The 288,358-nt window shown below is 38.8% G+C and overlaps 5 protein-coding genes across 9 annotated transcripts; 4 read left to right on the forward strand and 1 right to left on the reverse strand.

The window, feature by feature from the left end:
* Positions 1-23,460: 23,460 nt before the first annotated feature.
* Positions 23,461-112,932, forward strand: LOC121957934 (CMP-N-acetylneuraminate-beta-galactosamide-alpha-2,3-sialyltransferase 1-like). Of its 2 annotated transcripts, XM_042506752.1 has the most exons (7): positions 23,461-23,491; positions 75,960-76,535; positions 81,921-82,114; positions 107,469-107,648; positions 111,260-111,305; positions 112,124-112,243; positions 112,471-112,932. In XM_042506752.1, the coding sequence occupies exons 2-7, from the start codon at positions 76,140-76,142 to the stop codon at positions 112,642-112,644; spliced, it is 1,110 nt and encodes a 369-aa protein (XP_042362686.1). In that variant the 5' UTR covers positions 23,461-23,491; positions 75,960-76,139; the 3' UTR covers positions 112,645-112,932. The 2 variants fall into 2 exon arrangements, with proteins under 2 accessions (XP_042362686.1, XP_042362687.1); XM_042506753.1 differs by lacking the exon at positions 111,260-111,305 and having other exon boundaries at positions 112,138-112,243.
* Positions 112,933-119,329: 6,397 nt separating this feature from the next.
* On the forward strand, positions 119,330-137,458 carry parp10 (poly(ADP-ribose) polymerase family member 10). Its single transcript, XM_042506442.1, is given in 12 exon segments — positions 119,330-119,411; positions 121,931-122,106; positions 122,612-122,854; positions 122,936-123,090; positions 123,092-123,167; positions 124,654-125,687; positions 128,418-128,630; positions 130,931-131,057; positions 131,665-132,669; positions 134,185-134,318; positions 134,392-134,566; positions 135,326-137,458. Coding segments are annotated over 11 exon segments (3,636 nt in total). The 5' UTR covers positions 119,330-119,411; position 121,931; the 3' UTR covers positions 135,625-137,458.
* Positions 137,459-139,207: 1,749 nt separating this feature from the next.
* cpsf1 (cleavage and polyadenylation specific factor 1) lies at positions 139,208-163,136 on the forward strand. Its single transcript, XM_042506394.1, has 38 exons — positions 139,208-139,364; positions 140,689-140,854; positions 140,959-140,986; positions 141,092-141,225; positions 141,319-141,399; positions 141,505-141,656; positions 142,299-142,445; positions 144,183-144,322; positions 145,224-145,334; positions 145,452-145,545; positions 145,633-145,720; positions 146,900-147,049; positions 147,223-147,274; positions 147,419-147,492; positions 147,593-147,667; positions 147,787-147,867; positions 148,177-148,272; positions 148,387-148,566; positions 148,737-148,878; positions 149,030-149,208; positions 149,431-149,573; positions 152,454-152,628; positions 152,735-152,941; positions 153,032-153,121; positions 153,209-153,355; positions 155,092-155,244; positions 155,619-155,735; positions 156,021-156,111; positions 157,126-157,210; positions 157,832-157,973; positions 159,113-159,265; positions 160,328-160,504; positions 160,926-160,992; positions 161,074-161,121; positions 161,203-161,358; positions 161,749-161,878; positions 162,703-162,841; positions 162,925-163,136. Exons 2-38 carry the CDS (start codon positions 140,711-140,713, stop codon positions 162,970-162,972), a joined length of 4,416 nt encoding a protein of 1,471 aa, XP_042362328.1. The 5' UTR covers positions 139,208-139,364; positions 140,689-140,710; the 3' UTR covers positions 162,973-163,136.
* A 2,190-nt stretch (positions 163,137-165,326) lies between these two features.
* adck5 (aarF domain containing kinase 5) lies at positions 165,327-177,961 on the reverse strand. Of its 4 annotated transcripts, none has more exons than XM_042506457.1 (15): positions 177,835-177,961; positions 173,236-173,327; positions 173,000-173,149; positions 172,649-172,724; positions 171,081-171,281; positions 170,851-170,991; positions 169,867-169,980; positions 169,645-169,776; positions 169,471-169,554; positions 169,291-169,372; positions 167,600-167,678; positions 167,438-167,529; positions 167,096-167,348; positions 166,122-166,238; positions 165,327-166,033 (listed from the first exon to the last, which is right to left on the reverse strand). In XM_042506457.1, exons 1-15 carry the CDS (start codon positions 177,856-177,858, stop codon positions 165,931-165,933), a joined length of 1,740 nt encoding a protein of 579 aa, XP_042362391.1. In that variant the 5' UTR covers positions 177,859-177,961; the 3' UTR covers positions 165,327-165,930. The 4 variants fall into 4 exon arrangements, with proteins under 4 accessions (XP_042362391.1, XP_042362389.1, XP_042362390.1 ...); XM_042506459.1 differs by having other exon boundaries at positions 165,945-166,033; positions 166,122-166,258; XM_042506455.1 differs by lacking the exons at positions 173,236-173,327; positions 177,835-177,961 and having other exon boundaries at positions 172,900-173,072.
* Positions 177,962-180,720: 2,759 nt separating this feature from the next.
* Positions 180,721-267,044, forward strand: ctdp1 (CTD (carboxy-terminal domain, RNA polymerase II, polypeptide A) phosphatase, subunit 1). Its single transcript, XM_042506262.1, has 13 exons — positions 180,721-181,202; positions 183,080-183,163; positions 184,299-184,392; positions 184,992-185,120; positions 185,767-185,917; positions 188,044-188,134; positions 189,504-189,670; positions 195,614-196,666; positions 201,308-201,449; positions 202,785-203,015; positions 206,123-206,276; positions 228,114-228,334; positions 266,241-267,044. Exons 1-13 carry the CDS (start codon positions 180,910-180,912, stop codon positions 266,410-266,412), a joined length of 2,982 nt encoding a protein of 993 aa, XP_042362196.1. The 5' UTR covers positions 180,721-180,909; the 3' UTR covers positions 266,413-267,044.
* Positions 267,045-288,358: the final 21,314 nt, after the last annotated feature.

The raw sequence follows: 288,358 nt of genomic DNA on the forward strand, positions 1-288,358 counted from the left end.
TAAAACCACAGCAACTTTACTAACCTAGCCTCTATAACTTAAAGTTGTTAAATTGTGTAACTTTACTCAAAGAACACACAGTATCATACAAATTGTTACGAATGCATTTCGGTAGGACATCAAATCAAACTTTGTGTTAGGATGTATTAAATTTTAGAAATATTTCAAAGATATACAAAAAATCACAGGGGGTAAAAAAGTATAATATCATGCACAGATATAATAGCAGCAAAAGGCAATCAACTGGGAAGAGGACTAAAAACTGATTATCAAAATGGAACTGGGATTAAGGGAATCATCAGAATATTACCAAATGTATTACACAATTTTTAATTACAGTATGAAAAAAGCTAGAGAAAACAATCTACTGTGGTGAAGGAAAAACTGTGAACAAAAATGTTAGGTAACCCTTTATTTTTTATAGGTGCTAAAAAAAAACAATGCAAACGTCAACAAAACACTTCATTTTACTGGCTGTGGAAAGATAATTATGGTTACACTGATATTATGTGGTACCGACCTTGTTTTTATTCAGTATTAAGTAAATACTATGCTTATTTGATACAACTGAGTAACATGGTAAGATACAGTTTACAGGTAAGTAATTACAGGTTATGAAGTGGATGTTATTATTTTTTTTACCGTGCCCTCATTTCTGCTGAAACTACCCAAATCTCAATTAAACAATACACACTACATTTTACATGCAGTGGAAAGGTAATTATGAATACTACATGAATAACAACCGTGATATTTCCAGCTGTTGGCATATCTACTATTCATTTTGCTGCAACCCTTTGTGGCTTATCAAAAGGTTATAATGTAATAATAGTAAGTGAATTGCCATATAATTACCAACCCAGCATCTTAATTCTGGCATTATTTTTGCTGAGCAATTGCCCAATACTTTACAGTAATTCCACTGAAAGATCAATTAATTTCTATGAAATTAATGTTAATGGTTAATTAAGTGACTCTATTGTAATGACTTGTCACTATTCTTATTTTACTTTTTAAATTACTGTTATTTCTCAGTAATTTCTTTCCATTACTACATAATTAACAGCCTGCAAAATAAAGCATTACAAAATGTTACTATCAGCCTTACCCATTAAATGGAATAGTAGTAGTCTGTCTGAGTAATAAAGTTCTTGTTGGAGGAGATGTTTTTTTTTTTGTTTTCCATCTGGGAAATTCCATTTATAAAATTGCTACATTTCAAGCCTCCTGGTACAATTTTATGTTACATTTTCCACAACAGAGACGTGTAAAATGAGACCAGACATCACTGCTGTCAGCTGTGAACTGACTACCAAGCACACATGTTTTAGCTGCAGTCACAGCACACACAAAAAAATGAATGGGGGGGGGTCCTGCCACCATGTGCTGCATTCATCGGTGCGAGAGAATCCATTAAAAACAGGCTCGTGTTATGCTGCTGCATGCTTTCTGCTCCCTCCGCCTTTGTCTCTCCTCTATTTGCCGAGCGCCCAAACCCAAACTGACTGTGGACAATATTATGAGGTATATTTCCCAGAGAATCAGCATGAAATGATACGAAATGACCTGTGTCCATTGTCTGACTCCAAAATTGCTCAAGTAATTGGTTTTGTCTTCAAAAGGCACTTTCCTTACTTCATCTTTATGTATTACCTGCAGCTGGCGGCTGATGCGCCCTGCCACTCAGCTGTATTCTCAGATGAGCGAGTGAGTTACTAAATCTGGTAAACACGTCCCATCTCCACCCAGATAACGGGGGGTGGATTTTAAAAATGATGGCTAACAAAGGAGATTAAAAATAAACAAACCTTGATGGGGAAGAATATAAGATTTAAGAGGAGGGGGGACTGAGTGCCTAAGAATGTTTGTTTCATTTATGGAAATCGTTCAAGGCCTATTTGGTTCCACTGGAATGAAAAAGCCTCTCTGTTCATTTCCTGCTGAACAAGTGCTGATTATGCAATATCTTTGAATATCAGTGAATTCCAGGCGGTGATTTCTCGACGTGGATTACAGATACAGCACAGTGTCAGTCACAGAATTCGCCGTTACAGGTAGGACATTGGTTGCCTAACAGTGCAGTTGGAAAAAAAAACAAAGAACAGCATGGCATTGACTGCTTTGATCACGATGGCTGGGAAATAAATTATGCACATGCTACACATCAATTATTCCTCTTGTCCCTCCAACCTGTTGTGCCAAAGGATTTTCAAGCACTGTGAAAAAAATAAAAATCTCTCTGTAAACAATCTCGAGATGCAGGATTTCACCAGCCAGGGCCTTGCATGTCAGCTGTAACACAGTGGCAAGGACAGACACCCATCTGCCACAACCATCACAGCCCAACACTGCAAACTTCTTTCACTTGTCAATTGAAACTATTTTTCACTCCTGACATCTGTGTTGGCTTTCCATCTTGTCCGTAAATTGAATCTCAGATCCTCCTCCCTCCCTGCTTTTCTCTCTGTAAAAATGAAAGACACACGTTGAATCCACAAACAAGACAGAACCCACAGCACCCAAGGATGAATTTCTTGTCCTGTGGTGCAGCAAATTGTATTTTTTTTTCCTCCCCTTCCTAGCCTGAGGATGTATTGCTTATAATTAATAAACATGAAGCAGAGCGATTTCATCTGGAGACATTTTGGAAAAGGGTTTCTTCATTATGATTTCTTATTATAGATATGTGGCTAAATATTGGCCATTCATGCTCATGTTTTTGCATATACCTAGAAAAAGTAATGCACCACAATTTGTAATTAACCTAGGGAATCTGGAGAGCTGCGATCATGCAACAAGTGCACGACATAAGTTAAGAAGTAGTATAAAGAGCAAAAGTCTGCATAAATAGGTTGGGGTGGTAGAGGGGTCAAACAAACACAGGACTTGCCCCTAGGAGACTGCTGTTTGTTTCCAGTATGAAACTAAGTCAACTTTGATTTATTTTAATGTTTTTATTTACATAACTTTGCCTTAAGTACATGACTTTATGTCACATATGTAACATGATGATGCGCAACCATGTTTCTTTCCCAAACTAAACCTACATAACTTAAACTGCCAAAACCTAACCTACCTAACCTCACATTTAATAAGTACATTTCTTTTGCAAAACCTAACCTACGTAACTTTGCTTTTCTAAACCAGTTCAGTTTTAATTTTATTATTTGTAAAAAAAAAAAAAACAAAACATGGGAAAAACACAAACAATATGATAAAGAAACATACAACAACCACTGATTAGTCTGTGCAAAGGGTGACTTGGATCTATGCACATTCAAGTTCACCAGGAGCAGGTTAACTCCATAGGGCCTGTGATAATTTGGTGAGCCTTAATTATGACAACATCTCCTAATAACAACAATTTCCACTGTTGTTTACAGCACCATCAACTGGTCTTGACAGTCACAGTAATGCAGCATCAAACCCGCCACCAGGAATGACAATGCTGCAATATAGCACATAAGTACAATATTTCCTATTATCATCACTCTAACTTAACTTGCCTGAACATGACCTATGCACCTCTACTTACGTAAACCTAACTTATGTAACTTTACTTAAATAAACCAAACTGACATTTTTTTACTTGCCTAAACCCAATTTAACATTTACTACATAAATCTACGTTCAGTAAGTATGTTTTGCATACAAAACCTAACCGATAACTTTACTTAACTTAACCTATGTGACTTTACTTGCCTAAACCTAACCTACGTAATTTAACATAAAGTATGTACCTTTTCCCTAAAGCTAATCTGCAACTTTACTTGCCTAAAAATAACTTATGTAACTTTAAACGTTAAAAAATGTAAGTTTACGTCAAGTCAGTATGCACCTTTTTTTTTAACATAACTTATGGAACTTGCCTGAACCTAACCTCTGCAACAATATGTTAATTACATAATATGACAGCCCCATTCATGATCCGCTTATTTGTATTTGTTAGATATAATACAAAGTGATGTGTGTGCATGTGCATAAGACATAGAAACCATTGCATGAGGATACGACCCGCAGAGAGAAAAATGAATGGGCTGTGAGTCTTATATCAGACAGAGAGAACCAATACCTGCATGCAGGCAGTCTGCCCATCTTAATATAAATTATAAATTTCACTCCCACCCACAAACACTACATATCAAATTGAATATGCTGACAGATCTCGTTGTCTGGTTCACCTGTGCCTCCGGTCATACATTTATTCCAGCGCTGACACTGAATCACAGCCGAGTTAAAAGTCAGAGACAGTCGGTGATGCACCTTGGCGTTCTCCATCTGTGAAACCCATTTCAGGAGCAAATAGAAAAACACAGCCAGAGCTACGCGTCAGATCGGACAGGATTAATAAGTCTCACATTGTTTATCGAGCGTTTTGATAGCTAATGAGATCTGGTTTGGCGGGTTCAGGGACGGGTGAGGAGACAGGCCACAGTAGCCGAATGTCAACTCTGGGTGTGGAATTAGCGCCTTGACAGAGTGGAAGTGGGGCCGGGGACAGCTGTGGCGCCTGAGGATGGAGCTGGGACTGATGGGAGGCGCTGAGGCAGTTCACTGCTGCAACAGAAAGAGAGAGAGAGAAAAATGGACGTCCCTCTTCAGTGCTGCGTAAACCAGGGCGATGCAAATGACTTTATATCTCCTGGGAATGTAATTCATACAATCAGTTGACTGGTGAACCGATGAAGACGCTATTTATAATAAGTGAGAATGACATTACAGAGTTGGATTGAGTTCTCTCTGCTTTCACTGAGGTGCAGCACGTGGCCCTGGGCAGGAGTTTACACTGTCATATTATTTAAAAACTCACTTTTGTTTGCATGCTTGGAGATGGAAAAGTGCATAAAAGCTGATTTCTGTTCACCCTTGAATGAATAATGCGTCCTGGGCTTTCATTGTGACTCACAAGGTTTTACATCGCTATGCAAAAAAGGAGCTCAGAGAAGAAATACCACCCACTTTCACATCTCTTTGAGACTGTCATCCTGAACCAAAGACTATTTTCTTGCTGCCAGTCATGCAGGGATAGCACTTCAAGGTCTGCCAAGGTTGAAAGAGAGAGATGTAGCCGATGCAAGACGTCTCGCCCCGCACTTCTTTGTCCCTCTTGACAATGCGTATAACCTTGCAATCTCCTTTAATTTCACTATTACAAATGGGCATATCAGCACCGCGTGGAGAAATCATGCAGCACTGAATTTGTCACACGCTGCACACTTTGTGAAAAGGTCGCCGGAGCAGTCGGTGATGTGCACAGACCTGGATCTTTAATATAAGTGACTATGACATCATGCTAAGTAATGAAATGGATGGAAGAGGCAGAGGGGGAGGTACAGCCACGGCTGTTGATGTCAGGGTTGAGTAAAACAGTGGTTCCCTACTGGTCCAGCCACTGGGTCTAGATTTCTCTTTACTTATTAGTTCAAGGTCCACACATAGGAGAAATTACCATATATTCTATTTTAATCTAAAAACTGTAAATAATACATGGTCTTACAGCAGAATGAAATCAAATATATCACAAGAATAAAGTGCAATTTGTTAAAACCATAGGTGTTTCTTTGTTGACAAAAAACAAACAAAAAAGAAAACCAACCAAATTTTTAAAATGCCCTCCAAAACTGAGGGCCCCCAGCTTTGGAAGGCATAATTTTTTCTTTTAAGATGTTTGGCATTTTTTTTCCCATAAAATGTTTGTTTTTATAAGTTTTGGTGATTTTCTTTTTTTTTTTTACTTTTAAATTTTGGGCACTTATTTTACTTTATATTATTGTTGTTAATTCTAAAAAATGTTGGCAATTTTTTTTTCTCTAAAAATGTTTTGGTTTTGTTGAAGAAGATGTTATTTCCAAACCCGCAGGCCAGCGAAATTAAAAATAATCTAAAATGACATTATTTATCACAGCCAGAAACTGTAAAAATAAAAATTATAAATGAATTTTTAAAATTCTGATGAACACATCATGTGGGACGGACTCTTCATGCATTTTCCCAAGTCACTCAGGGAGGCTCAGGAAAAAAAGATTTTTTTGGGGAAGGGTAAAAAAAAAAAACACCCAGCCACCACTTCCTATGATAAATAAAGAACAGTCCCTTAGACCTATTCTTATTTAAAAAGATAAAAATAAACAAATAAATAAAGACCAAATTATATCAAAAAAAAGCAATGAAATACTCACTCTTCTAAAAAAAAAAAAAAAAAAATACAGTCAGAATAGACTTACAACCCACTTTTGGACTAAGACCCACCAGTTGGGAACCACTGGTGTAAAAGGACTGTTACGTTTAAGTTGTGTAGGGATTTTTTTTCAACACGCCCTGAAGCATAGTCTTCCCTTCTAGCAATCCTACTGCTGCTGCGGTCCCTCAACACATCACACTGAGGATTGATTTTAATGTAAGAACAGACTTTGGAGCATAATTATTCTCGCAAGCTTCAAACAGAAAGAAACAATCACGAGACAAATGTAGGTCGCACATGACAATCTTGGAAATGCAAATCATTAATTCATTATTGTGATGTAGAGGCTGCTTTTGCAGTTGTGTCCAAATGCATAATTAATCAGCAGCATTGAAGCACTGGAGGAAAGTTTGACTAATGAGAGTCAAAGAATGTGTAAACAGCACTGGAATCAAACAGTGAGAAAAGTGAGGAGGAAAGGCAGAAAGGTGAACACTGCGCCTGCGGAGTGTGTAAACGTATTTTTCAGGGACGCTGGTAGCCACAATTTATTTGCACGCCAAGGTCTTGCTTCATAGTGTTCTTCCAGTGAAGAGGGAAGTCAAGCAGCGTGACAGCATTACACGCTTCGAGGGGATTGCTTTTCACACTTGTGGACCTGAAGCTGAAATATGCAGGTAGCTTATACAAAAACACTCAACACACAGCAAAGAAGAAGAAAACACATTTTGTATCACATCAACTGTGGCACTAAAATAAATATGTGACAGAAAGAAAATAGATTTTTTTTTGAGATATGCTAAAGCTAAAGCTATTTTTAGCCCATCACGATCAATGCAAAACTGAAAAAAAATCAATGTGTTTGGATTGCATTCTCTCACAATTCACGTTATTGACGTGCCGCCTCATGTCTGAGATACAAAAATTGGACTCTCTGGTCAGATCCATGGGAGATCATGTCTGATAGTATCTGTGTTCAAAGGGATCAGATAGTCATATTAAGCCTTTGAAACCTGAACAAATTGGCTTAATTTCTTTCTACAACAAAAAAAAGGGAGCAACTGACCAAAAAAAGACCCACAAATTAGCAAAAAAAAAAAAAAAAGGTAAAAGTTACCCCAAAAATTACCTAAAAATGTGCATAAATAAATATATGAATAATTAAATAAATAAATATACAATTAAATTAAAAAAAACAAGAAAATTGCCCCAAAAAAAGGCAAAAAAGGCCCCTTTATAAATATATATATATATATATATATATATATATATATATATAGCCACATATTTTTAGTAAAATCATAAAAAATGTTTCCGGACATTTTTCCCTTTCACTATGTACACACAAATATCAGTGAATTCCAGGTGATGATAGTGTTTCTTTCTTGCAATTTTCTCATTGCCTTCTCCCATGTTTTGGAGGAGAATGAAACCTTTTCGCTCAGGTTTCAAAGGTTTAAATACTTGTGACAGGCATCTTAATGAAAAACTGATGTCCATCCAGGTTACAGAGGGTTAAAACACGACATTATCCCTGTTTTGCTACATATAATAGCAGATGGATGAACCCTGATTTTCCTCCTCCTCTTGGTGTTATTTTCACATGTTCACTGCCAGTTCCCGGGAGACTGACGGGTAGGGATGAGACCCCCCTGTGGGAAAACTCCCATAAACCCCGGTTGAGATCCCGTGTTTCTCCTTCATCCAATCTACACTCCCCCAACTACAGATGTGGGGAATTAAGAGATAAACAGAGTAGAAATAATCCAATTACCTCTAATGGGCATGGCCACGATGGAAGGAGCAAGAAGTGCCTTGAATCCTCCCAAAGCCTGCTGTAATTACTGTAGCGGAGTATAGCGGTGTTTACAAAAAGACACTTCCAAGGTAAGTTACAGAGTGAAACATGCAGAATTTTATGGAGCAAAAAAGCAGCTCTTAAGCAGCAGCTCAGCTGTGATAAGAAATTAAAGTGTTTAAGTGGATTTTTTTTTTTTCATCGCCTGTATCTTAGCAACGTCTTTGTGTTGACTGTTTCAATCAATGACTGCGCCGTGGCCATGACATCTCTCTACCCACTTAATCTTCCATTTATAACAAACTGGGGAAAAAAAACATTTTATGTATTGAAAGATTAACCTTGAGCTTTCCTGAAGTGGCTCAGATTGATTTTCTAATTTGTAATAGAAAATTGGAATATGGTACATAGCAACAGTGACAAGTTGAGGTATTAGCAAGCAACTTTAAAAGGCTAAGACACAGTTTTGCTTTGAGCTAAATTCCAATGACAATGCTAACATGCTGACAGGTAACAGGTATAATGTTTGCCATGTTAAGCATCTTAGTTTAGCATAACTTAGAATATCAGTTATACAGATCCAAAGTGATTCAATAAATTTTGACCTGCCGCTGGCGTTAGATGAAGTTAGGGGATCATCAAAGTTACTACAATTCATTCTCATGGGGGGATATAAATATCGTTTTTCATGACAATCCTTCCATGAAAATAACCTGAAAATTAGTAAATTAATATTTTTATTTTATGTACATATGTAATTATGATATGTTTGATATAGTTTTTCCTAGCTTTTTAAAGATACATTTCTAATTTTCTTTGCAATTCGTGGAACATTTCTTACCAATTCGATTACTGCCTAATTGCTTTTTACCGAGTTCTTGAAGGAAATCACACCAATTTGCTCAGGTATCAAAGTATTAAATATTTGTAACAGGTGTCAAAAAGCAGCACAAGAAAAGTTATGTCACTGTAGGTTTCAAGGGGTTAAAAAATTTAGTTTTAAACAAATATAACTCAAACATGAGTAAATGGGTTAAATATAGTTCTTCAGAACTACTTTCAGCAGTGGATTAATACATATTTGGTGCACTATAGAGAGTACTTAGTGCAGCAGGACAGTGTATATGGGACTGACTCAAAATAAACTACAGTGATGTTCACTGTGATGAAGGACAATGCCAGTGATGTGTTTTTAATCGCTTCATTTTTGGACAACAATGGAGCTCAATAGCACACAGTAATAACAATTTATAAACAGGATCAATGCAGTGTTATTTTTGTCTTTTCATGGGACATGAAAGAATAACTGTGAGTATTGCTCTAGCTTTATCCTTTAAATTATTGTCATGCAAACCTCAGACCGTTAAATGGAAATGTTTCCATGGTGTTAGTTCTGGGTGATGGACTTTGTGCATCCCCCCTGATGGTTTTTTAGATCTTGTTAAGTGGGGGGTGGTCACGTTGACACACTGGTCCAAGCCCATTATGATCAGCAGCCATCAGGTAGCCCAATCCCCTCTGTAATGCTATTAGGACAGCATGAGACACCCGGGGTGATGCACACATCATTAGCCTCTATGCAAATCTCATCCTGCAGGAAAAGTAAGCACAGAGCACGCTGGCCCTCCTCACTGACTGCTGCACTTATTTCAAGGCATTTCCTTGCAAGGACATCTCAGTCTCTCAGATGGCAAACATTCAGTATATCTCAAAAGGGATCTTCAAACGCTTCAACAAGTTTCAACAACATAAGTGTGAATCTATGAATAAAATAAATACCAAAACCGGATTGTTTTAGCATTTTTCTCACGTTCGCCTGAAGGAGTTCAATCATGTAAAAGCACAATAATGTTTGACATTGCTTCATTGCCAAACAAAGTGATGGCCATTGTCTGCTGATACCTGCAGTAATCCCACTATTAAATGCTTTGCTCAAAGACTCCGTCTTATTATGTTTTTAGTGTAGGGGGATGAAAAGAGGATCATGCAAAATAGTTTATTGACTATTTCTCTTGGGGTGTTTGTTCTCCAGAGTCAGGTGTTCAACATTGGAAATAATGAGTAGTGCATATGGCAGAAAAAAAGCTCAGACAAGAGCGCACTCCTACCAGGGACATGCTCAGATAACACATTCTAAACCGCCTGTGTGACTTCACATTTATGTAACACTGACGCTCATCCTCAATGTCTAATCATCAAATAATTGTTTTTATTTGCATTGATTGTCTGCATAATGGGTGTCAACAGGCACGCTCAAAAATTTAACAATTCTTAGGCAACTAAAACAGGTTAGTAAAGGTCAGCCTGTTGTTATTTCTAAAGTCAACAAATACCACTGCTTGGTCAGTGATTTCCACGACAGACACTGATGCCAAAAAGCCACCTTTGCGGCAGTATGAAACGCCGGCAGACATCATCACTTTATAACATGGCTGGATGAACCTTTAATGGCAATATATTATGCTGCCTGACAGCACCTGCCAGACAAGTAGGTTATCATACCTTGGTGGGTAGCATCAGTTTTTAATGCTGCTGGATAGAATCTGTTGCAGTGTAAGATGCGCCTTAACATTCTCATCCCGAGTCGTCACATGTTGCCACTTTGCAGTGGACTTCTGCATCTGAAGATTACACTCCAGGTATCCTTTTGCCTCTGCTGTTGACACGCCAGGATGCCGCTAGCGTGATGTCACGGCATGTGGTTATGTTTAGGAAACAATAGCACATGGCAACCAATGCCAGGATGTCAACAAGCAAAAAAAAAGCTTGCATGGATGGTTTGAGAACGGAAAGGACGCACATGGTAGAGAAGAACTACATGACACTACATTCACAACCCCAACCTCACATTGTACTCGCTACACAAAGGATACAATATTTCCTACACTGGCACAGAATGGTTGTGAACATTGGACTCCACATGAAAGTCCGGAGTTTGATGGATTCATCCACCACCCCGCCTGCAACTTATATCACATCATTGCCCGCAGCATTTCAACCTGACGCCACGCTGCTGCGGCAGGTGTCATTCAGCTGTAAACCGGGACATCAACATACACACATGATGGCGTGGATGGTTAGGAGGGGAATGATCAATGGTCAGTGGTAAAGTGTAGGTATCAAGTAAGGTGTAGAAAAAAACCCATCACATTCAAATGGGAATCCAACAATAAAAATTCCTGCATGAAAGTCTGTTGTTTCTTGGACCCATGCAAAACCCCTCCCCCCAGCCCTAAAGGTGCCCTAGCATTCCTTATGTTCTGCCATTACTGGCAGTGTTTCAACCTGGTGCCAACTTGTTTTGTCTGGCCGTGTTCTATCCGCATATCCACATATCATGTGCACACAACCAGTCCTGTGTTCTCACCTGACACCATCCAGTGGTGTTTTATGTGCATGCAAAAGGTGCATCACAAACTATTTTAGAATTGAGAACAGAACAGGTTTTGCATAAAGGTCAGATGAACTACACGACCATGTACCACCCCAACCTCACAATTTACTCACATGTTTGAAGGAGGACACAGTACTTCCTGCAATGGCACACAATCTGAATCAACCGCTACAATGAGCACAAAAAAAAAAAATAGCCAACAAGATGAACATTCCCTCTGGAAAAAAAAAAATCACAGCTAAAATTAAACTTACCAATCAAAACACAAACTTAAACTTTTAATTGGATTATTACTTTTTAATTCAGTAGTATTGATCAGGGCAAACTTTGTGTTTGACAAAAGTTAAATTTTTTCATAACCACAATCTGACGACAAGCCTGACTGCTTTGGTTTAATGGCATAAATACGCACTTTTTTCCTCACAGACTCATCCTCAGGCTCAATTATGAGATGAAAAATTCAAAACAGTCTATTTCTCCATCTTTTTCCCCTTGTCTTTGGCATACATTTCGTGTGAAACAAGACCGAGATTAGGGAAAAAAAGAAGATTTCTTGATTTATTTTTACTCAAGTTAATATCCCCATGTTTGGTGAATTCATTACTCATTCATGCTTTCTCTCATTTTCTCTGCACTTTTCGTATTTGAAAGCACGCTTGAGCTTTGTCTTAAATTGAGAGTTGTGACTAGTCAGTGTGGGGGGCTGCGTAGATAAAAAGACAAGCCAGAAAAAACCCTGGCGTATCATGATGAAATGAAACGATCTCAAGTGTGCTGAGAGGATTGAAAGCTTTCTCTATGCAGACTTGTCATGTTCTGCGGAAGGAGTGAATTAAATACTGAAAAGGCATCCCCGCTTTAAACATTCCCTCTCTCAGTGCCTTCCCCTAAAAGAAAAGGCACTTCAAATTAAAAAGGACAGACGCAAACATGGCAGCTGCGACAAAGAGGTGCCTCCAGTGTGTCAAATGTCAAATGAAATGCCAGAAAGAGTTCCTTAATTGATATGTAGGCCATGCAACCTTTGTCTCCGCACTCCTCGTCAGTCTGACACTGCGGTATAAGCTACAGTATATTACTGGAGCTGCTGTGACAGTGATGACACATATTTAATTCAAAGGAGCCATGTAAGAGTCAGCAAAGTGCGAGCTCCTTTGAATGTTAATAGTGTAGATACACACGGTGCTTTTAAGAGCCGTCCTCAGGTCTCAGCGTGAGACACATTCGCTCCCAGTGCGGGGCCTCCCAAGTGTACATGTCAAACACACTTTGAAGTTCTTAGCAATCTGGCAAAAGAGCCTGTTAGTACCTCGGCAACACCGCTGCACTCCGACTAAGAAGTTGGGAGTTTGAAAGGAAAACAGGCTGGGAAAAAAAGGAAAGAAAAGACAAAAAAAAGGAAGAGGGGAAAAAGAGAATCGGGGTGGAGGGGGTGGGAGGTTGTGAGGGTACCAGGTCCCTGAATCCCCACAAAGTTGTTTTTGATCCTCAGGTAGGTGGGTGTTTGTGTGTGGATGTGTCCCAGTGGTTTTGTTTTGTTCTATCACTGCAAGCGTCTTGCATTCTATATTCTGTCTGCTGTCAAAATAACAGTGGAGTGAACTTCCAGGAGGCAGCAGTGTTAATATGACGATGTTTGTCTACAATCAGAAAAGGAACACAACATGACGTCAGGCCTAAAAATGTGTATGACGCACAAATTTTCCATCTTTTCTATCTCTTTTCCTACAGACTTGTAACAAGTTGACAGAATTTCTTTTACTTTCCATTTCATTTCTGTGGTAAAACTGTACTTTACGCAATTGACTGACACTGACTTAAGTGATATCATTTGAGGCAATTTGATTAATATTTATACAGCTCCATCTCAACGTCCTAAAGACTTTATCCAACTTTTTACCAAGGGCAAACCTCTAAGGCTGAAAAAAATTAAACCAATACTGAAGTGCCAAAAATTGCAGTTCCTCAAATGGCCACTTGAGGCTGGTTCCACGAGAGAATCAGTCCCTATAGACCTCCATGTTAGAATGCCCAATTTTTAAGCAAAAACTAAATATATTTTTACGTACGTTACGATACGTTTTTGGTCTCTATAGCTAATTTCCCCATCCATGACAACTGTACAAGGTAAAGTAATATAACTTTACAAAAGGTACAGTAAGGCGGCGTAAAGCAAGGCAGCGCAAGGCAGCGCAACACAGTGCAGCCCAACACACTGCAGCGCAACACATCGTAAAGCAACGTAAAGCAACATAAAACAATGCAACATAGCCTAACATAAGGCAATGTCACATAATGCCACATAACCCCACATAACGTACCGTATTGCAACGCAACACATTGCAACACAATGCAATGTAATGCAAAGCAATGCAACGTAAAATAAAAAAATGCAAGGAAACGCAGTGTATCACAATGTAACATAAATGTCATATGAAAATGTCACTGTGTGATAACTATAAAATGTGTAAAGTTATGTCAAACCATTGGACATTCGATGTCACACAAGACACAAGCTGGTCTCCTGAATTTAAAGTCTGTTTTTGCATAACTCAAAAAACCATCCCTCCTGCCCTACAAGGAGTTCTCACTCTTTACACTACAACAGTTGCTCTCAGCATCAAGTATTTTTGCAAAATGGTTTTATAGTGGAGTTAGCTGAAAGCCAGGTGTGTCTCATTAATTGGCTAAAGAGTGCTTTTGGTGTAAATATCACTTTAAGAGGCATGATAAAATGACAGTATTTGATGCCCTGGGAATAAGAATGGGCTGGACTTTTGTCTAGTACCATCATTGAGTCACTTTGGATTGTGAAAAAATTACTGCAGAACTAAAAACGCCTTCGCTGCACTTTGATTTTAGTGCTAATTCACAAATGTTAATATATGCTAACACACTTATCTAAGATTTTAAACATGGAAAGTATCATTCATGCTTAATGTCACCATGTTTTTGTCACTGTGGGCATGTTTGCATGTTGACGGTAACATTTAGCTCACAGTCTAACATGGTTTATATTTCTTCAGGCGCTCCCCTGAAGATAGACCCTTTCTTATATCTAAAGTCCATTAACTTTCTTCAAGCTCCAGCATCAGTCCAAAATGCCCCTGTTTCCCACTCAGCAGATAACCAAAGAGTTCTCTGAGCACATTCATGCTCCCAAGGGGATAAACGCCTTTGATTTTAATGAGGCCATGGTCTTTACTTTAGCTCCATCCTGAAGGACAAACATCATCACATTCTTATCCTCACTTCCACTAACGCCTTGCAGCCTCTGCACACTATTAGCAGGGTTTTTAGACTTTTAATCCCGTTTCATTTCAGCCGTGCGTTCAAATAAGTCTCTGCAAAGTTTCCATGAACTTTGCTCTCCGCTATAATAAAGCACAGTGCGCGATCAATTTGGACTCTGAGAGGCTAAGACGTGGCAAGTGTCACAGCATGCCAATAACCCATCTGACGCCCACGCTGTGATCCAGTGCCGAGGCACTTTCACAGATCGACAACAGTGGACAGAGGGAACAAAAACTACTAAGAGATCAAAAGCGAGGGCATCGCAGAATCAATTTTCACAAGATGTCACAAAAGACACGACGGCTGTTTTAGATGGACTCTACAAGCTACGTTTTTGTCTTCACCCCCAGTGCTCTTAATGCTTTTGATTATGATTTTCCATCAACGAGACAGATTCTGACACCCTCCTCAGAGAGCCTGCTTCTCGTCTCTCCTCAGAAGCCATGCTGCTCTCCAACTATTTTTTACTGACTGCAAACACTTACTACTTTTGATTATATCCCCAGTACTCAGTGCCCTCCTCTTACGCCGGCCCAATCAACCTACATGTCTTGCATGTGCGCACACAAACACACACACAGACTAGCCCTAAAAGCATAATATAATTGGACAAAGATTTGAAATAACGGCATCTCCCAGTGGAGAGATAGTTTTTCTCCTGGCAGCAGTGAATTGATAATCCGCTCTGTAAAATACTCCTGGGGTCTCTGCTCTCATGCGGAGCTGCTGCTCAATTGGTAGAGGCAGAATTAAGGTCCGCAACACTCAATTCTCCATATCTCGCACTGTCTAATCCTAATTGCCCACGGCTGCAGAGCTACAAAACAGCAACATGCCAATAACGCAATTAATTATATGACACAAACTTTAATTTATTTCTCACAGTATCCACAAATCTTGAGTAGTTTGCCGCTGTGAGGCTAACTGGGAAAGTTTTGCTTGATAATCAGAGGTTTTTTTTTCCCTGGATCACTGATGTAATGCTGAACTGTCATGACAACAAAGCTTTCTTGCCTTCACAGTAATCTGTGAAAAAGGTTGCGAAGTGGATTTCTCTCCTTAGAGACCATTTTTATCATCCCAGCTCCAAGACTGATCACTTTATTCGACTGGAAGAAAAACTTTAGCACAGTGACACACAACTTATGGCTTGTGGGCAAAATCTGGTCCCCAATATGGTGGTCTCCAAACTAGTTTCTAACTCACAAAAATAAATAAATAAATAAATAAATAAAGTGATTTGTTTATACTTTAGTTATACATAAGGTGCCAGACTGCATAAAACTGCATCAAAATAGAGCGTTTCTCAAAAAAAGTGCCAGTAAGGTATCCACTGCACCCCTTGACAGAGGTCCTAAGCCCCAAATATCCTTAAATCCTAGGTGTCCTAAAATCTTTGAAATGTCCTAAAATCCTAGAAATGTCCTGAAATCCTAGATATGTCCTGAAATCCCAGATATGTCCTAAAATCCTATAAATGTGCTAACTCGAAATGTCCTTAAATTCCTGAAATGTCCTAAAATCCTAGAAATATCCCAAAGTCCTAAAAAATGCTGTAAAATCCTAAAAATATCTTAAAATTCTAGAAACTAGAAAGAAAGAAAAGAAGAAAGAAAAAATCCTAGATTTGGCCTAAAATCCTATTCACTTTAAAAAATATATATTTTATTAGTGAATGCAGAAGGCCAGTACAAGGTAAAAAGAAAAAAAAAATCCTAGTAACCTGCCAAAATCCTAGAAATGTTCTGAAATCGTAGCAACATCCCAAAGTCCTTGAAATGTCCTGAAATCCCAGAAACATCCCAAAATCCTTCAAATGTCCTGAAATCGTAGAAACATCCTAAAATCCTTCAAATGTCCTGAGATCATAGAAAAATCCCAAAAGCCTTCAAATGTCCTGAAATCCTAGACATATCCTGAAGTCCTAGAAATGGAGTAAAATCCTAAAAAATTCTTAAAATTCTTGAAATATTGTAAAATCCTTGTAAAGTTGCAAAAGTGACCCCTCAAGCAAAGCAAGCTGAGTATACCTGCTTTGGTATAAACCACTAAGAGGAAGCAATAAATATCAATTCAATGTCCCACGGCTGAAAATGCACTGTTGGAGAAGTGAAGGAGAAAAAGGAGTAGGAGGAGGTAAAAGACTCATCTTTGGAAAGAAGCCAAAAAGCCTGGTCCATTTTTCCACAGGTGTAATCAGGTGTGTGAAAACAGTAAGAATGAGAGAAACACTGATACACTCTGAATAAGGAAGTGCACACAACCTCGCAGTCGACAGCCCTTCGTGATGGAGGGTCTGTTGAAGACGAGCGATAGTGCGTAAGCTTCCCCACCGGAGAGCTGCCCAACAAACTGGTAATCCTTTTGCATTGTGAGATGAGATACTGTAGTTAGCCAAGTGACCTTGGCTCTATGTGAGAAGGATATTGCCAGAGGGCTGTACGCCTCATGCTGGGAGATATTGCTATTTGGCGCACAGATCCTGCAGCTGAAGCCCAGCATGCATCTCACTCTTCATGTAACAAAAACACATTCTTGGGAGAGTGTTTTATTGTGGGGCTCCACATTCAATACCGTATACAACATGTTTTTATAGCTTATCTTATTTTAGTGTTATTTCCATCTGTTATCTCATAGTGAAAACACACCAGATGTCTGCACTGTGAGGATGTTCAAAATGAGCCAAATTCCAGCCCCAGATATTGAAATTAATTACCTTGATTCATCTAACGTGCCAATCACTGCACCAGCTTCAGATACGGAAAAATTGCTAGCGCTTTAAAGTCAATTTCATACCTTGAACCCCTTTTCCTGCAAGTGTTCTCAGTATATATCCAGCTTTTTTAAGGATTGGGCACACAGGGATCCAGAACACTGAACTCATTGCAACACCAATACACTGCAGATTTGATATATTCCTGTGCCACGGGACACTTTGGTCCACATTAGTGACTTGAGACAAGAGTAAAAATATTGTCTTTGCTTCTAATCTGTGGTATCTAATGATAAAATGAAATGACGAAAGTGCTGACTGTAAGCTATACTGTTTCTCCGGCAAACACACTCCCTAATTCACAGCTGATAGACGTAATAAAAAACAAAAAACTCATTTGAAGGTACAAATCCAGACGAAGTTTGAGACCACAAAATCTATCTTCCCATTCATTGTTAATTGAACATCTCCAGGCTAGCATTTGGAGAGAATTGTTAATGTTCACAGTATTGATTGGTCTGTACCGGGCCTTCAGAGTAACATTGGCAGTGCTGCACAAAGTGCACAAATCCAATCTTGCCCCTTTTTTTTGTAATTACGAGCTGACATTATCCCCTACATTAAAATTTCATGACCTGGGGACAAAGGCATGCCACTGAAAAATAAATCAGCCGAGGCTGTCAATTGAAGAATGGACCAGTTAATCTATATTCCAAAAACTTTCGGAAAGTTACATCCAAGCAACTTTTCCATATACATAAAGTCTTCACTGACAGGTCATTATAGCCCTTCCTTGAACAGGTATTGTCCAGTTATAGCTTTGCAACTCTAAGCATGGCAGACCTGTCAAAATCTGAGAGTAAAAGTTTGGAGAGTGGTTTTAACCAACAGTGCAGAGGAAACAGTGATAGCTGGACATGCTAACGTTTGCTCTTAGCTGCAAACATAAGCATGTTTGGCTGATGAACTTACAGCCTGTAGTATAACTTAACAGTATCTCCAAGTCCCAGAGGCAAGTCATTAACTAGCCTCATAACAAAGCCTGCATTTTGTTGGCTTTGTCAGGCTTCAAGGAATGTCACTTATCCTTGTGTCCAGTTTTCTCAGTGGCCACTCCTAGTACTGCAGCAAAAAAAATCCCCTGCGGCCCCAAAAAGCATTTTCCCAAAAGACCAACACTGTAAATGAGACATCTTTAAAACTGTTGACATGAAACCTGAAACTGAAACCAAGGTCAACTATTGATTTTTCTAATATGATTATTTGGTCCATGGAGGATTCATACTACTGTTTAAAAAAAATAATGATAATTTCTGACCCGAGAAAAGTGAATATGTGAAAAATCTGTTATGTCTGTATAAGTATAAGTTTATACTTCTGCCTACACCTTTTTTAACATGTAAGATGCAATTTCTTGTTGTTTATTTGAATCTCTTCATTGAATATATGTTATCATCCATTTTTATTATTACTATTTTGTTTGTTGTTTGTTTTTGAAATATTTCTGCTTGTTTTACATGTTCAAAATATCTATCCAGCTATCTATTGTGAACCCATATAGGCCAAGCTAGGAAAAAAGACCTAGATACATTGTTGGAGGCACAGCCCTGTCCATGAAACCAGCCCAGCCCAGCGCTACATAAGGCCAAATGAAGTTTGACTGTCCGGTTAAAATATAACCTGGATCTTCTGCCAATGCGTCCATAGAGTACTAGTTCCTGAAATGGAAACACACCTTATGTCAAACTGATTTCAAAATCAAGCACTGTTCCTGGGGGGTTGCTATGCGCCATCTGAGTAATACTCATTGGACTGAATAAGGTAGGCACAGTCTTTGGGTCTGGTATCCACATTTTATGATACCTCCATGGTTACATCTTTTTAAAAAAGAGAATGCACAACTGGAACATCTACAGTATTTTTACAGCAGGCATTTTGGCATGTGGAATGGCCGTATAAAAACACCTGTTTTAAAGTTGAGCCAGTTCTAGGGTCCTGGTATTGTGTATGGCCTATTGGAACACTTCATGGATTTAAGCCAAGGGTCAGCAACCTTTTAGGTTAAAGTGCTAGTTAATCAGAACGCCATATCAATATGATATCAATCCCTCTCTCCTCAAAATGCTCTGCAAAAACTTGGGCTATGCCCTAACCTTTTGTTTTTTGAAGCATTGGTTTTAAGAAGCACAGCTCCCCACAAGCATGATATGTCATTCACATCCATGCTTGCATCAAGTGCAATGCTGAAGTGCATACTTTTTGTGTGTATGCCCACCCCTCAGTCTCATTCTGTGTCCCCTGTGAGGATTTTTAGGGTTCATGAACGCAACATCACACTCTTCATGAGTTCCTTTTTGTCCTCAGCAACAGTTTGTAGAATTGAGTCACAGGATGGATAATTGATCACTCGAACCAATTAGAGCTGATCAGATTGCTAGGTGTAAGGAGCAGCTGTTTGTGACTGAAAGTAAACTTTTAGATCCAGCAAACAGAACAGCTGTTTCACTTTCAGTGTACCTAACATTCAGCTACTCCATCCATGCCTGTAGTACATATTAAATGAATAATCGAACTGTTGACTAGATATATTCCAAAAGAGCTCCTAACGCTCCAAAACATAACATCAATGTTGCAGAAAATATTATTACGGCAGGCTGCCACAAATAAATGAATGCGTGGAAAACCCTGCGTTTATATAGATTTTTTTTTAAACTCTCTTGCATTCTTATTGCTAGTGTGCCATAAGTTAATCTGCAGCGTGCCAAAGATGGCAAGCATGCCCGAAGTTGCTGACCCCTGAACGAAGCCATCCTAAACAAAATTTGTTTCACCTGTGCTTCTTGTACTATGACATGTCAGGATGTGAAAAAGGTCCATTTTAGCACTGTGTGGAAGCTGGTCTTGGATGCTAAATCACTTTGGGCTACCATTAGCTGTTCTTTTGGATTTGGCATTGTTTAGTAAGCTATGAGATTGTCTCGAGTAACATTAACAGGGAAAAAAAAAAATTACGAAAAAAGTTTACAAACATACAGACAAGAATGCAAGCAAAACAGCCAAACAGGGTTAGCTTAATGTTAGAATGAAGTCTAATTTTATCTTTTTTCCTTCCTTGTACAACTATCTCCACACTGTAATACAAGAACAATGCTTTTCTACATGGATCATCAACTGGCAGAGATGCTAACCATTTACCTGGGTGATTCAGTCTTAGCATCATGTCTACATGTAGCCATCAAGAAAATATTCAAGGTGCTTTTTATAGAGTTCTTATTTTAGAAAAAGTCAGCTGGAAACAAAAATTTCATGTATCAAATTTCACTCAGACTGTAACCTGCATGCATGCCATTAGATGCACAATGAAAGAAAAGGGCTTAACAATTTGCAAATTAATTTCATACAATCAAGCTTTAAATTATAGCCAAATTAGCTCTGTCATGTCCAACAACTCCAGATAGCAGGCATTCTTGTTTCCACTGTTTATTTCAATTTCATCATTAGGCAGAGGAAATATCCCACTGGGATCCATAATGAGTGCATTTAAAATTTCAAATGTAATATTATGAACGAGAGGCTAAATTTGGTGCAAAACACCATGGCAACGAATGCCACCATATCCACCACTATCACCACATGTTGCCAAAAGCGAGAGGGAAGAAGATTTTACGGTGCATCACTTGAAATCGAGCTCTATTTCCATTGCCCTACTCCCAGTTTAACCATGATGTCTGTACCTTTCTACACACACATTCCCATCAGCCCCCTTTACACACACAGACACACTGCCAGCAGCCATCATTCCACCCTGTATGTTCAGCTGGCCCATCCAGTCCCCATCCAGCCAAGTGCCCACCCATCTGTTGAACCTAATATGGCATGCAAATCTCAACCAGAGAGGAAATGTTCTATCAAACGATGAACTTATCTGCATGCATACAGTGGCTCTCAGGGGCCTCTGGGGTCCGGGGCCCGAGGGGTTGCCACAAAAGTGCATGTATATATGCATAGCCCTGCAACGCATAGTAACACTGATGCAAGATACAGTCTTGCCCTTGGTTAAGCAAACCACCCTTTCAACTTAAAGCTATTTTCATCTCAGTATAGCCTACAGTGGGCTTTTTATGGTAATTGATTTACTAACAGGGGTTAATCTACTTTATTCCTGTGTGCAGTCAAAAAATATCTCTAGCTGCAGGTTTGTTTGTTTTTTGAAGGAACTGTATCTCATGTATTTTAGAAAATTGCCTAGTCAACTTCAATCACATAGACTCAAGCTTTGTAAGGACAATGGAATAATGTTGTTTTTTTTAAAACTCAGAACTGACAGTGCTGGCAACAAAACGGTTTCCAAACCTTCAGGGTATCCACAGGCCAAGGAATACTATTTAGTCAACTTTTTAGACGGATAAAGGCTGACAGAAATGATTAGTTACTAGCTCTTTGAATTAAACTGTGGCTAAGGATTTAGTGTAAATGCCACTTTCCATAAAGCAGACACGTCCTATACAAAGCACAAAATGCTATTGTTATTGGCCTCGGGGAGGGAAAGGTAAGCAGTCACCTAGGAGAGAGGGCATAAATCTGACCAACAGGTTTCTGCAAGCCTCGGGCTATTATGGCTGAGTGAACTTTAGCTTGGGTGAGTTCACTGTGTTTAGACTCGCTGCAGTTAAGCCACCAGTCACCTCTATCATCCTATTAGTGTGCTGCACTTAAGGAAAGGAGCTGGAGTGATCCTGTAAGCAAATGTAGAAGAGAGCGTCAAATATAGAAGAGAAGAGTAAATGTAGAAGAGAAGTCTATAAATAAAGACACTTTATTTCCATTGGTTTTTGAATTTTTGCAGAAAATATGCTCTGTGCTAAATTATTCTTTGTGAGGCTCTGAGGTTCTGTCCAGCAAAATAATTTTCACAAATGAAAACCACTTTTAGGATTTTTGAAGCCTAAATACAATCGCTAGAGGTAAAAAGCTAATATTAAAGCTATAAACAAACTATACTAAGTTTGCATGATTTAAAGTTGCCACCACAACAAGGTTGTATTGTCGAGTTTGGTGCCCTGCAGTCTCTTTAAGCCACTTAGCAACCATCTTTTTAAAAACACATAAAAGCCTCAATTTTTTTTGAATGAGGTGTTGTTGTTTTTTTGTTTTGTTTTCTTTTGTTTTGATTTTTTGTCATGGAACAAAACGTGAATGTCACTTAAGCCTGTGTTAGCCACAGACCTTATTTCAGGATTCTAACCAAAAACCCACTGAAAAACTCAACTGACTTTGAGTCAACAGAACAGGGAGTGCTGAAATCCTAATTCATTTCCTGGTTTCAGCACTCTTCACTGGGGTACTTAAGAGTGTGAAAAAAGGCAAACGCAACTGGAATGCAAAAAATTATTTTAAAAAAGGGACAAAATTTGGTAATTTGCTTATTTTATTATGTGTTAGCTAAGTTTTACCCTCAGGGATATTATCATAGGAGTCATATAGAATATTAGAGCCATCTATTAGTCCCTTATTTGTGTTGAATAACCCAAGATAATTGCAATTCCAGTAAAAGAAGCAGGTGAGATGTGACATTGTCCCATGAACAGAGATGAATTCTTTATCAGTTTATGGGAGCTTATTGTTCATTCCTGCAGCAATAAGCTGGAGGCAAACAGCGGGACCTGGCCACGCATGCCAAAAAAAAAATAAAAAAAAATCCTGATGTGAGTGTGTGAGTGGGGATGCTGAGGGGCGTAGCAGTGTTGTGCCCCTCATGGTCAGCGCTCAGGAATTAAAATGCATGCCTCTCATTGCCTGCGAGCGACTAACGGTATACAGCGCGAAACTGTTCCTATCCTCCGCCTTCGCAGGAAAAAAACGCACGGATGTGCATGTTCCACGAGGGGAGTAAAAGAAGAAAAAGAAAAAACACACCTCCTCCCGGTGTTTTCTTATTCAAAAAGGCAACGGTGCGAGGGTTGCCAGTTTGGGAGCTTGTTTTCTCCTTAAATTGGAACCCTTCAAGCTGTGACTGGGCTGATTTGCTCGCTTTTTCGGTCCTCCGCGGAGCTGCCGCCACACCGCACGGAAATAACGGGACTCAGCTCAGCAGCCCGGGCTTCACTTAAAGTGAGTATGGAGACATGCATTTAACCCCATACCGTTAGACTGACACCGGTACCACCTTATAGTCTAATTATAGCTTTTAATCTGAGTAAACGGAGCAGCGCACATGCAGGCTTAAAGTCTTAAAGTGTTGCTGACCAGGTGTTGCACTGGAACTTTGTTCTGCAAAAATCTGAAGACTCGGGCGTGTTACAGAAAAGAAACAGCATGAATTTGTTGTCTTTGTAATTGTTTTTGATGTTTAGAGCACCACTGCATATTTAAGAGAATAGTTATCAGTGCATATAATTGATTCCGTAATTCACAACCATGTATTTCAGCTCTTAATCTGAGCATTTTTTTTTGTGCATTTTTCTCTTGTTTTTATGTTTTCCATCAGCCCCATATGTTGAGAAAAAAGCAACTTCATTTTGAGGTCTGGTTTTGATTCTTTAGATTCCTTGGTGGGGGCTGCTGGCTAACTCAGCCTGCTCAGCTTTCTGACTTCAAAAAGACTCCATACCATGCACCATGTTCCTCTGTAGACTGAAGCAACTGTTGAATGCACAGCAGATGTGCAGAAGAGAGCTGTCTGTGCTGAATGTATTATTGGGTGTTAGGGATGCACGATAATATCGACATGTCATCTGTATCAGCAGATATTGGCTTTAAAAATTTCAAATATCAGAACATGCTTATTTCTGCCAATATGCTAATTTTTTTATTGACAAAGTGAACATGGGCAGAACATTAACCCTAAGTTGAAGTGTTTTTCTCATTTTGCTTGATGGATGAATGTTACTGAAAAGCATTGTATTTTATGTCCCCATCTGCTTGTGACCCCTCACAATAAGAGTTGGCATTGTATTATGTAAATTACATTACATAATACGCTTGATGATCACTAAAATTAGGTTGTTCTTATATCAGCATCTCGAATATGGGCAAAAAATCCAATATCATGCATGGGAGGTGTGTTCCTGGAAGCAGTCTCATTAAGTAAAACAACACTTTTGTGTGACAGAAATCCTTTTTAATTTGTTGTAAACATTAATCACTCTGTGTTTTGCTGTCAGTGTGAGTAAACTGCAGGTTTACGGGGTTGTGAGTTTTGAAATGATCCCCTCTGTTGTGTATTTTGCATGAGATGTCACCTCATTTACTAATGAAGGTGTCTGCAGCGGCGCCGGTTAATTTTCCACTGAAACCTCTCCTCGCCATTATAAATAATAAGCAAGTGGAATACATTAGCTCAGCCGGTTCCTCATCACGTCCCCAATCAGATTGGATGGCGTGACCTTGGGGGAACCGCGCCGCAGCATTTAGAGAAGGAGGGTGGCAGAGATGGAGATGGGGCACTCTGGTGGCATCCATTATCAAGGAAGCCAATTACATGTGGAAATTGTAGTTGCCATAAGCAATTGCCATTTGTTACACTATAAAAGGCGAGAGGATCTATTTTGAGAGAAATGTGTATCGTCCCTAATAATATGCACTCCAGTCAGTCTTCAGTGTTTTCTCATCTGGATATGCATTGTAACTGAAAAAAAATCTGAGAGGAAGACCTTTGTGGGCTCCTTTTTAACAACAGAGCATGGAAGAAGCATGAGTCACCATGAATCATGGCAACTCTCACCAGCTGCCAGCCACATGAAGACATGCTGCAAGGAAAAGTATGATGAAACTGCAGTCTCTGCTGCTGTTTCCACTTCAAAGCACGCCACGGCGAACAGAAACCTATAGCGCTCCACGAGGGCGCCCAACATCTCATTCAAAGTTTCTGCAAGTTTCTCTAACGATGCAACTTTGGGTTTTAAGATCTGTCCTGCGAGGTATTTTCTCTAGTCTTTAGCTGCCGCCGTGTCAGGCACGAGTTAAGTCAGCACGGGCTTTACTGTAATCAGTTATTCAGCTCCGGCATTCAGGCTCCCAGCTCCAGACAGAGGAATCCCCGTGGCTCACCACAGACCCAATCAGACCCCTTTAAGTACACAGCTTTGCAACAAGGTCTGGGACCAAGAGTGCAGCGGTGATGGCAGAAATGTTTCCAGTCCCTCGGGTGGTGGTCTGCATGTGTCTGCCGCATGTACAAGTATATTTCACTAATAGTTAGTGTCTTTCGTTGAGGCCTCTCAGCTCGGTCACACACTGTCTTTTTCCTTCGCAGTATTCCCCTTGGACTTCTCCCTGGCTTTTTGATTTGCCCTCTGTTTCCACTTAACAGTGCTGGCTATTTTCCAAGAAACACCTCAGCACCAGTCTTTTTTTTTTTCTTTTTTTCCTCTCTCAAGCATGAGCAGACTTCTTATACCTTGGGCACACGTGGAAATTACATGACTTTTTACTTTATGTGAGCATTTACAAAATCGTATCTGGGCTGCGTTTTACCCACTCGTTATCAGAGATGATTACAAAACGACAATGTAAACAAGAGTGCCTCGGCGACAAAGAAAGCCGTCCTGTGATTGCCGTCGCCCCCCTCCCCGGTGCAATCAGTGACTTTCAAGATATCACTCCTGCAATTAGGCTTGTCAAATTACGGCGTGGCTTTTATCCGAGACTTGCTCACTTGATAATGCTTATTGGCAGGTGTCTTTGGAAGAGCAGAGGAAGGGAATCCACAGCTGGTGCTTTTCAAGAGATGCATTATGTAAAAGCATACTGTACTGTGCAGCAGATGTTGCTTCCGTCTGATGGCTAGCTCTACTGCATAACTATACATCTCCATATCACAGCATTCTCGGGAGTTTCGCTCCTTTTGTTTCCCCTTTTTGATGGACGCACACGCGCCGTCCTTGACTTTCATCATTTTGTTGTCAAACCGAGCCGTTCTCCGCAAATTGTCCCCTCGCTGTCCTAATCGTTTTCTGGTACAATCAGTTAGGCTGAGTGTGCGCATCACTCCCTCAGTCGTGGTCGATGTAAGGCGTCTTCTGTATCTTTTAGTCTCCTCATAATCATGTTGACAGGCCCGCTTCGTCCACGACCTTGTCAGGATTAATTTTCATCATTCTATATAGTGACTCACCTATGCAGCATATAGTATATACGCTCTCACTCTACAAAGCTTTGCTCAGGGTTTGTGTTACTTCCTGCCAGTGGTGCCCCCAGGATGTCACCGTAGGGGCCAGGTGGGGCTACTTAAAAAATGTAGGGGTGGCCCACCCAGTGTTTCCCACAGAATTATGATCTATATGTGGTAGAAGGTGATGGCAGGAGGGTGTAAGCAAAATTTCCACTTTGGTCTTTCACATATGTGGCCCCTTGTATCATTCTGTGTCCCCTCTCCAAAGTTGGAAGTTTATGTGGGTCTGGGTTTAATGTGCAGGGTAGATAAATGTTTAGTCGATTTGATCATGGATGATCAGATCACATAAATAGATAAGAACAGCTGCTGCAGCAAAGCAAAGAAAACTTTTCAACCAAGTGCAATGAATGGATAAGGTTCACTTTCACTGTCTGGTGTTAAGCTGCTCCATCTGTGCCCAGAGTACACTGTGCACTCCCAGACTGTGATGCAATAAATAACCAAAAGTACACATATTCTTATATTCTTAAATGCTCCTTATAACAGTTCAATTCCACAAACAGAAAACCAAAACATGGCTGCAGATTTTTTAACCATTTTTTGTCTTTGCTAATTTGTTTAGTTCTTGCTTGCTGATTATAGCACAATTATTTTACTGTCCTCCTTCACTGTTTTGTGTGTTTGTGTGTCATTTTGCCTGTATTGGTCTCTTTTTTGCACAATAAAGTTTAGGGAAGAAAATGATTGTGGGAGGAAACCTTAATTTCAGGAATTTGCTTATGCTGTTGAAGTATATGAGCTAGTTGAAAACTGTGTCATTATGGAGAGTTAACGACTCATATACCAATAATACTTTGGTTCCTTATTTTTACAGTAAAAATATCATAGTTAAAATTTAGCCTTGGAGTGTTGTTTAGCCTCCTTCCTGTCAACATTGGCAGCATCCAGCATTGGTTGGTATAGGGTTGCAATATAATGAGATTTCTACAGTGCAATAATGATCACAACCATGGCTCTGTCATCAACGTTTGTTGCTCTCTAGCCACTGTGGCTAGTTTCTGGCCATTCAGCATTTTCACTAGCCACAATTTTTTTGTTGGAAAATTACATTTTATATAATTAAAGTTAAGTATTGGCGTGCTAAAATGAACTAGATTTTCATCCTTTTAAATATAAATGACCACTGTAAACACCTAAATCAAGACTGCATAGAATGTATAACACTACAGGTCATTATCAAATATTTAGCCAGTTGGTTCTCTCAACACGACCAAATTTATTTGCATTTACTGTCGATGTGAATGAGTTACCACCATAGTACATCAAGTTTAAAATGCCAATTGCTGATCAAACACACAGCTGATGCATACCACTGGCAGAACACACTGGATAGTTTGCAGCAGACCTGCACTTTCTGCAGCTAGCCAGACAGCGGGACACCGAACATAAAGTGTGCACACTGACCACTGATAGTGCATGCAGCGTGACTGCAGAGGCCAGGCAGCTCCCGTTCATGTATGTGCCCTCGTCGAGTTATTCAGTTTATTTTTTTTAGCATGCAGAACCTTTGAGGTTATTCTAGAGAGTAACTGTCATTGTTCTGGATTGTTGCTATAATAATATATGTACATTTGCATAAAGCAACCATATTTGTCCATTCCCATATTGATAAGAGTACAAAAAAACTTGAAAAATAATAATTTAAGGTACATTTAGAACAAATAAAAAAATGTGATTAATTTGCGTTTAATCAAGAGTTAACTTTGGATAATCATGCGATTAAATATTTTAATCAATTGGCAGCCCTAGCTAAAACATAAAACAGTAGCTTCTTATTGCACATAATAAAAGTGGTGCAGGTGTGTAGGAGGTTATTCAAAAAGATTGAAACTTAATGTAACAAACTAGCAAGAGAAAACACTTTGTTTAAATAATAGATAAACAAATACCGTAAAAAAAAGTAAATCTATGCACTACAAACAAAGAGCAAAAAAGAACAAATTCTTTTTTGCCGAATCAATTCAAATTCATACAGCTCCAAAAAAAAACTTGACTTTACATTTCATGTGTGTATGCGTGAAATTTTAATTATTTTAAAAATGAAGGAGAGAGGTGGATTAAATTTCCGCATTTCTATCACAGGGGGCCACAGCCCTTTCTTGGATGCACCACTGTTTTCCTGTATATTTTTTTAGTTGCTGCTTGTCTTCAGTATGGTATTATTTGCCAAGTGAAAAGGAAAAAATGATTTCTTCAGTGGGTTTGACATGTGGGTTTATTTGAAGGAAAGGCTAATTGTTATGCCTCGGAGGTCCATTGTTAATTAGAAGTTATCTTGGGCAGCTCTCACATGGTCACCGCTCTAATTGGCAGTCAAAGCTGTGTACCACCTGGCCTATCCTTTAACTCACCAGGTGCTCCCAGCAAAACCGTCGGCCTTGGCATTATGTGGCAGTGGCCTCTTAAAAAGAAGACAGACAGGGAGAGTAAGGGGGAGGTTGGAGAAGAGGAGAAAAGACAAGTGCAGCAGCTAACTTTGCTAAAATGGCAGAGCTGCAAAAAACAGTTAAAGGTTATTTCACGCTACAGAGACAAGAAAGCTTTTTTAAGCCGGCTTAAAAAAAAAAAAGGTGTGGAGAAATTAGTGTAATCTTTTGATACACACGTCAGCGTACATCACACCTCTTTGTTTCACATTTCTAATACCACAGGGGTTGTGAGGTGGCAGAACATCAACGCTCGGTGCAGCCTGTGCAGGAGTGTTTACCTGTGCAGGATTGTTTACCTGTGCGGAGAAATAACCGAATGTGAAGAGTATCAGAAAGGCTTTTAGTGTTTGTTTCAGCATCTGTCTGTGCTGGGTAATTTAAGGATGATGGGACAATCATGTCTATTTTGCAAATTACACAGAGATGAATTTTAAAAAAAAATCGAGTCGAGCTGAAACAGAATCCACGCTGACTCTTTTATTCAGTTGTAACAGTGAGCTGGAGAAAAGGCAGTGATTTCATCAGGAGATAGTGCAGCCGCTTTTCACAATGAGGTGAAAAAAACTCGCAACCTGAACAGTGTGGGATTCCTCCGCATGTGTATGATTGAGGCTCGCATTGTGTCTCCGCAGTGGGCAAAAAAATCACCCATGACCCTCATAAATTTTGACTAACTGGTGCCACACCAGGGGAATCACTATGTTTTGTCCTTTCCAAATGTCAAACAGGTGTGCCCTGCGCCTGGCACAAAAAAACCTCTTTTTAAAAAAAAAACAAAAAAAAAAACACTGTGCTCCAAAGGACAAAAGACCTTTGTCTCCTCACATCACAAAGTCAGTAGGGTTGTTTTGTGCTGCCGCTCCAGCATCTAAAGTTCACACTAATTCCCAAATGTGTCGTCCCTTTGTTCTCCGATCACAATGGGAATTTGAAATGTAAACTAGACAATGCACTGTATCTTGATGGATCGAGCAGATGCTCAGAAACGCTTTGTAACTGTGGTGTGTTCAGCAGCCGTGGGCAGAGTGTGTTCATGTTGTACAGCAGCACAGTGGATGATCTTGATCTGTGTGATTTGCTGTTGTTGCTGTTGATATTTTTCGAGATCTGTTTAGGCCCACAGTTTTTGTAGCGTGTGTTGTCTGATTTTAGATGACATGTACAGTACAAACCAGGAGTACTCAACTTGCTTCGCTTTGGGGACCACTTTTTCAAAATGACAGGATGATAGGCACCAGAGGCAGCAGACACATACATGTTTCTAGGATTTTAGGATATTTCTAAAATTATAGGATGTCTCTAGGATTTAAGGACATTTCTAGGGTTTTAGGACATTTCTTGGATTTAAGGAAAATTATAGGATTTTGGGATAATTTTCACATTTGAGGACATTTCAAGGATTTTAGGAGGGGGTGCACCAGGCACCCTATCTAGGACCCGTGGACTGTAATTTGACTATCACTGATGTAGTGTATCTTGATGGATCGAACGGATGCCTCAGGCACAATGAGTTCACGTTGTACAGCAGCGCGGTGGATGATGTGAATCTGTGTGATTTGCTGTTGTTGCTGTTTGTATTCTCCAGGAACTGTTTCGGCCCAGAGCTTTGACAGCATGTGTTGTCTGATTCCAACCTACAGATACAGTATGTACTATATGCAACACATTACCCAGGAGAACATGAGTCATATCATATCATATCATATCATATCATATCAGCATTTACAGCTCATGCCAATCACCTATCCAGCAGCAGCATTAAGTAATCACTAAACCACAATTAAGAAATATGAAGAATAATAGACAGGCCGCAAAGACTAACAAAAATGACTGCCTTAAACAGACTAATCATAATAAACAGGCCTATCACTGCTATAATTACTGACAGTAGAATCATTACTTTAATGCTCCACTGCTACCATCATTAATAACAGTTCATTAATTAAACATACTATGGAAAACAGCAGCTTGGCTCTGTGAGGAGGACTTCTCCTTGACTGGACCCTCGGAGTTACAGAGTGTAGCTTAATTTTGCTCTGGAGGTCACTCCAGGAATAATGAGCGGGAGAAATGTAAATACTCCTCTTTAGTTAACTGTCGGGGCTCTTTGAATACCTGAGACAAGCTAAACTCAAGATCCAGCCTCATAATGAGCTGCTTATTTCCACCCAAGCAGGAGTGGAGGAGAAAAGAGGCTGTTATTGCTTTGTCTGGGGAAGAAAATGTTTCTTCATGAACAAAGCGGTGGTAAATGTCGCTTTTAACTGAGCTGGTTTTTTTTCTGTAGTTTTTGGGGGAGAATGCAATAAAGTTTAGATGTCTAAATCCACTTGCGAGTTAGAGCTATAATTTCTAACATTTTCTGAACTGCTTATTTGATTTGAGTGAGATGAGAAGATTGATATTGATGGTGTCTGAACATTAGGTACAAAACTGGAGTCAGGCACTGTATGCTCAGGGAACTGTTTGTATGATATTCTTAAAAAATGCATTAAAAATATGACATCCTACAAATCTTAATGGTGTTACATCCTTAGCATTAACATATCTAATTACTGTAAAATTACAGAGGTTAGGTTTAGGAAAAGAAACTTGGTGAGAACATACCTTAACATGACTTAAAGTTTACTTAAACTTCACACGGTTAAGATCAGGGGTCTCTGTGGGAAAGTCTGTGTTTTTGTGTTCCAGCAGTATTTTAAACATTTAAATGGCGTTTTGTCATGATGCCACTATGTTTCATATAAAAAATATATATATTTTCAGTATATTACATGCAAAGACTTTTTTTTCCTGTCACAGCTTATGTCAATGATTAGCAGCAATATTGATTCTGGCACAATATTATTTTATTTTAGATCATTTTATTTATTTATTTAATTTAATTAATCCATTTTTTTATTTATTTATTCATTTATTTATTTATTTTTGCAGTGTCAAATATTCAAACTCATACCGCTCTGCACATAAAGTGCACTTTTCAATATCAGGCCATAAGCAATATTACACATTAAAAGGATTTTCTATTTTTTTTAAACCAACATCAGTCCTAATCATAAATGTCCCATATTCATTAGGTTTTAGAATTTTAACCCATTAAATACCATTTTTTATAAATGTTGCCACAATTTCTTTTTTTTTTTTTTTCTGTATTAAGATTTATTTTTAATATACTACATGCAAAGTAGATTTATTTATTGACTTACGGCCAAAATTGAGATTAAGTCAAGACTGAGTCCAGGGCTAATTGAGTTCTTTTGAGACCTTAATAGCCTTTATTTTATAAATACTCCTTTTCAGTCCAGGGGTTTATCGATAGAATTGGTTCCATTTCATTAGAAATAATTGCTTATTTAAAAAATATATTATTTTTTTACAAAGAATACATTTAGAACAGGATTAAAATTTGACTCGTGAAGGTTTCATTGCACTTACAGTAATGAGCGTAGTTGGAGGAGCTCAGCCCAGACACAGAGAGCAGGCGAGATGCCGCAGTGTGATAATAACAACAGCTCGACTGACCCCAAATCAGCAGCGAGGAACAAATTGACCAGTCCTCAATAGCCGAGACCAAGAGAAGTGCAAGACTTCATAAAGGGGTCTCAAGGCCAGAACAAGCACTACAACTGTGTTTTAGAACTTTTGTTAGAGCTGCATGCAGCAACACTGGTGACTGTTAAAACTGTAAAGTTGTGGCCATAAAGCCAAAACACTGAACTGCAAAATGCTAAAACATTCAGTTGAGCTGAGGAGAACTGCCGTCATGGGATAATACTTTGTGGGTTATCATTAATGACCCCGTTTCATGTACATGTAGTCATGTGATCTGTTGTTAATACGTAAATATACTTATAATAGCCATAAGCGTTGGGTGCTCAACACAGAGCACATGACTCCCCATCCACTCATATTTCTATTCTGCCTTTTATATGTATATAAATAAATATATATATATATAAATATAATATATATATATATATATATATATATAATATATATATATATATATATATTTTATTGGTGTTATGTATTGTGTCCTCTTTAAACTTTTCTGCAGTCTTTTTATGTAGCTGCACTTACATAATTAAACCAACTTAATGAGGTGGCTGCAAAAAAAACAATAAACAACTCTTCATAGCATAATATAACTGCCATCCAGCCAGACGTCACTCGCAGCAGTTCCAGTGAATTGAAGTGGAAGCTGCTAAATTTCCTCTCAGGTGAAGCTAAACTGGACATACATACATATGCATGAAAAAAACAAAACAGGGCTGGACAGGTTAGAAGGCCACATACGCATGTCTCTGTACGCGCTACAAACAGCTCTGTCCATGGTGCTGAAATTTTAGCGACTCTATTTGTAACACCTCTCCTGGCCTTACACAAAGAAAATCTTTAATCAGATCATCATTTGTGATACAAACCAACAAAAAGTTGACTGAAAGGTGTTCTTGAGATATCACATTCACAAGCATGAGGTCACAGTAACCTTCACCTTTGACCTTTGACCACCAAAATATAATTAATTCATCCATGAGTCCAAATGAAAATTTGTGCCATATTTAAAGAAATACCCGAAAGGTGTTCATGTGATAATGCGTTTACATGAATGAGACGGATGCAAGGTCACTGTGACCTTGAGCTTTGACCACCAAAATCTAATCAGTTCACTCTTTGGACTAAGTGAACATTTGTGCCAAAATTAAAACAAAAAACCTCCTAAAGGTTTTCTTGAGATATTGCATTCACAATAATGAGACAGATGAGGTCACAGGGACCTTAACCTTAGACCTATGACCACCAAATTCTAATCAGGTCCTCCTTGAGTCCACATGGATTTTTATGCCAAATAAAGAAACTCCCACAGGTGTTTATGAGGTAAAACATTTACAACAATGAGGCGAATGCAAGGTCACCGTGACCTTGTGCTATGACTACTAAAATCTAATAATTTCACCCTTAAGTCCAAGTAAATGTTAAGTTCACTCTTAAGACTAAGTGAACATTTGTGCCAAAATTAAAACAAAAAATCTCCTAAAGGTTTTCTTGAGATATTGTATTAAGGTTTTCTTGAGATATTGTGTTCACAAGAATGAGTCAGACAAGGTCACAGGGACCTCAACCTTTGACCTATGACCACCAAAATCTAAGTCGTTAATCCTTCAGTTCACTTGGATGTTTGTGCCAAATCTGAGTCATTCCCTGAAGGTGCTCATGAGATTATGTGTTCACAAGAATGAGACGGACATAAGGTCACCATAAGCTTTGACCAGCGACCACCAAAATCGAATCAGTTCATCCTTGTGTCCAAGTGGATGTTTCTGCTAAATTTGCAGAAATTTCTTCGAGGTATTCTTATGATATCGCATTCACAAGAATGACCAGAGGGACAGACAACCCTTAAACATAATGCCTCTGGCCACAGCTATGGCAGCCGTGGAGACATAAAAAAAGAACACATGAACACAAATCAAAGGCCAAAATCACAAATCAGCACAGACACCCTTGTCACTTTAAGACACTGCTGCTATAATACACTCAGAAAGAGGGTTTTTTTTCTCTTTCTCTTTTGTTGATATTCTTTTAACTACTGTTTCTGTGGTATTTTACATGTTTGATGTAATGACATCAATCAACATAACAGTGTAGGCTACAACAGGTCCGACTGTTAACAAACCAAACAAGTTAAACGCGCACAGCAACCATACACACAGAAAAATAAAAAAGAAAAAAAAACAATTAAGCATCAACACATAGACCCACACAGCCATTATATAAAGAGGATTTGTTGTTCACTCACCACAGCTGGAGGGGCCCTGAATTGAAGTCACAGTGGTGAAAAATAGCAACATTACTCACTGTTTTGTTTTTTTATTGCAAATTTGTCCATTTTGTCGTCCAGTAGATCCAAAACCTCAAGTCAAGGTCAAGTCATTTTTTTCTCCCAAAGGTGCTCAGGTCCCACCTACACATTGGTAGTTCATCTAACACTGCTTTCAGTTGGTCCCGACTGGTGCGTGTGGGTGCTCAGGCCCCAAAGCACCCACAGAATCAGCGCTTAGTGGTTGTAGCTGCTTTAATGCACAAATGTAACAGTTAAGGAACTGCAGGTTTGGGCCCAAACCCAGAATGAACGGATGAGGCAGAAGGATGATTTGACTCCTCGTGAAGCACAGGACTGATGATGAACTGACAAAAGTGCAGACACAGGTATATATACACTGAAAGCTAATCACAGGAACAACACACAGCTGGAGGAGGTGGGTACAGGCAAAAGGAGGGAAACAGAGATTGGCTGACAACAAGGGTGTGGGCGGGAACACTAGAGTGGAGCAAACAAGACTAAAAGGACAGGTGTGACAAAAACAGGCTGGGAAACACACAAAGGCAGGAAGCAACAGACACATGAGATAGCCTACAAAATAAAACAGGAAAGAGGCTAATCATGAGTAAATACTTGAAACAAGGAAAAACACAGACAGAAAACCCCAAAACAAACTCCATATTATAACAAACTAAACAAAAACCCAGCATCGGGACTACAGACATGAGATTTATTTTTTATTTTTTTCTTCTTTCTCATTTCACTCTCAGAAATAAAACAAAACATGGGCAATGTCCAAACTGTTAACAGTCCCTTTCAATTGTGCTGCTTTCAGATGCCTTTCACAAGCATTTACATCTTAATGATCTCAATGATTTTTTAAGCAAATTTTCCACGTAATTACTGTGGGGTTTTTTTGTCATTTTACTTTGTTTTTTGATAATTTATTTTTTTCGTAAAATTAATTTCAGATAGTTTTTAGGTCAGTCCTTCTTTCATTGCCTTCTTCCCATGTTTTTAAAAGAAATCAAGCCAATTTGGTAGGTTTCAAAGGGTTAAATTGCTCCAAAAGCTCTATTGCTACATACTGTATATTATATACACCATCAGGGTGATTATTTCTAATAGTACTGAGAATTAATCATTGCCCTTTGAATCCTCTGAACACTGTTTCTGTGTGTCTCTGCCAAAAACTTCCAAAGAAAGTCCTCAAGCTCATCAGACTGGGCGTACGTCTTCATCAGAGCACCACACACGTGCTGGTTGGCTTCCATAATGGTTATGAATAATTACTGTCTTCAGTAATTCTGTAATCTGCATTGGAAGTACATCAGGCTGCCTGGTGCGCGTGGATACACCATGGATATCACAAGTCTACAGGCTCTGTTTAATTTTCTACTTTTTATTGCCTTGAAGGCTGACATGAAAACCTATTAAATCAAACGAGATTTTTTTTTTTCCATTTTCATTTGGATATGCTGAAGTAACGAGCTAAAGGTAAAAAAGAAATGAGAAGCAGCTAATTTCTGACAATGTATTAAAAATTGGAAAATGAGAACTCCCTTGCACTTCTTGCTTAATAACAACCGTGACCTTTTCCGATAAGTTTCTACCATCCAAGTCCATCTGAATCCTGGATTTGTCCTCCACTCCTCCCCTCAGACTGAGAGGGGATTCTCTCTGAACACTTTTATTTGGATCAGCTCACAGTGTGCGCAAAATGTAAAAGTCCAAGATAAAGCTGGTGGTTGATTTCTGTTTGCTGTCATGTTGAAAGATGGAATTCTTCTTTGACTCGAGTGTTGTGTTTTTGGCAGAAAATTTCACCCCCAAAATATCTTGGTATTTAGAGCCATTTATCTTCCCCTCCACCCTGACCGGGGCCCCTGTCCAGCCTTGTAGCATGATACAGCACCAGAGCACTTAAAGAAAGCCAGTGTCAGTAACGGATCCATCACTGGTGAACTTACTTACTTTTTTATGAGCAGTTCTGTATGTAATCATTTATTTGATGCCCATTCAGTCACTTGTTCATGTCCGTGTCCTTTGGGGTCATTAGGAGACATTGAAATGTCCACAGATGACACAGTGAACCAGGGTCCTTCACTTGGCTCTTTGCAGCACTGCTGAACTGTGCAGAGTGATTGGTGTCTGTGGCATTGTAAGTCCTTGTTTAACATTTTTTTAACTTTTCACAGTGTTTAAGATGTGGGGTCAAACTTACAAGTCATGGAGCTGACGATTGTATTTATATCAAAATCTGGATTTGAAAGAGTGACATTTTCAGCCCTTTGGGCCCCCTCATATCTGCACATAAAATGCGCTTTTCAGAATCAAGCTTTTAAATAAATTATATAATAATATTATTTTCTATGTCCATTGAGATCATTTTAACCAATACTAGTCCTAATCATAAATATCAAATATTCATTAATATTCAGAATTTTAAAACGCAAAAAAATGAATTATTTTCAATACTACATGCAAAGTAGATTGTATTTCTTTTAAATATATAGATTTTGATTTTCTGCCCACACAACTTTTGTACACTTTTTTTTTGAGTAAACTTAACATTGCAAGTAAGATGAAATATTCCTGAAAAAAAAATAAGTTGGCTACATTAATAAGTTGTTGGTTGAGCCAACTTTTTATTTTCTTGTTTGTACATGTTAAGTTAAGCTTGTTCCTTTTTATTGTGTAAACCAGAAAAACAGCCCTGGAGTGCAAATAGTAGTGTAATATAGTAGAAAAAAAGAAAATTGCAGCATTGGTTCCTTATCAAATCCTCCCGAATTAAGACCAAAAAGTTCACCCTCAGAGGCCTCTCTGCGTCATTTGGAGACATCCACTGCACCTTCTTGCATAATTAAGATGAACAGGCTTTTAGTTTTAGGGGAAAGTGGTGTCTGTCTTGCCACCTGACCGCACAGCCCAAAAACCTTGCAAACATGCAATATCCACGAAGCAGGAAAGCCTCCAGCACACAGTGTGTGTGCTGCAGTTGTTATTATTGCTTCTGGCCTCCTCGCTTCCCCCAGATGAGCTTCTCTCTGCACACTCATTCATCTCAGAAGAACCTCCTGATCTTGGCCAGATCCTGCTGCTGTATCACCTCCAGTCTGTGATTACAGCTCTCATTGTGTCTCAGGCTGCATTAACAGAGCTGGAAATCTCTTTATTTCCTTCTTTTAATCTCAGCCTTTTAAATAATAGCATATTTAACATGTGTAAAGCCCTGGTTTAATTAAAGTATTGAGGGCCAGTGGTTTATATCAAGAGCCACAAATTACAGTGTCATTTTGGTGTACTTAAGAGATGTGCCATAAAAGACTACTGAGCACCAGTTAAACCGTGTCTGTAAAAGCAAAAGGAGACTATGAAGGACACAGACGTAAATGACACAGTCAGTATGGAATATTATGGGGTGCCTGGATGAATGTCTCAAACCTGTAAAAAACATTTCTCATTGCCAGATAGCTACTGTTTAATCACAATAAATATTGAATTTTTTGAAAACTGAGCAAATTGGCACAATATAGAAAGAACTGCACGAGAATTACCTGAAATGTAGCAAAAATAAGAGAGCAAAAGAAATAGAACTAAATAAAAATTAAGTAAATAAATATTGATGAAATATTTAATAATACTGGTGATGATAATAATAATAATAATAACAATATTATTATTCATCCATTTCACAGACATACAATTAATAATTCTCTGGACATTCTCTTTTTTTTAGAAATAATATTAACTTTTATAATATCTTGTCACTTTTTTGGGATTTCTTGCAATTTCTTGAACATCCTTTGCAAAGTGGCTCTTTTTGGAACATTTTCACAAGAAATCAAAGCAATTTGCTCAGGTTTCCAAAGGTTTAAATGCATGTCAAAGACATGATTGAATGCAGCATAAGAAAACTGATGTTGTTCTCGGTTTTAAAGGATTACAGAATTTGTTACAATAATATAGCCATTGTGGTAAAATGCTTCAGAAATAATGCAATTTAAAAATTTAAAATAAATTTTTTTTAAATGTGCAAAATAATCTATTTTCTTTTTAAATATAGGGTCATGACTAAATGACTGGGATAATGAGTAACAAAGTTCATAGAAGTGTTTCCCAAACATTCAGTCATTTGTGGCATCCTACCGCCGTTAAAACATCTGCTACCATGGAATAATTTTCTATTTTTGGAGCAGGACTGTTCTTTTGCAGCACTTTTGGAATATACGTATATAGCATTTGTCTATTCATTGCACTTCTCAGAGCACACAGTGTACTCTGGGCACAGACGGAGCAGCAGAATGTCAGCCGCGATGAAAAACTAAAACTTAACTGTTCATTCTGCTGGGTCTTAAAACTTGCTTTCACTCACAATGAGCTTCTCCTTTCATCCATTGATCTGAATGGATCTACAGATCAATTATCCACCCCGCATGTCACAAACTGCTGCTGAAGAAAATAAGAACTCACAAAGAGCTCTGTCTGTGCCACATTCCTCAGAATTTAGAGAGGCGACACGATATGATACACAGGGACACACACAGATATAAAATGAGAAATAAAACAAAGATTGCTGTTATGTCATGCAGTCTCTTTAAATAATTTTAAATAATCTACAAAAAAGTGGGATACAAAAATCTTTACTTTGCAGTCGATGATTGGGAAGTACTGTATATTCTAAAATACTGCCTGCCATTTATTTACCTCACCTAACCAGAGAGATTGATTGTAAACATGCTTATATCAACTATATCTTATCTCATTGTATTGAGAGGCCTGTTCCCCTGTTCTCTGAAATGCTCCTCTTTTAATTTCCTGTTGTTTTCCTGTTGCCATTAACAAAAAAAACCCAACACTTTCTCCATGTTTACCAATAAAGTCAACATAATATTTCCAACAAATGCCATAACTGAAGTCAAAGCAACAAGGAATAAATAGTGAAGGAGAAACAGTGTCTAATTAAAGGGGAACGTCAGAGCAGCAGAGTGGTGAATACATGGCCGGATCAACCTGTCACACAACATCTGCACAGCCTGCATAGTGAAAACAGCGCGTTAGTAAGACAGCAGCGGCTTCAGAGGTCTTTCTACGTCCACACAGGATGCCAAAAATCTGCTGCTTGGCTCTTATTGTCCCCTCCACCTGAAACACGTTTCTATTCATAACTCTATTATTATATCACCATGGCACTGGTAGTATGTTTAGTAGTTTTACAAAATGGTATAGATACCTCATTAGTAGTACATTGTCACAAATTGTTTAAAAACTTAGTATGGTATAATGCAGTATAATGCAGCCTGCATTATACTGTCAAATTATATGGCTTTTTAGATTAGATTTTGACACAGGATCAAAACATTAGGTAATTGTATGGGACTAAAGTAGCTGATATTGTACTTTAGTGGTTAAAATTATTAAACACATTTGCAATTAGTTAAAACACCAAAAATACTTGACATGACTAGCTTTATCTGTTCACACACAGATACACAAATAAAGGCAGCCCTGACATACCTAAATCAGCTGCAGAACAATAATACTGCACCTGCTGCAGTACTATTAAGTTGATATTATATTGGACAAATTACTGCCCCACAAATGACGTCACGTACTTACAATAAAGTTACGTAACATAGATTTAGACAAGTTAAGTTAGCGTTAGGAAAGGAAACATGGTTAAGATGTATCTTAAATGCCTCAAAGTTCACTCCATGGTTCCGAACAAAGGTCTCCTAGGGGGAAAAGTCCTGTGTTGCTTGACCCATCCACCACTCCAACCCGCCTCGAGAATTTCGGTCTTTATACTAATTCTTTCTGCAATCTCATCGAGGGGTCAACCAATATTGGATTTTTTTTCAGGGCAGTACACAGTAGTTAATGAGACCGATAACCAATATTTAGAACAATACGCATTTGCAATAAAAATGTCTATGAATATTCAGGATTTGGAATATAACAAACTCCAAAACAAAACTTTGTTTAAATGTCCTTAGCAAATGTTAATAAAGTAAAAGTGCATCCTATGCTGACACTTTCTTTCATTTTATCGACTATCATTAAGATAAAAGGCAGATATAGATAATCAGCAAAATGCCAAATATCAACCCAAATAATCGGCCAGGTCTGTTGACCCCTACTCACGTCAGCAAATTCCTGGTTCATGATTATGCTAAATACGAAATTTGTTGCGATATACTTTTCATAGATATACATACAAACGTTGCATGAGAACAGCCTGCTTTTTTAGATCTCTGCCAAATCCAGCTTTAAGCACTTTTACTTACGCTTTTTAAATTCCCATGTTAATGCTGGTGGTATAGAGGCACAAAGTGTGGACAATACTGTTAGTCCACTTTTCACCATAAAAAAACTGCATCGAGTGTGCAAGGAGTCGAATTTGCAGCTTGTGGTGTTCCTCCACCTTTGACTCACTGTTGTGCTTGAACTTGCCCGCTGAGCTTCACAGCGTGACCGACTTCATCTCATTTCTTACAAATAGAAGCACAAACCAGCGCCCGGTGTGGCTTTCAAACTGTGTAGTTTTTCATTTTCATTGATCAAACAGCTAAATATGTCTGTGAAGCTCGTGCCACAGATGTTGCCATCAAAGGCGTGTTGCGGAAAAAGAACGGCAAGCGAGGGGGAATGAAATGGACAGATCCTTACCTCCAGCTAATCAAATGACCCCGAGCTCTCACAGAAGAAAAACGTCTCTCCGTTGGTTGCAGTAAAGATGTGAATCACACCTATAACTTTCACATCATCCAAGTAAACACGAGCAATCTCTTTGTCAGATTAGGCCTCGCCATCTCATGGGGGGCTAGTAATCAGCTTAAAGGATAATACCACTATTATTGAGTTTTTTCCTTATCTCCAGTGGCTGCTGATCTCCTGTATCCATCCTGACGATTTCACTTTGCTATCTACACATTTGAATGAACTTATTTTATTGCTCCCACTGCCTCAGGAGTGCATCAAAAAGGGCTCTGTGGAAAATGTGATGAAAGTAAGCAAAATGAAAATCACCAGTCAGTCGCGCCTCTCCTGACTGCTCAGCGCAGATATTCTCACCTCCCCCTCATGAAAAGATAGTCTCCCACTGAAACCTGACCTGGGGTGAGTTTCTGTTTCATGATATATAATAATAACTGTTACAATTAATACTTTGACCTTGATGGAATCAGTCCAGCATCGACATGCAGAGGACGTATAGGTCTAACTGAATGAAAAGATTTCTGTTTTTTTTTTTTTTTTTGCAGTATAAATAGAGTAGATCTGTGAAACGTTCTTGCCTCCCATACTGAATAAATAAAAGCCACACATGTGCTTATCTGTCAGCACCTTCTGCTCCCATCAGGTTTCCTTTTCTTTAAATCCTCACATTTTATTAATCCCTTTTTTCCGTGACTGGCTCTGAAGTTACTGATTTTAATCTTTAAAGGTCCAGAGTGTTGGAATTAGGGAGACATATTGGCAGAAATTGAAAATAATATAATAAGTATGTTTTCAATGATGTATAATCAGCTTAAAATAAAAAGAATTGTGTTTTCACTACCTTAGAATGACCCATTTATATCTACAAAGGGAGCAAATCCTTGTCAACAGAGATCGCCATGTTCCACAATCATTTTTCTACCATGGATTCATTACCCTAAGGGCACAAAATGCACTTTTTAAAATCAATCTCTTAAAACATTATTTTTATATTTATTATTTTCTTTCATTGAGTTATTTTTTAGCCACCATCAGTCCTTATCATATATATCAAATATTTATTAACGTTCAGAATTTCAACACTTTAAATGCCAGGTTTTTGTTATGATGCCACTATGTTTTTATATGAGAAAAACACACACAAAAATGAATTATTTTCAATATACTACATGCAAAGTGTAATTTTTTTGACTATTTTTTTTTATTTTTATGTATTTTTATTTTTTTATCATCTGTCAGTGATTAGCAGCAACATTAATTGTGACAGTGCACCTAGTGGAAAAAGCATGTATTTTCTTCATATGCCATATATGGTAAAAATGACATCATCAGGTGGAAAATAGTAAAAATAATAAATAAATAAATACATTTCAAGGCAAAAACCCAGAATGACACCTAGAAATAATACAACACGTTTTCATGTTTTGATGGCTGCCTTCATTCCTATGAGAGCTGCTCAGTGGCACATGAAGCAAAACGCACCCCATTTCCCTGGTGCGAAAGCACCCTGATCTTACACCTTACTACGCCTATAGAGCATGTGCACAAAAAACTTTCACCGGCAGAACGTCTGACTTTCAGTTTAACACTCTGCTAGCTTGCAATTTAATCTTGGCGCTCTCTGAGAGGATTTAATCTTGATACTTAAACAAAAAGGTTTAAACGCTCACAAAAATGTATTCACTGATTTACAGACGTCTCTTTCCCAATGTAAGTCAATGGGGAAAAAGTATTTCTGTAATTCCACTTTTGGCCACTATGTGAAATTTGCTTCAAAGTGTGGCAAACTTCCTGGGTCCTTGGTTTCAACAGTAACCCTAATGGGCAAACAAAACACTTGCTCAGGATAGGCTCATTCTCATTTTTGCATCAGCCATCAGAATTGGCAACCCTTCGCAGCAAGAGCATAATGAAACACATTTTTTTATTTATTTGACATCAAACTGTTTTATTTTGTGTTTCTACACTCATGTTCAATCATTAATCAATCATAAAACTAAACTGCAGGCATGAGTAGTTGTTGATGCATTATAGACTGATGTTTGTGCAGGTTGGATTGTACATTGGTTGAGTTGTGATGGTGCTTGGGGGAGTGGGGAAGGGCTTTGAAAATGCTATAGCCCCGGGCCTATAGTACTATAATGGGGCCTTGCTGTTGGGCATGCAATTTTCTGAAAGACATGGAGGTCAGTCAGAGAAGCATAGCCATCATGGCCAGCAGTGAAATTCCTGCCCCAGGATTAGATTTCCCACCTGCTCACTGTCATAACATTGTTATCTTTTTTTTCTTTAATTGATGCCACGCTCTTCGCTTAATTGCCTTAATAACCCCTAAATTCCTTAACCTTAACCATGCAAGGATGCACAGGTGTAACTCAAAAAATTATAATATTGTGAAAAAGTTCAAGAATTTCCATCAGTTATTTAAGAAAGTGAAATTTTAATATATTCTACGCTTATTACATTAACCAAATTGTTCAAGTATTTTTCTATTTTAGTTGTAATAATATGGCCTTCAGATAGAAAAATGTAATGTTGGCTTACATGTCTCGCAAGTTCTGGGTTGTTTTGTTGGTGTGTCACAGACAGGCAGGAGAACAGGTAAACAGCAGACAACAGCAGGTCTTTGAAAACTTCAGTGGCTTCCTCTCTTAATATATTTCTTACTTATTAAGTCTCTCCTTCAAACTTGGTGCAGCTGTATTTGGATTAGTGTTTTAGTGCTGTTTAGGAGGAGACAGAGGGTAATTAGTAATGGCATGTCAGTTCATCTCGCTGGTTAAGAATCTGAAATGACCGCATTTACCCGGGTGTTGTGTTCCCATCAATGCTGACTGGAGCTGGAGGTGGTAAAAACCCATAACTACTGCAGAGTCATTTGACCCAGGTGTGAGTGCCAATAGTGAGCATCCTTATTACATTAAAAAGCCACGTGATGGCAGATGTTAACAGGGTTTTTTGTGCAGTGGGAATGATTATTCTGTCTCCCCTTCCACAATCCGACATTTTATTCACAATGGCGAGGTGACATAACGGCAAGGTGGCAGAACGGCGTGGTATTACTGCCTTGAACAGGCAGGGTAAAAGAGGGTATAGTTTTAACACAGAGGGTCACTGACCAAGCTACCGTATTTGACATGTTGGGAGTGAGAACATTTTTGTGTTTAATGAGCAGCCTTCTATATTTAAAAAATATATTACAATTAAAAGCATTCATATGAAGTGCTGCTAATCAGTCTCATCAACCGAAAGGTTTTGATTTTGAACCAAGAAACATTCATCAAGATTCAGCCTCTTCATCTTTAAATCCAGAGAGAGAGAAGCTAAAATCTAATTGATTAATTAACTCAGCCAAAAAATAAATTGCTTCTCCATTTTCTCATTAATACAGACTGTGTAACTAATGAGCAGTCAGTGTTTACATCCATCAGAATCACTCAAATATTCCTGTCGCCGGCGGTCACGAAGCAAGCGGTAACGGTACACAGAGGCATGCTGCTGTTTTTGATCCTTTATTTTTTCACACATGAGGCATGATCACAAATGTTGTACTGTGATCAAAGCCTTTCAAAAGGCAGTCTTTTTGCTCATGACTGCTTATTGATCAGTGGTATGAAATAGCTGCACACTGGAGTGGTTTGAAGTGCTGCATACTGGTGGCAGGGCTGAGCGGTGTTTCATCTGCAGAAGCAAGTTTACTCACCTTTAAGGCTGATTCATAATGTAAAAACCCAGAAAACATCATTGTGGTTAATTTTTCAGGAGGACATAATTCCTGACAAAGGCCTAAAACAGAGAGCAGGTACAAATTTTATGCCATACACCAGCATGCATCAGTGTGAAGCCGAGGAACCGCACAAACAAAGAGTTGACTTTACATTCAAAAAGTATTTCCGGTGCCTTTTGGAGCTGTATTAAAAGTTAATGCGAATGGAAAGGTAAGCTGAGAGGCAAACTATTCTTCAAAAACTGGAGAGCAGCCTCAGAGGGTTCCTGTTGGAACCTTCAGAGCCTGGCAAAAAAACCTCTGAAGCACCCTAAAAGCACCCTACTTATTTAGAGCACACTGAGGGATAAGTTGACTCATAATATATGAGCTCCAGGAAGGTATGGCATGCCAAACAGAGATTGCTGACAGAAAAATGGAAAATACATTTCCTGCTAAATATTAAAACTGTCTCCTCCGGAGGATAAGACCTGCACTCGGAGCTGATATTTTGTCGCTGAAAGAAATCCCCAGAAATTCTCCTTTTCAGCTCAAAGGTAGATTATGTAAGATTTATGTAAAATAGCACCCCCTGCAGGCACAGCAGCAAGTGACGAATCAAAATCAAAACAAAGACGGCCTCCCACTCGGTGCTCTACATTTATCTAGAGGACACGATGCAGGAGGCAAAATAAATACACCCCGAACCCAAGTCTTCAGCTGAAAATCTCTGAATAAGTTAGTCTGCTGAACATAGATGCAGTTAGAGGAAATACAAACTTTGCTGGTTCAAAGAATTGATTTATTGACAGAAGTAGTCTATGTCTAACTCCACCACAGCAGGTAGCAATATGCTCATTTTTAGCTAGTTGCTATAAATCTATATTATTAATATAATGTATGATACAGAGTGAATTACGATCATAACTGTTTATTTACAATAACTTTGGGGTAGAAAACTGTCACGTCATGTACATATAATCAAACTGAGTAAACTGCCTTCATTAATCAGTTAAAAAAATCAATATCAGTTAAAGTGCAGCCTACATTTAGAAGATTTTCACCACTTTAGCTTGCCGTAGTATAGCACTCACCGACGGGGATTTGAAAGACTTTAACACAACATATGCATCATTCAAATCCCAATTCATTCATTTTCTAACATGCTGGATGTTTCGTAGGCCATTTTAATGCTAATGTTGATGCTACTGCTAAATTACAGCTGATCCAAGGTGTTTGATGTGAACAGTATGTCCACAGAGTTTGGTGCACAAGAAGGTAATTATCCAGAGGGATTAGGAGCAGAGCTAATACTCTGGAAATGAGCTTATTTGTCCATTTGATAAGACGCAGACATGGAAAAATTAGTATATAGTTATAATACGTAACAGACAGGTGATTTTTGTGTGTTTGATTGTTTGTTGGCCTTTATATGGGTTCTCATGATTGGATAGCAGACAGTTCACTTCTTATTTATTATCAACACAGTTTGAATATTTATGTGATTTATAATATTTCACAGTTGTTTACCTCTGTGTTGTCAGCTTTAATCAGCATACAAGACAGCACAGCCTGACAGCTGGACAGGGGATTTAAATGCAAACATTGACAAAGTGCTAAAACTATTTGGGAATTTTCTCTGTGTAAAAAACACACAGTGTATCATAAAGCTTTTCTACTTTCACTTAGCACTTTGGAAATTTAAAAGACGAGAAAAAAGAAACCAGGGCATTTAAATATTACTTAGTCAAAACCAAGGAACATGGACATATTCTGGTCATCATGAATAATTTTGCTCGCCAAAGTAATGGGACATTTGTTAAATAAGAGAAAGGAGTGCGTAAGAAATGTTTAAAAAAAAAGTGCACTGGTCTTAAACGCATGAAACATTCAAATGTCTGCCTTTTTTAGGTATTGGCTCTGTCCTCGTCCCGCATTTTATGAGAGATGTGTCTGCCAAAAAAAAGGAGCTCTGGAGAAATCAAATGGGTGAAAATGTGCCCTCCGCTTACAGTCCCATAGCTCAGCCATAAAAGTGGTCTGTTTGCACATTTCCTTGTGCTACGGAATGAAATACATTTATTTGACTTTTGGTTTGACATTTATGCAAAGTAGTCCATCTGAGCTGACTGTGGGTTTCAGGAAATTTAGGAGAAAAGTGGAGGCGGAAATATTCATCCACTTCACATGGGCTAAAGTGGCTCGCTGGCAAATCACTTTGTGGCACTTGCTGGTTATTCTTCGTCTGTAGTTAATGATAAGATGTCGTTAGTATCGGACTGTTCAGACCTTCGTAATGATATGAAGTGTCACACCAGCCGCTTTTAGATTTGAGGATTCTGAGTGTTGCATTTTTATTGAAATTATGAAAAGGCTTCCATTAACAGGGTTGAGGTAGCACTTTATCAAATGTGAATCCACTTAAATTCGTTTTTCAACGTGTGTGTCATGGCTGTCCTTGTGATGACAATACATCAGCGTGACTAATCATAAACAAGCTGCAACCTCCAAAAAAGCCTTGGAAGCGCATCTGGAAACACAGCTGGGAGCACCTGTGGAGAAAGGCTGCATGCACGTGGTCAAAAGTGGCATTAACAAGCGGTGCAACTCAGTGCCGTAAGCTTAAAACTTAAAGTTATTTCAACTTTTATGTGTGCCCAAAACCCGCCAGATAACTGCATTGTGCAGCAGCATGAGAGAAGCACCCTACAGGGTGCACTGTACCACAGTAAAACTCTGGTTGGAGGTTGGAGAGCGGACTCTGGGCACAGAGTAAGCAGCAGAACGCCAAATGCAGTCAAAGTGAAACTTAACCATTAACTGTACTGGTTCAAAAAGTTTGCGCTTCCTCACCTCTGCAGTAGCCGCTCAGACTGTCATCCATCAATCTGTTCTGATCAGCTGTGATTGGATCAACCAATCAGTTATCCGTGACTTATGCTCTACAAACTGCTGCTGAGGAAAAAGGGGTCTTGTGAAGAATTCTGCCTGTGCTGTGTGCCTGCAAATGCAAAACGTCAGAACTTAGAGAGGGGACACAGAATGATACAAAGAAGACACACAAGTGAAAAAAAAAGAAATAATGTAATCATATTAACAATCTAGTGCAAACTGTTTTGGTCTCTACAGCCAATGTTCCTGTTTATGACAACAGAACAGGGTCTGAGATTTCCATAACTCATCTGTTTAAATGTTAAATTATGCATAATTAGCAATGAAGTTAGTGTAACTCCAGAATTACAGAGTTTAGGTGTAGCTGTGTCTGTTGCCATGTGTTTTCAAATAATGAAAGTTATTTGTAACATTTGTGACAATTTTTTCCAGTTAGTACAGGTTGGTTTTAAGCCTGTTTTTCATTTGCAAAAATAAGCATTAGCATTATTACAGTTAACTATAGCTGTAAATGCACTGCGCTTACTGGACAAACAGCTAGCATAAGGGTTATCTCCACTCTTCTATCTAAATATGCTCACTTCTGGCTCCAAAAAACTAAGATGGCAACGGCAAAAATGCCAACCTTGCGGCTTTAAAACAGTAGTCCTCAAAACAATGATGTACTGTGGCAATGTCCATTATTTTACATAGTCCAAGGCCATGGATGGACAGTCATGCAGGCAATCAATAAACATACCTGCAGCTTGCTTTCACCCAGTGCTATAAATAAGGTGAAGGGACTCATCTTCAAAAGCATAACTATAGCAACAAACCAAGCACAAAAGAAAATGACCACATATTAAATGACATTATAGTTCCTGTAGTGAAAAACGGCTGTAATTGTTTTCCATTGGAAATCCATACTAAAAGAAAACTAAAGGCATGCCATATCATTGTGTTGGAACACAAGAGAATAGGCAGGAAAGGTAATGGTTGTGACCTTTTCGACTCAAACAGACTGCTCTGCAAACACAGATATCGAACATCTTCAGTGTGCCAGCTCGCTGTATGGAGTCCTTCTGTAGATTTATACAAACACAGCATTGGATTAGTGAGGAATCAGTTTGATCAATGGGATTTCTAATCCATTGACTTGGTTCTCTAATGGGCTCGTGTAATTGATGTAAAGGTCTGAAAGGACGGACCAGATAAAAGACTCCTTTCCCAGGACTTTCTCTGCTTTGTTCTTTCAAAACTGCTGCTGCTCCACAATGAGATGCACATTTCTTTTATGATTTGTATCTGATGCGTGTGTTGTAATTGTGTGTAATGTCACACTGTATTTTTGATGTTGTGAACTGTATTTTGAAAAACTATATGTTACATAAAAACAAATCATTTGCATTAATGCCCTTACATATTCAAAAAGGAGTGGAATCTAGTTTTGATTATAATGGCATGCATATTCTAATCAAACTAATCAGCTAAAGAAATCTAAATGGTAATATTGCAGTCTTTCCTTTATCAGGTTAACATTGATTATTTGAGTGTGTGTATATCTGCTCATTGAGTTTAGAATAGTGGTGCATTTCTGCTGGGCCATCCCAGAACCCTCCTGAGACTCTCTCTGGACCTCCTTCAGTTTGCCTTCCAGGCTCTTCCACTGCTGGACGATGCCATCATCCAGCTGTTCCACACTTCTTCCTCACATTTAAATGACTGTGATAGTACAGTGAGCATCTTTTTCTCCCTATGCCTCTACCAGCATACTGCTGCTGTGCTGGGGGATAAGCTGAGGGCGCTGCAGGTGGAGGCCCCTGCAGTGTCTGGGATTACACACTAACTTGTCAGCAGGCCACTGTTGATATGATTCCAGGGGCTACCTCAAGGCGCCATCCAGTTATCTCTCATTTGTCGTCTGATCTCTGATTTGAACTTCACCTCATCCTGTTTTAAAGTGATAGTTTGGATCTATTGAAGTGGGGTTGTATGAGGTACTTATCCATAGTCAGTGCTACAGTAGATGTCAGAAGTAGTTTGGAGAAGCAGACAGGAATACCAACACAGAAGCTAAGCAATGTACAGCTGTGGATGAGGGTAGAAAGAAAACATATTTAAGGCCACTGTAAGATGAGAACAGTCCTACTAAACACGAAAAAGTCTTTCCTTTGCATTTTTAAAAAAAAAATTGTGTTCATATTATCGCATTGTGAGAACAATCCTCGTATGCACAGATCTGGAAAAAACAACTGAAAAAGCTGTAGTATGCTAACAGACCAGTAGTTGGTGGTGTAACTTTGTAATGACACACCATGGAAGAACTACAGGCACAGGTGCCAAGTGCGACCATGACATCACCATTCTCACAGGATCTGCGCATTGCCAATTTATACAGTGACAGAAGGGGTTGCGTTTCCAATAGATTACAATCTGGAACTTGTTTTCAAAAGTTTGCATTTTCAGGCCCCCAAAATGCCATTGTTGTGTGAACGAATGGTTTCATACTAGAACCGTTGCTGTGTATCGGCCCCTTAGCCCCTTACTGCAACGCATTGTCACTCCCAACTCATTAAATATCACTGCACATTCAGTAGACCTTTGACGTTTAGGTATCTTAGGTGTGTTTGATGTAATGGGACGTATCAATTTACACCCGTTACATGCATTGTGTCTTTTCAAAATACAATTCTGTTTTCACAGAAAATGTACAGTTTTAAAACAGAAAACTTTCAAAATAAAAGTTCAATTTTTGTACTTACATTTATTTTCATTTGCAACAAACACAGGTGGTTAGGTCTAGGCAACTTAAGCAGTTGGTTAAGTTTGGACAACAAATACGAGTGGTTAGGTTTCAGAAAAAAAAAACATCATGGTTTGGCTTTACATTCATACAGGAAGTGAACAGCAGCCTCCTGAGTACAAGTCCAGGTCTGTTGGACCCATCCACCAGAAAATCACTGATCGAGCGGAGGTATTTGTCAACTTTGGAATAAGACCTGGTTGACTGCTTTTTCAGTCTGTTTGTTGGGTTATTTTGACCTTGGCGAGTCCATACAAACACTTTTAAACACCAAAGTCACTCAATATCAGAAACAAACTGATCGAGGCAGCGGTACAGCAGCTCCTGTGTTCAGAGATGTTAAATTATTATTTTTTCTACGTGAAATCTGGCATTGAAGAAAGCAATAAAATAGTTTCAGTTCAGTGACGAGGTTTAAGTGGTGAAAATACTTTGAATATAATGTACACAAATTGTGCAATTTTTTCTTGGTTGGCTAAAATTCGTTTGTCACTGTCCCCTTCACTGCAGCACTTTCAAAGCTTGTGGCCGTAATCTTGCCTCCTTTTCTACACTGACCAACATCCCTTATCCTCACACTGACTGTGGATAAGTACCTCATACAACCCCACTTCAAAAGATCCAAACCATCCCTTTAGAGACAGACTCAGATAAATCCTCAGTAACAGGATTTAACATTGATGAGAACAAGGATGGCTTTCGGAAATGTCTGTGTTGATTCATATTAGTCATCCAGGTAGCAAGATGTCAAACACAGTTCAAACCAATCCAGCGGGCCAGTAATTATGTGGTTGAATGGCTCCTTAAAGTCCACTGTCAGGTGGGATTCCTCTGCATTTGTCTCTGTGGGGGCACCACGCCTCCTGATAAATGAGGACATGTTTGAGGAAGGAGTCACTTTATAGAGAGATAGAAGTGACTTCCTTCTCAAATATTTGAGTCAGCGTATAGATAACCATCTCAATGGTGATGTTACAGTGGCAGACAGGCGATATATTGCAGCTCCACCTTAATGCACATACATAGGGGAATATTTACCAAGGTTTTGCAGATGTTTTAGAGTCATATATCTGTATTTACATAAGGACCACAAAGAGGTTTTGCACAAGTGAAATGAAAGAGGAGCAGCACTTGTTTAGGCTCGTGCAACATGGATTTTATGCCGTACTTGTTCAGAGGTACATGGTATGAAAGGAGGTGTCGGAAATGTATAGCAAAGGCACAGCACCTTTTCCACCAGAGTGAACACTGTGTTGGAAATTTTATAGATGTGAAAAAGTAGGTGTAAAATCTGTAGCACTGTTTTATCGGATACACATGAAGTAGATAAGAGGTTGAAATAGTGAGAGTCTCATTTAAAGAGACGAAAAACTGATAATATATGAGTGGTTCGACCCACAAAAAAAAATATTTTAGTTACAGCAGTATTGAACATTGCACCAAATTAAAAAGATGTACCATGAAGTATATATGCATTTTAAGGCTCTTATTTTTCACATGATTTGGCCATTCTATTTCCATCTGTGATCTAGTGCTTGAGTATTTTTTTCCAGTGCTTCAAGTGGGCAGGTGCTCACCGGTCTGCAGCACCAGCACTTCTACATTTGACTCTGTGGTGTATTGGATTTTGTTCTTGCGCACATAAGGGGAACGCAAACAGAGTCACAAGAGCTTGTTCTAACAATGATGGATTATGAGACAATGGACACCTGAGCACAGACGAGTAAAAAGCCAACCCAAAGTGGGTCTCTTTGTGGTCATGTTGTGTCTTTTTATGGGTGTTTTCGTTCTCTATGTAGATTTTTGCATCTTTTTGTAGTTGTGTTGTGTTTATTTGTGTGGTTTTTATTGTCTCTCTGTTTTTTTATCATCTCTTTGTGGTCATTCGATGTCTCTTTGTACTTGTTTTGCATCTTTTTTGTTGTTTTGTGTGTCTTTGTAGTTGTTTCATGTGGTTTTCTTCTCTCTCCTAGTTGTCGTTAAGTATCTTTTTGTGGTCATTTAATGTCTATTTTTTTTTGCATATTTTTGTTGTTTTGTGTTTCTTTGTTGACTTTTTGTGTCTGTTAAGTTGTTTTGTGTGTCTCTTTTAGGTTGTTTTGCATCTTTTTGTAGTTTTTTTATGTTTCTTTGAGGACATTTTGTGTCTCTGTTGTTTTGTGTCTGTAGTTGTTTAATGTGGTTGTTTTGATAACTTTGTCAATGTTTTGCATCCTTTTGTAGTTCTTTTGTGTCTGTTGCCATTTAGCATCTTTTTGTGGTCATTTAATGTCAAGTTGTTTTGGCTCTTATTGTAGATGTTTTCTGTCTCTTTATTGTCATTTTGTGTTTCATTGCAATTGCTTTGTGTCACGTTTGTACTTGTTTTGTTTTCCTTTGTGGTTTTTTGGTTGTCTTTGTAGTGTTTTTGTGATTTTTTTTTTGCATGTCTCAGTGGTTATTTTGCATCTCTTTAGGGACCTTTTACATGTCTTTGTCAGAGCCAGTTCATAATTTCTGTGTTTGTGTGGTTGTGACATTAATGTTGTTATCCGCCTATGTCCACGAGGATCCGCATGGACCATATGCAAAATCCATGTGTACGACACAGTCACACTTCGAACTTGTCACATGGTGTTGCTCGGTCAGTGACCTTCCACATGAACCTACGACATTGTAGTTATCCTTGCAGCGTCAGCCTATGATTTCAACAAATGCATGTGGTGACATGACGCAGCCTGTCAGCCTTGATGTCAGCATATGTCAACAGCACATGTAGGATGATGTAACACGGTCCCCATGTTCACACAATGTGGACTGTCATGTTGGTTAGGAGTAGACACCAAAGTCACAGACAGGTTTAGGCACATGGTAGGGTGTGGAAAACACACACACACACACACGCACGCACACACGCACACGCACACACACACACACACAGGAACACACACAGGACGCAAATTCCAGACTCCCACACAAAAGTTTGTTGATTATGGGAGCAATCCACCTCCCCACCCACCTGCCATATGAGCGCACCCACGCTTCTTATATTAGATGGTTCCCCAACCCGTTCTCACTCCAAACTCAGAACATCATAGGTTGACATGCCAAGGTTACCTTCAGCATCATAGGTTAACATGGCCGTCACCATGAGACGACTTTGGATTTAGACTGGGGTAGTGTGCAGCAAATTTTTTGCGCAGACGGCCATACGACCATAGGCGCAGACGGCATGGCCTCCCATGTCTCATTCCACACTCCAGTCCAAAACACTGCTGTGTAGCCACCTGCAGCCATTTCACCACAGTAAAGTTAGTTTTAAGTTGGATATTTGACGGGCATTCACTCCAGACCCAGCAGCATTGTTAAATTTCACTTTCATCTGATGTCGGCAGTAGGTACACTTACCTCCTAGCTTTCACATTTACTGCTGGGGGCTGACACAGGTCCTCAATTGTAATATGACGAGAGCCGAGTGCACATACGCATATGCATAACCACAGCTGTGAGCATTGAATGTGGAAAGTATGTCCAAGCCTTTATCTTGTATGGTCTTTTAACCAAGCTCTGTGACTTTCCAACAAGAATTGTTAACATTCAGCCCCCCCACCCCACCATGGCCCCTCAGGCCCCTTAGCCTGTGCCCAATATGCATATTCAGAAATTGGTGTCTTCAACACATATTACAAGTTCAGCAGCAGTCTTTTTCATGCTCCATTACTTTCCAGGCATAAGCAACAAGTGTTTAAAACAGCCCGGCATCAGGTCTTATTTAAAGGCACTTTATTGAAATCCAGATGAACTGCGACTGGGTTCATTTACATCTTTAATCTAAGTACATACTGACTAAACTGAAAAATTGCAGTGGCGCAAATTTTTGTGCCCCTTACAGTAATTTGTGGCAGGTTTCAGTAAACATCCCCCACGGTGTTGTTAAAAGATGCTTCTGCAGCTCAATTTCAACATGTACCCAACCGGCACAAACCCACCGAGACCCCTCATCATGCTCATTATCGGCCTTAATCTTTTGATTGTGCACTTTTTTCCAATACCAGCACTAATTAAAGCACTAATTACGCAAGTTTCAATAGGTGTTTCCCTATATGAATGTTCTACTTACACTGTAACTTTGTGTATGTTCAGAGAGCCCAGAATACTTCAGGCAGAATCACTTTTTATTGTGTCCACAGAGGCCATTTTTGATGTGTCAGGAGTTTGATACCAAATACCTGGAGAGGCTTTATACATTTTTCTATGTGTAAGCACAAAATGGTTTTAGGCTGTACTGAAGAGGTGTGAGCTTGTGTAGGTTGGAGAAACCAGATCGTATTTTGCATTTTGCATCAGTAAGGGCTAATCCAGTACATCCTGCATGTGGAAATGCGTTTGTCATGTCTTTTATTAGTAATTGTGCAGGAAGTTATTCATGATTCATGATTAGTGAAATTATGAAAGGATAATGATATTGGCATTTAGATTCAAATGTCCATAGCATTAGCCACTGTTGATATATCCTTCTTACCATTTGATGCTCAGTTTATTCCTAAGCTTCTTACTCTGAGAACTTAGACATTTTTCTAGGAAACATGTACACCTCCGTAACACAAAATTACCCTAACATATTTATGGTGGGTTGTAAAATTTATTGATTAACACCAGCTGGTTGTTTTTCAGATGTCTGTGTCGGCCAGTTCACCAGCTGATTTATGTGTTGTCCTCACAGAATGAACAGCTTTTCACCGACACTGAAAGCAGAGAGGTTTGGGTAAGAACCCTCTGACAGATATGTGAATGCAGATGTTTTTCTGACATAAAACAGCAGTGTGAAATTAGTTATGACACAGACCTTGGGGGAAAATAGGGTATGAATGTGGCAGTGCTGTGGAGATATTCTAGGAATTAATCAAAATTACTTGCCACCTTAGAATTATAATAATTGAGAAGAAAATAATGTGCAATTCAGGATTTCTTGTATTTTTTTAGAATGAAAAAAGAATCTATGACACACAGTACTTGAAGAGTAACTTCAGTATTTTCCAACCTGGATCTTTATTTTGTGTCAAGGTGAGTTCACCTGGTATTAATGGTGTGACTACTGCAGCCTGTGGTGACAAAAAAAGCTGCAGTGTAATCACTGTGGGCAATTCCGCACCTTAGATTCAGACGCAACGTATCCGCACAAAACACTTTGTATGGCATCCTATGAAAATGCCCACACAACAGTTTATATGATATCCTATGAATCAGCACCACACAAATGATGTTATGTCAAGTTAAGTTACATCGTTAATGTAAAGTCACAGAGGTTTGGTTTTAGGCAAGATAAGTTACTGTTGTTACGTTAACGGCTTGATTTCTTTCAAAAATATGGGAGGAAGGCAGTGAGCAACTTAACAAGAAATGTAAAAAGTTCAAGGAAAATTACCTTAAAATTAGCAACAAAATAAAGAAGACTAAAAAATTTAAAAGAGATATGTGCAGGGCTCCAGTTATCACTTATTTAGTAATATGTCTTTACGTGTTTTTACATTTAACTCATGTTGGATTCAGAACTATATATATAAATATGTATATACATAGATATATATATATATATAGAGAGAGAGAGAGAGAGAGAGAGAGAGAGAGACCTGGACTTGATTTCTTTTAAAAAAACCTTGGGAAGAAGCAATGAAATGAGCAATGAAAGAAGAAATTACCCCAAAATTTGGAAAGGAAATTGTGAAAAAAGTAAAAGAGTAAAGGAAAAAGACCTGGCTAAAGTGCCTAAAAAATCATAATTTTGTAACATAATTTAAATGTGTAATTATGATAATTAGAAATATTTTCCCCTAGCTTTTTTCCTTTTTCCTTAGACAATTTTTCTTTAAAAACACAATTTTCTAAATCTATTAATTTGTGGAACATTTCTCATCAGAGATACCAGAACAGCTGCCTTTTAATTTAATTTCTATTTTTTTAATTTAAAAAATTTGCTTAGGGTTCAGTGATTAAAAATATCTGAAAAAAGTGAGAGCAGTACAAGAAAAGTAATATTGCTACGGGTCTCAAAGGGTTAACCCAGAAAAGTCTGTAAAGGGGAATTAGATCTTATAGTGTTGCTGTTAATTTAACTGGTCGATAAAACTGTCATAATGGATATTAATTTATTGTTCATTAGACCCTGACTCACAGAGTGCAATACTTACTGACACAGACACATCCTGCCACTTACTGACCCCCAGCACTGCCACCATGCTGGGACTGAAACAAAGTTGCTGTCGGTGCATTTCTGACACAGCCAGAAGGCTCTTAGTCCATCCAAAAGTCCACATGGCGGTCCGGTACCGACTGCTTGGGGGGGTTTCACATTATTAACAACCTGCAGTGGTCTGATAACACTGTGGCAATAGATTAGAGGGGGCAGAGCTGGCTGTTCTTACTGAGGAGGTTCAGGTTATTTAATGCAGCCTGTCTTAATCCCACACACTGTAAGTGAAAAGTCTGCCAAATAGTCCATCTGTTCCGTGCACACTGGCTTCCTCAATGTATAAAGTTCTGAAACTTTCTGAATAGTTTTTGAGGTCCTTTGATGATGTGATTTTAAAGGCAGTGTAAAGAGAAAGCATTTTTAAATAACTCTCTGTGGGTCTTTTGAGATTAATGCCACAATGAAGTGACAATCATTTGAACGCAATCTATCAAGATTTATATTCATATGTCCATTAACTTTTATCAGTTTCTCCAAGGAGACCAGTACAATTTGTAACAACGCTGATAGAAAATATCTCCTCCTACACAAGCCTCATCTACACTGTCTCCCCACTATCCCTCGCTATCCCTCGCTCCTCTGTTACTGGCACACATGTCACATTTTCATAACAGAGATGAGGAAGCTAGTTAACAGCAGAGACCCGACTGAAAGTTCTAGCGAACAGCATGCAAAGCACTGCTTACTGGGTTGGCATTTGCATTTTTGGCTCAAGACAGTGGCGGATCCAGAATGTGGATAATGGATGGGCCAGGAAAAATCTGGGTTTTGTAAAGATTGGATATGTATAAAAATCATACGGGCTGAAAACACTGGCAGACCAGAAATGAATTTTAGTTTGCCTTGTACTCATGTCAGAATACCACAGCCATATCAGTGAGTCAGTGGCTTTTTTTTTTTCATCGACATTAAACTCACATGACTGTAGAGCTGTCGTCAACCAAAGAAAATCTTGTCAGAATGAAATCCAGCCAATTCTCATTCTGAAGTCATCCAAATTTTGGCGTAAAATATGGAAGCCCAAAGCTACTTTTCCATGGGTTTCCCACGTCTGCATGATATGCCGCTGGACGGCATCTGCTGAGAACTCAGTCAGACAGAACCATGCATATGCCAATGGGTGGCTGGATAGCACCTGCAGCAACAGCATGATTCGTGGATAGATGCCGTCAGATAAGAACGTGTCTGAACGGAACCTGTTGTGTCTGCATGATACACTGCTGGATGACATCAGGTTAAAACGCTGCCTGTAATTATGTAATATAAGGAGCACAAAGGTCCCTATAGAGTGGGTGGAAGGAGGAGTGAACAAATCAAACAAACCCTGGACTTTCACGCGGGAGTCCAGTGTTCGCTTCCCGTCTGAATGTGATGTTTTTTATCTACGCCTTACCGTGAGCCTCTTTTGCCTAAACAAGCATTGCAAGCCATGTGCTTTTGTTGCCTACACATACACACCACATACAGCATAATCCCACCATGTGTTGCATAATCCCAGCATGTGTTTTTGTTGACATCCTGCCGATGGTAGCGGCAACCCAGAATGTCAACAGCAGACACAGAAGGATACCTAGAGCGAAATGTGTAGCCGTAGAAGTCCACTGCAAAGCAGCAACATGTGACAACTTGGGATGAAAATGTGCTGGATGTCCTGTAGGTTCCCTATTAAAAAAAAAAAAAAAAGTAAAAAACAAGATTTGATGCATATAGTAAGAGCTAAAGCCCTTGCACAGCTTCATTCAGTGGCATTTATGTAACTGCAACAATTTGACTGAAGTGTATTAATAACATTTTCCTTCAGCTGAGGATCTGTATTGCTCATATACTTAGACACTTATTATAGAGCGAGGCTGCAGCTTTTTAGCTGATTTCAAACCGAAACTCAGAACATAACTTGCTCACGACCAGCAGAATTTACCATGGCAATCTAAGCAGGTAAAAAGAGACCCTCCTTTAAAGGACAGGAAAACCTGGCTTTAGACTCAATATAACTCGCTAACCCATTAATCTCAATTAATGTTACAGCACCCAAATCCCCTGAAAGTGTTGCAACTACACATTAATACATCATGGCAAAATTGAATTGCTTAGAGTTCGTAAATCACTGAAATAGAAAAATATATGTCGTAGTAAAGCAAATTTAAGTTAAGTCATTAATTTCCTAGGTTTTATATAAGGCCAGCCTGTATTCACCAAAACACATAATATTCAGTATTTTAGTCTGGATCAAGGTTATGGACCAAACAATTGATAGGCCAACATTACCCTGAGCAACACCTGTAGCATGGCTCGAAATTTGCAAATCAAATCAAAGAGCTAAACATGGCTGAAAGCTACACAGATTGAACTGGGCCATTGGGTTTAGTCGTATAAGCAACCTTGTCACATTACATGATTCAATATCAATAAAAAAGATTTTAGCTTTAACCATTACAGCTTGGATGTGTTGCTCACTAATGGCACCTTCCTCCACTATGTAGCTGTGTATATGTTGGGAGAGAAGATTGGGATCATTGGGGTCAAGGAGTCTTTGTTCCAGAACAGAGCACAAGCTAGAAAGTAAGCTGTGAAAGGCAGAAATGTCAGCACTCAGACACATCAGGTCATTGGTATTGATCAACAACGATATCAATACCCTGCAGATATACAGTATTATGGTCACTGCGCTGATTGACTCTGTAGCCGTCAGATGGAGGTTTAGAGTCAGCTTTCGGATAAGTTCTTATATCTGAAAAACAGACTTTTCAATCCATGAGCTTTTTCCTGATCCGACATCCCTTTGGGTCAGTTTAAAGGGATATTTTGCTGATTTCCAACCAGCTTTGTATCATAACAATTTGGACAGTATGTGAATGCATACATCTTGCCAGTGCCCAGATCTCCCTGCTCATTTGCCAGCAAAAATCTGGATTTTTGCCGGCTCTTGGGCTTTTGTTCAAACTGCAGTGTGTGCTTCCTCATTTTTTTTTTGTTTTACCGCTGCCTCTATGGATGCAAAAAGTATAGAATTAGTTCTAAACAAAAAGCTTACCCCTTTTCTCTCTCACTCTACCTCTCAAACTCGGGCCAAGGTTAGATCAGCACTGATCAAATATAAACCATGATTCTCTAACTGTGTTTGCTATTTCACATCCAAAGTGTCTTCAGAAACATGTTTTAGTGCACTGTTAAGCTTTATTATGAAAGTATGAAACAGTAAGTAATATGAGAGTTTGCGAACGGGAAATGGGTGCCGTACTGTTTCATGTATTGTAAAAACAGACGCTGAAAATACTGAGATAATTAGGTAAAACTAAGCAGTGCTGATTAAATACAAACCAGGTACCTGTAACATGAGATAATTTGTTGCTCTCAGCCACAATATTGTTTTAACTGAGCCAACACCCCACAACTCACATCACGTCACCCACCAGTAGGAGCATTTATTAATCTAATGCAGTGCAGTGCATTCTGGTAGTTGTAGGTTTTAAACTTCCTGAGCAAAAGTAAATGCAACTGCCTCTTTTGTCTGTTTCCTGTGGTCACATAGCACCAATTTCAACAGTTTTTGTGTCTGTCTACTGCGGTGACAGCACAGTTTTGTGAAAATACCATCTTTCCAGCAGGGAAATACTTATTAAAGCAATCAAAACTTCTAAGGCAAAATTGTGGTCATGGTTCAAGGACAACACTATTGAGTACTGGTAGAAGACGTGATGCGAATCACAGTCTTCTAAGTCTAAGTCAAAGACTTTGTACCAGACGCACTTAATTTTCGTTCCACTATAGGACATCACACCACTTCCTGCCATGCCACGGTACTGAACGTAAACATAGGTTCTTTAAAGTTTGAATAAACAAGCAATGCTGTCGATCTCTGGAGGGGGACAGTGTGCTTTTCATGTTCTTCTTGACAGAAGAGGATTTTTTTTCCAAAAAGCAGAAGTGGATCTGGAACAAGATCACAGGCTGAACTCCTTCGTGGATCTGACTGACACTGGTAGAGAAATCATGCAGTACAGCAAAAAAAAAAAAAAAAAATCTGCCTTGTTGATGTACTGCAGCGACAGATCTGCCATGATGTCTGAATGAAAATTGTCAGAAATTTAACAGAGAGAGCGTCCTTATGCCACGCAGCTGAATGGGACCGCTCTCACTAGGTTCTGTCTCCTAGTTGTGTGCCAAATCTCCGAAATCCTCTGAGGATTCTTCCACACTGTAAGCTGTTTTGTTGCCATGTGTCGTCAGCCTGCAGTAAACACGCTGCCTTGCCCTCTGATCTCCTTTTGTGGCTTGTATTTTTCACATCTATAAAGAAGAAAATGTATCGCTGTGGGGGGAAAAACTGCTGTAAAAAAACTCTTCTGCGATCAAAAGCAGTGAACATAAAGAATCATCAGCATCGCGGCAGACATATTTATGTTGACAAAATGCAAATGGACTGGTTTATTTCATTCGAAGCTTTCCACACCTTCCCCAGCGCGCATGATTAATGGGACAGACATTGCCTTTTGGATGGAGAACTTCCCTGACAAAACACATTAATACTGAGGCCTGTTTTACATTCTCTTCCTGGCTACATCTAGCTATCAGTGGAAGTGCAGGGAAAACATTTGTCTGCATGCAAAATGGCCTCATCAAAAAAATAGAGATAAAAACATAGGAAACTGGGAGGGGGAAAAAAATCACCAGCATCACAGGAACACATATTCAGTGTTGACAAATGTGCAAATGGACTACCCATTTCATTCCATCGGAGCCATCCCACGTCTTCCGCTTTGTTAATGATTAATGGGACAGACGTCTCATTTTGGACAGAGAACGTGCCTGACAACACACATCAATAATCAGAGCTGCTTTACATTCCGGCCACCTTGCTATCAGTGGAAGTGCAGGAGAAAAAAAGAGAGAGAAAAAAGTGTTTGACTGCATGCAAAATGGTTGGAGATTTTCCATTCGAAAGTAAACATCAAAATCAATTTTCAGGGGAGGCTGGAGCTGCATCTACCTTTACCTGAGCTTTATTACATCAGGGGCTTTTCCTATCTGAAAATCTCATACTGAGCTGTGAAGAGGAATTGGTTTGTACAAACTGTGCACCTGTACCTCACATCTTGTGTTTGTTATATACATTTGTTGGTTTCATTACCATATTCATGCATTTTGTTTTTTTTATTTTAATGCTTTTCTTTTGGGTACACAGCACAGACTAGGTCTGAAAAATGGTTTTACATGCTGATATTGCAACAGCAATTTAAACTGCATTTAGTTTTTATATTTTTATATGTTTGTGTTTTAAATAGTATCAACCCCTCAACTGGCTTATGTTACACGTTTTCCATTCCTCATTTTATTGATGATTTTGGCTGTGTTCATGCATATGGTATACATTTTGGCAAGATTGTGTATTTTTGTTTAATCTTCGAAATTCCAGCTCAGCTCCTACAATAAGTCTGAAATTCACTGTGCAAACAAAATTGTTACATTCATACTGTTAAGTGCAAAAACTGCACCATTGAAGAACATTCAAACTGCCATTTTTAATCCCACAGCCATCAAAGCATAAAAATTTGCATTACATTATTAAAATTTTTATCTAAAATTTGTCATTTTTACTACTTTCCAACTGATGATGTCATTTTTACCATACTTGGCATATGCAGAAAGTACTTGCTATTTCCATTAGATTAACTTTCACAATCAGTGTTGCTGCAAATCATTGTCATATCCCAGGCTGTGATAATTTTAAAAAATCAACTTTGCATGTAGTATATTGAAAACAATTTTTGTTTTTTTGTATTTTTTCATCTAAAAACATATTGGCGTCATGAGAAAAAACTGGCATTTAAGCACCCATTCAGACTATTCGCCCATTCAAAGTTAGATAGTTTATTTGTTCTCAAAGGGGAAATTCTTTTCCATAGCAGGTGCACACAATCACAGAAAGGTAGACAGAAAGAATATCACAGATACATAAAACATACAGAGCTAATACACACGAGACAAAGAAAATGAATTGGTATACGACACAACACAAACTGGAATTCCATAATAAAAAGGGGGATTACTTATTAAGATATTAATCAATGATGTAATAATTATCAATGATCTTTCTAAAATGGGCCCTCATGCACATGGGTAGTCTATACCTAATGTGAGGAAGGAGGGGGGATGAAGTACTGTTGAAGTTGATGATTTGGATTTTGGGTGTTAGTGGGTGCTTTGTAGATTATGGATGAGGTGACACAGTCAACACTTGTAACGTAAAAGACAGATGAACTTAACTACAAAGGACAAATAACACGAACTGTGAAGCTTACACTGTGAGTTTAGAGTTTTAAGGTGTTAGAGCATTATAATTAAAGTGCCTAATGACAAATTCAATGTTCAATCAGGTCTCATAAGTTGTTGCAAACTTTTTTTTAGATTGGTACCGTTTCTTACACAGCTTCAGTGCTAAATTTAAGCTCAGTGGACCCAAATGCAGGAGACTCAAACAGGAGCTCAAAAAAGATCACTGTAATCCAAAGGAGCAGCAACTGAACATCACAGGACCAAATCAAGGATCCAGCTAAGACTGAAGTGAAAACCAGGACTTAAATACAAACTAGACTGATGAGGGGATGAAGTGCAGGTGGAGAAAAAGGGCAAAGAAGCTCAGGTGAAGGGGATAAGGTGATGAGGCAGGCAGGGAGCTGATTGGCTCAGAGAAACTGAGGAGCAGGAAGGACTAACAAGGCTGATGCAGGAAAGCTGTGTAGATGGGTAAAGGAGAGAGAGGACAGCACAGCAGGGGAAAAAAACAGAAATTAAAACACCAAAACCAAAAACCAAAAAAAAAAAAAAACTTGGGGAAATTGGCTTGATTTTCTTTCAAAAAACATGGGAAAGGGCAAGAAGCAACTCAACAAGAAAAGACCCAAAAATAGCAATCAAGAAATTAGTAAGATACAAGAAAATTACATGAAAATAGGCAAAGAAAATAAAAAAACACCTCAAGAAAATGCTAACAAAAAGAAAAGAGAAGATTTTTTTTTAATGAAGAATTATAATACATTTTTCTCAACATTTTTTTTGATCGAATTTTTACATGCTCTGAATGTCAGAAGTCTCTAGTTTCATGAGGCTGTGATTATTCTAGAGGTCACTACAGGTCATCTTATACAGTAGACAGGTTTCAGTTACAGATTTTCACAAAAATTAAGCAATGATGTGCTCCACTTTTGCAGAGTTATGTGAAGCAATCAAACCTCTTGTAGGGTCTGCTGCATCATGCCCGAGGGGGCAAAAACAGCAAAATGAAGGTGTTTCCACTGCAGTTTTTTGAAATATGGCATTTTTTAATCGCCTGAAAAACAAAATTACAAAATCTTTTTGTAATAAATGGGAGGGTTTTTTTTAAATTGTTTCCATTAACATATTTTATATTCACAATTTCAATTTGTGCAATATGAGGGTTAATAGAAAGCCGCCTAGTGGTAGAAAAAAAATCATCTCATACAATGAGATGACACAACAGAATACAGTTTGGCACACTGAATACACTAGAGTCTAAACTTTCCAGCCACACCCAATTTATGCAAGACTGTTTTGGGGACCCTAATATGCAGAGATATTCAAATGCAATGAGTGAAAATGAAAATAACACATGCATGCAAAAGCTGCATGATTTTTGCTCCAAACTGCATGGGACTAGCATAAAGTGTGCATTTCTGTAAAGGGAGACTCTTGGGTGCCCACAGAACCCATTTTCCCAAAACAAGCAAGAACAAAAAACATGTATAAAATCTTCTGAAATTCATATTTAATAGGATTTAAATCCCATCACCCCCAGTTGTTGCAGGTGCATGCTTAAGGTGGACACCCCGTGGCTGCTTCAATTTCAGTTTTTGTGGCCTTTGAATCCCATCTCTTTACAGCAGCTGGAAAATAGGCACAACAAAACATTCACATTCATCTCTACAGAGCACCTCCTCTGATGTTGGAGCACTTTTAGTCTGTCATCCCGGAAACAAAGACTTCCTGCCATTTATAATCATGCATCGTGCATGAAAACAACCAGCACAAGAATGAGGGAGTGTGGCAATGAGCCTCACAGATAAAATATTGAATTCAGTTTGAATATTACCATTCGATGACAAGTCAAGGCAACATTTTGGCTTTGGAAATCTATGTAATTAACTATTTAAAGCATAATAATCTGCTGAAAATTAAAAACGATGATTTCTCAGTAGTATTGCCTGCAGTAATGAAGATTGTTATGAAAGCATCTTTCTAGAAATCGAAACAGATGCACACAAATTGATCTCTTTCTCTCACCAGTCACCACTGGTAGTTTGAAAAATACATTGCTGCTGGGCTCAGTGGATAAAGACACAGTCTCACTTTTACGAGTTTAATACATCATATATACAGCTTAAAGTGGACAATAATGGAGCAACTCAGGAGTGGCATTACGAAGCTGAGGCTGGGATAGCTGCCGGCAAAGAAACCCCTGGAGTGATGAATTTTAAAGCAATGTACTGGATATGGGTATTTAGTAATTGTTGTTGAATTATTCAGGTCCGACACTTCACATTTGAGCGCAAAGTATTAACATTGTGTTTGACATATCTATAGTGACTGCCCTCTAGAGGTTGAAATCCGCTATTGCAATTGAATTTTGCTAATGGCTGATCGTGGTAGCAGGAACCTGCTTTTGTCACCTACAGAGCCCCCTGTCGCCGCCCCATCACTGCCCTTTTATCACTCTCATCGACTACTTTGTGCTGATGGCAGAGAGGTGCTGTGGATCGAGAAGTGGCACACTTGGGTGACTTGGCATGTCTTCGGCCCTCTCCCAGCCCTGACTTTTTTTTTTTTTTAAAGACTTTTTTTTGGCTTTTTAACTTTATTACAGATAAGACAGCTCAAGAGTGAAAGAGGGAGAGAGAGAGGAGATGACATGCAGCAAAGAGCCATGGGTTGTGGTGCTAGTCGCATCATTTTCTCCTAACAGGGAGTGCTCCAACTGTCATCTACTATATGGAATACAATGACTATATATGAGTACCTCATAAAGACCCACTTCAAAACAACCTGAACTATCCCTTTGGCAGCATTAATTTCAGCCTATTGCCTGGATGTTCACTCGGAATTCTACACCTCACTTGTTCAGTGGATCTGTCATTAAAAACTTATGCTGTGCATGTAAACATTGTTCAAAACTGACAGAATTTCATTTTAAATGCAGGAGAGATTCCAAAGTATCCAAAGATACCAGACATGTCAGACTGAATTTGGGGTTTTTGAATATTTTCACTTGATGAAAAAAAGAAAAGAAAAAAAAAAACATGGAGTCTTGGATTTGAATATGTTATCGTATTAATGGTGTAAAAATTATATATAGCTGCAGTGAAAAGGTGAAATAGTGTGATACAGAATTTATAATACTGTCTGGCAGGGTGGAATGAGATGATATTTAAAAAATTAAAGCTACTTAAGGGGGAAGACAGGGAAAAACAGCGTGTTAAGGAGTTTAAAATAGTGGGTGAGAGCTGGGGGAATAGTTGAGAATCATAGTGTGAAGGTTTGTCTCTGACTGCAGAGCTTCGTGCTCGTATTCACTGACACCAGCCTGAAGTGAATCGGCAGCCTCACAGGGAGTTAACACACCGGGGAAACTTTATTGCCCCTGGCAACTACAGGTACATGGATGGGTGTGAAGGACGTGACGAATAAGTGTCTGCAGTAATCAGTGGATGTACTGCGAGAGAATGGCTCACTGGGTGGATAATACAATTTTGCAATAATAAAATTAGAGATATAATCAGCTGCTGAGACGGGGCAAATGAGTAAAGGTCCATTAGAGTTATGTTAATAACAGTAAAGCTAACAGCAACAAGGACATAAAAGAAGCAGGGTGAAGTCAATGGAAAGATCTGTAATGAATATCTGCTGCAATGTGGCAATCACTGACATAAATCACAAAAATCAAATCCACAAAGTAATAAGACCACATATTTTTACCCACTCATGTGTCATACAGTTAGATACATAATTTCATCAAAATCCATGTAACCAACCGATGAGATAGCATGTCTAACACATTTTATAGCCATAAAGCCCAATGATGTGGCATACTCTCATGGGGAGCATTGTGTCATTTTGAAACATACATGAAATATGACACATTTGAGTTCACACAGGATGAACTGTAATGCCTTTTGTGATGACACTGAACATAGGAAACATTATACCCTTTTTATTATCTGCATTTTACTATGCCAATGTCAATATTTAACACAAAATATACTGAGGTGTTTTAGTAGTGACGCCTCCAGAAAATGAATTTTAATACCAGAAGGTGCGTGTCACTGAAAATCTCGGGGTGGCACACCAAAACCAAATTAGAGTTTCTGCATGTAGTTTAGAGTGCAGTATAGAGTTTCATAACTGAGTTTCTGGTATACTGTTTTAGAGAGCTACAGGGACCCCTTTAAAAATGACCAGGCTAATTTTTACCTCGCCCAAATTTAGCCTAACTTGTAAGATTATTTAGCCTCCTTCCCAAAAGGCCATGCTAACATGGTCAGTGTCAGTGGATGTCTTTGCTGGTCTAGTTTCACAAGATGCCACCTTCATGATAGCTTAAAAGATGAGCATGCCACAGTCTCATAAAGACAGGACTCCTGGAGGCACCACCGTGCCTAAATACCATCTCAAAGGGCTAGTAGTGCCCATTTGTCACTGGACAAAAAAAAAAAAAAACATTGATCCATTTTGTTTGTTTTTGTTATTTTTGTTTTTTGTTAGTGGCAAAGGCTACAATTGGCATTCTTGGAAAAAATGACTCTGCAGGCTCCAGCTGTAATTAGCTACAATTAGCATTGAAATTAACAAGACACCTGGGTCGATGGGTTAATTTTCACCCAATCTCCAGTGAGATACAATGACGCACCACCACAAATTCTGTCTGTGTCCATCTGAGCAATTCTCAAACACTGCTCCTACTTAGTCAACAATCAGTCAGTTTGAAAGAGAGACTGAATGAGTGACAGATATGATAGAGATGAAACCACCATAACATTTTCACTGGCCTCCATGCTGCTTTCAGCTGTTTACTAAGCTATTTTCTTGAGCAAGTCATGACATTGACATGATGTGGCGTTAGCATGCTGGCTATGGGAAAGGAGTCTATCACCTATTTTTACAGGCTTTTCTACATCTACATCTACAAGATATCTACATTTACAATCTACATTCTACATTTACAAGATAATTTACAAGATAATTTTGGTGGGGTAGGGAAAGGGTATAGCTTAGCTAAAGATTCTTAAGACCCAGTTGGTCCGGATAGGGAAGGTTGGGTGGTATTAATATCTTTGCTGGTAGTAATTTTAATCTAAATTTCATCCTCACCCCACCATTAATTATAGCTGCAATTCAGATCCAAGTTGGTTCTGCTTATCCTGCTACTTTACTTTAATTCTTTTTTAATCAGCTCTGTGAGCAATTTGAATTTTGTGTGAAAACACAAGTAATCTGAAAGTTTTTTTCTCAAGATGTCTCTCAATACATTTTTACTTCCTTACTATATAAACATTGTGACACTACTTAAGACTTAAATCTTTAAAATGACTCACAAATTATATTTCATATGAAATGATGTTGTGAATTATTTTTTCAAGGCTCAGTAATGTCCTAAAATGGCTGGGCAGTGCAGTTCTTATCAAAGAAATCAAATCAAATTATTCAAATAGAGCACTTTTAAGGGACTATTTTCAGCTGCGGATTGATACACATTTTGTGAACTAGTCAGTATTTACAGTGATTGTGAGATTGACTCAAAATAAACTATAGTGTCAGTGTGTATGATAATGGGGAAGGTGCAATCTTTTTACCCTCTGCATGTTAATGCTGTCATTGTAAGCATGTTGCCAGGCTAGCATTAGCATTTAGCATCAATCACTAGAACATGTAATTACAGGGACAATACTGTCAGTAAAATCAATTTATTGATGTTTGCGTCTTCTCATGGGATTTGTTGACAAGAAGAAAATATTTTTAAAAAAAATATATTACCAGGCGTATCCTTTAAGAAAAAACAAGAGTACCTGTCTCCAGCCTTCACATCAGTTACAACAAGACAGAATGTTTTCATTGTTTTTGATGATAAAGTGCAGTTTGTTCTTTCTGATGACCTGCGTGAGGATGCCGGTCACATACACAAATCAGAATGTGTAAACATCAATAGCTAGAAAAGCACACCATGCCAGTTTCAAAATGTATAAATAACACATTGCTGTTGGGCAAAAATAAAACCCCCTCACCTTCAAAATGTCAGGACACGGATAAACAGCCGCATTTTAAATTTGACCACTCTGCATCTCCTGTTTTGTCCGCTGGATTTTGAATGGGTTTCAGGAAAAACAGGGGTCACATTCTGTTTCCAGCCCTCTGAGAACCATAGAGAGAGGCATAAAAAATCAAAAAGACTGAAACTGGATGTTTTTACAGCTAACACAGCCTTGCGGTTTTAAGAGCACAAAAGGAACTGGTGGTTATATTGTGGGTTTTTTTTGTGCCATCCACCTTCAATGTAATAAACCTGAGAAGTGACCCTGTAATATGTTCATACCTCAGACTGAATTCAGAACTGTTTCTCCATTTATTTAAATCTTGTGAGGAGACCTTGCCCACACCTTTCAATATCTCATCGCTCCTAGAATCCTCTTTATGTGCTTGAGCAAGAAACATAACCATGCCTCCCTTTTTTATCAAAATAAAGCGTTGACTGAAAGTCAATATCTGTGAAAATGAAATACTCTCCACCAAAGCCCGAGACTAGAGCATACAGACTCATAGATGTGATGCCATCAAATGTAAAAATCTGAAGCTTTTTCATTTTTTATTCCCTAAGTGATATTATTAGTTATGGAGCGGAAATTTCACAGAAAATCCCTCCGGATTTCGTCTGTGTTGCCTTTAACATCTCTTCTTATTCATCCCGTCTGGTGCAGTTTTAGATATTGAATTTTGATGATAGCAGAGATTCAAGTCTTTTTTTCATTCCTGGCTTCGGCATTATATTGTTCATATTAAAAATTGGGCTGTTAATCTAATTTTTATTTGTACATAAAGGGTTTCTAAGGTCCTTGTCCGACATGGAATACATTATACTGCTGGCTTGATATCTCTGTTAAAGTAGCACCTGCTTGTATTTTGAGGCATATTTTATGAAGTACAACAGTGCACACGCCTTGACTGACAAGACTTTAAACTGAGACTCTCATTTGCTCGCATGCTGTATGTAAAATATTTGCTTGATATTCATAAATTCATCCATGAATGACCATTTAAATAAAAATTGGGAGACAGCTGGTCTGATTATTATTCGTGCAGGGTCTGTTTTTGTGGGCGTTTTTGTACTTCTCTTGCTCTGCAACATGAGAGACTTTTTAATAGACTGATCTGACTTTGAAAGATTATCCTGAGCAACCTTAACCCTTTAACGCCTAGACCGGCATCACTTTTCTTGTGCTGCGTTCAGACACCTTTATTTAAACCTCTGAAACCAGAGAAAATTAATAAGATTTTGTTTTGAAAACATGGGAGAAAAGATAATGAGCAACTTAGTGGGTTGGTTCACTAGATAGCACCAAGGTTCCAAGAATCATAAACACAAGTGTTTCAAGAACTAGAGCTCATTGGGTGGAAAATGGGTGACGCAGGAGTCTGAATGGAACCTTAATGCTGCCCTTACGTGCTCCTCGGAAAAATTGGACTTCCCTCTCCTGCAGCCATAATTACCACTTACATGCATCCAAGTGCTCTGGTCAAAAAAAAGCAACAAACATGGACACTAGAAAGTAAAAAGGTAGTTTTTTTCATGCACTGGGCCTGAAAAACAGCGGACACATCAATGTAGTACTGTTGAAGTTAGGTAGCTAAGTCAACGCTGTTATCAATGTTAGTAGGCTATACTTGTCTGGCATGCTTTATAGTTAAAAGTTAGCTTGCTTTCTACAGCTAATAGATGCATACACTAAAATGTGCAAGTAGGAAAAGTAAATGATAGCTACTAGTAAATAAATAACAAAATGTATATTTTTTACAGTCAATTGTTGACACTGTTTCTATGCTTTCAAACGTTTCTGCCCTGACACCCCAGGCAAACATCACAACTAGCAACACGGGTATCATTGAAATTTCCCAATTTCCCACACATTATTACGACTTTTGGGGACTGTTCATGTGCTTGTAATTCAGAAATATGTATTTCCAAGGAGCACGTAGGGGCAGCATGCCACCATCCTCCCCAAAACATCTGCTTCCCAACCATACGTAGTACATGGCTGTTGTGTTTCGTTACCTGAATGAAAATTTGAACATAATCCAGGTTGCAATTATGTTGTTGCAAATAAGAAAGCAGTGCACTAACATGCAGCGTTTTAGGAGACAGGGCTGCAACAGAGATACCGTTTTTGTGTATATCATAATACACAGGAGTCTTCAAAACTGCAGAATTCTGATTTCTTAAATTGCTCACATGTAGTAGAGGTAAGCCGGGGGAGGAAAAACAATTTCCGCACAACACAAAATGAAAACCCTTTACTGTAACTACACCCTGCAAAGTTGATGACTTCTCAAAACTGAAGATTAGGGTGAAAATCACAGCATACACACACACTGCTGCTTGCCACCCCCTCTCTTTCTCTCTCTCTCCCTCTCTCTCTCTCTCTCTCTCTCTCCATCCCCTCTGAAGTGTGAACAGACGCTTTGCTGTCTCAGCTTAGCGAACTTTGATCAGCGCAGGGTTGCCAGCCTTCAGTCGAGCAAGGTCAGGGGAACGAGATGATGGCCGGCGCGTTGTCAAAAGTGGGGAGCCGCCACCTGTTTGAGAATATACTCCGCTCACTCTAGCATCTACCTGAACCCTTAATGCCAAGAGGCTTCAAACTGAGTGGAGTCAACAACCTGCTTCAGAGAAGTAGGCCTATTCATTGAAGTGTCCATTAAAGGTGTCCCCAGGTATCCTTGTCAAACTTGCTGCCTAAGACAATAACCAACCTTGGGCTGCATGCAAATCCGCAGTCTGCTGTGAGTTACGGAGCTCCAAACAGCAGACAGGATCACTTATAAGCCTTCCTGTGCACTGGCTTGTGTCAGTGCCGCTGATAAACGGCTGTACAGTTTGTTTTTCAGCTCCGATAGGGAGAATGAAATCAACAGGCAAGCTATGTCTCTGTCTTTCTCAGTCTTAAACCCAATCCGCTTTGCCTCCCTCCAGGGTGGAATTTGAATGACCTGATCAATTTCTAATCAGGAAAGACCTACAGCCTTTCTCTGGTCGTAATAGACTTTCCCACAAATCTTTCCTATGGAGGGGCTCGCTCAGAAACTGTTAAGAGCAAAGGGCAGGTAGTGTGTTCATATTTTCCGAAATATTTCCCCCCATGTGTGGCAATGATAGCACTTTATCTCCAGTGTGGATCTGCTGTTAGCTAAATATAGAATTATTTGTGGAATCCTAAACACAGCTGCACATCGGAATGAATCCTGGGCCCTGTTTAAAGGCAGAGGTGGCCTTTTCATGCTGAAAATGGAACCCCGGGAGGTCTGCCTGCTTTGTCAGTCATGAAAAGCCAGGGCCTGAAAAAAAAACATCCCCCTACTCTATTTTATTCTGGGAATTTTGTCACCAGCAGGATGCTGAGTAACTGTATATACCCTGCAGTAGCTTGAACAAGGTCTATATCTGTGGTTTCCAACCCTTTTTGTCAGATGTACCTCTACAGCCTCCCACTGTGCAAACACACAGTTATCCACCATTCAGTAATGGCTTGGTCTAACCCAGTACATAGCTCATACTTTTAACAAATTGTCATTTCAAAAATGACTAAAGGCACACCCAATGCCACCAACCATGTGATTGAAACTTTATTACATTAGAACCCTTATGATCCTTTTTTAAAGAAGTTATGGATACAATGACCAAATTTTAATGTAAATTGTTTGTACTGCTAATATATATTTGGTATTTGACCATACCATACCACAACATACCACACCATACCATATCATACCATACCATACCATACCATACCATACCACACCATACCATACTACACACACCACACCATACCATACCACACCATACCATACCACCACCATACCATACCATACATACCATACACCATACCCATACCATACCATACCATATCATACCACAACATACACAACCATACCATATCATACCATACCATATCATACCATACCATACCATACCATACCATACCACACCATACCATACCATATCATACCATACCACACCATACCATACCACACCATACCATACCATACCATATCATACCATACCATACCATACCATACCATACCACACCATACCATACCATATCATACCATACCACACCATACCATACCACACCATACCATACTACACCATACCACACCATACGATGCCATATACCACACCATACGATGCCATACCACACCATACCATACCATACCACACCATACCATACCATACCACACCATACCACACCACACCATACCATACCATACCATACCATACCATACCATACCATACCATACTACACCATACCACACCATACCATACCACACCATACCACACCATACCATACCACACCATACCACACCACACCATACCATACCATACCATACCATACCATACCATATCATACCATACCATACCACACCATACCACACCATACCATACCATACCATACCATACCATACCATACCATACCAAACCATACCATACCATGCCATACCATACCATACAATACCACATCATACCATACCATACCATACCATACCACACCACATCATACCATACCATACCATATCAATCCATACCATACCATACCACACCATACCATACCATACCACACCACACCACACCACACCACATCCATACCATACCATACCATACCATACCATACCATACCATACCATACCATACCATACCACACCACACCATACTACACCACACCACACCATACCATACCACACCATACCACACCACACCATACCATACCATACCATACCACACCATAACCCATACCATACCATACCACACCATACCATACCATACCATACCATACCATACCATACCATACCATACCATACCATACCAATACCATACCATACCATCCATACCATACCATACCATACCATACCATACAATACCACATCATACCATACCATACCATACCCACCACACCACATCATACCGCACCATACCATATCATATCATACCATACCATACCACACCACACCACATCATACCATACCATACCATACCATACCATACCATACCATACCATACCATACCATACATCAACATTCCATACCATGCGATACCACAACACACCATCATCCCCCTACTCTATTTTATTAGAATTAGAATTTTGTCACCAGCAGGATGCTGACTAACTGGATATACCCTGCAGCAGCTTGAACAAGGTTTGGTTTGGTTTCCAACCCTTTTGTCAGATGTACCTCCACAGCCCCCCACTGTGCAAACACACAGCTATCCACCATTTAATACTGGCTTGGTCTAACTCAGTACATATCTTATGCTCTGAACAAATTGTCATTTCAAAAACGACTAAAGGCACATTTAAAGTTAAACAGCATTAGAGGACATGCCAAAATTACCGTGCACCCCCTATCTTTTAGTCCATTGCTTTTAGCTTACTGTTTAGACTTTCCTGCTGGCTTCTAACCGTTTTTGTTTAATAAAGATGGCGACAACCCAGAGACTGAGGCCAAAACATCTAGATTACCCTCTGTTGGCTGGCTTTAGTATAGGCCATAAACCCTGCCCCCTTTGTTTTAGCGGATGGGATACGGGCCAAACTAAAATCTCAAGGAACATGTCAAATAAAGGGTCCCCAAAGATGGTTTCTTTATTTTATGTAGTTCATATTACACTGGTGTTTGTTCAAGTGTTTGACTTTATGATTAGTTTGGTTAATTCTAGTTATTTGATACAAAAAGGGACACCTGACAGCTGTATGTGCCAATCAGTGTGCTTACAATCAATGGTGCTGCTCGCAATTTGAAAGACAGAGTGAACTCTATACAGCAGAAACTGTGCGTACTCTGGCTCCAAAACAAATGTTAATGTTTTATTCACATTACTTAAGCTACTTCACATCTTTCCACGTCCCAGTTTGGACATTTGTTGTAGATGCATTCAAACTGGTAGACCATCAAAGAAAGAGCAAAAATAACTGCAAACCTTTCCCCCTAATGTACTCTTATTAGAACTGAATTTCTGAATTTGACACAGGATCAATGACCCATTCTGGTATTATCCCAGTTTGTCAATACTTTGTGCATTTAGACTAATTTTTTTTCTCAGTTCACAAAAGCTGTTTCCAGTTATTGATATGTCCTTAACAGAGGGATAGGAAGGTGATTTAGTTGTGTTCTAGGAGAACTGTAATAATTTTCACAATCAATGGAGACATTTTTGCTGTTTGGTGGCCGTTTTAAGAGCCGACTGCAACACATCCTGTGCAATTTGGCCGTCTTGAAGAAATAACAGAGCAATAAACAAAGCACTGTAAACGAAACACTCTCCACAGTCATGCACAGAAAATAATCGTGTGATGTTACATAAACTTTGACAGTTTCATCTTGGAACCGTTAGCACTGTGAAATGACACAATTAGAATACTGAGCAGTGCAGAATTTACACTCCCATGTGTATTTAAAGTTAAACAGCATTAGAGCACCACAGGGGTTTTTTTCCCCGTTTTTCGCAGTGTGTGTGTGTGTCACAGAAATGTCCTTTTATTTGCCTTTTAGGTGGATCGTTAAAGAAGAGATGACACATCAGTCACTCACCTCACAGAGTCAACACTGGAGCAGTCTGTAAAACTGAATGTGATTAACCGGGAGCCGTGGAGCTGACAGAATCAGTGGATTTACCTTCCTGTGGTTCAGATGCATTCTCAAAGACATCAATGACTTTTATTACGGAAATTCATGAACCCAATCCCACGCTGCCTGAAAAATAGAAACAACAGGGTATGCTCGTTGGACAGCAGTGATCTATTTGAGTTCTGCCAACTGATTTTTGACTGTGACGACATGTCTCTTCCCAAGCGGAGGAAAATCAGGACTTTTGCTCTGCTGTGTTGTGTCATTACATTTACAACACTCCTGTTCAGTTACACTTTCCGGGACCCCTCACTCTACTTCTTCAAGTATGCCTTTCGCCTGTCGGATAACTTTTTCTCCAAAGGGCTGTGCGCCTGCCAGCAGTGCATGACGGAGCTGGAGGACGACCCCTGGTTTGCTGAGCGCTTCAATCAGTCCGTCCACCCTCTGATGACCAGGGAGAACAGCGTTCTCTCGGATGAAACCTTTAAATGGTGGCAGGTAAGATCCGGGGGGTTGGGTGGGATGTGTTTGGGGGATTTGTGATGCTATCCTACAGAGGATTGAGAGAAAACATGCACATTCAGCTTCAGAGTGCAGACGAGATGCTTAGAAGAAAGATCATGAATAAAGAACAGAGATCACAGGCTGCTGTAATGCTCCCAAGAAGTGTTTGTTTTTGCCACATTGATTGTTTCAAATCCAAGGGATCTTCACCAGGCTCAAGTTGTGAAGCAAACTCCCACGCACAATTTGTTCACATTTAACAAGCGAGATGGTGGATATGGAAATTGCTGTTTACTCTCACCATTTCTCCCACATCTATAGACATAGAGATTCCATCATACATTGAAGTATAGATTTATTTATATAAGTGATACCATACTATAACCATTCACTCTGATATTTTGCACTGTGCTTTCAGATGTAATACAAATATGCTGCAAACATTATACAAATATACCACTTTTGTTTTTGAATGTGCTTTGACAACAGCTATTTCCAACTGTCTGACCAATAAATCTGGCCTTACACATTTTTAGATTATATATAAAGCTTATATTAGCACATTTCTTGTAATGTTTATGTACAACACATACATTATGTAACATAACTGTGGTTGCAGAAAGTTACAATGCACACGTTATTCCTGCGACTGGTTTGGAGTTTCTTATAATGAAAACTAGATATTGTCTTAAGCCTTTTCCCCACTGGAAAGAAACTCCACTAACATCTGAAATTAGTTTGCACCAGATTTGAAAGAGATACTAGAGATAAAAAATAGAAGTAACCACTGTTTTCACTGGGCTCCATGCTGCTTTCAAGTGCTACCGTTTGCCAGTGCTTTTGTGACGCAGAACATGACAAACCAGATTTTTTTTTAAAATGGCATATTTGTCTAATTCAAATAAGAAATGTATTGCAAACAATACGCAAATATGCCACTTCTGTTCATGAACATGTGCTTTAGTCCCAACTGTCTAACTATTAAGTCTAGACTTGCACATTTTTAAAGTATACTGTTTAGTAATTCATAAAGTGTTCTGCTTATTTTTTCTGTACCCACTTCTCCAACTGCCTCACATACATATCTTGTAATGTTTATGGAATACATGTACAGATGTAACATATCTGTGGTTTGCAGAAACTTACAATGCTGAAATTCTTTTTGGCAACTGGAGTTTCACATAACTAGAGCTTAATATTGTCTTAAGCCCTTTTCCTACCGGAAAGAAACTCCAATAACATCTGGCTTTTGTCTTTAGTAGGAAAGGTTACAATTGGCACTCATTCCTGGGACAATTGACTCTGCAGTAGTCAGGGGTTTTTATCCCCTCCAGCTCTGGTTGGCTCTGATCAGCAGTAATGGAAATATGACACCCAGGTGGGTGCGCAATTTTTTGCCCCTTTTCTGGTGCGATGCAATGACATGCCACCACGAAATACCTTCTGTCTCCCTCGAGGCAGCATTCTAACATCGTTCCGAGTCTGACAGAGAGACTGAAAAGAAACTGACCTTCTACTGTTAACCCTTTGAAACCCGACCACATTGATTTCTTTTAAAAACATGGGAAGAAGGCAATGAGCAATGAAAAAAGTACAAGACAGTTATGACTAGAATATATAATCTCTGCTTTTGTCTATTGCTGTTTCTTGTTGCTATTACTGCTCTGCATGTCTGCATGTAATGCTTAGCTTTGTGTCATTGCATCATGCTGTGTGTATGGCGATTTGTGTGAAAATGCTTTATGTTGTTGCACTTCTATTGTTTTTTACTGGTTTTCTTTTGCTTTGCATGGCTTGGTTTCTCTCTGCCTGCTAAGCCTCACTGTTGCTTTCCTGTACAGAGTTCAACACTCTCATATTCCATGTGGTTATACTGTCTATTTAATAAAATCACTCAACATGTTTAGATGCACAGTTAACTCAAGCTACATAAATACCTCAATTAAACCATTTAATAGGACTTCTGACCTTGTCCCTGTATATAAGCACCAGGGAAAAATCGATTTATTAAAGGAAGTATGCCTAACTCCACCACGGTCGGTGGAGATATACACCCTCTTTCAGCTAGTTGCTATTGGACCTTCTTCCAGTTGACCCATTACGTCACATACCAAACAAGTTAGCAAACGGCAAACATGGGTAACTTTTAGATGCTGTACATTTCGTACGTACTCTACACTTTACTTGGTACCTTCATCTTGTGTTGTTTTCTTCCCTCCTTTGTTTTTCCCAACTTTCTTCTATGAATTTATGCTGTTTGACTTTTGGGTCAAAGTGCTATGGCGCATGCACAGAGTGCTGAAGCCAGTTCAGGTCCAGTTGAGACATACACATAAAAGAGTAAACCGACTCCCAACCGGATTATCTAGGTGTGTTTATCCGAAATTCAACTTTGTATGATTTCAGACTAACATGTTTGCATCCATTTTAAAAGTCCAGTTTTAGTCAGACTAACTAGATAATTGAGTTTTTCTAACATCATGTTAACATACTGATTGACACCTACAAGCTATTTGGAATGAGGAAATCTGCTGCAAATCATGCTGCGACATAATAAGGTGATGATGATGATGGTGATGATGTTGATCAAATCAAACAACTAATAAAAAAGTACTCTTACCTCAAGAGGTACTTAGCATTTTCAGTCCATGCAAGTTATTGAGGTAAATATCCAGTACCAGACTGCTTTTGCTCCAGTTTGTACCTCACTACCTGACACTGCAGTCAGTGGAGGAATTGTTATCTCTGCCTCCTCCATGATGGATTTTGTCACCTGTATGATTGCTGAGTGTCAGCGTTAAATGGCTGCTTGAGAGAAAAACCCTTGGATTCCAAGTGACTGACACAAAAACCTGCTATTTCCTGTTAGTGCAGCAACAACATTTCCTCCTATTAAACTCACTCCACTGGAAATATCTTATTGGATGTAATGCCACCTACATTTGGCCCTCCATCCACAGGGTTCACACCAAACATAAAACCTTGAATTATAAGTCAAACTTGCATGATTTCTTATGTACATCCACTTCTTGTAAATTAGAATTCACGTCGGCTGTATAACTAATTACAGTCTTAATTTACTGGACTCTCTGTCCATCCCATATAGCATGGCTCTCTAAATTAGAAAAGCCTATTCAGAAAAATTTATGTCACACAATTATCCTACCTTTGTTCTGGAAGGCATCCAGTGCTTCAGGCATTCCCACATTCACCTCACACCATGTCCAATTAGAGGCAAGAATAGAAAAATTACTGCAAGGTTGCCTCCTGTCACTACTCATTCCAGGAGAAGCTTCTCACAGGAGGCTTGATGAGGCAAGTGTCACATATCAACGGTAGCCCAGCCAGATGGTTTGGGCTGCTCTGCTGCAAGGCAAAGGCATGACCTCCAGGTGTACCTGCGCTCATTCCTCCGATGAGATGTCAAAGCCTACATGTTGGCCACATGCAATTTCTGTAAAGGAGAGTTCCAAATTGGGCAGAAATATGCAAAACATTTGTTGTGTAATCTGGGTTTTCCTAACGTTTATACTGATTTAGTCTTTTGATTAAAAGCTGTATTTCAGTCATATTGCCCATGTTCAATGCCAGACAAAATTAAAAATGGTTAAATAGTTGTTGTGGTAAGATGGAAAAATCCACAAAGCAATGTGGGTAGTATGTCTAGATGAGCTGTGGTAAACTTCCCTCCAACTACAGCCAATAAATATCCCTCCTCTCCCCACAGTGAAATTCTGCCAGATTATTTAGTTTATGTCATTTCTTTGGAGTTTTGCTGGCTCTTTGGCTGTTGGTCTACAGGTTGTACTTCTTCATTTTTGTATTGCCTGCCAAAGTGAAAAAGCAGGCTGAAAGTATTGAGCTAAAACTGTAAAAAAAATAAGCAGTGCTAATCAAATATAAACCCATAAATAATAATAAACACATTGCCAATTTATTGCCTAAATTTTCGTTAGAAACATATTTTAGTGCCCTGTTTAGCTGTAACAGCAAGAGTTTGAGAAGAGGAAGTGGGTGCCATGTTGATTCCTGCACAATGAAAATGAGGACTGAAAAAACTGAGATCAAACAGTAAAACTAAGTACCATTAATCAACTATAAACCAAGAGTATTTTATTGCATTGTCTGTTTCTTGCCAAAATGTTTTTAGAAACACATTTTAGTGCCCTGTTTAGCTATTATAGCAAGAGTTTGTGAACCGGAAGGGGGAACCATACTGCTTCCTGCACAGTGAAAACTGAGGCTGAAAAACAGAGATTAAACAGTAGAGCTAAGCAGCGTTGATCAAATATAAACCAAGATTCTGTTATTGCATTGCCCTAAATGTTTTTAGAAACATGTTTTAGCTTATCAATGAAACCTGAGCCAATGGGCTTGATTTCTTTCAAAAACATTGAAAGAAGGCAATGAAAGAACAAATTACCCAAAAATTAGCAAGAAATTAGTAAAAAGTACAAGAAATTTAGCTGGAAATTAGTTTAAAAAAACCCAACAACAACAAAAATTAATAAAAAAGTTTAAAAAACAAACACAAGGAGATGACCGGGAAAAAAGTGCTTTAATAGCATTATTTGGAATATGCAATTATTGTAAATATAGCTTTTCCCTAGCCTTTTTCATTTTTCCCTAGACAATTTTTTAATCTACCAATTTCTTGCAATTCATGGGAATTACAAGGTGCTAAATGTCTTTTTTAGAATGTTTTTTAAGGAATCACAACAATTTGCTGTGGGTTTATAGGGTTAAATTTAAACTTTTGAAAGGCATCTGAAAGCAGCATAAGAAAACTGATGTCACTTGGGGTTTCAAGGGGTTAACTGTATTGCATGATCGCTGGCCACCATTGTTTTAATCAGTCCACATGAGGTTTGTTTTGGTGTACTGCAATTTGGTAGCTGTAGGTTTTCCACCTGTTGAGCAAAAGTGTCCTTTATCTCTGTTTTCTCTCGTCATGAAAGCACCAAAAGATTTCAAAGTGTTTGCTTCTTTCTTCTTTATAGACAGTTGAGTTGTTTGTGAGGCCCCTCTTTGTATCAGTGAAATCCTCCTTGAATGCATGAGTCACTAAACTCTGCATTAAAACTCATGAGAGATTGCACAACATTCTATATCCGTTCCCAGCTGCAGCAGCACAATATAGAAGAGTGTACAGTGCACACACATTCCTGCATTTATTTGCTGTCTCTGCGAGTTCAAAGCCACCAGAAGAAGGCCAGGCCAAAAGAGCCCCCGCAGACAGAGCTAAGCCGCCCCCGAGGTTATTTCAGAAATGTGCTTGGTGTCTCGAGCTCCGCTGCCCTTGTTCAATCACTTCTACTTAAAGTGGCCCCGGAGCCGCCATGGCTCTCTCTCTGAGGTCTGTCTCTGCTGTGTCACCAGTGGTTGCAGTCAGAGAGGCAGCCGGCCAACTTCAGTGAAGTGGTGGAGGAGCTGTTCCAAGTCATCCCTGACGAGGTGCTCTACATGGACGCCAGTCCTGAGCGCTGCAGGACCTGCGCCGTGGTGGGCAACTCTGGGAATCTGAAGGGGGCCCAGTATGGCGATCTCATCGACTCCTGTGATTTCATCATAAGGTCAGTTAGCACTTTCATCTCAAGTGGGATTTTGAGAGCACTGCAATCACACTTTTTGGCATTTGCTATGACTCCTACTGCTTTAAATGTGTTTCTGTTTAAAGGATAATTTCAGTTTCTTACAACTTGGCTCTTCTTTTTGTTGCTTTAGCCAAATTTGTATCAGTTATGATGGCACCGTTCCCATTACAGTAAATGCTGAGATCTTAGAAATACAGTACAATCGCTGCAACCTCAAACAGGGTGAAAGAGATGATGATGGGCAGGTTCTAAACAAGCCAATAATTTAGTCAGATTATCTGAATCGCTTTGTTTGGAGGTGAAACTGAAAGGGTTTATCAAAAATGTCAACAGTACTCATTCAGGGCTGTAGCATCGAGGACACTGAGGTCATATCCTGTGATTTTTATTTTATTTCATTTTTTTAATTTATTGTGATAGTGTTTAAATATTAGTGTAGAAAAGCCTTTTAACCAGCATTTGGAGCATAGAGGAGTTGAAAACATTAAGATGGTGTATAGTCAAATTGTTTATGGCTGGAGTTCTAGAATTTAGACATATAATCTCAGTATTTCTGAAATCCAGCATATGGCCCCACCTTCATGTCACAAGAATAATGTGCAATCACATAACTACAGATCAAAGTTGGTCAGAAATGGTGATATTTACAATGAATCGTTCTTAACATTATTTTACTACTTGCTTACCAAATAAATTAGCTTAAAGGGACAGTTCAGATATTTTGAAAGTGGTACTAATTAAGGTACTTAATCATAGTCAGTGTATTACATACAGTAGATGTCAGTCAGTACCCCCCAAGTTTGGAGAAACAGGTAGCAGGAGTACTACCACAAAAGCAAAGCAAAGCACTGCTGTGGATAGTGGCTGTAGCAAAGTGTATTTTAGCCACCTAAAATAAAATAGCACTTTGGGTTTACACCTTATACAAGAAAATTTCCACCATTTTACCAGATAAACACCAGTGCGGCGTTCAGATGCATTTTACGAGCTCTTGAACCCTTTGAAATTTGAGCAAATTGGTTTGATTTCTTTTTTAAAAACATCAGGCAAAAGGTAATGAGCAACTCTGCCAGAAATGTTCTACAAATTGCAAAAAAAAATTAAGGGTAACAAGAAAATTACTTGAAAATGTTTGTTATGTTTGTTTTGTTTCTTTTTTTAAAAGGGAAATTCAAAAAATGCCAGGGAAAAATGGCCAGAAAACTTTATTTATATTTATTATAATTCTATATTTGAAAGTATGTATTTTTCCAATTTCAGCACCTATTTATTACTTTTCTTTTTTTCTTATTATTTTCAGGTAATATTCTTGTTTTGAATCTTCTCATCCTCATGTTTTGAAAGAAATAAAACCAATTTGCTCATGTGTGAAAGGGTTGACTCCTAAATCTGAGCTTGGTAGTGTAAGATTTTGTTGCATTTATTTGGTCTCAAATCAGCTGCAATCACACCATCATATTATATGTGTACAACAATGCTTTCATTTTGATGATCACCTAATTGAGTGGCAGACAAACACTTTGCTCGCTGTGTTCCCGTCTCTCTCTCATTTATTTCTGCCACGTCCCAGCATTCTCTCAGCTCAGAGGTATAGTCAGAGATTTTACTTCACACACCCTTGTTTTGCGCTCGATAAAATTTGGAGAAAATTATCTTAACAAAGCAGCAGATGAAAACAATCGAGCCCGAGTTTTCAAATGTTCATCCGGTGCCTTGGGGCAGCGGGAGAACAAGAGAGGAGTTTGTCGCTCTCTGTAATCTGTCACACCAATTGCAGCTCTGCGGAGAATGAATTAGAAAAGATGGAAAACACGACAAGGAGATTTTCTGGAGGGCTTTTTGTGGGCGTGCTCTATGCTGCAGAACTGTTGGCTTTATGATAAAATTAAGCTAATTTGCACGTCAAAGGGTAAACAAACATTCTTGCTTAGACTTTAGTTCGGCGTTTATGCAATTTCTCTGGGCTGGACAAGTCACAGATTGGAGATTTGGCTGTCTTTTTTGCAGGCATTGTCAGAATAAATAATGATCTGCAGAGGCGGAATATGCAAATTCCTGAAGAGTGGACTGATGTTCCTTTAGAATGTTTTTTAGAATATTACAGAACTAAAGTTAAACCATGTAAGACATAAATTTAAATCTGTATTCTGAAATTGATTCTGCACAGAATGGATGATGATGTGCAAGATTGTAAGCAACAGCAGATAACGCTCATTTTCAAACTAAATGCATCAGCTTAATGACATTGATAGGATATCAGCTTAGAACTGTTATGGAAACACAGTCCAGTGAGTGTGAACACTGACTGAAAACCAATGCCTTTTAAATATCCACAACACAAGCTGCCCAGATCCTCTAAAGCCTCCTTTTTAGAGCATTATGAATATTAAACGGCATTGGTCTATCGGATAAAGCCTCTTGTTTGCTCAGCAGATTGCAGTGGTAAAATAGATTTGAGTCATAAAAAGAGATGTTGTATCTGCTTGACAAAAAAAAAAAAGCTTGATGGATTTTGAATAATAAGGAAATGTTGTTTGAAGCACTAATAAGTCATCACAATTATTCAAATTAAATTTAATAATGTTTTTTTCTTTCTGAGACATACTAATTGATGATTATGCTGATGATTTGAGGGGGGGCGCCATCCCTCTTTTTGGCAAAAATGGACACAGATACTTTCATATCTAGACAATAGATTGTAAAAATAATGAAGGTACCCAGCTGGCAGGGAATGTTCCCACAACATTGGCTAATGTTACATACAAGTTGTAATAATGTTTTGTTTTTTTATCATTTTAATCTAATGTTCAAAGAACATTTTAAGGGTGTGTATCATTTTAAAAAATTAACTAACTAAAACATGACATGATGTTTTGGTGATCTTGAGAGGTGACAGATAAACCAATAAAATTTGGTATGATTTAAAGAAAGTTTGTGTTTACAGGTAAAATAACTACACTTGCACGTAATTAAATTTCATTTAATTAACTATGTGAAGTACCTAAATGTATGACATTAGAGGAAGTCAATGTTGACTTTTAGTTTCACACAGGAAGCAAACAGCAGTCTCCTTGGTGAAAGTTTGGTGTTTGTTGAACCATCCACCACCTTGACTCTTTCCCATGAAATTTCTCGTATTGATACTTCCTATAGAGTCGTAACATTAATCACCGCACATTGTGTGATGTCATTGAGCCAGGGAATTTGTGTGTCCACCACGACAAGATCCTAATTAACTTTCCATTGGTATTGTTTCCATGTAATTTCAGCACAGTGTCATGATCCTGGTTTGTTTTTTTTTAACTCTATTTTTTATTGTTTAAGATCAAAACACCAGAACTGCTTTTATAGTCAAATTATTTACCTTGTTTTTTGGGGGTTTTTTTTGCTGTCCCCGCATTAACACATATTCAAAACAGAGACACATAAACAATCAAAACAAAACAAACAGCACAAAGTCAAAAATAAATAAAAGGTAAACAAGCATATTATTGTTAGTCTACTCCAATAAAGCGTATAGCTGGCTATTCACTACCAAAATACTCACTAAAGGGGGACCACACTTTTACGTACTTATCTAGGATCCCTTGCAATACATCAGACAGCCTCTCATAGAGAAGGATTGACAATTTATCATACCAAAGTGTTAATGTAGGAGGATGTACATCAAGCCAAACGTGCAGGACTGAAAGGCGTGCAGCATGCGACATGATACTGAGCAATTTTACCTTTTGACTAGACATGAAGCTTATGCCAAGAATACAGAGTTTTGCATCCAATGGTATTTCAATGCCAAGAAATTTCTTGATCTCTGTTTGAACAGAGGAAGTTGTGATCAGTGGACATGACCACATGAAATGAAATTGTGTGCCTACTTGTTTGTGATACTTTTGACATGTTGCAGAACATGAAGTGTCATATTTACTACGTACTTCAGGAGTCATGTGTAATTGATTCATTATCTTTTTGTTAATATTCTGTTGTCTTCTGGACTTTGTTGGGGTTTTCTGTTTTTCCTTGTTTCGTGTATTCACTCTGGTTAGTCTGTTTCCTGATTTATTTTGTAGATTATCCTGCCTTTATCTGTTTCCCGCATGTGTTCTGTCACAGCTGTCCTACATCAGCCTTGTTACTCCTTCCTGCTCCTCAGTTTCTCTCAGCCAATCAGCTCCCTGCCTGTTCTTCTGCCTCATCATTTTATTCCCCTCACCTGAGCTTCTCCCCCCTTTTTCGCCAGCTGAACTTCATCCCCTCATCAGTCTAGTTTGTATTTTAGTCCTGGTTTTCACTTCAGTCTTCGTTGGATCCCTGATAGCACTTGTAATGTTCAGTTGCTGTTCTTTTGGATTAAAGTGTGATCTTCTTGAGCTTCTGTTGCTTGCAATCTCCTGCATTTTGGTCCAACCTGACATGACACAATATGTGTCAGCACCACACAATGCAGTTAGATGTTGTGGTCATATCACGTATTTCCAAAATGTTCTCATCCCAAGTCATCACATATTGCTGCTTTATTAGTGGACTTCTGCTTCTACATATTAAGCTCTAGTTATCCACCTATTTCTGCAGGGGACGTTCTGGTATACCGCAACCAACACTGGGATGTCAACAAAAGCACATGGTTAGGATTAGGCTACAAGGGAACAGTTGATTAGGTTTAAGCAACAGGAGCAAGTGGTTAGGTTTAGGAAAACAATAAATGTATGGCTCTGCATTCACATGGGAAGAGAACACCAGGCTTCCAGGTGAAAATCCAGGATTTGTTGGACCCAACCACCACCCCCTCTGCCTGCTCTATAAGAACCCTCGTGCTCCTCATAGTATGGGCAGTGTTTCAACCTGACGCCATCTATCATATGGTTCCGTCCAGCTGACGCTGCCCATCCACATATCCAACCCATTCTACTTCCGAACTGGTCAAATAGCGCCACTCTGCAACTTCTATTGGCGTGCGAGTGTGACACCAAAAGTCACCTTTTGCATTAATGCAATGTGCACGGACACATCAGATAATAATGCAATTGGACAGAAATGGTAGTGTCGTTATCATATGCTGGTGGACCACCAGATAGCAGCAGGTGCATTCACATGCAATGCACGCAGGCGGCATCACTTGACAATGCGGCCAGATGAACTGGTCACGTACACCTGAAATGCTGAAGGACAGGTGCCGTCCACCTGAACAGCAGCATATTATAACACTGTAAAACTTTCCACCTGGCCACATTACAAACTGATGTCGCCTGGCAATTTATCATAACGCTCCAAAAGATGGTTTTTGGCGTTGATATCTTACGCCAGAGTCACTGACAAAGCGGTGGTATTTCACAACTGCGGAATTGGTAACAGGTTGACATTTCTATGAGACAAGATTGCAATAGACTTTACAAATAACATACAAATGAAAACAAAGGCACAAGTCTCCTGAAAATGATCTGCAGTTGAAATTGGCAGTCATTCCCTGAAATAGACCTGTGATGGATGCTCTTTCTTCCAGACACTCATTTGTAGCATGGTAAGCCCAAGTGGCAATCAAGGCCCTGAACTCCATTGTTCTTTGTGTCACAATAACAAATAGGTTCACTGAGCAAAGGCCACGATTGATTGCAGAGCGGACTGAGCCCAAATGAAAATGAGGTCTTAATTGGTAATTTTAGTAATGATGGACTTCTGAAAGCACTATTCTCATCATGCTATACTCATAATAGCAATAAGGAGGAATAATGCAAAAATAAGCGTTCAATACATGAGCTCCATTCAAGCTTTAGGGCACTGATTACAAACACAAAGTGCCGCCTGTGTGTCATCAGTCAGAGGGTGTTGATAGGTAAGAGGCACTTTGTAAGGAGCGCACCGGTCATTCGGTGGCCCTCAGGAGCATATCATTATGGTAATAACACTCTCACGGAGAAAGGGAAAAGTTCATCCTCTGAATCTTGTCAACAGGTTTAAAGAACATCATTACTAGTTACGAGGCAAATTCCAAAGACAGCTAAAGCTCCTGTATTAGTTGTGAGAAAATCCAGGTTTTAGAGGCAATTTCAAACACGGATTTTGAGTCACTAATGTGACGCGCCTACCTATTCCATCTGCCGGCTTCAAGATCCATCTTAATGAAGTTATTTGCAAAGGCTTACATCACAGTATAGAATGTAAGCCTGACTGATCTTCAATTCAGCAGAGTAAATATGAATGATGAGACAATCACACATGCAAGACAGCCCACTTCTTTCCAAATGAAATATGCCACAGAGCACACAGAAGCACTGGGAGAGTGTGATTGCATATGATCAGATACTCTGTGAGTGATTATGCTTTTTAAGAAAAATAAATCCTTATTTGTCTGGATCTGGAGAGACTAACATTTCATGAAATGTATTCTGGACAGAGCGTTGCCCTCAAGCATGTTGCCCAAGTTTTGTGCAATATGTATTCCACACCTTAGCTGCTTGTTTCGGCGTAGCGAGGGTGACCTTTTGGCTCAGCACTGTGGCTTCCAACCAAGCATGACTCCAAATGTGATTCCCAGGCCTGAACAAATAAAAAAAACAGCATATTTCCATAGCATGTTCCTGCAGGAAACTGTTCAGCTAATGGCAAAGCATAACTCTCCTGCCATCTGATAATTGAATTGGTAGACAATGCCATGCTGCTGTCACAGCGGGGGCTGGCAAAGAAGATAAGTGCGGTAATGTGGTTTTATACAGAGGCAACGTGTCACAGCAGGTTGACAAAAGGCACGCTGTGATAAATGAAGAGCCACGCAAGAATGCTGCGTCAAAGTGGCTTTCGGATATTTAAGCGCTCCGGTTACTCTCTTGATAACATCTTGGTGTCGGCCTCATCATCATGAAGCCCATTTGCCATCAGTCTTAATAGAGTGCTCCTTCACCCAGAAAATCTGTTAGGCTAGTGACAGTCTGAGCACACATACCTTTATTCCGCTGGCTCAAACTAATTTATCCAGCGTTACAACACAGACTCACAGAAATACATGAAATTGGCACTCTTAATAATGCATTACATGGTGGAGGGCATAAAATTGCATGCTGGCAGCATGGAAATAATGCCAATGCAAAGTCTATCATGAGCTGTCGCAGTTACGTTGGTCAGGTTAAAGGTGGAAAAAACACTTAAATGTTTTGAGGACCATAAAATACTGGGCTAAGTTTAGGATAATATTGCAGTTTTGGTTAAAATAAGTATGTATTAGATGTAAGTGATGTACTTTGCATAGTTCTATTAAGTACCTATTGCCTAGTACCTACCTAGTAATAGCGAAGTAAGTATTATGGTATTACGGTATACCAGGAAGGGCTGGACATTTGGACTCAATACTTTAAACACTTTGAAACCTGGATGGACATCACTCTTCTCGTGTTGCTTTCAGATGTCTTTCACAGGTGTCTGAAACTGTGAACATTGAGCAAATGGGTGCAATTTATTCGAAAACGTGTGGGGAAAAAGGCAAGGTAAGGAATGTTCAACAAATGGGAATCACGTGACCTATAAAACCAAAAAAAAAGTTTTTCCATTGTAGTCCTGCAAAATATGGCTTTTTCAAATTGCAGGAAATACCACCTCATACAAGTGTAAAAACCTTTTTGTGATAAATGGGATTTTTTCAGAATTGACATGTTTCCATTAGATGTATTTTATATTTGCAATATTAGTCTGTGCAATTGGGGGGTTAATGGAAACCTGCCCTCTATCTATCTCTGTATGTCTCTGTGTCTGTCTATCTGTCTCTCTCTAGTCACTTAGGCACGCAATAGCCCAGGCTAATAATTGAAGTTTTATGCCCCTAAATGACACTCAATTTGCATTATAGGTAACAAAAAAAGTACTCTATAGGTATAAGTACCATTTTCAGATGCTGGAATTGGCACTGGTATAGTAATTTTTTAAACGATACCCGACAATAGCAAGGTAGTTTAATACTGTTGAAAGTTGAGATAATCATCTTTCTATTAAACTCATAAGAGATGCTGTATTGAGGATGTATTTTATGTAGTGCACATCATGTGTCACCAGAGGTCAGTGTCTAATGGTGGAAGAGGCAACAGGGGGGTATGGCACCGTACACAAATGCTATCACCATATATGCTGGGGAAATTTCAGGAGGGTATTTAGGTATGAAAAACGACATACTTCTCAAAGCTACTTCATAAAGTGCTTTGTGTAGTGATGAAAACTCACATAACTACACTACGTTTCATACTGATTTAAAGTCGATGTTTGTTGTTTTTGTGTTGCTAGCACAAAATTCGGATACATATTGCGCCCAATCACCATCTAAATAGGTTAAGACTTTGTGTCCATTTCATGCATTTCCATGTATGAACTTGAACATGATTTTGATATAGTTTGTAGTTTCAACCCTTTCTATTGCCTTTTTTTTTTTCAAATTTTGTGTGTGAAATGTATGCACTATTCCCTTTTTACTATGCCCTCGTGCCCTTTTAAGTTTCCGCACTGGAATTTTTTTTTTTTTAAAGTGTCCATGGCATGAATACATCTTTCTGCTAACAATCCCACAAGTCAACACTCTGCATTATATTGGTTTAAAAAAAGGGAGTGATTTTGGATACAGTGTCTTTCTCGATGATTCATAGTAATATTTCTTCATCTTAGTCTTTTCAGTTTTTCCATTATTAGTCAAAGTTTTCGTGAGTGAAATTTCGGTCGCCATGTGTTTTGGTGTTGTGCTATTTTACTAATCAGGATGTGTGCTTCCATTTTTATTTTTTGATTACAGATTAAATGCAGTTCATCATCATTTTCATTCTGTGAGCTGACTCATCACTTTGTCTTGTTTCTAGTTTGAAAAGTAAGGCTGTCAGAGAATACTTTTCAGAGTTTTCTGTCACGAAATTAACACAGACTATTTATGCATCAAAATGATGTTTTTTCTGGAGATACAGGCAGACTTAGAAATAAATGGAAATCTTGCCATGCTGTATTTGTGACACGTACAAGAATCTGAAGTATTGCAGAATCAGTGCTTCAGTCACATACTCATTCTCTTTGTTGTTGTTGTCTGTTGCATTATTTAATTGAGTCTAATTTGTCTCTGCTGTATTATTCATGCTGTATTTACACACAATTACTGTCTAGTCGTGCCCCTCACCTTTAACTTGCACTTTCCATTACGCTTAATTGATCACGATGCGAGACAAGCCTGTACCAGGGCCAGTTCTGTTTGTTGTTTGGTCCAAATTGTTCTTCCTTATCTCCACTGTGTGTCCGAGCTACAGCAGAGATGAAGTGCGATTCCACTATCTCAGTGTCTTCCACTCCATAAAGTTAGCTGTATTTTCACATTTACTAGAGAGAAGGCATCGACTTTGTGTCCAAAATGTACTTTTTATCTGCAATCAAATACAAACTGGAAATGGTTATGGTGTGTACTTTAAAGTTTCACAAAGATAAGATGTCCAAAAGAAAATAAAGCTGCTTTTAGCCAGTGTATGCAGGAGGCATTTCCTTTTTAATTCTTAGCAGGGGGGATGACAAACATCTAACTTTTGTTATGATTCAGTGATTGAGTGCCATATAAGATATTTCATTTTCTGTGCTCTCAGTTTGGATTTGAGAGGATGTGTTTGCTGAAAAGATGCTCTGTGCTTTGTGTGGTGCTTCACATTGCTGCTTTTAATAATCGCCATGGTCTCGAACATATGATTCTGGTTTTGAACTGCCCGTGGGAAGAATGAACATGTAAGAGTTCATTCATTCTTGATTAAAAGCTGTTTCTCTGTCTGCTTTTCTTTCTTTAGAACACACCATGTGAAATTACTTTTCCCTGACTCTTTTTTTCCAGCTGTTGTCTCTCATCTTGTCTCTCCCATATCTCATTCACTTGAGAGACAGAGCAAACCTTTGTTTTTTGGTTGTTTTTATGGCTCCACCTCGGCAAGAGCAGAGGCCAGAGGCATTATGCATGAGTACATTCGGCACACTTGTGGGATTTGTTCTGATTTGACACATTCACTTGGACTCAGTGGTGAACTAATTAGATTTTGGCGGTCATAGGTCAAGGGTCAAGGTCCTTAGAGCCTTGTCTGTCTTATTCTTGTGAATGCCATATCTCAAGAACACTTTGAGGGAATTTCTTAAAAGTTGGCACAAACCTTTGAGATGACTCAAAGATGAACTGATTCGATTTTGGTGGTGAAAGGTCAGGGTCATGGTGACCTTGCATTTGTCTCATTCTTGTGCAAGCGATTTCTCAAGAAAACCTTGAGGGAATTTCTTTACTGACACAAACATTCACTTGGACTCTACAATGCGGTGATTAGAACTTGGTGTTCAGCGGTAAAGGTCACTATGTCCTTGCATACATCTCATTTTCATGAACGCAATATGTGAAAGTGACCTTAAGAGAGTATAAATTTGGCCAAATGTGCCAAATATAAATTTGGCACAACTTGGATTCATGAATGAACTGACAAGAATCTGGTGGTTGAAGGTCAAGGTCACAGTGACCTCATAAAATATGTTTTTGGCCATAACTCACGAACCTTGGGTGCTCAGCTTGAAACTGTGCTGATTATATGGATTTTCTGTGCTGCTGGTGAGGAGACGTGAAGCAACCATGTTTTCATATACATGGATGGCATAAAACCATGAGGCGGTATATTTAGTCTCTTTTGTCTTGTAACTGCCCGTTTATCCCTTTGTATGATTGGGTGTCCCCTCTCTAAATGCGGAAGTTTTGTGCAGGTCCATCAACGCAGCACAAACCATTAGCTCTTTTTTTTCCTCAGCAGCAGTTTGTGATTGGCAGGGTGGATAATTGATCTGTTGATCCGTTCACAGCTGATCAGATCAGATTGATGGATGAAAGAAGCAGATGAAAACTTTTAGACCCAGCAGAATGAAGTTTCACTTTCAATGCACCTGACATTCTGCTGCTCCGTCTATGCTCTGCACTCCTACAGTGTGGTGCTAATAACCAAAGTATAAGAACTGCAGTTTTTGGCACCTCTGTATTGGTTTCATTTTTCAGCCTTGGAGGTTGCCACTTGGTCAATCGCAGCTTGACTATGTATATGGATGCACTAGTAAATATTATTTCAAATAAATACAGGGAAATGTAATGAGAGCATTTATTCGAATTTATTTTCAAACCACATAGAGTGAAACCAGAATAAAACAGAAACCCTGACAAGAATGGCAATAACTGATTTCTTCTACAGGAAAATAAAGTAGCCTTGGTCTGAACTGTTTTGAATGCGTACAAAAACAGGTATTGTGAAGCAGAGAGGCACGTAGACACCCAAGCTCAATTTATACTTGATTGAGAGGGTTAACAGGGGTCCCATCATATATATATTTGCAGTGTAGGTTTTGATTTATTGCTCACTATACACGCATATCGTACGTGATCAGATAATATTGCATTCTAATATTATGTGTTCCCCACAGTAATTGTGGGACCATTCTTTTGTTTACTTCAAGCATTGATGGGACTGTTCTCCTTGTCTCATTACTGACAGGGAGATTACTGTTGTGCAATTGCTATGTTTATTCATTCATTCTCTGTGATAGAGAGCGACAGTCTGCGAGCAGGTTTGCAGTGAAAATGGCTTTGTTAGACATGTGTTGCTGAAAAGTAGAAGATAATTGAGCCTTTTTTTTCAACCTGCTCAACGCTGTCTTCTTTATCAACAATCTGCAACAGCAAGTGATACTTATTGGAGAAAAAACCCAAACAAGTAATCACAATCTCCATGTGGCATCTCCGTAGTCGCCATAGCCCTGATGTGAAGTTATATTTGTGAGGAGGCAAACGTGGATAGGCTGTGAGGCTACGCCTTAACCTCCAATGCGCAGCTATAAATCCAGCTTCAGCAGAAACTGCAGGCATTTGTGATGCTGGCTGTTTTGCTCGATAAGCCTGTTGGATTTCTAACATTTTCTAAAGTACAAACTTTCAAAATTAAACTATCATTTGTTTTTCAATTACTCACTGAATCCATGAAGAAATTGCTTTTCTCTAGCATGCCTTCAGGGTGAAGAAGGAATCCAAAACCTGAGAAGTTTCTGGATGAACTGGTTTTGATGGGGTCCCGATTTAAAAACAACAGCAAAACTATATCAACACATATACATGTTCACAAACTGCATTTACAAACTCTCACAGGACTCAGTATAATTCCAGTTTCATTCACCCAGTCGTATTATCTTCCCAAATGCATTTTAAAACTTTAAAACAAGCTAATTTGCTAGCATCCCACACAATATTATCTCCCAATATAATCTCCCTGCAGCCTGATGCCAACTAATTGTAGTAATGCCCACATTTCCCATCATGCCTAGTGTTGGACTGAGTAGCTTGTGGTTAAGTTTTGCATTTAACTTTCAAAATACAAATGTCACTTTTGGTTAGTGTTTGTAATGTGTCTGTTCAGGAAATTGTGGTTTATCATCATGAGAACTACAATCTTGTGAAACAATTTGTAGAAACTGCCAAATCAGGCAAATCATTGTCTAATAAAATTTTTGAAATCTGGGCAAATGTTTTTGATTTCATATAAAAATGTGGGAAGAAGGCAATGAGCAAGTTAATAAGATCTGACCCAAAATGAGCAAGATATTAGTAAGAAAAAAAAAGATACAAGAAAATTACCTGATAATTAAAACATACAAAAATATATGGCAAGTCGAATCATAATAATAATTATTATTCTATTAAGTACTTTTACTCATATTTATGATGATTATCAATATAATTCTGTCTAAATATTTCCTTAGATTTTCTAAAAAGATAATTTTCTAAATCTAATATTTTCTTGCAATTTGTGAGACATTTCTTGTCAAGTTGCTAAATGTCTTTTTTACCTTGTTTTCAGAATAAATTAAACCAATTTGCTCAGGATTTAAACATTTAAAAACCTGTTAGAGGTGTCTGAAGGCAGAACAAGAAAAATCAATCCAAGTTTTAAAGGATTAAATGAAGAAATATCATATGAAAAATGTCTTGTTTTTAACCTCATGAATCTGACATTTATTCATGGAGATGCTTTTAATGTGACCAACAGGAATAAAAAATAAACAGTTTTGGCAGGTGACAAAGGTTCAGCTCAAAACAGCGTGTTGCATTACTTGTGGACATATAGGTCAGTCCAGTATAGAAATGATGCCATCAGACTAATTTAGTCACTGACACTCGCTCAGGTCGCATCCAGTTGGGACACAATGTAAGGTTTTAGCAAAAATGCATGCGTTCTGGAAGTGCTGAGCATACAGCTGGATGAATGAGAGACTTAAATGAATGAAACTTGTATGTGATTTGCCTTACACTACATATAATATAGGAGTTTGTAAATGGAGGTTTTGATATAGTTATGCTTTTGCTGAATATGGACACCATTTACATCAGTTCAGCAATGATTTCTTTGGTTTTTGGATTCTTCTTTCACCATGGAGGCATGCAAGAAAAACAAAGTCTCCCTTACAAATTCAATGTAACGTGGGGTGAGAAATTGATACACAAATTATGACTTTGTAGGTGAAGTATACTTTTAATACCAACTTTAAAAAACTGGTCAGTTTAGCTTACAGGTTCATCATAATGACTCCTTTTATTGAAGATGTAGCTGACCCCAGTTTAGCCCTATTACATAAACCCTCTTTTTTAAGATGAAACCAAAGGTGAGAGCAAACAACTGCTGACCTCCTCGTTAAGTGAAAGCTTAACGAGCATGATGCACGGATAACGAGCCTGAGCGCTCGTTATGTGTTCCTACATTTTGCAAGATGAGGGTGCTTTTAACGAGCTGCGCGAGGTAAGCCACGGTCAGGGCTGTACATGTGTGTTTAATTATGAAGCATCAATCGGTCGGTGTAAGATGTTCGTTGTTTTAGCTATGTCACTCATTGATATAGAATGTAAATGTATATATATGTATTATATATATATATATATATATATATAGGAGTAGGAATATTGTGTACTTTTTCCTACTCCTCTTTGAACATGTAATATTGAAGTTGAAGTGGCTTGAGTATTTGTTTATTGAAATTGATGTATAGGTTTTGTATAGGTCTTCTTTTTTTTTTAACTTTTTTTGGAATAGCACTAGGCTGTAAGGCTTGTTTTACTTTTATTTGTGTTTTGTTTTTTTTTACATGGTATAAATAAAGATTCTATTTAGTTTGGCAAGGAGCTTTTAAGTTTTGATTAGATCAAATGAGGTTCACTCCTCTTGCTCGTCACTAGATAAAGAGTAGATTGCAACATGACGGTATTTGCCTTCAAGGTGCAGGTCTCTTGGTCTACAGACCTGGGATGCTGGTATTTCATCTGTCCCAAAACAGGTGGATAACATTGGCTGTGGTTCCAGCACAACTGTCTGTAGCTAACAGGCAGACGGCACTCTCAAAACAACCTTGAATGCCACATTGTGAGTTTAGTATTCACACCCTGTTAATTACGACGCCGCAAGCTTTAAAAACACATCTGAGACTCTGTGCCTTCATCTCATCTGAAGCTGTTGCCTCATTCTGGCCCCACTGCTTCACCCACCTGATAAAAGTGTACAGTGTTCATTCCTCATCATGATCTTTAGTCAGCTGGAACTGCATAGGCATTTGGAAAATTTTACGCGCGCACACTTCGGCTTACAGAGGAGAGTCTGTGAAGTAGTGAGAATGTGAAGAGAATGAGACAGTGCTGAAATACCGCTGACCTTTAAAGTGTTAGATGGCTATTACATGCTGCGTGATCTGGCTGCACCTTGAAGCGCAGGGCCACGTTATGGAATGCCGTGGTCCTTGGCTGTGAGCATTTTTTAGGACAAATGAATAATAATTAGACAAATAATGTCCAACAGCCTGCTGGCAGGCAAACAGCCTTGACATTAAAGATGCCATTAATCATTTACAAGCATTGCAGTTTCACTTTTCTCACTTTTCAAGAGAAGGAAAAAAAGGAGTGAGATACCCAGAGAGAAAACCACACAGGTCTGAGATTTTAGCTCTCGTCTGATCACATTTAAGAGAATATGAGTTTTTGCTTCCCAGAAGTTGATTTACAACAACCTGCACCCACTGCTGCATTAATCTTACCTACCCTTTTTGCCATTTTTTGTCCTTTTCTGTCACTTTTTTCATTGCAAACTATGTAGGAAGATGAAATTCCCATTTCTAATGTTACTTGAAAAAAACTCTTTTTATTGGCTGACTATAAGCATGGATGGTATGTAATACTTAATACCTTTATGCCTATAGTATACATTATATGATGGTTTAAGTTGCCTGTTCCACCCAGTAGAGACTCGAGACTGAGCCCCTATGGTGCGTGCTGTGCACTACATTCAATGATTTTAATTGGAAGAGGGTCACCTGTATTGATGATAGTATTGAAAAACATACCTTTAGGATTTCTAAATGCCCTGTTGTATCGTAATACCACGATATAACCTAAGCCTTGTTTCTTCAACTATTTGAAATACTGGACTTTTATTACTCACTAGGCAGGTTTCCATGACAGATTTGTTCAAAACTTGACCCTATTTTCGAAAAGTCGATTGAATATAATTGCGAGATGACTGAGCTTCCCTTGAGTGATGCTCTGCGACTTTTCCTCACATTCCAAGAAGAGTGGCAATGGATGTTCAACATTGGCAGGTTTATTTCTATTGCAGCCACAACACTAGCCGACTTTATTTCTGATCAGCTGCAATGTGCTGCAATGTGCAATGTAATGTGACATGCTCTGGGAGCGATAATGAAAAGGCAAGCCCTTATACGTAGGAGCGACCAGGTTAAAGGGATTTCTGGGAGGTGGTAGTCCATGATTTCACAGAGGAACTCAGAATTCAAAACTTCTGGATGATCCTCTCAACTTTTGAAGAGTTATGCAATACAATAACACCTCTTGTAGCTCCTGCTGCATCATGAGGGGACCAGTTCCTACTGACGAGCACATAGACATAGCATCATGTGACCTAGAAAAGCCAAAAAAAGTGTTTACAGTTACAGTTTTGCAAACTCACCTGAAATACCACCTCGTGCAAGAGCAAAAACTTTTTCTGCAACAAATGGGAATTTTTTTTAAATGAGTTGTATTTTGTATTCACAATTTAAATTTGCGCAATTTGAAGGTTAATGGAAACCTGCCCAGTGTTTGGCGCAAACATCCCCCCCACTCCAGCAGTGTCTTTTAGCGCAGCTGTCTGTTCCACCAGTTTAGACAAGAGACTGAGCTCTGTTGGTGCATGCTGTGCACTACATACAATGGGCCTTATGCAACAATATTCTCTTAAATTTCTCTTATACTTTTTCTCTCCATTTTCTGATTTTTTGGGTGACCGTTCTCCAACCCTAACCTAACAAACCTTTAAACTGCCTTTAAATCCTACTGCCTCAGCAAAGATCAGACCCTCAGCTGCTTAAAAAAGCCTTAAACATACATTATAACTGCTTAACCCATATTGGCCGGCTTCACTGGTTTAATAGGCAGTTTAATGTGAATGTAATGGACCACTCAACAATGTGTGTGACTGCAGATCCTCCTCTTTATTATCTGCACCCACACACTCAACACTACTGCAGACTAACAACAACCAGCCAACAACATGATAACAAACAGCCCTACAGAACTCAAAATTGGCGACTTTTAAGATTAATTCCACGTATTTTTCAAAAGAATTGACATAGTCACTGTGACATCACTTAGTTTGTGGACTGCTGCTTTAATTCTCCTTTCAGAAACACCATATTTACCGTATTTACAAGTTACGAGCACATGAATGGCCCTCCAAAGTTGTAAAAAGTGGGAAATCGGGAAATTTTGATGATACCTGTGTAGCAGAAAGGACAGAAAGCATGAAACCACCCAACCTATAAGCACACTCATGGTCCTTACATAATGTGGTTACAGGCAGTGTTCTTAACTGACACTGTCCTTTAGTCCTTCCACCACATTAAAGAAAAATGACAAATAAATCTACCTTCTACCTTCTTCTTCTACCTTTTGAGTTTCATGCACATGCAATCGCTTTTTCAAGTGGCACCGCCCGAGCATGTTGCCTATGGACAAGCTTGGTGCCATTATTGTAGGATAACAAAGCCACCAGTTATGTCCGAGCGTGTTCTCATCTGAGGCCGTCCATCCGTGTCCCTGTTGGACACGGAAGGTGGCTTTTGGCGTCACGCTTGTATGTCATAAGCACTGACAGAGCAGCAGTGCTTGTTGAGTTCGGAGTGAGAACGGACTTGTTTTTCATTCAGGGCTAATTTAAAGCTGTAGATGGCTGCACATTAAAGTGTAATTTGATTTCAGTTTTTTCTTTAACCTTCACTCCAGTATTAGAAATGCTGTGTGATAATGGTTGGTCATTTTTCTCTTTTTAAAGACGCCCCCAAAACACAAACTTTTGTTGTTTTGGATGAGCCTCTGCCTCTTTTAAGAGCTACTGGATCATTTGAACACTGTTTTTATATTGTTTATTTTATATTATCCATAAATAGCCAAGCATCGAGGCCTGATGTCGCTGTAATCAACCATAAACGGCATAGACATCACAACAGTAGCCCCATAATCCACTCTGGCAGGTGTGCCCACGCCAGCCTGTTACACATGACATTAAACTGAGCGTGCATTGATGTGAAATCTAATAAACAATTAAAGTATCTGCCTCAGTGATTTTTTTGTATTAATGCGTGTTGTTTTATTTATCCAAAGTGAAGTCATTGATGTTTTTGGTGCAGTCCATCTGATCTGATGCAGAGTCTCGTTCATCCTCTGATGTCTAAAGTACAACCTCTTGTTTTTCAATGAAAAGCATCAACTCTGAAAAACATCTGGGAGAAAAAAAAATCAAATGAATGAATCAATCAAGGCTGTAGACCTTTGAACATTTCAACCTGACTCATATATTAGAGCTTTTAAGAGTCACTTATGTTGAGTGAGGTTGATTGATGCTCAAAGAAGTGACACTTAATACCTGTACCCTCCATGTAGGCATGCTACAAATCACTTGTCAAGATATCCGTCATCAGTGGAGAGACCTCCGCTGTGAATTTCAATCTTCCGTTGGGAGTGACTCATCTGCTCTGGTTTCATGCTTTACCTGGAAGGGGGATGCAGAAGCTTTGTGATTCTCAGAATTGATTATTACAGAGAGCTGCATCAAAATCTTTATGTGAGCTAATGTACGCATTCATTCCACTTAAATATCTTAAAAGCATTCTGCATCTGACATTTCTGTGTGTTTGCAGAGATGGGCACAAATACATCAAAAAGAGCGTTGTTATGAATTACAAATACTTGCTCATACAGTGTATCAAAATAAAATGCAAACTACTGGTATGAGAAAATGTATTTGAAATACAATTAATTTTCTAATAATTTGAAAATATGAATAAGAAAAATCTATATGTCCTTAATCTTTGGGTTACACAGGGTTAAGCCAATCAGAGGCAGACTAAGGCAGGTAGGGCAGGTCATTCTTTGCTGTCGGATATGGAAATTTGCATGCTGCACAATGCAGTGGAAATGCACAAAAAGCAACTATCGACTGACTTTGTGAAATATCAGCACAGTGCAAGTACATATTTAATATCTCAAACTCTCAAAACCAATTGAACGTGTGCAAAAGACACAAAACACTACCACTAGCAGAGTATGATACAATACAAAATAAAGAACAAAAAGTCCCCCAAAATACAAATTACAAATATTATTATTATCATTATTATTATTATTACTATTATTATTATTATATTTTTTGTGTAGTGTCAAATACTCACACTACTACTTTTTAACATTAGGCTGTAAAAGATATCATAAATTAATATGATTTTTTCCTTTCATTGTATTTTTTTTTTTTTTATCCAGCATCAGTCCTAATCGTAAATATCAAATATTCATTAATTGTCAGAATTTTAACCCATTAAATGCTAGGCTTCTGTCATGATGCCACCATGGAAAAAAAGAACACAAAAAATTATTTATTTTCAATATACTAAATGCAAAGATAGATTTTTATTTCTTATTTTTATTGATTTATTTATTTATTTACTTACTTACTTACTTACTTACTTACTTACTTATTTATTTACTATTTATTGGGGATTATCGCAGCCTGTGATATGTCAGTGATTTGCAGCAACATTGATTGTGACAGTGCACCTGTTTATTTTTTTTTTCCATATGAGAAATATGGTAAAAATGATGTCATCATGTGGAAAATCATTTATTTTTTTTCAATTACAAATTCCAAGGCAAAAGTCCAGAAATAATACAATGCATTTTTTTTATGCTTTGATGGCTGTGGGATCAAAAATTGCCATTTGAATGGGTTTCCATGGCGTATTTTTGTTTTTGTTTTTGCATGTGTATGAATGTAACAATTTTGTTTACACAGTGTATTTTAGACTTAATGTAGGAGCTGCAAATTCCAAGATTTATCAAAAATGCAAAATCTTGCCAAAATGTATGCCATATGCATGAACACAGCCAAAATTATTTAAAAAATGAAGAATGAAAAGCATGAAAAATTGCACCACACTGTCCCTAAGGGTTAAATACGTTTACACAATTGAAATACTGCCCGTCTCTTTCAGTTTGTGTATTCCAGGTAAAAAACCTGTTTTTTTATGTGCATGAGCAAACCATCTTGTTGGTGAGATGGGCTTTTCAGAGGCTCAACATCTGCCCCAGTTTGTTTGAAGTCCATCTGGTACAAATTTCCAGCGCCGAGGGGGGAGTTAGAGCAGAAGTTGAATATTGATTAGAGTGATCTGAAATATTCGCCTCCTTAGAACAGTTGACACCGCACGCCCCCGCAAGATTAAGCGAAGGAGCGGCCCACTGAATCCTCTTAACTACCTGAGTTAAGTTCTCAAGTGCTCTTACAGACTTGCATTATTGTGGCATTGACTCCTGCAGTGAGTAATGGCAGGATGCAGTCTGCTACAGAGGGGCTTTTGACGAAGAATAGGTAAGAATTTAAGAAATGTTAGAAGACGGTGAATGAATGGCAATTTTGTGCTGTTCAGCGATAGAAAAGTGCCTCTTTTTTAGCTGTTGTGCGAGATAACAATGGGGAAATAGTTTGGTCATTTTTGGACAAAAACAGCAGGAGAGGAAAATAAGGTTCTATTGTTGTTTTTCTTTTGTATACGATAGAGAAACATGCAAAAAATTCCATTAAAGCAAAAGGCAAACGAACGTTCCCTTACCGCCGAGCATAAAGTGATGCAGCGTTACAGTCGAATATCTCTGAATGGGCTTCAGAAGTGATGAATTCTTCACATTACGCTATTTGATATGTGGCGTGGTGTTCCTCTGCCCTCGCCGCCGTCCTTTTTCATCTCCTCTGGACGGCAGGGATCCATTTGGCAGGCAATTCTTAAATTCCCAGAAGCTGTAGTTACCATTAAGTGAAAAATCCGCAAATGTAGTCCTGTCGAAACACTGTTCTTTTCTGCTGAGGTATTGCGCCATAAAACCTCTTGCCAATACTTCTCTTCTTCCATAGATTGCAGTTTCAGTCTATATAAAGCACCAAAGCAACACAAGGCAGTGGAAAAACCTGGCTTTACTTCCCCCAGAACAGTTGACAAGATGAAACAGTACACTTACTTGTTAATGGAGAGTAAGCCCAATCGCTCTTTCTCCCCCATCTCTCCATCTCTGGTGTAAAATGGACCAAACAGTCTGTGCTGAGGGCTTTGGTGGATGTGTTCATGCAAACTGACACATCATTATTTTGTAAAGTATGGCTTCACCCTCCAGAATGATACAACTGATGATGCAGTATCATAATAATCAGTGCGGTGTCGATAATAACCACAGGCACATCTGGTGCAGCAGCTTTATTACTGGTGACACAACACATCTCTCCTCTGGGAGCTGACTGTCCTTCCTACCACTTCACAGCTGGAGCTTTAGTTTGCTTTTTGAATTAAAGACAGTTGTGTGTCATGTTTTTATGTCCCGACTGTTTTTATAAGCTGATTTAATGTGTTTTTACTCTGGATGATTAATGTAGTTTAAGGTTCTTATAATATTCAATATTTCAGAAAACAACTATTTGCTATTTCAAGGTATAGCAGAGCACTGTTGCCAGATTGGAAATGTTAAATTAGCGTATTTTGATAAAAAGTATCGTACACCAGGCATAATAATGAGAATGAAGAGGCTAAATTTTTTACTTAAGTAAACAAGTATTTACTTTTTGACACATCTTCAAATCTACCCATACCCACTGCCTTAGAGAGAAGCTACTTCTCAGTCCACGCAGCGCTACCACAGAAGTATGAAATGGCGTCGGTGACCGAGTGCTTACGAAAACAAACAACAGCGGTGCATGCTCTTGACTCGAACGCACCGAGACGTTACATTTGGGTCATGTTCTTGTCATCATGGCCTACGTCAAACTTGATGCAGTGATGCATAAACACAAATGTAAGAGCCAGAGTTCAAATGAGACGTGAACTAAACTAAGTGCTTTTTGTAAGACTCAAAATGGTTAAATAATTGTACATTACGGCAATTTAGGAAACATCGAGCGTACATCGTACAGAGGGAAAAATTATCATACAACTACAATAATAATCGTACATCTGGCAACACTGTAGTGGAGTCCTAAGCAGAGAATGGAGTCACACGACCCAATACGTTCTCATCTCAGCTCATTACATGATGCTGCTCTGTCAGTGATCTTCTGCATCCACTTTTAGGTACGTTTTAGGTATCCTTCTGCATCAGCTATTTATGCTCAGGGATGCCGTCACCATGATGTCACACATGGCAGGATGAAACAGCACAAACCTTATGTTTACACAACAGCATGGACTTGCACGAGGGTTAGGGAACAAAGTCACAGACGGTTTCGTTTAGGCAAAAGAAGCACATGGTAAGGTGTAAAAGAAATAACACACATCCACATGGGAAGTGAACTCCAGATTTACCCACAAAAGTCAGTTGTTTGTGGGACCCATCCACCTCCCCAATCACCAGTGTTGCCTGATGTCATAATAATCATATTTCAACTACAATTTTGTACGATGTACAATCAATAATTTCAAAATTGCCGTTATGTACAATAATTGTGACACTTACAACAAGCACTCAGTTTAGATTGCACTTCTCATTTGAACTCATTTCCTGGCTCCTACATCTGTGTTTACGGGTCACTGCTCACATGATCTCTTTACAGCCAATCGCGTTGGGTGAAAGCCCGTGATGACATGAACATGACGGGTCACGGTTGTTGAGCATGCATCGCTGACGTTTGTTTTCATAAACACTTGGCCACCAGTCATTTTAATACTTGTTTACCAAAGTTATAAATTTAACCTGCTCGCTCTCTGTGACTGGTGTATGATAATTTTTCTAAAAATACAATACCTTTGACAGTTAATTTTAACATTTCTAATCTGGCAACACTGCTACCTGCCCTATTAGCACACTCAGACTCCTTATATTACGTGGTTACTGGTAGCGTAATTACCTGATGCTGTCTTCCAGTGCTTCATGCGCACAAGACTAGTTCCATCTGTCTGTGTTCTCATGTGACGTCACCCATTCATGTTGCATGTGGACGCACCCAGTGCCATCCGCCCATCTGTCAGCATATCATAACAACAGCACAGGTTCTGTCCAAGTGTGTACTCATCTGATACCATCCAACCATGTTCTGGTTGGATGCAGAAGGAGGCTTTTGGCATCAAGTGCATACGCCAAATGCACAGACAGAGCGGCATTATTTGACAAGTTCAGAACGAGTATGGGCTGGCTGTCATGTTGTCTATCTATATATGCATCCTATGGGAAGTGAATGTGGAAGCAGAGCACCACCTTACATTTCCCCCTTCGTTATACCATTTGCTTGGCAGCACTGTCACCATTGTTTAGCGCTGTTTATGGAGTTAGCACGGTTAACAGGTTCAAGCTCAGAACCACTGAAAATTAATGGAGCACTTTTATGCACATGGCTTTAAAGTTATTATAGTTTTACATCAATAAGTGGCAACAATTCCATTTTAGCAGCTTTCAGCTCAGTGTTGTGGTTTTGTGACAAACAATTTGATTGTTCTAAAAATATGTCCCTCTGGACCTGGTGGAGTTAAAAAAAAAATTAAAAAAGAGCTAAGAGAGCGGATATAACAATGATGACAACAGTGTTAATCTTTATTTGCAAAGCACTTTTCAAAACAAAATTATAAAGTATTTTACATTGACGCAGGCTTATTTGAAAGTGCTCACTAGTTGACCTCAAAAAGGACTCCAGCTGAATGTTAATGTTGCTCCATGCTGTGTAAACAGCACTTCATAACAGCCCCGTTAGCACTCAAAGTTTAGATAGAAAGATGCCATTGTTGTGTTTACAGCATGAATAAGTGAAGAAATAAGAAATGCAGGATTTCAATAAATCCACTTTGAGCCCATATATAGTATTGTTTTGTTTGGCGGGGGGGGGGGTTGTTTGTTTTTCTTAAATCCAGGCTGCCCTCTAAACTATGTCAAACCTTAGCTGAAACAATATGTAAATTATGTTTTTGTTGAAATGACATGAATTGCAATGTTGTAGGTATGCTTTGCAGTCTTTTCCCGGGGCTATTTTTGGGACGGTGTTGCTCGCTCCTGACCCTGCATGGGGTTTCCAGGCTACTGCCCCTTTCTTTCTTTTTTTTCTTTTCTGGGTTTTGTTTTGTTATGTGTGTATGTCCGTAAAATTTTACGTTTGTATATACTATGTATAATTAAATGTCTACAAATACAAGGAAAAAAACATTTCACGGACAAAATATTTGTGATTTGTCAAGTCTCTTATTTTTTTATCTAAACCCAGACTGTATGTAGAAAATGTAGCTGAAAATATAGAAAAATTGTACATCTGTCTGAGACTTAAAAATAGACACTGGCTTGACTTGATTGATGAAATACAACAATGCCTTTCTTATTAATATTATTGATGAAACTTAGTCATCTGTCTTCTTGCCTAGGAGCTGCAACTTTTTTAGCATTTGCATGGAGCAGAAAACATATAAAAACATGATATATTTTGGTGGTGTCTATACCTCAGAGGTGACTGATTAAGTTAACCCTTTGACACCTGGAGTGGCGTCACTTTTCTTGTGCTGCTTTCACCTTTCACAAGAATTTAAACCTTCAAATTGGTGCAATTTTTTTTTAAAATTCATTAGATAAAAGGCAATGAGCAACTTGGTTACACGTGTTCAACAAATTGCTGGAGATAAATAGTTTTAGAAAAATCATTTTCAAAAAGTGAGAGAAAAATGTCTAGGGAAGAAGGAAAATCCAAGTTTACATATTTAAAGTTATGTTACCGAATTATTACAATTTTTAAGCACTTTTCCAGGTCATTATTATTTTTCTTTGTGTCCTTCTGTCTTCAATTTATTCATTTTTAACTGTTGTTTTCTGTAATTTTCTTTTCATTTTCTTGCATTTTGTGTGTATGTGTGCAATTTGCACTTACCCCCAAATCTATATCCATTTCTATTTATTTAACTTTGGTTTTGTTTGCCCAGGAAAGTCTTTTCGGTTGAAGTTATCTCCAAATGCACAGGATCATGGATCTTTTTTTTTTTTTTAACCCGAGAGGTTACATCTTAAATACCATTTTATATCTTGCACGCTTCAACATGAAGTAGCAAAAAAAAAAAAAAAAATCTCATCAACTGTAAGACAGCACAGGAGGTTGTTTCGCGTCCTGACAGGCTCCGGCTGAAAATGTCAAGTTGTTATATAGCTGTCATCACACAGTCAGTAATGAGGAGGGTGATATTGCTCAGACCGAAGCACCCAAACAGGTGGTGCTGCTCACACGGGGGGTCAGCTTCACAATTTCCCTTCTTTTTGTCAATCCCTTCCACTGACCAACACAAACTGCTACTGTCAAACTATGCTCCGGCCAATTACCGCTCCAGCCTGTGTGTGTATATTGTTGGACATAATAATGGGGACGACTTGCCTCGCCAAGCCGTAATTGTCAAGCTCACTAGATTGTTCTGAATTGCTGTTTGGATGTCCAAAACATTGCAAAACGGGAAAAATTGTGCTTTTTGTTGTTTTTATATGTCTTTATATTTACGTATTGTTTCTTAAAATAGTGATCGTGGCTGCTTTTGTGTGTTTTGGTGCCATATGGCTTGGCTGACACTGGGGATTCGTGACAGCTAACCCCTTTGTAGACTGTGTGGATTAACACAACAAAAAGCCAGATGTTTCCCATCTTCGTAACATGTGGGTGAAATAAACCTCAATTTGAGCTTTCTTGGAAAGGATAAAGATACAAAAACAAATAGCCCCGAAACAAAAAAATCTCTTCTTTTTTTGTCCCTGCAGAATGAACCAGGCTCCCACCACTGGTTTTGAGGAGGACGTGGGCGCCCGAACAACACATCATGTCATGTATCCAGAGAGTGCCATCGACCTGGACAACACCACCAGTCTGGTGCTGATCCCCTTCAAGACTCTGGACCTGCAGTGGATCATTAGTGCTCTGACCACGGGCACCATTAAACAGTAAGTGTACTTCTGCAATGTTAAAGCTGCAATAATCAATATTTTATATGAAGAATGGATTAAATGACTGTTTTATATACAAGGTGGTGCTTGTCGGGCTGAGTTCACAACAAAATACTGCTTGACTCTGCAGTTCCCCTTAACCCTGATGGAGCTTTTCAGCATCTTTCAGTTCATTATTTTGGTTTAGCAGCCCACAATTTGTCAAACCCCCCCTTTTTTTAGTAAAAGAAACTCTTAAACTCACTGTATGCTAGCTTCCCAGCACCACATGACTGACAGATAAAGTTAGCAGCTAGCTGGTGAACATAGTGGAGCATTTAGAGGCTACCGTAAGGTAGGGCTGGGCAATATACACGATACATACTGTTATCGATATGAGACCACATACCGTCTAAGATTTTGGATACTGTCATATCATGATATGAAACAGTGCTGTCTTTTCTAATTTTAAGGCTGCAGTACAGTAAAGTGATGTAATTTTCTAAACTTATCAGACTGTTCTACTTTTTCTAATACCTGCATTCACACACTTAAGTCATTAAATCCACATTAGTGATAGTAATCAAAAATCTCATTGCGTTAATATTTTGTCCAAGTACAAATCGTCATACCTAAAATATTGTCACAGTATCAATATCTACGTATTTTGTCATATCGTAACATTTGATTTTGTTTCTCAGTCCAGCATTTATGAAGCTTTTGAGGAGATTTAAAATATTGTGATATATACTGTGTATTGTGATATGGCCAGAAAGTATCGTGATATTATTTACGGCCATACCACCCAGCCCTATTGTAAGGAGCCAGATATTATCTCAAACGCAAAAACTTTGGCAAAAAATATGTCAAAGATGCATTGCACTGCCGCCAAGCAACCAAAAAATAGATAAATTAAGACTGTCAGTTAAATAAATGTCTGTTAACTTGCTATCCATTGCCAAATGAGGTAATACTTACTGGGCGTTGAGGATGACATTTGCGGAAAAATGCCATATTAAGTAACTATCACTCAGCAAATTGTGTCTGCAAAACACGAAAATGGCCATTTTCTTGGCATTATTGGACAGCAGATCAGTTTGAAATATAAGTATGTTAAATGCGTAATATGTTAAAATAACATTGACTTTTGTTTCACACAAGACAAGAACTGTAGTCTCCTGGATGGAAGTCCTGTGTTCACTGACCAATCCACCTCCGCTTTTAGTAAATGGGCTGAAAATGGGTTCTATATGGAACTGTCCACGGTTTCCATAATGGTTCCATGTCAGTGGCTCACATTGGTGGGTTTACCCAAGTGGGCCCCAGACAGGATGCCCACTTTGGCCCATATCCTCTTGGTACTTTTCTAGCTCTTGTGTAACCCATGCCGGGCCCACTTGGGTAAACCCACCCATGTGAGCAATTGGCATGAAGCATTATTAAACCTGAGGACAATCCCATATATGGCCCATTTTCAGCCCATTTACAACCCACATACAAATGTAGGCTGAGCCCTGCTCAATCTGCACTTTCTCACTCTTTATTCTGCAGCATTAGCTCTCAGCATCAAGTATTGCTGCAGATGAGTTTACATAGGAATCAGTTGAAAGTCTGGTGCACTTCATTAAGACACTAAAGGGCGCCTTTGGCGTCAATATCACACGCCGAGGGGCGTGAAAAAGTGCTAGTATTTGGCTGCCTGGAGATGAAAATGTGCTGGAGAGTAATGAAACAGTCAGCAGCAGCCACAGTGAGCTGTTAGATGAAGAGCTGCAGGCGACAGGCTGCACACCTCCAACTTAGCGAGATAAGCAACTCCTTTAACTGTGGCTCGCTGTCCACAGACTCATAACGTGTGCAGCATAAAATCAGATCACAGTTGCTGACAGAATGGTGGAAAAAGGTCTATTATTGCCTGACTTCTTTAATAAAACAACAATGGTTTGTTTTGTTGCCCCCTCAACTCTGTGACCTGCTGTATTGAGCCACATTTGTTGTTACCACCGGTAAGTACAGGTGTTGCCACATAAACCAGGACTAAAATCCAGTTTGCTGCTTTAATGTAGCATTAAGATCCACTCACTTCACACAAAAAAAAAAATAATAATGTGACAATGACAATGCAATCAAGCTGAAAATGACATTTTATGAAAAAGTCTTTTTTTTCTCAATAAATAAAAAACAACAATTAATAAAATCTAAAAAGCACAGACAACAAAATTTAAAAAGGGGGCAGTGGTTTAATGCATAAAGTCCAAATAATATGGATGTGCTTTATGTGCATGTGGATATGTGAGAAGCAAAAAGCAGATGTGCTTCATTTACCACACAATTCATCAATGCAATCAGAGTTCAAAAACTTCAACTGTCCCAGAAATTTAAAAGCCTTGAACACATTAGGATGCATTGTGCATGTGTTTTGCTCCCAAATCCATTTACACTCTCCAAAATAGCAGATTGTCATAACGCTTGCTCAGTATTCCTGTTAGTCAGATTGCCATAACAAGGATAATCGCTCTGTGTTAATCTTCCAGTAAATTTCACCTTCAGCTGCTTCATTCCCAGTGACCCGTAATCATTAGCTTCATTAGTGAACGTCCCAAAAAAAAGTGAAGCCGCCGCCAGTTTACTCAAACACACCAACATGTTCCACAGCGGAAGGACGAATAAATCCAAACAAATGTTTCCTATAAATGTGCAGTTGTCTCCCAACTCTGCCAAGGCAATCATTCTGCATCATTAAATTTCACTTTACTGGCAGAAGTGTTGTGAATTATTTTGTTACATTTCAGTCTTGTTAAGCAGAATGAGGCTTTATGAAAGGACAGAGCTGTGTGAGGGGACTGTTTCTGCTCTGTGTTCGCTCATGCACTTCTCTGCACAAAAATTCGAGCCTGTATGTGTGTATGTGTTGAAGGATGTGCTTTTCAGCATTAAGGCGTATAATGTAGTGTATAATGTAATGCAACAGACACACACCAGGCAATTTTCATATTCATTCACCACCAAATATGAGGAAGTGGCTGCACCGTGATATTGCACGGCACATATTTCCAAACGGCATTGAAACCCATCTTTGAATTTTAATGAGACACACTGCTGCAGAGGCTATAGCCTTGATAAACCTTACTTTAATTAGAAACATTTGTCTGGGTTGTATCTTTAGATGTAATCATGACTTTTCACTTCAGTCATTAGTATGCTTCCCTTTACGTTTCCCAACAAAGTCTGCATTTACACCAACTTTGAATTTACACATTGTCAGTTTAATATGATTGTTTTGTTGGGAGTTTATTCATGAGAATGGTACAGTTTTGTTTATTAACCCTTTGAAACCTTGGCAAATAGGCTTGCTTTCTTTCGAAAAGATGGGATGAAGGCAATGAGCAACAAAATAGGAGAGGACTAGAAAAAATAGCAATATTTTACCAAAAAGTGTAGGAGAATTACCTGAAAATTACTTTAAATAACAAGAAAAGGGATGCTGACGCTGTGATTATGAATGTGATATCAGTGATTGTCGGCAAAGGGAGAAATAGAATTGTTTTCAGTACAAGCAGCATTTCAGGGTTGTTGTCAAGGCAGTTAATGTGGACATTTTAAACTCCTGATATTTTCTTATATTACAGCACGTATACACCTGTTACATCCAGGATAAAGGCAAACAAAGATAAGGTGAGTCATTCAAGTTTTTGTTTTATTTATTTTTTTATTATTTTATTTTATTTTATTTTATTTTTTAACACCGCGGCCCGACTCTAGATAAGCGGAAGAAAATGGATGGATGGATGGATGGATTTATTTTAACATTTTTTTTAATTTAGCATTACTCTCTGGCCACGACATATTCTCTTCCATCTCCCATCCAGCCCAACAATTGGATGAAAATTTAATACCTCCCATACACACACTACACATACTCTACGTGGTCACCTTATATTTACATTTACAAAAAAAAAAATAATATTGTATACTGTCGCCAGTGTGCCAGTTTGGTTTTAGTGGCCCATACAGACAGTGGTTCCAGTGATTGAAATTGACTATTTATATTTACTCAACTATTGTAGTTAAAATCTGTAGGTACTTGCACTTTGAAGGAAATTCATTTCATGCTACATTTTACTTTTATTTTATTGTATTTTAGAGGCAATTTAGTACTGTATTTAACAACTTTTCCATTCAGATTAAGATTTTTCATGCAAAACATGTATTGAGCTTATAAAATACAATGCAACGCCTTGCTTTTAAACTATAAAGTACCTTAAATTGGACGATTTACAATATTAAGTAATAATATTCAGTTATGCAAGGTATTATTAGTAGCGTAAATTGTTTAGACATAATAAGTGACCCTGCTTTTACATTTCTTGTTGAATATTCTTCTCCCCGATGTGTCTTTTTTAATACAGAGTTTTTTTATGTAGCTGTAAAATATTTTTTACTGTTTCTGTATATTGCAAAGAGGTCAATAATTGTTGTATCTCTTTTTGCAGGTATTGATTTACAGTCCAACATTTTTCAAATACGTCTACGAGTCTTGGCTCGAGGGTCACGGACGCTATCCTTCCACCGGCTTCCTCAGCTTACTGCTCGCTATCCACATATGTGATGAGGTGAGTTCAGCCGCTGCATCATGGACACGCATGACCTTGACAAATAGAAGCCACTGAAAATCCCAATAAAGTGGTATAAGTCTCCAAGGCCACCTACGCTGCACTCTCAGAATACTGTGATGTGTTCGGAAAAAAATAAGAAATCTGAACTGATGTAAAAAGTGATGGATAAGTCCTTATGGATAATATTTTGCACGGATGTTTTTTTTGTTCCTCGTCCGCTCCAGGTAAGCGTGTTTGGATTCGGCGCCGACCAGTACGGAAACTGGCACCACTACTGGGAAGAGAACCATTTGGCCGGAGCATTCCGACATACGGGAGTCCATGATGGAGATTACGAATATAATGTCACCCTGCTGCTGGCAGACAAGCACAAAATCCGAATGTTTCGAGGCAGATGATACCGAGCCCATATGTGCAGCGGGTTGACCACCGAATGAACCTCGGCAGCCTTCTTAGTGTTTATTTTTCCCGCCCCTCATGCTGGACTTTTGTCATGATTTCAAAAGACATTTTCACACGAACTCTTCTGGTCCGTCCAGTTTCTCTCTCTCTTCGCTTAACATAGTGTTTAAGATATGCCACTGCAATTGACAAACCGGCAGAGTTTTCTGTCTATGTGTGCCCAGACACAGGCAACGACAGACCATCAATAGGACAAAAGCAACACTGCCATTTGTTTCAGTAATCCCTCCTGAAATGCGTCTGGGGTGAACAGACAAGAAAAGACGCCTTGTCAACGAGCATGCTATACATAAACAGCTTTAGTACTCTTGTATAGTATGTGTTTACTCTTTATGTTCTTTTTTTCTATGAATGGCTGGCATTGTGGCCACCTAGCGCTTTGTATGGTCATGGTCACTGACAATAAATAAGTTCTGCTGACAGCAGTAGACAAAGTGCCATGGTTACTCTGCTGATGTATTGACAGAACAAGGAAGTACATTGGGAGCTGTTTTTATCCAAACTGACAGATAATAAAAGAATTTTATCGACTACGTTGCAAATATCACGTCAGGATAATTTCTCACCACGCTGGCAGGTATGAGAATCAGCTCTTTGTCCATCACAATCACCAATTCTGACCAAATCCTGATAAACTCCCTGCACTTCAAGGACTATTATCTATCTTACTTGTCTGATTGCAGCTGTCAAAGGTAGTTTGACGAGACCCAATGTATTCTCATACAAATATTCATATGACATTGAACTAATTAATGCCCCATGAATGACGTTACGTATTTAACCCTTTGAAACGTGGAGTGACATCACTTTACTTGCCTGCTTTCAGATTCCTTTCACAAGTGTCTAAACCTACACAGGATTTTTTTTAAGCTGGGGAAAAATGTCTAGGGAAACTACATTTATTGCTAATTATCAAAATTACATTTTTAAAATCATGTTCCAAAATTATTATAATTTTTAAGCATTTATTTTTTTTATTTTTTTTTTTTATTTTTATTTTACTTACACATTTTCTAATAATTTTCTTGTCCTTTTTTTGCAAATTTCTTCTTCAATAATTTTTGTTGCACTTGGTAAACATATTATACCTGCGTCACATTTGCATGTTAGCATTGTTAGCATGTTAGAATGCTATCTTTAGCTCAAAGCACTGCTGTGCTTTAGTACAGTCTGGTTGCAGACTCTTGATTTTTAAATTGTGGAAGTTAACATCCCTCAACAAAATTGCCAGAAAAAGCACTGAGGTCGGGATCTCGACAACCTCAGTATGGCCCTAATTACCCATGAGCTGAGACTTTCCAGTGTTATTGCTACATGCAAACTGTAGCTGCAGTTATCAGCACATAGCAGCAGCAGTGTCAAAGGTCGCACCACAACTCCTCAAGAATCTAGGAAGGGAGGTGATTATCCTCTCTAACTACATGGCTCATTACAATGTAAGCAGTCAGTAATGAAAAACATTGTTGTGGGGTTCATTGCTTGAATGTCCACTGGCCAATGACCTGATTCAAAGGGTGGCTTAAAGGTTAACGATATATTTAACATGAAAAACATCTTATTATAACAAGAAACTTTTTTACCTTATTACCTACTATTTACTTCCTACTAATTTTTTTTTAAACGGCAGGAGGACTATTCCGTACTGATGTACAACAAGTAGGTGTAAAGTGCCTTTAATGGGAGTTTTTAAGACTTGATTTTTACCATCAAATACTACTGTATTGTAATTATTATCATTAGTATTATTAATGATAGTGAATGCATTAATTCCGTAATTGTCAGTAAGACATGTTTTGCATCCACAACAAAGCCAAATGCTGGGTAGCCTAAGCACACATACACACACACACGCGCACACACACACACACACACACACACACACACATATATATATATATATATATATATATATATATATATATATATATATATATATATATATATATATATATATGCATCTCAGCATCTCTGTCTCTGCAGTTCTGATGAAACACAGCTGCCCAAGCTTGAAATTATTATCTACATTTGCTGAACTTCAGATGTGCGGATGCTTTATGACCTCGTGTTATCATTTCCACCAACAAATCTCTGATCTGAGACACTGCAAGTGTTATTTCAGATTGGTCAGGAGTAGCGTCTGGCGGTACTTATGTGATAGGCTATGATTTGCTCCGTGTGCCTTGAAACATAATGGGACATTTGCCCGGTCAGCGTCTTCATGATGTTGTTTCCCCTCCATGTGAGAGCGGACTGATAAGAGGAGAAACCACAATATTTGCTCAATTCAAATTTGTCAGCCACCTTGGAGATAAGAGTGGTGTGTGTGTGTGTGTGTGTGTGTGTGTGTGTGTGTGTGTGTGTGTGTGTGTGTGTGTGTGTGTGTGTGTGTGTGTGTTCTGCAGGGCACACTGTCACCTAGTGGACGAGCACATGTATCAGCATTAAGATCACTGGATTCATCCATTACAAGACCACTGTGATGACTTAACTGACACTGTGTTCAAACATAATTACAGAGTCTGTCGCTCACCTGTGTTTAATCTTCATCCTGTTGAGGTTTTAATGGTCGAATAGTTATATAAAACCCATTAAAACAAACATCTATTTTTTCATATTCATTTTGTATCTTTTTAGTATGAAGAGCTTTCAGGTCATTTGTGTGGGAGAGCTGCATAATGAAAAACCTGCATTATTCAGTTATTCATTTATCAGCAGACTCGCACAATGCAGAAACACACACAATTGGAGCTTTTTTTTATTTTGCTGAAATGTGTGAAAAGGACTAGGAGGTTAATTGAATATAAATAAAACATTTCACAGTTTTATGCACATTTGTGTGGGAGGCTGTAATATACATGGGCTAGTGGCTTGCGCTCAGTATTTTTAAATTGGGTAAATGATTTTAATTAGACAAAGAAAAATGTGGATAATTATAAATAAAAGCCCGTTGTTTGAAGATAAACACATAACATTTTCAGCGGTTTTTGACAGCAAAATAATTGTTTCTGAATTCTCCAAATTTGATGCCTTGGGGCAGCAGCAGCATTTATTTCTTTCTGCTTCTGGGAAGATTTTCTTCTCCCTCAGAGATATTCATTTCATCTCTCTTTTAAATTGTTTTCGTTTAAAGGATGAAATCAGAGACATGTTCATTTGTCAGCTTTAATTAGTGAGGGGGTGTTCATTGGAGTGCCCCTCTGTATGTGCTGTGTTTGTTTAATCCGCCATTAAATAGCACAACTAATAGACTTAAAATAAAAATGTGTGAATGCCAGAGGGTGTCTGTGGTTGTTATCTCTTCTTTCCATTTAATATTCAAGAAAAATACTTTTTGCGAAATTCATGTGCATCAAAGTCATGGTGTGGTACCATCACATAGTATAAATAATAAATGGTACTTAAGCAGAATATTTGATTTTTATTTAATTGTATGCTTAAATGAGATTAAAAACCTGAGCTACAGTTGTTCTCCCCGAAGCCTTGGCCCTGAGTGCTGCTACACATTTTGTGTTCTTTGCTTCTCTTTTTTTTGTTCATTATAAAGCAGCTCAGCATCTCACAGCTTGACTCCACAGTGCAGCTGTTCTGTGGCTGCTGTGGGAAAAACACGTTCATTTTCTCAAATTAGCATAATTAGTGCGGTTGCTGAATCAGCGAACACACTTCTTATTAATTCTTTACATGTTTGTGTTTGTTTTTAATCCACTATATCCATAGTTTACTCCCTAGGTCTTCAATAGAGGGTTTGCAACCCCTATGGGGTCCTCAGAGTTGCAGCAGTTGTAAAGTTGTTTGATAATTTAATTTAAGTTTTACTTCAAGGTTTTTTTTTTGTTGTTTTTTTTTCAAAAATTAAAATATTTCTGAAAATACACAAGAAAAAGATTTTAACAGAAATTTCAGCAAAGAAATCTTCATCTATTAATATATATACATACATATATATATATATAAATTTGAAGTACACAGCATAATAGCGCATTTACTCGGGTTTTTCAAATACGGCTAAACCCACTAAAATAGGCTGTAGACTGCTTTCCCATTGCCATTAGAGCAGAAGAAAGTATGCCTTTCTCTCTCTCTCTCTCTCTCTCTCTATATATATATATATATATATATATATATATACTTTTTTTTTAATTACACCAATTGTTGAAACTTTGTCTCAGTGGTGTAGCCGTAGCTAGCTGTCAAAGATAGCTGATCTTTCTGCATATGCATAGCTCTTATCGGGTAGGGGCTCGCATCGGGTCTTTCCCTTACAGACATCTGTTACGGCCACAGCTAACCCCCTCTCCTCATAATAACCCTTCTTCTGTTGCTCTGTTTATGTACAGTAGGATGTTTAGTCCCCTGATTGATTGGCTTCTCTTTGGAAGGTTTGTTTTTGCCTTGAGGTGAAGTTTGTAATTGGAGCGTCAGCCTCCACCAATCATCAGTTGCAGCACCAGCTTGGACCCCAAGACTTTACAAAGGCCTGGCCAGCTTCATTACATTGTAATGCGGCTGGAAATCTTCTTGTCATTCTTGTCATTCTCCGTAGTGACAGCTCAGCCTTTATGCACTATACATGTTATATTAAAATTTCAAAACATTCAGCTTGACCTATGTTATTATCCACGTATAAATTCGTAATAATGACATCGAAAGGTAATGAGACATAGAAAGCATTGAAATGTATGGACTCTGTCTGCTCAGCCACTGGTTTATTTATGTCTCAGCCAGTGTAGCTATGAGAACACACTCCATCCAAAAGTTGAAATCTTCATTGCTTACCACTGAATAACTACTGCTGAGCACATAATGATAATATTCATGATTTTTGAGTTATGATAAGTCGCATGTACATTAAAGGCTACAGAGTTCAGTTCACTCTGACTTTACTTCTTTCTATTCTATTTATAGATACACAACATGGCACAATAGTCAATCACACGTACACCTCTTATAATGAAAACATTTATACTTTATGAGATATTGGATAAATATGAACCTGCTCAAACCCCATTAGATCCCATTTCCATTTTACATGTGCAGTATAATGCCATTTGGCTCATTTTAAGTTATTAATTTTTTTGCAGCCTATAGGGTCATATTCAGTCTGAGAAATCACTTATGATATACACAAACTCTATTGAAGTTAGCTCAAGCACACATAAGCTCATAATTAAAGACTGCATTATATACTGCATGGAGTCTATTGGGCTTGCAGCCATTGTATGAACTCTATTCAAATCACTTAAAGCCACAACAGTATATATGGGTTCAGTCATGCAGCCCGTGCTGCTACCACTTGACTATACAGTTTAATTTCCTCAGAGTGGCCCTCTGATCTAATGATTACTTTAATGTGAGCCATAAAATGCATGTAAGTGCTAAAGAGTCTAATTTTCTCCTGCCAGTAACCGAGTACATTATATAGCACTGACTTTCAGAATTTACAAGCCACATAATCCCCAAGTCCTGCATTAGGAGTTTTTATTTGAAAAGTTCAAATGTGACATCAAAATGTGATATAATAAAAAGTACAAGTGATCAATATGCAGAATTACCCCTTTTAGACGTCAACACGTTACATTATTGCATTGCTATCATAGATGCATTAGTATGTAAGCAATATATTGATTGTTACAGGTGGAGGTTGTTGGGTATTTTGATATTTAATCATGTATCGTGTTTTACACACTGAGCATCAGTTTTACAGTTAAAATCTTCATTAACTTGCAAATGAACTAGGGCCTGCGGTTGATTTATGGTACAATACTACAATACTTTGAAGTGTATTGGCGTGTAAAGGAGTAGAAATCCACTACATATACTGTCAGACTGTAGCCTAAAAATCAATTATCATGATACATTTTTGTATAATATAATATAATATAATAATATAATATAATATAGAATAATATAATAGCATGACATAAGCTTCATCAGCAGAATAAAATATAATAAAATAAAATAATACATATAATAAACATTTTGTGAGATTGCTCTCTCAAACAATGTAATGTAATACAATTTTATACAATCATGAATAATTAACTGACATAACTTATATAGCCATAGCCATGCGGTCAGCATCCGGGGGGGGGGGGGGGGGGGGGGGGGGGACGACCTCATTTTCTATTTTATTATAGCAATACGAATATGCAATGACTGACAGCTACTACTGTCTGCATGAATTACACATGAAGCTCAGCATTAATGATTGACACTTTTATTAAACTTTATGTGGGCAATCTAACAAATAAAATACAACAATACAACAATGATACAGCTCATGAATCACCCATTTTATATTCTACTGTGGTTTTCTACTTTTTAAAACATTTGAAAGTCATTATTTTTATTATTTTACGTTTATTGCACCTCCCTACAGCAGTATAGGAACAGCCTCTGCAGGTATGGCAACTATACTTGGACAAACATCATGCAGAACTGCAATACACTGTAAAAAACAAACAAAAAAAAATAAAAACAAACAAACAAAAGCAAAACCGGTGGTAATTTTTGTATTTTTGTTTTTATGTGCCGGATTACATATGATAATTTATTTCTATTCATATATTGATATTTTCACACATCTTCCCCTTTAAGCCTGATGACGTCACCCCTATTCAACAAGCTGCACAACACGGAAGTCGTCAGTTCAACCCGTTTGGACGGAACGACTTTAGGAGCCAATGTTTTCCCTGTAGCACACGTAAGTAATACTCCAAAATACATGTAAATCCTTCTTTTAAATGTATTTTCTCATTCTGTCACCACAATACAAAGCTTTATGTCCGCCGTGACTTAACATGGCAACTGTGTGCACTGCGTGGTTTCACTTTCTAGTTAGCTGAAACTGACACAGCAGACACGGACAGAAACTTCAGGCAAACTACGCAGTAGAATAAAAACACTTGGTGCTAAAGAGACTCTGTTGGTTAAACATTTAAAGAAATGTTTCGTCTCTCAAAAACACTGTTTTTTGCTCCTAAAATACTGTAGGCCGAGCTTCCTGCCAGGTAACGTTAGCATTGGACCTTTCAGTGTGGTGAAGGCCAGAAACAGTATCATGACAGGCCAAACTGTTAACACCCATACAGGAAGAAATCCTTAAATTACCTTCTTAACACTTAAGTTCTGGCTGTGTTCATGCATATGGCACACATTCTGGCAAAATTGTTTATTTTTGTTTATTGTTGGAATTTCCGACTAATTTCCCACAATAACTCTAAAATACACTGTGGAATCAAAATAGTTACAATCATGTTGTTAAATGCACAAAAAATGCTCCACTGAAACCCATTAAAACAGCAATTTTTGATCCCACAGCCACCGAAGCATAAAAAAACGAGCATTGTATTATTTCTGGGTGTCATTCTGGGCTTTTGCCTTGGATTGTGTCATTTTTATAAAAACAAAAGTGGCATCATGACCAAAACCTGGCATTTAAATGGTTACAATTCTGTGAATTAATGAATATATGATATTGATTAGGACTGATGTTAGTTAAAATAATGAACTCCATGAAAGTAGAAAATCATATGAATGTAAAATATTTTTTCATAGCCTGATTTTGAAAAGCTCATTTTGTGTGTAGAGTGGTATGCGTGAGTATTTGACACTGCATAAATATTAATGATGTATAAAAATCAATGTTATGGCTAATTATTGATATATCCTAGGCTATGATACTCAAAAAATAGCATTTAGTATATTGACAATAATTAAAAATGCATTAACATCATGAAAAAAACTGACATTTAAAGGGTTAAAATTCTAAAAATTAATCAATATTTGATATTTATGATTAGGACTAAATAAAAAATAACTAAATGAAAGTAGAAGGTGATATTAATGTATAATAATTTTTTAAGCTTGACTCTGATAAGTGCACAGAGCGATACAAGTGTGTTTAATATTAAAGGGGGCCCTAAGGGTTAAACACAGAGCAAATAGAAATTATACTATTTGAGGTTGCTTGAAGTTTTCTTTAGCAGAATTACAACTACTGTAAACCCTAACTTGACTAAAAGCAAATGTGTAATGAGTTAAAAACAATAACTCAGACCTAATTTTTCTTTTTCAAACAAAAACAAATTGTGTGATTTCTCCTGTATGTTCAGGAATTGACAAGAATTGTTCTTTTAAAAATGTTAATTTAAAGCAACATTTCATTAAATGTAACATATAACCAATCATGAAATTTTTTTATGGCAACTTGTGGTTTAACTGCTTATGGTTCACCCAGGAACTTGCACTACTTTGTGAAAGTATTTAAAAGCACAGTTAATCAATTAAATGCAACAAAAGTGTTTACATTTACATTTATACCATGTGCATTTACTTGTCTGCGATATTGAAAAAACATGACTGGATGGAGAATCTCACCTTTATTTTAGCTATTTTCAGGAAGACGAATTTTTACACCTACGTCCATGTTTAATTTATAGTAATAAAACATTTGTTCAACTGAAAAAAAAAACAACTCTTATTTTCATTAATTTAGGGGTAATAATTCTGTAATACCATGAAACAACAATTCTTTCTAAGGGACTGTTATTGTAAAAAAATCTCATACTTTTGCAACCCTGTTACGTTTATCATAAAAAAAATCACACTGTAAGTAAAGAACAGGGTCAAACATTTGCATCAATCGCAATTTTTCATGTTTTTTACAACAATATCCTGAAATTTTCCAAAAATAGTCATTTCAAATTTTGGAAAAGTCAGTCTGTGTTATGAAATTGAAATTGTACATTGTACAGTGCTCTTTCATAAATAACCTTCCACATAATGAAGCATAACTGAAATTGATTGTCTGTACCTTTTGACATTTCATTTAACATCCTGTTTGTTTCTTGATTTTTCCTCGCGTTCCGTCTCTCCCTTCATGTGTGCCAGCTAGCTGAAATTATGTTTGAATAGCGTTTGTGCCTGATTTTTTTGAAAAACGCTGGGTATGTAGGGCAAGGAGAAAAGACAAGCTATTATGGTTCCTCAAAATGTCTAGCAAAAGTTTAGAAATTTAACCCATGCAAATGTGTGGGAACTTTAAATAGAAGTATTGCCCAGTCCCAAGTGCTTTCTCACCCGTCAGGCACTGACATGGACGCCAGAGGAGTGGACTTTCTGCCAAACTCACAGTTTTAACATAGAGACAGGAAGCTGTGAACAAAGGACTTAAACTTTAAACTGCTTTAACTGGTGTGATCTGACCTGTGTGTTTCTCAGGATGCCTGCTGAAAGCCCGGAGGAGAGGACGCTGGAGGTGCTGGCGCTGCCAGCAGCAGTGGATGAGGAGCTGCTCTTTCTCTACTTTGAGAATAAGCGGCGCTCTGGAGGAGGTCCACTCGTCTCCGTGGAGAAGAAAGATGACCGTGCCGTGCTGGTGTTTGAAGAGGCAGAAGGTAAGAAGCAACGAGGGGGCAGTTTTTGTGGCCAATATTTGGCATTTTGCTGATAATCCGTATTTTATGTAATAATCGCCAATTAAATTAATTAATTAAAAAGTGTTGTCAGCATGGGAGGAAAACTTTGTAAAATTTGTGGGCTATTTTTATTTATTCCTTTTTTCTATTTATATAAGTTTTCACTTGACTTTATGAAAAAAAAGTTGCTGGGAACTTGCTGTTGAATGTTTCAATTTTGATAAAACTCCTAATATTGACAGAAAGATTTCCATTTTTCAGTTCCAAATATTGGTTATCGGTCCTATTAACTATTACTAATTGGTATCGGCCCTGAAAAACCAGTATTGGTCAACCCCTATAGCAACATAAATTATATTTGTGGCATGTTTTTTCAATAATGCGGCTTTTAAAATATCTCATGGTCTTCATCCATTTCATTCATTTTTCATGCATATACTATATGCTGAATTTGCCTTTATTTCTGTTGCAATCATTTTGACAGCTGCAACAAGAGTGCTGTCCAAAGGGAACCACGTTCTGCACAATGTCGAGCTAACTCTGAGGAAACCCGCCTCAAAGGACCCGTGTCGGCTGCTGCTACGGGGGATCAACCCCAACACCTGCACGGAGATGATAGAGCTGTATGTGGAGAACATGATGGGGCTGAACGTGCCTGACTACACTCTGCATCCTTCACCAGGGAGAGATCTCATCCTCATTCACCTCAGCCAGCCCTTCTCGAAAGGTGTGCACATGGTTTCTTTCTTCTTAAGACTGTTGTCACTGTCTTTCATGACATTGTTTTTTTGTTTTTTCCTTTTTGTAGATTTCCAGAAACTTAGCGCTAAAATCTCCCAGAGGAAACTCGACGGGGCCGCGGTGACTCTTGAGCAGACTGAGCAAACTGACTCGGTGTTGGTGGAGAACCTGCACCCCGGCACCACCTCAGACACGATCACTTTGTACTTTGAGAGCGCTCGAGGGCGGGAATCAGAAGGTGAAGGAGGTGAAGATGCTGTCAGAGGGTGCAGCCAAGGTTTCCTTTCTCAATTATGAGTGTAAGTTTTCTACCATACAACCTTTAAAGCTATTGTTGCTGCATTGTAGTTTTAAAAAACAAACAAGGAAATGACTTTAAAAAAATGCTTAGAAATAATGATAATAATTAATTAAGTTTTCTGGGCATTTTCCATATATATATATATATATATATATATATATATATACAATACAATTCAAATTCATTGTTTTTTTTGGGGGGTTTTTTTAAATGTATTTTTAATATAATCTATCACATTTCTTGCTAAGTTTCTCATAGCCTTTTCCCCATTTTGTAAAGAAATCGTAACAATTTGCCCAATTCTGTCCAGAGGTTGAGATACTTATAAAAAGGCATCTGAATGCAGCACAAGAAAAGTGATGTCCATCCAGGTTTCAAAGGGCTAATCAATCAATTTATGAATTTGTCATGTGAAATCTTTAATATATCCTACAAGGTACAATTGGGAAAAAAAAAAAAGTTGTCCCATCAGCTCTCTAAACCTGTGCATTGCAGGTGAGTCGCTTTACTGCTCTTCTTACATTCACTACATTTACATGCACAACATATTCCAGTTTTTGCCCTTATTAGATAAAAGGCAACATTCCCACAAAGCTGTTTACATAGCTAATGGAAATTAATATTCCACTAATATTCTTATTTACATGCAGTGGTGCGTACTCCAATTAACACACCCTAATGTGTCGTTAATCATGTCAAAATGTAGGAAAAGTGGAACAGCTGGTGCAGCTTGTGTCATTTTGCCTCTTTGCATCAAAATTTCCACCAGTAGCAGACCAGTTCAACAGTCACTCTCTCATTCTGTCTATTTTTCTCAAAAATATCAATTCATGGATACATTTTAATTCTGAGTATTTGAAATGGTTTCAATACTCATTTCCGTAGTATCAGTGCCAGCTCCTCTTTGTTGCTTCCTCTTATTGTTCATGTTTACTGCAGTCAGTCTGCTGTTCTCTGCTACCAGCCAACACAAGAAAAGTCATCATTGGCATCTTATTAGCTTATGTTTTTTTTAACAAAAATCTTAAACTGGAAGGAAGGTTATAAGAGCCTCAAAATTGTAAAAACAATTACAAGAAATATACCTAAAGATTAGCAAAAACTAAAAAAATGAAGAGTGAATAAAAAGTTTAAGAAAGTTTTGAAAAATAAAAATAAAAAAGACAAGGGAATGACCAGTAAAAAAATAAATCATAAAAATAATTTTAAAAAAAGAAATAATGTAAAATATGTAAGATAATTTTAGCTATACATTTTTGGACATTTAAAAAAAAATATATATATAAATTTACTAATTTCTTACCTTGATGTCTCACTGCATTTTTTCCTGTGTTTTCAAAAGAAAGCGAGCCACTTTGCTGAGGATTCGAAGGTTTACATACATGTGCAGGTGTCATAGCACATGGAAAGTAATGTCGATTCAGGTTGTAATATATTCGGACGATTATCATTCATTTTAAAAAATGCCTGTATATTTTTTGCAGCTTTGGGCCCTGTCCTGGATCACCCGCATAAACTGGAAGGTGCTGATCTCGTTGTGATGCCGTACTTCTACTTCCTTCAATGCAAAGAAACATCAGCATCACAAGACTCTAGAACTGGAAGCCAAAACATGACTGAGACAAACTCCCAGGATGTTCCCATGCAGACCAGTCCTCCAGTGGAGGCCCAGTCAAACAGTCCGTCCTCCCTTCAGACAGCGTCAGAGCCTCTTGTTGCACATGAAGCTGTAGAAGAAGCAACAGCAGTAGAAGAAGTTGCAGAGGAAGTCATGGAGCAACAAACAGAGGAAGAAGAAATATTATCAAAACGTATTGCTATTGCTGATCCAGTAAAACTCGATTTGTTTAAACTCAGCACTTTTCTAAATGACACTGAAAAGGCTCACCCAGATTTCACCATCCAGATCCAAGACAGTGGCGTCCACATCACCGGGACTGACAGACTAAAGGTTGAGCAGATAGAACACGCCATCTTGGACTTTTTTGGCAATATGGCTCAAATTAATTTCACCCTCGAGTTAGAAAAAGCTCAGTTTCTTGATAGAAAAGATGTAAAAGATCGACTACTGCAGACCATGAAACAAAGTGGCTCGCCTGCTCTGTACGCTGTATCAGACTGTAACGCCGTGGTCACCTCCCTGTCTTTAAACTCTGCTAAGCAGGCATGTAGCTTTTTGAAATCCCAGTTGTGTCACTTCAGCATACCAGTGGACACGGAGCATGAGTGCATGTTATACTGCAGAGAGTGGTCCGAGTTCCTACAGGCTCTGGGCCTCTGCTCTGTGAAGGTGTCCGAAGGAGGAGGGAATATTGATGTGTTCACCCTGAAAGGGATGGAGAGTGAAAAGCAGGCTGCAATCATGGAGTTTCTCACCACGCCAATTGAGAGGGAGACGGTGATCTCGATGGAGCCGGGCATGCTGAAATACATCCAGACCCACTGCCACCAGCTGCTGGCTGACATGGCACAAGTGTCCATCTTCCCACTGGAGGCCGAGGACATCTGTGGGTTAAAGGTACGAGGTGCATCAGTATCGCATGTTGAAGCAAAGACTGCAGTGGCGATTTAAGTGTTGTCAAAAATATCATTTTTTCAATACATAATGATTATCAATATAGATTCCAGCACATTTAAAAACAACAGAGTTGACCGAAGTGCTGTACATTGATAAATAAATTTTAAAAATTGATAAAAATAATAGATATAAAATAGCACAAATGACATAAAAGAGGACAAAAAACAAGAAAACCCAAGCTATTTATCATTTATGAATGTTTGAAAAGGTTCTCATTTTTGTGCATGGTGACAATACTATTAAAGCTACTGTCTTATTACTTTAGCATAACCGGGGGGAAAAGTTCAACTATGGTACCAGAGGCTTAAAATTATCGAATTTTTGTGGAAAATCAGTGCACTCGAGTCATAACCACAAGAACAAATGGATGTGAATGTAAAAATTTACGGAACATGTATCAAACAAATTATTGACGCGCCCACAGATCTACCTACGATGTTTATATGCCTCAGTGCCGGGCCGGCATTAGTCGTGGCGAGAGGCATTATGTTTTCAGGTTGTCCATTTGTCTGGCCATCTGTCCATCCATACGTCCATCCGTCCATCCCATTCTCATGAACGTGATATCCCAAATTTCTTCAAATTTTGCACAAATGCCCACTTTGAGTCAACGATGAACTGATTCAGTGCTCAAAGCAAGCAGGGGCGTGTCTAAATCTGATTGGCACCTCAGGTGCCGCCCAATAATGATTGGCTGTCTGCCCAGTCAGTTTGAACTGTTTGACAAACAAACTGAGAGGAAGTAATGTGCCTAACCTGCAAAAAAAAGCCACAGAAGAGGAAGAAGATCTGTTTTGATTTGGAGCAGAGCTGCTGTAAGCTGTGTGCGGTATATGATGTGTTCATCATTTTGTAGTAGTGTTCCATTTCTCAGCAAATAATTTCATTTACTGTTAAGTGCACTATAAAATACCCACAATGCACAGCAAATTTCAGTGTACATACGACGTACCCTAGATTTTACTCTGGTATACCACATTGCGATTTGGTCGCATATTTCCGGAGGAAGAAAATTCCAGTGCAGTGTCCAAAATCTAATTCAGTTATTTCCTTTATAGTTAACAATTTAATACACACAACATGGAGAACAGCATGCAATGACACTGCATTGTTAGTGTTTAAAGTAGGAATAGGTAGTGGAAACAAAAATGGATAAAGATGAAAGCTATGCTGACGCCTGTGCTCGCAGCAGCATTTCATACCTGCATAGGTCATAGGTCACTGTGACCTTGAGTTCATCTCATTCTCGTGAATACGATATCTCAAGAAGGCCTTGAGGGAATTTCTTCAAATTTGGTACAAGCGTCCACTTGGACTCAAGAATTAATTTATGATATTTTGGTGGTTAAAGGTCAAGGTCACTGTGACCTAACTAAACATGTTTTTGCCCATAACTCAAGAATTAGTATGCAAGTTATGGCAAAATTTCACACAGATGTCCTTAAGGATATAATGATGAAGTCAGGACTTTTCATATCTAAAAGGTCAAAGTTTAACTTCACCGTGACATCATATTGTTCTGCAAAACATTTTCGAGCCATTATGCATCCATGTTTTAATTGCAACTTGACTGGTTTGCAGATTAGGTTTTTATTTTTTCCTTTTTATTTTTAAAAAGCAAGCTAATGTATCATGGCAGGTGGTATAAGACAATCAGTCTGTAGCCTGCTATTAAAAACTGGAACAACTGGAAGCCTGTTCATATTCTGCAAGAGAACAGTTAATGCCATTAGCTAAGCTAATTAAATACATAACTGGGCTTACTGATGCATTCAAAACAACTCAACTTGAGACAATTCAGGCTCCAGAATGACAACTTGCTCACAAGACATGTTCATCATGGCCAGTATTATTGACTGGAAAAAGGTCACATGAGAAGAAATGAATAAACACAGACGTGGGATCCATATTTTGCTCTCTTGATTATGTCGGGAAATGAAAAAAGACAGTACAAACTAAAACCAACTACTAATTCCAAGCCTCCCAGAATCGTCAAGTAATTGTGCATTATGGCACTTTTTGGACTCACTGAATGTACATAATACAGAGCTAAGCTCTATGTATTTGACAACTGTAAAAAGTTTTTCTATTTCAATCTATGGTGTCAAATTATGGAATATTTTAAAGATAGAGTCAAAGCAATGTTCAAACATGAACTGATTTAAAAACATGTACAAGGATATGATTTTCTTGAAATGCATGGCTGAATAAAGGATTTGACAGTCCTCAGTTGTTTACAGGGATTATTGTATAATTATTTATTTTGTACTATTATTTCCTTTTTCTCTGTTCCTCTTTTTGTGTAAATAACAATGTAAATATTTGAAAATTCAATCTATACAAAAATAGAAGCGTGTCGATTAGTTTTCAATAACTGATGTAGAGAGGATAGGATTGATTAAGTCTACACTTATTCCCACTCCTTTTCGGATATGCCTGTATGTTTGTGCGTGTTTATATGTTTACTCTTACCTTTCCTTTTTTAAATTTTTTTTTTACATGTCCGAAATGAATTTTTATAAAAAACGGTTAGGTTGTAGAAATAGAAATATTGTACATCCAGCAACGCCATATTAACATCTGCTGCTGTAATAGCATTGCTTTTAAAATTCCCACACTCATCACGTTTCTTCTTTTTTTTTTGTCGTTTTTTGTGAATGGACCTGATAGATCCACGGCCCTGCCACCGCTTGTCAAATGGCCGAGGAGGTGTTAAAAGACGTGGTTTCCTCCATCTGCACCAGAACCATCACAGTAAATGCTCCAGGAGTGACGCGCTTTTTAACGGAGAAGGAGTGCCAGAGCATCCTGAAGGAGATGGAGACAAAGTTTCAGGTCTACATCATCGCAAAGCAGGTGCCCTGGGAGTATCTGCCACACCAGGTAATGTCACCATGCAACAGAGCAAAGCTTTTCTTCTGTGTTTTTGAGACTGTTGTATACAACTTCATTCTTCCACTCCTCCTCTCAGTTGGCCAGTTAAACCAGTTGCCATCTGTATTGATGAGCAGTTTGGAGGCCTTGTGGAGTCTAGCCCGAGGCTGAGTTCACAAGGCAGAAGTGAAACACTGATGCTTCCAAACACATCTTGCCTGCTGAATGTTTTGTTGTACTCCCTTAACTTACTTCTGCTTTGTTGTCAGACTCAGCTCAATGGCCACATGAATGTTTATGTTCCCAAATGTTAGAAAGATCATAGAAAAACCAGGTTCAGGCTTAAGGGCAGGATGAAGGCTTTAATGCATATCAGAAGCAAACATAGATTAACAGTGTGTTATATTCAAACACATAGATACGGTTATTCCTGTTTAAAGACCATTAACTACATTACTGCTGGCATTTTCTAAAGCATCAGTGTGGAGATTGATGAATGCACCCTTCAGTCACTGGTCTCAGTGAAGGCCTTTATGCTGTGAGAATTAAAAAAGAGAGAGAGAACATAAAATTTGGCTTTAGTTTTTGTTATAATAATAATAAAAATAATATGAATTTATATGAAACCTTTAAAAACAGAGTTGACAAAGTGCCTTGACAAACAAGACAAAACAGAAGCAAAATGGGTTTCTTGCAGAGGCAAAATAATTATGAGCCAAACAATAAGATTAAGTTTAACAAGAGAGTAACAATTATGAAACAAAAAATAACAATAATAACCCGTACCAATAAGAGTAAATACAATTCAACGAATATAAGCAATAAACACAGAAATAATATTACTAATAACAGAATTAAACACGATCAATACAGAATAAAAGAAAACATTAAAAGACAAACTAAAATAGATGAATTAATAAAGATGACTTCACATGAAAGCAAGTCTATAAAAACTGGTTTTAAGAAGTAATTTTAAAGAAGTTACTGATTCTGCTAGCTTTATCTCCTTGGACAGGTCGTTCCAAAGCTGAGGCACCCTGATGGAAAAAGCACCTTTTGTCTTAAGCCTTGAGTTTGGGACGGCCAGAAGGGCCCCACCTGAGGACCTGAGGCTGGCTGATTAAGCAGTCAACATTTCTGTTGTGCAGCCTGGGGCCAAACCTAAATGAGCTTAAAAAATGATCAGCAATAATAATGGAATGGGGAGTAAGGGTTGTTTGTGGATAATGAATGCATATTCCTGTTGGAAACGTTAACATCTGAAATGTTACAAAACAGTAACCATATAATGCAAAAAAAGAGTACTCTATTTACATTATGTTTTTCATAATGTCCACTGGCACTTATTGTATGTTTTTCGGGGAGTGATTATTCTGGCGACATAGTATGTAAAGGCTTTTCTGCAGCTCGCTTTCCAGTCTTATCGCAGCTGAAGCAGGTTTCTTTCACTCACCAACAAGGGAGCTTGTTGGTGAGTAAAAGCTTTACCGCTTTGCCGAAAATGTCACTTTGATATAAAGTCATGTTTCTACCAAACACTATAGGTGTAGCACTCTTAGAACTATATATAAGCCAAACAGACATGTACCTAAATTGTAGATCTGTTTTTGCGTTTCCATCAGAGTTGGACATTATCACCAGCCACCAGCCAAATGCTGGTAAAATATGCAAGAGGGTGCTACATTTGCTTCAATTACTCACCAAAACACAATAGTAGTCTGTCTCTAATTGAGGTTAACTGGCTCAGTTTTGAACGATTTTCATGAAATGTGTTAAACATCAGAAAGTAAACATGATAGTGGATACTTGTTTGAAATAATTTCAGTTACTGGAGGAAATCTAATCAGCTCGATGTCAAAACAGTAATCTTGTGAATAGTCGCAATACTGGGACATTCAGGCTCCGACTCATCAATAAGCAACATCCAGTCATGGAGTGTAAAGTACATTTATTCAAGTACAGTTCTTGAGTATTTGCATTTTCTGCTACTTTAAATTTCATATAGCTTAATCTAATTCAACTCCATACTTCCACTAGAAACATTACACACATGTAATAATCTACACACGATGCACCATGTACATCAGAGCTCTAATGTGCAGCAAACCATTTATCTGTTTCTTTATCTATCTATGAGTGTTAGGGATATTTCAAGCAAGCTATGAGCAAGCTTGAGATGGATACCAATTACTGGGATATATATATATATATATATATATATATATTATTACAGTTATACATAGCATTAAGTAAGGAATAAAAGTTTCTTGTAGCAGAAACATTTGGTGATTGTATTTTTTTTATTTCAGGACATTTTTGAAACTGCCTGGAACATTATGTCTCACAAAAACTTCCAGAAAGTGTCTGCAGATGGATCTCCACAGGATTTAAAATCTGATTCAATGCAGACTGATCACAATGGAGCTCCAAACAAAGGTAATATCCATCTCCTCAATATTGTTTCAATTTTCTATGCAGTTTAACACTTTAAAATTCCTTTGAAATTATGTGAAAGAATTTGTTGGAACAACTTAATTTTTCATCAATAATTAATAATTGTTCATAAATATGGTGATGTAGTACATAACACTTTTTTTTAAGATAATATAGAAAACTTAAACAAATTAACTTGTTTTGGTTATCAACTTAAAATATGAACTTGTGTTCATAATTATGGTAATTAGGTATTTTATTACCATATTTGTGAACACACATTTTTAATTAATAATAATAACAATAATAAACTTTATTAATGAGCACTTTTCATACAAGGAATGCAGCTCAAAGTGCTTCACAATAAAAAAATGCAACACAAAATTTTTTTTAAAAAAAGTTTCAGTTAAATCCTCATAAAAATTTAGTTTTTCACATTATTTAAAATACATTGTTAAATGTTACGGATGGTAACCATAATTATGAATACACATTTTAAAGTTGATTACTAGTTAAAATTAATTTGGTCCAACAAATGTTTTTCCACATTATTTAAAAGGCATTTTAAAGTGTAAAAACTATTAAAAAACTAACTGTTTTTCTCTTTTAGGGCTTTTAGAGGAGGCAAAGAGAATCGTCTCAGCCGTCGATGGAAGAGTGCAAAAGGGTGTGTCCAGTTCAGACCAAGTCGATGACATGGATGATGTGGACCTGTACACAGCAGGTGAACCCACCAGCCTTGCAGACCAGGACCCTTCTGCAATAGATATTGATACTTCCCAGCTCTCCGCTGAAGGGAACACTGCGAGTAAGTTACTCCTGATGGATAATGGAGAACTGGGCCTTTCTAGCAACCTGGAAGAAGAGGCCCAACTGTCTTTAGCCATCCAGTACTCTATGGAGTCGAGTCATTGGTCCCAGGAGGATGAGGAAGAACAGCTGCAGAAGGCCTTGGAGCTGTCCAAGAAGATGATCCAACAAGACGCCTCTTCTCGTAGTACTGACAAGAGTCCCAAGGAGAAGAAAGACATCAACCTTACCTTACAAGATGCCATCAAGGCAGCCAACACTGTACAGATACAAGTGTATGCAGGATACCCCTGTGACCTGATTCGGGTAGACATAGCTTTCGGGAAAAAGGTCTCCCAGAGACAGGTGGAGGAGAAACTGGAGCACAGGACTGTGAAGAACATGTCCGAGTACCACAGGAAGTGTCTAGACATGATCAAGAGGAAGCACGCAGTCGAGATTCAAGTTCAGGGCACCATAATCACCGTTTCTGGCTTCAAGGACTATGTTGTCGGAGGAGTGTATGACGTGAAACTGCTGCTGGAGAAAATCTCCAATTCTGTATCCGATCAGGAAATCCTGAGGACTGTCCAGTGGGTGTATCATGACCCAGACTCTTCTGGCATGACTCCTTATTCACCCGAAGCCACTGTCTTCATCGAGAACGCTTTGAGGATGAGGCTGAAGAAAGTCGATATCTTGCTGGACAATCAGCCACACACCATCAACTTTGAGAAGATGCAAGAGTACAGCATAGCATCGGGGAAGGCTGTGAAAATCTCCAGGAAGTTGCCCGCATTAGGGGATTTGGATGGCGATGTACCAGGTAAAGGGAACTTTATGGGGTTCTTGTACTTCATGTTTACTGCAAAATGATCCTTCTGTGTATTGCATCCCCCAAAAAAAATTAACATTAAGAAGTTGGCTAGCTAATGCAGACGCCATCATCTTCTTAACAAGTGCATGTCTCTCTGTCAGTTGAAACAAGTGTTGGACCGTACTGTGTTTTTTTTTTAATTATTTTGTAAATTTGTGAAATTAAGTGTTTTCCTTCATAAAATGCTAAGCTACACTATGAAGTTCCATTAGGCAGCTGAAATTGTCAATGTTAGCCCCTTTTAGGTGGGTTTATACAATGAAGCTATACAATACAGATGCAGCTGAGGGAAGAATTTGCGAGGGGGGAAACAGTCCTTTTCTTAAGTCTGTAAATGCTGGGAAAGCTCGTTTTTTAAACTAAAATAACAGTCAGAGACTATTGCATTTACTATTGGTATGATTAATTGAACTTCCCGTAATATCAGTCCCCCTCTGCCGTTAACGCTTTGATGTGATAGACGAGCATGTTTTAGTGGATTCCTTGCACAATTTAAGACATAGTAGAGCAGAAGTTACTCAACATCAGCCAATGCTTTGATGATGTGCTATAACGTTATCGTGCAGGGATTTGCAGTCTAAAGAACTACAAGTCCTTGGAGGCTCACAGCTTTCACCATTAGTAAAATAATCTAACTCTGTTTGATTATATTCTATTTGTTTAACTGGAAACAGCCCGGAAATTGCCATTGCCAAACCCACCAGGCTCTGTTTAAATAAAAAGTCAGTTTTGTTTTAATTCTTTTGATTTTGAATGAAGTGTGTTTTACTGTGTGTTTTTTTAAATTAATGTTAATTTAAATGAAGTCTGGTGGGTTTAATAATGGCTCCTCACCAAAAAGGTCCATCAGCGCAAGATCCTTTCAATAATCTTGTCATACTTAAATAACAATCTGAGTCTGTCAGTGGCAAAAACAAGCACTCTTAGTGCACATAACTTGACAGTACCCTGAGTGTTTACATTCTAGCCTGGTCACTGCTGTCTGCAACGCTTTCACTTGCTTTCACTTATTGAACCAGTCTTGAAAAATCTAGTTCCTGTTAGTCACTTAGACACAAAAACTTGAGAAATAGGGTCCAGGTTGTAAAATACCCTTTAACTCTGGATTTTGAAGTTCATTTGATGTGCAAAATGCCACAAAGCAACTCTGTCTTTAAAAGTGCGCATGCACCAACGTGCATACAGCCTGTTGTAGTCGCCCCTGTGTGTTGTCTTACTTTTTCCTGCTTTTAGCTGTTTTATTTTAAAGTGCTTGTTCTATTTTTTAACTAGTAACTTATAACCTATAAATCTTTATATTTTTATTTGTGCTCCCAACAGCATTATTTATTCATGTATTCATTGATATTTTTGATCAGTCCAATCATCTTTTCCTGCCGTTTGCCAGATTTGGGGCTCCATACTTATGTTGATAAATGATATAGAATATAAATGTAACCTAAGAGCTCAATGCTTTGTTAACAGAAGAGGAATACTCTCTGCTGTCAAACCTGCCCGACGCAACCAAAGTCGATGAGGAATCTGATGAATTTCAGAACGTGGTGAAGAGTTTCTATGAGACCATCCAGGAATACCACAGCAAAATCAGAATCATACAGGTAAAAAAATGAGCTACATATATGGCAACAAATTGTTTGGTGTATCTGTGATAACGCTTACATTTTCTCTCAGGTGGAGAAGCTCATGAACCGACTTCTGTACAACCAGTATAAACTGAAGAAGGCGAGCGTAGTGCAGCGCGCCACTTATCCGGAGGTTGAACGGACTCTGTATCACGGCACCAGCGAGACGAGTGTGAAAGAAATCTGCGTTCACGGATTCAACAGAAGCTTCTGTGGAAAGAATGGTGAGCTTTTGATACAGTTGTTTAGCAGGGTTCATACGGTCATGAGAAAAATGAAAATTTCATGGAATTTGCAATTAGCAAGGTTTTGGAAAATTAAATATACGCTGAAAGTTATGGAAAAGTCACACAGTCATTGAACACATGATGTGTTCAATGTCTATTGTAAATGTGAAAATCCAAAGATAATTTCTTTTTTACAGTTTTTTAAAATTACCAATAAAAATCACCATAAAAAATGTTAAAGGGAAAAAAAACCAAAATGCCTAAAATTTTAAGAAACAAAATCACCTAAAATGTTCAAAGAAAAAAAAAAGCCAAACATTTTCATTTTTAATGAAAATAAAATTGCCAAAAGTTTTTCTTTAAAAATCCCCAAAAAATGAAACAAAATTGATTTAAAACTTGCCAAATAATTTTAAAGAAAAAAAGGCTTGATTGTTTTCAGAAATAATAAGCCTTTTTTTTTAATCAGCGATAAAATAAATCCTAAATACGGTCATTTAAAGTTGTATGCCCCTCCCCACTGCTTAAAAAAATATTTAACATGCCTCCCACTGGATAAATCATGAAAAGTCCCTTAGTTATATTTAAATACTCAGTTCTAAACCTGTTCTGAATTCACTATTTTTAAAATAATATACATTTTTTAAAAAGCTGTTATATAGTCAAAAAGAACAGATAAGTATTGATGGTCGTTTTAGAGAATTTATCATCTTTAAAGTTTGCCTCAAATTCTGACATCTCTGTTTCTCCACGCAGCCACCGTCTATGGTCAGGGGGTGTATTTCGCCGTCAATTCCGCGCTGTCTGTCCAGGATCAGTACTCACCCCCAAATGCAGATGGACACAAGTTTGTTTTCGTGTCAAAGGTTCTGACTGGAGACTACACCAAAGGCTGCCACTCAATGAAGGCGGCCCCGCTGAAGGAGACGGGCGACATCCCGCTCAGATACGACAGCGTCACTGACGACATCACCAAGCCGACAATGTTTGTCATCTTCAACGACACGCAGGCTTTTCCTGAATATCTCATCACGTGCCAGAGAATCCACCGCTGAAGCAAAGTCGTCAGATAATAACGGACTGTTTTTGTTTTAATTACCTTAATTTTTAAAAGAGTGCATTTGATTTATAAAGGGCTGTTACAGTGTACAGTAGGAATTTTTTTAATGATTGAAATGTCATGAAGTACTTTTCTGATGACTGTTTATCAGTTTTTTCCCCTTTCTATCCTCAGTTTAGTCAAAAGAAACTCAAACAGCTAAACCCAAAAAAGTCCATTTTAATTAAGTAACCTTAAACATTCCCTTTAAAGCACAATAAGACTTAACTGCACCCTTAAATTCTCAGCAGTTATTGCATGGCATCTCACGTATATCAATACAGTCAACCTGGTACCACATCTCCACTGGTTAATCTCCTTGCATAAACTTGCAAGCATGCAAAGTATTTTATTTATTATTTTTGAAATAATGAAAAAAATCTGCAGCACATACATCTTGATTTTACTTAATACAGGTAATTGTATTAATGTGAATAAAGAGTTTTGATTTGTAATTTAGCGTGGTGACAGTGCTGGATATGCTGCTGTCAGTTTTAGAGGTTAATTCACACAATTTTTAATCTTTTTTTACAGCCCAGTTGCATGAAAAAATATCGACATTGTACGTTTCTGGAAACCATTGAGATGCTTCCATTAACTTAAACTTAATGTTTCAACAACACTGTGCTTAATATGCGGTTCCAAAAACCACTCTGTTACGGTGAATAAGAGATCATATTTTGGCTTAAAACACTATTCCCGGGGCTCACAATCCCAGCAGGAACAGCAGCAATGTCCTCATTTAAAAAAAAAAACAAAACACGTTACGTGCTTGAAAAGCTGCTAGAAAAACGGGGTCACTACAAAACACTGATGTTTGCTGCCTAACAAGCAGCAAAAAATGTAGCAATGACTCAGTGAATTACATTTTTTTGTTTGTTGGTCGTCAGCATTGGTCTGCAGCTTTGCAGGCGTCTCACTGAGCTGCCAGGCCATCCAGCTCCTTAGAGACGTTGATATGATACAAATAAAACGCACTAATGTAACGACTTTGTGCTTTGCAGAAACGAACAATGCCAACATTTAATTCTGGCGACTGGGCTGATGTTTCTTCAGTCATTAATGTTTGCATATAGAAGGTTTGACATGACCTAAATATAATCTATTTTTATTTGATTTTGGACTTAGTGCTTTGAGTTTCCCTCAAGTTCCGCTGTAGTGTCCTGCTTCTTCTTGGCCTTATGAGAAGATAACACTGAGAAATTCCCCAAAATGTAGTCACAGTAACAGCCTGGTGTGTCCCAGGTCCACTGAAGAACCTTGAAGAAAATGTCATTGAAAAATGATTACCTTTTTTACAAAGTTAGGCCCAGGTTGAAATGATCAAAATAGAATTATCCTCAACATAATATGGCTAATTATGATTTATTCTGAAGTTTTAAGCAATTTGTGCTCTATTGTAAATGCTAAGCCTTGCACATCTGTGTCCCTAAAAGGAATGCATATTCCTATTGTAATAAAAAAAAATATCTTTGAGTTAAGCTGTGTGCACCTGGTGCAAAACATGTGATGGGTTTATCCCTTATTCCTGCAGTGCACTGAACACAGGCTGTGATTATGGACACATGATTGATTACAGTGCCTCTTTTTTTTTGATTAATGAAGTTTTGGGGTTTTTAATATCTATGACTATTGTCCAGGAATGTGTTTACCAAAGATATTTTTTCAATTTGTTTGTTTTTCTTTTGTCTTTGTTTCCCCATTTCCCAAAGAAAACGGGGGAACAAATGCAGTCTTAAGAAAGATCATTATATTTTTTAAGAAAAATAAAGCATCTTAAAAATGACAAATCATTAGTTTTATGGGAACTTTTTTTTTAAATCAGCCAGAGGTGAGCTTTTTTTTTCTTTTCCTTTTTTTAGAAGACAGAATAAATTGCAGTCTTAAAAAAAGATCAATATAATTTTTCAGACAAAGCGTCAAAAAAATGACTTACTATCATACGTTTTTTTTTTTTAATCAGCTTATGGTGAGCTTTAGTAAAATTTTATCTCAGGCTCCTGGCATATTATGTTCTCAGTCATATTTTCTAAAAATATGGCTTTGTATAGAATAGTTTCTTAGGAGACTATGGAGTAAAATTATTGCACACAACAGGCCACAAAAAAGTGACACGCAGTAGTCCACTGCCAACCTGTTTGCAGACCGTAAAATTGATCACTTAAATAGTAATTTCTGTTAATTGTGTCCTATTTCAGGCTCCTGTCTCCTTGTTAGGTTGTAGCATACAACAGCGGCAAACCATGAAGACTAAAATGCCCCTCACTGAGATCCCAATTACTCAAAGTAAGTGGGTCTGTACCCTTATTTATGAAGAGAAATTCTACTAATTTTGCCTTGAATAATGGCATAAACCTGGCATACTAAGGGACTGTTTGTCATTTATGAGAGGGAAGGGGCTGGTGCATTATGGGGAGACACCTGAAATATCAGTTAAGTACCAGGGAGAGAGTAATGTTTTTTATTTGGCTCAAGGGAGGGACAACTTCAAATGGTTGTTTATTGTATTAATTTTGAATATCCCACGAGCTCCAAAATCTACAAGTGGGTTTGGTTTGGTTTCTCAACAAAGTCAAACTATTATAGCCACAGAGAATGGTTACGGAGTATGGTTATTTATGTTTAAGGGAGGGTAATTTGTTTTCTTTAGTCACTCAGGGAGGCTCAATAAAAAATATTTGTAGCTCACACACACACACACACACACATATATAAATATATCTGAAGGGGGAGAGATGGGTCAACTACTCAAGTTGAATTTATGCCAACACAAAAGATATGTCCATTATACAGACACCATAAGCACCAAAGAAGGAGACATGCAAAAAAAAGAGTAGTCATAAGCCATGTCGTCATAATTATATATTTAAAATTATTTTACAGAATTGTTATAATTTTCAAGGTCATTTCTAACTTTCTTGTTTGTTTTTTTTCCCTTTTTGGAGGGCACATTTTCCAGTGATTTTCTTGTACTTCTTTTTCTTCTTCTTATTCTCCTTCTTTTGTTGCTCATTAGCTTCTTCCCATGTTTTTTTTCTTCTTTTAAACAGCGCATTTTTTAAATAAAGAAATTTGTCCAGGCTCTAAATTACTAAATAAATAATTTGATTGTATTTCCCTTCTTAGTTGAGCAACAATTTTGTGTGAAAGGAAATAAAAGGCCGTCCCATATAGATGCCTGTCCCAAATATAAGCCTGTTGAGGTCAATGATTTAAGGAAATATTAGCCTATTAATTGAAGTTTTACAGTATACCCTGAATGGGCAATGTATCGCTGAAGAGATAAAGTGTCATTTTGACACCAAGGTTTGTTTTTTTTTTTTAAAAAAAATCATGAAACTGTGTTATTTTAGAAAATACCAAATGAGTAATTCTCCAAAATATTCATATGTGCCTGTCCGTTTAAGGGTTAAAAATGGACAATCGTGAACTTGTGGAATTCAGCTTATGTCCATGGATGTATTGCTTATGTCCCGTGGTTGAACTGTGGGGGGCAGCAGCGCGCAGCGGAGCGGCTAGTCTGCCGCAAATGAAAACAAGGAAGAAGACTGCAGCACCGACAACACAACTAACTGCTAGCTTACCTGGCTACTAAATAGCTAGCTCAAGTTAGTTACCCACAAAAAATGATGCCCTAAATGTAAACAGAAGAAGGAACAATAAAGCTACAGACTCCAAAAACGAGTTTGACGATAGGTACGTTTACAAGTTTATGTCATCATTTGCAATAACATGCGTAGTCAGGTGCACGCGCTGTGCCATACTAGCTAATGTGCTAGCAATATTAGCGCGTTGCTAACATAGCTAACTTTAGCTTCTCCATACATTTGTTATCTGAAGGCAACAGTTAGCGGACACACACACTAGTCATGACAACATGACTGAATTGCCAATGTCACTAACATGTCACATTAATAAGACTTAAGCTAGCACAGGGAAAAGGACATTATCTAGCCAAAACACTTGGTCGCCACTCGCCAAATCTTAGCGGTGCATTTTGTAAATTGTAAGCAAGCTAACGTTAGCGGTGCTTTTCATGGAAGCATCTTTTTGCATCGGTGGCGAGCATTCATAACTGGCATAACTGCTCTAACTGGATGTATGTAATATTCATAGCTAAAATAGTTAAATGTGACGTTAGACGTTTAGTGGAACAAATTATGTTAAACAAAACTGTATTGTCTAACATTATCGAATAAAGCACAACTTTACTGAAGGGTGGCTTTTTACGTCACTATTCACTAAATAAATGAAGTTGAATCTCAGTCGGGCCTATTTTTGCAAACATCAAACAGAAACTGTTATACAGCTATTGTTTTTGTTTGAACTATCCAAAAGATCTGGACAGGTCTGAAATCTCACTTCTTTGAAACCTCCAACTCTTTTAACTTCAATGATATCATCAGTAATTTTGATCATCCAAACAGTAGTGCCCTTGAATATTTAACGAATTCTGTTGTTTGATTCGCCAAATTTTTCATTAACAAACAGAAATTCTTTAAATTCCCAAGTTAGTATCTTTCCTCCTGGAACGGAAAGCTCGCCTTAAGCCAGTCAGCAACGATTAACAACAACAATTAATGTGTCAAGTTTTTGGAAAATTATGCCACTTTCTGTACTGAATCTCCTCACTGATGGGACTGTGTTTGTATGTTTGTACATCTGTTTATTTTTATGCCATGTATCTTGTTTTGTCTGGTTTCTGTTTTTTTGTTTATTTATTTTATCTATTTATTTTCTTGTCTGTTCATTTGTCATTGTCATTTTTTATCATTTGTACACTGCATTTTTACTCGAATCTTTCAGACACATTTTTAACCTGTACTTGCTGTTTAACCTGATGTTTTGTTTATGTTTGGTTTGTCAATTTAAAAAAAAAAATGTCACTCTGAATAATGTTTCACACGAGCCAGTTACTATTAGCCTAACCTTCAAATGTTGGGTTTTTTTGTATCTTAATTAGACATTTACTCTCAAAGTGATGTTAGGAGATCCTGACATGAATGTTTTCTCCTGTCAGATGCTGAGGGCGCCCTGCCAGGATGTATGCTGTTTACAGACAAGCACACACCCCCACTGCGGTGGAGTTCTCCGTCTACTGCAACTTCATATCCAGCAAGGAGAAGAATTTGGTTGTTGCTGGAACATCTCAACTATTTGTCTACAGGATTATCCATGATGTGGAGGTAACTATATGTATCCATTTGGCTTGTGCCATTATCAAGCTTTGAAATAAAGGGCTTAAATGTTTTTTTTGGTGATATGTGTAACACTTCTGTCATTATTTCAGAGTACATCAAAGGCTGAGAAGTCCTCAGGTATGTTTAGTATCATATTCAAAGTACATATTTTATTATTAATTAATGATAAAAACTTAAATGAGCACATTTGTGGTCTGACTTTACTCCTTCCACCTCTGACAGATTCCAAACCTCGTAAAGAGAAGTTGGAGCAGGTGGCATCCTTTTCCCTCTTTGGCAATGTTATGTCCATGGCCAGTGTGCAGCTTGTGGGAGCCAACAGAGATGCACTCCTTCTCAGTTTCAAAGATGCTAAGGTATCATTGTCGAAACTGTGCAATGCCAATTTTTGAGCTCCCTAAAAAATATTTTTTTCTGACCTTTGTGTGCGTATTTTCGTTTCTCGCCAGCTGTCCGTAGTAGAGTATGACCCCGGGACACATGACCTCAAGACTCTGTCTCTCCATTACTTTGAGGAGCCAGAGCTCAGGGTATGTAGAGACAAGAACACAGCGTATATATGAAAAGTCTAAATGAGAGCAAATGTTGACACCAATGAAGAAATTGTTTGATTTGCACTCTTTTTACCATTTCAGGATGGATTTGTACAGAATGTACATATTCCTATCGTCCGCGTGGATCCAGAGAATCGCTGTGCTGTGATGCTCGTTTATGGCACCCAGCTGGTGGTGCTGCCATTCAGGAAGGACACTCTAACAGATGAACAGGAGGGGGGAGTTGGAGAAGGGTATGCCTGCAGTCAGTTATTCATTCTGCTAATTAATGTCTTTTACAGTCTGCTTGGCACTTGTATCCTAAAACCCTCACAGTGCCCATTATTACTGAAACCCAGTCTTTGTTTTGTTCATACCAAATATGGAAATTTCACACCCCTCCACCCATTTTATCTGCAACAATTTATATTGTAGTTGCCATAAATGTAAATCCATGGTTTTAAGAACAAAGTAAAAATATAGCTGCTGTGCAGCGGGTGTTGAGTGATGTTGTGATGTTGATCATAGGTGACAAACTGATGTTTAAAGATGCAATTTTCCCATAGACTGCAATAGTTTACATGAGGGAAGAATTCCAAACTGATAAAATTTTGCAATGTTACATACTTAATCTATTCTGACAGCAAAAATGTTGTCTTTTTTCATGAACTTTGAAGATTTATTAAGCAAGAATTTGCAAGTATATGTTTACAGCACCATTTACAGTCAAACATTTTTATGCACTCACTTCACTTTTTATGGCTCACTTTTCATCACTGAATCTATCATCACTGTCATCACGGACATGAAAAAGTTTTGTTTTATAAACACAACGAAACACCAGCACATGTAATTGTCTATCTCTGAGCGCTTCTATCACTGTGTCTCATCTCCAGACCTAAATCCAGCTTCCTACCCAGTTACATCATAGACGTCCGTGAGCTGGACGAGAAGCTCCTGAACATCATCGACATGAAGTTCCTCCACGGCTACTATGAGCCCACATTGCTCATCCTGTTTGAGCCTAACCAGACATGGCCGGGGTCAGTCAACCACACTATCAGATATACCAAACACGCTTTCACTGTTTTATCCTTGAAGGTTTATGAAATTAGAAAAACTGTTTTCCAGGCCTGGGAATGGTGTGGAATTAACAGAATGTTTTGGAAATGCTGTGAACATACATTGTTGTTGAAAATGTGTTCATTAAAAATCCCCCAAACATTTCTAATATTAACATGCTGCAACATGTACTTTGTATTACTAATTTAAAATCTAGTGCTGCACAACATGACCATTGCAATGTCACTAGTATCATGTAATACACACAGACCAGACTCACATCACATTATCACTGACGCAGTGCCCCTTTTGGGGAGAGAGAAACATGCTGTCACGTAAGGGAAGAAAAGCTTTTTGTGGCGTGTTAACTGAGGCTTTCATAATGAGATGTGTGACACAAAGGATGCATGAATGTTCACTGTCAGTGTCGTAAATATAGAAATGATGCTGGTAACAGTTATTCAGATGTGTGCTAATGTTAGCTTGAGTGGGAGGCTGCTGCTCAGACTGTTGTCTCCATTTAAATCTCAGCCTGTAGAACAGTTGGCTATTAACAAGTTTGTTATTTGCAGACAACACCCAGCCTAAAGATATATATTAGAATCCCCAAATAACATGATGTGGACATTATAACATGTGACAAGGTGTTGATCGATAATGTTTTTTCTGGGCTGATACCAGTTATTAGTAGATAATGAGAATAATAACTGATATTCGGAACCAATATGCATTTATAAAAATAATGAAAAATCTTTTTGTCAGTATTTAGAATTTGGAATATAACAAACTCCAACACAAAACTCAAACACAAAAAGTATAAATGACTTTAGCAAATGTTTTTAATCAAAACTGAAACATTCATATACATCACACAGTTTTTATGAAGTCCAGTGAAAATTAAATTAAAAAAATTAATAAATAAAAATAGTTCCCTAAAGTTTTACAAAGTTAAAGTTCCTCCCATGCGGACACTTTCTTTGCACTGTTTAATTAATTAATTTTAATCAGCGATCATTAAAAAAAAATGCTGTTACAGATAATTGACAAAATGCCAAATATCAACCCCAATAATCGTCCAGGCCGATAATCTGTCGACCTCTACATGTGGCCTGTGTGTTGGATCCTTGATCCTCTTGGATGGGGAAAACGCGACATAAAGACGATCAACTTTAGTTTATTACAGTATCACGCACGCACTGGTTCAGGCAAGTACACAAAATAACTATTCGACATGTCCATAAAACAAACGGTTGTTTAGCAAGGAATAAGCACATGCAAACATGTCAAAATTATTATCCAAATACATGCCAAATTGCACTGACTGATTGACAAGACGATAAGGGGTGTGGCATTGACGTTTTGCAAAAAAGTTTCTTAGCTTCAGCAGTTTGTTTAGCTGTAAATGAAGTGTGTGTTTAATAACATATGGCTGTGTCACCATATAGGCCTACCCATTTTGTTGTTGTTAAATAAAGTAATAAAAAAGGAAGCAAATATTATTGAAATTTATGGAAATCTTTTGAAAATTGGTGAATAAAATGTTTTGAAATCCTGTCTATTTAACCAGTAAGTAATATAGACTAAGGCAGTGTTAATTAAGGTTGCAAATAGTGGCTGTCTTTGCTATATACATATGGCCATGACTTTTTTAGCTATTGCTTTTAAGCATGCCAGATTTGATTTAACCTGTAACATCTGTTGTCTGATGTTTCTGCCAGGCGTGTGGCTGTGCGTCAGGACACTTGTAGCATCGTTGCCATCTCCCTCAACATCATGCAGAAGGTTCACCCTGTCATCTGGTCCCTCAGTAATCTGCCCTTTGACTGCACGCAGGTCATGCCTGTTCCTAAGCCGATCGGTGAGTTCAGGGAATTCTCCCTTTTGTCTCTTCTTATGAACAGCGTGGCTGCCAAGTTCCTAGTTCACCATAAGATCATTTCTGTTGGAGTGTTAGATAAAGATTTACACTATGTGAGGAAGTGTGTTGTTAATTCTTAGGGACTGTTTAGTGCATTTCACGCACTTTTTCTTCTTTTTTTTTTTTTATCATTTTGGTCGTGTTTATGGCATAAATTTGGTAAGATTTTGTATATTTGTTTAATCTTGAAGTTTTCAGCTTATCTCCCACAACATGTCAAAAATACACAGTGTAAAGAAAATTGTTACATTCATACTGTTAAGTGCAAAAAATGTCCAATTGAAACCCACTCAAAGTGCAGTTTTTGATCCAACAGCCATCAAAGCATTAAAACATGCAGTGTAGTATTTCTGGGTGTCATTCTGGGCTTTTGCCTGAGAAATTTTTAATTTTTACTGTTTTGTTTTGCATATGGAGAAAATACATGCTATATCCACTAGGTGCACTGTCACAACCAGTGCTGCAGCTAATCATTGACATATCCCAGACTGCCATGATAAAACAAAAAAATCTGCTCTGAATGTAGTATATTAAAAATAATTTATTTTTTGTCTTTTTTTTATTGTAAAAACATAATGGCATCATGACAAAAACTGGGCATTTAAAGGGTTAAAATCCTGAAAATGAATGAATACTTGTTTTTTGTGATTAGCACTGGTGTTGATTAGAAATTAATTCAATTCAAGTAGAAAATAATAGTGTGTAATATTTTTTACAGCTTGATTTTGCAAAGTGCATTTTGTGTACAGAACGATACGAGTGTTTGTAACACTAAAGCGTGCCCTAAGGGTTAAAGTTCATGGTATTCTAGCTTCTCTGATTATGTATCAAATCCCTCCAGGTGGCGTGGTGGTGTTTGCTGTGAATTCATTGCTGTATCTGAACCAGAGTGTTCCACCGTACGGAGTTTCTCTCAATTCTCAGACAACTGGGACCACGGCATTCCCTCTGCGTAAGCATCATCATCGAAAACATCTTTAACTCTAACCTTTGACACCTGGCCTTTATACTTTACATGTCATTTGATGTTTTTGTGATGCTCATCACTGGACATGTTTTGGTTACTCAGGTGTACAGGAGGAAGTGAAGATCACACTCGACTGTTCCCAGTCTGACTTCATTGCGTATGACAAGATGGTCATCTCTTTGAAAGGAGGAGAAATGTGAGTCATTCGAATTATTTCCACCTGAATGTGCGGGAAAAATGGTGGCAGTTTATGATTTTTCACAGACTTTTGTTATTTTTGTAGTTATGTGTTGACCCTCATAACTGACGGCATGAGAAGCGTGCGGGCGTTCCACTTTGACAAAGCTGCTGCCAGCGTCCTGACAACCTGCGTAAGTTTTACCTGTCACTGCAGTGTTTCCAACACATGGACTTGGGCCACCCACGTATATTATGGTGGGTATTTTATAGGATTCTAGGATAGGTCCAATGCTTTTGCGTCAGAAAATTGCTCTGTAGCACTTCAAAAAATTTCAACGCAGTATCCCCCGCAGCTGGTGTCACCTACATGCACGAAAATTGTTAGGCACATGTAACACCTCTTCAAGAGAATGACACCATCCGCAATCGCTTAACTAGCGGACAGTCTCCTCTCACTGTGTCCCTCTTGAACCAGTTCATTCAGCTTCTACGGCCGAGGCAAAAGCACCCAAAAGGGCTGGTGATGTGTCAGTCTGCTCCCCTGTCGAATAGTGTTTCCCTCCTGTTCAAATGAGACCCCCCTTTTAATGTGTAGGACATTTCTAGAAATATCTAGTAAATCAAAGTATTCTGTTAAAGGTTGCACATTTTTGGTGGTTGTCACATGTAGTGGACCATTTTTGAGCCAACAAGTATATTTTAGACCTTTCGGAAGCACAGAACTTAATCAGTCAGTCAGTCAAGTCAAGTGTTTTGTGATTTTACCGTATATCTCTTTGCAAGGCAGAACAAGAGTGTCTGTCCAGGATAAAGGTGGAACATGAATAGCAACGCAAACAAGAATTCAAACGTTTATATGCAGGGTTCCCACGGCCATAAAACACCTGGACTCCCTCTTCATGTCTGCCAGCTAGCTGAAATTATGTTTAAAAAGAGTTCGAGTTCGCAAGTGTGATGTAAAAAAAAAAATCATTTTCGGTCCTCCAAAAGTCAAGGAAAAGTTCTGAAAAAATGTGTGGAAACTCAATGGTTTGATGTGACAGGAATTCTCAATCTTCAACAAATACTCCTTCATTGTGTGTTTCTATGGACAAACACAAAATGCTTGAGTGATCAGGGTTTGACTGACAGAACTTAAAGATTAAAGCTTCTGAATGCAACAGAAATTTCCATTTTTACACAAAAATTATATATTAGCTAGTAGATAAAACCTCTGCAGACTTTACCAAAAACCCACAGGTAGTTTTTCCTCTATCTGTCTGACCTTTTAGAGAGTGAAGTAAATACTGAATACATACTAAGTCTGTCAGCTTTTAGAGGATTTAAAGGAGACAAACTGATGCCTCGCACTCTGGGCTTTCCTCCTGCAGATGGTGACCATGGAGCCTGGGTACCTGTTCTTGGGCTCCCGCCTTGGAAACTCTCTGCTCCTGAAGTACACTGAGAAACTTCAGGAGACGCCGCTAGATGAAGGCAAAGAAAAGCAGGACAAAGAGAAAGAGAAGGAAAAAGATAAGCAGGTATATTTGTGACTGTGTAAAATTAAACTCTAATATCGCCTTAGCACCATTAGAAATGCCATTTTTATTTTACTTGATTTATGCTTGTGCACATGCAGCAGTGAGTGAACGCGTATAGCTTTCTTTGCCTTAAAAATAGCCTGTAAACTAAAACAAAAACGTATGAATTCCAGGAAGAACCACCGAGCAAAAAGAAGCGAGTAGAATCTTCCACCAACTGGACGGGTAGGTTCAAAATCATTTTTGATATGCGCCACAAGTTTGTGTGTGTGTGTGTGTGTGTGTGTGTGTGTGTGTGTGTGTGTGTGTGTGGTTGTGTTGTGTGTGATCAGTCTGTCTGTGTTTCACTCAGTGTCTTTGTTTTGACAGATGAGGTTGATGAGATAGAAGTGTACGGAAGTGAGGCCCAGTCAGGCACTCAGCTGGCCACCTACTCCTTTGAGGTAAACAAACAAACAAACAAACAAACAAGAAGTTTAATTACTTTGTATGTACATTCAGATTTTTGTGAAACGTGACTGGTTCTTTGTGTTTTTCATACAGGTGTGCGATAGCATACTCAACATTGGACCTTGTGCTAATGCCTCCATGGGTGAACCTGCCTTCTTGTCTGAAGAGGTACACACATTAATACACTCCTAGTCCCTGTAGATTTGTTACTGTAGATGTTAACTGTAGTCTTCTATCTCAAGAATTGTATTTGGATTTTTTAACTTGGATGTTCATCTTACCCACAGTTCCAGAGCAATCCTGAGCCTGACCTGGAGGTTGTGGTGTGCTCTGGCTACGGCAAGAACGGCGCACTGTCTGTACTTCAGGTAACCGCTCCCACTGATGTGATGATTTGTTGATTTAATGCATATAAATTAATGTTACTGCACTGTCCTGAAACCTGTGGTCGTGAGGGCCGTCTGCCTCAGGTCCAGTGATGGTGCTACAGTGAAGTCTGGGTCTACCAGGGCTGCCTCAGAGAACGGCGGAGTAGCCTGTAAACACCCCAGAAACAAGCTCACGGTTCAGATATACTTTTCTGGCACTTGCGTACAAGTCTGAACAGCCTGGAAATGTACAGTGTACCGCCTCTGACTTTTACTTGCTTATTTACTCGTTTCCTTTCTGTTACGCAGAGAAGCATCCGACCCCAGGTGGTCACTACGTTTGAGCTACCAGGTTGCCACGACATGTGGACAGTCATCTCCAATGAAGTCAAGGAAGACAAAAAAGTATTATGTTTTCTCTGCGAAACAGCCGCAGCTTTTTTTTTTTCCACTCTAATAAAAAGTGTCCACTCGTAACTTCATTTTTTTCCAGTAAAATGTTTCTTGCTCCTCTCCCAGGCTTCAAAAAGCGATGAGTCAGAGGACGGAGCAGAGACAGAGACCACTGAGGATGGCGAAGAGGGAGAAAAGGACAAAGAGGAAAAGGAGAAAGAGGAGGAGGAGAAGACGGAGGCTCCCATAGAGGATGATACGAAGAAGCACGGCTTTCTCATTCTGAGCAGAGAGGATTCAACCATGGTAAAAAAAAAACACCCCTCATTAACGCACAACATATGTCCTACTTTTTTAAAAAATCTAAACAAATGCAAAAATAAAAGTTTTGAAATGGAACATTAAGGTAAAACTAAACCTATCTATCATACTATCATATAATTGGGATGTTATTTAATGTAACTTTTTTTATGCAGATCCTTCAGACTGGTCAGGAGATCATGGAACTGGACACCAGTGGTTTTGCTACACAGGGACCCACCGTGTTTGCTGGAAACATTGGTGACAACAAGTACATCATCCAAGTCTCCCCCATGGGCATTCGGCTGCTGGAAGGAGGTAAAATATGGTTATCATTGTGATAATTATATTTTTACATTTAGTTGTTGCAGTAACAAACAGGAGATAGAGTAAAACTGAGTATAAGATTAAAGCAACTTTTAAACATAAGCTGTGTTACTCACATGTTCTCTGTAAATTCTGCTCCCAGTGACGCAGCTCCACTTCATCCCCGTGGACTTGGGCTCTCCCATAGTGCATTGCTCTGTGGCGGACCCATACGTGGTCATCATGACTGCAGAGGGAGTGGTCACCATGTTTGCACTGAAGACTGACACATACATGGGGAAGACACACCGGCTGTCTCTGCAGAAACCTCAGATCCCCACTGTGAGTAAATCATCCCCGTCAGTTATCTTCGGAGGCTTTTCATTGGACACATGCGCCCCCTGCTGGACACACTGAAGCTGTTGGACTAGAGTCCCTGTTACTGCAGTTTCATCAGTGTCACTGTTCAATTCTTTACTACAGGCAAATGCACAGCATCAAACCAGATTCACACAATCTGCTTAAAAAGAGTCTTTTTTTAAAAACACGTCTCTCATTTAACAGCAATCACGCGTGATCACACTGTGTGCGTACCGAGACGTGAGCGGAATGTTCACCACAGAAAACAAAGCGAGCTGCTCCGTCAAAGAGGACACCGTCGTCAGGAGTCACTCTGAATCAGCAGAGACCAACATCATGGAGCTCAGGTAAAAGCATCGCCTCCAGACTGCTGCATACAACCAGTCGCTACATTAACTGTTTATTCACAGGTTGATTATTATTATTTAAAAGTTTATGCAGATTGTTCATTTCAATAAATAAGGTATTGTGTTACAGGCAATACCTCCCACTCTGAACCATCCTCCCTATACAAATTTCCCACTCCAAGATTAATGTGCATAGATACATTTAAATTCAATTAGCAAACGGTAGACAAAAACAAAAATATGTTATAGATATTCTTTACAGGATTTTCTACATAAAACAAAGTTTAGACTCACAAGGAAGTAATTGCCCCTCCGTCAACCTGGATCGTAATGATTTTCTTGTTTTCAGCTTATTTTGCTGTGTTTGCATTGTTTCTGGTCACAGTGGCAGATGAGGTTGAGACTTTATAAAAAGGTGCCAATCCGTAAGCAACACGCATGCAAAAGGAAGCCAAGAAAATGTCACAAAGCGCAGAGAAAAAGCAGACATAGCGCAGTGAAACGCCAAGCACTTTGCTTTCACTTTGGCTGGCAATACTTTTCACAAAAAGTAACCAACAATTCCTGAATAATATAACTTTAAATAGGCTGCAGAAAAAGAAAAGATTAAAAAAAAAATCCCCAACTGTGTGCAAGATGGGAGTTTATAAAATGGTCAGACTATGAATTCACTTCTTCTTTAAGGACGTAACGCTGTAATTAGGGTAGTGAAAGGGCACCTTGTTATTTTGCTATTGTGATAAGAGACTTTTTTCAAGCAAAGGACAAAGATCCTATGTATCCTTGAAATGTTTTTCCAACATCCACACACTTAATATCTAAATTAAATTAAGATCCAACTTTTGTCTGATTTGAAAGTGGTCATCATCTGTTTCATCCGTTGCATATATGCGAGAGGCTTTGTTGATTTCCAGTTAAATACAGTGAAACAGCAGGCGGGAGACGCAAAAAGTCTAGTGTTTTTCTGATAAGCAGACAAATTCTTCCATCCCAGAAATGCCAGTGATAGGGTTACGGTTGAACATTTTAAAGTATATAACACAACTGTTTTAAAATGTATTAAACCCCGATGAAGGTCACAATCCGAAACACGTTGTTCTAAATACTGCAAGTGTTGCAGGAGTGTCGTCACCTTTGATTCATTTATTTTCTCGGTGCACCTTGGAAGAAGGTAAAGTTGCTCGAGAAACCTTGCTCCTTTAAGGTCGAGTGTTTTACCAGAAAACTTTCAGTGCCTGATATGCTCATAAAATTTGGCCTAAAGTGGCCGGGCTTTGGTGGCATCTGGGATATTTGGTATTTACTGAAGGGAATATTTTGTGTCATTTTGAAAAAATGGAGGCAGTGAAAGACTTTGACCTGTAATAATACATGTCTTATACAGAGGATTGAAGTCTGGAAGATGGATTGATGTTTCCTTGGTGTCGTGGTTTGGAAGTCTCTCTGTAAAGATCAGGAACTCTCTTATTCAGATTGTAAACAGGTCGAGTCAGCTGATCGGTGAGCCCCAGCTGAACCTGGCGTCCCTGTTTACCAGACAGCTGCAGCGGAGAGCAAACGCTATCTAATGGCCTCTTTGCACACTGAGTTCAGCTGCTCCCCTCTGGAAAGAGGTTTTTAGTCCCAAGGTGTAAAACCAAGCACTTTAAAACCAGTTCTGCTCCAGCTGCTGTCAAAGAATTGCACAGGATCATTTTGTAGCCCGTATTTATGATTTATTTATCCAAAAATTCAGATTGTTTTTACTTAAGGGCTGGTTTTGTAGTTTAGTGTTTTTGGTATTTATTACATATTTATAGGGATGGGGATTGAAACCTAGTTCTATTGAGGACCCGGTTCAGCTTTTTTCAGAACCCGAAAATCAATAGCTTTTGAGCTTATTGATACTGCTGTTGGGTCCTGTGGGCCCTATAACAAAACATCACATCTTGAGTTGAGTCACCTCATTTAAAGCCAGTCACTGGTACACATACGTCGATTTTCTTATTAAGCTTTTGAATTTAGTTGAATTGGCAGCCAACAGGAATAAAACCAAGCCAAGAAGAAACCAGGTGGTCAGCTGCTTGCGAGGATGGCTGAACGTGCAAAGAGGTCTAAAGTTTGGCTTCATTTTACCAAAGCAAAAGATGCAAGATGCGAAATGCAATTTATGTTGCACAATAATTTCTTACAAGGCGGAGAACACACACAGCAGCAGTGGTCAGCACACCCAAACTTTGTAGCAAGTCCCATCAGTTAAAAATCGTCATCCAATGTTGAAAACAGCAGTATAACAGCTGGTTAGCTAAAATAACCCAGTTTGCTTCAGTTTTCATTGTGATGTGTTCAAAGTCAGTTCAGTATAATGACTATCAGACAAAGGTAAATAAAACCTCATCATGACGTGTTCAAATGTAACATCAAGAAAAAGAAAATTGAGTTTTTAGCAAGAAACCTAAAGCATACAGTTGTGAGAAATTAGTTTTCCCAGTGATATAGAATATAAAATGGATGTTAGAGATGGAAATACAACCTGTTTAACATGCTGTCATGATCTCTAATCATCTGATAATACATAATTAAAACTACTCTCCATGAAATCCTAGAATAGTATCAATAGTGGTATCAATAAAGATTCGGATTGTGAAGGAGTCTCGATAATGGTATCAGTATATGTAAATATCAATAAAAATGAACAATCCCTATCCCTAAATATTTAACATATTTAACATTTCGATCAGCACTGGGGCACTTTAATTGCTTTATCTTTTAAGTTCTTGTCATGTTTTATGTTGTCTGATGTGTCTCAAACTGTGTTAATGAATGCCCTGCACTTAATGCTGCAAACTAAACCTGCCTACAAATAAAATTTCCTGAACCTTAACTTGTGTGTGTGTGCAGTAACACAGTGGACGATGAGGAGGAAATGCTGTACGGAGACTCAAACGCCAGCACGTCTCACGCAAAAGATGAAGTGAGCCGCAGCTACGTGGCACCAGGGCCATCCGGAGGCGAGGCGAGCAAGGCAGAGCCCAGCCACTGGTGCATCATCATCAGGGAGAACGGTGTCATGGAGGTTTGAACATATCAGAAGAATCTACACATCATGTTAATCAGTGTGTAAATATTTGTTTAAATGTTTCTACGCTTCCTTTTTCATTGTGATCATGTTTTTCTGACAGATTTACCAGCTCCCAGACTGGCGATTGGTGTTCCTGGTGAAGAACTTCCCAGTTGGTCAGAGAGTGTTGGTGGACAGTTCATCCGGCCAATCAGCAACACAGGGGGAGGGTAAAAAAGAGGAAGTGACACGTCAAGGAGACATCCCACTCGTCAAAGAGGTGGCGCTGGTTCCACTCGGCTACAATCACAGCAGACCGTACTTACTGGTGAGTCTTTGATAAAAATGCTTCATGAAAATACAATAAAACTACAGTAAGTGAAAATAGTGTATAAGACAAAGTGTTGTTGTTTTCTAGGTGCACGTGGAACAGGAGCTTCTGATCTACGAAGCGTTCCCGTACGATCAGCAGCAGCCACAGAACAACCTGAAAGTGCGCTTTAAAAAAGTAAGAGCTAAGCCTGATAACAGATGGACTGAATCAAGTCAAATGTGAATGGATTGAACCTTTACTGTGCTACTTTACTCCACTCAGGTGCCCCACAACATTAACTTCAGAGAAAAGAAATCAAAGCTAAAGAAAGATAAGAGGGCGGAGAGCGGGGCCGCCGAGGAGAGCTCAGCTGTGAAGAGTCGGATCGCCAGATTCAGATACTTTGAGGACATCTCTGGATACTCGGGGGTAAGAAGGGCATTTTTTAAAGATCTTTTCCAACTCAAAAACGTGTTTGTTGTGTCCTTTTTGAACTACAAATCAAGCTTCTGGGAGACATTGTCCTCAGAAACATGAGATCTTTATAACAAAGATCTGAGTCAGTTTGCAAAGTTGTTCTTCATACAGCATAATAATAACAATAATAACTTTTTTTATATAGCACCTTTAAAAACTGAGTTTACAAAGTGCTTTGAAAAACAAGGCAAATCAAAAGCAAAAGGGTTTTCTTAGAGTAGAATTAATCAGGAAAGGCTGCAAGCAAAAGACTCACCTACTCGTACACATGTATGGCTGAGTCTCTCTGATGTTTCTTCTAACGCTAACACTCGCCATCATGATGCACTCTGCTTTTTCACTGCTGAACATACTCACACTAATCTGCCATAGCCAGACCTATGTCCAGTACAGCGGGGCGATACGGCTTTAACATATTATCAAAATAATTTTAGGCTATATCGCGATACAGGAAATAAATGCTGATTAATCGCATTCTGTGGTGCGCTTTGACCTGGTTTGTCATTGAAGGCCACAGTGGCTTTGTAACATGAATTTTCGAACCATCTGAGTACTTCAAGCCTGAAATATCACCTCAATGCAGAGCATGTAGCAGTGGCGCCCGTGTTAACAGGTTAGAGCATGCACACTGCAGGAGCAGCGCTCGTCAGGCACGGCCTCAGCTGCCTGTCAGCCGCGATACATCTAGAGAAACGGCGGTTCACAGATTTTTTTTTGCGTGTTCTGCGCTTGGCTGTCAGCAGAAGTAGACAGTGAAAATGATGTTCTGATGATTATATTGACTCTATTCCACTTTTTACTTCAGTTTCAAAGTCTCTCTCTGCCACAGAGATGAGGAAGTACAAAGACGTCTGTTTTACCCCAACTTCCCTGCTGCTGTTTCAAAATAAAAGCCCTCTGACAACGTCTCTGTTGACAGAATCCCATCATTTGCTGACAAAAGGCATTTTATTCTGAATTATTTACAGGGTCATGTTGCTGACAATGCATGACTTCATAAATGAGTGAAATTTGTGCTTAAAAATGTAAATCGAATTTTTCAAAGACTTTTATAGCAAAATGTGATGTATGCGATTAATTTTGATTAATTAATCAAAGAGCATGTAATTAATTAGATTAAATATTTTAATCGCTTGACAGCCCTAATATAAAGTTATGTTATAATTCAATAAATCAAAGTGGAAGCCATGGTGCTTTTATTTTGCAGTGTAAGGATTCAACCGCTGTGAGCTGGAAACAAACAAACAGTTCTCCAGTTCATATATTGATAGATCGTCATAGAGGTGCTGTGTCTGACTTTTCACACCCAAACCACGTCCAAACGACACAAGTGGCCCCTCTTTTGGGTACGAGCTCGTCCTCGTTTGGAGTCTTGTACAGAATCCCCACGTTCAGTATCACTGTCCACCTCCTCCATGTTTGTTTGTTCTGGTGTTCTGTGCGTGGTGAAGACGCTCCCTCAGCCCAGAGTTATCAGATGATGCAAACGAAATAAACCATATTGCATGATATGAAGCTACAGATTTTTTCTTTTTTCTTTTTTTAGTAGATAATATATATATATATATATATATATATATATATATATATATATATATATATATTATGTTAAAGAAAATATTAACTGTAGCAGGTATTTGCATTGTTTTTGTATTTGACATACAAATGACATTCCTTCTGTGTCACAGGTGTTCATCTGCGGTCCGTCTCCTCACTGGATGCTGGTCACGTCTCGTGGAGCCATGAGGCTTCACCCCATGACCATCGACGGCTCCATCGAGTCTTTCTCACCCTTCCATAACATCAACTGCCCCAAAGGCTTCCTCTACTTCAACAAACAGGTACGCAGAGGACACACTCGCACTTTCTTAAATTTCCTCTGGATTAAATAAAGTTAAAAAAAAAACAACATGACAGCACAAACTGGCAGCTCACAGAAAAGTTGCACATGTACAAGTTAATCCGTTCGATGACTGAAATGTCCACGAGTGGATGAAGAGTCAGAAATAGAGTTCAGGTGAGTTGGAGGAACGCCAAAGATGAAGGCTAGAAAAGTGAAATCCTGCTGGATCAAAGCACAACGTTCAAAATGTGCTTTTAATGATCCTCAAAGTTCCTCAAATACAGAAGTCTCTTTTCTTCGTTCTGCCGCCTTGTAAAGTTTTCTCTGTGTGTGTGTGTGTGTGTGTGTGTGTGTGTGTGTGATCTCCCACAGGGCGAGCTGAGGATTAGCGTCCTGCCCACCTATCTGTCCTACGACGCCCCATGGCCAGTCAGAAAAATCCCGCTGAGGTGCACCGTCCACTACGTCTCCTACCACGTCGAATCCAAGGCAAGGCTCCTCTCGCTCAGCCCACACAACGCCGGAGGCTGCGGAGCGGCAACGTGACACAAATTCATGCTGAGACACACTCACACACACCTCCGCTTGCATAACGCCATGCAAAATAAAAGCGTATCGATCGAGCCGCTTTGAAAAGTTTGAGATGAAAGCCCTCTGGCCTTAAACTTTTCTTACTGTGAGAGAGAGAAAAAAAATCAATGAGGGTGACTTTGAAGGGATTAGTCTTTGATGTGAACTTTTTCTGTGCGATTTTTGCCTTTTTTTTCCTCTCAGGTGTATGCTGTGTGCACCAGTGTGAAAGAGCTCTGCACACGTATCCCCAGGATGACTGGAGAGGAGAAGGAGTACGAAATCATAGATCGAGGTCAGACATGAACACGCACACACACAGGCACACCTTTTCTTTACATCACTGGTTCAACCATTTCTACGTTTTTAGCTCGCAAACTACTTTTCACAAACTTTGACTCAGAGCAGTCAGCCTCTCTTTGCTGGGAGTTTACTAATCTTGTTACATTTGCTAAACACCAGCCTTGCACAACTTTTTCGGGGTTCGATAGGTCATGAAAAACCCCGAAATTTGTAATTTGCAGGCTTGGAAAAGTTTTGGAAAACTAAATATACCCTGAAAGTTCTGAAAAAAAAATCATGGAAATCTGTTTCACTGACCTGTAAAAAAAAAAAACTCAGGGACAGTTGGAAATTTTAAAATCCAACAACAGTTTCTGTTTCTACAGTTTCTGTCTTTGATAAATGGTGCCGTTTTTGTTTAGAACATGCTCAGGTTTAGAAGGCATGTTTTAAAGAGAGAAAAAAACAGCCAAACATCTCAAAAACAAAACAAAAAAAAAAAAAATTGGGGGAAAAATTTAGAAAAAAAAGACCTTTTTTTTTAAAAAAAAAAAAAAAAAGGAAAACATGCCCTCCAAACCATTTTTTTCTTAAATCTGCAGTGAAATAAATACAGCCATTGAAAGTTATGTGCTCCTCCCCTAAGCCAAATTAAAAAATATAAGTCCCTCCCCAGTGCTTTAATTATTATTAGACATGCCTCCTCTTTTTTTGCACCACCCTCTCTAAATTATGAACAGTCCCTTAGTTGTGTTGAAATATTCAGTTCTAGTCCTGTTCTTTCTTTATTTATTTTTTTAAATAATATATATATATTTGAAAAAGCTATATCATAATAAAAAAGACTGATAAAGGTTAACAGTGGTCGTTTCAGAGAATGTCTGGTCTTTAAAGTTTGCCTCAAAGTCATGAAAACTAATTTTGAAACGTGTGTATGAATCCTGAACTTTGTAAATCTGAAGTGGCTGTTTATTTTCCTCCTCGACATAAATATGTGGATACATGTTTCTTTCGTGTCCCCGTGCAGATGAACGCTACATTAATCCTCAGCAGGAGAAGTTCTCCATCCAGCTCATCTCTCCGGTCAGCTGGGAGGCCATCCCCAACACACGGTAACAGCTTTTTTTTTCTTAATATTACGCACCTCTCTGAGCAACACAAAAGCACTTTTGCAAAATCAATAAGAAAGCCTTGTAATAGACATTAGGCGCCTGTGAATCAAGAGTTGCACACCAGCTGGCGGCAGTTTGGTGTTCCCTTTTACTCCGCAGCAGGTCGTCCGCGTGGAGGCTCTGTGCTGCTTTCAGGGCTCTAATTGAAAATCGTGGGTCATTTATCCGAGCAGTTAATTCAGTCTCACACGGCTGCTTTCCCTCATTTCATTAAGGGTCAGTGAGAAATGTCGAGTCGTTTATCCAAGTCCCTGCGCATTGTGCTCTGCTCAAAATACCACGTGCATGTGCACGATACTGCATGTAAAATTTGAGCCGTGCATGCAATTATCAGCTCTACATGCACCAAAGCAATTAAAGTCCGGGCAAAGTAAATTGAGAGATTTGTCTTTTAATACATGGAAGAGAAGTTTTGTGGGCTGTGGAATGTGCAAAATATAATGAAATAAAAAAATTGAATGAAATAGCAAAAATCATTATTAGCAGACAAGAACACCAGAGTATTAAAAGCTTTGGGGAATGTGCCCTGACTTGACCCTGAACCGTCTCTGTCTCCGTCAGCATCGACCTGGAGGAGTGGGAACACGTGACCTGCATGAAGACGGTGAATCTGAGGAGTCAGGAGACCGTGTCCGGACTGAAGGGCTACGTGGCAGCAGGGACGTGTCTGATGCAGGGCGAGGAGGTCACCTGCAGGGGCCGGGTGAGCAGCACACGACAACAACAACAACAACAACAACAACAACAACAACAACAACACAGCATTAGGTTTTATTTATTTCACAATAAGATTCATCAGAATAACATTTACTACCAAGGAATTTGATTTGTTTTATTGTGCATACAATAAATGTATAATAAACATATTTGGAGCAAAAAAAAAATGAAACAAAGTACTGCAACACTCAAGATAGGGTTGGGCGAGATATCGAATATAATCTATGTATCGCGGCTTGTTCCATGTGCGACACATAAAAATGACTTTAATTCAAACATCAAGTATAAAATGTTTCATTGTTTTTCTTTTTTTTTTAAGCCACCAGCAGTTTGGTTTTCTGTGTCCCCTACGACTCTCTCTCTCTCTCTCACACACACACAGGGCTTTTCCACTACTGTGATTTGCATATATTTGCATATACTATTAATGTATGAACTGGAGAGCTGTTAGTTTGTTTCCAGCTTACAGAGAAAAAAATCACATCACATGTAAGAGCGCTGCAGTAACAGTGTAACTTAATGTTTGGTAGTGGTGGTAGTGTGAGCAGCTGAGGCGTGTGTTTATATTTGCAGAGCTCAGATCGTGAATATTTAGTCTCATCAACACTTCAGGCCTGAGATGAGCCGGTTCCTTCAAAATAAAAGCACCATGGGTTCCGCTTTGATTTATACTCCCAATACTTTTTAAAATTTCATAATAAACATTCTTTACTTATGTTGTTATAACCTAATTTTGCTGAGTGTTATTTTAACAGTAGTGTATTCAACTTCTTCATTTGCCAGTAGGTACTTTATTTAACTTTGTCACTGCAATTGATTCAGTTTTTGTTTTTAAATTTTAGCATTTAGCATTAGTTTAAAGTGTATATAAAGATATATATTGTGTATCACGACACAGCCATAAAATATCACACTGTCATTTTAAAGCCATAAAGCTTAGCCCTAATGTGTGTTAATGTACTGTCAGCGGGGTTCCAGACCTTGATTACGGAAGAAAGTGTTTTTGTGGCAGGAGGTTTTGGTCCTGATTGTCACAAAGAGTTTGTGTCCGGCATGGGAGGAGTCAGCTGCAGTCTTTCCTGCAGAGCTCTGAGGATATGAAACTATTCCTTTTTTTTTTTTCAGATTTTGATCCTGGATGTGATCGAGGTTGTGCCTGAGCCGGGCCAGCCCCTCACCAAGAACAAGTTCAAAGTGCTGTACGAGAAGGAACAGAAGGGACCCGTGACCGCCCTGTGTCACTGCCACGGGTACCTGGTGTCAGCCATCGGACAAAAGGTCTCACATCACGACTGACAATTCCCATAGCTGCCTCATAACAGATACTACTGTTAGCTAGTCACCGCACCATGCTAGATATAACTTAACCGTTTGAAACCTGAACAAACTGATGTGATTTCTTTTTTAAAAACACACAAAGGAAATGTGCATCTTAAAGTCTGTGTAAAGTGATAATTAAAATGAGTTCCGAGTTTGTCACATCACAGAAAGATGTGTTGTTAAACACCTGACCAAATTCAAATGACCAAAAAAATCGCCAAGTGTGTAAAAGAAGGTCTCAGAATCATGAAAAAATGCACAGTATTCTCTGATCTGAAACGCTGGGGGCGTGTCCGCTGGAGGAGCGGAGGCCACGCCCAATAGCGGGATGATGCTAATGTTGCTTCTCGTTTTTATACTGCCACATTGTCAGGGGCGGGGTTATGCTGAGTATAGCTCCAGTGCATCATCGAGCTGTGGTTTTAGGCCCGCCCAAAAAATCTTAAAACAGGAAAATGGTGAAAAAACAGTCAATCATCTACCTCCACAATTCAGTACTATATAAAGAGTCTTTGTAACATGTTTTCAACAATCAGTTTCCACATTTATAATGTGTTTTAAAACAAATCTCTGAATTCACTTTACCCGGACTTTAAGAAGTGGTCCCCAAAATTAGCAAAAAATTTATATAAAAAGAAAAATACGCATGAGGAAAAAAAAAAATAGTAAAAACAAAAAGAGACGAGGAAATGGCCTTGAAAACGTGCATAAAATATATTTCTTTATGTCACGTAATTGTAAATATAGATTTTTTCCTTTTTTTTCTAAAATATTGAATAATCCCCTCACTGTAATTTCTTTTTTTTTTTTTGTGTGTGTGTGTGTGTGTGTGTGTGTGTGTGAATTTTCTGGACCTTTCTTGCCATGTTGCTTATTGTGGTTTCCTCCATGTTTCCAAAAGAAATCAAACCAAGTTTCTCAGGTTCCAGTTGTTAAAGGCATCTGAATGCAGCACAACAAAAACTGATGCTGATCCAGGTTTTAAAGGGTTAATGTCAGCACCCTCCGTGTCCCGTGCAGATCTTCCTGTGGGTCCTGAAGGACAACGACCTGACGGGCATGGCCTTCATCGACACTCAGCTCTACATCCACCAGATGTTCAGCATCAAGAATTTCATCCTGGCTGCTGATCTGATGAAGAGCATCTCGCTGCTGCGCTACCAGGAGGAGAGCAAGACGCTGTCGCTCGTCAGCAGGGTGAGCGGGGAACACCGGCCATCTCCCCACGTTTGGCACGAACGTCCACTTGGCCACAATGCTGGACCGATTAGATGCTGCTGTTGATGGAAGTATCCTCAGTATCTGAGGCACTAAATGGAGCGTTCAATAACTGCAGGCGTTTAATTTTTCCCTCTTTGAGTTTGGGATCAGAGGAGGTCACAGACAGTCAGGCCTAAGCGTTGTTCGGGAGTGTGGAGGCAGATTAAGTAGACTGCGGGCAGCAGTACACACAGCTGAGTGTTTATTGATTGAGATGTACGAGCGAGTATCGACGGCGTGTCTCCTGCAGGGATTCACTCCAGTTAATCTTGAAAAGAGAAACTCTGGCAGCTGGAGATAATTCGGGCACTGTAGCTTTCTTTGTTGGATTTAACTGTTTTCTCATTGTTTTTGACAGGATGCAAAACCCCTGGAGGTTTACAGCATCGAATTCATGGTGGATAACAACCAGCTGGGATTCTTGGGTAATGCTGAACGCCCTCAAGACGCATATTTAATGTAGTTTTCACAAACTCCTCATTAACCTTTCATTCTTCTGCTTTCAGTGTCGGATCGAGACAAGAACCTCTATGTATATATGTATTTACCTGAAGGTATGTTAAGACTGACGCATGCAGATGTATTTCAGCGTGAAATGCACGTGCCGTCATGTGACGTGTGATGTGCGTTTGCAGCTAAAGAGAGCTTTGGAGGAATGCGCCTGCTGCGGCGAGCGGACTTCAACGCCGGAGCCAACATCAACACTTTTTGGAGGATGCCGTGCAGAGGAGCGCTGGACAGCGGCAGCAAGAAGGCTCTGACCTGGGACAACAAGCACATCACCTGGTTTGGTGAGTGAAAAACACTCGGCTTTATTATAACGTACACTCGTATCACTGCGTGCTTAGCGGGCTCTAAAAAATATCATACATTTGTTATTTTTTGTACTTTTATTGAGTACATTTTTATCCAAAATCAGTCCTAATTATAAATATTAAGTATTTATGATTTTTTTTTTATTTTAACTCTTTAAATGGCAGGTCTTTGTCGTAATGCAGCTATATTTAATTTAGAAAAAAAAAAAGAATTACATAGAGGACAGAGGATGTTACAGGATATTTTTTACAGTGTGCTGGCCGACTCAGTTACACACCACAGAGAGCACGCGTGTGTGTGTGTGTGTTTTTGTGTGAGTGAGATGTTCAGCGTGGCCTAATCCTCGTTTGAATGCGTCCTCGCAGCGACCCTTGACGGAGGAGTCGGCATGCTGCTCCCCATGCAGGAGAAGACTTACCGCCGTCTGCTGATGTTGCAAAATGCTCTGAACACCATGCTGCCTCATCACGCCGGTCTGAACCCGAAGGCCTTCAGGTCTGTGTCTGCCGGAGCAGCAGCCGCATGTTAACAGTCACCGTTTAAAGACGGAGTCAGGTTTTCTCCTATTGTGATTCACATAGAAGAGAAGCGAGCAGTGTCCCCCGCAAAAAATGCTCCTCCTGCCCAACTGCACCAAACAGCCCCAAATAACTCACTTTGAGCAGTTATTGTCGCTAGATCAGGGACACTCAGCTTGCTCTGTTTGGGGGCCAATTTTGCAAAGTGACAAAAGGCCATTGGCCTGTCCCAGCAGCCCCAAACATGTTTCAGGATTCAGGATTTTAGGACATTTCTAGGTTTTTAGGACATTAGGATCTTAGCTAGGACCTCTGCATGGGTGTGGTGGATCCTCCTCTGGCACTTTTTTTTGTGTTTTACATACAAGCTCTATTTTTATGCAGTTTATTGCCAACTGACATCTTATGAATACCAAAAAGTACAAAAACAATACCCACCTCATCAGGGGTCAAATTTGGCCTGTGGGCTGGAAGTTGTCTGCATTAAAAGAAAGCAGAAAATTGAGCTTGTTTATTTAAAAAAAAATTAATTAATTTAAAAAAACCATGGGAGGATCCACCCGGACCCCTCAGCTGAGTTCAGTTCTAGGCTCCAAATGTCCTCAAACCTTAAAAAAAGAGGCTCATTTAGCTTTTGATAAAAACCGTGAGACAGTTCAGCACTCAGTCCTAAAAAATAACCCGAATTAGCAGCCAACATCTCTCTCTGCCGTGAGCAGTCCAGACGAAAGGCAGGTCTTTGTTTTTTTTTTGTTAGACTGGCTGTTTGATGTAACTGACTCTTTTGTGTCTTGCGAGCAGAATGCTGCACACGAACAGACGCAGCCTGCAGAACGCCGTGCGCAACATCCTGGACGGAGAACTCCTCAACAAATACTTGTACCTCAGTACGATGGAGCGCAGCGAGCTGGCCAAGAAGATCGGCACCACTCAGGACATCGTGAGTGCTCTGACAGCAGAGAGGATGCAGTGACGCCAGCTTTTCTTTTTCTCCCTCTCACCGTGTCCTCCTTTCATCCCCAGATCCTGGACGACCTCCTGGAGATCGACAGAGTCACAGCTCATTTCTGAGAGCCACATTCCCACGTCTCGTCCACTCGACGCCGTTTTATACTCAATGTTTTGTTACCAACGTCTTTGTTCAAACCTGATTTGTTTTTCTTACTCGTTAGATGGGAAAAAAAAGAGGGCAGCCATGTTTTCTTAGGATATTTTGTATTAAAAAATCTAAATAATTTACACAAGCCTTGTCTTTGTTTATTGAGCTCTGAGTGATAAAGACGAGGATACCGTAAAGGAGGTAGAACATTTTATTAACATTAACGCTAAAATAATTTAAAAACATTTGGTTAGGTGACATTGGACTGATCTTTCAGCCTGAGTGGACTTAAAGTAACACTGAGAAGAAAGGGTTAATCTGGCACAGATATCAATTCCTGTAAAACCTGAGCAAATTGGTTTTGACTTCTTAAAAAAAATGAAAAAAACATCAGAAAGCAAAGAGCAATTTAACAAGAAATGGCCCCAAAATTAGCAGGGAATTGGTTAAAAAAAAAAGTAACAAGAAATGTACCTGAAAATAAGCATAAAAAGAAAAGTAAAGCACCAAAAACCAACAAGGAAATAACGCCAAAAATCCTAGGGAAAAAAAATACAAATATATGTTTACATTTTTTTTTCCTGTAACATAATTTTAAATATATGGTCATTTCTGGACATTTTTCCCTAGTATTTTTTTTATTTTACTTGTTTCTTAAAACGTATTATTTTGTGTTATTTTCTTGTCACCTTTTTCCTAATTTCTTGAAATGTGCCTTTTTCTTTATGTTTTTGAAATAAATCCAACCGGTTCGTTCAGGCTTTAAGGGTTAAATAGCATATGAAAGGCATTTTGACGCCACAAGAAAACTGGTGTCCATCCAGGTTCAAGGGGTTAAAGGACCAGTGTGTGGGATTTAGTGGCATCTAGTGGTGAAGACTGCAGACTGCGACCAGCTGAAAATTCTCCCATGTTCCGAGCGAGATCTCCTGGTTAGAATTCCTTCAGGGCTTTTTTGTGTTAATGTGGTTTTAATCAGGAGCTGAATTTTCCACAGAGGCCTCCTGCCGGGCTCGGTGGGTGGGGTTTATCAAGGGGCGGGGCCTGTGTGAGCCTGAAAGGGGGCGGGGTTAATTATGAGAGATGATGGAGAGCAGGTGTGGAGCCCCAGTGGAGAAGAGGAGCTTTCTGAGTTTCTTCCTTTCCTCATCAAGTTTAAAGTTTTGTTTTTGTTTTAATGTCTACAAATGAACCTGTTAACGGAGTGCTGAAGCAAAGCAACGATGGATCAGGGGTTGATGGCGGGGCCGGGACAGCGAGGCAGCAGGTAGGCCCACATCGCTCACTTTTAGCCGAATGCTCTCTGTGCTAATCTGTGTTCTGTATTTCTCCTCGAGGATCAATAAAGTATTTCTGATTCTGGACCTGATGTTCAGGCAGCAGCCCTTTAAGCCCTGCATGAGCGTTAACACAGAATCATAGTATCGAGTGTACAGGGTTGTGTTTGCTGTGACATTAAAATCAGTGTTTTTTTTCAATGCTGTGCGCCCAAAACTGTCACTGGGTGCTCACTTTCTGTCTCTGATAACTTTACAACCCTCTAAGACCTGGATGGACATCAGTTTTCTTGTGCTGCGTTCACACGTCTTTCACAAGCAATTTAAACTTTGAAACCTTTAAAAAATGGTTCCTTTTGTAAACATGGGGGAAAAGGGCAATGAGCAACCTCGTGACTTTAAAAATGTGAAAAGAAAATTACCTAAAAAATGGTTTTAAAATTTTTTAAGAAGTATTAGAACATTATCAAAAAATAGGGGGAAATGTCCTGAAAACTATATTTATAATTACAAAAACGTTATATTTATCATTTTTAGGTCATTTTCTTTTTCTTTTTTTTTTTATAGCCAGCGTTTGGTGCAACATGGCGAACTCGAAAACAAAAAAAAAACAAAAACAAATAGACCCACTCCCTATGGAGATAAAAACGACTCGATCTGACGTGACAAAAAAGACAATTTATTTTCTCTGTGATTATAAAGTTAAGAAAATATATTAAATATATTCACCTAAATCCTCCAAACTGGACCTTTAACTTTTTTTTTATAATTTAACATTTTCTCTCACTCCAGATGCCTCACTCATTACTGTTTGAAGAAATGAGTGAAAGGTTCATGAAAATTACCTCAAAATTAGCAAAAAGAAAAAAAAAAAAAAGAGGGAAAAAAAAACAAACACGACAAACAAGACTGAAAAAAAGTGCTTAAAATGTATAATAATTCTGTGACATAATTTTAAATATATAATTCTGATTATTATAAATATAGTTTTCCGCTAACCTTTTCCCCAGTTTTTTTTAAAAAAAAGAATTTTCTAAATCTACTAATTTCTTGCAATTTGTGTAACATTTCTTACAAACTTGCTCACAGCTTTTTTCCCCCATGTTTTTGACAGAAATCACTAATTTTGCTCGGAGCTCTAGGTTTAAAACACTCGTGAACGGCAGCTTATGAAGGGTTAATAGTAAAGGTACAGTTATTCCACGTTTGCTCGGGGACGCGGTTTGATGCGTTGCTTTTTTCAGGACGCTGCTTGAAAATATTGTCTGATAGAATGAACGTCTCCTTAAAACTCCTAAAACTTGAAATTCAACGCCACTTTCTGTACTGAGAATCCACTAAGACAAGATATAAATATCAAAAAAATATATCATTAAAAGGTTAAAATATGCTGTTAGCTAGTGAGACTAAGCGAGTTTATGCTGGAGTGGGTTTGGTTTTTGACCGTTCTGCAGTTCACTCTCATTGTGAGGAAGTTGTGTGTGAAAGTGAGACCGGGATGATTTGGTGTGGAAATCGAGCGCGCCGTCGAGCAGCACCGTTTCGAGCAGGAGCCTCAGGAGCTGCTACAGTCGTGAAAAGGCCCCCCCGCTGCTGTTTTGCATTAACTTGTGCGTGGATCAGGTCCTCAATAGCGTGTGACGAGTCCGTGCACTACCTCAGGTACTCGTACACGTCTGCGTCCAGAGATATGAGACCGAAGTACGACAGCAGGCTCAGGAAGGAGCGCGTCACGCTCATCGACGCCATCTCCCACCTGGAAAAGGAGTCGCATTTATTGGCTCCAGTCACAAACATTTTGTATTATCGACACATTAAATGAGTTTTTTTTTTTTTTTTTTTACCTCAAAGCCAGCTCAAACTTGAGGCCCTCCCACGTTGTCCTCACCCAGCGGAAGAGCCAGAGCCGCGGCAGGATGCCCGCCGTCTCCGCCTGGATCTTCCCCCAGCCTCTAACGGCGCTGAAACACGGGACGGCAGACTTTTCAAGAAATGTCCCACAAATTGCAAGAAATTAGCAAAAAGTGTCGAGAAAATTACCTTAGAAAAATATTTCTCAAAAAACGACGGAGGACCATAATAAAATTACCAAAAAAAATATAATATGATAACAATAATTTTATATTTACAGCTATGTTACAAAAATATAATAAAATATTTATAATATTTAAAATATTATTTTATTTATTTCTTGGACAATGTTTTTTTTTAACTCTTATTGCATATTTTCAGGTAATTTTTCTTGTAACTTTTTTTCTTTACTAATAGTTTTACTAATGTACTGTTAAGTTTTTTGTTGCCTCCCAAAGTTTTTAAAATAAATCAAACCGATTTGCTGAAGGTTTCAAAGGGTTAACATGCCTGTGATGTGACAACACAGCAGATGCACAGCGCTCACTCCTGACTCCGCTCTCCAAATTTTTGAGCATTTAACAATGCGGATTAACCCTTTGAAACCTGAAGCAACATTACTGTTCTTACGCTGCTTTCAGTGGCTTTTCACAAGCGTTTCACTGTTGAACCCAGAGCAAATTTCTTCCAAAAACATGAGAAAAAGGCAGTGAGCAACAGATATGTTGCAAGAAATCAGTAGATTTAGGAAATTGTGATGAAAAAAAAGCAAGGGAAAAATATCAGGGAAAAAGAAAAAAATTGATATTTATAATGATCATAAATACATATTTAGTATTATTTTACAGAATTATGACAAATTCGTAGGACTTTTAGAGTCCCTCTGTAGTTGTTGCATTGTTTGAAAGTGAAGTTCAGTTTGGTGCATTGGTGTGAAAAGTTTGGGAACCTCTGCCTCTGCACTGACCTCTTGGCCATGACGAAGTAACGGTCCACCGGCGCTCCCAGCGTGATGTTGATGCTTCGGACCGTGTTGACGTTGCGGAACACGAGCAGCATGGGTCGAGGCATCGCCTTCAGCACCTGCATGATGCTGTCGAACCGGTTGCTGGCCATCTCGCGCATGTAGGTGGTCTCCTCTCGACTCAGGATGTTGGACAGGCCCAGCTCACGCATGTTGATGGGACGCTGCAGCAGCATTTCGCAGAACAGGAAGTACTCTGCGCGGCAAGTTTGGATCAGAAAAGACGATCGCTCGAAACAGGAAGAAAAAAAGAATCCAACGATGTAAATTCCTGAGTTTCCTCACCTTTGATGCCGAGCGCTTTGGAGTACCTCTCCATCGCTGCTTCGTCTCTCAGGACTATGGACCGCCACAGCTTACAAAGGGCCACTCTGTCTCTGAGGTCAAAGGTCACAGTTAGAGCTGAGTATTTTCAGAGGTCTTCGTCACAAAGCCGATAAATCTTACCGCTGACTGAGGTATTCGTACAGGCCGTGATCCAACAGCACCAGCTCCGCCTTGTTATCAGGACCTCGTCTCACTAGAACTGCAAAGACAAAAAAAAGGATCAATAACACGGAACGAGCTGCACGAAGAACTCGCAAAATCACTGTCCTCTTTTTCAGTCGTTTTTTAAAAACGGATTTTTTAGGGAAAGGTTAATCTGGGCGGGGATGTTTGACACAGGTGGACAGCAGCATCACCTCTGTATGAAATAATGCGTGTAGCCGCTGTGGCGTTACTCATTTGTTTGCGGACTTCTGTTTGACATTTTAGCCATCACCATGCAGTGTTTCTGGAGCCAGAGGTGGATGAGAGGGTGGTGATACCTCTTGCACTGGCTGCTAGCTTTATAAGCTCAGTGTATTTACAGCTAATGCTAATTTTCTCTCATGAAAAAACAGGCTTAAAAACAGTCAAACATTAGAATGAACTGTCAGGAACTGCGTGCATCTGCACTGTCCAGTGTTGTCTCTGTGGCAGCAGCTTGTCCACAGATGGCTCCCACCTGCCACTCATAGCAGCACTGCCCATAATTATGCAGAGCTTTATGCCTTAATATCATATTTTTATTTAGTTTTGTGCAGAGTATAATAACCAGTACAATAGCGAATCACAAATACCCAGCCACATCTCATCCACATGTGCCCGTTAACACTCCTCCCCGGCTGGCTTAGAATGACCTGTGATGTCATATAATTTAAAATAATTCATTTTAAAAAAGAAGAGGGAAAAAATAAAATAATAAAAAAAATAAATAATAATAAAAATAATAATAATTACTAAAAAAACAACATAAGTAATTAATGAAAAAAAACTCACTTTACCTAGATAATAATAATAGAACTATCACTATATATATATATATATATATATATATATATATATATATATATATATATATATATATATAAACAACTTACAGAGAAATTTGCCACACATGCAGATGTCATGGATGTTGAAATTAGCTTTAGAGACCAGACTCGTTGTCTGTACCAGGCTGTAAACATGTTTATTTCTGCCGTTTTTGGTGCTGCTGTGTTAGTTTTGTTTTCAGACCCGGAGGTTGCTGCTTAATGATGCAAATAATTTCTTTACAGAAATAATCTTTCCAGTGCTCTCTGGTGGACACACTTTGTAATAGCAACACTGTTTCTAAATTACCTTTAAAATCTTTGGTATTTCTGCACTGCAATGTCTCATTATCGACCTACTTACTGAACAAAAATATTAAACGCTTTTGTTTTTGCTCTTGTTTTTCACAGGTTTAAGTTAAAGGTCTGAGACTGTTTTCATGCACTCTATAGATATATTTCTGTCAAATTTCTCTTCAACAATTTATTTTATTTGTTTGCTACTAAGGCACATTAAACTACTTTTAGCAAAACCAAAACATCAACTGAAGTCTTTCAGCATCCTCACTTTTCATTTAAGTGAGACTTTGTATCCTATACTTGCATCTGTAGTTCAATTGGACAGATTATACAATATTAAGATAAAATACAAATTCATTTATAACTGATGCTAAATACTAATAATGCTATTATCCTTCACACTGTAACACACACACACACACACACACACACACACACACACACACACACACACACACACACACACACACACACACACACACACACGTACACTGATGTACCCACTGTTTCCAGGATGAGGGTCTGCGTGGATGAAACCGGTGTAGAAAATTTGCTCTGCAAATGTTCGGATCAGTTTATCTGCAGTCTGGGAAAAATAAAAAAATGTATGAGGTGTTTTAGATGCCTTTTTTCAGTAAAAGTAAAGTGTGAGTATCAGCTGTACTGTAGAGCGCATTAACTCACATCTTTCAGACTTAATCCTTGTCTTTTAATTTCTTCCACATTGTTGATTTTGCATCCGTTGCAAAACTCTGCGGTCAAAACTCTCTTTGAAATGGGGAAAAAAAGAAAGTGTTTTAGCCATGAATGGATAGAAGTCCAGTTTATTTAAGTATTATTGATCATTTATACGCTCACCTTACTGGTTTGCTCCCAGAAGACCTTGGGTATAACGACAAAACTGAAGTGTTTGAGCTCTTCTGCGCACCGCTCTGAATTCCTGGCCTCGTTCTCAAAGTCCAGCTCTTGAGCCAAAGTGCCCTTCAAGTCCTGCAGAGACGATTTCAATCAATTATCGGCTAAAATCTTCCAAATAGACATAAATGTAAAATTAGCTGAGAAATGCCGCTGATCTCTGACCTTGAGAACCCATCGGAATCCAAAGCTGGGGTGCATGAACTTGACAACGTCCAGCAGGATCTCTAATGTTCTGATGTCCCCGTCAAACCGATCCCTGAGGTCGATGTACTGAACCTGTGGAGAGCAAAAATCAACAAAAACGTGATTTTGAAGGGTAAGACCAGACATTTATCAAAGCTTTTTGGGTTTTTTTTCAGCTTAAAAAGCCAGGCGCTTCTTCTGGCTCCCAAAAACATGAGCAAAAAAGGCAATGAGCAAACTTGGTAAGAAATGTTCCACAGATTGCAAGAAATTAATACATTTAGAGAAAAAAAGGTAGGAAAATGTCCAGAGAAAAAGGAAAAAATCTAGGGAAAAACTATATAATGATCATAGTTACATATTTAAAATTATGCTACAAAATTAGTATGAACTTTTGAGCACTTTTTTTTAATTTAACTTCCAATTTTTAAGGTTTTTTTTATATTTCTTTTTTTAAACAATTTCAGGTAATTTTCTTGTACTTTTCACATTTTTTATTTTATTTATTTATTTATTTATTACACATTTTTGTTCATTTTTTCTTTCGTTACTCATTGCCTTCTCATGTTTTTGAGAGAAATTGAGCCACTTTGCTTGGGTTTAAAAGGGTTAAGGATTTCAAACATTAGAAATGTGGTCTTTCACACAGAACTGCTTGACTTGTCTTGCCAAAAAGAAATTAAACGATTATTGAATGACAAATTTAAGACTAATGGCATTTAAAAAATATATATTTCTAATATTTTAAGGACCTGAGGACACCCTGAGAAGATAACTGCCAGCCTGCTGAGAGTGAAAAATAGGGCAACATTTCCTGTGTTGGTAGCTAATAATAAACTCATGATGTTACTTTATATTGAAACATACCTGGATTGAAGTGGTCTCATTCTGCATAATCCCTTCGATATGACCCTTTACTTTCCGGTGATTAAGAATTCAAAGGTTTTCATTATGAGCGCTCACCTTCACAGCGACAGGCGTCCCGTCAAACAGCTGAGCTTTATGAACCTGGGCCAAGCTGGCAGCAGCGATGGGCTCGTGGTCGAAGGTTTTAAAGAGCTGCTCCGGGCTTTTGTTGAAGTCTTCTTGGAAGAGAGCGTCCACCTGTTGCAGACACAAACACCACCCTGAGAAATTTCGCGCCGTCCTCTCTCTCCCTGAACCAGGAGCTCTGTTTGCGCTGCTCCTCTCACCTCTTTGTACCTCCTGTTCAAGGCCTTGTCTTCAAGCACCTGCAGCGTGCGGATGTACTCGGGGGGCAGGAGGTGGTTGAAGGAACACAGACCTTGGCCGAGCTTGATGTATATCCCTCCGTTCCTCACAGCTCCTTCCACCATGCACTCTGCTGCCCTCTGGTGGCACGCCGACATCTCGGCCGTGTATGATGGGCTGCTCTGGCAGGGGAGGACGGCAGGAGGACATGATTGTCTGGACAAGATTAACACTCACAGAGCCAAAAAAAATACAAGTAAATGTGTGACCACCAACCCATGATGCAACCAATGTTTTACTTATTAACTGTAATTGTTGTGGCATTGTTTTTCCATTTCAAATTTCATTTTTTTAAAATGACTAATCTACCTTGTACCTTGTACTTTGTACCTTGTATTTTGTTGTTTGGTTTGTTAGCTTGATTTTGTCTGCACTTCATTCATGATCTGTGATGTGCCACATCTTAAAGTCCACTCTGACTATAACTGGGCAAATGATGCAACTCATAATGCTTTAAATGACTGATGTAAAAAAAAAAAAAAAAAGAAAAATAAGCCTGTCATGATAACTTCTTTTGCAAGATAATATATTGTCACATTGCAATAAATTACATTTTTGTCGTTTTGGGACCATTTCATGCCACTGATATGATAAGAAAAGCCTAATAATGCAAGTACATGCTTTAAAGGAGCAATTACATTTTAATTCTTAAAATTATTCAGACAATAGCATTTAACCTAACCTAGATACCTGTTATTATATACAAGAACTTACTCAGTTAGAGACTTACAAAATACACTTTATATATTGGCCAAAAATACAAAATTTGGCCAATAAAAACAAACCCAAGTGATGCCCCTTGTGACAAACAGACAAGCTTAGTTAAGTTCTGGGTATAAATAATAAGGCTTTTGTTCTGCAGTCGGCTTCCAGGCATGAACGTCTGCGAGCTGGGTGGTTTGCTGCTGGTTTTAAAGAGTGAAGGATAAAGTTTTTGGAGGGCAAAACTATAAACGGCAGACTTTTGGGTTTTCTGCCAGCGGTTTGCAAGCTAACGACAGTCAGATCTGTGTCTCTTCCACTCCCACAGTGCAGCTGCAGGCTACCAGTAAGCTACACTGTGTCATCTTTTTTGTGTTGTTTTATTTTTCTTCATAGTAGCGCAAGTAGGTGGGGTGGTGAGATAAAAAAAAAGGAAGAATTGCCAGAGTCTTATAAAAAAACTGCTGTTTAATCTGGCATCATGTTGGATAAAATGCTAGTGACACTCTTCTGTAAAAAACAAACACATGTAAATGCAATGTGTGATATTTGAGTCAGCTGTCAATATGTCATATGATGAGTTTACAACAAAATTACCATAAGAGGCCTAATGAAAAACATGTCTGAACAATTATTTCTGTGCATAATTAATGTGATGGAATGGATCAGTGCATCAGTGTTGATTTTAGTGCAACCCTTTGTTGTCGTTACTGATTTTCTAACCTTTTTTTTCTTTTCTTCAGATTGACCGTCTATGCTGAGGCTGTAAATGGAATTGAGAATTTACCTCATCTTGGCCCCGAAGAGCCACGTTGGTGGTCCACCAGTAATCCACAGAGATAAAGATTCCCACAGAGAGAGCTCTGAGGACACACAGGTAAGAGACCGCAAACGGTTTGGATTTGGAACTTGTCATGAACAGAAACGTGATTCTTTGTATTATCATGTAAATTGTGGTCATGTGAATCGTGTTTAGCTAGAATGAATACCAGAGATTCAGCTCATTATTGAGTGAGAGGGCAGAAATGTACCTTTTACCTGAAAACTTTGTCCAACTTGAAGTCAAACATCCAAGGAAAAGAAAAATTCAAACCACCTTCACCCCGTTAATTATCCTTAAAGGAAAGTCATTTCAAACCTGCAGAAGCGACCGAATCCTTCAATGATGATCCTCATCTTCCTCCGGTCTCTGGGTTCGGACACGGCGTACTTTACGCCCACTGCCACAGGTACGCCCACAGAGACGCCGACAAGCGTCTTCCATACCAGCCCTCTGTGCTTCCCTTCCCTGACAACAGGAAACAATCCCATTTATGGAAACAGTGACATCATCAGGGGGAGACGTTAATGCGAGATGATGTAATAGTTTGGTACCTGAGTGAAGTGAAGGATCTGGTTGTTTGGAGTGTAGAGCGGAGAGGTGGGCATCTTCGGAGCAGAGCCATGTGATGCAAACACAACCTTAACTAAAGAGGGTTAAAAAAAAGGGCAATGAATGAGACGTGAAAGCTGATGCCACGGACAGCTAGGTTTCATTTAACCCTTCGGGCTCGCTTTAATAGTACACACACTCGAATCACTCTGCACACAAAATAAGCTTTTCAAAATCAGGCTCGAAAAAATGTTAAAAATTAATAAGATTTTCTACTTTTATTGAGTAAAAGTTTTATCAAACATCAGTCCTAATCACAAAAATCAAATATTCATTCATTTTCAACATTTAACCCTTTAGTTAGGAAGAAAAAACACAAAACAAATTATTTTTTATATACTACATGCATTTTTTTGGGTTGTTTTTTCTCCATTATCACAGTCTGGGATATGTCAATGAATTGCAGCAACATTGACTTTGACAGTGCACCTAGTGGAAATAGTATGTGTTTTCTCCATATGCCAAATATGGTAAAGAAAATTATGTCATCAGGTGGAAAATGGTAAAAATATCAAATTCCAAAGCAAAAGCCCAGAATGACACCCAGAAATAATACAATGCATTTTTTATGCTTTGATGGCTGTGGGATTAAAAACTGCAGTTTTAATGGGTTTCAATGGACCGTTTTTTGCACATGCACAGTTGCACAGTATGAGTTTAACAATTTTGTTTCCACAGTGTATATTAGACTTATTGTAGGAGCTGAGATTAAACAAAAATGTATGCTATATCCATTAACACCCAAAATTATATAAAAAATGAAGAATGTAAAGCTCATAAAATGCACCGCCCCTAAGGGTTAATGTTTCAGCAAACATCTGATTTAGGACCTGTGTTGTGTGCTGTGGGGGGACGGGGGTCTGGGACAGAAAGTGAGTTCTGGATTTCACCTTGGCTCGCTGGGCCTCACTGCGTGGTTAGTTTTAACATGTCATACTGTTCTGTAGACATGCCCCGGCGCATGTTGAGATGACCATATCTAATCCAAGGATGTATAAATGCCAAAGAAGTTTAACCATTTTCAGTCATTAGGCCACTCCGACCACATAAGAGACTTGTGACATATTTATAATAAGTTATCATTGGATTAAGAAGCATGGATAATGTAATCGGAAATGAAATACCCTTGCTTTTTTTCTCTCAGATGATTTGAATGATGAGGTATGTATTGTCAGTGCATGCTCAGGCCAATATGCTGCTTTGCAAATTTGGTAAACGTTCTGTCAGTGTAAAATGTTCATTATTTGAAGCTTTCTGCACATAAAGAGCTGATCTACAGGAAAATTAGCGGCTTACAAAGATGAAAAGAGGTCATTGCTCCACGTTCCCAGCGGGCATAGTGCCAGTCAGCAGTCTGTAAGCTGTGTGAGGCATGTCTACGACACCTGGGCCGTATTCACAAAGTTTCCTAGCACCAGGAGTTGTTCTGTGTGACAAAATTTTAAGGAAATTATCAGAATTATACGTTTTCTTGGAATTTTCCGCTTAGAGTTAAGAATATGGGTGCATTTGGAGTTGGATTGTGGGTCAGAATATCCACAAAAGCATGCTGGTTTGCCTACTGCAAAATCTGACCAGATGTATTCGAATGTCCTGGTTTATTTAATCGGTCATTGATCACAACATTAAATATTTGCTATATGTGATACAAAACACTGCAGCAGTGACGACGTAGGTGCGTCTCAACCATCTTTCAGCACTGTGATCACACTAACAGTCACAACAGTCTCATATTGTGACACAGGTCATTTCATTTTCACCGGCTGTCTGCACCGTGCAGGTTCACAAAAGGACAACCAATCACACCTTTCAAAAGAATGCATCATACCTAGCAACAGGATCAACCATAACTCTTTGCTGAGGTCAAAGTTGCTCTGGGAATTTTAGTTAGGACTCCTTGCAAGAATTTTTTAAGTCTAAGTTGGGAGCTCTCTGATAGTATTCTCAGAATGTTTGTGAACTGAAATTTTAATGTTTCATATATAAGAGAGGATTTAGCCAGCCCTGAGAAGAGGTGCTCTCTGTACTCATCAAGGCTGAGAAGCTGTGGTGAGATAGACTGCATATGAATGTTTTCTTTAAGGTAAGGGTAAAGTAAGTTAAGATAAGGTAAGATAAGACTTAATCCCACACAGGGGAAATCATTACAGCAGCTCAAGGGTCAGAAGCAAGAAACAAGGAGGAAAGTGATTCACTGCTTAATAAGGTATAATGTGTTATAATGTGTTGTGAGCAGTTTTATGTAGGAACTATTTTTTTTCAACCAAACTACATCCGCTAACCGAATCACTGCGCAGAAGGAAGCGTGAAGAAGGAAGCCTGCATCTTCTACTGGATGCAAGTCTTTTGCTCATGACAGCGTGTTATGTAAACACTAACGCCGTCCTCTTTGGCAGCTGTAAGCTAGCAGTGACAAAGTTGGTGAGTGTAGTTAGGTACAAGAAAATAGTCCCTACGTGAAACTGCTCACAACAAGGTCTGTGGATTGTCTTGAGTAATCGGGTCGTGATTTCTGGAAAGAGATATTGCTGTTGAGTTTTTCAAATACATTTTTTGGCTCTTTGAGCACCACAAGCTGAGTGCCATCCAATTCCATTATACTGGAGACAAGGCAGACAGGTCTACAGCTGATGGCTCCAAATTTTGGCACCTCACACAGGAAGTATTTAGATTAATAAATAGCACTACAAGTAGGAGGAAAAATATGGATTTTGGTGTTTGCTGTCTCTTTAAACCTCAGTAATCCACTATTGTAAGCTGCTTCTGTTTGAAAAACGTGTGTTACTTTCTCCATTACATTTTTTAGTAGTTTTTCTGTTTATGCTCAAGTCACTTTGTGATTATTTCTCCCTGCTAAATCATTTGCCTTAATGGTGCTGCTGTGTGGTCGCATTTTTACCCAAAGTTGGGCTGCAACTGTTTATTATTTACATTATTAATTAATCTGCCGATTACGGTCTTGATTAATGGATTACTGGTGTGGGCAATAAGATGTCCAGAAAATGTTGAAATATGCCTCACAGTTTTTCAAAGACCAAGGTGACATCTTCATATCGCTTATTTTGACTGACGGTTAATCCAAAACCAAACGTTTTTCATTACAGAGTATTAACCCTTTGAAACCTGAACTGACATGACTTTCCTTGCTTTCAGACGCCTTTCACAAGTATTAGTAATAAAGGGTCCTCGGATTGCAAGAAACCAGTAGATTTAGAATTTCTTTTTAATTTTTATTATTATTTAAGTGTCTAAGGGGGGAAAAAAATCTAGGGAATAATATATTATAATAACAACAGATATAAATCTATGTTACAAAAATTATATAATTTTTAAGCACTTCTTCCAAGTCATTTCATTTCCTTGTTTTCTTAATTTTCTTTTTTTCCAGAAATAATTATTAGAAAATTATCCAAAACAAAGGGGAAAATATCCTGAAAACTATATTTGTAATTCTAATAATTGTATTTTTTTTTAAATTGTGTTACCAGGGAAAACAACAATATGTGAAATAATTTTTTTTTTTTTTTTTCCAGCACATTTTTGGGGTTTTTTTTCTTGTTTATTTATTTATTTATTTACTTTTTCCACTTATTTTTGGGATAATTCTCTTGTACATTAATATCTTGCTAATTTCTGGGTAATTTCTTTCTTTTGTTGTTCACTGCCTTTTTCACATATTTTTCAAATTGTTTAAAACACAGAAAAATCAGCAAATCATCACAACTGAGAGCAGAAACTTGGACATTTTTTGCTAATGTCCTGACAGTCCAGACAGACAAGGTACTAAGACCTAAAAGCTTAGACCCTCAAAAATAATCTAACTTTGTAAATCAGGCTCAAGTCACAAGACAGGCTCAGAGGAGTGTGTTGAGTAACAACAGGAGAACTTGTGTGTGTGTGTGTGTGTGTGTGTGTGTGTGTGTGTGTGTAGTGTGTGTGTGTGTGTGAAGAAAGAAGAGGGAGGATGGTCTAGATCAAGGCCAGTGGGGCCAGCCGGGGTAACTCAGTTGTTTTTGTTCGCTGTTTGCATGTGAGGGACAGAGTGTCTCCAGTGTTGACAAATTGATGTGCAGATACAGATGTCAGGGACCTGTGCAGTGAAATATCAAACACACTCTGTGACCCCTCACACTGTGTTTGCCATCACCACGATGCATGACACAGCAGTGAATGAGGAGGAACAGTTTGCTGCTTTTTGCTCTAACCTGCACCACACTAACAATGTAAGACTGCGGCATTAACTAAGGAGTGTTATCTATTGAAGTAACTTACAGCTGCTTATGGGAAAAAAATATGCAGCACCCATGACTGACACATTCCATTAAATGTCAAATTACAGAACACTCACATGTCCAGTTAGCCTTTTACACAGAAACACAGCTTCCAGACTTAAGTAGCTCCTGTCAGTCCTCCGGTATCTGTTGCTAACAAGACGAGCTACTTACAGATGCGGTTAGCTTGTCTGCTGGTCAACTAGCTAACTTTAGCTACCGCTACTGTCAAAACGAGCTAAAAATGATATAGAAATATTGTGTATTTACCCCTCGAGTGGTTTCCCCTGTCATGTTTCATGGAATAATAAAACAGCTCAGCTCACAGCGATGAACTAATGTCCAAAGTGTCCTTCCTGGCAAAAATTAGCCGACCGCTGGTAGTAACACCTCCTTAATTAATCAATGGCTATCTACTAGCACGTCGAGCCGAAGCGTAAGGACGACAGCGAGAGGGTTCACTCCCATAGACATACTTCCGGTTTCGCTTTTAGCTTGGTCATTTGACATAAGCATAGTAGGTTGACGGGGTCGTTGAGAGCTTTCTTTTGATCGAAGTTGCTTTTTTGTTTTTTATTATTATTATTATTATTATTATTATTATTATTTATTATTATTATTATTATTATTTATTTATTTTTTTAGTTTTTTTTTTTTTAGTTTATTATTTATTGGTGCAAAATTAAAACAATGGTGGAAAAGAAAAGAAACTGGCGAACAAAGCTTGACCAGGTGTGTAATAATAATAATAATAATAATAATAATAATAATAATAATAATAATAATAATAATTAATTAGTATTATCATTATTATTATTATTAGTAGTAGTAGTAGTATTGTTACTGTATTGCTGTTGTTAGTGTTACTATTATCTGGGGGAAGTAATTGGCAACTTCAGAAGAAATGACCTAGAAATTAGCAAGAAATTAGTAAAATGTACAAGAAAATTACCGTTTTTCTAAAAGAAAGAAGGAAGAGGTAACAAAAAACAAACAAGGAAATATCTTAGAAAGAGTGCCCTACTTAAAAATTATGATAATTTTATAACATGATTTCAGATCTGTACACCTAATTATAATAATAATATACGTTTTTTTCCTAGATTTTTTTCTTATTCTTTAGTTAAATATACAAATTACCTGAAAATGAGCAACATAAATAAATAAATAAAAAGATGTAAAAAAAAAAAAAAAAAAGAGAGAGAAAAAGAAAAAAAAATTCTATGTAAACATATTGTAAATTTATAATTATGATAATTTCAAGTATAGTTTTAGAAATCAATTTGCTTAAGGTACAAAGGCTAAAGTACTTGTGAAGGGCATCTAAATGCAGGACAGGAAAAGTGATGTTGATCCAGGTTTTAAATTGTTAAAGGAGGTAAAACCCAACCCACAGAGCTGTAGCATTAACTCTTTTTGCCTTATTATATTCACAATAATGAGAGGAAGAACAGGTAACTTGAGCCTCGCAGCTTTAAAAAATGCCTCTGCTCCTGTAAGAAGCTGCAGATCTCTGCTGGGAACTGTCATGTTAAGTTAAAGTGATAATTATCAGTGGGCAGGCGCACTGGGCAGGGATTTATCTTGGTGGTGCACTCTCTGGTGGGAGGGGCTGGTAATACGTCATTGATTATACGGAGTGGTTCGAGCCATGCCCTTGTCCTATAATTAGCCTATTTGTGTTTGTTATTCATGTCTCCTCCTCCAACTTTAGGCAACATCCAAACTTCAAGCTAATCAGTGACAGTAGATTAGCCTATAGTCCGCAGAAACTATTTAAAAATAGCATGACCCTCAGTCATTTAAATGCACTTTAATAGCAGAGTATTGATTGCACCCGACTGCCATTGCGTTCAACAGTAAATGTTGCACTAGAATAAACAAATGAAAAAAAAAACTGTTCCTCATGAGACTTAAGTGTAGTATTATTTCTATGTTACATCATCTTACATCAGGAAGGTCTCTGTGGACTTCCCTGTCAAGCTTTATGGAAAGTTTCAACAAAGACAAAAACAAATGTAGCAAGGACCAAACCGGAAACGTGGATTGTCCTTCAAAAGAAACGTTGTTTATTATTTACTCAGGGATCCCCCATTACAAGCACGTGAGTGTGCTCCTTAATCTTACCGGGGTCCTGCGTATGGAAATACATTACAAACATGAAATAAAAACTACGGACAGCCTAAGATATAAAATCAGTACAGGCATTAAATAAGAGTACAGTACAGAAAATAATCTGAATGCCACACTAATGGCTAAGTAGTGCGGCAATAATATGGCAATCAGACTTAACATACATCCATGCTGAACAGACAAATGCATGAATGAGAAGAGAAATTCGTGAAAGAGAACAGAAATTCATGAATTAAAACAGATAAATTCATGGATGAAAACATAAATTCATGAATTAAAACAGATAAATTCATGGATGAAAACATAAATTCATGAAAGAAAAAGAAATTAATTCAAGAAAACAGAAATTAATTCAAGAAAACAGATAAGTTCATGAAAGAAAACAGAAATTCATGAAAGAAAACAAAAATTCAAGAAAGGAAATGCATAAATGAATAAAAAAAGAATGGATCTAAAATGACAAAAAGCAAAAAACATAAGCACATATCATTAAACTGGTGAAAATTAAATTAAAGAAAAGAAAACACACAAATAAAGTGATAATAAGGCAATAATATGCCAAGTAGCCTTAATGGATAAATTCATGGCTTAACAGATAAATACATGGAAGAAAATGAAAAAAAAAAAAAAGAAATTCATTAACGAAAACAGAAATTCATGAAATAAAACACATAAGTGCATGAAAAAAGGAACGGATCTAAAATAACAAAAAGCAACAAAGAGTACATACAAGTACATTAAGTATATACAATTGAGTTAACGTAAATTAAAGTTGTAAAATTGCCCACATGAAAAAGAAACGGATGTGGGCAATATCTATAGCTAAAAGCATGAAATATATATATATATATATAAAAGTATAGATCTCAAAAAGTTTTCAGTAAACCATGTGGCGCTGGTATTTAATCGGGTATTTTATTTTGAAAGAACAGTGGAGTCTGTTGTTTTTCGTGGCTCGCGCTGCGTTGTGGACCGGATGCTGTAACGAGCCGTGTCGCTGCAGTGTTGCGCTTTCCTGTTTACGGGCGGGAAGAGCGAACGTAGCTGACTGGAAGCTACTGTGTTTAAATCTGCAGCACATTTCTTTTTAATTCTCCTCGGCGCTCATGGTTCGCGGGATTTACTGACACACGGGGGACTGCGAGGTCTTTTGGATACGTTTTAAGTGGACCGTTGCTGAAAAGTAAAGGGGTTTTGGAGAGTACGAGACAGATGGAGGATCCTGCAGATTCTGGCGGTGGTGGCGACGGTGCAGCAGCGGAGGGCCCCGTGGTGCAGGTGGCAGATATCTGCTGGCCGAGTGGGGCTCTCCCTCTTCGGCTTCTGGAATGGAAAGTCAAACCCGGGACTCTTGTTAACGTGGACTCCGTGCTGGCACTGTGTGCTCCCATACCGCAGGAGAAGGGGACAGAGGCTGCCAGGCTACCGGAGAGGAAGGTGAAGTCGGACCGTGCTGGAGTAGTCAAGGAGCTATGCTGTCAACTTGGACAAGTCATACCGCCCGGGTGGGTCACTCTGCTTGCTATAGCTTGCTAGTGTTAACTGCGCTGCCCCCTGCCTGGAGAGGCTACTGGCAACATGTCAGTTGTAGTTTTGGTACCGCTTTCTCAATTATTTACTTCCATCGCAGGGTAACGTTAGCTAGCTAGCGCGCTAACATTGCTGTAAGTGCTAAGTTAATGTTAGCTTGTTTGCTAGCTGTACTCGAACCAGCGCTCACAGTGTCGGCTCATGCCAGCGTCAAGTCACTCAAAATAAACAGGCAAAGTTTGGGCCAAAACCTTCATAATAAAATCGTATTATTTTAAATAGTTATTTTCTTGACGGTTTAGCCGTTGACATTATACTGAACAGGAAAACCAGTGGTTAGCAGATATTGTTTCAAACATTGTGCTAATTCCCACACGTCAGTTTGATCCACTTTTCAAGCTTGCGCACAGGTTAAACATATTCACGCTTTTATTTTGAAGGCGTAAGCACTTGAAGCGTTTGCTCGTTTTGTTTGCGTTGACGCAGCCGTCACTCGCGTGCATGAAATGTGTACAAGCTGTATAGGTTGACAGGTAGAGGACTGGCCCGAGGCTGCTGCTGTTCCCATTGCATTTGAACCGCTCGTTTTTAGCCTGCTCGCCTATCATTTCAGAATGAAGAGATGTATTTTCCAGCAACCACTTAAGTCATCATTTTCAAACATTCCTCTCATAACAATGAACATTTACATCTAAAATTAATGCTGACGCACCCGTGAGCAGCATCGACGAAAAGTTGTGTTGACTTCAGGTGCTTTTTGTAAACTCCTCACTTGTAAAATCCAAACTACTTGTTGTGACAGCAGTTCCCTTAGTGCACGATCATAACTGTGTCAAAAGAGACTGCACAAGAAGCAGATCATTTGCTTAAAGGCAGCAACAAAGCATTTACACAGAATAGAAGGAATTAGGGACTGTAGTTTATTTATCAGAGTAGAGGGTGGCTAAAGTATGACTATGTTGTTGTTTTGTTAAAAAAAACTCAGAATCAGAAAGAGATTTATTGCCCTATTAAGTTTTGACTTACAAGAAATTTGCTTTGGTTTTGGTGCAAATACTAAACATACAATAAACATATTAAGAGGAATAACAACAATAACAACAACAACAACAACAACAACAATAATAATAATATAAGATTTCTGTTCAGTTTTGAGCAGAGATGTGCAAAAAATGTGTAGCAAGGAATGGTGGAGGTGCACCCCATCAACTGAGCCAGAGGGTGCCCCACTGAGGGAAAATGCTTCGCCATAAATAAGCATTTTAACAGTTTCTAGCTATGATAAATTGAGTGATTTTGGTGATTTGTAATGAAAACCCACCTTTAAGGCCCATTTGCTGGTTTTGGGGTTCTGAGAGTATTAACCAGCGAAAGTTGACTGTTCCTACCCTATGCCAATTCAAAAAACATAACTCCATCCTCAGTGCTTAAAAAAATATCTGCCTCTCCATTTACACCACTGCCTCCCCTCTTGTAGATGAGGAACAGTCCCTTGCAATTCTTGATTTCAATAAGGATGACTGTGGTGTCTTAATTACAAAGCAAAGCAACTGCTTGCAAAGCTGTTCATTACAGTAAACACAGACATGTTGGATTTACAGCTTGTTTTCTGAGTGAAACCCCAACATTTGCGAGTCACTCAAAGCTTATAGCCAATATATAGTTTGAGGCTCACAGCTAAATCTGTCAAGTACAAGCGCTAAAACATGCAACATTGAATGAATTATATTTATACCAAGACTTGCATGCCATGAAGCAAATGTTCATTGAATGAGAACCCTGCTTAAAGAAGAAGGTAATGCGCTATTAGCAGTTCCTGAAAAGAAACACTAACATTTCTTTTCTTTTTCAGGGGCGTCATCGTCAGAATAGAGGAATGCAGCCATCCGATAGTGATGAAGGGTTTATGTGCGGAGTGTGGCCAGGATCTGACACAGTAAGAAAATGCAAACACAGTCGTTATTTTATGCATAGATGGAAATATATATGCTTTTATGTTCTTCATCATTGTTTGGGTGCTATAATATGTTTTACTCACACCCAAGGTGTCCAGATTAGTGCTTACAATTTCACCTGACACCTTTTAATATCACACAATTTTTTAAATGTCCGTGTCTTTACACTGACAAAATACTGTATGTCTGACTCAAAGTATTTGTGGATTCTGTATTACCATCAGATGGCACCAGAGATCAAGCAAAGAGACCCGAGTGCAACTCAGGTCATGAATCAAGCGCTGACACTCTGCACTCTCATTGGTGGTGGCAGTTTGATACATTTTTGTATCTTATGTACCTTTTAAAAAACAAAAAAAACAAAAAACAATTTGTTATATATTTGTTCCCTTTTTTCCCCAACTAATTTATTTTTCATTCGTACCTATTAATGACTGTCCAGTTCTTCATTTAATTAAAGCGTTTTCAAATTTACCCTCTTTTGAACAATCATTGACCTTCTTCCCTTAATTTCAAAATTGTTATTTAAACATGTCGATCTCCAAAATATTTTTGTCTTTATTTGTCTTTTAATATTTGTTTCTTTTTTAAAAAAAAAAACCTTTATTTTGTTTTGGACTTATTAACAACTGTCAGATTCCTTTTTTAATTACTTGTTCCATCGGGTGAAGGGGCAGTTGTTGGGGGTAGGGATTGTGGGGCAGAGAGAATGGGTACAATTGTAAGATGAACTATAAAAAAAAAATTAAATTCCAAAGCCATGAGTTACAAAGCAGGACACTCTTAATGTAACACAGATTTGAATAATTTAAAGACACAAAATAACAGTGTATTATTGTTGTGAGGTTATTGGAAGATGTTTTGCAAAATCAAGGGAAGCTGATACATGATGAAAACACCTGCTGGCACTTAAATATTAAAAAGAAGGGGTTAATTTGTCAATTGTTATGTGTTGATGGATTAAAAAAATAACTATCAGCTGAATCACTCACTAACTGTAGTATTTTCTGTGCTGAGTCGTTTGTGAAAGCCGCTTTTCTTCTCAGTCACAATACGTTCAAGGACCTAAGAGATGTACAAAATGCATGACTCCCACGATTTTTTTTCTTTTCTCAGGCTGCAGAGCACGAATGGGAACCAGCAAACTCCCATCTCCACAGCAACCGTCTCCATGGTGCACAGTGTCCCTGAGCTGATGGTCAGCTCAGAGGTGAGTCATATGATGGAGATGCATGCAGGACTGGGCTAGTAGGGCAGAGATGTTTCACATTTGTGCCTTTACAAGATCTGTGTGTGTGTGTGTGTGTGTGTGTGTGTGTGTGTGTGTGTGTGTGTGTGTGTGCGTGCGCGCGCATTGCTATTGGAAGGCCCTAGTCCTTGTAACATCTATTTTAGCAAAAAACAATCCCAATATTGGAAATTTATCGCAAACAACTAAAATGTAAAGCCCTGTATTATCCCATCCCTATTTAAAACTCATAACTCTCAGCTGAAACATCTGATAATAACATAACACCAAATGACAATGTTTGTTTACAATAATTTCCAGGTTGAAAACCCCTTGCATCAGAACATAAAACAAATTGGTACTGAGCGCACACTGCCTCAGATGGTAGAATTTTAGCCACCTAAAAAAAAACTCAGTATCAGCTTAAGTGTACTATAAATTTAGAATGTTTTATGAATTTATGAAAAATATCATTATATATTAATATTTATGAATAAAAAAAAGGCAGTGAGGTCATTCAAAAACATAAATTGATGGACTTTTTATATTATTCCATTAATTATCTTTTCTAACTCCAACAGCAAGCAGAGCAGCTGGGCAGAGAAGACCAGCAGAGACTCCACCGGAACAAAAAACTGGTCCTGATGGTGGATCTGGACCAGACTCTGATCCACACCACTGAACAGCACTGCCAGCGCATGTCCAACAAGGTACTCTTCCAGCATATTACTATTCTGTGCTGTCATCACCGGGATTGACTGAAAGGACGGTCTCGGTGTCTCTAACCAAAGTTTCATTCTCAACCACTAAATGCAATTAGTTTGTGTTTGTTTGTTTTCTTTGTCAATGCCTCCATCTTTATTTACATTAATATCAGTCAAAAAAGGCACATCATGGTTGGGTTTATATCATTCACATAAACTAAACCGAGTGAGGGCAGCAATCAAACAAATTCAAATCTGTAGACAGTCTCAAATAATTAGATAAATAAAGAGTAAATCATTCGATAGAAAAAAATAAAGAAAAATAACTTGGAAAACACAAGTGGTCAGTCAGGAATTTACATATATTAATGTAGATGTAGAGTTTTTCCATTTTGCAAGGTTTCAGCGATCTTTTAAAATGTCATTTAGAAAAAAGTATATGAGAAAAGAAAACAACATTTATGAATAAAACCCTACTTCACCCAGCAGCACTCAAAACACAGTGGCAGGCCCAAGGGGAAGAATTAGGATTTGGGCCTTTACTTACCACAAGAAACGCTGACAGCTTTCAGCCTTTCTTTATTGTTCTAGAGGAGATGTTGAGACCTAAACTTGCGTTTTGAACTGACTGAACTCTTATTATTTCCTTCAGGGTATTTTCCACTTCCAGCTGGGGCGAGGGGAGCCGATGCTCCACACACGGCTGCGGCCACACTGCAAGGCTTTCCTGGAGAAAATCGCCAAACTCTATGAGTTACATGTCTTCACATTCGGGAGCCGCCTTTATGCACACACCATTGCAGGTAATGCACTCGTTTTCACTTTTCCCACATTATGATTTCTGACATTAATTCACAGTGATTTCAGAGTGTACGGTGGTGTAGTGTGGAGCTTCAATCGGGCCCAAAAAATAAGGCTGCACAGTTTCTGTCCAAGCCCGACCCACGGCAGCAGTTTTGGGCCCGAGCCCATTTAAAAACAGGAATTTGTACTGTAAAAACAGGCCTATAGTACATTATATTTTATATATTATAAAATAAATATTTTGTAATGTTAAAACATGTATTACAAGTTAAGGACTGGCGTGTTTCCTTGTTTTCTTCCTGTCATCTCGTGCATGACAGGTTTAGCAAAACAGGCTCCGTCTCTCAGTGCTTCCAGTATGCACGGCGATGGTGATGCAGCACACAGATGTTGATCACCACTCTCTGCTGCATGTCATGCACTTCTCTGCCATTGCTGGGGAGAGAGAGCGCAGAAACTGCCAACCAATTCAGCTTGCCGCCCCCCTTTCTCTTTCTGTCATTTTCCATCCCTGTCTTGCCTTCTCTCTCTCTCTCTGTCCTCCTGTTCGCCACATGTTCTTCCACTTTCACTCTCTCTAACCCTCTTTCTCTCCCTTTCCATCCTGATTTAGTCCATTATATCTCCTACCAAAGTACCATTTAAGCAAGAGGCAGTTCACAAAACATTTTGAAAAAAATTAGATAAATAAACATTAATTTGGCAAGAACCCTACTTGATTCCATCTTGAGTGAATAGTGAGAAATTACCGCCTGGCCTGGCCCGACCTGCCGGGTTCACTGGGATGAAATTTGTCACAATGGGGTTTGGGCAGAGAGTCAAAGCTCTAGTGTTGTCGTCAGCACTTTCACCTTATAGCAAGAGGGTCACAGGTTTGAACCTCAGTTGGGGTGACATCCTGACCTTTGAAATATAACAACACTTGTTATGTCATTAGTGGCCAGGTTGTAACAGCTGAAATTGCATTAGTTAGCTAAAAGTAATGGATAACAGTTGGAATAGTTAGCGAAAAGTAATGCACAAGTGGTTTTTTTGTAGCATTAGCTAGCTAGAAGACAGCCTCAAATGAGATTTAAGTAGCATATTAACAGTTGAAATCGCCTTTACTTCTGTGCAGTTTGCATGTTCTCCCTGTGTCAGCGCGGGTTTTCTGCAGGTTCTCCGTCTTCCTCCCGCAGTCCAAAGACATGCAGGTTAATTGGTGTCTCTAAATTGGCCATAGGTGTGAATCTGAGCGTGAATGGTTATCAGTCTTGCTATAGTCTGGTGACCTGTCCAAGGTGTACCCAAGATTGAAAAAGCTTTGTCAGTCACATAGTGACAGAAAATTGCCTTTGGTTTGGGGGTTCAAACAACATGAAAAAACAAAAGCTTTCGCACCTGTGAGACTCACATAAAATCACATAATAGTTCCATAGATAATAAAATATATAGGCTCAAGCCTCCCTGCAACTGTTAAGAGGGTTTACAGCTAATGAATGAATGAAAAGTGTTTAAGCATGCAAAGACAGTTTGGAGAATTACTGCTTTTCTTCTTGTGCTTCCTGCTTGTGTCCATAAGAGGGAGATGTCTGCTCATGTTTGGAATTCCAGCTCTATGTTGTGCACCTGATGCCTCTTTGCAAGGGGGTGGGGGGCACTGTTTTGCATTAACACTTTAGCTGTTTACCTGCCACATTTTCAGGTGCACTGGGCAAACCTTCCATTTCCACCCCAGTTCTAGTGTTTTTGGCTGAAAGCTTGCTGATGTTGCTTTCCTTCTGGAAGAAAATATTTCACTTTAAGATGCATTATATTGAAGTGTAGGCAGCGTATTTATGTGCTGTCTTTTTGGTATTCTGGGTGCAATTTTTCATCATATTGTATTAAATGGAGGCAGCCTCGGTCCAAGTACTGTTCTGCCTCCACATGATGAATGTTTAATGCTTTTAGAATTGGATTTCACTACGACTGGCCCTGACGCAGGGAGGTCGGCATGTTTCAGAGCCGTGCTCCAGCTATTGACAGCTTCTGTGTGGTTGAAGGAGAATCTGACCTGGCTGTCTTACTCATTCAGGAATTGAATTGGTATTCAAATATGTCCTTCTTTTTTTATTCATATCACCCATCACTCTTTCTTTTTCAGGCTTTCTGGATCCTGAAAAGAAGCTTTTCTCTCATCGGATCCTTTCCAGAGACGAATGCATCGACCCTTTCTCCAAGACGGGGAATCTTAGGTGGGTACATGAATGTGTAGTTTGCAATCCCCATGCAGCTGTCAGCTCTCTGGACATTATTTAACCCAGTTTTGTTTTAAAGAAAAAATCTTTGTGTAGATAAAACTTAGTGTACGTCTCATAGGTCTGGGACGATTACTTACCACTCGCTTTGATACGATCACAGTGCTTGAGTGCAGATTACATTTGTATTGCGATTTCATATTGCAGTTTTTTTTTTTTTTTACCTTTTTAACACAAGATTGTGAGAAAAAGTTAAATCACACACCTCTGGAGACTGTATACCATAAGGCATATTTCCAAAAACAATGCACCTTACATGTCAGTCTTTTTGACTTTTATTTCAGCACCAACGTAAACTGCAAATAGTGGTAAATAAACCAATAATTGATTTGATGGTGTCATTGATGGTGTCATTTTTAACAATTTACGCATAGAGTGAGAAGTAAAGAATAGGCTGTTCTGCACACTGTTTATTCCTGTAGTCTCTCACTAGCCTTTTTTAAATTGCCTGTTCAAGGTGGACGTCACATGCCACCCTGCCGTTCTGTATATAACACCAATCAGGGAAAGAGGGAACAAAGCGGTCTTGCCTCTGAGCTGGGAACGGAGGTAGTAACAGCGCTGTAATGTGGTTTGTGTAAAACGTGAAGCCTGAATGTCCGCAAACTGGAAAAAACTATGAGAATCGGAAGCTCCTTACCCTCTGAGCAGAGGGCGAGATCAGGTATCATAACAGAGACAAAATATTTGAATTATGTCGATTCAGGCGTTAACCCTATGAGGTCTAAGCATATTAGCTTGATTTCTTCCAAAAACATGGGGAGTGGGCAATAACCAACTTAAGAAAGCTGATGTCAGTCCAGGTTTAGGCTTGAGGATTGATTTTAAAAAACAGCGGGGAAAAATTGCTGTGATAAGTGAATCAGTTTTTGTTTTCCACCCCTAATGTCTTGTTTAGGTTTTCTACAAGGTATTACTGGGACAGCTGATGGATGATCCAGCAGCAGTAAATTCATCCAAATCATTTTTTAAGCATCTAACTGTGTGTATCATGTACAATTTGTCTATATTGTCAGTGACTGTAGACGAGCACAAAGAGTAGAGATGTATTATTCTCTCTCAGTGTCACCAGTGAATTGCTGCTGACGACGTCTCCTAGCAAGTAAAAAAAAAAAAGAGTTGAACTCTTGGTGTAAACTTGTGATCTAAGCTTTGCTGTTCTGATCTATAGCAAAACACATTGTCTTGTCACTGCAACAGTACATCAACCGAAGAGATAAATAACAGCCTCACAGTGTTTATCTGCAAAAGTTTCTGTCAGAAAGCTCAGCAGTTTTGCTAGCGTCTTGTGATTTTTATCTGACAGGAATCTTTTCCCTTGTGGTGATTCCATGGTTTCCATCATTGACGACCGAGAGGATGTGTGGAAATTTGCACCAAACCTCATCACTGTGAAGAAATACATCTACTTCCAGGGCACGGGGGACATCAATGCACCCCCTGGATCACGGGAAGCTCAGATGGCAAAGAAAGGTACGATGACCACACATTTTTAATAAAGAGACACATTTGTAGAGAGAGTGTGTAACAAAAAAGTTGCTGACGGTTTATGCAACACTGAGGGTCAAAGTGACCAGAACGCACTGTCCAATGAGTAGTTTCCAGTACTGTGCACATTCCCCTGTGAGAGGCATTTTTAGCTGAAGTTAACAAACAAGTCAGTCCAGTGGCTTCACTGATCTCAGGCTGCTCTTATAGGGTCATAACACTCATGCAGAATGTTACACAACCGAGTACTTAGTTGGAAAAAGACACAGGGTTTACTGCACTGTATCTCATTGACACTCTGTTCTGGCACCAAGTAGATTGCAATAGGAGGACAAATTCCAGTGTTTCCCAAAGAACTAAAATGTGTGTTTGGTGGCAGTGTGTCCATGAACACAGAGCAGGTGGAACTCGTCATGAGTTCTCTTTTTGTTTTTTGAGAATTTTGAATCATGGGGTGAATAATCTGTAGATCTGATCAGAGCTGATCAAATTGATGGATGTGAGGAGCAGCTTCTGCAGACATTTAGACCCAGTGCAATGAAGAGTTAATTTAATTTTTACTGTGCCTGACGTTCTGCTGCTCCGTCTGTGCCCAGAGTACGCTCTGCACTCCGAGAGTGTTTTGCAATTGTTAACCGATCCATATATATATTCCAATAGCCTAATGAACCGTCCAGCTCCAAAAACTGAAAATCAACACATGGCGGCAGATGTTTTTACTGTGGTGGGTTGCCACATCTAAATAAGTGTTTGGGAAACTGAATTTTGGGCAAGCTGTTTAAAAATCCATTGCAATGTATGTGGAATTAATTGGTGATTAATCAGGACATTGCTTACTGTCTCAGTGCTGTTTTAAACATTTTTAACATCATTGTTGGATAAAGTATTTATTAGAAAATATGAAATTATGATGGAAAATCTCCACTGTGTTTTGAGTACATTTACCAGTTGCAGTTTCCTTGTTAATGGTACCTTCTATAATGAGTCAATATTAAATATATGTATAATGCCAGACATATGATTTCCTTTCTATTTTTAATGCACAAAATTTTGGACAAAATTTACCAAATATGTACATTTTTATGGACAAATACTTACACTTTTTTTTAAACTGATGTACTATGTGACAGTTCAATGCATGTGGCCTTTTTTCTTCACATGTGGGAGGTTGGGCAGGGTTTACACCTTATGTAGAATGAACACTGACATCCAAACAAGTACCCATGCACATCCCCATTATGAATACTGGCTTAATGAGATGCAAGTCTCAAAGAGGCCCCCCTGTGTTTTTTCTGCTTGCAGTTTATTTTTGCATTTATTGAGGCGTTATCTGCATTGACTGTTGTTTAAATCACACAAATTCCCTGCTGTGTATGTGTCTTCAACTTAATAACAGTATCTACATTCCCCTCACTCGCCACAGGAAGCAGGGAAGTAAAATCAGGGAATCAATGAATACAAACACTTTTGATTTCCTCCCATGGAGACGACATGAAAAGTATTTTGGTTCAGTGAATTTCTGCTGAAGTCAGCCTGGGAAAGACATGTTAGCCCTGTCCACTTCGCTCCCCTGGAGCCGCTGCTGAAAGACAGCTGAGATGTTTCCAGAAGAAGTCAGTGTGGATTAGACAAGACACATGTGTACCACTCACGTCTTGCTTCCAATGGCGATTTCCTGTTAGCCTCCACAACATCCATTGCAGTCATAGAACATACAACTTTTTAGGAATTGTTTCTTAAATAATAAGGCAATGTTTAGACGAGAATGGCCCTAGTAAAAACGGAAAAGTCTTTCCTTTGCATTCTTAAAAAATCTGTGTTCATATGATAACATTGTGAGAATGATCCTTGTGTACACAGATCCGCAAAAACAACCAAAACGCTTTAGAATGCATGCCATGCCAGTAGTTGGAGGTATAACATTGTAATAACATACTCATGTAATAACATACATACTTGCTCATGCACAAAGTGCGGTCGCGACGTCACTGTTCTCACAGGATCTGCACATCCTGTTTGATGACTTGTGAAACTGCTTTGTTACTTGACACAGTTCTGTTGTACAAATACAGGACACCAAACAAACTGTATTTCAATGGTCAAAAAAACTTATTACAGTTTTCTTTTCACATCTGTTTAGAGTTTTGAACAGTCATAATAAGAAAAGTCAGAAAAGTAATCTTATTTAAACACTGTTGAAGTGGCACTATATTAGTCAGTTGATAACTCCATTAGGCTCCCTTGTCATATCATTTATCAAAGGGAGTCACACAGGCTGGACCCAGACAGTAAATAGTCATCAACACTGTATTTATGAGCAGCCCACATCCTGAGTTTACACGATGAACCAACACACCTCCATCCTCCAACATCACAATGAATCAAACGCACCTGTCAATGAGCAAGGATAGAGCATCCACTTTCACCTCTGTGTGCTGAACTCAAAAAGGGAATCCTATCATAGAGAATATGTAATTCTCTTTATTATGGCAGCAGGAAACAAGTCGCTTGGAGCCGGTCAGTGTGTCTCCTTGGGGGCTATGGTATGACCCTCTCATTTACACCCACTCTCAGGCTGTCACATCAATTAGTGATAATTCCTGGTTGTACCGATCACATGTTATAACAGCTGCCAGGCTCAGCAATGGCCCTTATATTATAAATGAGTTTCAAAAAGGAATAGAGAATTTGTTATGTGGTTAACACAAGCATCAATTTGCCCAAAGAAGATTTGGTCTGGTACAAATACAAACTCTTGGAATATGACTTTTTCCTTTTTTGCTACTTTCCAGATGAGATACTTTTAAGTAGACATGTTTGGGTAAACTCTATCATATGAATGACATACACATATTTACATAAAGGATTTGTTATTTTTTAATTATATTTTTATATTTTTCATGATTACGTTTCTCTGATGTTAGCATGTAGCTAAATGTATCAACAGAATTTCAGGTGTTTCCTCCTATTAAAAATGAAAAATGAAAGCTTCTAAACACAAATAGACATGTTTAATTAGGTAAATCATCTGAAACTGGGGAGTAATTAACAACATCAGCAGCCAGGATTACATGTTTCCCTGATGGTAGCATGTAGCTACATGATTGCATGCCCTTTCTGACATCGGAAATAAAAAGCAAAAGCGTCTAAACACAACCGAACATGTTTCAGCACGGATATCATGCAAAATCAGAGGGGAAACTCAAACAGCAAGAAAGATTACACGTTCCCCTGACGTTAGCATGTAGCTACATGTAGCAGTGTACTGGTGAATGACTATGTTCAGTGGTACTTTCCCCCAATTAAAATTATTAATAATAGCTTCTAAACACTGCCAGACGTGTTTAAGCAGGAATATAATCCGAGATTTGTGAGAGATATACAACACTGGCAATAAAGATTATGCATTAGCATGTAACTACATGCACAAGTGTACTAGCAAGTGGAAAATGACTGTGTATAACAGCACGTTCTCCCATGAGAAATTAACCATAAAAGCCTCTAAACAAAACTGTTCATGCTTCAGCAGGAATATGATCTAAAAGATGGGAGGAAATGAAAACATTCACCTCAAGTACTACGTGTTTCCCCTGACTTTAGCATGTAGCTTCATACAGCAGTGGAGGCACTTGTAGCAGTGTGCTAGGAGCAGATTATCAGATGTCTTGAAATTAGAAAAAACCTTTGGAAACAGCGTATTCAGTACAGTCTTAAGTCTAACTTTTGCATATGTTTACCTCATTATTTAGCAATTTGGCCATGTTTAGTATGAACACACTTCATTATAAGCATAATAGGTCCCCTTTAAGCACATTTAAAAAACATGTATGTGCTATACTTTTGATTACAAAGGAAACATATTTGGCCTGTGATAATCTTTAATTTAGACCATCTGAATCATTATGCGATGTGGAATATTACACCACACACTGTATCAATAATTACATTGAGTCACTGTCCTGTAGATTGTCAGCCAGTTGATGCTGAAAACAATGTAAGCCTAAAAAAGGGCTCTTTCTTTTTGAGGATGTATCACAGTGATGAAAAGTTTTGCCAACAGTCTAATTTGCTGCATCAGTCTTCTGCAGGCCTGTGTCCATTGGCCCGCAACCTCTTGCGTGTCCTGCCTCCTCACATTATTTAGCTGCCCTCTCCTGTCCTTGTAGTCTGTGGTTCCACAGGATACAGCGCACTACATTTAAAATCACTGATGGATATGTATGCAGATTTTATACTACATATTTCTGTCTCATTCACATCTGTCAGGATAGTTTGCCTCTAAAAGCCATCATTCTTACTCGTCAAGTTTGACTTTCTTGATATCAGTACCACCGTCTTGTGTACTACTCTGTGTTGTTGACGGGTTATCACTTGAGAATTTTATTTCACGCTCAAATAGTGTGACTTGCACTGGAGTGACTCAGTGTGCCCAGAGGACTCTGCTTTGCCTACAGAGAAAGATTCTACACCGAGAGGTGCCTGCCAGCACAGGCAGCCTGAGCAAATCTTCCTGAGCTCAAATCTGGGTTATACCCTGGGTAAAATATGCTGGTGTGAAATGTTAGGAAGGTTATGACTAAGAGGTTTATAATCACAGGTTCACAGACCTTCCAAAACACATTCATGCTGGAGTGTATGGTGAGAAGAGGCTATAACTTTCACTGTTCGTGAGGTTATTTTGTGCCAAGTAGTGCATGAAATCTAAACTAAGCTGCGTTGCACACATCATGACAGATCATTGAAAAGATCCTTTTTAGTTGGAAGTTTTTAACCTGGAGATATGGGTCCTTTGGTAGTTTTTCAAAATGTATTTTATATTATTACTGTTGATGATAGGCTGTGAAGATTGAGTTTGTAAGTATGGTGCCTCAAAACTTGAACAAAATATAGTAAAAGGTTATCAGAGTCAAAAATATAACTATTTCAGTGTGGATGTACTGTGTTTACTTACAGAAGCAAGATAGTTGATTCGCAATAACATGACACCAAGTGAATTGCAGTAGTAGGACCAATACCAGTGTTTCCCAAAGAACTGCAATGTGTGTTTGGTGGCGGTGTGTCCATAAACACAGAGCAGGTGGAACCTGTCATGAGTTATTTTTTAGTTGTTGTGCTAGCTAACAGGCACAAGCCATGGATGTATAAAGAGAACTGGATACAGTGTTGGGTGCGTCCTGTTCACCCCTTGCTCAGTCCCTTGCTCAGTTGCACATGAAGCCAACAAAGTTTGACTTCCAGAGTTTAAAATTTGATGGTTCGGGCCCATAGAGCAAGCGCACCAAAGACTTAAGATAGTGGAGTGGCTAATGTCCACTTTAGTCCACAAACTTAAATAACGTAATCGTGCAGTTCTTTTAGGACATTATCCAACCGGATTGCTTAAACCCCGATAATGAAACAAGTCATTTTTTGGGGGTTATGATTCTCAAAAAAATGTATCCTCTGGTTTACAGATATCTTTTTCACAATGTCTAGTTACAAAGACTAGTTTTGCCCCCATTGACATCACATGACAAACCTGGAAGTTGTAATTCCATGGTTTGGCAAGTATGTTTAAAGAAAAAGGTATAATTTATGCTATTTGAAATGCAAAACTTTGAACCTCGATGTCTCATAACCTTTCAGAATGCAGATAGAGCCATATAAATTCAAAGGTGGCAATTTATTGGTAATGAGTTGTAGTAGTTGTAGTTGAATGGTTTCTAAAATTATTTAACAAAGTTATTTTATTTATTTATGTTTTCCACAATTTGTTGATTTGATTATTTATGCTATAGCCATTTATCTAATATTGAACACCTTGGAGCTCCATGGTTGTCAATTTGAGTAAATCTGATGTAAATAGGTCTGACACTCGAATCCTATAGTGTGTGGCTTTTCGTGCTGTTACCTCATCTATTGATTCTGACACGTGTCTTATTCCACCAGGAGGCCCGTCAAGTCGACCAGCAGAAACCACAGAACCGGGGACACTTGGTGCCGATGAGCAAAATAATGGCCCCAGGAAAAGGGCGAAAGATCACAACATTTCTGGAAAGGACGAGTCCACAGCATCTCAGTCTTCTCAGGGAGTCCCAACAAATGAACGGACACATCCCACAGGGGTTGTAGAGGATGAATCAGGACAAAGTAAAGAGTCAGAGACTGGGGTGGAGTCTGGGGCAGGGTCGGGGGAAACTCAGGTGGATGATGGAACAAATATTAAAGGAGATGATAGTAACAGGACACTGGTGACACGAGAGGCGCTGGACAGTGCAAACTCCTCAGCACCGAGCCATGGGTCTAATAACTTGGACTTTGAGCTTTCCAGTGATAGTGACAGTGACTCCATTACAGAAAAGCCTCCCTCATCAGAGAGTGATAGTGAAGGCAAATCTTGCCAGGCAAAGCAATCAGGGCAGGAAAGAATCACACGAGAGCCTGGTGATGGGGATGAGCCAACAGAAGGGGACAGTAAAGGTCGGAGTGAAGGCGAAACTAGCTCTGACTCAGCAGAACATTCAGGAGTTCTTCTACCAGTCCCGGAGCTGGGCAATGGCTGCTCAGATAGAAGAGAGCCAGAAACAGAGTCGCAGAATAGTGAACAATCTGGGGTCACCATGGGGGAGGAGCTGCTGGACCAGAGTATGGAAGATGAGGAGGAGGATGATGACGAAGCTGATATTGACCAGGACGATCACCTGATCTACCTTGAAGAGGTTCTGGAGAGGATCCATGCCGAGTACTATGCACGATATGAGGCCTACCTGAGGAAAGAGGTCTCGGAAATGCCGGACATCCGCAAGATTGTCCCGGAGCTGAAAAGCAAGACACTGGAAGGCACGATGATAGTGTTCAGCGGCCTGTACCCAACCAACTACCCCATGGAGAGGACCCGTGAGTACTACCATGCCAAAGCACTTGGAGCCAAGATTGGCAAGAATCTGATTCTTAACTCTCAAGATCCCATTCGGACCACGCATCTTATTGCAGCAAGAGCTGGTAAGTACAAATGTATGTATGCTGTTGAACAAGCATACTGTGGTTAGGCTTGGGTGGTATCATGGTATAACATTAAACCAGGGTATTTCGAAATTCCAAAGTTGTGACTACAGGAGTTACTCTTACTATTGAAATCATTGTCTGTAGTGCATAGTATGCACCACAGGGTCTCAGTCTCCAGTTTCTGCTGGTGGATACTTGCATATACAGTATACCCTGGTGAAATTTCAGGAAGATATTAAGGTATGAAAAATGATGTATTGTTCAAGCGTAACTTCAGTAGCTTTAGCAATGTCAAATATGTCAATGTCATTTGATCATTATCAACTCCATGGTGTTATTCAAACACAGTACTTTAAATGTATTTTGAACACGGTACTTTTGACAGCCTGACTGATACTGGATTTTGAGGACCAGATACGGTTGGGTGATATTGAACTTCCCCCACTGAAAATATTGCTTGAAGAAAAACAACTGCATACAAAATTATTGTCCAAGAAAAAGCTGAAGAGAGAGGTGCATAAAGACACATCTGCTAGAGTTGGGGTTACCTGGGTAGTTAGTCTTTCCCACAAAATTGAATCTATGTGTGGCAGTTGCTGACAAAGAGGAGAGGTTTCAGGAAACTTCCAGTTATTTTAAATCTTGTGTGTGTGTGACCCTTTCCTTTGATTCTTTGTTCCCTCTCTAAATTCGGACGTTTTTACCGGACCATAAATGCAGCGCAGGTGGAACTCATGAGGTTTTTATTTCCTTCTGCAGCAGTTTGAAAAGTTTCAGTCATGGGGTGGATAATTGATCAGATAATGTGAACAGAGTTCATCAGATTAGATTGAAAGATGAGAGGAGCATCTGCCGTAAGTGTTCCACTGCTCCATCTGTGCCCAGAGTACGCACTGTGCTCCAACATTGTGGTGTAGTTAATAACAGAACAGTATATTCCAACAGTGATTCTATTGAACAGTCCATCTCCAAAAAAGTAAAATCAATACGTGGGGGCAGGCGATTTAAACGTGGCAGGCAGCCACAAGTAAATGAATGTGTGAAAAACCCTAAATAATGTCCAGCATCAGATGTAAGGGAACATTACTTTTTTAGTTATCTACAACAGTGTTGTAAAGCATCAAGAAAGCAGTAGAAAGCTAGAGAGAAAGACTGTATGTAGTGCAAAACTCATAACAGGCGTTGCATAATTGGATATCTTTATCACCCAGGTATAAAATGATTTTAAGATACTTTTTTCTGATCTGCAAATTCTAATTCATGTCCCCTTTACTTAATACAATTATTTACTTGTTTTTTGTTTTTATTTTAAATTTATACACTTAATGATTTGCTAATGAGGCTTGGATTCAAGAAGGGTCATGCTAGGCTTGTTTGAATGCTGGGCTTACTGACGTATTGGCAGATTTGTGTGTCTGAGCTCTTGTCCAAACTTGAGCAGGGATAATTGAAATTGAATGCACTGTCATTACAATTAATTTATCTCCATTTAGCTCCAGTGTGATGAGCTGCAGTGAACATATGACAGAAAGCTTGTAAGGGTGTACCACTGCAGAGACCCTGGTCAAATTCTTTACACCTCTGAGGCAGCAGCAGTAAGAAATATTCAGATTGCATTCACTAATTACAGAATTTAAATGCACTGAATGGCTATTGCAGAAAAAAATGAGACCATAGTATTCTAATTATTATAACTAGATGTAAAGACGGATATGAACACATTTGTCGGGTTTAGCGTGTAAAGTGGAGAACATATTATTGTCAGTTATTTTGGAGCAACTAGTTGTAGATCTGGACTTCTCTGCTCCTTACGGCTCACATTGCACTGGTTGGCAAAATTTGATTCATGCAGCTTTAAATAGTAATGATTAAAATTGATTTCCGCATTTAGACAGCTCCCTCTCTGTAATTAGGTGAGCTTGATTGACAGAATCACGGATCACTGCATTCTGACAAGAGACAATCACGTTAATGCTGGAGGCTGTTTTTTTCCCAAATGAGTAAGGACTTCAATTAAAAGAGCTGGTGAAAAATGTATCCTATAAAAACTACTTTTTGCACTTGTAAGACCTAGATTATGTTGAGGCTGAAAGTAATGTACTGCCTCGATAGTCCCAACCCATTAGGTGTAAACCAAGCAGTGTGTGTTGATCAGGACGATTGCTTTTTAAGCCACCTTAAAGCACAATACTGTTGTCAGCTGTTACTGCTGACTGCAGTCGTACATTTTCTTGTAGTTCAAGATACAAACAATACAACAAAGGACTGAAAATGTCACAGCAGCTTCAACCCTGCTCGGGAAATGTTATTCTTTTTGAAGAGCACCAAAAGCGGATTAATGCCTGTATTACCTAATGAAAACAAGCACAGGGTGTGGCACTGTTGGTTTGGAAGTCAGCTCCACTGTGAGCAGCACTTGGCAATCACTCATCTTGAACGTCACAAGGAGAGGAAAATCAGAAAAAGACGAAAACAGGGCAACATGAGCAGTGGGTCACGTAGCCTAAAAGAGCTGCTGAAAAGCCCATTGTGTTGTCAGAATAGTAGATGTGTCCCCTTGTCCATTTCACACAAATCCTAGGTTCATATGTTTTATTTACTACTTCCTTTTACATGATGTTTTTTAGTGAGTGGTTACAGATGTAGAAAGGCTTTTTGAATGCCTTGGACCTTGGTGAGACACTTTAGTGCAGAATTATCAAAGTTGGCAGCCAATAAGTAACAGTTTCTCTTATTTACATGTTATTTATAAAATGGAAGATGTACATTATTACTTAATTGGGAGGCTGTAACCCAGAAGCCACACAGAAATCACACCTCTTGCAACCCCAATCCCCATCTCTCAAACAACCTCCTCTTGCCCTGCATGATTCTCAACACAAACTGAGATGGACACACAAAAAGAAAACCATTTTGTTTGTAATACACAGCCTAATTATAGAAAGGATATCCTTCACTTTTTTGCTGATGAAGCATTTTTGGGGTAATTTTCTAGCACTAATGGCTGTTTGGATGGCAACACCAGTCTGTTTGTCTAACACATAGACCATATAAATAATGGATGTAGCCATTGTGACGTCACCCACTGGTTTATGGACTCCCTTTCTTGAGCTTCAAGTTTGCCATTTTGGCTGTTCCAATCTTGTTTTTTCTTTTCTTTGACCAGAGAGTGGAGCTAACCCTAATGCCAGCTGCTTTCTTGGTTAGCACGGTCCATTTACAGCTATGGTTTCTTGTTATAATGCTAATGATAAATTTTGCTAGCAAAAAAAATGCTGTGAGGATTGACTCACTTCTGGAGCCATCCCCATATGGTCACTCAGGCAACTGCAGCTTTCAGCAAAATAACTGCACGAATAAAATACCCCCAGTGTTTAAAGGCCTAATTCTGTTGTTGCCAGGGAAAGCTCTTTGTATTTCTCAGTGCATAGTTGTGGCGCTGGCCGACTGTGCCACGTTTCCCGTGCAGGTGCGCTGGACATGCCGCAGAGTAAATAAATCAGGACCTAAATTATTTTACATTTGATTTGTTTTTGTTGTGTTTTTTTCTGTTTAGCACCAGTTCTTGTTTATTTTTCCGAATGCTTTATCAGTGTCCATGTTTCTTCAGTCTTCTTTGGATACTTTGTATTTGGACTTTTTAAAATTATGATTAAAAAGAGGGGAAAGGGCAGCAAATTACAATATGCCAAAATGACACATGAAGCTTCTGTCATTTGACTTTGCATGGTCCAATCTGTGTCAAACGTCACATGCTGCATAAGTGTCACAGCCTGAAGACACCTACATGTCAATATTTGGTTATAGCTCCACTACCTACAACAGGAAACAGGCATCTCCAGCCTGGCACGACATGGAGGAAACACTACTTCACTGCTGCGTGCAGTGGTCGCCTTTCTCAGAAAGACACAATATTATTTTTAAGCCATATCACCTAGCCCTACACTAAATCACCCCCCCCCCCCCAAACTGTCTTAGTCACTCTTGTTAGTTACCTAGTTATTCAGTCCAGTGCTCCAACAATCAACAGCTTCAGTATGGTCAATGTGGCGAGCTCAGATAAAGGCATACATCATAAATGTACGTCTAAAGTGTTTATATAATTACTCCCAGAAGGAAGGAGGGCAAAAGTTCTGCTCTCCAGCTTTGATGAGAAAACTACAGTATAATGAACATCCCTTTAATCAGTTTGTCAGGTTATGATACACAGCTCAATACAAAGCAGACACTGCATACTGTACACCCACTGGAGAGGAAATGTGATATTCATACACGACTAAAACAACTAAGGGTTAACAGCTCCAAGGCTCAAAGATTCAATTGGTTTCTTTGTGTTTAACATCAATAGGACTTATTCAAGCAGAAACACTACTCTCTGTGGATTTGAAAAAACAATGGCTTTCTGGATTTCTTAGAAAACAATTTAGCTGGCAGAAAAGTGAAAAATCTTCCTTGTTATCTTTCAAAATAATATTGATTAGAATAATTTTCTTTTTCAGGACAGAAAGTCTGATCATTGATGTGAAATGATTCAGCAGCCCCAGAGTGTGTGTTTGTGGTAATAGCTTTAGATTGTAAGGTCACACTCTGTTCTGATTTTCTTTTTTTTTCTCTCTCTCTTTGATTCCTGTTACCCAGGCACCGAGAAGGTCCGTCAGGCACAGGGCTGCCAGCACCTCCATGTAGTCAACCCTGACTGGCTGTGGAGCTGTCTGGAGCGCTGGGAGAGGGTGGAGGAGCAGCTGTACCCGCTGAAGGAGGACTACTCCAAGACGCCAAGGTAAAGGAGCTGTTTAATGAGCCGACTAACAAACTGCTGCCTGAGAAAATACAACGGATATTACTAAAATATCAACCACAAAACAAACACATCCTAAGATAATTCAAAATCTGAGTTTTCATGACTCCATGCTGGAGATACTAGATGTGGCCAGGTATACTATGTTTTCAGGTTGTAAATCTGTCCGTCCCATTTTCATAAAATAGATATCTCAAGAACATTTTGAGTTGGTTTTTTTTTTCAAATTTGGCATAAAAATGTTTACTTGGACTCAACTGACACTGTCTCATTCTCGTGAACATGATAACTAAAGAGCACCATGAGAGAATTTCTTCAACTTTGACACAAATGTCCACGAGGACTCAAAAATGAACTGATTTGAATTTGGTAGTTGAATGTCAAGTTCACCTTTACCTCTTTTCAATTTACAACCTCAACATACTCCAACCTTGCATTTTTACTAACAAATATACTTACCATCCAGATTTGCTGCCAAATCTTTTAATGACTTTGGCAGTTCACAAATCCATTCTCATTACTCCACGCATTCTGATAACTGTGATCTCCCTTTTTGCCGTACCACACAAAGCCAATTCTCATTTCCTTACAGAGGCTCATTGCTGTGGAATGCCTACTTGCATATCACCAAAACAACATAATTTCAGTTTTTCTTAATAATTTCAAGCGAGAATTGGGAGACAGCCTGATGAAACAAGCCCCTTAAGAGCCTTCATTAGTATATTTTAACCCACAGTCTAATTATGCAGACATGCACTCATAATTTGTCTTGATCTTTTTGTTGTTAATCGCTGACCCCATTGTATATTGCTTGCATCAAAGTATTATAATTCATTGTATTACTTGTAATTTATTGTATAACCTTTGGTGAGGTATTTCTAAAAGACCATTTGGGTTTCTAACCTCTCAGGCACCTGTTTTTCTGTATTCTTTTTGACCTGTTTTTCTGTGATTGTTTTTAATGGTGCGAATAAATGAAGATAAATGAATAAAATACAAAACAGGTTTTTTGCTGCAACTGAAGAATTCATACACTAATTACGACAAAATTTTGCACCAATGTCTAAAAGGATAAAATAATGATGTGGTGATAATTTATGTCCAAATGGTCAAAGGTCAACTTTACTGCGACATCATAATATTTAGCGTAATGTTTATTAGGCCAACTTTGAAACTGTGCTGATTGTGGTGATCCTCTCTTGCAGAGGAAAGATGTGTGTGAAGCATCCATGTTTTAAACTTTATGGGCTACTTGACTGCTGCACAAACACATGCAACCACAAGGCGGTAATTCCAGTTTTTTGTTGTCTGTCAAAGGAGCAACAGTCCAGCAGCATTCCCTGACATTCAGGGTTCCCTGCACAAGCATATTTTCCACCCAGCTCCCATCCAGCAAAGACCTCCAGCTGCAGCCCCCGAGGTTCGCACCTACGACTCTGTCACAGGGAAGCTGATCCGCAGGGGCCCTCAGGTGACGCGGCCGCAAACCTACCACCATGCGTCAGGGTCTTTGTTGCTCTCTGATCAAAGAGAGCAGTCTTGTCTCAGGTAAGAACAGAACTGAAGTGGTGCAAATGTTATTTTTTTAGACACTGGAATCACGGTTGCATAATGCTGTATATATATCCATCTAAAATAAAAAACATAATAGCCAGAACATTCATTCTTTTTGCTGCTGAAATCGGAGGCTTTCATCTTCCGTCTCATCACATTGTACGCTCCCAATAATGTCATTGTCTACATCACCTATGATGCAAAAACGCACGGTGGGTTGGCTCCAGAGGAAGAGTCTATCCCAATGCCTTTGCACTCTGCTCATGAAAATGAACCTATCTCAAAAATTAAACAATGCACATAGTTCAGATAACTTTCAGTGTTAAGGAATTTTCTGTTTTTTATTTCGCATTTTAAAAATCTTTTGGATCAATATGTTTTGTTTTTTTATTTTGTAAGCAGAAAACATGCAGAAACATGTCCAATAATTGTATTTTATGTTTAATGACATAGTTTCAATATTTTTATAAATTATTATGGTTTATTGACTAACATAACCTTGTCACAGAGGCTGTTCAGATTTTAGGGATATGAAGTATCTGAAGATTCTCCCACAAGTGACAAAATAATAGATGGGTTTTTGCATCGCATTACCCTTCAAAAGTTGAGCAGATCATCTGGAAGTTTTGAATCCATCCTCTGTGAAATCATGAACTATCACCTCCCAGAAATCCCTCGTATGTCCGCTCCCACGTAAAAGGGGCTTGCTTTTCTGTTATTGCTCGCATAACACGCCGACGTCATCTTCATTTGGAAATAATGAGGGCTAGTGCAGTGGCTGCAATAGAAATAAACCTGCTAATGGCTTGAAGATCCATCGATATGCTTCTAGGAATGTTATCGTGAGAGGAGAAGTTGCATAACATCACTCAATGGAAACAGAGTCATCTCGCAATTGAGTTTAATAAGTAAAAATACCAACGAAGGCACTGGCAGATCACATCTATTGCAAAGAGTTAAAATGTCACATGTTTCAAAGCCAAAGCTGGGATAAACAGTTTTCACAAGCTGTGTGGTACTCCTCAATAATGGGTGCGATGATAATTGATTGTATAGTTGGTGGAGTATCCCTTTAATGGCAACACTACAGTTAAGGGATTATTTTCTACTAACAAATGAAAAATAAATGTTGATATTGCCTGGCCCTCAACAGTATCTGCAGTCTCTGTCAGTCTTTATATTGACAGGAATAGTGGACACCCTTTTTGATTGCATTCAGAAAAACCTTTGGGGTTTGTGCAGAGCTGAAGTATGTAAAAAAGTGAGAGTCATGCTATTGATGCACCTCTGTTAAGTGGTGACTACAGAATGGCTCATAACAGATCTTAAATGTGTTGATTTGTCCTTCGGGCCTCATTTCCATTTCTCCCTTCTCTGTGAACAAAGACAGCTGTTGGTGTAGTGCAACACTTAACGTGCCTCTTATGGTATGGATTTCTTATAGTGTTTGGTGGCAGGAAGTGTGTTGTGCAGCTCCTACAAGACCCTTGGAATGTGTGTTGTATTTATTTGTATCAGTAGTCTGAGTCGTAAAGAAAAGTACAGTAAAATCCAGGCTACTTTATACGACTAGAATAAAACTCCCAGTGCAAAATACTGATCCAGTTGTATAAATATTTGATTTTCCAGTCGCGTCTTCATTTAATTTCCACCCACAGTTTGACAAGAATGATGTGGCAGGTGCAAGGAACGCTTTACAGTTCCTCAAAGTCACCTCTGTGATCTTTCACTCCATTTGTCATTCATCTGTCAGTCACAGATGCTAATGAAGAGTGTGTCCTCTGTCTTAATGTGTATTTGTCTTTGCATCTCTAGAGGAATAAAAGCTAACTTTGCCATCTCTCCCTACTGGAAAGTCATGGAGGCTTAATGTTTTGAATTGAATCTATCTGTGATGATACTCTGCAATTAATAATCAGGAGCATGAAATTGGCCCGCATAATTCATGGATTGGAGGCACTGCGGAGTTTTCAGGGACTAGCATAAACTGGGATTTAATCATCAAAGTTGATGTGTTCAATTAAGCACTGCCAAGAGGAACTAACCACTCGTATGAGATTTACATCTAATAGGCCCTCGCTGCAGAGGAAGACTTGTTTAGATTTATTGATACTGGTGCCATTATTGATTCTGCTCATTGGTCTGATTCTTTATTGATTCCTGATCAGTTAATTGTGTGTTGAAATACAAGGCTGACAAAGGTTCTTAGCATCAATGCAATTGTTTTATTCATTATCTGAAAGAGCAACTAAACCCCCAAACCACTTTTTTCAATTAAAAGCAATATTTATGCGCATTCAGTATGTGGTACAGAATAGTGCTAGTGCTACCCCAGTGTACAGACATGCAGAATTGGTAAAAAATATTCTCCACGTTTAATCAATCAATAGTTAACCATTAATGTTCCTAGTTGGGAAGCAGTGGCACTTTTGTGTAGTGTCACATACATGACATTCCCAGAATATGAGCCGATATTGTGCAGAAAGGTGGAGTTTCCACAATTATTTGAAATGACCATTTTACAGACATTACCAGCAGCACCGCTGTCATATTTCTTCATGATGCCACTCTTTGGCCCATTTCTTATTCTTCACTGTGACCTCTTTGTCAAAAGTTTCCAGCAGATTAGACACATGAGATTGATGTTATTGGTTTACTATGCCCACAGTGTCAGAAAAACATGACAACATTAATAAAAGGAATTGTTAAATAGGAGGCATACAATTCCAATAGATTGGACAATTTGGAACCAGTTCTTGATTCCCATTCCTATTTGTAACTGTTGGTTCCCAGCCTCATTCTTTAATCTTTCACTGTACATCAGAAAATAGACTTTGTTGTGAAATGTGCTGATTATGGAGTGCGATTGCAGTTCCTGTGAGGATAACTGTAACATAAGAATGCCCTTAAAACTAGAACAAGCAAACAAGACAACAAAAATAAACAAGAAAGCAATTATCTCTTATTTCTTAAGAAGGCAATGTGAATAGGTTCTCACAGAGAGATAGAAGCTGTTTTGATGGCTGATTTGTCTGTTAATTTTATCACTAAAGCAGTTCATATTCATGTTTTATGCTTGTGTGTCTGTTACTTCATCACAGGGGAACTTCAAAGAATCAGCAGGATGACGTGACGGGGTCTAGCCAAGATGATGAGCAGCCGGGGCCGTCCCGTCGGAAACGACAGCCGAGCATGTCAGAAACTATGCCTCTCTACACACTTTGCAAGGAAGATCTGGACAGCATGGATAGAGAGGTAATAATGGGGAGGGATTATGGTGCTACCTTCTGCTTGCTATTGTTTTGCCCTCAAAAAAGAAAACAGCATTCAAAGTATCAGAGCAGGAATGTACAGAAAGGCTTTGAAAATCTATAATTATAGTGAGTCTATTACATGTAGAGCCCCAAGTGGCAGCTCCAAGGCTGAAAAATGAAGCTAACAAGGAAGTGCCAAAAACTGCAGTTCCTCTAATGGCCACTTGAGTTTGCTTCCAAGAGCGAGTCAGTTCGCATGTTAAAATGCCTAATTTTACAGCAGAAAAAATTAGCTCGGTACAGAAAATAAACAAACAAACAAAAAAAAAACTGTTTTGGTCCCTGTAGTTAATTTCAACATTCATAACAACTGTATACAGGGTGATTTTTTATAAAACTCACTTAAAGTTACGCATAATTAGAGCATGGTGGCTTTGAGTTACAAGATGGGTTCCCTCCATGGGCAAATTGCTAGCATGGTGACAAAGTTTGTTGGGTAATGTAACCACGGTGTGTGCCTAGATTCGCAGAGTATAAATTATTAAGTATAAATTTAGCTGTCGCCATAGGCGTCAATTTAAGGAATTACGCAGGTGACACACCCCCTTCAATATTTAGAGTATGCGCATATGTCCCTTCCAATAAACACATGACGATGGCAGGGAACTTTGACAGGATTTTTTTGACAGAATTAAAGACATAAGACATACACCATAAACTGATGTAGGAGTTGATGTAGAAAGAGGACCCTAATATTAAACCCCCCTCCCCAAGCTAGCAGGTAGTGTTTGGGTTACCTCCACCCACTTAATCAAATATGGTCACTTCTGGCTCCAAAGATTCCAAAATAGGGATGTCCATAAATGCTAAACTTCGATGCTTCAGAATGGGAGTCCACAAACCAATGGCTGAGGTCACATTAACTACGTCCATTATTATTATTGCTATTATTTTTCAATCTGTGGTAGAGCCTTATTCAGTGTTTTGTTCCTTGTTTTAATTTGCTTGATGTGACAGAGTTCACATGGTCTGTAAGAAACTGGAGGGTGTATATACACTAACCAAGGCATTCAAATACACAGTGTTTCAGCAGTGCCTCTGTGATATCTTTCGGGGTTAAATCTTCATTGCAGCCTCACAGTGGGGTATATGTGTATCCACCTATAGTATATTTGCTTTGCATCAGCCAGCCGAACAGCACCAGTCCCCACAATCAAACAAGCTTTATTGATGTCACCACAAACATCTTGATTTTCGGATGACTTGCTGCGTGAGGCTTTCAGTCGATTCAACACTCCTGCACTCCTGATTCATTATTTGTACCTTTTTCTTTCTCTCCATCCCTCCTTTTCTTAACTGCATCAGATGAGAGCCTTCTGATTGCCTCTTTTTTGTATTTCTGATGGAGCTGTAATTAAGTATTTATGTTCAAACTCAGCACTTACTGCTTGCTTACACCACAATAGAAGTCTTTCACTGGCAACCCATTTGAAGGCTTTTATTGGTAAGTAGCCGCATGGTGTGTTGACCAAGGTTAGTGGTCAATCTACTTTATAGGATTATGGATGTGGATGTTTGTATGCTGGGGCAGCAAGGACTTTCTCATAAGGTTTTTGTGGCCTGGTTGTATTTTGCGGTGATGTGTCTGGTTGACTGGCATCCTTTCCACGTGATGTCATTTCTTTGTACACAAAATGTGTCTTTAATGTTGCATCTTTCTTACTTTACCGTCTTTACATCTTTTCTGATATGCAAATCCTTACATCAGTCTAGTTTTTGTACTTTTTGCCTCCCCTGCGCGGCATGTGAAGTGATTACTAATGTCTGAGAGCTCTGCACCTCCCGCTCAGATAAATGCTCTTTAATGGAGTCAGAATTCAGTTGATGCTTCAGCGGGGGAAAAATGTGTGATCTGTCAAGGGCCACTCAGTGGGTGTTTATTGCGAAGAAAGAGCTGTATGGATTGTTCACATGGGATGTGGCATGCGGCAAACCATGTACAAGGTGAAGTCACGTGTTGGTTAGTGGAAAGTATTTGTTCTCTTTTTCATTGAAAAGCTACATTGGTTACCACTAAGGTACTTTTAATTTTTGCCTTAAAAATAAACCAAATCTAATATTTTGTACTTGTTGAAGGTGCATCGCAATGTTAAAAAAATTAAGGCAGTTCTAATGCTGAACTTACTATTCAAATGTGTATTTTTTCATTTTTTATAACCGTGTTGGCTAACGTTAGCAAATCCTGTCAATCCAGTGCGATTGTATCCCTTTCAGAGGCTTTGTACCTGGTGTCTTTTTTTTTTTTGGAGACTATATAAAATCAGTCCAGAATGACACCCAATGTCATTTTTTATTATTTATCCATTTTTCTGTGTTGAAAAAAGCTGTTGTTAGCCGTCCACTAGCCATCTATGATGCCTTTGAGACTGTCAGGCCAATCAGAGGCTGTGTTTCTGTCCGAGTGGCTCTGTTGGGAGTGGTTTGCCTTCGTACTACAGATTTTCTCGTCAGTTAGTAATTCCAAATGTGTATTGATAATGTTGGAATTCCGTCTAAGGTATAACAAAAACATGCTGGTAGCAGCATTGGCAATGCATAAATCTGTTTATTAGGGGTGGGGACATGGCTATAATATAATATAATGATAGTTCAGGGTATTTTTGTGGTAATAATATTCTTGATGACATGATAAAATACTGAGTTTTTAAAAAAAATAAATTTTAAGAACATACAGCTTTAATAAAATAAGTGCAATAGTTGTATATTTTAGCATTAATGTAGCAAAAAATTAAGATAAGCTCTCAGTCCTTTTATTTGTAAATGACTGTAAAGATTCAGATTGTGAAAAAAATACAACTATAACAAAAAATACAATCAACCACAAAAAGTCTAAACAGTTGCCAAATCCACTCACTCAGCACTGATAATCAGACACAAACACACACAGAGACCTCCTTTTTTGACAGGCTGTTGTGTTGCGATGGTTATCCCACATTCACATATTTTTTTGTCAAGTGTCACATAGGTTTACATTTACATTATGACAGGCTCACACCAAAATGACCTGACCAAACTGATTCCTGCCTGCACACAGAAAGAGAGGAGAGGGAGAGAAATTTACTATATTTACTTTTTACATGCACTGTGCAAGTGAGTAATGATTTCCAAACACTTTGAAACCTGGACTGATGTCATTTTATTGTGCTGCATTCAGATGCCTTCCACAGGTATTTAAACTTTTAAAACCGAAGCAAATTGGTTTAATTTATTTCGAAAGCATGGATAAAAAAAAAAGGCAATGAGCAACTTGCAACTTGGCCAGAAATGTTCAACAAAGTGAGAAAGAAGATTTTCTTAGATTATTAATCTTAGATTATTTGTTCTTGTACCCCCCCCCCCCCCCCACCACCACCACCACCCCCACCACCACACACCACACACACACACACACACACACACACACACACACACACACACACACACTAAATTTTGAGTCATTTAATTGCCTTTTACCCCGTGTATTTAAAATTAATCGGGCCAATCTGCTTAGGTTCCAAAGGGTTAATGCTACTGGAGCTAATGTGCTTCACACTGTTCACTCTAGCAGTGTGTGAAGCAGAAGCAGAAAAGGTTTCATAAAAAGCCTTTGCAGAAGTTTTTGGGGGGGTGAAAAAGTTATTAAGGATTCACACAATGAATTCAGACAAGACACAATAAATATAAGGGAAAAGCTTTAAGAATTTTACAAAGAAACTGCTCTGACAGAGAAGCTTTTTGTCTTTTTCTCCTCAAACCACTAAATCAATCACAGGTTATAGATCCTGCAAGGAAAAAGGTACTTTGTTTAAGATTTAATTGAACGATCTGGATGTCAGTGTGAAAGGTCATGTTTTCCATGACGAACCGACTCCTGTTAGTGGGATGCCAAACAGGCTGCCCAGTTGTTAACGCAATTGAATTCTGAAGTTAAATAACTGTAGCTGCAGGCGACTGCTCAGTCTGAGAACTGCTGCGCCATGGCTTTCTGAAAATAGACTTTCTTCTTTTTTTTTTTTTTTTTTTTACAACTTTTGTGTTTGAAGAAGATGCAGGGCTGCATCTCATATCCTCTTAAAATGACTGACCTAGAATATTGCCAAAGCCAACAGCTGTTTAATATTTCTCTTTTCATTTCATATCTCCAAGCTTTCAGGATGCTACTGATAAAAATCTCTTCTTTTGTGTTTGAAGATGAAGAAATACCCTATTGATGACTTTGAAAATACGTTGACTTATTCATTTAAGGATATTTCTGTTGGCTAAAAAGCTTATGTTAGAACAGATTAAGACTCTTGAATCAATTTGGTTTGGTTTTGCTCTTGCCTGTGGCTTTGGAAGCCAGTATTGTAACCCAGTGACCGTACTCTTGATAGTAGCAGATGAAACAGTCTTGCTAAAGGTAATTGCACCTGCTGCAGCTCAATTTGTCCTTCATGTACAGCAACTACAGCAAAAGCAGGACATATTTTCAGAGTTCACGTCTATGTTTATTACACACCATGACAACCGCAGCAGGAAGTACACTGGAAATTTTGTTTCTATTTTTAAACTGGAAATGATACATTGTGTGATTGTGTTTGAGTCCAGATGTATAGACTGAGAAGGGTTCTCTGCCCCCTCCTTGGAAATTCTACTGGGTTTTTGAAAAGCAGAGAATGTGCTATTAAAAAGTGTATTTTTCGTGATTATATGAATGAATGCAAATTGTACAATATGTCGTGGAAATGGATGGCCTTGAGTCATTGTTGATCGCATGAATATATTTAATGTTTTATAGTTTTTCATTAGAAAGCATTTTGAGCAGAGGTTAATGGATATGGATTAATTATTAGATTATAAATTTTTCCCTCATAACATGTTTTATAATCAAATTACTGAGTCCTTTTAACTGTATGTAACTCCTATGAAAATGGGTCATATTAGGCACAATTTGATAATTCATGCTACTAATTTGGTATTTATTCATCTTCTTTGAACTCCTACCGAGACGAGGGCACAAACCCTATTGACCCCTTTCCCTTATCACTTAGCCCTTACCCCTGTGTTAACATCTTAGGGTTGGGGTCACAATTCTTGTTGGAATAGAGGGTTAGGCTCTCGAAACAGAGGTTTTTTCAGAGGCACACTCCAAACTAAGTGTTTTGAGAAATCATCAACAGCACAAGAAACCAAATTTTTTAATATAAAGTTAAAAATTTCAACAGCCATGGCATTATCGTAATTTAAGTTTGTTTTGATGGATGATTGTCCTTCTCTTTAAAACAAGTGTACAAAAAAAATCCTTTGTTTTCCTAGAATTAAAAAAATTGCAGAATGGCAGGGTAGGAGCAAGGGTTTTTAATGTTAACCAAAATGGCACCAGTAGCTGATAATGAAACAGACTTGTTTGATTCTCTTATAGCCTTAAACCTTTTGAATGTATCACGAGCATCCATGCTTTACCAGGCTTGGACAGTATATAAAATTTCATACCTTTCTGAAATTTCACAGGGGTATGAGGGGTTTTACGGTATAACGTCAAGACAGAAAGTACACTACTTACTTTAAGCTTTTTAGACTAATAAATTCACAATAGAAACCCACAAAATGTTAAGGAAAGTTATATTCTTTCACCTCTTTTCTGTTTTAAAAAAAGAAATACAACTGTACACCTTTTGAATTCAACTTTCTCTTGGTTAAGGAAGACTGATGAGGCTTCATTGCCTACTAAACTCATCATAAAACTCACTTAGCTGAAACTCAACAGCACCAATGTGAAACTCACCCAAATCAATTTTGTTGCTCTTGCTAGTTATCTAGTTACTGAATCCACTGTTCCAACAATTACCAGCTCCACTTTGGTTCCACCAGTAGAGACCCCAGACTGAGCTCTGCTGGTGCGTGCTGTGCACTACATACAATGAGTTTAATAGAAAGAGGAGTGCCTGTACATATCTGCCAAACATATCTTCGGGATTTCTTTTACCCTGGTATATCATTATACTGTGATACCAACCAAGCCTATACTTAACTATCTCTAAATGGCAGATAGCATTCTGATTATATAATTATTGCCATTGTCATGTTGGTTTATGCAAACACCATCTACAACTAACTTTAATGATGACATATCAGGGTCTTGAAGGGTTTCCCCATTTCACAGGGGAAGATTATAGCCCCTATAGCCATTGTAACACAAAGGGCACTCAAAAACAAAATAAATGGGATTGGGCCAGGATCTAACTGCCCTGTGTCATCACTTCTAGTAGAGAAGTTATCAAAACTACTGCATTTTCATTCATGTCATCTCAGAACCACAAAGATCTACGCTTTCTGTCAAAGTCCTGTGCTTGGGCTTTAATTTTCAATCTTTATGAAAGGCTAAGCTCTTGCTAATGTGGCACTCTGATAGTTGAAGATGGAGTTGGTTAATGAGCTGTCCAGTACTTACACTAGCCATTGTTCCCCCAAACACCAGAAGCACTTCTTGTGCAAATGTGACATTTGTGAACGCTTGAGCATAAAGCTGAGTGAAGTTCACAGATGAGCAGAGAAGATTTGATTGTGTTTTTTGTCCCATCTGGATGTTTTGGATGCAGGCAAAGCTCATTCCTTTCATTTTGAAGGCTTTGAAATGCTTCTAATGATGTAATATATTCCAAAAGAAAATGTCAGGCGCTAAATTTATCAGTTGTTATGAGAATTCTGCATGGACCTGAGAGCAAAACCTGACATATACCTGTGTCTTTAAAACCCATTCCCAGTGCTCAGGAATTGCTATTGTAATTTGGAAGTTGGATTATTTACTTCTTACAAGCAAAGCAAAATCCATGTCCAACACCTTTTGTACCGTAGAAAACTAAAGAAATTGACTCCAAGGAATGGCCCTTTGTAGATACACTGTATTTCAAATGTCAGCCTCCTCGGACTGCCTTAGCTAAAGGGCAGTCTGTGACGTTCTTAAACACTCTACATCTTCAGGGCAAATGAAAAGAACCAGTCTTAATTGGCTGGAGCAAAGTACACATCTGAGTCAGATAGACAGCCTTATGTTTAAATGTCACCAGTGGTTACATGCTGCTATGTGTCAGTTTGCCCGGAGCAACATGCGCAGAGTTACCCAGCAAAGAACGACATCAGTGTGCCACCTGGGTGACCTTTCTTGGAAATTGCTGTTCTCTTGTTGGCTGTGTGATGACTGGGACTGTCTGCATTCTCTTTCATCGACTACTTTTAAATACACTGTAATGCACCATATAGACCATTCGTTTTTTTTGTTTGATATTACTTGTCAGGAAAGGTTGTCCTAGGTAATCATATGTTCTAGGACTGTCACCTTTTAATCCACAACAAATTAAAAATAATGTATAATTCATTGAAATTAGTTTAAATGCAACCCATTTTGCCTAATCCTAAAATGTGCTTCAGAATTAATATAATTTGGTTCTTTTGTGGTATCTCTGCTGCCTCACTTAAATGACAAGCCAGTGGTTCTCGAAGGCAGTTGCATTACATATAAAGTAAGCACAAAGCCAACACATTACTACTTAGACGGTCTGTTGTCTTGATTATAGGGTCAGCTTGGCAAGCAAGTTTTATCCATTTAGCACTAAGGGTGTAAACTGCAAATTTAATTATATTCATTTGTATTTATTTCATGATATGCTATAACATTGATTCTTTGAACAACAATACCATCTTTGCTGATGTCACAAAGTCTGCCACCGTGTGATTTTGTTAGGCTGTTAGCACTGTTTGAATGATAAAGAAGTGGGTGTGCTTGGATCGAAAAAGTGACACAGATGTGCCATGAGAATTTCAAAATAAAGGTGTATCTCTAAGATGATGTAATGCATCAATGTTTTCACTTTGCATTGATAATATTGGTGTCATTGATCACTGAATCGATATGTAGGTCCAGATCGATGTATCATTACACCCCTATTTCAAACTAGTTTCATCAATTACTTATAGGACAATACGGCATACAATGGGTCAGATAGTTTAATAATTAACAGTGCTTATAGTCTACTTACCTTACCATCACTAAGCTATAAATAAGCTGCAGTACACAAGAAACCTGATCACTGGCCCTGGATTCAAAAAGACTTTGAGACTCAACCAAACAAACACAAAATAAAACTAAAAGCTAAAAGCAGCTGTTAACTCCAAACTTTGGCAGTTATAGCCCGTAGGATTACCAGTGGCACACCCACTAATGGGCCAAAGAACACCGCCATTTGAAAGATTTATGCCGCCAAGTGGGAGATCCTTATAAAACCTTTCCACACTGTATATGTTAAAAATGAGGAACCATGTCTGCTTGATCTTCAAAAAAAAAAAAAAAAAAAAAAAACATCTGATTTGATGCAACTGAAAACCTGCAAAACAGATCGCTTATGCAGCTAGCGTGGACTTTTTGCTTGAGAAGCTAATTCAGTAAACAATGACATTATGCTGTTTTAGGATGTTTTGCTCTCAGATTTCAGGATAGCCTGCTGAGCTATCGTTACCCTGACTGTGCGGCCACCTTCCATTGTGACAGCACAACATTAATTCCGTCAAAGAAACTGTCAATTGAATATTTCTCTAATGTTGGACCAACAAAAATTTACTGAAAAGCTTGGTGTTAGATTTCTTATCTTTGGCATCTTTTAATGCGTTATGTCTAGACCACCTAATGACTATGTTAAAATTCTATTTAATCTCAGCGGCTCAGATTTGGGTAACCTTTGCTCTAAGAACTTTTTCTAGACCAAATGACAGTAACACTGTGGAGATTTACATCCAATCTTAATATGTTTTATAATAATATATGTTTTTTTTTCACTATTATTTTAATATCTGGGATGAGTGCCTGTCTGCCTTTTAGCAATCATTCATGCAAAGGCTACGAAGAGATATGCATTTTTTTTGCCATTTTGAACAGTTTTTTCTGTAACCAAAAAAATGGCTTCCTCATATGTGACCAGTCTTTATTATATCAACAAACTGATATTTTATCAACACATGGCTGTGAACAAAATCAAACGTTGATCACAATGACAATTAAAGTCAGAATCTAAATCTGGGACAATGCAGTTTAGCTTTTAAACATTATTTTATGTCACATTTGCATAATTAAGCTGATGTATAACTGTACATTATCTTAATTACTCAAAATATAAGTAACTGAAAATAAACAAAAGCAGCCCAAAGCTGATGCCAGCCCAGTAACCACTTTAAAAAGTTAGTGTTGAGCTCTGCTTTGGTTCTTTTAGAAGTGAGCTCCTGAAGCTCTCCTCCCACTTACACAAAAACGCCACCCAGATACTCTCCCAGTTTGACCTCAGATGATCCATGATGAGCCGTATCCTTTACTGAAAAGACAGCATTGCCTTGTGGGTGTATTACGTTATGGGCTTCTTCAATAATGGATTTCTCCCTCTGGACTTGCTTTTAACTGGAGCACCGAGGGATGTGGAGACACAAAACTTCTAATAGCCAGTGTTTAAGACGGCTGATAAATATATTTTTAGCAAAGTCTAAGATGGGAATCATAAAAAAATAAGAAGTAGACCACCGTACAGTGAGATGTGTGGGAAATATATAGATCAGGCTGTGATTCTGCAGGTTCCTGGAAGAGACTGTAATGTCAGTGATAGTCAGGAGCTAAATGTTAGTTATATCACAGTCATTCATTACCTGGTCTTGTGATATTTGCGTATTTGTACTGATGTCAGAACTCCCTCAGTGAACTACTACACTATAAAAAAAGACAGTAATGGTTCTTAGCTTGAAAATTTCTCTGCATTTCTGCTTATTAACAAAAAAAACCTCTCATTGTACCCAAATAAAGCTCGTTCTGATGAAAGGGATTATCAACCTTTCTCATTGGAGACATTTCATCATAGTAGGGAAAACATAAGTGAAGTCAAGTCTTTTCATAAAACTAGGCTGTCTTTACATTAAAAAGACAACCATACTTTTGAAATTGGTGCCACATAACCAAAGAAAATGAGAAAGGCACTGTGGCATTCGCTTTTGGTCAAGAGGTAGAAAATCTACAAATACCAGAATGCAAGGAATTTATCAATCCCTTTCCTTGTTCTGGTTCACAAAATGCAAATGAAATCCAATGCCACATGAGTGGATTAGTCATGAATGATTATAAAACATAGTAAGGTGAAGATTTAGACACAGGTCAGTGTCGGTGTGACATGTATGATGCCATGGGGGCCCTTAGAGAAGCGGCTCATTAAGCCCGGGATCATAGGAGATCCAGCTCAGTCATCAGTCACAGTGAACCCAGCTCTCCCTTCGCCTGCAGGTATTGATCTCCCACATCCTTGGTGAGATCTAATCCCTGTGAGGTACTTTGGAGGACAAGCCTCTGCATAGCTCTGCAGAATAGAGGGTTTATTAAGGAATATTTGTCATATTATTAAGATAAATAAAGGATCGGAGACCACTGTTTTTTGTCGAAAAATAATCATGTCCGTACAATAAGGCATAATAATGTGTTTTTTGTCCAATCGCATGGTCCCAGGACAGTGTTTTGCCCCATTTTTTGCTTCTGGAACCATTGGATATATGAAAGCCTTTATTGCTTGGTGGCAACAGATATGTGATTACAGCTTTGTGTGAAGTATCACAGCAGTCCCAGCGGAGCTCCCACGGATATAAAATAGCACATGGTGTGAAAGATCTGACTCAGCTGACGGAGAGGTTTCTGTCGATTTTAAAAACCATATTTAATTATGCTCTTCGCAGTTGATTCCCAAGATTACTTAAATTGCAGTGCAAGGCTCCTCCTCAGCTGGCCATGCTGCCATGACCTTATACAAGTTCTGCTTCTCATCTTGTGGCTTCACAGGAAGTCTCAGCACAAAGCCCCAAGCTCTGATAAGATGTGAAGGCTATGAAGAGAAATGCTATGGCGATACTTGCATTTGTTTGGCGTCCAGTCCGTGGAGATTATTGTGCTTTTTATACGCCTTGCAGAGCAGATGAATAGTGGGGGTTGTGATGTGATCCTTTCATGTCAGTTGCACTGTTCTGTGTGCAATTAAGTTATGTCAAATCATTGTTTTCCTTTAAAATGTTTGGAACCAGAACACTTGAAACTACGGGATCTGACCAGGAAACAACCTTTAGGCCTGAAAATGAAGGCAACATGTGGTAAAAACTGCAGTCCCTCCAGTTGCCGCTTGAGGCTGGCACCAATAGCGAGTCAATCTCCATGTAAAATGCCCAATTTTACCAGAGAAAATAAATGTTTTTACAGCCTTTTACAAAAAAAACAGTTTTGGTCTGTATAGCTAATTATCCTGTTCAGGACAACTGTGTGGGGATGAATTTTTAAATAACTCACCTGTTAACATTTTATTAAATATTTTATTTATTTTAATGTTTCATTTAATTATTAAAGTATGTGGATGCTTTGATTGAAAGGACCAAGTGCTAAGCGTCCCCTCAGTTGGTTGGCTAAAATGCCAGTCATCAAAGTTTTTCCAGTCTATGGTTTTAGGGCTGGAAGCAATTGTCACATAAGTGCTTTTTCACTTGCATGATAGTTTATCAACTTCTGGATTTGGCCTACTACCAACAAATAATTCTCAGTATTAATCAATGTGAAGATTATTTTCTCAGTCAATTTGTTTCATAAAATGACACAAGAACAAGATTTGCCCATTACAGTTCCCAATTGTTTAGGCTGATATGTTCAAATTGGGTGTTTTTTCTGAATTATAATTTAAAACCCAAAGATATTTGGGCTCAATATCATATTTGACAGAAATAACCGACACATTTCCATACGCCCCATTCTCTGAAAAGCAATATCTTGAGAATGCCTTAAGAGAATTACTTCAGATTTGGCTCAAACATCCACTTGGATTTGATGCACTTATTCGACTTTGGTGGTTAAAGGTCAAGGTTAATGTGACCTTGCATCTGTCTCATTCTTGTGAACGCAATATCTCGCAAACCCCTTCTTTAAATTTGGCACAAACGTTTACTTGGACTTAACAATGAACTGAATAGATTTGACAATGAAAGGCCAAGGTCACGGTGAAATTTCGTCCATCACAGTTTCTTAAAAGTTATATCATAAGGAAGCCTTGAAGGAGTTTCCTAAAATTTGACACAAACATCCACTTAGATTAGAATTATGAGGTCAAAGGTCAAGGTGGCTGTGACCTCACAAAACATATGTTTTGGCTACAACTTAAGAATTCACTTTCTATTGGGGAAAGATTTAACACAAATGTCTAATAGTATAAAAAGATACAATTTTCTCACTGAAAAAGCAAGAAAAAAACCCACCAGAATCATCAAACATGCAGTTGTGATCACAGGCAGCACTCACATCCAGCTCTCAGAGCCTTACAATCAAGAGAAAAAAGAAAAAAAAAGAAAAGCAGATTGCATCACTGAGGATCCTTCACACCCCTTACAGAGTACCTCTGGCCAAAAGTAGAACATACAAGAACTCTTTTATTCACACCTTAATATACTTATTAAACAGGGCAAAATGCACTACTTTGTAAATGTAGCATTGCACACATGGATTTAATGATTTGTGGAAATGTTGTATGAACTTATGTGAGTCTTATGGGTGTGAATGCTTCTTTTTCATGTTTGAGCCCCTAACCTAAGTCAGTTTTCTGTCACAATATGATAGACAACAAAGTTGTTTGAGTCTTTGAATTTTATGGATGTAAACTGCAATTGCAACTTGACAGCTGCAGGGAGGCATAAATCTGCGAGGCAGTAATTTTAGTTGTTTAAGAAAAGGACCAGAAAAAGCCCAGAATGCCACAGCAGTCGTGAAGTCATCAGTCTGTCGCTGAAAGCTGTGTGAGTGGTGCTGTCCATGGTCCTGAAAATTGTTTATGCATTTCACTGAGTTTCACAGGCACGGTTTAAAATGCAGACCAGTGCTACAGGGTCAGGTTTAGTTGACCATTATGTCGACACAACCAGCAATTTACCGCTCCCAGACAAGCCACTCCATCACCCGAACCAGAACCCATCATCAGTCCCTAAAGCTTGAACGCTATGAATATTCCCCCTGCGCCAGTGTTCATTTATGCACTGTCCTTAGCAGCCTGACAGAAATATTCTCAGTCATCTGACTGTGGCAAGATGTCCAGTTTTGGTCTTCGCTCAAAACATTAGCATCCATTCTATCAGGAGTGAATTGGTCGGGAAAAATTTTCTGAACTCAGGAAAGTGCATCATTGATACAGAAGCTCTCTGAAGTCTCTGAATGAACTCTCTGAAGTATTTCATGTTTGAGGCTGTTCCTTTCCAAAGTAATGTTTTCAGCTGAGCCTTATGTAACTACCCTTGACTAACCTCAGCTGCAGTGTCAACACGTCTTTCTGAGATGACGGTGAAAAGAAGCCAACATCTTCCAGTTTGCAGAAACGCTCAAGGATTTGTGTCCTCAAAAAGATTGTTGAATTCTACATTTGAGTGTTTCCATGGCGTTAGGAGTAGGCAGAGGTGGAGTAAAGATGTTGCCATTGTTCCCGTCAAAATGGGACTTGCCCTTGACTCAATAGCTATATGGCATGCGGCCTTTGATGCGACCCTGAGCCGATGAACAACTCAGGTGAATGCAGGTACAGTTGTATGAAAAAGTTTGGGCACCCCTGACAATTTCCATCATTTTCATTTATAAATCATGGGTGTTTGTATCAGCAACTTCATTTTGATCTATCAAATAACTGATGGACACAGTAATATTTCAGTGGTGAAATGAGGTTTATTGGATTAACAGTAAATGTGCAATATGAGTCAAAACAAAATTAGACACGTGCATAAATTTGGGCACCCCAACAGAAAAATCCCATCAATATTTAGTTGAGCCCCCTTTTGAAAAAATAACAGCCACCAGATGCTTCCTATAGCCTGTAATAAGTGTCTGGATTCTAGATGAAGGTATTTTGGACCATTCTCCCTTACAAAACATCTCTAGTTCAGTCAGGTTCGATGGTTTCCGGGCATGGACAGCCCGCTTCAAATCATCCCATAGATTTTCAATGATATTCAAGTCTGGGGACTGGGATGGCCATTCCAGAACATTGTATTTGTTCCTCTGCATGAATGCCTGAGACAATTTTGAGCAGTGTTTTGGGTCGTTGTCTTGTTGAAATATCCAGCCCCGGCGTAACTTTGTGACGGATTCTTGAACATTATTCTCAAGAATTTGCTGGTATTGAGTGGAATCCATGCGACCCTCAACTTGAACAAGATTCCCAGTACCAGCACTCGCCACACAGCCCCACAGCATGATGGAACCTCCACCAAATTTTACTGTGGGTAACAAGTGTTTTTCTTGGAATGCTGTGTTCTTCTGCCGGCATCCATAACAGCGCTTGTTATGCCCAGATAACTCAATCCTTGTTACATCACTCCACAGCACCTTATTCCAAAATGAAGCTGGCTTGTCCAAATGTGCTTCTGCATACCTCAAGCGACTCCGTTTGTGGCGTGTGCTCAGAAAAGGCTTCTTCCGCATCACTCTCCCGTACAGCTTTTCCTTGTGCAAAGTGCGCTGAATTGTTGAACGATGCACATCCACACCATCTGATGCAAGATGATCTTGAAGGTCTTTGGAGGTGGTCTGTGGGTTGTTTTTGACCATTCTCACCATCCTTCGCCTTTGCCTCTCTGATATTTTTCGTGGCCTGCCACTTCTGGCCTTAACAAGAACTGTGCCTGTAGCCTTCCATTTCCTCACTATGTTCCTCACATCGGAAACTGACAGCTGAAATCTCTGAGATAGCTTTTTGTAGCCTTCCCCTAAATCATAATGCTCAGTAATCTTTGTTTTCAGGTCATTCGAGAGTTGTTTTGAAGCCCCCATGTCGCCACTCTTCAGAGGAGAGTCAAAGAGAAGAACACCATGAAATTGGCCACCTTAAATACCTTTTCTCATGATTGGATACACCTGTGTGTGGAGTTCAATGCTGAATGAGCTCATCAGACCAATTTTGTATTCCAATAAGTAGTTACAGGTATTCAAATCAGTGAAATGACAAGGGTGCCCAAATTTTTGCACAGCCTATTTCTAACCTCTGATTTAATTACATACAATTGAATATCACCACACTTAAAGTTTTTGTCTCAAAAACACCCCAGTACTCAGCTTTGATTAGGAAATGAATGGCATGCCACTTTGATCATTTCCTGTGAAGATAAAGTAAATTATTATGCAGCCTCAGAGGGGTGCCCAAACTTTTTCATACAACTGTATATGCGCAGTGGCATTGGAGGTCTTTGTGCTCCAGTTTTACCAGAATCTCCACTTTTAACTTTTCTTTTTTTGGAGGGGTTGTATTACTTGTAATGCAATCTGTGATCTACCATGTAGTCTACCTCTCCTCACATTTGCATTCATTTCCTTTTTCCCCAAGACCTCAGGTGAGCTTTCTTTTATAAATATGGATCTCTTATCTTCCTCTGAGCCCACATTAAATGACACGTCAACGCTCCATTCTCCATTACTCCATTCAGCAATCAACTTTTTCCCCTATTACCACCTCTGACTACCTTTCTTGGATGGAGTGAGTAATTTTGTCAGGGAATAAAGCTTGTATAAGCCCCCCTCCCCCCCCCCTCCCCTCCCAGTGTGAATTTGCTATGTAAATTTCTCCCTGTGCGGTCGTCAGTCTGCTGAAGACATGAACTCTGTGTACAATAACACAGGGAAAGCGGAAATTGGTCAGAACAATGAGCGCTGATTGATGGCGGAGTTGAAATGTGTCAGGCTCCCACTTTGGGTTCCTGCCTCAACTACTCTGCCACTGATTTTGGCAGGTACGCTATTGTCTATTGTATTGTATTACGCTATTGTCTCATCAGAGTTACGTTAATGCTCTGAGACGTCTATATTTTCCTTTTAAAGTCAGAACTGAAGTGAATCTGTGCTCTTAAAAACTTGATTCTTTGCTTGCCAGAAAGTTTTTGACTTGAATAACTTTATCCCAGATGAAGCTTTGCAGTGTTTCTTGAATGGAATTGATTTCTGTCAGCTGCCAATAATTACACTCTTAGAAATAATGTTGCTGATTGGGCGCTTGTCCCATTTGGAGAAGAGTTCTTGGTAGAACCATTTTATTAAGTTCCACCTGGAAACCTTTAAGATGGTTCTCTCTACAAATAGGGATGGGGGTATTAATTCTTTCGATACCATTATCGAAACTCCTCAATGATCCAAATCTTTTTCAATACTATCATCAATACTTTTTTTATTATTTGGTGGAAAGATGAGGCAACAATATGTTTTTTTTAACAGTCGGTTTTTACTGCCACTTTCAGGCATGTTCTTAGCGATTAGGAAATAAATGATTTTATTTTAATTGAAATAATTACTTTGAGAAAAAAAATAGTTTTAATTTTGTATTATAAGATGATTAGATCTCATGATAGGTGTTTAAACGGGTTGCAATTTCATCTCTAACATCAATTTTATATCACTGGGAAGATTTCTCATCCAAACCACTTAATTATTTAACTTTCTTATCAAAAACAAAATTTTCTTTTTCTTGATGTTACATTTGAACACCTCATGACACATTATTTACCTTTGCCTAATAATCATTTCACTGAGCCGACCTTGACCACATCACAATGAAACCTTATGCTACTTTGTTTATTTAGCTAACCAGCTCTTATCCTGCCAATTTCAGTTCGGATTTCAACATTAGAAGACTATTTTTAACAGACAGGAGTTGCTACATTATGTTTGTCTTCACCTAATCGCGCACTACTGGACCAATCAGCCTAACATTTTTTTGTGCACATTTGTGTATGACTGTATATGGTATACTGTGTGTTTATCTCTGTCGGTGACTGCTGTGGCCCCACTCCTCTTCAACGGCTGGTGGGAGCTAAATTTCCAGTTATAAATGACACGGATTATAGATATGTGGCTTTAAGTTGTTAAACATGAACACTTTCACGTAATTATTTGGTATCTGTATTACACACACAGTAAAACCATGTCGCCGCTGGAATGTGGCCGCTGGCAGAGACTTGCTCTCTACTTTTATTTTATTTTGACACTTGTACGGCAATAAATCAGGATCAAACTACAAACATCAATAGACTTTAAAGCTCCGACCTGTTAAGTGGTAACAGGTGTTTAGTACTCTGTGATATACAGCTGAATTCAATCAAAGCCCTGTAATGGCTGCAAATTTTCGTTAAGTTGGCCTCGGCTCAAGCTGAAACTTCATTGCTCTGGGCGCCAGCAGTTCGCTACGCCCACAGTAACAGCTACTCCTAATTGCTGGCTTTCATTTAAAATGAATGACTGTTGGCTGCTTTTGCCATACATGAATCTTTCAGTGAGAGAAACACCTCAGGCCAGATTTGAGTCTGAACTTTAAGTATCTATATTCAGAGTTTAGAAGTGAAATCTTTGTAGTTTCTGATCTTTTTTCATTGTGATTTCTGTGTGTCTGATGTGTCAGTTCATGTAAAAAAAAAAAAAAAAAAAAAAAAAAAACTTCCACTGTTTGATGGTTGCTCTTCCATCCTGTACAAGTTGTACACCTCCAGACACATAAAGCACCACGGCAGAACAAAGTGTAGTTATAAACTGTGGCTAACACAATAGTGTTGCACCTTGAAGCGTTCAGCCAAAAATAAATTCCATGCCCTGGAATCACTCCTGTGCTAAACTCTATTTGCAGTGATGAGACCAGTGACCTGAGTGTAAAGTAGCTATGGGGGTGGGGGGGGCGGCGTGTGGCGCTTTGAAAATGGTCATGTTGGGCTCTTTGAATGGCCTTAGATCACAGCAAGAAAAAGGATGCTGTAAAAACTTTACCATGGTGTTTGTGGGGATTGTCAATGCCATAATTTCTGTTCAGGTTGTAAGAGCTGACATAGTGCTCTAAAGACTGGTTTTTAAAGGCTCAGGATCAGAGGCAAACGTGGCTCTGCTGCCCATGTACTGCACAGTGCCTCTGTGAGACTGGTCAGTAGTAGATGAGAACTGCGCCAATGCATACACACAACATGTTTTCACTTCACATTTCACCACATTCCACAGTAAAGTGTTTTGCTCTTATCTTTATCTATCTTGCTCTCTGGAGTTAGCTTTTACCAAAAAAAGGGAAAAGTGACAGAGAAATATACCACAAACATCTTCCTTTCATTTTTTGTGTTTTTGCGTCAGGCCCCGTTTGCTAAGAAGTATGTCAGAGTGATAAGCTTGAAATAAGGTCTGTGGTTAACACAAGCTTAAAAGAATTTCACATTTTGTTCATTGTTACAAAATACATCAGTAAATACCCCACTCTTGAATCTTGAAGCCTTTTCATTTGTTAAAAAAAGAGAGTTGTTAACAAGTGACGAAATGAGACAACAGTGTGTCATCATACAGAACGCAGGACTGCATCCTCATTTTAGTGTTGACTATAGACTGAATATAAAGATGGACGACACGCTTCCACAACAATGTCCAAAGAAATTGAAATAAGCTCCACGTTCACCAGCTGCATCATTAATGTGATTGATACTTTAATTTCTCAATGATTATAATCTAATTATATAATATATATATTATTCTGAAACAGGCCAAATTCTACATAAAGAATCCTCTGACTTTAAGTATTTAAGTATATTTTGATGCTAATACTTACTATTTTCTTATACATTTTCTACTTTGGAAAGATTTGAATGCAGGCCTTTTACTTGAAATATAGTATTTGTGCACTGTAGTACTGCTACTTTTACTTACTTAAGTGAAATCACTGCAGATTTTGATAGAGTCAGTCAGAACCCCAAAAAAATACTACAAAGTATATGCCAAAGTATAGATTCATACCATCCATCTGCCGAAATGTCCATATTCATTCATGTAAAGCTGCTAATATTGATTTGATTTACCTGAAATGTTGTTCTTAAGCCAGTTAATAGACATATCTGTTATCTGTAGGCAAATGTGCTGTCTGAACGCCAGCCTATCTCTTTTGTTTGACTATGTCCAGCTCTCTCTTTACTTCAACCGTACTGACAGAAAAAGACCTCTGTTTAAATCCCTAGGAACTGTCACAAAAGCAAGGCCCAAAAAATTGTCCCTGTTAGTGCACATGGGAGGTAGTCATGGGAAAACCACCATGAGAGAAACATTTTAGTGCAAAAAAAAAGCAATTTATGTTGAGATGAAATCTTAAATTGTGTGTTGCTGGCAGTTAGGGAACAAACAAAACCTCTGTCTTATTTGTATCCTACCCTGTAATTTGACAGTGCCCTGTGGGGTCATTCTTATTTAAATTTAATTCAGCAAATGGAATTGGAGGACAACCAACAGCACCCTATTTAGAGCTTTTCTTTTTTTTTTTCCTCTTTTTTTTTTTTTTAATTTCCAGATCAGCCTTGCCTCAGGCATTCTTACCTTCTTACCTTTACCAAGGTGCTTTGTGGCAGTCCAAATAGCCAAACAATGAGGCTTTAATGAGCCTGGCTTGATGCCAGTAATGATCCTGGCTCCGTCCCCCATGAGAAAGTCCTCCTGCACTAATCCCAATGTTTCCCACAGCTACATGCTGCTAATGAGTCAGTGGACAAGAGGCTGCCGGTTCTCTGTGGCAATATTCACCTCAGATTTTCATTGATCTGACTGTTATCAATTGGCTAACCTGCTCCAAATAATCAGTAACCTAGGGGCAGTATATGAATTATGAGCTGCTCAAGAAAATACAGAATTGATGAGCAGGTGGAGGTGACAAATTTGCCTTCAGTGGCTGGCAGGATAGACAGAGAGACAGATTAACTCTGTTCTGTTTGGCTCCAGATTGTTTCCTCATGGTAGAAATTTGATGTGATGATTTTGTTACCCTCCCTCAAACATTATTTCATCTGCAGCGTGCTGAACTTAATCAATCAACCCCTGTGTATTATCCACAATAGTCCTGCAATAAAGACTACCTTTGTGACTGCCACTAATGTCAAGTTAATGTTTTATTGTAGACTTTGGAGTACACAAGAGTTGTTGAAGTACCTTTATGAGGCAAGCCTGTAATTGTGGTCCTCTTGTGTTATACGGCATTATATTTACAGTTTGTTTCATAATGTCAACATCCTACATCGTTGTGCTCATTGGCAAAACAGCCAAAACAACCCACAGGTTACTTTCAGAGCTTGACTGATAAAGCAGCCCGACTGAGATAACATTACATAAATGCCAAAGATCTTTTGGAGATTTTTTAGAAAACAGTGATACCTAATAATTTATGCACCAGAGAACTCTGACAAATAGGAATGCAAAATAATATTGGCACCTCATTGGTATCGGCTTGTATTGGCTAAAAATATTGGAATTGTACAAGATGCAGATTTCTGCCGATATCACAAACAGTTTTTTTTGTTTGTTTGTTTTAATTGACAAAGTGAACATTTACAAAACATAAAACCTAAGTTGAAGTATTTTTCTTATTTTGCACAATGAATGAATATCACATACATTGCATTTCATGTCTCAGTCTGCTGGTGGGCCATCACGACAAGAGTATGCATAAAATGATGTTAATTACACTACAGAAGAGACTTGATGATCACTAAAATTAGGTGGAAAAAAGTAGATGTATTGGTATCTGTTTTCAGCCCAATGAGTTATTTATTCCGGCATATCAGATATCGGCCAAAAATCCAATATTGTGATAATTTTCAACTGTAAAGCATATCTTAGTCACTATTCCTTATAGGAAAAATTCAGTGGATCAACAAAAATTCTATGGTGGGTAATGAGCTGTCAAAAGAAACATTCCTTACGTAACACAAAGACTGGAGCAGAGACAGGGCTAGCCTGATTCTGCCCAAAGCTAATAAAATCAGCCTACCAGAACCTATAAAATACTCATTAGTTAACACATTATATATTTATTTAATCCATAAAAAAGGAAAGAAAGTTGTGCAAAAGTGTGTACGTTTTTCAGGGGAATAGTATGCTGGACTTTTTCTCCATTTACATCCTGGAGGGTGGATTTTATTTTAACCTTTGGACAGAGCCAGGGGTTATGTTTACAGTTTTTTGTGCCAAGAAAGCCAGTTGTTGGCTCTAGCTTTATATGTACTGTACAGACATAAGAGTGGTAGTGATTTTGTTGGTTAACGCTTGTCAGGAAAGTGAATACATTTATTTTATTTCTTAAATGTTGTGCATGCAAGTAAAAAAAAAGTGATTGGATAATTTGACAACTCTCTTGGAAAAATCTATAAATGACACAATGTTAACTGTTGGCCCCAAGTTTAATCACCCTCAAAGATTACAGTACCGTATGTGACCCAGTTATTTAGAGAAACCACTTTCTTGATATAATTGGATGCTTAATTGGAATCTGCAGTGCATCAAGGGAATAAGCTAATGCCCAAAGTTCCTCTTCATGATACTTTAAACAGACATTATTCATTTAGTGGTACATTTCATTGCTTCTAGTTCATGATTACTTACAAGTGAAAGTTATGTAATGAAACTGGCCCAAAAGTTAGCAATGTTAGATAAGATTCAGTGGATGATGTCTTCTAGAAAGTAATGAAAGGCCAAGACTTATCGGTATTCAGTGGTTGGAGAGAAAGTAATTAAGCTTATCTGCACTTTAGAGCGGTCGATATGCAAGTATGAGGATATTTTTGGCAAAATTGGTATTAATGCATGCTTGACAACCTTAATATAACAGTTAACTACAAAACTGAAAGTAGAGAGAAGAGTTGATTGTTTTTTGGAATTTGCTGTAGTGACACGTATTTCCCGTGAGCTGGTCCGGTCGAAAGCTTAGAACAACGTCTCACAAAAGCTCCTTTTTCAAAAACCAAACAGGTGGATGACATCTTAGGCGAGGAGAGCGACAACGAAAGTGAGGGCAGAGGGAAGGAGAAGACGGGTAATGATGAGGCGGAGGATGAAGAGGAGCAGCAGCGGCAGCAGCCAACAGGAGCTGGACAGATAGCTGCGGGAGGGCTCGGGCCCCAGGCGATGACAGTGGATGAGAGGAGCCAAACGCCACCAAGGGAGGCCAGTGTGTCGGTTAGTGTGCAAAGGTGAGACACAGTTGCAAAATCCTCCTTTATATCTGGTACAGTCACTCCTTTTTTTGTGTTTTGACTGCTGCGACCTCAGAAGCCCTTCTAAAGCTCATGAATGGTGGTTTTGTCGCCTCATTGCAGCCGCTGTGAAATGCTTATCCCAGGAGGAGAGCCGGCAACAGCTTGGAAAAAGACCTTTGTTAAGCAACTGTAACAGTTTGAATTACTCCACCAGCACCAGGTGTCACAGTGGGCTGGTTGCTAGCAGCAGCAGTGCCGAGTTTAGCCTGTGCGCAGGTAGCAACAGAAAGTTTCTGAGCTAACAAGGACTCTGGGGCTTGTCCGGTCCGATTGAGCTGGGGTTTTTATGCTAGCTGGATGCAGGTTGCTGCATCTGCTAACTGGGGGTCTGTCTTCTGAGCTGCTTCTGGCACTCCTCCCGCTGAGGTGGTCTTTAGTTGCTCGGAGGGCAGACTGTGATTTGAGGCTCTTGCTAATGATAGCTGCATAAAGCCAAAGCTTTGAGCCTTGGCTCTGATTAGCAGAAAGCTAAACTATTACATTACTATGACATTTTCTTTCCAAGTTTTAAATGCTTCACTAGTATTCATAGTTTTTAGTCACATGACAGAGCTGTTTGTGCTGCTGGCTCGACTGAGGTCATTAACAGCAAAGTTTGCCATCATCCTCTTGGATGTATATACTCACTGCTCTGTAGAAGAGCACCTTTATGTGCAGGCGCGTGATGTTCTTCTGTGGTGTGTCATTGCAAAGCTACAGCGCCAGTTTCTGGCCTGGCATGCATGCTACAGCGTTTTAGGTTGTGTACACAAGGATCGTTGTCACAATGTTAACATATGAGCAAGGATTTTTTTTTTTTTAAACCCAAAAGAAAGACTTTATGCGGTTTTAGTCGGGCAGTTATAGTCTAAACGTGGCCCTAGACTCTCTTCGATGAGTCTGTCTTCTTTTTTTAGGTTTGCTTTGCAGTGTAGGCAGTTGTCGCCAATGCTTTATTAGCAACTTTCTTTGCAGGATTATTTGCCATTGAATCAGGCTCTCACTGAGGGGACCTGCACACACATCTGCACAACAGCCAAAAGGAAGGCCTTCTTTCTGAAATGACCAGTGATTGGCCAAAGTGTCCTGTCTTGCTAGATTTTCTAAAGTGTGAAAACAGAGCCAAGAGGAGGCATAGTTTTCTCTCAGACCATATGAATACATAATAATTCAAATGTATTGTGGGATGTGTGTATACGGCAAAATAAAACTTCCTACATCAGCTTTAAGTAGAATGTGGTAATACATGGATATCACATAAGTCTTTTTTCATGTCTCTTTAGCCCAAATATTTACTATCAAATGTTTCCTCTATGAGTTCCTCAGTGTCTTCACTGTTGGCTCTCTCCTCTTTCTCCGCTGATCCGCTCTATCTTTCTTAAACACCTCCGTGTGAAAAGGATGCTTAACTTAAATTGCGATTGGCGAGAATGGATATCCATTGAGAATCTGTGCAAATGCATTGTAGATTTTCAGGTTTCGCTCCTCCAATGACTATTATCATAACACACCACTTCATCAGTGCGCCTATGCTGAAGCCAGACAGTCTGGTCCGTTGCCATGGAGACAAATGCCAAACAGACAGCAGGCAGCCGGAGAGTTCTGAACATATCAGTCTCTTATTGCTGGAGGATAGGCCGAGCCGTTACACTGCCAGGATCCAGTCTCTACTGATGGGTTATTTTGTTGCCTTTTATACAATCAGTATGTCATTTTTTTTGTTTGTCTTTTTTGCATTTGAATTTTAACAGAAATTTTCAAACTTCAGTAACAAATGTTGAATACATCAATATATTAAATAGCATGAAATAGAACCAGAAACTGTACATTGCAGATTAAAGTCAAATACAGTGTAATACACAGAGATCACTGGCTGCAACAACTCAAATGTGCAGACATAGCCTAATCCTCGGATACACATCATGTGCACGTCTACACTCACTGCTCCAAACTATCATTACGACTTTGCATAATACTATATATCAAATTCCATACATTTTTAACCTGTCTAGATTTCTGTTTGAGTTTGCTTTTGTTATGTTTACAACAGTTCTAAGTGATGATTTTAGGTATGACACATGTGACAGCTGTGGTGGCTTTACAGGGCACTGATCTGTTTCAGTGCTGTGTGCTGTTATCTGGACAAGATAATGCAGTTGTGTTGAATACAGATTGTTCTGGTCATCGGGGGAAAAAGCTGCCTTTGTGTCATTAGTCTTTCTTTTGGTGGCTGCCTCTTCTTTTTTTGTCTCCATGCTCTATTTGTTCCCTCTAACTGCTATTTGAGAAACACCATCTGAGTGGCGACTTAAAGTTAATCTTTCGTAACATTAGCTGGTGAAAGGTGCAGCACTGTTCATTTTACGGATCAAGCAGCTCATTTCACTGATGTTAAGGCTTTGCTTTGGTAACTTTGCTGGGATGGAGCGGGACTCTAGTGGCTGTGTCAAAGAGGAGGATGCTGTCAAAGATACAAATACATACGTATTCATATATGCTTTACACACAGCAGTCACACTTGGATTGGCCAGATGAAAAATCTCAGCTTGTAGACAGAGCTCCTCATCTAATAGCTCTAATGTTTAACCACTGCACCTCCAGACTTTGGTTTTCTTTCCGTTAGTCTGTGTTGAGCCTCACTTCTCTCTCAGAGCTAAATAAAAAAAGAAGATGCCTTGTTTGGGGTGTTTTACAATAATATTCTCAGCAACATCACTTTTTTGGGGGGGGGGGATTGTGATGATTGTGGCTCTGTATGGGTTGTCCAGGCCTCAGCAGGCAGCAGCATGTTGTTTTTTTCCCCTTGTTGTTTCCCTCTTTTGGACATGTCAGTCCTGCTCTGACACCTTTGGTTGCTGCTAATGAGTCAAGCCTGAAATACACTGTTTGCTGGGTTGCTGAGTTGCTGTTGAAAACCTCTGGAAGTCCATCTGCAGTCAGTACAGTGCACATGATTACACACCCTGACACACAGGGGGAGAAGGTGCAAGCTTGATTCTAAAAGTGGACTCAAATTGGCAGGTAGGTCCTTCCACAGAGGGACACCGGTGACAAAGTCTAATAATATCTCAGCTTACCATGATTCTCTGTGACCTCTGTTGTTATGGCTATATTTTCAACCAACATGATGCCCTGACAACCTTTTCCAGTTGGATATTCTAAAAACTATTTTCTATCTGTCTCTTTTTTTTCTTATTGATATCTATCTTGGAAATTAAGATGTATTTTTTGTATTTTAACTTTTTTATTTTCTAAATCCAAAACATATTTATATTTATGCTCAAACATCAATAACATGCACTAATTTGGTACAGCACCTAATTTTTTAACTGACTATTTCCATCATGTGCCTTGGCTGTGCTCTAATTCACACATTTTCCCATTTAACTGGAGGACAATCCTTGCATGCTATAGAAGCAACATGAAAATTAAATATTTAACAACATGAAAGACATGCTTGCAAGCTATGTTGTGCAATTATATAACCCATTTTCGAACCACAAATGTTGCTTAAACGCACACTAAAACTAAAAATATCATTTTATTCATCAATTACTCATGTCCTTTAGGCTGGAATATTCAGTATATTCAAAAGGCAAGTAGAGCATACAAAAGCAGTAGTTTTTTTAAAGGGGCACTCCAGCAATTAAGCATAAAGATAGAGTAATACTACATGAAACCTGAGCATACCGTGGAATGTTTCAATTAGAGCAAACATGGCTATATGTAAACATTCAGAGTAGGCTTGGGATGTATCATGTCATTACAGTACACCAGGGTATTTAGAAACCCTGAAGGTGCGTTGCAGCTTAGCCGAAAGACACCCCAACACCAAGTGGTGGAGGGATACGTCACAGGAGTGTAAACAGCCGGCAGCCAGCAATGGCAGAGAAAGATCATGGAGAATAATGTTGTTAGAATAACATTAGATGTCATGTTATTTACATCTAACTTGACGAATTAAGATTATGGGGGTGTTAGCTCTACACACTAATACTGTCACATACAGTTTACCCTGGTGAAATTTCAGGTTGGTATGAAGGTATGAAATATTACATACGGTCCAAGCCTTATTCAAAGCACCAAAACAAATATCATCCCGGTGATCGGCACATCACGGCGATGCTGTCCAATGTACATTAGCATGTTGGATGTGTTTCCATTGACATTAATTACAACGGTGGAGAAACGCTGACACTCTGTCCTTATTTTACATACGACTTTCTCTATGTTACTTTTGTATGACTGACTTTATGCCAAAGACCTTGTTATGCTATCCTTAGCACATTTTGCCAACAGCATAAGGCTTTTATATTATATTACTATATATTGCTTTGGTAACACATTTTCTAACCTTGAAACCCAGTGATCTTCTGATGATCCAACCTCCTTTTCACCCACTGCTCAGAGATCATTTTGGGGTATGTCCTCATCCCACCTGCAATTTCTAGTACATAATTCCTACAATAGCATCCTGGCAGGCAGAATGAAGGGTGCGAGAAATCCTAAAGGGTCTTAGATTGAGCTAACCATTGACAATATCCCTATGCTTGTGTGCTCCTGTGGCTTGATGGTGACATTGAATGTGAAGTTGTCATCTTCCACTTCACACACATTATACAATGTACGCATGTATCTTTTATGCTTTGAAGGCTGTGGGATCAAAAATTGCGCTTTTTTTTTTTTTTTTTTTGTAACAGTTTTAGCAGTGTATTTTAGACTACTTGTAGGAGCCAGGTTTGAAAGTCCAAGCTCAAACAAAAATGCAAAGTTTTGCCAAAAGTTATGTCATATGCATATACACAGCCCAAAAAATTTTTTTAAAAAAAGAGGAGAAATGAAAAGCACATAAAATGTGCCAAACAGTCTCTAAGGGTTAAATGTGAAAGCTGAGAAGTATCAACCTGTATATCTCCAGTAACCTTTAATTTTCTCACAATGGGAAATATATAGTATATTCTATAAGAATTAACAAAGATTACAAGCCCTTTTATGTTAAGGTATTATTAAAGAAAGTCTGCCAGACTGCATTAATGTAGATTTCCTGTCTGACAAAAAAAAAAAGAATTTGACTGTAATGTTACCCAGTCAGCTATTAAAGGCAATTTAAGAAGAAGACCGTAAAGAAAGAAGAAGGCTTCCTGCTTTAGACGTGACTCTGTGGGACCTCCACTCCTTCGGGAGCTGGCTTAATAGTTGCCATTCTGTCAGTCTCTATCCCTGGCTTCACCACTTTCTTCTATTTGGCACAAAATAGACATACATCTGTTGCTAAGATACTGAAGTGATGTGAATGTCTCTGTTTTTGTTCTCACCATCATTCAGTATCTGCTCCTGCCATTCTTTCTTTTAAAAATGACATTGCTCTTATTTCTGTTCCGTTGCTGTATTTTCTGCATAAGCAACTTACTGCATGTAAATAGCAATGTCTTGCTTGTTATTAATTATTTCAGGGATCACAGACATATTCACAGACAGCTCTCAGTTACTTTAGCTTTGTTGCACTGTTCTGTATGTCCTACAAATCCTTGACTTGGCGAGCCTGTTTGGAAGCCCTTTTTTCTTACCACGTTTGATGTGAAGGATCTCTAATTGGATAAACAAATGCTCACTATTGTAAGATCAAGTCTGGATGCATCTTGAGTTTGTACATTAAGGGGCGGTATCCCACAAAGCTCCCCTTGCATGACTAAGGGAAAAAAAAACAATGAGTGTTTTGGAATGAAGCATGTTGCAGGGCAGAGTCATTGCTAATGTGTTTCAAGCACAAACCCTCCATTACTGTCTCCTTTAATTAGTTGCTGAGCAAAAGGAAGAGTTTACTGATCTTGTTCTATCATAATCAGCATTGGCCTGGCTTAACCCCCACCCATCATAACTCTCCCGCTGTTGTGCTCATGTCTGTGCCCCTTGACATTGAATTGCTTTAATACTGTTAGATGCATCTTTATAACTCAGAAATGAAGGGAAATTTCCAGCAGGCTGGTGTGTCAGCCCACTTGTAGATGCGTTGGTGGTCATTAGCTGTTAGTCTGGATTGATGTGAATGATTTATGGTGAGCAGTGGCACTTAAGGCTCTGAGATTTAACAGGGTTGCAGGCTAGATATAAAAGGTGGATGAACTTTTATCTCCCACCAGCTCAGAGTAGCTCTCAGTCACATCCTGGTCGAGGCGGTGCAGTCACAGTTCCAGGCCGATGCTGGAGTGCTCTTGTCAAACTGAAGTAGTTAGATTTTTGTGTCACTATGTGCCTTACTTAATTTTTTTTCACACTACAGCTGTTGCAGACATGTATTTTATCTTGTCTATACCTCATCCAGTGTCTCATATATCAGGTATCAGCCAGTGTCAGTCTTGGGCTATAGACTTCAAATATAAGGCTTCTCATATTAAGTTATTCTTGAAATAATATGAACAGTATGAATAATTGAACTTCCTTTCTGGTAGGACGTGCACCACTGAATAGTGCATAGCAACATGGGCTTTTAGTGAAGGCAGGATCCAATTTTTCCCCCTTCACCTTGGGTTTTGAGCATTATTGGTCCTCCTATTGTTATATCCATATTTCATAATTTTCTAAAAATTCTAATTTCTACAGAAGCATAGAAAGGCAAGGTGAGGAAATACAAAAAAGGGAGGCAGTGTCGACCAAAATCTATCAATTATTACGTAGGAGATAACATCCTGTACGAAGGAGATACATTTCTCTCCTAAGTACAAGATATGATCTCCTTTCTACAAGATCTTATATCCTACATACAAAATATTATTCTCTACATACAAAATATTATCCTCTACGGATGAGATATCTCCTTTGTATGGTATATTATTACCCTCATACAGGATCTTATCCCCTACATACAAAATATCTTCTACGTACAAGATATTATCTCCCACGCACAAGATTTTATCTCCTACATGCAAGATAACTCCTTCATAGGAGCTGTTATCTCCCAAGTTTGTTTTATTCATATTTTATAATCCTCTAAAAATTTAAATTTCTACAGAAGCCCAGTAAGGAAAAGTGAGGGGAAAGATAATGTGGGCAATGTTGACGCAAATCTCTAATTATCACCTAGGAGATAATATCTCATACAAAGGAGATAAATGTCTCTCCCAAGATCAAGATCTTATCTCTTATATTCCCCTACTCCTATATTATCTCATACAAGATAATATGTCCTACGTACAAGATATTATCTCCTGCTGTTATCTTCTACTATAATCTCTTTCATACAGGATGTTATCTCCTAAATACAAAAAATATCTTCTAATTAAAAGATCTCATCTACTTCATACAGGATGTTATCTCCTAAAGATTAAGTATTTTCTCTGACATACAAGGTATCATCTCATATTTTTATCCCCTACTATTATATCCTTTGTATGGAAAATTATCTCCTACATACGAAATATTAGCTCCTCATACAGGAGGTTATTTTCTCTGTAGGAGATCAGCTTTTAGGCTTAAGTAGGCTGTTTTAAGAGTATGAAAGCAGTGCAGATTGAAAAGCTTACGACACAAAAGGCATTGAAAGTTCAGCCAAATGCATCATTAAAAAAAGGTTATACCTCATCAGTTAACTACAAATGTCGACAGTAAAACATGGAACTGTGCAGGATTCTATTCATATGCATAACTGCCCGCCTTCAACGTCTAGGTTACCACATGCTTACATTTGCAGTCAACTTGGCGGGCAAGTAAGCAAAAGATGATTCATTCAGTTTTCATCACCAGTGCAACACCCCCTGAAAACTTTGCCAGTTATCATTTCAGCTTTCACAGAGTAGTACCCTTATTCTTATTAATAGCGGATGAGTTTCAAGGGGGAAAATATTACTGAGGAAACTATTAACTACACTACTACGTGAATATAACAGCTGCGGTCACCTGCTGCTGTGACAGCATCAAGAGAGACGCAGCGTGCATTTACACACAAACGTGAGCATTTGACCAAAGCAACAGTACACAGATTACATACGTAGCCGATAAACTTGGGTGTCCAACGTTACCTTGGATTTTTTTTTCTCCTTGCCTTAAATTAATAATAATGTTGCATAAGAATCTTTTGATAAACAGTTTAAAATGTCACCTCATGTGTAGGGAAGACTACTGAGAACTTGTATCATTTATGCAGTGATTACATTTCTGTATTTATCCCATTTGTTTTCTGATACGTTTTAGAAAAAGTACTTTTAAACTTTGTGGGATTGTTTAACACTGTAGTCACTGCATTAGTTGCAAACTCTTACACTGCATACTGCAGACTGATTATGGAACTAAAGCCAAGGTTTCCAGTTGAGGATTAGCGAGTGGAACTTTCTAGTGCTAAGTGATGCATGGCTCAGGGATTTACTCCTAACTACTGTCACACTTTCACTACTGAGATGATCACAATTGACTGTGTCCATGAGTCATGTCTGTCTGCAGATGCACCGTCAGTGTCAAAGTCGACAGTTTGAGTTGATTGAGTGAATCAGCTTTTTTTTTTTTGTTTTCTCTTTGATAAAGATTTGGATTCAACAAGGATGGGAAATGAGGAAATTCTTCAGAAGTCTGTGTAAAGCCTTCATTATTATTGTCTTTCCATCTCTGACCATCAACTTTGTCCACCTAATACGACTCATTTTCTGTCATGACTTTTTCCAGCAGTTAGAACTATTGTCTGCCCAAACACATCTGCCCTTATCGGCCCTCCTCACTTTTAATTTCCTGTCTCTCTAGGTGATACACATTGATTCAAAAGCTCCATCACTCCTCTGTCCTGCACTGTGTTTCTCTCAGAGTGAAAATGAAAGTGTGAAACGTGTCAGCTTGAGTGAGCGCGTTATTATAACATCGCCAGAGCGGAGGGAGGTGATGGAGGAGGCAAATGGGTTGTAAAGTTTTCTATTGAGGTTGTCAGACAGCAAAGTGTGAAATTCACAATGTGTTTCATCTTCTTTGACCCTCTTTGTTGGATGTGTTTTCAACCCATGGTTGCCTGTTTTCCAGTTTTCTGCACTTGATGCACGGCCTCAGTTTTATTTCTTGTGTATGTGCTGAGCTGCGTGTACAACATAGAAACCATATATATATTTAGATAAATAAACCTACCTTATGTTCCAAGCTCCAGTATGGCATGGTTGACAGAAACGACTTTATAGTTTTGCCTTGCCATGTATGTTTACACGAGCAAAAACTGTTCTTTCATCATTTAAAGTAATATTATCCACATTTTTCATACCCTTAAATTATTATTCAGTTTTTGGTACATCTAAGGGATTTGGAGCCAGAGGAAAGATTTTTTGGGCTTTTTGTTGGTTTGTTTTTTTTTTTTTGACAAAATACCGTAAAACTTCAAATGAATGTCCTGTCTCAAATAGAAGCCCGGTTAGAAAACAGTTAATTTTTTACATTTTAGCTTTGCTTTGTATGTTTACACTAGCAGAATTTTTTATTTCATTATTTAAAGTGATATGGTCCACTTGTTGTATATACATAAAATAGTAATTTGTCAGTTTTTGGTACGTCTAAAGGATTTGGAGCCAAAAGAAAGACTTTTGGGGCTTTTTGTTGTTTTTGGACAGCATAATGTAAAACTTTAAAATGTAAGCCTAGTCCCCATTAGATGTCCAGTCCCTTTTAGTACCCAGGTGTGGCTCTACTTTTTGACATATAAAGGGATGTCTCAATAAGAGGCCCAGTTAACACAGTTAATTTTTACAGTCTGGCCTCGCCATAATCAGTTTAAGTAATATGATCCGTATTTTTTTATATGTATAAAATTGTCATTTTTCAGTTTTTGGCACGTGTAAGGGATTTTGAGCCCACGGAAAGATTTTGGTTGATTTTGTTGTTTTTTGACAACATACTGGTGTGCAAGAAACATTTAAAACAACAGCAATTCATTTTTTTTTTAATTTAACCTAACTCCCATGATAGCCTTCCTTGTTCCAGCTGGCTACCAGAGGCTGGTGCTGTGCGCACAATGAAATAATAACAGAGAAAAGAAAGCCATTTTCTCCAAATGAAAAATGTAAAATTAGTTTCCTTATAGCTTTTGGCTTCCAGAGATGGAGACGGAAAACAAATATGCACAGGGAAAGCACCTGTGGTTAAAGCCGCCCCTCAAATAACTCCCCTTGAGCGGGCCCCTGATGAAGAACAACAGTCAATAACATTCAGTGAATAGCAAAGCTGTCTGTTTCATTACCCTAAATATGTGTGATAAATAAACAAATTAGATGGTAATCTGCATGAGACATAAAGCATAAGAATGTGTGATAATAATTAACTGATTGCAGTGATTAATTTGATCCGGACAGACGTGTCACTATGAGAGGTTTCTACTGTAATCATGTAAAATAATTAACACGAGCTTCTTTGCAAAGAATGACTGCAGGGATGAATCAGCAGACTGTGTAATAGTTCTCGGTATTATTTCAATCATTTTTTTCTTGTTTAGATTATTAACGTTTTTCCAAAGCATAATTACATTTTTCTACTTGTACAGTAAAACTTTTTTTTTTTAAATCACATTAAAATTAATTTTCACTGCCTCACTGAAGGACAAGCTAATATTACTGTAAGGCAGTTGCATTTTAGAAAGTAAGCAAACAGCCATTTTCCCTAGCCACGTATGTGTAAAGTCCAAACTGCTTTTACACATCACTCCTCATATGATTTTTTTGTCGTGATAATGGTTTTGGCATGGCTCGCCAATTTTCTCCATAAGCAAAAAGAACATTAGCCTGTTCATGGGGCAGCCAGGCAGGTAATGGGTGAGACACACACATCAAAACTTTGAGCAGATCATTTATGAAGATTGACTTTTTTAGCCTGAAATAACTTTTTTTTTTGGAACAGGAAGCAACAGAAACAAATATCTGATGAGGTTTCAAAAGTACAAGACAGTTACCCGAAAACACACAAAAAAGGGAGAACAAAAAACAGAAGGTAAAAAAAAAACGGCAAAGAAGACTTGGAAAATTGCTTTACAAAATAATAATTCTACAACATTATTTTAAATATGCATTTATGATATTTTCCCCCTAGTTTAAAATAAATAAATAAATAAATAAAAATGTACTAATTCCGTCCACTTTGTAGATCATTTCTTACCAAGTCGCTCATTGCCTTTTTCCCCATTTTTAACGAAATTGTGCCAATTTGCTAAGATTTCAAAGTGTTAAATATTTGTGAAAGGCGTCTGAAAGCTGCACTAAAAAAGTAATATGGCTCCAGGTTTCATATTGTTAAACAAATTGCAGTACTAGTATTAATACCAATACCCTTTTGATAATGTCGATACCAGCAGAGCATTTCATTTGATTATTTTTTTTCCTTTCTTGATTCAATACCCATCATTTGAATGGAAGCATTCACTTGCGTAAAATGCCACCAGATGCCACAGGCATGTAGTATAGACATACTTTTAATGCTTTGGAAGCATTTCTGCAGGCTGGATTAAATGCAGGTATTGTTTGACTGGGGAAGTTTTAATAATGTTTGATACTGATCTATTTTGGTCGATACCTTTAGAGCATTAAGTACCAGTACCCATTCCTACCTATTATAAGGTTGGGCAGTTAGACATTGTGCATATACCTAGGCAAATATTTCAGAAAGTGCTTGTTTTTGGCCTGACAATTGGAAAATTTTATCATGTCGCCCGACCCTTAACTGTAATAGATACATTCAAGTAAGAAAAAGATAATTGTACTTTACACAGCTATGGCTATGGAAACTTCTGTTCCGATGAAACACGTTCAGACATCACCATTCAGGTAACTGAGGACAGAAGTCTGAGAAGTGGTGTTTTAGAAGTTCTTGAAAAGAAGCCAGTGATTTTAACTGTGCCCTCTCATTAATCAAAGGATTGCTGTACGGTGGGCCAGCTGAGCATGAACTGGCGTCTTCTTTTTGACTGCACCGCACTGTGTGATATCAAAGAGGTGCTACGGTCTGAGAGACGATTAAACATGAATGAAACACAGAGCAACAAAACGCCTCTAGTCTACCGAGAAGCTCACACTATTTTTTCCTCTCTCATACTTTTACATCTCTGCTGTTAGGCGCCCATCGTCCGTTTGTCTTGTTTTACTGTCTGCCGTTATCTTCAGTGGGACCGAGGTTGTGGATAGCCAGGTGTTGAGAAGAGAACTTTATTGTGGATCATTTTACCTTAAAGCCTTTAGCAGCACAGAAACAGACCTGTAGGCAGTTGGACAAGCCATTTTGGTGGCTGATGATAATGAAACAAGATGACATGGAGCAAATTGCTGCCTGTGGCAACATCTCTCTCTTTCTCCACCTTTTGCCCCACATTCCCCGCACGGATTAATAAAGTTTAATTCGGCAGAAGGTATTCTGAGGTATGTTTCACTCATATTAAAAGTGTTGTATCGTGTCTTCTTAGCATTGGCCCAATTATTGTTAGGGATTTTTGAAGTGGGGTTTTTTGAGATACTTATGTATAGTCAGTGTATTTCATTCAGTAGTTGGTGGTCAGGGTGTTCCCGGTTTTCAGAAACAGTACTGAGAGATGAGGTCGGAGCATATTCAGGGTGCTTAACCATGTAGCGCTTGAAAACAAGTAAAAGAAACAAAAGAAAACACACAGTTGACATGGCTGACAACTGCTTGCATATTATTTTATTACCCTCTCTCTCCCCTCTGTTGGTTGTTAATAAAGTTCTCTTGACTGACTGAAGAGCTCGGTTTCTGCTTGTTAAAATAAAGGTATGAAAGAAAAGTTTTCTGCGGAGAATACAGTTCCTTCCTTAGACCTTACACTATGTGGCAGCTTCTCCTGTAAATTTCTTCTGTAGTAAGAGCCTCGTGGGTTCATGCCGCCGCGGGAACACGTGGAAGGTGTTCTTAAGTAACATGTTGTTTGTCAGTAACAGGCACCCTGGGAAATGTTTCACATAATGGTGCATGTCCACTTTGTCTCAGTGGATGTTGTCGGTGCCTCAACAATCAACCTGAGGCACATTTTAGAAATGGGTTCAACCAAATAGGCCTCTGTTGTTAAACTAAAGGGAAAACAGCACACTATGGGATGCATTCAGCCTTGGGCGTGTTAATAGATTTTGAGCCTTGCTGCTGTACTGTACTGTATGTGCTGATTAAGCAGTATTTGTCATACAGTAGGTTTAGATGAACTGTCAAAGCTTTGACATCAATATTCCTACACAGGGGGTTACCCTTTGCATTCATAAGCAGTTATAAGATTTCTTATGGCCTGTCATGCTCTCTAGGGTACTGTGCTTGTTTTTTTCCACTCTTACCTACAGCAAGCACACTAACCTTGGAAGTCGGCCAATGATCTGTATTTTTATTTAATGTCCCATATACTACTATGTGGATCTTTTATTTTATCTCTGTTTAAAGATTAGAGTAGATCTTTTTTTGTGGGGGTTTTTTTGTGTGTTTTTGTTTGTTTTTTCTAATTTTCAGGTAATTGTCCTGAACTTTTTACAGTTTGTTTGCTAATTTTTCAGTAATTTCTTATTAAGTTTCTCATTGCCTTTTCACCATGTTTTTTAAGAAAAACAATTGACCAATTTACTCAGGTTTCAAACGGTTAAGTTGCTAATATGAGCAGCTAAAAGTCCATCCCCGGACTGCCATTTTCTGCTTTCTTGCTTTGGCTTTGGTTTTCTTGAAACATCACGTTACTTTTAGACTACCACAATAAAAGGGACTACTATTTATTTTCACCTCCACATTTCAATTATGTTGATTTAGGCATTAGACAAATCTGAAACAAAAAACCTTGAGTAAATGATTTTTCCTATCCATACTCTATATGGTAAGTATTGAATTTAACTTGGTTAAGAGTTTTTTGGTGTTTTTTGATGATGGTGTGTAGTACACACCATCATCAAAAAACACCAAAAAACACAGTTTATAAAAACTGTAGTGTAGGCTCAACGAAGGCTGCTGAACCTTATGTGAATATCTATATCTGCCACTCATACCCACCCAAGTGCATTTCACTATATATTGGCTCCACTTCTAATGTAAATTGTTGGTCACACTTAATTCAACAGCTTTATAAGTTGTACAAGAAATATCTCATTACAACTGGAATGGCGAGGATATATTACAGTCTGCACACTGCAGCGCACCTTGATAATTGAGGCCAGTGGTCTTAAAGTAATTTTTCTTTTCTGTATCTGTAAACTAGAATAACCGATCTCTCCCACCAGTTCTGCTTCCCAGGATTCATTTGTCACCTCTCTCATGCTGGCATCATTACTAAATTTCTTGGGAAGAGTGTATTTCCAGAAGCAAGTACAGCCTGTTGCTCTTGGCACATAAGATTCATTAGAGTAAAATTGCTTGTAACATTGGGCAGTTTGTCAGGAGCATCAAGAAAATCACTCTAATTACTGCAGAAATGATTTTCTTCCCTTGTATTAGGCTACATGTGAGCTACTGTTGCTCAATTGGAGAAGAGGCATTAGTTGGTTGAGGAATCAGTTCATAGTTTGTTTTCCTGGTGGATGGCACCTGATGTTGGAGCCTCTCTCTTTCTCATGGTCATGACTGGAAAGCAAAACAGTCATGTCATAGACCCCAAGACAAACAGAAAACCAATTGCCTCCTCAGCCACACACCAAAAGTCATTGGGACCCAAATCCAGCTTGTCCCCAGACTTCAGCTCTGCTTTTAGATGTCCCTTGTTCCAAAGAAAGACCAATTCATTGTGCAGACATCACTTGGCACAACTTTTTGTTCGGTTTAGTGCAGATTGCCTTCCAGGGGAAAATGTTTCACCTCTATATTGTCTTGACAGCTCAGGATATTCAGACTCCACACCTCCACCCGGAGAAACTTTCAACCTATCCTGATGAAACTATTCTGGCTGATTGCACCTTTGTCTTATCTGGTCATTTGAGCACAAGGCACACAAAATGGATTTGCACAGTTTTAAGCTGACACCGTCAAGCGGCATCAAGAACTCTTTGAAAAAGTTAAACTTGATTTTCCTAAAATCATCCAGTGTGACGTCAGTAAGCTGAATACCGCATGCTCATGTCTGCCAAGCCGGCCAGTCTGTGATGCTTTATGCAGAAGCACCACAGGAGGAAGGGAGGCAAAAGATCTAACAGTCTATTTGGACAGAGTTTTTTCTTGTTTTCTGTTCTCTTGAGAGTTTTTTTCTCGTGTGATTTTGGACAATAAGACCAATCCACTGAATTTCAGGTAGAGTAAAATGGACAAATGAGAACTGTAATTTTGGGCCAAGTGTTCTTATGTCAAAATCCTGTCTTATCCAGCTTTACCAAAAACATTGTCTGCTTTGTGTGTCTCCTTCACCAGCCAAACTCCATGAAACTTGAGGTTACTAACCTGTAACTCCTGTTCTCTGACAACACAAGTGTCTGTGATTGCTAAGCTAACCTGGCAGGTTATCCTCTTCAGCTGGTAAAGCAGTGTAGATGATGCCACTTGGGTGTGTTGCAGCCCGGGACACAAAATTTGGACACATTTAATTTAGTTTTTCGTCCGTACTTATACATTTCTGATGGTAAACATTTGTTGGATGACCAAGTCTTAGACTTTCAGTTTGCATAGCTACTGGCACCTATTTGTTCAAAGTGGCAGCACCAGGGTCCTCGGCAATTCCCATTTCCTACAGCAATTACAGAGAGACTGATTGGATGGTGATTTGTTGTCTGCCACGTTTTCGAAGTTTGGTATAGCTAGCTGAAGTGGTAGAGCCAGAAATTTGTAAAAACATTATTCAATGTTACCTGACTATGATAAGCTTTGTGGACCCAGCTAGCATAGAGGCCAACTTGTACTATCTGCCTTTTGTGGCTGTTACTAGAAGCTAACCCTGTTAGCTTGGATAGCTAAAAAGTGTCAATGCCAGCATCTGGTAACCAAGATGTATAGGCTTTTTGAGTAAAGTGATAAGAGTGTCAATCTTTTTTTATGGTATGGCTCTGCCTTTAATGAGTGCCAACCAATGTTAGCTTGCGTAATAGCATCTTAGGCTAACACATAAAGCATTGCCATAGTAGCACCCCGAGACATACATTTAAAATAGAACCACAGTAACCTTTCCTAGATGTTTTATACAGACAATGATTTGGCATTTAATCTTATGCAGTGTTTGAACAGACAACACAATATAAATTTGCAAAGGCAGTTGATTCTTTCTCATTTTTTTGTCAATCAAGCTGTGCCAATATACATTCATCAAGGCATAATCAGTAGTATAATTGGCTGCGTTTGAACTTCAAAGCCTTTTTCAAACTCTAATAATGACATATTACAGCCGTGCCATAAGTTAGTTCTTCAGGGTAGTTTTGTCTTCTGATCTTTTATTGCAATTTCATGGAACTGTGCAAGCTGGGACTAAATGTTAATTAGAAGTCAATTTGGGACATTTGAAATGATGCTTTACTTTAAATTAATGTAATCATGTGTCTTTGCTACTTGGACAGGTGTTTTTTTGAAATTATATAACATTTACCAAGCTACACATATCTAGATTGGTTTGATGACCTCAAATGAGTACACAATAGAATGACTGTATCACTGTCTTGATACCTTATTCCCTCCATCTCACTGCTATCTGCTGACTGCAAACTGTCAGTGATGGCTTGTTTGTTGGCAGTGAACTCTGACCACACACCAGAACTCAAATATCCCTAATGAAATAATAGATGCTTTCACACTGAGGAAGTTCTCCAGTGTCAACTTTTCTCAATAACCAGTGTGTACAGCAATAGTAAATTACCATGCTTGAAATTCATCACCTCATCAACTCTCAATGCAGCTGCACCTGCACAGCTTATCAAATATGTCCTCAGCTGATTTTGTTGTGGCCTATACATCAGTGGCACTTAAAATAAGACTAAATGAGGTGTCCGTATTCTGTGCAAGATTTAATGTTTTGAAACTTTATTGAAAATAGGCTGTTTGTTGGACGCACAAACACACACATACTGTGATTGTTTGTAATGCATTCATGGTGTTTACAGCTGCTCTGCCTTGTGGAAACACCTCAGCCTTGCTTGGTAGTGGCATGGTTACATAACGTAATATGCAGTATTTAGATTTTTATGCCTCCACACCAACAACAGCAGAGGCATAGAATGTTTTTCAAAGGCATTATGTTTTCGGTTTGTCCTTATGTACATCCCATTGTCATAAATGCGATATCCCAAGAAAGCCTGAAAAGAATTTCTTTAAATTTGGCATAAACATCCACTCGGATGTTTGGTGGTCAAAGGTCAAGGTCCTATGAACTTGTCTGTCTCTGTCTTGTGTACACAGTATTTCAAGAACGTCTTGAGGGGATTTTTTTCAAATTTGGCACTAACGTTTGCTTGGTCTCTATGAACTGATTCAATTTTGGTCGTCAAAGATTAAGATCCTGTGACCTTGTCTGTCTCTTTCTCAGGAAGACCTTCAGGGATTTTTTGTTTTGTTTTGGGTTTATTTGTTCCAAATTTGGCACAACAATTAACTGATTGAATGTTGGTGGTCAAAGGTCAAGGTCACTGTGACCTCATATACATCTGATTTTTGTGAATCCAGATATCTCATGAATACCTTGAGGGAATTTTTCTTAAATTTTGTACAAATGTTCACTGAGATTTAACAATGAAGTGATTAGAATTTAGTGGTCACAGGTCAAGGTCATTGTGACCTAGGGTCCAACTCATTCTCATGAAGGCCATATCTCAAGAAGTCCTTGGGTTAGTTTCCTCAAATTTGGCACAAACATGCACTTGGACTCAACAATGAATTGATTAGGATTTGGTGGTACAAGATCAAGGTCACTTTGACATCACAAATTGTGTTTTTTGCCATAACTCAAATATTCATATGCTAACTATAACAAAATTTCACACGTGTCTAATAGCATATAATGATGATATGATTGCATTTTATGTTAAAAATGTCAAAGATTACCCTTACAGTGCGTACCCACCAAACGAGATGAAAATTATTTCATTGCGCCTCAAATGAAATCGCGTCGCGCCGGACGCTCCAGTTTTGACGCTCGTACAAAAAATCGCGCCGCGCGTCGAGCCCGCCCAAACAACAACATTTCTTCCGCCATTTCATTCTCTCGTTGACCATGCCTGAGATAACCACGATCGCTGCACTGCACCTGCTCTGGAGAAGTTCCCAGCGTCGTCTGTGGGCTAGGCGCCGACGTCGGTTCTGGGTGCATGCTACCCTACGGAGGCGGTGTGAGCTCAGCGAGTTCCACCGTCTCCTGCAACAAGGGACAGGAACTGTCGTACAGCTCTGGGTGAGCGGTGACGGCGACGATAAGCTGCTCCTCCATTGTTTCTGGCGGTTTGATTAGATTTTGCGAGGGAACGCCAGGACGTCCATATGTCAGCACGTCGATGACGATCTCAACGCTGATAGGCTGTCGCGGCGCGTCTTCACGCGACGACGCTGCAAAAGTTCAATTATTTCAACTCGAGCGTTGGACGCGAGGCGTTGGACGCGACGCGAATTTCGCGTCCAACGCGACGCGAATTTCGCGTCCAACGCGATGCGAATTTCGCGTCCAACGCGACGCGAATTTCGCGTCCAACACGTCCAACGCGCCGCGCAATCGCGTCCATCGCGTCGCCCGGCAAAATGAGGCGTCAAATCGCGTCTTTGCATTGACTTTGTATGTAATCTTGAGGCGCGATCATTTTTAATCGCGTTTGGTGGGTACGCACCATTACTGCAACTTCATAATGTATTGCAAAACCATTTTTCTGGCCATTATATAACTTCATATCACAGGAACAGAAAGGGAGACATTTGGTCAGAATTGGTGACACTAATCATGGGTGCCCACCTTAAAACCATGCTGATTGCATAGATCCTCTGTGCTGCTGGAGAGGAAGATGTGTAAAGCATCCATGCTTTCACTCACATGGATGTAAACTGTAAGTGCACCTTGACTCGTGTGCAGAAGCATAAAACTGTGTGACAGTAATTCTAGCACACTTCTGATCTAAGAAAATCATAGAGACTGAAGAAGAAATGTTCTTGTCTTGATCTTAAGCATTCTGCTGTTGTGTGAGAATAGAATACTGTAGACCCATTGAAAAACCTGATTATTTAAATCCCACTGCTTACCTTCCTCCTCTCCAAAAAACACAGCAGAAACAACATGTTCAGGCTGGTTGGTCTCATTTACCGCCTTTTGTTCCGTGTGTGCTTTGACCGAGATGAAAGGGAAAAATAAAAATATAGCCCATCTTGGCGTACTGTGAATTGGGCCCCCTCGCTTTTCTTCCTCTCACTTTCTGTCTTGCGCTGCTCTTTTCTCCCACCCCAGCAACTTTTCTATTCTTCTTCTCCAGGCTATAGCTCTGTGTGGCTGGCACATTGCCCTTATACCGGGAATTAACAGAAAGCCTTGCATATGGACTACATGTTTGCACATATTGTGTGTCCTTATTCTACTGTTTTGAATCAGTCAGTGTGAAATCTCAATTCCTTCGCAGAGCCCGTTATGTAATAATTACAAACCTTAATTATTCCTGTCTTGCACTTGTTATTTGTGGGCATTATACTTAAAGCACCTTGACAATTATCCATCAAGCGTATGAAGGCGAAAAAAGAATTTTAATGTCCTAAATATTCTAATTATTGAATTTCTTTGCAAGGTGTTATTTTTTTCCCTAGTGCATTTTTTAACAAAGCAGTTGGATTAATATGTGCAGCAGCCTACACATCTAGTCAAATGAGATGCAGTTTTTCAAAAAAGCAGTCAAACCTTCTCTCCGCCGTGACTGCTCAATTTAAATGAAGCACGCATGTGGATAAACAGTGAGGGGCTTCTGTCAGGTAACATGGGAGCTGAAAGCATGTTGGCTGAGCTCATTCTGTGCCTTCTGGGTTGGTATCTCCCATTCTTGTGAAGACAGTATCTCAAGAATGCCATGACTGAGTTTCTGCAAATTTGGCACAAAAGTCCTCTTAGACTGAACAATGGAATCATTAGTTTTTGTTGGTCAAAGGTCAAAGTCACTGGGACCTCATCTGATTCTTGTGAATACGATATCTCAAGAGAGAAATTCTTTAATTTTAGCACAAACGTTCACTTGGACTGAACAATAAATTATTAGATTTTGTTGTTCATAGGTCAAAGATCAAGGTCACTGGGACTTTATCCATCTTTTTTCTTGTGAACTTGATATCTGAAGAACACGTTGAGAAATCCACTTGGATTCAACAATGAAATGATTAGACTTTGGTGGTGACAAAACATGTATTTGGCCATATCTCAAAAAGGTTAGAGTCATGACTATGATGGTTGAAGCTGTAAATTTCTTCATGATAAATATAGTCTAATGCTGAACACTGCCAGTTCTTTCTGATGAGTGTTTAGGCGTGCTGCACATAAATCTCGTTAACATGGTTAACTGTAAAGGAATTGCTGTGAAACACTTTGCGGTGATGTTCATTACATTTGAGCTGCTGTTTGGAACGCTTCACTCCTCATATCCTAATGGAGAAGATGATGGGGGTGTAAAAGGGAAAATAAGACTGTTATCTCCACGCCTGTATTGTAAGTTAGACTCCACAAGCTTTCCAATTAGAACGTCTGCACCCGAGGGCCCTGTTGTGGATAATTGTTTTTAAGAATCGGCTAATACCCCGAAGACTGCTGTAATGGCACTGTATCTCTCCAGTATGTGCTCAGATTATTCTATTTGCATTCGTGAAAGCGGTTGTTTGCGACTCACAGATAGAAGTGTCTTTGTTGTTCTACCAGAGCTTCTCCTTTTTTTTGTCTGTGTGAAGGCAGATCTTTGGTATCTGTCCTCTGCTGCAGGGCACGTGGATGCTTGCTGCAGACTAATTAAGTGTCTACCATTACAGCGGGAACTTGTGCAGGTGTCTGACATTCAGGTTGAGAGTGAAGCAAACAGACTAATTGAATTTAGCTTGTTACTTAATACAGTTTCTTCCTCCTCAACTGATTTTAAATGAGGCACAGTTCTTTTTTCTTTTTTTTTGTCTGTGCAGTCAGAGCTGTTTTCCGGACGCTATGATTACGTGATTTTCGTCAGCTGGAGCCAGCACTGTTGTTTCACTGAATAAATCCTTGGTTTCTTCCTTCCATGCTGTCAAGACTTTGTATTCAGACAAACTGCTGCTGGAAAGGTGAATTAGAGTTTCCTGCAGTCGCTATAAGGTCAGCTGTCAGATTAGTTTAGAAGATAGGGTGTGTGATGTGCACGGTGGTTGCCTTTGACGTTTATTGTTACAGGAGTGTACAGAAATGCTGGCTGCTGGATGGTTGAAACTTGACATGCACTTGCAAATAAATTAAGGCCCATGTGTACTCATTAAAGACCAACCAATACATCTACATGGCCTAGAAATCCAATAATTTCACTTGTCACAGATAAATCTGTATCTGCATTTATGTCAGCCAATAAGGAACAAGAAATTACAGCACAAAATGTTTCTGATCATTTAGAAATACTGATTACAAAGTGCAAAGGTAACAAAAATCACAAGGTATATTCATTCATTGATTACACAGGTGGGACAAGAGATGGGGGAAAAAATCAGTACAGCATATTATCACAATATTTTTGTGTGGTAATATCGTATCACTACACAAATACCGCATATCAACTTTTTAATTATATAAATCATTAATATAACATACAAATTAATCTTTTAGTAGCCTACTAAAACCTAAAATTAAATTGCTTTTTAATCTACTAAATATATTTTGTTACAATAAGAATGATTGAAGTGAGATAAAAAAGCTTATTGCTCATTTCAGACAACAGCAACTGCATTTCATCCTCAGTCAAAGCTCACAGCAACACATTGCATATATATATTCTGACAGCATTTCATAGCCTGATTATTTAAATTTCACATGCTCGAACAACCGATTAATCGTTCCTAGATTAATTGTTATCATCCCTAGCCTAAACCTAGCCACATGTTAACCAGTGTTAAAATGTTAAGTTTCACCATATCCTCAACATAAAATTGTACAAATATAAATTATTTATGGTTTGCAGAAACATACAGTACCAACATTTTTCAGGTTAATGGTTTGATACTGTAGGTGTGAATGCATGCCACTGAGTGAGTGAGATGACAGGATTCCTGTAAAAATAAATAAATAAATTGACTTTAGAACATTTGAGGATTAAAAATATTGGCAATAAGTGACCAGTCTTAAATCCTGTCCTTTAATGCTTCAATTAAAGCAGAGCATGATCTTAGAGCTGCTTTTCTCCAGTAGTGCAGACCCGTTACAGCGCCACGCTGTACCCTGACTATATCAGCTATAAAATTTGATATGAATAAGGCATGAAATGAAATGAGCAGAGACTGTACAGTGTAAGTCCTGAAAGGAAGGTCCTGTTCCCTCGCTCTTTACATAGTTAGGAAAATGATCAAGAATTCCATCAACACTTTGAGAAATGTACCCCAGACAAGTAGAGCTGGAGTGCTGGATTAGGATTTTTTTTTGTAAATTTACTAAGTGCTTCAACGTTATAAGTCTATATCAAAAATGTCACAGTGTTCTTTCTGTTGTTTGCTGCTCTGCCTTTATGTTTTCCTGACAGTTTCCAGAGATGCTAGTCACATAATACACACAACAAGTGACAGTCCATTAACACAGCGGGACATATTAGTTCTGCATTTCATAGTTTGTCAATATTTGACAATAGCTGTCATTTTTTTACTCAGTGGCATGGAGCAGCAAAACTTAAACACATCAAGGTATTCATAAGTATACAGAAGTGTGTGGATGTGCTGGGAGGAATAACTTGAAAGCATTGTCTCGCCTCGTGGAGTCGATCAGCCCATTAATTTGGCCCACGAGACATTCTGTCTCATGACACCCAGCTGTCCTGTTAGTCTGACAATGAAGCCTGACACCTGAATCCCGAAGGTGCTTTAAAAGATGCCAAATGTAGGAAAGGAGGATTATAAATGTAATGCAGGTTTAAAAGAAATCGACAGCAGTCTGCTTCACTCAGCTTCCCCCTGTGAGCACACTGAATCCTACAATATGTGTTTCTCAGCAGAGCACCACGAAGACATGGAAAAATGACCCCCGCGCTCCCTGCCCCTGATAAACACAGCTCAACAGTGCGAGAGAGGCGGCAGACTGTGCGGAATAGGAATGCTTACTCAGGCTTTTCACATATATGAAAAAGAGGAGGAAGGAGGATTACATAAGTAGAAAAAAAAACTAAAACTGCAAGTAATCTGACCCAGTTCTCTCACTCCTGGCTCGCAGCTCCGAGCTGGTGATGCAGGCACTTTGTCTATTTATGCTCCGGGTTCGGATTGATCTCACTATGAAGCAAAGAGATGCATCTCAGGGGGGAGGCTGGCCTGTTAATAGCTATTGTTTATCACCACCCATACACACATGCATGAGCTATTCCTCCTCACATTAAAAGTGTATACACTTTTTTTTTTTTTTACAGTTGGAGTCTTTCTCAGGGAGGGATTTTGCTACCCCTGTAACAACCTTTATTCTCCAGCTTTTTTCACATCATTGCACTGTTTGGTTTTATATAATATACAGTGCGTATAAAAAGCGTTACGAATGTTGTGAGACAAATGTATTTTTGTTTTGTATGCACTGTCTGTCAACCTGCATCACATTTATTTTAGATCATGATTGTCACAACACCCAGAATCACATTCAGTGTCTTCATTTTTTGGGTTTGAATGTTATTCTGGGTGTTGTGACAATCATGATCTAAAATAAATGTGACGCAGGTTGACAGACAGTGCATGCAATGCAGTGTAACAGGGATTGTCCATATTTATTGAAGTGGAGGTGAATGAAGTACTTAATATGATGTAATAATTCATTGCTGTGTTTGTAAATCCTCATTCCTATTGCACAGAAAACCTGCTTACAGTCACTAATATCTGGCTTTTTAATGCAATGGGATAGTTTACAATCGGCATTCACACCCGAGTCAATTAACTCTGCAGTAGTCATGGCTATTTATCGCCTCTGGCTCTGATCGGCATTGATAAAAACACAACATCCCAATGAATTAGTGGTGCACCACCGCTAATTACTGTCCATCTCCTTCTAAGTAGTGCTAAAACATTGATCCAATTTAGTCTGCACCGAGTTTGACAGAAAGATTGAATAAGTAAGAGATGTATACTAAATAAGGAGAAGTAACTATCGTAAAGTTTCCACAAAATTCTGTCCATGCAGCTCTCTCCTGTTTACCTGTTCTCCGGTCTGTCCTTGACGTCAAACAGACACACCAAAACAACCCAAACACACAGAGAAATGCATAGTAGTCTGCAGGAGAGCCGTGTACACAGCTCTGTAATTTTGGTGGGAAAGGGGTGCAACTTACAGTCGACGTCTGTCAGTACGCCCGCAGTTTGGAGAGGCAACAAAAGTGTTGGTATCACGTCAAGGGTTCTGGTATTGTTACTGTTAATTTTTCAAATGATACTCAGCATGAGCAGCATTGCTAGCCAGCTCCTGCCTGGCTGATGTGCAGTGCAGAGCTGCTTGCTTTCAAATGGAAAAAGCAGGTTGGGGGCACCATGTGGAGGCAATGGACTAAAAGGAAAGTAACTCTTGTTTTCCACGTCATTTTGCAATTTTTCTTAAAATATTACCAGTTAGTTTCAGGTTAATTGGTGTCACACTATCAAAAGCCAAAAATAAACAAATCTGACATCCCCATTCCTCACTTTAACCATTGCTGATTGAGACCAAGTGTGGTCCCTGCATTGGGCTCAGTATTGAGAAATAGACAACTGTTGCGTTTGTCAGTAGACAGCTGCCAACAACGGGGGAGTAAAGACGGGAGAATCTCATTAGGAGCCATCTCGTCATAGTGGGGCAATTAGCAATTGGGAGGAAATTCTTTGAGCTCAGACGCTGCTCAGTACTCTCCTCCCACTGCATGGACAGATGAGGAGAACACGGGCGGAGGGGAGGTGGGAGTATCAAATAAGTCGTGGTTCTGCTGCTTTTTTGTAACATGTAAGCGTTAAAAACCCATTTTCACTCCAACCATGATTTCATCATTTGATTTGTCAGTGTTATCAGCCTCAGTAATGTAAACTATACTAAATACCCTTCTTTTTGGCACCTGGAAACCACTGCATTTCTTACTTCGACTCTAGGATGTAGAGGTTTAAAATTCTGTTTCATGACCAATCAAAGAACATCCATCCAAGCTTATTGCCGCCGCAGGTATCCTGCTTCAGACAGAGTGGAGCAGATCTTAGTATTAATGCTCTAAATCAACATCATAATTACCTCAGACCAACTGTGTAAAGGAAATCTATAAAGAGACAATAAGATTTCTTAATGTCCTTCAATACTCAAAGCTACCTTAATGTAGGTTTGTGTCGAGGGTTAATGGGTTTCGTGATCAGTGCATCAAGATGTAGAGATCTGGATGTGGAGGCAACCTTTTGTGGCTCTTTTTTATTCTGGGATAAAGCTGCTCTGAAGGTTTATATTGATGTGGCACCGTCAGTGATCAGCATGATCAGCTCCATTTCAGTCTGTGTGCTCACACAGCGTACGCAGAATAATAGTCACTTTGGGAAATGTACTTATATGCTTTCTTGCTGAAGGTTTGTTGGAAAGATTTTATTTTATTTTATTTAACCAGAAAGATCTTTTTAGATTAAAAGTCTCTTTCTCCAAAACAACAATATAAAACACAAAAAGAACACACAATAAAGTTACTACAAGGGAGGACTAAAAAGTATGTTAATACGTTATAAGTGAATCATTGCTATTTTTTACTACTCTCCACCTGATGATGTCAATTTTGCCATTTGTCATATGGAAAAATGCATGCTGTTTCCACAAGATGCACAGTTACAGTCAGTGTTGCTGCAAATCATTGACATATCCCAGATATGTGGTAATCAGAAAAAAAATCTACTTTGCAAGTAGTATATTGAAAATATTTTCCTTTTGATCTAAAGGCATAGTGGCATTATGACAAAAACCTGGCATTTAAAGGGTTAAAATTCTGAAAATTAACACATTTGGTATTTATGATTAGGACTGATGTTGCTTAAGAAATGATCTCAATGAAAGTAGGGAAAAAAATATTGATGTTTTTTTTAAAGCTTGATTGCTTGATTGTGAAAAGCACATTTTGTGCACAGAGCGATACGAGTGTGTGTAACTTTAGCCCCTGAGGGTTAATAATTATATATATATATATACAGTCATGGAAAAAATTATTAGACCACCCTTGTTTTCTTCAATTTCTTGTTAATTTTAATGCCTGGCTCAACTAAAGGTACATTTGTTTGGACAATTATAATGATAACAACAAAAATAGCTCATGAGAGTTTAATTTAAGAACTAAGAACTATTCATTTTCCATGGTTTTCTTGATAATAACCAAAATTACTTAAATTCTTACATCAATAGCTATGGCATTGTACCGCCAAAAACACTACTTTTAAGCATTCCATGTTTTCTTTTCTGTTTGCTTTAAACACATGATACACACAAGAGTTAATACTTGATTGCATAACCATTGTTTTTGATGACTGCAGCCATGCGTCTTGGCATGCTCTCCACCAGCTTCTGACATTGTTCTGCTGTCACAGCAGCCCATTCCTGTTGGACAAATTCAAACAAATTTTCTTTGTTTTTGGGCTTGTGGTTCTCCATTTTGAGTTTGATGATTTTCCACAGGTTTTCAATTGGATTAAGATCTGGTGATTGAGCAGGCCAAGGCATGGTGCGAATGTTGTGGTTCTCCATCCAGGCTTTAACTGACCTTGCCGTGTGGCAAGGGGCATTGTCTTGTTGGAAAATCCAGTCATTCGAGGCAGGAAAGAGTTTTCCAGCTGATGGAAGAAGACCGTTTTCAAGGGTAGTCCTGTACATGACCTGGTTCATTCGGCCTTCACACAATTGCATTTGCCCTGTTCCACTCAGACTGAAACAACCCCAGATCATGACTGATCCACCCCCATGTTTTACTGTAGGGGCAAGACAGTCTGGGTTGTAAGCTTCTCCAGGCTTCCTCCTAACCAGTAAGTTGGCTGGAGTGGGCATCAATTCAAAATTGGATTCATCACTGAAGAGAACCTTAGCCCAATCATCAACAGTCCAATCCTTGTGGTCTCGAGCAAAGAGTAACCGGGCCTTCCTCTGCCTTTCATTGATGAAGGGCTTCTTGCGTGCTCTGTGTGACTTCAAACCAGCTTCAACAAGTCGGTTTCAAACTGTCCTTGCCGAACAAGTCACATTTCTCGACAGTGCCCACTCATTTTTAAGGTCCCTGGAGGTCTGACGACGATTCCTGACACAGGAACGGATGAGTGCACGGTCATCTCGTGGGGTAGAAAGACGTTTCCTGCCACGGCCAGGTAGCAATTTGGTAGTGCCATGTTCAGCTTGTTTTTTTTTGTTTTAATGAACGGCTGTCTTGGAGATCTTCAGTTTTTTCGCTACCTGTCTCTCCAATTTGCCAATTTCCAGCAGTGCCAAGATGGCTGCCTTTGTGGCTTCACATAATTCTTTTGTTTTAGGCATTATGTGAGAGCTGACAACTTCTGAGTTGTGCTACGGCTTGAATGTAAGCAGGAAACCACTCTAGGCCTTTGCATGTGCAGTGCTGCTTGTGACATGAAATGGCCTCTTATATACCCTGGGAATCAATTAAGCTTAAGAATGTCAAATAGGACATAAAGTATTATGTGACCAGCTGCATTTTTTGTTGTGTTCATTGTATTATACGTTTAGTGGTACCAGATATTAGAATGAACAAGAAATTGAAGAAAACAAGGGTGGTCTAATAATTTTTTCCATGACTGTATATATATATATGTATATATACGATATATATCGTGTTTTTTGTTGTTGTTTTTCTGAAGTTAGTTTATATGAATTTGATTGGAGTACTTGGATGTAGACATTACTTAATGACTAACTTATTCTTATCCCTATACTAAATCGTAGATAAATGTACACACTTAACAATCGGAAATGCAGGATTTAGTGTTTTTATTTGAGAACAGGACACAAAAGGAGAAACAGGACACACAAACTGCTTCCATCATATTCGTCTTTCTTCTACCAGACACATTTGCAATTTCTTTGCCACTGGATTTATGGCACGTCCCCTGTATGTAGATTTACTATTAACTTTGCATTTTTCCAAGCGACTGGACCGAACATACGAACACCAAGTCACTCCTTGATGACAGAACAAACACACAAATCTAGTGAAGCGTGTTGATATGCATTGATTATTTTGCGTGACATTCACACCGCCAGAGTCTCTATCACCACCAAGGGCACTCAAGCAAAAAAATCTCTCAGAGCTGTCTGAACTTTGGATTGAGGTGTATATTTCCCGCTCGGCTGTTACGGTTATCTTTCCTCAGCCGAGCTCACATGTGTCACCTGTCACCATCGGCTCGCTCGAGTACGCTTTAATATCTGTGGGATGTGAGAGATAAAGCAGACAGCGGGGGCAACAAGGTTGTTTGCATAGCAGCGGCAAAGTGTAGAGGCGGAAAAGCCCAAAAGCCAAAACTCGTCTCAAATATTTCATGAGCAGGGATGCTCTGAGCTCATAAATGAATTAAACAGCGTTGGAACCGGCCCAAACAGAACTTCCTTTAACAAAAGTCACAGCTGTCCCAGTCTTTAGCATTCTAACTTCAGACACTTTTAAGAGTTTTCTGTCCTTTCTCAAGGACAGTTGGACATCTTGTGGTTGTTTATTGGCGCATTGACCGCATTGTCACAGGGATCTCCCGTTTTATGAGATAGAGTCTTTAACTAATGTACCAGCTTCCCAAAGTGCCAAGTTGTAAAAAGTGAGGAGGTGGACACTTTTGTCCTGGACTCTTTGAACCAGACAAAGGGTCTAGATTCCAAATCCGTCCCAAGCTCCTCTGAAAAGATGCCTGCAGCCCTTTTAAAAACTGGTGCTGCCAGTAAGAAGATGGAGAAAAGAAGTATTTTATATGAAAGGAAGCCCGGAGGCTTTAATCTGATCCTGCTGCCTGTGGCTGAAGCAGAGAGGGGGGTGGTTTGATGCAGACATGGAGGACTGGGGAGGTATAAATGACTCTGACAGTGAATCACACAGATGACAAGCTGTATCACACCTTTGTCACGCTGGTTGCTCTGGGACGTCACAGTTAGCAATAGTTTTCTTTATTTTTATGTGTTTTTCTACAAGTTTAGGGCCTCGTGAAACTTTGTGAAGGAAAGTACCTCAATCCTCTGAAACCTGAGCAACTTTATTTTTTTCATAAAACAAGGGAAGAAGGCCACAAGCAATAAAAGACAAACTGACACAAAAATTATCAAGAAATTATTAAAAAGCACAATGCCTGAAATTTAGTAAAAATAAATTTAAAAGTTAAAAGCAAGTAAAAACAACAGGGAAGAATGGCCTAAAAATTGGCATAATTTAAAATATGCAATTAGGATAAATTTAACTTTGCATTTTTTCTTTCTTTTTTTTACCAGACAATTTCACTATAGCTTTTTAAAAATAATTTTCTTAATCTACTAATTTCTTGCAATGTGTTGAACATTTCTTACCAAGTTGCTCATTACCTTATTTCCTAAGTTTCTGGAGAAAATTGTGGCAATTTGCTCAAAGGTCAAAGGTTTTAAACATGTGAAAGGTGTCTTAGAGCAGCACAAGAAAAATGCTGTTGCTCCAGGTTTCAAAGGGTTAATCTACATTTATTTTAGAAGTGGTTATTTCAAAACTGCTGCATGTTTTTCTGTGATACTGCAAGTATCCAACCCAAGTATTATTTTCCAATTTCCAGTTATTATGTCTTGGCCACAACACAGGCAAAACCCAAGTCTTTAGTTACTGTACACACAACGACTGGTTAAAGTCTTGGGAGCAGTGAATCTCGTATGTATGACAGTCATATTACACTACTCACTACGCACTATAACACAAAATGTGCAAAGAAACATAAAGCTATTTGTAGTCTATAAAGTTTCCACCATTGAATGTAATACAAGCCACATGGGACGCATTTCAAAATGAAAACTCTGTGCTGCAAATTCATGGCAATTTAAAAATAAATTTGTTTTTCAGAAAGAACTCATTCACAAGTCACTTGCGGTCTATTCAAAACCCGCAACCCACTGAGAACTACTGCCATAGAATGTCCAATGCTTCCCGCACATTTAATCATCCTGCCTAAAATCTTTGTCACCATGTGTTTTTCACAGGTCAGCCTTAAAAGCATGTGGCCTCAAATAACACAGTAGTCATTGTGAGTGCTTGTTGTTGCTCTGTCATGCATTTTTGTTTTTATTTCCTTGCAACACTTTTGAAAGTCAACTTGTTTTTGAAGCGTCGCTGTAAAAACCTGACACGTCCCTTATAAAACCCCCACAATAGCACTTGTCCTTTTCTCCTGCTGTTTGTCAGTTTTCATTGTAAGATAATAAAATGAGGAGCAGGGGAAGATAATGTCTGTATAAAAACAATCATTTAACTGCTCTGCTTATCAGTTCTCTGCATATGGGGCTGTTTAAAGCATCAGGTTCCGGAGTTTATATATCTAACCATCTATCTACATTTGACACGTCTGCTGTGAATGATATGGGATTATGGGAAGAGAGGGAGTGATGATACGGGAAAGAGGTGACCTGCTTGGTTGAATGTTATCCTTTCTGTCCTTGTTAGACTATTTTTTATGCCTCTAAGCCAGTAATAGCTGTGGCCGGAAACATGTTTTCAGATTTTCTATCCATCCTTACAATTGTAATGAACACAATACCTCAAAAATACCTTTAGGGAAACTCCTCAAATTTGACACAAACATCCGATTGGACTCAAGGATGAACTGATTAGATTTTTGTTGTCAAATGAACTTGTCCTTCTCATTCTCTAGAAAGAGATATTTCATGAACACTCACAGAATTTCTTCAAATGTGACACAAATGTCCATTTGGATTCAATGATAAATTGATTAGACTTTGCTTCTCAAAGGTCAATGTCACTGTGGCTTTGTCTGTCTCATTCTCGAGAATGTGATATCCCAAGAACACCCTGAAGGAATTTCTTCAAATGTGGCACAAACGTCCACTTGGACTCAACAATGAATTCATTAGACTTTTGTTGTCAAAGGACAAGGTAACTGTGACCTTGCTTTTGTCTGATTCCCGTGAACACAATATCTCAAAAAAGTCTGCAGGGAATTTCTTAAGATTTGATGCAAACATCCCCCTGGACTCATGGATGAACTTTTGGTTGTCATAGGTCAAAAGTCAAGGTACCTTTGACCTTAAAAAGTGTTTTTAGCTTAGATTTAGTTTGGTTATTTTGACAAAATTTCTCACCTATGTCTAATAGGACAAAAATATAATATATACAATAAGATAAGATAATGTACACTGAATTGGTGACACTAATTGTGTGTCCACCTCAAAACTGTTTTGATTGTAGAGATCTTCTGTGCTGCCAGGGGGAAGATGTGTGTGAAGCTTCTATGATTTTGAATTTTCAACTTCCTTCCAGTAACATCCGTAGCATCTTTGAAGCGTCGCCTTCTGTCACATCAGTCTGGACAGACATTTATGTAAACTGTAACTGAACCTTGCCTGGTTTGCAGAGGCAAACAACTGCGAGGCAATTTTTCTAGTTTTTGCAATAACTCTCAACCAGTAGAGATTGGGCCCAAGACTCCTTTCAGGTTTACTAATATAGAGACAGCAGCCCCTATTGTACATATTTGACCCATATGGATGGAAAAAATAACAAGTTTGGAAGGATATTACAATCCAATCAGTCATGGTCAGTTATTCAGGACTGTATTTAAGCAATACCTCTTGGGATGAGGTCTGTGGATGTTGACTTCCCTACACTGGAGGAAACTTTGAAAGAAGCCGAAAAGATTTCCTAAAAGTTTAGTTCATTATTTAGTTCATTAACTCCCTCGTCTGTGCTCTGTTTCTTACTTTTTCGAACTTTATTTCCTTCATTTGCCTCTTTCCCTTCAACCCCTCTTTCCTTCTTGCTGTAAGCAGAGTTGTCAGAAGCGTTTGAAGTCTTGCTTTTTTTCCAGGGCTTCCTCCTCTCCTCATTTTTCTCTGCCTCCACCCTAACAGCCCTAAATCGAGACGCCCTGGGTAGCCTTGGACTTCAGTGAGAGCTTGTGACTTTATCAGCAGCGATGGTTACTCAGCATCACAAGATTAAACTGTAGTCCGGGCGAATCTGTGAAGTCCTTCCCCAACTTCGCCCTTCTGACTGCTCCCCTGGGTGGCGTTAGAGCTGCCTGGGCTTAAACACACAAACTCATAAAAATGTATCTTGACTCGGGGCAGATGCTGTACTTATATGAGTCGTTTTATATCACTTATGTATCTCTAATGATGTGTTGAGGCAGCTGTAGCTGCAGGCTGTTTGTTCTCCAGCACTCTGTAGCATGTCCTCTTGACACCTCCTAATGCAATCACACTCCCATTGCACATAGAGATAACAACATCTCAAAGAAATGTTCCTTACATCCGTGTCTATGAAAACAGACATGTTATTGCCTTTTCGCACCCTCACAGCTGACATTAGTGGTATTTTGTGAGAAACAGAATTTCACTCCATGCATTAGTTTAATTCAGGAAACCATCTGGAGAGAGTTTGAAATGTGGGATTTCACCAATAAATCAGCAGATTTGGTCCCGCTTTTCACCCAAAAAGAGGTCCTAATAGTTGCATGAATAAGTAGAAGTCAAACTGATGATGACGACCTGACAGGTTCGGGCCCGCCTCGACTCGTGTCCTCTGCAGCAGCTTGATTTACAGTGCTATCTCAAGGCTGAGGGCCAGCTTCTCTCTCGGCTAAATTCGTTTCACTGTCAATATTTTCCATTTTAACCTCACTTATGAAACTTTTACCAAGTCATAAAAAAATACATTGTTAGAAACTTTTTCTGCTAAATTTGTGATGGAAGATTCCCCTTAACTGCCCAATAAGAGATCCGGTAAGGAGACCATGGAAGTGAATTGTCCAATTGCACTCACCCTGTGCCAGATACATGAGAGAAAGTAATGGGGAGACTCTCAATTACAGAGGAACCCTGCTTCTCTCAAGCTGGTGAACCCTCTCACTTTCATCTCTCCAGAATTGGTGTGCGACTCCCCTTTGGTATTTGGCTGAGCCCTCGACTTCTCCAGGGGAGCCACTATAAACAATAGGACTGCTCTCTTCTTAGAGGAAGCTGAGAATTGGACTGTACTGAGAGCTTTTAAAAGAAAATTGGTGAAACCCTTTAGGCCTTTAGTAAGGCGAAGTGGTAATGACTACTTTTGAGTTCAGATGCAGCAAGAATTATGTTTATATTGTGTTAAAATTCTGGAAATTACCTCAATGAAAGTAGAAAACAATGTTAATGTATAATGTTTTTTTTAAAGCTTGATTTTGAAAAGCACTTTAGGTATGCTGAGCGATACAAGTTTGTGTAATATTAGAGCGCGCCTCAAGGGTTAAAATGCAATTACAAAATGTCATTTGTAAAAATTAAGTCGAGACAAAACCATTTGTTATTGAAGACTCTATCTTATCTGTGTTTGTGAAGAACAAAACTCTGAAAATGTAAATAAAGCTGTTGACTGCAGGAGGCTCCCTTTGGTAGCAGTGCAGTTTAACAGCATGCACAACCAGCGCAGATCTAATAAAAGTGGATTACAACTGAGGCCCGTTTTGTAGCTGACATGAGTGAGTGTGGTGGGAGTGTCTGCAGCCTGTGTGTCTGTGGGTGGTTGGATTAATAGACGAGGATTTAGATTGGATGTAATGATGCGAGGCAGAAAGCAATGGAGGACCTCATCCCCACCAACCCCCGCTGTTTCAACTGTTAATATTTGGAAACGGAAGAGGGATGGTGGAGCTTGAACTCATCCACTGCAGTCACTCCAGTGTTTTCACCAACCAGCCCAGGTAGCAGGGGCAGTGTCACTGATTGCCATATATTAGATATTGCCTTATTTTCTCTTATTTTTGCCAAGTAAATAATAATTAATCACTCATTTTACCCTCTCAAGCATTACCCTTCTGACCAGAGACTCGATCTTGCCGCTCTGAAAATGAAAACTTCTTGTCAGTTTGGCGGATCAGAGCTGTGCTGATGTAACACACACACACACACACGCACACACACACAGAACTCTTTACCGCCCACACACACCACACAATCTCCAGGGGTCCACTGTAGCTGTCATGTCACCGAGCCTCTCTGCTGATATTAGCCGACATCTGACCTTTAATGAACACACAAGCAGAGCACCGCTGTTGTGGGAGGTTAGCGAGGCTGTCTGAAAGCGTTGTGGTCTAATGAGAGGGGCCCTCTAAGCTAAGCCGGCATCAGTCCTCCACAATCACCATAGAAAACCACTACACACCTCATTAGCATCATGCTAATGAGGCACTCTGCAGATGGAGTGCAGCGGGGGAGAGGAGTGGCATGTTTACGGCCGTATCATACAATTCTTTAGCCGCTTAGGAATGTGCGCCTTTTTTTCTTTTTTCCATTATGGATTCCTCTTAAAGTCTTTTGAGTGCAAAAAGCAAGATTCATTCCATTTGCTCCTGGCCTTAAAATGTGTTTCTATAATACAATAAAAGTTGTGTTTTAGTCACCGTAGGGGATGGACACTCACTCTGCCTTTCTGGTATGGGCTAAAATGTATTTAAATACTAAAAGCCGGAACCAAATGCTTGGCCGTTTCTGATCAAAATCTGAATTTTGCCCATTTTAGAATTTTGTATTCTAAAATTGTCTTAAGATTGATACCAAGTCATCAAGTCATGCTACCTTCATGTGCTCCTTGGAAATATTGTATTTACCATATTTACAAGCTAAGAGCACATGAATGGCCCTCTAAAGTCATAATTATGAGTGGGTAATTTTTGATGATGCCTGAGTTGCTGAGTTGTAATGTTCGTGGGATGTGTCAGGGCAGTGGAAAGCATGGAAACAGTGTCAACAATTGACGGTTAAAACGCATTGTAGGATATGCACCCATTAGCTGTAGCAAGCAAGCAAACTTTTAACTATATAGCACGTGTTCATTCCTCGATTTTTTTAACTATATTCCTTTAGTCCGTAAAGGTCCGCTGATTATAAGAACCAGAGGGGTTTTTCATAAAAATGAATCCAAGTTGTGAATATTGTCATGTTTAGTCAATTGCTCACTTTAACTTCGTCAAAGAGAGCATTTCAATTGACATGAACAATCTTTTCTGTCTTCTTGCAGTGTTATTGGGTGTGCTTGTTTTTTTCCTCACTGGCTACAAATTAAAAAGCATCCCCACCTTTCTGTGTTGAGTTTTCACCCTTTTCTCACTCATTTCTTCTTGCAGCTGTAAACTTTCTTCAGAAAAAGCTTACTATTCCATTTTTTAGAGCATTCCATTCATATTCTTCAAACTAACACATTGTGTTTAGATGTGTATCAGAAATCAGGTATTGTACTACCACTAGCATTGAAAAAATACTCCAAATGCAGCAGGCTTTACAATCTGAGTTGTATGTGGTCTCATTAATTTACAATGGCTTTTGTATTGGAAGATTGTATTTGTTTCTGTAATTATGCTAATTTAATTGGACACACAGCATTTTCACTTTGATTTTAATGTGACCATCTCCGGCAGTTTGGGGCTCATTTACACTTACATTTTACAAGATTTCTTCTCTCAAAATTCCCTTTCTTTCCCCTGCCGTCTTACCTCGTCCCCTTTCATCCACATCTCCTCCATCTCCATATCCCTAGTCTCCTGATTGCTCCGAATCCCTCATCACCACAACACTGTTTTGTTTTTTAACTTTGGAGGGCCTTTACATCTCCAAACAGCTCCTCTCAGTTGGGGGGAGAAGAGCTGCGCAGTGGATACAATCTGTATGGAGAACAGGCCCTTTGTTAATTGGATAGTGTGATTCTCAAGGGGGCATGCAGTGCTGAACACACAGTACAGCAACTTCTTCCCTTTCTTTTTATAGTTTTATTTATTGTAACCGTGGAGTATATTGTATTGCTTTCCGATCCCTTTGAAACAACTGGTTTTTAAGTCTTTTTGTCATTCAGTATCAAACTCCCAATTTATTAAGTACATCCCGGGAGCTCAGTTTTTGCTGTTAGCTGTAAAAAGAATAAATGCATAAAATAAAGAAAATCCACTTTTAGCATTTAATTGATATGCATGGGTAATGATGAGGCCTTTACAAACTGCTAAAACAAGGCCATTTTCTTGCATTGCATTCATACATAAACTGATTTTGGTAGGTGAATTAGAAAAGCTTCCAAAATTTCCAAAACAGCCATCATAGAATCAAGAAGCTAACTACATAGAGATCTACCTCAGGGCCAATTTGCCAGCTAATAAAGCCAGCTGATTTTTTTTTAGCAATGTTCAAAATCAGTTAAATGTGTCCTGTTGTGCTCTGTTACTTACTCTGTTTTTAGAAGGGTGCTTATTTACTTTCACACTTAGATAGGAAGAATGATACCACTTTTATGCCTGCGTGCTGTATATAGCTAAAGCCAGCAACCTGCTAGGTTAGCTTAGCACAAAAAGTCGAAATAGGGCAAAACAGCTAGCCTGGCTCTGTCTAAACCTGATAAAATATACCCACCAGCAGCTCTAAAGCTAACATTTTGTATTGATTAAAAAAGCAAGATATAACACATTCGAGGTGTTTGGTGGTAGAATCATGGATGTGTTAAGAAAGTCTGGATACAACAGGGCCCCGTCCATTCCTAGGAGAGCTGGTCATTGGGGCATGAAGCAAAAAAAAAAAAAAGCTCTTCTTCATTTCACGGGGGTTTTGGTGCTCACAAAAAATTATCTACTAAGAAAGAAAAAGTCTTTCTGGGCCCGTGTGCATCACGTGATGGAGCTGGACGGTGTAATTTCACTTATGGCCAAAATTTGCAGATTGCAGAGTCTGGCACATTTCCTGGGGGTTTGGGTGTAATGGACACAGCCAATGTGACATCATTGATATTTTGTGGACTCCAGTTTTTGGTATCTTGGCCATCCTCATCTTGGATATTAAGAGCCAGAAAATACCAAATTTAGAAAAGAGGATGGCGATAATGCTCACCTTAGCTGCTAGCTTGGTTTGTTCATGTACAGCTATGGTTAACCACAATAATGCTTTTGCTTTTTTTTTTCCTCACAAAAAAATGGTTTTAAACCATTAAAACAAAATGTATTTACCAGACAAATTGAATATCAGGCTCCTTAGAGGGCTTTTAGTACAACCAAATACTGAACAAGACTTTTTAAGGTGACCAAAACAAAACAATTAACTTAATTGACCTGAAATCCCACTGAAATAGTGACAGCTACAGTGGTAATGAAAGTCTAAATTAGCTAAGGAGTCCAAACCGCTTTTTGTACCAGTCTGTAAACAAGTTTATTTCTACTGTAAAGCTGGCCATTTAAACATGGATGTCTTTGGGGATTAAATTGTACTTGGAGCCAGCCTCTAGTGGCCATTTGAGGAACTGCAGTTTTTGGCACTTCTGCGTTGGATTCATTTTTTTAACCCTGGAAGTTCCTGCTTAGGTTTTCAGTTAGTGTATTTATCTAATGTGGAGCTATTTGTTTAAGTTTCAGTGCAAGTAAATAATTGTAGTTGATTGTTTGGGAATTATCCTCAAATTTGACTTATTTGAATATTTTTCTCTGTTTTGTATTTTTGCTAACTTTTAACAAAGAAAAAAAAACCCATGCAGCAGTTTGGCACCAGTTTTAAATAAGTCCTTCACATTTCCAATGTAAATCCTCTTTTAGGGTACCAGTAGAGCAGAATCCCAAAAGCTTAAGATATGCAGTTCTCTTTTTAAATTATCTTTTGCTCTCTCTGAAGGGGCCACAAACGTAAGCACGATGAAGCCAAGGAGGAGGAGGGCGAGAACAAGGAGGAGGAGGAATCTGCTGACGAGTCTTCGAAAGACTCTAATGAAGAAGAAGGAGGCAGCAGCTCGGAGGCGGACGAGATGGCCGCAGCCTTGGAGGCAGAGCTTAATGACTTCATGTGACATGGCGAATGAAGGAAGTCAGTCACGGAAAAGGACAACAACAACAACAAAAATCAGCCCAGTCGCCCCTAAAAGTGGTACCTAAAAATCCTATTTTTCTGCTTTGGAATCGGTGTGTCCTTAGGATGTATGAGCCATGAATGTGCTGTTCTAAATATGAATGTCCTGTACAGAAATGACGTGTTGCTGTGTAAATAAAGGCTTAGGTTGTTTTTTTTTGTAGCATTGATATATGGCCTTTTTGGCATAAAACATTTGATGTTAACATTTTATTGTAAGATAACAAACTGTAGGAGACATAAAATTTGATACTTTTTTGTTTTACTTTTTTCTATTCCAATTTTTATATTGATGAGAAAAAAGCTCATTGAAATTATAAAGCGTACATTTTTGCCGGTCGTACATGCCAAAGAGTTTGGAATAGGTTTGCCAAGGCGTGCAGCTAAATGTTTTACTCTGGACTTCCACTTTTACTTTTGTTTTGGCCTCCTCAACAGTTTGTTTGGGTCATAAATGCAACCAGCAGATCTAGACATTTGAATGTGTTTTTTCTTGAGTCATTTCTTCCTCGTTAAGGTGTTTGTACATTTAATAACATAATGGTAATATCAGCTTCTCAGTTGTTGTGATAACCAGCCCCTTGGTGCTCTTTTACCGTGAATCGGATCCAACATAACTCCCAGTTTATGTCCATTTTCATGTAAATGTGTGCTCACTTTTCCCTTGTCAACCCACTCCTACTGTCAGTGTTGTACAGTTCAGAAGGATAGACACCATCTTCCTATACACTGGAGCTTATACCTTGTGAAGTCCCGTTGCCTGGAAGGGTAAGTTCACTCAAATTACAAAACATATTTTCTCACTTGCCTTTAGTGTCATGCGGCTATGCCCGTAGTTTTTTGGGGGGGGGGGGTTTGCCAGGATTTTGAGGTCTAAATCTCTGAAGCTTCTTCCTTCATTCTAGTGCAATGACACTGTAACCAGAGGTTAATATGGTAGAGAAAAAAAAATGAATCGAGAAATATTTTAAACTACAGCAAAACTAACAGATTGGATTTTCTCTAAATGTGTGTGTGTGTGTGTGTGTGTGTGTTTCCTTTCTAGATTGGGATGTTTTTGCAGTTCCATGACACAGTGCAGGCAGAGCTCCATGAGTTGTTTTTTTCCTCAGCAGCAGTTTGCACCGTTCAGAGTTGATCAGATCAGATCAGTGGATTAGTGGAGGAGCTTCTGTAGAGGCAAGTGAAAGTAAACTTTTAGACCCCGCAGAATGAACAATTGAATTTTACTTTTACTGTGCCTGTTGTTCCGCTGCTCCATCTATGCCCAAAGTACACTCTGCGCTCCAAGAGTGTGGTGCAATGAATAACCAAACGGCATATATTTCAGTATAGTGCTTAGGATTTGTTCTGACCTGAATAAATAAATAGCGCTCGTAAGGAAGAGTCCAGCTCCAAATAGAAAAAAATATTAATTATATTTATAAATGCAGCCATTTACCACCATCTCAAGCTACTAAAAACTGTAATTATAATTATAATTATATACTGTAATAGTTGTCATTAGGCCCTGATCAGACAGTGTTTTTAGCAGCCTGGGTCGACTTTTTATAATTGCTTTCATTGAGTGTAGTGTTAAATGTTGTAAATTAAAAAAAACATTTAGAAATTGAACGTCATTTTTCCTATTTTCCAATCTGATGAAGATGGAGGCAGGCCCTCTGTGGTGGTGATATCAAGTAGTAGTGTACATTATTTTTGTTAAGGCCCTGACACACCAAGTAAATGGTCGACCATTGGTAAATCAAAACAAACTTGTTCTATAAAGTAAGGTTGTTTTTCTTAAGACATTAAGATCTTCAGCAGAAAGGTTTCCTAAAGGTTTGTGTTGTTCACTGGCGCACAGTAAATATGCTTTGTTCTGTCAACATTGGATTGTGCTGTTAATGTGCTAACTGGGTAACTAGCATTATGATAGGTTCCCTTTTTTAATGACAATTACAGGCTACTGCCATCTGCTGGTGTGGGGTGTTTTTTCCTTTCAACCAGGTGCAGAACATACTAGCTGGAGTGCGACAAGTTATGGCGTGATCATGTGCAACCGATAACTAGTCAGCTTTCATAGCCACTAGTCCTTCCATGTCGATTCGGTGGGTCTGGGCCTTCAAGCTATTGTCGGCTCACTATAAATGTCTACGCAGGCAACTTACGAGGTATTTCTGAACAAACTGGAGCTTTAATTACTTTCTAGCATTTTACCAACCGAAATTAGGCCCAGCTGTTGACAGCAGATGTCAGACTGTCCCTGTCTCATCCTAAAATCAGCCTAAATCTACCACCATCCAGGCCAAGCTCCTGGACCAGCTGGTGGTCCTTGCTGTGATCTCTCCTCTTTCCCTGTCACCAGCGGACTATTCAGGAGCAGCCTGTTACCCTCAGTTAGAGCCAGGTTCCCTCCACCTGTCTGTTTTTATGCAGATTTTGAGCTACAGATCTGTCAGTTTACTTCACAGCAGCCAAATAGCGGTTTAGCTAAGGACATTTGATTCTGTGGTTGCCTAGCAACAATTAAAAGACGCAGCAAGCTGTAAAGCGCTCTCTTTGATCGGGGCCTTACATTTCCTTCAAAACATATTTTCTGTTGGAAATTATTTATATATAAACATAATTTCTAGCAGACGAGGTTGGAATGTCAGATGTATAATCCAGACGCTTTAGTGGGCGTTTAGACTAAAAACAGCCCTGTGTTCATAAAAAAAAAAAAAAATGCAAGGTGCTGCTGAGTTTTACTGCTCTGAGAAAGTTATTACACATTCTGACAATGCTCCCAGCATTAAAGAGTCACATTTAAAAAATCTGATCAAGTGTAACATCTGTCTCTTGAGTTATTGTCCCTGTTAATCAGGGTCATTCACAATAAACTGTTTTTTTAATAGGAGTGATACATAAGCAGAGATTTGTGTGAAAACCTTTGAAAACAATGATTATCCAGACTAACAGGGACACTGATTCTGGAGAGAGTGTTGTAGAGAGTAGTACCAAGGTGGCAGCATGACAAAAATATCTGCATGCTACAGTAGATATACTTGATGCAAGTGAGAAAATGTGTTTTGGGTAATTTGGATGAAAAGACCCTTTAAACCTGCAAGATGATGATGAACACAGTTTAAAAATTTCCAAATTACTTTTGAATGACCCTTTATGATTTTTTTTTTCTGTCTGTGCAAAGAATGATAACCTTAAAGTGACAGTGAGAACAGGACTCACCAGCATCTCGCCCATTTGGGCTGTTCGGTAAATATGATCTGTGAGTGCACTTTACTAACATCACACATTTCTGTGGGTTGAAGATTTAATGCTTCCATCTTCACTGTCATTTGAATCACCATGTACAACCCAATGACCGGGAGAAATGTTGGCATAGTACATCTCTGCAAACCATGGATATGTCACATTTGTACATTACCGTGTCACTCATATGTTGACACTTTATGTTTTATCAATGCTGGGGTTAATGGGTAGTGGATAGTTAAGTTTAGGCCACGAGAACAGCCCTAGTAAAAACAGAAAAGTCTTTCCTTTGCATTTTTAAAAAAATTGCATTCATATGATAACATTGTGAGAACGATCCTTGTGTACACAGATTCGCAAACAACCAAAAACGCTGTAGTATGCATGCCAGGCCAGTAGTTTGCAGGGTAACTTTGTAATGACACACCATAGAACATTGCCAGTTTACACAGCGAAAAAAGGTGTTTCATTTTCAAAAGTTTGCATGTAAGGCCTCCAAAAAAATGTTGTTTTGTGAACGAAAGGCCAGACCACAACACAAGGTTAACGTTTCATGCAAGAACCGTTGACTTAATCACAATGCCACAATCTCAGCAGGAAACACTGCGATGTTTTGATGAAAACAAAACAACTTATTCTGTTGTTTGTTGGTCATAAACAGTGGTCTGCACCTTGGCAAGTGTTTCTACTACGTGTCACCAAGCCCACAGGAACAGCACCAGGCTTTAAAGCCAATTTTTGAAGTGGCCAAACTGTGGAATTACAACTTACAACTTTGACTTACAGACAGAGACGTCTTTAAATCAGCGGATACAGTTTTTGAGTGCAAAACACCAGAATAATGACTAGTTTCACTATCAGGATTTTATCTGATTGGTCTGATGACATTTGGAAAGTCTAGAAGAGTCACAAGATTAAATCATTTTGTATCGATCCAAGTTCGCAGAGTGCTAAACCAGAAGTAGACAGATCTGCCGGCAGAATCTGTTGTAGTCAATATATCAGTCAATATTTACTAGTGGCCACTCTGGGTATTGCAACGAAAAAATTTCCTGCTGCCCAAAGCAATTTCCCCATAGGTTGACATTATAAAAGAGACATCTGTAAAACTGTTGACAGGATACCTTGAACTGCAAACAAGGTTAATTATGAATCTTTTAGTTCTGAATTTTGGTCCACAGAGGTTTTTAATTTGTAAAATTTCTGCTTGACCTGGGAAAAGTAATTTAAAAGTCCATGATGTCACTACAATGTCAAATTTATGAGCGGAGCGGGAACTCTTTTGGCATATGCGCCAGGCGAGCAACTCCATTAGAATGAATAGGTGCCATCTTTGGTTCCGTATTTCAACATTTTTTAAATTCATCATAATGTTATACTGTGGAAATAGAGCTTTTTTGGCTTCATGTACCACATGAGCAATACATAGAAATGAACAGGACCCCACCTTGAATGCTGTATCTAGGTCTGTGATTACATCCATGGATGTCACGCCATCCCCTCCACCTCCTGATGAGTCAGCTCATAAACTTCCATCAATATAGAAACATTGATATGACACATGAAATGTACAAATGTTCTGTATCCGTGGTTCGTAGAAGTGTACTAAGGTTCCTTAGATTTACCATAAATGTCTGGCATCTAACTCGAGCCAAATCTACAGCACTGACGCAGTTATTTTCTTATTGTTAAAAGTTCTATAGTGACAGATCTTCCTTCTAATGCTAATTACTGTCCTAAGGCAGGAGAGCAGATGTCTGTTTGAATCTCTTCCCAGTGTATTTCTCCTCACCTTCACCTACTACACCCAACATTTTCCTTTACAGTGGCAGTCATTTCATTTTGTTGTGTTTGTGGTGCTTTTAACATGACTTTCAATCAAACTGACATGTAAAGTATTTGTAAAGACTATTTCCTACTTGACCCTGAGAGAAAAGATACTTTCATCGAATAAAAATGTTTCTAAGTAACAACTAAGTTTAGTGTTGTTCTGTGCCAACCGATTCTCATCTCAGGTCATCATATATTGCCGCTTTGCAGTGGTCTTCTGCGTTTACGTATTACGTTCTAGGTATCCTTCTGCGTCTGCTGATTACGTTCCAGAATGCTGCTACCGTGATGTCTACACAGGGACATGGTCTGATTACGCTGCACATGTTGTTCAGTCAACAAAAGCACACGGTCACTAACACTGAGATGTCAACAAACACAAATGCTGGCACAGATGGTTAGGATTAAGGGAAGGGAGGCACATGGTAATGTGTAGGGAAAAAAAGCACATTTAGAGGGAAGGTGAACACTGGACTCATGCATGAAAGTCTGGGGTACCATCCTTCGCCCCTCCCATCCGCCCTATATTCCGCCAGGTCCATCAGCGTTGCGTTACGGCCACCGCACTGCCTCCGCTGATTGTGGACATTCTAGATAGTACTAATGAGTCCACCGGGCGTGTCTCAGAGCGTCTCAGGGGGCAGGGTCCTGAATCCAGCACCCTGCTCTGCTATGTGGAAAATATGCACGGAGTCTTTTTACTGGAGAAGGACAGCAGCCGTCTCAGAGCAGATCATACCAGGCAGGAAGTCAAGCAGCAATACAGCTGGCCAGTTTTCAAAATAAAACAGCTTGCACGGACTAAGAATCAAGTTTCTCTTAACTAAAAAGTTATTACAACGTTACATCTCCCTCCACCAGCCTGTCCAGTGCTCCTCCTAACTGACACTGTACATGAAACAGACAGAAAGTAGCCATCCTGCCGTGTGTCATGTGGACGTGAAAGGTGGCTTTTGGCGTTGGGATCTTACGCCGAAAGATCCGATTAAGGCATTGGTCTTTACAACTTCAGTACGAGACTGTTTGTGCATCCTTAAGAAAATGACATGCATGCAATATTTCCCTGAATCATACTCAACATAAAGTCCATTAGCCTTTTGCAGCCTCGTCTTTGTTGGGTTTTAAATATTAGGATCATAATGCACACGGCACTATGAGACTCCCACCAGACATGCTACTGCGTTAATGGGCTCTGTGTCACCGCAGCCATTAGGCCTCATTCCATCTTGCCGCTTGGTTTGATACATGTGGACCAAATGTGTTGCATCCTGTGAATAACCTTTTTTTCCCCTTGTTATTACACAAAGGAAAGCAGCCTCATTATTTGAGTGTACAGACAGCACAAGCTATCAGTTTGCAATTTTAGATCCTGAATGGAAAAAAATAATCTCTGCAGGGTAAAAGCACAGCATTTCTTTCTCAGCTGTCTCTTAATCAAAAGCACAATAGAACACTGGATTCAAAATTAGGTGTAAAAAACAAATATACCCATTTTATTGGTGTCATTTTTGGGAAAAATCATCTTGGCATTCAGTCTGCAGGTGAGATGTTGATTACAAAGGAAGCGGCGGGATAAATGACGGTCATAAAGTATTTTAAAAGCATGATTGTTCTGATGCTCGGCACACGTTTTTCCCGTAACGCCTGTTGACCCGCTGCCTTAAAAGCCAAAGCAAACAAGCAATAAATGGAGTAGTTTATCCTGTGATGAAGTCTTTTCCTCCAGGGTGAATGTTTCTCAGAACCACAGCGGTCAGTAATGATTTTAGCTCACATTTGAATTTAAATTACCTTCAATTCTGTAGCTGTGTTTTGGTTATTTAGGATCCACAAAGGTGATTGTACATAGACCAGAGGGTGCTACAACCTCCAATCTGCACGAAGTGAAGCAGTCTACAAAACTGATTTACAACGGAGGCGTGTGGTTTATGACGGAAAACAAATTGTTCAATTAAAAAGACAACAACCCATAAACTCAAAATGATGTTATTTTTGTCCAGCCTGGTCTCAGGCTGGGTGAACCTGCCATAATAGCCAAGCAAAGATTTTTATGCAGCAAATGCGGCACAATGGGAATAAATCATGGCTAAACACAAAAAGAACAGAACACTGCCTACAAAACATTAACAGACAAAAAAAGCCAGTGAAATCAGTTTTTTCACAGATCCCAGAGCTTTTGAAATATAGACCTCTAACAAACTGTCTAAATGGCCTTCATATTATTTGTAAAATGGAAAGAAAAATCAAAAATCTGAATTGTGTTCTGTATAACAATTGTAATATGTCAAGTATACTCTATTGTAACAAATTGATATCTGTTGCAATGGAGTTATTAGTATTACCAGTACCAGTATTATTTTAAAGTACATATACTAGGTACCTAGCATTATAGTACTTTGAAAACATCACAGAAATAGTAAAAATTCACCATGGTATGGTATGGTATGGTATGGTATGGTATGGTATGGTATGGTATGGTATGGTGTGGCATGGCATGGCATGGCATGGCTTGGTATGGTATGGTATGGCATGGCTTGGCTTGGCTTAGTATGGTACGGTACGGTACGGTACGGTATGGTATGGTATGGCATGGCTTGTCTTGGTATGGCATGACATCATCAGAGGAATTTTTATTTTGTAGCAAATAGTCCATTTTAATTTCATTAGCTTCACTGTCTTTACCATGAAAGGTAATGAACCATTTGGTAGAGCTTTTTTTTCTAAAGATTTGACCCTCATTGGATTTTTATATTTAGTATAAAGTATCATTAATCTCTTCAGTATAACTTCCTATAACTATAACTAGATAACTATTACTCATCAAAAAGATATTGGAAAATGTGGGAAACGACAATGGAGACACTTATGGTGGTGAAATGATTGTGGCATTGTGTTGTGTGGTCAAACTGCACATGTTAGTTAGAGTAAACCTTTGCTGTGACCTCAGTATCTTGATAGACCACAGCTGTCAGGTGGATGGACCATGTCATTATTTGGGGGTTTTGTTAACATTCTGGGGGGTTTTTTTGGACTTTGGGGGGTTTTCTGTTTGTGTTTTTCCTTTTTTCATGTGCTCATCATGATCAGTCTGTTTCCCGATTTATTTTGTAGGTTATCTTTTCATGTGTCATTTCTTGTGTTACTTCCTGCGTTTGTGTGTTTCCCGCCTGTTTTCTGTCACAGCTGTTCTGCATCAGCCTCATTAGTCCTTCCTGCTTCTTAGTTTCTCTCAGCCAATCAGCTCCCTGCCTGTTCTTCCCCTCTAGTGAGCTTCTTTTTCTCCACCTGCACTTCATCTCCTCATCTAGTTTGTATTTAAGTCATGATTTTCACTTCAGTCTTTGTTTGGTTCTTGCTTTGGTCGTGTTATGTTCAGTTACTGTTCCTTTAGATTCAATCTTTAAACTCTGAGCAAAACGGTGTGATTTCTTTCAAAAACATGGGAGAAAGAAAGTCAATGACAAACTTCATAAAAAGTGTTCAACAAATTGCAGGGAATTAGTAATTTAGAATTTTTTTTTAGGAGAAAAAAATGTCAAGAGGAAGAAAAAGCTGCAGAAAAATATGTTTGAAATGATCATTTTAAAGCACTTTTCCCAAGTCATTTCTTTTTTTTTCTCCTTTGTAACTATTTTTAAAGTAATTTTCATTTTCTCTTTTTCTAATTTCTTGCTAATTTTTGGGGTTGTTTCTTCTTTGGTTGCTCGTTGCCTTCTCTCCATGTTTTTGAAAGCAATCAAGCCAGTTTGCCTCAAAGGGTTAATCCTTTATGTAACTATAGGCGATTGAACATGAGCATAACAGTGCATCTAAGCCTTTGACCCTCAGTTGAATTCTATTTTTCACAGAAGTCTTGACACTTTGGTTCTTCTTCATGAGAGTTTGTAGTTTAGTTTCTAGCAGATATCATAATGAACACTTTGGGAATCTTGATTTGGTCATGGGATATTCAGTCACTGTGTTCTTGGATTTAAGAGTGATCTTTCTGAGTTCCTGTTACCAGCAGTCATCTGCATTTAGGTCCACCTGCTTTGCATAACATGACAAAAACAAGAGCAAAAAAGTCTTGTATCTTTAACTTAAACCTGTGAAAAATGGGAGCAAAAACAGCGGTGTTGCATTTAAATGATTGCTGTATTGTGTTTGCCAGATGGTGCAACAGAGCTAAAAAAAACTACAATAGTTTGTTTTGGACTGTCTGGCTCTCTTTCCTGTCAAATTTCAGCTATTTGAAGGATTGTAATGATGAAAATTCATATCCCATTCATGCATCAAAGTTTACCAAAGCTGACACAATATTAAAAGACTTGCCAGTCCTGGCTGTTTTAATTAAATTGTAATTTTTCTTTTGCAGAATTTCACTTTCTGGGTGCCAGGCTTTCAGCTCTTCAAGGTTGAAACCCATGAGATGTGGTTGAAAGTTCTGGAAAGCTAGTAAGCTCCTTGAATCAAAATGAGTGTTTGAAGTTGTGTGCTTTATCATGGATTAATCCACAAACCTCTAGCTGTTAGCTGGAAGACTTGAAATGCAGATGACTGCAGATCTCGCTCTCTTTCATCACTCTTCTCCAGACGTCCTACCCTAAAGCTTAGCCAACATGAATAATGCTTTCTTCACTGTTGAGTGACAGCTGCTCCCGCCGGTACCTTCGCAAGGATGCACCTTCATACCTCTGATCTTCTGCTGAGCCTGATTTTCTTCTCATGTCCTCGTGTTCAAGGTGGAGAGTCCTGAATGTGATTAATAAGCCATGAAGTCGATAGCTACCTTCACACTGCCGGCCCAAGTGACCCGAATCTGATTTTTTTTTTCTTATATGACCCAGATTTGATTGTTTTAATGACACTGTGAATGGCACAAATTACATGGAATCTGAGCTTTTTAAATCAGATTTTGGGCCACTTTCTAAATCAGATAGAGACCTGATTTTCTAAAATACGACCTTGGTCTGAACAGTCGGGTGACCTAAATCAGAATTCAGTGTGACTTTTACGTCACACCAGGGTCCATCCACCCTGTCTGTCTGCGTCCACTTTTTTCCTCAAAGGAATTCCCAATCAATCTGAAACCGCACATGGTCACTGAGAATTGTCACAGTTAGAGACTGACAAAGCCCTTTGTCTCATTCATCCACTTTTTTTTTGTAAATAACTACTTCATAAAAAACGTTGACTTGCTTCTTCTGCCTGCAGAGTTAATGAGTGAAATTTGGACAGTGCCACCCTGCCATTACAACCCACATTGTGGTCAAAGGTAGAATCGCAGCTTGAATGACAGAAATAAAACACAATTCTTTCTTTCTTTCACAGTGGTTAAAAACCTATGCTGTTACATAGTTTTCTTTTAAATCTGTTTATTTGCTTTTTTGGCCATGTTTGCACCAATATTATAGGTCTGTTATGTGGTCTGCACAAAATCGTGATGCGCACATCCCCTTGAGGTCTTGTTTTTGTTCTTCTGGGCATACGAGCCACATCAGGGCCATGACCAGTTCATACCGGAGTCTGATACAGGCCACATTTCAAATGATAATAAGAGAAGCTTAAGTGTGATGGGCTCGTGAGGCCAGATCGGCCTCTACACAGAGGATGGACTTTTAGTCTCGATGAAGCTATATAGTATATAGAGAGTGAGAAAGCTGTGCAGAATGAAATGTGAAGTGTTTGATACAAAGGACGCTGAAAGTTAAGCCAAATGCAGTGTTTTACCTTTTCAATGAATGTTCCACTGTAAAATCGGAACTGTGCACTGATGCCATTAGGACACTGATATCCTGATATGCCTCTGTGCACATAAACAATCAATTCAAGTTTTTTTTAACCAATGTTACTGATATAACACCACCGTAAAACTCCTAACACACACACACACACACACACACACACACACACACACACACACACACACACATTTCAAATACCAGTCAAGAGGCCAGGGTGTGCTGAGCTGTGGTTTCAGCACCATGGATAGCGCCGCTGCTCACAGCTGACAGTGAGGCGAGACGCCTGCCAAGATTCAGACCACTGTTCAAGATCAACAAACAACAAAACCAGGAGTTCTTTAGCAACCTGTCACTGTGTTTGGGAACTTTTCTCGTGTAGCACCTGCTGCATCATGTCTGAGGGAGCAGTTTTGTGAAATATGGCTTTTTTGAATCACCTGAAATACCACCTCATGTGAGCGTAAAATCGTTTTTGGGATAAATGGACGTGTTTCCATTAGGTATAATTTATATTTGCAATTTCAGTTTGCGCAATTCTAGGGTTAATGGAAACCTGACTACAGTCTTTGTTCTGATTTCTTCAGACTTTTGGGAAGACTGGTTTAGTGTGAACGACTCATTTAAGTTGCTGTTATTAGTAAGTCTGTCTTTCTTTTCACTCGATCAGATTTTTATTGAGAAGATTGTGTATTTTTGTTTTTTGGGGGTTTAAATTACTGTGTTTTTCCCTCCTGTGCTGTCTGTCTTTGCCACAGCTGTCCTGCATTAGGTGCCTGTTCTTCTGCCTCGTCATCTTATTCCCCTCATCTGAGCTTCTTCGCCGTTTTCTCCACCTGCACTACATCCTTGTTTTGGCTGTGTGATGTTCAGTTGCTGCTCCTGCAGATTACAGAGTGATCTTTTTGAGTTCCTATATGAGTTTCTTGCATTCAGTTCTGCATTACATGACAGTTTCCATCTACTATTGTTGAGAAAAAGTGATGGTGCCACTAAACTAATGTAGAAGAGGGTGCAATGGGATGGTATAACATGATGATGTAATGAACAATTAGTGATAAGCAGATGACTTTAATGGAACCTGCTTGGAAACAGGATTTCTCTGACATCTCTCGTCTCTCCTGTCCCTCAAACAAAACCTCAACTATCTCATTTAAACACTCCTTGACTACCTCGGCATCAGAAAAGGACTTTTTGTTTTTTCCCAGCACACAGGCCACTCAAAGAGGCTTCAGTAGCTCTCTCTTGTTTGTTGATTCATAGGAAGATTTTAACTGTTGAAGCTGTGTTGTCCTCCCCTCTGTACTGCCGTTTGAAATGTCTGCACTTTGCATCATAGTGGCATTTTACATTTCCACCCTTGACAACTTCAACTGCCTTTGTGCAAATCAAACACATGGGCTCTGTGCTGGATTGGGGCAAAATGAGCACATAACGGAATGCAGCTCCCCCCTCTTTTTTTTTTTTTTTAAACTGAGTTGTCTTGGTATTTTTCTTTTCATTGCAAATTTGCCCTCCTGAGAAAAAAAAATTATCACCTTGACCGGCCTAAGATGGTTGAGCTGGTTGACCAGCTTAAGGTATGATTTGGCACAATTTTTGATGCTTTAGCTGGTCATACAAGCTTATGATGGTCATTCCAGCTGGTTTATCCATTGAAGTTCCTGTAAAATTGAAACCAAAGCCATGTCCTTGAGTTTGGAGAAAAAACAGTGTCATCAGGGGGAAGTATGAAAAGCAAAGGGCATAAATCAGTTTAGGCTACTATATGTATAAAGATAAATGTGCATAGCTTGGGCACACCAGCATGTCAGACCATCACAGACCAGCAAGAACTGCGTCAGGACCATCTAAGACCATCTTCAACCAGCTAAAAACAAATAAAACCAGCCACCAGCTTCAGCTGGTTTTTTAGGGTGATTAGTGACTTCCTCAACACATTAGCGATGTAATTTACACTGACAGAAGACGCCAAAGTCTTGCTTTGTTGTGCCTGTAGGACAGAGCATGAATGCCCATTAGCCATTAACAAATTTGCTAATTTTGAATGGACACCAGTTGCCCGACCCTTGACCTCTGACGTGATGGCTTAAACATCGTACACTAGCCGGGTGTCAATATTACCATGACAACAATGTCAGACAGTGAAAAAATTACGTTTTTTCAAAGCCTAATTGCAGCGTAGGATCACTGTAACGATCTCCAAACAGACTATACTCTACAAAACTAACAATTTGTAGATAAGTATAAAACTTTTTTTTTTCAAAGTACGAAACGTACACTTTATTATATCGCATTATTGCATTCCAAATACATGGTGTGGGCTGCATCCTGACTTGCCGTCCTTTCATTGGTTTCCCTCATCAGTCTAAAAAGATCTGATGTGTATTATCTATATACATTTTATTTATTTATTTATTTATTCTCATTTTTGTCATATTTCAAGTTTTTTTTTTTCTGGTCTCCATTTTCCTCCAGATGTAACCACCTCATTGTATCTAAATTTATCTTACATCTGACCGTAGAACATAAATGTGTGTTTGATGTTGGATTTCACCATCTTGTGTCATGCGGGCGCATCTGAAAGGTAAAATAAGGTGAAGGATAATAGCGGGCCTCAGATCAAAGGCCGTCCAAACCTTTCATAGCTTTGATAAGCAGAGTGCAGACATGCAGCAGCTGTTGGAGTACAGTATGTAGGGCAGCAGAGGGAGGTGCAGGTGGAGGTGGAGGTGGCTGTAATTCGGCGAGAGCTTCCATTAATAAGTGAATGAAAAGGACTGATTACAGTGACTTCAGCGAGCCATTACAGCAGCCAGCGTCCACAGTTATTGCTCCAATCTGTTATATAAGCATCACGAAAATAAATGATGTAAACTTTGTTGTACACTCGGGATTTGAGCATTGTTCATTTTCTTTGTACCAACACGACAGTAAATCCCACTTTAGGTTATTACTGGACACACTGAAGCCCACAAGCAGTGGCAGTTTGACTGTCACTGCCCCATGTCATGTTTCCAGCCGTGCAATCCTTCAAAAATCTCTGAAATGATTTTCCCGCAAAGTCCTTTACACAAGGTCCCTGAGCCATGATAATCAATCATCCCCAGTGTAAGTTAGCAAGATAGATAACAGCACGAGCTCAGAGCTGCATAATGAAACATGATAAATCAAGTCAGACGTGTCATTTGACCGCTTGAGGGCATGTTCAGAATAACAGATATGTTTCTTTTCCAACTAACTTTAAGTCCAGACAGAGACAGTCCACTTCTTAAAACAGGTCAATAATGACACTAATCAAATTTTTAATAGGTTCCAAAAGAAATGAGGGACAATATTTTAATGAAATGTGTCTAAGATAGTATATGGAGTTGATAACTGGGCCAGGTCAACACTGTGTGCTTTAGTAATGCTAACTGTGTCCTTCCCTTTCAATGGTGAGCTTAAATTTAGCCTTTTTTATGATGTGACATTTTAAAGAAATTGAGTGGCATTTTGAGAAATAAACCTTTTTTTAACTTTCATGCTGAGACAAAGAAGAAGAGAAAATCAATATGATCTTGAGTCTGTACAGTAAGTGCGAAGCTAGAGTCAGTCGATGATTATCTTGGTTTAGCTTAAAGACTGGAAGCAAGAGGAGGAAGATATATCTATAGGAAAAGAAAACAAAACGGCATATAATCTGGGAGTCTCTGCTGGTTGCTTAACAATGTCATATTGAAAAAACTACTTACTATAGTTCCGAAATGAAAACATTTCAACCTTTTGAAAGCTGGAGCAACAGCACTTTTCTTGTGCTGCTTACAGACGCCTTTCAAAGTATTTAAACCGTTGAGCAAATTGGTGTGATTTCTTTCAAAAAACATGGAAAAAGGGCAGTAAGCAATAGTAAGTGTCAAAAGAAAGCGCAAGAAATTAGCAGATTAAGAAATTTATTTTTTAAAAAGCTAGGGCAAAATGTCTAAGGAAAAAAGGAAAAAGCTTGGGGGAAAAAATGAAAAAATATAGTTATAATTATCATAATTATATATTTAAAATTATGTTACAGAATTATTGCAGTTTTTAAGCACTTTTCTCAAGTCTTGTTTGCCTCATTTATTTGTTTTTTTTAACTTTCTTTTTAATTTTTTTAACATTACTTTAATTATGTAAATAATTAATTTAAACTTAATTCTTTGAATGCATATTCTTCAAACTGTGATTTTCTTGTACTTTTTTTTTTTTTTTACCAGTTTAATACACTTTTTTTGTATATATTTAGCCAACCAGGAGCACAGTGTCTGACTGTGGGACCTCAGAATTCTCTGCTCTTTGCAGATGATGTGGTTCTATTGGCTCCATCAGACCGTTACCTCCAGCATGCCCTGGGAACATATGCAGCTGAGTGGTATGCAGTCAGAATGAGAGTCAGTACCTCTCAAGTCTGAGGCCATTGTTTTATGCTGGAGGTGAGGTGCTGGTAAGGCATTGTTAAGCTAGCTGTTTACTCCTGCTTCCAGGCTTTATGCTAAGCTAAGCTACTCACCTCCCGGCCCTGGCTTTACGTTTAGTTCACAGCCTTGGAAGTGGTTTTCTCACTTAACTTTTTGCAAGGGAGTGAATAAGGGTTTTCCTAAAATGTCTTTAATTCTCTCACTGCTTAGATAAATTAGTGTCATCAAAGGAAAAATACTTCTAGATTGCCACAAATCATAATGACTGAATGTTTCTTCATATATCCAGACCGTCTGCCTCTCGCAAGGTTATCTAGCTTTCATCAGCCAGGAGCTCTGTGCTCCTGAGTCATTAGTGACTGAGAATATTAATCAAAATCCAACACCTCGGCTCATTTCCGTTCCTCCAGAAATACAGCGCTCACTAATTCCCAGGGTATTTTTGTCCATTGCCATGTTGTAGTTGATTTTTCCAGTTTCTTTCTTTTCCTTTCTTTCTGTCTTTTTTTTCTGTAAATCAAAGACTTGTATAGATTATATATTGTGCTGGCAGATTACTCCGTGGCTCTGTGTGTCATTATGCACTGTTTACGTAATAGGGATTTTCAAAAAACCTCTGGAGCTTTGCGAAGGAACACAGCTTCACTAAGCTTCCTATAGCGCAAAAAATATCCATAATAGCATATCAATGCACCCAGTTATGAGTCTTAAAACTGTTCTTTTTTCCTCATGACAAATGAAAGACGGTCATAATTGGGTGGATTATTTGACTGTTTACAGTGTAAATCAATGTTTTCCTTCTTTGTCTCTGTGCAGCTAAAGAGGACGTCAATTGCAAAACCGCTGTACTGAAAACTGCTGAGATTATCTTCTTTAGTTTGTATGACTGGACTAATATCAAAATCATTTTCTGCATCTATGATTTTTGGCAGTATTTTGCAATATTTTTGAAAGAAATCACATGAGGTCACACACAAGATTTAAAGGTTCTGATGTGTTTGAAAGCAGCACAAGAATTTTCCCTCTTTGTTTTTTAAACATATAATGAACCCCTTATTTTCAGATCAGTTTTTTTTTGCAGTGAGTGGAATACTTCTTGCCAAGTTGCTCATTATGTTTTTTTTTCTTGTGATTTTGTAAGAAATCAAACCAATTTCAGAGGTCTGAATGCTAGCAAAAGGCATCTAAATGCAGGACGAGAAAACAGACGTCCATCCAGGTGTTAAAGGGTTAATATCATGTAAACAGATTTGAGGGAGTGTAGGTGGCAAGACAAAAACATAATGCCAACAGCAAGAACATGCTTTCTATCAAACATTTTTAAAAAAAGCCTTCTGTTGAAAGACACACTCAGAAAACACTCGTCTCCAGGCAGAAACAAAAGCCGCTCCCTGGTTACTGTATTTCCTTCAGAGCATGTTGGATTTATAGATGGCGAGCGTGTTATTTGTGACAGTGAAATGTGACTGAGTGCACCGATGTGGATGAGTGGGTCGCTTGACAGCTTTTACGAGGAGCCAATTGGATCTCCCGTCCCTGTGTGTCAGCGGGATACCGAGGCTCGGCCGGGGATCACTGACTCATGGCTTCTTCACAGGCTGTTACGCTTCCAGTTAGATCCAGTATCAGAGAGATCAGCAATAACGCGGGTCATACATATTCCAATCATATCCTCACCCATGATGCCATTCTCTTTCCTTTTTGCATCGCTATCTTAAAAAAACATGCTTTATGATCCTGCTAATGAGCACTCTGACAACTGAGGGAGCAGAAAATGCTCCTTTTGTAATATTATTTTCATGTTTTTTTTGCCTTTTCTTGCTATCAGGAGAGCTATTTTTTAAAGTTTAGGACCTGAATGTGCACCCTCGATGATACAAACAGCGTTATGATTTTATAAGATGTCTGATATTTTAAAGAGATAATCATATTGGAGGCAATATATATCACTAATTATGATTTCACACAGCAGCTGGGAACCTTGATAACCAGAGGAATTATATCATCAACACCATTAGTGATAGACAGAGAAGTTTATATTTTATTCATGGTATTCTCACCAAAAGGAGCAGCAGGTACACCACCAGAACAATTCATTCTCCAATAAAACACAAAATTTCCCAGTGAAAAATTACAGATCTGTGCCACTTTGATTTACAGTCCTCATAAAACCGGCGGCCTCGGGGCTGAAGTAGGAGCCACGGTGCGCCCTCGCCACGTCTCAGCCATAGATAGAAAAGCGTGCAGACCGGGGTTAATTAATCAGCGGCAGAAGCCGGACTTTACCGGGTTATTATTACTCCGGCAATTCAAGTCATGCTCGGCGCTCAGCCCTGATTGCCTTAATGTCTGCAGGGGTTATTGGTTTTGCTGTAAAAGAGCACTTTAAGACTCACAAATGCAACAGCAGCAAACCATCTGGTTGACTACAGGTTCATTAGTCGTTTGTCAATTACCCTGATGAAAGTAAGCTGCTTTACTGGCCCCTTTTTGCAGTAATCTGAGTTCCAACCAAGAGGAATTTTTGCTGTTGGTGCACATGAGAATAACTTCCTATTTTCTGATATAGTTACGCTCAGTAATTTCTTGAAAGAGCTGGAGGCTAAAGTTCATTCTACGTGACATTAGCTCTGAAGAACGTATCAAATAACATGAGTCTACAGCCATGTAGCTCTGCGAGGTCATGCTTATACCATGTCCTAAAAACTACTGTGCTGCATCATGTTACATTGAATGCATACTTTCCACGATGGATCCACTAAATATGGAACCCTGTCAGATCATATATGAAAAAAAAAAGAAAACACATACCAGATGTGGTCTAAAAGTAACTACGATGGGCAAGTATATACTTCCTTATCCTTGCTAATGTGGGTAACTAATAGAAATCACTGTTAAGCCAGTTTTCATTCTAATGTCATTAAATACTGCTGTTTTTGCCGTGTGTAAAAGGCGTGAGATTGTCAAAAGCCACCTTTCACGTCTGCATGATACGCCACGGGACGTCGTTGAGTGAGAACATGGCCAGACAGAACTTTTTGTGGTGTTATTATATGTCTCTGGATGGCCAGATGAGACCTGCTGTGGCAGCATGATACGTGGACAGTGGCCATAAGTTGAGAACACTGCCGGACAGACTCTGTCATGTCCGCATGATATGCCGCTGAATGGCGTTAGGTTGAAACGCCAGCAGTATTATCATTACATAAGGAGCACGAAGGTCCCTACAGGATGGGAGGGAGAGGCTTGACTAATTGTAACCATCTGTGCCAGCATGTGCAGTTGTTGACGTCATGGCTTTGGTTGTCATGTGCTTTTGTTGTCTTAACATAACCAGGTGCAAAGTAATCCAACCATGTGCTTGTGCGTTGTGCGTTGATATCATGGTAGCCCTGTCCCGGAGTGTTAAAAGCAGACCCAGAAGGATACCTTGCACAAATTATGTAGACTTGGAAGTCCACTGCAAAGCAGCAACATGTGAAGATGTCGGTTGAGAATGTGTTGAGTTGTCACCACAGATCCACCCCTCACTCCTCCACAGCTTCACCCTCTCATCCAAATCTGGTCATTTTTTTCAGTCACAACTTTAAGCTTATGACTGTAGGTGAGGGATAGAACGTAGATGGACTGATTCATCAAGAGGTTTGCCTTCTGGCCCCGCTCTCTCTACACAATGATGGTCTGGTTATTACCACTGACACTGTACCAAACTGCCTGTCCATCTAATGCTCCATATTAACACCATGAAACCATGAGAAAATGTTGACCTGCTGTCAGAGGATCACCAAAAGGTGTATTCAGTTTCATGGCCATCCATCTAATAGCAGTTGAGATATTCAGTCTGGACCAATGTTTTAGACCAACTGGCAGACCAACATTGCCATCCATACAAGCCAGAAGCCAGCCATGGTAAATAAGTCAATCAAAGTGAGTCTTCAGCTCTGCAGGTTGGGAAATGTTAACATCCTAAATTGCTTCTTTTCAACAGTGTCACAGTTTGATAATCACCATGCTGTATTCTGTGCAGCTTTGACCATCTTTCAATGTCATACAGGACAATGAGCAGGGAAGGAGACAGCGTGGAGAGGGATGGCGAGGGGAGTCGGTGATGAGGGTGGATGGGGGTGTAGGCAACCTGAATGTTGCTGTGTGACAAGACAGACGTCCACTGACACCCACAGTCCACCCTATTTATGAAATGTCTCCTGCAGCTGGTGACAGGAGAAACAAATGTGGCAGGCAGTGCCATCCCATGAATCCGCCCAACACGTCTCTCTGTGGCTGGGTGCTGATTGTGTGTGGCAGCGGAGCCACGCTGATGACGGCATCAAACGCAGCGGCTGTGACAGGCAGGGAAGGGTGAAAAAAACATCCCTCCATGTGACATTGAGATTTCTAGAACTTTGCCTTAAAATCACAAAATCAGCCCGCTGTGATTTTCAGAGCACATAAGATGTTCTGAGAAAACACTGAGTGTGAAGAGTCATTATATAGTAACATCATTCTTCTGCATCTGTTAGATTATTGATTCATCTGCCCTCAATCACTTATTATCTTATTTTTGATATACATCTATTCGTCAACAGATGCCAAGTAAGACTGAGACTCTACCAGTCTGTTTCCATTCTGAAGTTGCTGCTTTGTCAGTGCTTTTGGCGTGAGATCCCGACGCCAAAAGCCACCTTTCGCTGCTGGACAGGATCAGGCGAGAACTGATCGTAGTGTTATTATACACCAGGGGGTGGATGAACGAATGGCATCTGTCACGATCACATGCTGCATGTGCAGATGTTACTCCGCCAGCCCATCCTCATTCTGAAGTCATCACATACCACCGCAGTGACAGTTCTTTTGGTGTAGATCCTGCCTCAAAAAGCCCCCTTTTGCATCTGCAGAGTACGGTGTTTGATGGCGTCACGTGAGAAGGCAGCTGGACAGAACCAGTCGTGGTGCTATGATACACCGGCAGACAAAACTTGCCGCGTCCACATGATGAAGGCGATTGATGATTGAAATGCTGCCAGTAATGGCGTAATATAAGGAGCACAAGGGTGCCTATAGGGCATGCAGGAGGGGTACGTTGTTCACTCCCCGTCTGAATGTGTTTTTGTTTTTTTTCTACACCTTACCATGTGCCTCCTTCCCCTGATCCTAACCATGTGACTTTCTCGCCCAGGTGTAACCATCCATGCCAGCATGTGTGTTTGTTGATGTCCTGGCATTAGTTGCTATGTGCTGTTGTTGCTTAAACATAACCACATACAGCATCATCCCACCATGTGCTTAAGTTGACGTAACAGTAGTGGCATCCCAAAACGTAAAGAGCAGATGCAAAAGGATGGTTAAAACGTAATATTTAGAAGCAGAAGTCGACAAGTCGTATGACAAAGTTGCAATATGTGACAACCTGGGATAAGAATGTGTTGAGAACTCCTAAGTCACACCAGCCAAATTTAGTAACAGATGCATGAATTCTGCTTAGCACCTCCATCACTCTGGATTTGTATTTGTATGTTTAACTGAGACACATCTACCACCTGTAAATGTGGTTTGGATTTCATTTGCAAAAATCACGTCATGAGGTTTTTTTCCATTCTAAAATCTATCCAGAGGTCCTCAGTCTTTTGCTAAAGACTTTTTGTTAAAGCCTATATCTTTAAGTTATATTAGTGATCTGTCTTTGTTTACGTTTTATTATTATGAGGATTTTGAACTCTAGATTTGGGGTTTTCAGTGATTCTTTGGTGCATCATGTTTCCTGTTTTATTCTGTTATAGTCTCCTTTATGTCATATTGTAGGTTTTCTGTTTGTTTTTCCTTGTTTCATGTATTCATGTATCAGTTTCCTGTTTTATTGTGTAGATCCACTCCTCATGTGTCATGTCTGGTTTTACTTCCTGTCTCTGTCAGTTTCCCGCCTGTTGTCTGTCACAACTGTTTTGCATCAGCTTCATTAGTTCTTCCAGCTCCTCAGTTTCTTTCAGCCAATCAGCTCTCTGCCTGTTCTTCTGCCTCATCATTTTATTCTCCTCACCTGAGCTTCTCAGCACTTTTTCTCCACCTGCACTTCATCCCCTCATCAGTGTGGTTTGTATTTAAGTCCTGGTTTTCAGCTCACTCTTTGCTGGATCCTTGATTTGTTTGAGTGATGTTCTGCATAACATGACAAATTCATGCCATCTTAAAAAAAAAAACAAAGATTCTTTAGTCCAAACCAAAGTGGTGCACTGATCCACACTGCCAGTGCAAGAGCTTGAAACTAGTGTGTCTAAAAAACTGTGTCAATAAATAAATCTCTCAGGTGACAAAAGAAGTGATTTTGGTTGAATCGCACCACCACTTGAGTTAATTTTGATATACTTGCATTAGGTATTGGCCATTTACTGGAAGTGGTTTTGAATATTATATTTGTTAGAAAAGGCTCTAGTTTTTGTCATGCAATCATGTGATCACAATGCAAAAGACAGAGGAATTTAAAAAAGAAAGACCATGGAAATGACTTGAAAATTCTAATAATTTTGCAAAATAATTTGTAATATGTTATTATTATTGGAAACATAGTTTTACCCTAACTATGTCTGCACAAACGCTCTGCAGCAAGTGGGGTTATTCTCGTGCTCAACATGAGAATGGTTTGGATGAAAGTTTTTGCAGTGTAGTATAGATTTTTTTG

The sequence above is a fragment of the Plectropomus leopardus genome, chromosome 18 (genome assembly GCF_008729295.1).
Source record: "Plectropomus leopardus isolate mb chromosome 18, YSFRI_Pleo_2.0, whole genome shotgun sequence".
In the NCBI taxonomy this organism is placed as follows: Eukaryota; Metazoa; Chordata; class Actinopteri; order Perciformes; family Serranidae; genus Plectropomus; species Plectropomus leopardus.

Excerpts from the sequence above, each read along its gene's own strand:
- LOC121957934 (XM_042506752.1), top strand. The coding sequence starts at position 76,140 with ATGAACCCAATCCCACGCTGCCTGAAAAATAGAAACAACAGGGTATGC. Across the intron at positions 107,649-111,259 it reads ACCACGGGCACCATTAAACA|CACGTATACACCTGTTACAT; the intron begins GTAAGTGTACTT and ends CTTATATTACAG. Across the intron at positions 112,244-112,470 it reads CTATCCACATATGTGATGAG|GTAAGCGTGTTTGGATTCGG; the intron begins GTGAGTTCAGCC and ends CGTCCGCTCCAG.
- cpsf1 (XM_042506394.1), top strand. The coding sequence starts at position 140,711 with ATGTATGCTGTTTACAGACAAGCACACACCCCCACTGCGGTGGAGTTC. Across the intron at positions 141,657-142,298 it reads GAGGGGGGAGTTGGAGAAGG|ACCTAAATCCAGCTTCCTAC; the intron begins GTATGCCTGCAG and ends TCTCATCTCCAG. Across the intron at positions 149,209-149,430 it reads AGAAACCTCAGATCCCCACT|CAATCACGCGTGATCACACT; the intron begins GTGAGTAAATCA and ends CTCATTTAACAG.
- adck5 (XM_042506457.1), bottom strand. The coding sequence starts at position 177,858 with ATGACAGGGGAAACCACTCGAGGG. Across the intron at positions 171,282-172,648 it reads CTCTTCGGGGCCAAGATGAG|AGCAGCCCATCATACACGGC; the intron begins GTAAATTCTCAA and ends CTCCCCTGCCAG. Across the intron at positions 167,530-167,599 it reads TACGAATACCTCAGTCAGCG|AGACAGAGTGGCCCTTTGTA; the intron begins GTAAGATTTATC and ends CTTTGACCTCAG.
- ctdp1 (XM_042506262.1), top strand. The coding sequence starts at position 180,910 with ATGGAGGATCCTGCAGATTCTGGCGGTGGTGGCGACGGTGCAGCAGCG. Across the intron at positions 181,203-183,079 it reads GGACAAGTCATACCGCCCGG|GGGCGTCATCGTCAGAATAG; the intron begins GTGGGTCACTCT and ends TTTCTTTTTCAG. Across the intron at positions 203,016-206,122 it reads AGAGAGCAGTCTTGTCTCAG|GGGAACTTCAAAGAATCAGC; the intron begins GTAAGAACAGAA and ends ACTTCATCACAG.